Here is a 288,358-nt window from a genome sequence, read left to right on the forward strand (position 1 = left end):
GGTGGGAATGCCCTACCTAAAAAAGGTAACATTTTTGAAAAACTCCTCAAGTGCGTAAGTCGAAGTAAAAAAAACAAAAAAAACACTAATGGGTTTTTCTGAACCCCACCCTCTTATTGCATCCCATTCATATATGTGTATAGTCCACTATAACCCCCAAATCACTATGATTTATCCACAGTATTAGATAAGCTTTCTTTCCCTAACAGCTGCTTTCCTGTGGTGTTGGACTACAACTTCTATCATCTTCAGCTTTGAAGTTTCAGTCCAGCACATCTGGAAGGTACCAGGCTGAAGAAAAACCTGCCTGCCATATGTCATATTTTATAAGCATTTCTATTTTTATAATGTAAAAAAGATATGCTGATTACCAGAACACCTTTTAGTTTAATGTTTTTAGCAGATTAAAACTAAAATTAATTGATCAAGAGCGTTGCAGCCATTGACACAAATCAACCATCACATCCTAACAGCCCAGAGCTCAACTGAATTTCCTCTGTGCCCCTAGCAGGGCTTGGATTCACCTCTCCCCCTGCCCGCCCCCCACCCAGTTAATCCGGAAGGTGCAAATCAGTTATATTCATACTGGAATTCCTAAAGATTGAATTCCTCCAGCACACTTAACATGCACAATCCTTTAGAAGTATTGGAATTTTAAGCTGGAAGTGGGGAAAAATGATTTTGTGTAATATTTTGCAAAAGGTAATACGATGCTTGGAACTTAGTCAAACTTTCAAATCAAGCAGAGGGCATCATCAGAGGTAATAAAAGTCTTCTAGTCGTTGCTCAGGCAGAGCACCTGGGTGTGTGAGAGTAAGTCTATTGAAACTATTTACTGTCTAAACCCCACATAACTTCTCCATACAAGCCTGGCAATTTCCTTCTAAAAATAAAACAGGTTATGGATGCATAAATTTAAGCATGAAAATGTCATTGGAGGAAGCTTCCATCTGAATGAGACCAAGCAAGGAAAAATTGTAAATTCTAGTGGTGCGTCACTTACCATCCATCCTGTGTGGACTGTGTGACCTGTAAAATAATATTTGCTATAGATTCTGTACAGATGCCTTTCTTGGGAGGGTTTCTTGCAATGGTTGTTCATTCTGCACTTTCATCTACTCAACTGAAAGCCAATTTGTTTCTAAAACTTGCTACTAAAGACAGCTTGAGTTCTGTACCCAAAGGTATGTTCTAGATTACCACTGCAAAGTATCTTCTCCCTTCCAAGCTGATTTTATTAAAGCAAGCAAATTATTGCTTACCCCCAACCTGGCCTGTGTTCAGGTGCATGCTTTGAGCAGCCACTGCATAATTTGACTCTGTGCTAAACTAGGATGAAAACTGATCATTCAAGGGAAGAGGGAATTCAAACAAGACTGGAAAAAAGAGAATAAACAAGCAGTCCATGAGGCCATCATACAATCTGTCTCAGACCATACTGATTGGAGAGAATGTTACTTCTAGTGTGGACCAAGGCGACAATGTATAGAAAAGCCTAAAAAGGAAGGCTCCCTCATCTGCCCTCCAACATAAAAATAGACCAGTACTAGAAATATGTCTGGAAAGCCATTTGGTTTTATCTATGCACATAAATGACATGGTATTCAGCATTCCAAAGTAACTTTTTCTAATCTGTTACCTCTCAGTTACCCCAGCTGTATAGTTTTATATTCTTTGATTGAACATAAGAATCCCAGCAATTATTCTGTTAATACACATTGCTTGCAAAATTTCTGCTCTTGGCTCTGCAGCCAGCGTCCACCTCCATTTGTGTCACATGAAACTCCTTGAGAAGCTCTCATTAAGGATCAAGTTGGCTTCCAAAAGCTCCTACCTCTCTTTCTTCTATAGATATAAACACTACAATGAATAAAGATAATTTAGTTTACTTTCCAGAAGAACTGAATATGCACATCTCCCAAAAAACAAGGTGCTAAAGAAACATAGGTGTTCAGTTTCCTGGTGGGAAAAGGGCTACAGGTAGAACATGTGAAAGAAATCTGGTCTTAAAGTCCAACACTGCTTATTCCAGCTGGGCCTGTCCTGAAATGACCACCTGACTTTGGATTGATGGTCCCCAACTTAGCACTCTCCAGGTGTGCTAGGACTACAACTCCCAGCATTCCTACCCTGCAGTTCCAGAGACTGCCTAGTCAAGGAAACATAACTATTCATAGAATTAATTAATAGAATTAATTATTAATTCTAAATTAATTAATTTAGGATCTTTTCTAAATCTAAATTAATAGAACACATGTCACGATTAGCTGAAAAATTCATGTACAATCAAGCTAACCCAGCAGTGTATGATTCCAGGATATGTTATTTCCTGGAATCACATCTTTTATTATTTCATCAGCTGCTGCTTCTCTGTCACTTGCACTCTTTCTCCAGCTAAAGCTTTTTTCTCAATAACAAACAAGGCTTTTGTCTCCCTTCCCAATGCAACTCTCATGTATTATTCTTAAATCTCTCTATAAGAAAACACTGAGGTTGCATGGGGATACGTATGGTGCTTTTGTTTTTAAAGAAGTGCCTCTCAACAAGTTCCCCAAATTCAAACATGGATGAGACAATATCTGATGATCTCATCTCAGCCTCTGGATGGATATTAATCCCCTCTTACAATCAGCCATTCTGCTTGGCGGAGTTGCAAGTCCCTCCCTGGGGAATGCCTAGCAACAGCAGGTGTGGGAAGGGGATACAAGGAGGGGGAGAAGGGAGGAAAGAGCTGCAGGTGTAATAGCAAAAGAGCACCTCCCCAGATAGCACTTGTCCAAAGTTGGTGTACTTAATAATCCCTTTACTTATCAGATTAGCTCTTCCAATGTGAAAGCGTGGAGGAGTTTCAAAACACATGAACTGTCTCCAAGTGACTCCTTGGCTTTGTTTACTGAGATCCTCCTGAGTGTAGAATTAAAGCAAGACGAAGTACTGAAGTGTCATCATCCAATTCCAGTTAGCCACTAAATCCTAAAGGCGAAACATTGGGGATTTCTGCTCAGTCTCATACTGTGCCTACCCAAAGCATACATACGGCTTTTAAAAGGTACCTTTATTATTACAACTAATATCATGATTTCTTGAGATGCCTTTCTACAGAAAATCATAAAAATGCAATAAAATGGTGGACAAACTAGGTTAAATTTCAAATGAAGAATGCTCTAAACTGCCCAAGGTATATCAAATGGTGAGAAGACTTAGAAAGGATCTTTTCACATCATGGATAGTTACTGTATGTTTTTCACAGACTACTCTGGACAACATATGCCATATAGAAGGAGCCACCACAGAAGAAAACTGGTCTCCATCATCAGGGGAGGACATTACAAAGAACCCAACAAATTTTGGATTATCAGGGGACAAAGAAATGAGGGAGAAGGTGCAGGCTACTTCAGGGCCTAAAAGACCACTTTGTGCTTTAAAAATAGATTCAGCAACTGGAATGGAGTCCAGAACAGAGAAGGAAACCTGGCGCACAGCAGCCTAGGCTATGTGAAGCAGCAGGATTCTGCAGCAGCTCTAGCAGTGGATATTCCTTCAACCACGACCACAGTGGAAGGAGTGTTTGGTATAAATGTATGGATAGCAGCAGGAGCGTCCATGGGGGAGAGTCAAAAAAGGCGAGATGACAACCATGACTGGAAGCCTTGCCTCTTTTTTACAAGGGTCGTGACACAAGGGGAAGGGTCTCCATTGTATGGCTGTGGCTGCCATCTTGAATTTTAAACCTTCCCTTGCAGGCACCTCTGGAGAGCAATGGTGTGAATTTTCTTGGGAGGAAACAATTAGCTGTCCTAGCAGCCCAAAATGGGAGAAGAAGGGACTTCTGGATGCTCTTGCCAACTGTACATTGAATCAAAGATCAGATCTGCTCATCTAAGATAGAACATGATCCTAAACACATACATCAGTGAATGGTGCTGTCCTGTTATGATCTTAAGGTTTTAATAGTTTTATTCTTTTTAATGATTTTTGTGGTTATTTTTTGGGTTGATTTTGTATTGTTTTCTGGATTTTTGACTTTGTAAGCCATCCAGAGTCACAATAGTGAGATGGGCAGCTATAGAAATTTGATAGATAGATAGATAGATAGATAGATAGATAGATAGATAGATAGATAGATAGATAGATGATAGATAGCAATAAAAGAGAATACACGTAACTCAGGGCTGAACTGTGGAGTCTTTGGTGCTCCCTGAACTTGGTTGTTTGCTTGCAGACGTTTCATTACCTGACTAGGCAACATCATCAGTGTGAGTGAGGGTGGGGTTTGCTCCCTGTTTATATACAGTAGCTTGCCCTGCCAGTGTTGGTGGGGGGTGTGGTTTTCTCCCTGGTAGTTCCTTGAGTTAGGGTATTGTCTTCTGCTTGATTGTTTGTCTGGTGTTAATCCCCAAGTGTTGGTTGCTGGAGAGGATGGGCTCTGGTCTTTGTGTTTCCTTCTTAGCTTTCTTATTGTCGCTTTTGAATGGTGTGTAAATGAATAAATAAATATCTCCATCTTGGCTAGATGCTTCATCAATTTGTTCTCCTCCAGAAAGAGTCAGACATTCTTTGAAATTTAGCCCTGCAATTCTTGTACAAATCCTCCTCAGTAGAAAATGCTGTCTTTAATGATCTTTTTTTTAACACAGGGGCAGCAGCCAGTGCCTCTGTGCACATCATGGCTGAAAAGTTTCCTTTATATGACCCAGCACTCTGTAGTCTACTGTTGCCCCCTAGTTGTTAAGTTTTCTGTGGGTGGGCTAAACAGTTGGCTTTATTCCTGCTGCCCATAAGTTGTATTGCGTTGCGAGATTTCACAAGCTGGGGAAGATCATGCACAGAATACCTGCATTCTGTTCTTTTATTTCAGTGTGCAGAGAGCTGCAATTTTGTAGAGTGCTCCAAAACTTGTTTCTGGAAAATGTTTCCCATTGAGTTCAATGGGATTTGCTTGCCCAGCCAGCATCTCAAATCAGTTGTGTAACCGTTATTTGCATAGAGATTGTCTGGAATTTTTAAACATTGTTTTTTTAAATCTGTGACCTCAGACAAATCAGTGGATAAATTATATTTTTCCCCTACATTAACTGTTTGTTATCAGAGGAAATGTCCTTGGAGTCCTGGCCCGCTGTTTCTTTCTTTATCTGTGTAACAAATTCCATTCAGAGAAATCTAATGCCAAAAGCGGTAAGATCTGCATTCTTAGGGAATGACTGTTGTTTGGGGCACTGAGTATGAATCAGAAGTGATCGTAAGCAGACAAGTACTCACTGGATGCTAATAATGTTAATAATCACATTCTTTCCCATTCTCCAAAGAATTCGAGGTGGGGACACGGGGTCCCTCCCATTTTATATTTTACAACAGCCCACTGAGGTAGAGTAGGTAGGAGAAAGTTGTCAGCCCAAAGCTACCTAGCCGCTCAACACTGAGTGGGTGTTTAAATCAGGTCTGTTCAGGTAATTGTTGGTGTTCGTCTGATGTCTTGGATCATCACACCCAAGCATGGTTGTTTCTGTGTTGGTTGATAGTTATGAGGATTGTAGTCTGATACATCTGAAAGGTAACAGGTTGGAGTGTGTTGCTCTAGCTTCTGATGGCTCTGAATAATTAGTGCTATTTAGACATTCTAAAATCATTATTTGGAAAATGGTCTTTGTTTGCCTGGGTCTGTCTGTCTTTGATGATCTTCTGATGCTTGCTTCCTTCCCTATGTCATCAGAAGGCACAGTGGGACAGGGAATTTTTGACAAGAGCTGTGCGATACATTTTCTAAGAACAGCCACTCTTTTAGCCACTAGGCCAGGCTATTTTAGTCTGGTGCCATCTGGATAAATTAGACTACAGCTCCCATCATCATTTCACCAGCATGGGTGGAATAAGAAGATTGGTAAAGGTGTTAGAGCAAATGTTTTTACAGTACTTGCCATTTTTCAGGATGCTTCGGTATTGTTGCTGCTATGAATGGTTTTATTGTTCCTGTATTCAGTGCCCAGAATTTCTCCATATTTATTCCTTCATTTTATTGTGTGCTTTGTATTCTGTTTAATTAAATTACATTGCAAGTGCCTTAGAGCTCTTGGTACTGAAAACAGGGTACAATCCAACCAATCACTTTCAGTCAATCAAATAACTGGGAAAGCTAAATGCTTTTGGAGTGGACCAATAACTTTTTTTCTAAATAAAAATTAGGTACTCACATTAGTACTCATTAGGAAACGGGAAGGGACCAACTGCAGGAAAGAAAGATCTCTGAACTGCAACAGGATATTAATGTCTCCCATACTGATCATTTTAGATGACAGCATAGTTCTGTTCTTCCCCTTTCCACTCTTGATCGTGCTGGTGAGTTTCAACAGTGGGAATCAGTGCAGTTGGCTTGGCTTACAAGACTGAGGTACACAACCTCTTTATTTGGTATATGCATCACTCACCCATCTGGAAGTTCCCAAATAACAAAGATGTTGAATTTAAATCAGTATTTTACCCAGGACATCTCCAAATCCTAAAAGCCCTGCAACCTTGAGATAAAATGGACTGTGCAGAGAATAACTCTTCAGATATCTGGGTTCAGAATTGAGGTGCTGATATATTTTGTGTATGCACATTTAAAAATTTCCCTGCCTGGTCATCATTTCCAATTCTCTAATCTAGCACTAGATTCTCTAGTGTTCTGAGCAGCCAACTATAGCAGAGCTAACTCTCCTATGGAATTGCACAAGGATGATGCTTCAGGACAGCACACGAAGTACTGCTAGTGTAAGCAGAAAGTGAAGGACTGGCTGAGGTGTGGAATTACCCTAAGGATTGTGTTTTGGTGCCCCCCTTATTAATTGTTATAATTATATTTCAAGTTTTGACAAAACTAGGTCAGCAGCAGACCTGTTTCTGTCCTTTTACATGCTGATGATGTGCTAATCCTCTCCTTCATGGCATGAGCCTGAGAAGGCATCTCTAGGCTTTTGACCATTTCTTGCAGCAGGAGGACCAGTTATAACTGCAACAAAATTAAAGTAGTTACCTTTCCTAGTACTGTTACTCATTGCCATTTTTGAACAATCAATGGCTTTATCATTGACTGAATTGAGATCATTAAACATACAGGCAGGTCTTCCCAAGCTTTGTCAACCTGGAATCATCAGCAAAAGGAAGTCACTACTAAGGCTGATAAACTTTCAGATGCAAACTTTGTTTCACTAACCATAATGGCAATAGCCATATCCCAGCTGCAGTGAAAATTTCCAGTCTTGAGAGATCCTGGTCTCATTTGAAACAGAAAGCCCTCAACTTTATTCCTATATGGGGCAGACTTATTCAGGAGGTGGTTCTCCCATGCCAAGTATTTAGCAAACATTCCCTGCTTGTCCCACAGAAGAACTTCAGTCTCCCTAGCTACAGTGTTCTACTATCTTTGCTTTAGAAGGAAGAGTAATAGCACCCCTGCACAAGAGAGATGTTGCCTCTTGCTGCAAGAAATAGTAATAATCTCTCATGGATTTCTGTGACATGCCTTCTGTTATGGTGTGAACTGAACAATGCCTTTCCTAACTATTCTCATACAAGTGCAGAATAGGAGAATAATGTCTTCCTCCTCTGACCTGACAGATCATTGGATATCCCCAAAAGATCTGCTAAAGTTTTGCAATTGCCATTAACATTCAGTTGGTTAGCAATTTGGGCCATTTTGATACCTATTCATGTAAACATCTGTCCAGAATTTTTGATTATCTACAGTGGGTTTTGGTGTTTCAGGTATGTTTGTTCTGGTGTTTGACCATAAACATTACATGGATGGATGAATAGATAAATAAATAAATATGTGTATGCATGTATTTTTCTTTCCCTGTCTGGCTATGATTTCCAGTCAAAGTAGATTCTCTAGTGTAAGGTTTTTCAAATTGTGTTTCACAGAACTGTAGGGTTCTATGAGAATGTGAGGGGGTTTCATGAAAGACTATGGGCCCAGGCATACACACATGCACAAAGTTCACTCAGTTCACAGTCAATTTTCTATCATTAGAACTGTGCCTCTTGATCAGTGGTTCTGGATTTTTTTTCTTCTTTTTAACTAATAGGTTCCCTCGCTTGAAAAACTTGGAAAATCTCTGCCCATGTACTTTGAGCAGTGAATGCTATGAGAGCTAACTTCTTACTAAAGGCAATGGAATCGCACAAGAACAGTAACTCAGGACAGCTAGTGTGCTAGTGCTGCTACTACTACTAGTACTAAACAGTGGTGATGTTCACAAGGCACAACTGACTGAATCAGCTACACCCCTGGTTAATTGATTCATCCCTATGAGTTGGCAGCCATTGTCATCAGAGACTCAGTCCACTGGAGAGTGGCCAGTTTCTAAATTCTCCCAGCCACAGGGAAGGACCTGGGAGAATTTCATGTTCTGACATTACTTCTATCATGGAGACTTCAAGAGATCCACAGGACTATAAAACCATCTCTTCCCTGCTCTGCTGGCAGCTATGGAATCTCTTCCCCAAAGATTCCTTTGTCTCTATCCCACCAGATTCCTTTGTCTCTATCATGCCCGGTGCTCAGGAAATATTTCTTAATCTCCTTCATTTTACTTCCTACTTTTTAAAATTATTATTATGGTGGTCCTAAAAGGTCAGTACCAACTAGCAGCTGGTACTGTTTGATACTGGGTTTTCTATACAATTTTCTACATTGAGCAAATGTTTAGAATACTGTGTAGATGCTTCCTCAATTAAAATAAAGGAACAGTTAGGGGTGGAATGGGAACATACAGCTTTCTATTTTATTTTGGGATTATTAAATAGCTGAAGAACAATCGCTTCTTATATGAGACGTATACAAGAAGTCCTTTATGGGGAAAAAAAATTAAGTAAATGAGGCAAGTAAAAAAAAGATAACAGCATTGTGGTGACACAGTGAGAATGTTTGCCTGTTGATTCTCATAATCCTGGAGACATCTATGCAGAGGTGAAAGAGACACATCGAAGACAAGAGGGAGAGAAGCCACAAAGGATTGTTGAGGGGTACAAGCACTGGGGTAGGATGAGGCTGGAGCCCAGCAACATGTTTGGGAGGGCGCTGCCCCATGGTTTTTACAGTTGTTATAGATGCTAGGTTTAGCTGGGTTTGGGGATTTCTGTTGCTTTTACTGTTTTGTGCATGGCCCTGGACAGTTGCTACAAATGGGTGGCTATATATACCTTTAACATAAAATAAATTAAAATAATAAAATAAAATAAAAATAAATAAAATAAAATAATAATAAAATAAAATAAAATAAAATAAAATATAAAATATAAAATAAAAAATAAAATAAAATAAAAAATAAAATAAAATAAAATAAAATAAAATAAAATAAAATAAAATAAAATAAAATAAAATAAAATAAAATACTGCTTGCACATTTTCTAAAATGCCACACTAATAGCTTCCCATGCCTTTAAAACAACTCAACCAGCTCGTTCTGTGGGAGATGAGAGGGCCACTGTTCAAACAAAGAAGGATGCCCTCAGACAGTGGTCTGCAGGTGTGCTGCATCAGCCAGAACCCGCCTCGGTGACATCACCAGGGCCGGGAGATGAAAAAGGTTGAAAACCTCTGCCTGAAACTGAGCAGCCGAACAACCAAAACTCCTCTCTCCAGGGCAATGTTGTCCTCCAAGGCTTCTGCTGGATGCAGTCTGCCACCAAAATAAGGGGGAATTATCCTTTTTGCCCCTTTACACTTTTAGCAGGTTGGCAGAGTTTAAATTCCAATATTAGTGAATGGACAATTTTTGTTTTTTCAAGGTGATCCTGCTCTCTTTCAAGGGGGATTCCAGTGGAATTTCTTACAGTGCCCAAAGCAGCAGCCCTTGATTGGATAAGAAAAACTACTCTTGTCCTAAATAAACATCCCCAACTTCACCTGCTTGTTTAGACTGGGAGGAAGGTTTTGCATCACTGTAATTTGTCTCCCAAGATCAGGCTGTGGATGCAAAAGCTGGTTTTGCTCATGCATTTCCTTCTTATCTGAAGCTTCCCATATCCCTAAAAAACTGAAGTTGGACAACTGGGGACCGATCCAAAACAGATTTTCGGGGGGGGGGGGTGGAATGGAAGGCTGGAAATTGGGAAGGTGGGGAGGAGGGGGGAAATGCCCCAAAGCAATATGTGTGATGACTTTCCTGGCCTTTCTGAAAATTGGCAGAAGACTCAACATAGTTTTCAGACTAGAACAGCTTGTCCTAAATGTGCATACCAAACAAGATAGCATCACAGAGAAACATGACGGGATGGGTGAATGACACCACCAGACACTCCAAATCATTCCCTGCTTCCTCCTGAACCAGACCAATTCTCAGTACATCCTTGTCTACATAACTGAGGTCCATAGCTCAGCCTTCCCCAGTTCCCCAGCCAGTCTTGCTCCAAAGGTATAGAGACTGATCTTCTCAGAGTTCAGAGCCAAGAAAAGCATTGGCCATCTTTGGCAGGGAATTCTGGCTGCTGGCATCCCAACATATCTGAAGCTTGTGGGGAAATCTGCCTTGGGGTCTCTTTGTACAGCCTGTAATTTCTCTCTTCTCTCCCTCTGTCCCCATATCTGTGCGGACTGTGGATGAGGAAACCAAACCAAATGCTCTTTCTTTGTCCTTTGCAGCTTTGCGTCATGACAAAAACCACGGGCTGAAATTTCCTTTTTGTTCAGGAAACAGGAACTCCATCTTCTTGGATTTTGCAACTCATGAAAATACAGGGAAGGCACCTAAGCACACACATGCACACAAACACACACTCAGACATACGTATATGCACACACAAGCATACTGTTCAAACAACTTTGGGTGAAAGAGAACAAAAAGCATTTCACAAAGTGTGAGCTGACAGCAGGGAACAAACACGGTGATATTTTCTTTCCAGTCCAAGAAAGGAGATTTCTTTCCTCTTTTATGAACTGCTAAAGGTCCCACTGGCACTAAAAAGAACAGTGTCTGTTGTCACATGCAAGGAAGTGCAGCCTGTTCTCACTAGGTCTGAAGCTCTCACCCTAGGAATTAAGAAATGGACAGTGATACAGGTAGACCTCGCTTAATGACTGCCCTGTTTAGTGACCATTCAAAGTTACAACAATACTGAAAAAGTAACTTTATGATCAATCGTTGCATTTACGACCATTGCTGCATCTCATGGCCATGCGATTGCTGTTTGCATGTTTCACAGCTGGCTTCCAACAAGCAGAGTCAGTGGAGTCAATGGAGAAGCTGGCAGTGAAATTGCAAATTGTGGTCATGTGAAGTTTCACTTAACAACCCGCCATGATTTGCTTACCAACTGCAGCAGAAGTGACGTTGTAAGCCCATCACAGTCACATGTTTCACTTAGCGACCATGTCATTTAGTGACGGTGTTGTTAGTCCCAATTGTAGTTGCTAAGTGAGGAATACCAGCACTAGCTTATGCCATAAGACACAGGCATAGTCTGTGTTGTTTACAAATGGCTTTAATCTGGGCCATTTTTTTTTCTTACAGTGTCGTTCTTTATTATTATTATTTTTATTATATTAAATATAGAGTTTGCTCAAGTGTTCTTAATGACTGCCTGGAAGATGTTCGTTTTAAAGTTTACTTTTGCTTTGCTCTGAGCACTTGTTAGAGGCACGCAACAGCATTGTTTCCAGCTGTATCCTAATATTCAGGAACTCCATTCATCTTTTTACTGTCAGCCTTTTTTCTTCATGGGCTGTGCATGCAGCTGGTGCCACTTCCCCTTTTTAAAAAAGTGTTTCAAATTGTAACTGGGTTTTTGGCTGCCTTTGGTGAGATATGCCTGGAGTTATGTGGGAAATACACTTATTCTCTCAAGACTCTGAGAAAGGTCTTTCCACAAAATTATTTTCTACAAATTACTTCCCACAAACTCTAAACAGCATAATTATATGCATGCTTACTTAAATAAATTAGCAATTGAATGACATCTATTTTCTATCAGTCCCAATCAGCACAGCTAATGGTGAGAAATGCTGGGATTTGTAATTCAGCAACAACTGAAAGAGTGCTATTTCCCATTCCTGAAAATATAGTATCCAGGTAGTCCTTGTTTAGTGACTGCCTTATTTAGTGACCTTTTGCAGTTACAACAGTGGTGAAAAAGTAACTTTGGGAACAATCCTCACATTTATGACCTTCTCAGGAAAGCTGAAGTTAAATTGTAAGCACAGTTGTGGTCACGCAATTTTCATTTAGCGACTGCTTCGCTTAATGACAAAGTTGCTGGTCCCAATTGTGGTTGCTAAACAAGGTCTACCTGTACAGGAAGCCTCCTTAGAAGTATCAATTAGATTGAAGCACAGTGCTGCAATTCTACTTGCTGTAAATATGTAAACTCAGTAAGGTTTACTCAGGGCCGCAACTGGGGGTGGGGTGGGGGCAAGTGGGGCATGTGCCCCCGGCGCCGTGCTGGGGGGGCACCAAAATGAGTGCTGGGGGGGGAGTCGAAATGGGTGCGGAATCCATGTTTGCCCCAAGTGACACAGACCCCAGTTGCGGGCCTGGATTCATTTCCAACTAAAGTTACATAGAATTGGACTTAATGGTGGTTTTGTGAGTGCATACCAAACCAGTTCGAAAGCTTTATACTCTGAAAGCTTCCCATCCCATCCCTTGTCCAGATGAAATCAAATTAACGTGTATGGTACTAACAACAACCAAAGGATCTCCCCAGTTTATATTTATTTACGACAACTAGTTCTGTCGGCAAATTTTGTCACGGCATGGATAGAAATGTTACAATGCTGGAGTGCAGGAGGAAGAGCTGGTATTCTTGAATAATCTTAATTGCTCTCTTGTGTTAATATTCTTTGAATGCTGTCTTGGGTTCTATTATATTCTTCAGTATTACTGTATATTCTTTGATTACTCTCATGTTATGTGATTATGTTACTTTCTTGTACTGTCTTGGAAAAGCTTTAAGTACTTATACTGGTGTGCTCACTGCTTCTGAATCCAAAAGAACCTGTGATCCAACTCTGTGCAGAGCAGTACAGATGTTGGTGACATCTCACCTTGATTTTATATGACTTAAGGCAGAGTACATAATCCTCCTGCCTCCTATTTATTTGATGCCTTAAGGCTGCCCAACTCCAAAAAGCTCTGGGTGACTAAGACTCCTCTTTCCCAAATTAAATAAAATTAAAACTTTTATTATAGCCTCCCCCCCACCCCAGCAACAGCAACCCTGTGAGTTGTGGGCTGAGAGAGAGCGACTGCTCCAAAGTCACCCAGCTGGTTTTCATGCTTGACACACTGGCTGTCATGAAGAGGCCAGCAACACCTTTCCACACTCTGTGACATCTCCTTCCTCAAGATGTTGGCAGAGGGAAGCCAGAAGGTTTGGGGCTTGCGGTGACTCATTTTCATCATTCTTTGTTGATTTGATTTTCCTCAAGCTGAATGCCAGTGTTGGTGCAGGTCACAGGGAGGTGACCTTGGAAACTGCTTGGCCTGTTCAGCTCACGGATATGGACAGGGTATGTGAACAGATGAAAGCATCCACTTGTTTGCTTAATCTTTGCCCTCAAATTGATCCCAAGGTTACAGGAAGTGATTGATGCCTCCTTGAATGACCAGATGCTCCCATTTGCTTATAGGAGGCAGCTATAAATTTTTATAGCTTTCTGGACTCAAAAGTGTGATTGTGGGCAATTTTCTAATGTTCCTTTCCTAGGTAAGGTGATCAAGAACATGGCTGTCTTGCAGTTCCAAATAAAGCTGGATGAAAGTGAAATTCCAAACCTGCTTCATTTGGGACTTTGTCAAAGATACGGTAATGCTTTGGTCCTCTTGAGGGATATTCAGTGTTTTGGAACAGGATGTTGATGAACCCCATCTTGATTGCTTTTTACCATATCATTCCAAGGATGTAATCAGCACCTTTCACAGTTGCTTAAACTTGATAAAGGGGTAGATGGAGGAGAATAACCTGAAACTCAGTCAAGACAAGATGGAAGTGCCATCAGTGAGTAGAAAGCAAGTCTTATAGATTGAGGTGAAGCCTGGTTAGGGCAGAGCTGTTCTCCCCCAGAACAGGCAAATTTTCCAGTAGCGGCAAATGTGGTGGCAAGCAACATGTTTGTAGGCTGACTTCCACAAATGAAGAAAACTATGAAGAAGACTTTGGATTCATATGTAAACATGGCTCCCAAACTGAAAGAAATGCTTTTACTTGGAACCAAAAAAGCATCTATTCTATTTAGCTATGATGTTGACAAACAAAAAGAACAAATAATCAGCGTCTGAGCCAAATGCACTACTGAAAAGTTAGTAAGACATGCATTGAATGCCCCTTTCTCTTTGCCAATGTTTAAGTAGAGTTTTACAGCAAGAACTTAATGCTCTGATGAATTGCTGGAATTCACAGAAAAAAAAAATCACAGTTCTTGAATTTCTGTCAGCACCATAATAAACTTACACTTGGCAGAGGATGCATTATGTGCATAAGAGACACTGGACTATCCAAATGGAGAAATAAAATGTTGGAGGAGTTACACACTGGACATCTTGGAGTAGTAAAGGCAAAGGTTCTAGCCTGAACTTCTGTTTGGTGGCTGGGAAGAAACAAAAACAAAACAAAACAAAACAAAAAACACCTGAACAACTTATAATGCTCAGGGCATTAAAAGGTTCCAAAGATGACAAAACCAGTGCTATTTCACCCATGCCTTGCTATGGCAAAAATTTACATAAACTTTGCAGGACCATTTATAGGCACTTTTAAAATTATGGTGGGTGCATCCGCAAATTGGCCAGAAGAGCTCCCAATGGCTTCAACAACAGCCATGCATATTGCAGAGGTATTGAAAGGAATCTTTGCAAGAATACGTGTTCCAGAATAACTAGTGAGTAATAATGGATCACAGTTTGTAGCTGAACTTTCAGATATTACTGAAAAAGAATGAAATCAGACATGTAACATCAGCACTGTATCCCCCAGCTACAAATGGATTGACTGAAAAATGTTCAAATTCGCAAGCAATGTATGGAGAAACATCACAGGGAGTCAAATCTTACCAATTTTCTATTTGCATGTGGTAACACTGTACATACAACAGTTCACATGCCAGCTAAGGGTTTTTAGGTCAACCCTTAGGTTCAAGGTTGGGCCTTCTCAGACCTTATTTAAAAAATGTTCAAGAGAAACTGTTGAAACAAGGTGAGCAATCATAGGCCGAAATATAAGAATTATCCATGGGGCAACCTACTATCAAGAGACCAGAGAGGAGTCTGTGAGTGGACAATAGGAAAGATCAAGGAAAGATCTGGAGCTTTTACTTATATTGTAGAGATTGCTTCCGGTAATATTTGGAGTTGACACATCGACTAGCTGAGGAGAATGGCAGTGCAGATAAAAGATCAGGACTGAATATGATTGGAGCCCCAATCTGTAATTCCTTAGTTACCACCAGTAATACCTGTCCCCAAAACAGATACATAGCACATGCTCACAGTCCCCAGTACTGCCAGACACACTGAACGTTCCTGTTTACGATGATAGGCCCTATTCTACTTAGCGTAAGAGAGCTATTGCAGAGCCCAGATTTGTAAATATAATATGGATTTGTATTTTGGTGGAGAGGGGTGTAGTGACCTTGTGTTGTTGTATGATTGCCTGGGGCTGCCATGATATGTTGCAGCTCTCTCAAGCTCCCAGTTAGTTGTTTAAGAAGTTTCAGTAAAGCAAGCAACAGAGAAACCTACTCTGGACTCCAGCATCTTGTTCAATAAGGCAGAAAAGACATAGCAGAGAATACACATTGACTACATTTAACTTATGTAATTTTGATTCAACTTCAATTTTAATTAAATTTAATTGAAGGTAGCATTTACCATGGCCTCATTCACTTCTTTAACCTCTCTCCACTTCCTTCTTGGATGCAGCCTTGGCACACCCCTCAAATGCCAAATGTGGCCCTTGGTCTCATAAAAATTATATCCCCTTGGCCTAAGAGGTAAACTTGAAAAGTTCCCAGTGCCTGGTAAATTCTCCAGAGACAAGGGAACAGAAGATGTCCTGTATTCAGGAAGTAGAAGGGCAGTGTTCCTAGGAAGCAAACATGGGATAGCAGAACTGTTAATGTTGGTAGACAAAACAAATGAATGTGGAGTTTTTTCTTTTCCTGTTGCAAAAGGTCACCCTAGAGTCCTTCCAGAGCCCTCTATGATATTATCGGCATCTTTCCCATCCTTTCTTCTGATTAGGACAAAGCTGAAAAAAAGGTGTCAGTTCAGTTGTTGGGAGCCTCTCCATACGTTTGGTCATATATGTGGAAGGAGCTGTCTTTTTCCTTTTGCCTCAGGGAAAATGCAATCTTCTATCCCCCCTGTCCCCCAACCACCCCCTTTGTTATTCTGCTACAGCACTGTCAGAATAGAAATAACAAACTACTTACTTTTATTTGGTTCTCATTTGCATTGTATAGCTATGTGCTCTTGCCAGGGCCAATTTCTCAACAAATGTATTTCAAGAGACTTTAACCCTATTGTCTAAAATGGAAAATAGAGCTTTCCCCCTGCACTACTCAGTTGTCTTATTGATTGAGATAACTTAGAGATTCAGTAGAGGTTCCTCCCTCTTCTGTCTAGTAAATGGAATTGTTTCCCAGCCACACCTATTCCTACTTATTGATAAAACTAATAAAGTGGGGGGGGGGGAGGGAATGCTGTGATTCTAAGCCTTAAGCTGCTTTCTGTGAAATAGTTTAATCAGAAAGGAAAGGTAGGTGAATGGGGGACAGGAAAATGAGAGTTGGCAATTGAAGCACAAGAGGCACCTGAGATACTTTCAGGAAGGCTGATCTCAAGAATGTCAGATCTCAAGAGCTGTTGCTGAGATTCTGTGAGAGTTCTTACAACAGAGAAATTGAGGTGGTGGTCTCTGGCTGCATATGATCACCAGCTTAAGTTTCGATGGCTTCTAAGCCCTCTAGAATACATTGGCAAAATTAAATGGCAAAAAAATCTGCAATACATTTTGTTTTTCTAAAAGAGCAATGTGAACTGTATTGGGAGGCTTAAAACATCTATTTCCTACAATCTTTCTATTAATATTATAGTAGTAAAAAAAGAGGTCATCTGTTCAGCCTCTGCCACTCTCAGTACCACTGCCATGCACCCCTATGGTACAATAAGGCCAAAGATCTTGAAAAAAAAATGCATGCCATGGACTTGAAAAGGGTCAACCCCTGATTTATATATATACCACTTCTAGGTATATGTTATGGTGGACTAATATAATCTATATACACGTTTATTTGAAGGTGACTCTTTCAAACCAAGATTCTTCCACTTTATCAAACACATAGGAACTTTGGGGAAAAAAAGGTAATAACTCTAAATATGGACTATCGTAAGCCCACTGACCAGTTGTGCCCTCATTCTCTAAATCTTCCAGATTTCAGTTTCTCTTCCCTCATCCCTTAGAAGCCACTCCACTGTACTTCAAAACCCAAATTGCCATACTGCAATTAGCATTTTGCATTAATGCTTTTTCTATCACTTCTGATAATCAGCCAATGCATAAACACAATTAGCAGAACACTGTAACATCTGTGCTCTTTTAAGATAAGAGGTATTTCACTAGTAAAACAAGTTCAAGATATCTTGGTAGTGTTTACAGATCTGTTTCTGTTGGTGCCGATTAATACTGCTAAACTGTAGTGATAGAACCTTGCTAATGCTGTTCCTGAGAGCTGAAACATCCACGCTGTGGTATGCCCAACCTTTCTTTTGGTTATTCTTCATATCTCAGGGTGTATTTGTTTAAAAGCTTGAAGTCCGAAAGAGTGGATGTTCGTCCAGCATTTATCACAAGACAGCCTGCATTTTCATGGACTCAGCCAGTTTTTCATTGTTTTAGAAAAAAAGGCTGCAGTCTGGCTTATGAATATTATGGTGATGCAGTTCTTTCTCCTGGGCTAGACAGCAATGCAAACCAAGATCTCCCTCCCTCTGCCTAGTCTCATTGTGCTGATGAAGATGATTTGGGGGAGCATTAGGCAGTTTTGTCACAGTATTCTCCATTTCAGAAAATAAATTTGGGAAAGGGCCAAACCCAGAAACGGGAAGATCATCATCAGTTTGGCTTACAACAGCAGCTCAGATTTTGAATTTTCTTCAAGGATGAGCCAGGCCTTAGTTTGTCCAAGCAACTATAACTTTATTTATTTGGTAGAACTGGAAATTATTGAACTGCCCTAAGATGATGTACCAAGGACTATCCACAAATTATGTACGGGTGCGCTTGATATATGTAGAGGTGGAAGGAAGAGCATGAGATTTCATTTCGTTGCTCCTACCTGAGTTTGGGGAAAACAGGCAACAACTGCTACAGTATGTGTGCGATTGCCTCCCCCCAGTTTGGTGTCTTCCAGATGTCTTGGCCTGCAACTTTCAAAATTCCTAGCCAGTTACTTGGGAATCATGGCAGCTGTTTCTGGAAGAGCCTACTTTGGGAACACTCATTTACTTTTGAGATATGCATAGATTTTCCCAATTTTTGCTCGATAGTGAAATGGTGAGGGAGGTGGCAGGAATGATCATGCCATTGTAGGCATATTTATTAATGGCATGTGCATGTCATAGTACTACCTCAAGTGAATGAAATTCAATACAGCAGCCATTCCCAGCCTAGTGCCCTTCAAATATCTGGCACCACATTTTCCAGGATGCTCAAACAACACACCCAAATAATATGAGCCACTCAGCTGCTAACACTGTCACCTTTCTGGCAAGCTAGACTTTGGGCTCAGCTTATAATGGACCCTCTAGCAATTATCTATCTATCTATCTATCTATCTATCTATCTATCTATCTATCTATCTATCTATCTATCTATCTATCTATCGCATTTTTCCACCACCCATCTCAACAATGACTCTGGATGGTTATCATCCCCTCCCATCTTAAACAAGTTCATAAGTCTTATCTGTAAGACGTGAGCTTGTCTGAGCAAATAAAAGGGCATCTCCTTAGCTGGGAAGCATGTGAATTGGAATCTTGACTGTCTCCTAGATAAGTTCCTCTAAGAAAAGAGTATCAAAGGTACAGCTTAATATAAGTCACAGCAGCAATAATTTGGGAAGTCCAACTTGCCTCTTTTCTAAAAGAAAGTGACTCGGCTGTGGAATGTTTAATAGAAACATTCAAATTCAATATAGTTGAATCTGCCTATCCAGTAAGATCTGAGACTAGATTTGCTGAGATCCCACTGCCAAGGGAATGCCATCTTCAAAGAACCCGGGCTTAAGCTTTATTGGTAAAGTCCCCCTCCTTTGGAACAGCTTCTTCCCAGATATATGGACTACCCCCTTCTTACTACATTTTTGGAGAGCATAAATGAACAAGGTTCTTCAGAAAGACATTTGGGGATGAGTAAAATCATACTCATAACCTCAAAATGATGGCACTTCTGATTGACTTTTGTTTTTAATCTTGGTAATATTGTAAGCTTCTCAGAGTCTCTGGAAATGAAGCAGTATATAAGTGACAGTAATAAGCAAACAAACAAAAATACTCAAAACCAAGGAAGTCTAATAGGACCGCACAGCTGCTGACGGTTAAATTACCATAAATCCTGGCCTTTGTTGAATGCCACATCATAGTACTTGCTGTGAACAAAGAACACCAGTATAATGGACAAGTGACCACTGGTGTATGTACAACTACAGATTCAAAGCCAGTGCGCATAAGCAGCATATAATGCAACAAAACAGTCCTGGGCAATAGCACAGGTTAGGGTATGTGAGCATCATTCCCTGCCCTTCCTCAAAAGGCTTCTCTAGGCTATTGAATATTAATAGAATTAAAATGCATTCAACTCATAGTTGACATGCAGTGTCTAAGTTAAGATTCAGCTCAAAAATCTGCATTGAACAGGAGAATTTAGATTGGTTGCAGCAAATGTCTTTGTTATAGTTAAGAAGGAATACTAGATGTAGGTGACCAGAAATTAGAAATAGCTATTCTTTCTAGTCTGCTCTGTTGCTCTTCCACACCTACTTTTGTTTAGTATCTAGCATAGTGTGACACCAGCTGACTTGTGCAGGTTCCATTATCTTTTCTGTGTTCAATTTTGCTGCAAGTTGACTCAAGGTCAGATATTTCTATGATTATTATAAATGGCTATACCTTGAAAGAAATTTTCCTTTAAAAAGTGGTTAATATTTTATACATTAAACTCCTGACAATGATGTGTGTGGACATTTATGGCATTACATAATGGTGAAATGGCAATATAAATGATGTATGACAGCTGTATTATGAGCAGTAAGTGGGAACCACATAGTATTAAGAAAATACTCCATGCTGGAATCAGGCTTAAGATGCATATAATTTAATGACTAACATTTTCCAAGTTTATGTCTGATTTCTTTTTATTTTGATGCTTTGTAGTATACTTTTTGGGGGGTAAATGTCAAACATACATTTGTGCATGTATGGTGCATGTGAATATGATAAACAAATGCTCATATAGGTATATTTGTCAAGGAGAGGTGTGCACTCAGTGGAAACCCATTTGCTTCTATGAAATACGTTTTAAAAGTTAAATTATAACAATGAGAACCTAAGAGTCTGACCATATTCTGCTCTTGTTGGGGAACTAAAGGTGAGCTTGGCCCATATTTCCCCTCCCTACCATCACCCCCATTATGAATATTCTTTGCATTACTATAATGCCCCATTTACATTAGCAACATTAAAGACATGTAAGACATGTCGTTGGATTTATTGTTATTATTTTTTTATTGAACCCTGGTTAATGCTAAACTGCTTAGCAGCAATTAGACATGTGATCTCTAAGAACACAGGCAACAAGTAGCAGACTGGATGGTCTGTCCATTCCAGCAATAAGAACAGAGAAGACTGGGAGGGAGAGGGATATTGACAACAGAGAGTCCAACTTTTACAAACAGATGACATTAGAACTGTGTCATTGACATAGGCATCACCAACTAGAATAGAAAGGAGGGCAGGAGAATCTAATGGTCTGAAACCATCTGCAGGGCAACTGTGCCCATACTACACAGTAGCAATTTATTCCAGCACCTCTTTTACTGAAAATGAGCAATACAACCTTAAATAAATCAACAATTGCTTATTGCTTAATATTTGGGATTATAGAATCTTTAGTTTGTCAGTACCTTATGGCCTTCCACTCTGCACTCTATGTACAATTCCATTACAATACATTCTTTCTAGATCAATAAATTATTATTTTTTTTTGTAAAAGAAAGAAAAAAAAATAAAGGGTACATTACAATTGTGAAAGGGGGAAAAGGGTAACCAAACATATTTGACATATATCTTAAAATAAAATGATGACTTCCTTTTTTCTTTCAAACACCTAAATATAAATAATAAGGAACATTGTGTTATTTACACTGTTATAAATGGATATATAACTCATAAAGACAATAAATGATTGTGGTGGAACATCCAAGTATGTACAAGATGTATTTACAAAAAGAATATATACTTAAAATGATATGTGGCCATTGCATTTCCTGCATTTCTCTGCAGCATTTCAGACTTGTTGAGCATCAGCCATCATGGCCACTAAAAATTCAGCCAGTGCAAAAAAAGGTGAAAACACTCTGCTTGTGTTGCTTACTAAAGACGGGCAATTTAGCCAGATATCAACACATCCTGCTGAATTGAAGTAGCCACACCTTATTTTGATATCAACCATGGGAAAATATGGGCATGATGGTACTTCAGCATAAACAAAGAAGAAAAACTATACATTATTAGTTGTCCACCAGCCACTAATAGTGGGTAACATGGCTTAGTTCACAAAGAAACAGATTATTGGCTGATGAAAACATGTACGTGCAGAGACCCCTGATACCCTGTTCTATGTATGCAGCGTCCAATCTAGAGCTTTAATTGGTGCATTTTCTTAAGATGCCAAACCATTTATTATGAGATGTCTGAACCAAACTTGAGCATCAACTACATTCAGAAGAGCAGTTCTTTATTCCGACTGCTGATTTACTTGACATTTTTTTTTCAGACCAAAGATTAAATAGAAATGAGCAGAGATACCATACTCAATACATTTATGGAAATAAAGTTTGAATGCATAAAATAAGATTGCCCTGAGAATTGAAATTGCCTTTCAGTCATATTTTTCTTAATACATTGGATTTTTCTACATGATTTCTTCTTGTTGTTTTATGAAAGGGGAGTTGTTGAGAGGAATGGCTTGTAACCCATTCTTGCTTATAACCCATAGCGGTTCTTCACACTACTACAGAGGCTAACATTGATGCACACTTAACTCTCATGGATGCAGCATTGACTGATAGCCGTAAATGCACTGTCCACATCTTAATTACCGAGATGGAATGCTCTTATTGTCCAAAACCAGCTCTAACACAATCCATTCAGCTGTGCATTACAAAGTGATGAGAAATCAAGCAAGATTCATGCACAAACTAATCTGGACACATTAATTAACAGAGTAAGCTATTAAGCTAAGTGGCACAGTAGTGTTACCCATTACAACAGGGCATGCATAGTTTTGTTATGGGCTGAAGGCTGCATTTTGCCAGAGTGGCCAGCCCATATCACCCTGCCCAAAGACTGGATGGACCCAGCATAAAAGAAAGAATAGGACCGGAGCAAAAATTCAAGTTGATTTAATTTAAATTTCAGCTTAGCTCAATTAATTTAAATGCAGTTACATGATTACTCCCCGTTAATTTAATTGCATTTCTCTTCTGGTACAGTAATAATTGGTTTGGAGCCATTTTTCAAGATACATGCAATTCTGATGTGTGCTTCTTCCTTAAAGCCAGTATTATATTAATTTAAACTCTCTCCCTTGTCCACATAAATTGTTTTCCCATGTTTTAAAAGGCAGTATTGTAGTCAAGGGAACATGCCTATGAAGTCACCAGGAGCTGAGTTGGACTCAAAGGAAACTTCTCGTAGGGCCTCATTGCCAGGGCAATGGGCTCAAATGCAAGAAGAGTCTAGTAGCTCTTTCTTCCCAGTCCACTAGCCCAGAGTGAGTTTCGGCCGCACAGAATAACAAGGCAATCAAAATGCATGTATTTTCTCTCCAGTTCCCCTGGGGATCCCACCTGCGATAGCTGCAAGAAAAGTCTGGGGAATGATGAAGCATATCACGCATGCAGGGAGATCAGGCTCATGCACCTATCAGTTTTGCATTGGTTACAGTTTTGTATTGGTAAGCACAGAAGGGAGAACATGAGAAGGTCCTGCATAGGCATGTCTAAGGTTAGGAAGAGTGAATGGAAAGACAGTGAATGAGGTGATAGAAACATTAAGGTAGTGGGAGAGTGTTGTCTGCCCTGGCAGGAATAGAATGGAGAAATGTACTTAAAAGAGAGGCATGTGTACAGAAGACTATTGGGAGAACATGATTTTAGTAAAATGTCTAGTTTCTGATATGCTTTTTCATCTGTACCATGTATAATAGAGCAGTGTTTCTCAACCTTGGCAACTTTAAGACAGGTGGACTTCAACTCCCAGAATCCCCCCCAGCAAGCCATTTCTTCATTTTCTTTTATACTGGAGTCCCAATCTATTCTATCAAGTACTGTAAATGAAATATGTACATTAGGAAATGCCTGTTTACCCCCGTTTTTCTCCATCCAGCCTACTCACAGTACCTTAATACCTATGGAACAATATGAAAACGAAGAAAGATTACTGGAAGAAGTATGCATTATTAATAGCAGAGTCCACATTCAATGTCAAGGGTAAGCAACATTCTAGGAAATGCTCCTCTGGTCTGCCCAACTTTCTGCTTAAGAAAGAATGTCCCTGCTCATTCTTACTGTTTTAGAATAGTTGGCATCTTGGCCAAATAGTTCCTACAAAATATGGAATTTTTGGAAAAGGGCTTATGATATTTGGAAAAGGCTTAGAAATAAGAACCCCTCAGAGGGTTCTTCAGCAATGCAGGAGCATCTGTTTGCTTTGGAAAAGCAGACTTTGTCAATAGAGAAAGGGAATGCAACTGAAGCCTGTAAATGAATATTAGAAAATGCCACATTTTAAAGTTATAAACCAAAAGTCAATACTCGACAAACTACTTCAGCACCCATTTGAAGTCAATATAATGATTTGGAAACTTCCAGTGAATGCATGTTGCATAACAGGAATGTATTTTACTGGTGGTTCTGAAATGTAATTATCGCTTTATATCATGATTCTAACCGGTTCTATGCCGAAGTCTACTCTTCTGTATAAATTTTTCTAATACAGAGGGCTAGGATTTCCCTGTTAGCCTTCAGTGATCAAGTTAACATTCTCCAGATTAGGCCTTCTGTGAAGATATCTGTATTAAGTGAACTCAAGTACTAGGCATTCAAAAAAAAAGCAAAGAAATTTTTCTCACAGATTCTCCCAAGGCTCAGCAGCATCCACACAAACCACCTTGCTTTTCATTTACCAACCGTATCAACTGGACATGATTGCCAAAGGCTGGGAAGGCTGGGAGAGCAGATGTGTGAAGTTTGGCCTCTGGGCTGTGCTCTACAGTGTGATATAAATCAAGGCTAATTTTGTCGCAGATTCAGGCCTCCAAAATAAATGACTGGCGTGTGGATCAAGAAGCTGCAGTAATGTTGCTGCTGGGGCCAAATTAAATATCAGACCTGTTTGTTTGAACTTGGCCTGCCCAAATGATGCATAAAGCAGAGCAAGAGGTTCCATTATTTTGGGGGAAAATAGGTGCATAGGTGATTACTTCGCCCCTATCGGCAGCACAGCACTCGGTATCTCCCTTCTCCTGTTCCCCTCTGCGGAGGAATGTGTTTCACTTAGACAAGCTCCCCTCACCTGCCCAGCTGTTTTTGCTCTAGAAATAGGATCCTTCTAAGCGATTGGGCCAAACGGGGGTTTAAACAAACGCGTCTGCTCTTATCATGTCCAAGTCGTTTCTCCAACATGCCTCGAAGAAAGAAGGCTTCTATCTATTTCTGGCTGCATGCACATATATATTTATATAACAAAAACCCATGCATGACTGGGAGCCTGAGAAGTATAACATGCTCGTCTTACAAACACTTAGGTAAAAAACATAATAGGTCCCTAGGCATACAGAACACGTTTACCCTTTTCCATCAGAGCTCATTTGATCACATTTTGATTCCATTTATACGTAAGCTAGAAAATTTAAGCACACAGGAAGAGATAATCCACTGCAAAATCGTATTTTGGTATTTGTCTTCCCAGTTTAAAATGAGAAAAAAAAAAGTTATCTACCTGAAAACATTGTTTCAAAATGACTGTAATTTTAGCAGTGGTTTTTGCATTTCCACTTTGACTCATTCCCTCGATGGTCGACAAATACCTGCTCTGATACGGCAGTTTACTTAACCCAGGACAATCCAGTAGCAGGTTCTCCCATACTAAGGACACAGACCAGAAACTCCTTGCTCTTGGACCCATCCAATTAATTTAAAAGGTGCTTGCATAGAAGGGCTTCCTGCTAGATTGGATCCCATTGTGTCTTGTCATACAATTGTGAACATCTAGGAAATAATGTTACATAAATTAAAACTGTCTGCGTGTGTCTCAGTAGAAAGGGTGGTGGTGGTGGTGATGATAGCTCCTATTTAAATTCAAGTAGATTCTTGGGTAATTATATTCAACTGGACAGACCTACACTGGTATCTAATATTGGATATAGCTCTACATTTCTGAAAGCTGTATTGTCCCCTTTTTAAAAAAACAATGGCATGCTGTTGGACCTACCCATTTTCTCAAGGGTCCCAAAATAAACCTTGTTTCTGTTAGAGAGCAACTCATATAATGTGAGGAAATAGAAGCCTCTCAAGGAAGAAATGAGCATGTTTTGTGTCTAGGTTGGTATGCTAGTATGGACAAGCAACACAGGGACGGCTGCAGTTCTTACAGACCGTACAGCCGGTCACCGTGAATCCGGTGGGAAACGGACTGTTAGAGACTTCTGCAAAATACTGTGGAACAGCAGTCACTAGTAACTTTTACAAAACTTGCTCTCAACATAACATAAAGGCACCATTGATATCGTTCTCATTTTTGAAATACTGTAAAAAAATTGCTACATATGGCACATAACACTTTTATATATACATTATATATTTAATTTATAAAAGTTTTTTCCCCTCCTGTGTTTTCTTTTTAAATCCTAATAGCGTAACTGTTAAAATAAAATAAATTGTTTTAATTTAAACATGGATATTTCATTATATAAAATAAAGTTTTACTTGTGAATCTATGTGGGTTTTTTAAAGTGTTTTTTTTTCTTTTCTTTAAACAGCAATGGGATCTTGGTTAGCTATTACACTGGACAATCTTGCTTGCAATTCTTCCTGTGTTGAGAAGCGGCTGGTTTGGTTAGTCCTAGTGTCAGCCAGCCTATATGCAGTAGCTGATTCTAGGTCAGCTGTTGAAGGAATTTGTATGCTCAGAAAAGGCGTGTCTTCACCTATTCTTTCATCTTCTGTCTCACTCTCTGAGCTACTGTTCTCACAACTCGTGTCAGTGTCCATTTCCAATCTAGTGGAAATGTGGCCGTTGGGCTTTGTTCTTTTTGCCCTCCGACTGTTGACTAGTTTCTTTGGAGGCTCTTGTGTGGGTTCATACTCCTGTGTGGTTTCATATTCCTCATCCTCTACTATCCTCAGGGGACTTGGTGGTAGACTGTTGCTTTCATGGGCAGGATTGTGGTGGTAAGAAGAATTGAACTGTTGTAAATGAAGCTCATATTTTTCCCGTAGCCTGGGTGGGGTCACCAGAAGGAGAGGCCTTTCTTCTTCTATAAATGGACTGACTGCCACAGATGGGACAGACATGGTTAAACTGGAGACTTGTGGAGACATTTCTGAAGCCGGTGATTTTGGAGAACTTGGAGTGTGGAAATCTACAGGAGACATGCGAGCTGGTGTGGTCATAGCAGATACATACCTAAAGAAGTACACACAAAAAAATAAGCTGGAGAATAGTGATGTGATAGAACTATGATTGTGATAAGAAGCATTTATTCTTCTATGACGGTGATAAGCTTCTGAATTCAGGTGAAATAGCTACACATTCTATAAATAGAAATACAACTTCTACAAAGAGCTACTAGCTACTGAAATTTAACTTTAAATTTCTGGGGCTACAATGACATGAAATGATCATTTATTCACTTATCCTGATTTCCAACATGTAAATCCAATGCCTGAAAAGATGGAATATAGGCAATACAATTCACTTTAATTTATGATTTATTCCAGCCTTGGAGTCTCTTTCTAAATGGGGCTTCTGCTACTAGCCATACAAAGATAAGAATGGGCATTTGCATCTCTGCCTTCTTCTTTGTCTTTTCAAAAATATTTCCATCTTATTGCAAACAACTGAATTGAATACATCTATCCAAGCTTTAGGACTAAGAAAGATTACATGCCAATTTGGGAATAAGCCACAGAGCCAAGAAGATTTTGGATGTTCTTCAGCATTTCTTGTTTTGGTCCTCTTCAATGTCAGCCTTCATATGCAAAATTCAAATAGTTTCATTTTCCTGATTTTCATTAGCTTTTCCAGTTTTTCTAACTATTTAAAACCCAGGATGAAATATAGATAATAACATCTACTTTAGAGACTTAAATATTTAAACTTTAATGCTAATAGAATTAAAGGCCTGGAAGTGCAAATAGCTAGAAAGGAAATGAAAGAAATCACACAATGTCATACTTTAAAAATTGATCCAAGAGCAAATTTAAGTATTGTAGAGCAAAAGGCTCCCCATTTCAGACTGCTTTTATGAAAACATCCAAAGAGTATCAGTGTTGCTGAGGAGAGTATGACTTACTTACATTTATTTATTCATTTGCTATTTTTGCACTCTATTTTCTGTGCTACTGCACCTCATCAGCTAGGAATCTGTGAAAGCACAGAGCAGCTTTGCTTTCCAGAAAGGAAGCAAGAAGATCCTGTCAGGTGAGGGAAAAAGCCAATTCATTCAGACATTCTCCACAATCCAGATGTCTCTTAATTGTACCAGAAACCAAGAGTGTGTAAAACTAGTACAACTATGTGAAGACTACATTGATTCATGGACTCTAACATCATTCCAAATAATAGAGTTTTCTTCTACTTCTCATCTTTACTTTGAAAGGAAGAGATGCTTTGAATTTGCCTTTCTGTTTCTCTGTTTGGTACAGGATAAGAATAGCCAATAAAAAAATCTTACTAAGCTGAAAAGCATGCAACTTCCTCCATTTAGCACTCCCTTTTAAACATTGATTTGCAACTCTTGTCTGGTTATTTTGCTACTGTGGTTGCTTCTCCACTTGGATTGCAATTTTTTCCACACTTTTAATATAAATCACATCCACTGATCACCAGATGCTGCAGTGGTGAAGGTGACTTCAGCCATTTTTTTTCACGCAAGACTAATGGTATGCTCTAGAATTAACCAGTCATATAACGTGGTGATGTAAGGCACAGCTTTCCTACCATTACATTGGCACAGTGCTACAAATCATGAGTGAGGATATGCCTTAAAGAAACCTGAATTAACTGTAAAACAAACAAAGAAGAACCTAGCACAAAAGCACCAAAACACTATGAAAATGGAAAAGTATTATATAAATATCAACTTACACAAGTCTCAGTTTAGAATGTCTTGATCAAAAAAACCCAAAACAAAACCCACCAACCCTGATAAGATTTCAAGCTGCAGTTCTCTCTCTGTTCTTTGTTAGGATCTGGATTGGCCCTATAATATTTTAGATGGGCCTCCTTTCTAAGATCAGTTCCCGTGGATACCTTTCACTGTGTGGCGAATCACGGTAAGAGTCTGGTGTCTCTCGTGCATGCCGGAGGAAACTGTTGTATTCTCTTGGCCCTGCAATGCCGTTGAGGCGCCCGCGAGGGCCTGATGGGCTTGTATGGCGGCTGTTCTCAACTGAGGAGCTCACAAGGGCTGAGTGACTTTCAGAGATTATGCTTTCAGTCCGACCATTACTCCAACTGACCAGGAGCCATTATGAAAAACAGAAGAGAACATTTTAAAATTCAAGCTCAAGAAAGTGAAAAGAGAGTCTGACAGTATACTTTGTGTATCTGTTTGGCAATAGTGTTTTACATTCATTATGCTGAGAATAATTGAGGTGATCATTCCCCGCTACCCCAACTGTTGGGAATATAAAAAGATAACCATTCAATCTTAAACCAACATCATTTTCAGGATTTTACTATTATGACATAATACAGTACTAGAGAGTAGGACTATTCTATGTCAAGCAAAGTCAAATTATGTATGCAAAAGAACAATGATGAGCTCCAAGTAAATTATGTAACTCATCATGGTCCAGATGATCACCAAACACACATCCGGATATAAGAATTCTGTAAGTCCCTGTGCAAATTAATGGTGTGATATGAAGTCCACAGATAACAAAATATAAGGCAGCAGTTGTGAAAAAGGGGACTAATATGTTGATACTGAGACTTGCTTCTTTTCAAAGGAAAAAAATATAGGAAAGAGAATCAAAGAAGTAAAGGAAGCTTAATAAAAGAAAGCATGCAAAATAAAGCAACTTAGAACATTAGAGTTGGACTGCTTTAGATTCTTGTGCCACTTGGACTTTTTTATTCTTTACTCTTATTTATATTATTTATTATTGTAATTTTATATTGTGGATTTTATGATTGTTGTTTTAATTGATTACTGTAAACTGCCCAGAGTCCCCAGAAGGGAAGAGATGGGCGGGGACAAATTGGATAAATAAATAAATAAATAAATAAATAAAATTTCAGTTACAAGAAAGTCTATCCCTTTAAATCAAAATACTTCTATTTATTGTTTTTAAAACTTGTTTGAGGGTTTCAATGAAGAAATATATTGGTTTTATCTGAGCCTCCTACCTGTGGCTGGGTGTCTGGGTGACGGTTGTAGAATGGTGATTAGTTGAGGTATAGTGACTTGTAGAAAATGATGCCTCTGTTTCTCTCTCAACAGCATGTTCACTGGATATTATGTTTTTAGATACGTATTGCTAAACAAAACAGACATACAACTTACATTTATAACACAATTAAAATCTACTGGTCAATTCTATACTCTTTTGCTTTAAGCATACATATGAAAGCATTCCAAACACTGAAGTTGTAGTACTTCTGAAATTAGCTGCCAGTTCTTTATTCTCATGGGAAGACTTACTTTCCCAGAACTAATTCAAGTTAATGTAGAATGATTCAGTGGAAACAGCAGGTTATTATCTCCAGAATTTTGTCCCCAAAACTAGTCTATTTTAATAGGATTCACTGGTAGGAATAGGACTACTGTTCAGCATTATGGAGTGGTAGATTTCCCTTTTCCATGTTTTTGTCACTCTATTTTCGCAGTCTTAATTGCTCATGAAGTGTTCGGTCCCTGAATTTTAATGACAGGGAGTTAGCCTTGTTCTTTATGAAATGGGTTAGGAATAGTATATTTTTTTCCTGTAATTTTATGAATTAGCCTTTCAAAATATTTAATTTGGCTGTCATCTGATGTCCCTGAAATAATCAAGAGAAACAATGGAATGCTACTATAACAAATTATTACTGGCAGAAGTGAAGGTTTGATTTTGTGGTGGCTAAGTAACAGGCCTAGCTTGCCTACAAACTGGTTCTTTCAGGGTACGATGTACTATGGGAAATATCTGCACTTTTTAAATATTCAAAACAGATTATACAGGAATAGATGAAATTTTGCATCCAATGAAACTGACAATAAGACATTTATTGTCTACAAGGATGCTTAGGATTTTCCATATCCAATAAAACTGATTAGTTATAAACTTTGTATACAGAATAGCTGGCTGCTATTCTTTTCCAATTCCTATGAGAATCCCATTCTTTTATATTGATCAGGCCTTATTCTTTAGTGTTTCCATTCAGAATGGAACTTACTTGGGGGTGGGGGTGGAGAGGAAGGGAGAGGGGGAGAAAGAATATACATGTACAATCTGAGAGGAAAATGTCTGAGAAAATGTCCTTGTTGCTTTTGACTTAGCCAACAGACATCCCTCCCTCCCTTTCAACCTGGCACAGAACAATTTAGTCCAAAGGCAGAGACATCTCTCCTTACTTTGCTGGGGAAGTTAATAGAACCACCTAAGCTATCACAGATACATCATAAGCCATCCTCAAATATTCCTTCATAGTCAAGCATCTTGCTTTTTCTTGAAATAAATTTGGGTTGTAGGACCTGAACACATTTTGAAAGCAGAATAAAGTTATGCGCTGTGCTGAAATGAATGCAAGACAACCAACAGCAGGAACTGTTCTGTAGGCTAAAACAAGCAGAGAGCTGAAGTATCTGTTTTTCATACTGGATCTCAATCATGAGAAAAAGGTCCAGACATTCACTACACCAGGATTCATTGGACGGTTTCATGGATTCAGTTTTGTGAGAAAAGGCTGAGATGTGGCTTATCATTTACATGCAAACATTTTTTTAGCTCCAAAGCCAAACAAACAAAAAACAAACAAACAGCAGACTGTACACTCCTGACTTAAATGGTCCAAGCAGAATTGGTAGTGTTCATTATCATTTTAAATTTATATTCATCATACAGCTAATTGACAAGGTAATGTTCCATGTACACACCCAGAGTATGGGTAAAATAAATGGGTAAAACGCATGACAAAGATATCTTAGAGAAACATATTAATTATCAACCAAAGGAAAAACCTTAAACAAGAGGTTTCAGCAACTACTTCGGGTCTCTACACTAAAATCTTTTTTCAAATAGGAGGGACCCAATTTATATCCTGAAAGTTTAGAGAATTGTCTTATCAGGTCTCTCAGTTGAGTGAAGTCTGGGAACAGGGAAGCACCACAAAAATTAATTTCTCGCCTACGATCACCACTCTAATTTCAGATGACTTCACTTATTTAGCACATTCATCCTAGCCCACATATACCTTTGAGGTCCTTTCTACAGAAACTTGCATCCTATCTCCATAATTCCACTTGCTAGAAGTTTCACTTGTTTCCTTCATTTGCTTCCTACTTATGGGCCAGAACCTAGCATTGCTAGGACACTCACAATTTTTTTTGTATGTTTGTGTGTAAACAAAACCGTTGAGGTCAATAACCGAGATAACATAAACCGATGTTATCTATGTTGGTGGGATCCTAAGGATTAAAGGAGTAATTTTCTGCTTTATGCAGACCTCAACAGTTTTGATTACACACAAACATACACACACACAAATATATACACATACACATGCACACTTAGCACTTAGTAAGCAAGCTTTTCAGTACTTTATTCATAAAGTAGTTTTATAGTCCTATAAAAGGGTTTATATAGGGGTTTTTTTATTAGTAGTTTTTTCAGTAGTATTCTATTATTTGCATTTATAGCATTATAGTGAACCATTTCTTCTACTTTTATTGATTTTAGAAATGTTTCTCCTTTTTAATTTGAACTTTATAACATCTCATAAAAATTGTACAAAATGCTGGTTAGGTATAATAACAATGAAGGTTATAGTAGTACATTAAAATGGTTTCTTTTGTGGACAATTTATTATTATTACTATTATTATTATTATTCAGTGAATATACCTATTACTCCTACCTCCTATTTTCCCCACAACAACCCCACCAGGTCTAAATGTACCTTCAGATCTGTTCTCAGTTAAATCAGGCTACCTCCATTGTTTTGACAAACTGGTGGGAGAATAACATCTTAGGAAAGCAGCACAGACTATTTTTTAATAAATTGTTAAGAGGACTAAATGTCACTGTAATAAATACTGCTGAAGAACTGATGATCAACAAAACTAATTATAGTTTATGCAAAACTTACATTCACCAGCTGGACATTTTCTGGCGGTGGGTGAGGATGGTGAGGCCCGTTTGCCATGTTGACCCTGTGATTGCGTTCTGATCGAAGACCCTGCCTGAGACGGTCGTGTAACTTTTTCCGCTGCTTCCTGAATTTCAAATATGGAACAGCTTTAGTAGTCAAATGAATAAAATAGTTCTATAAGCCCTATTGACCACTAGCTCATTCCCATTACGGAATGTAATTTTATCATTTGAAGGTTCAGAAATTCCAGGAGCTGAGAGGACACACAGTATTGAACTCTGCCAGTGTTAAGATAAGATTTATTTGCAAATAAAGTTTCTGATATTGTATCTAGCATACTGAAACTATAACAATCTCATCCAGCAGCCAATTACATCACAGTATCATATGAAGATGCTACAGAAAGCGGATTGTACTCCAGTGACTTATAATACATGTAGCCGAGGGCAGGTTATTAGATCCAGTGGAGTAGAATTTTATAGGAAAGTAGCTTTTTTGCCCTCTGCTGTATTTTCTGGCAAAACCAGCACACTGGAAACCTTATTCCCTGTGGCTAAGTCTTTGTAATATATCCGGATACAGGGACCATTTGGAAGACCTTATTCTGAACTCCCCAGCTTGCCTGTTGCCTGCCAGCAACCAATAACATTCAGCTGTGGACTGTGTGTTGTTTTTTCTATAGCAGATTTGCTAGGCAGTTTACTGTTGTCTGTAAAGATATAGAGAAAAAATACAAGTCCTTCTAAAAGAAAAATGCCAGAAATAAAATGGTTCTATTCCATATGGATTCTTGATTCTGAAAGAGACAGCAATTACTGGCTGAACTGTTTCAACTAATTCAGTCATAAAAATGCTGAATCACTCACTGACCTCTCCTGCACCATGGATGAGAGAAGAATGTTACATTAGCTGCAAATTCAACTGGGCTGAAGATATGTGCTTGAAGTTAGTCCAGACATACAATAGCGTATTCTCTATATATTGACTTTTCCCTCAATACAGGGAGGGGAAAAATATCCTTCCTTCTCTTTGATCTGTCCAAGACTGGAAATAAGGACTGCCCACCCACCTCACTGACAGAGCCTCCATTATCTCCATATATGGAAAGGAAAATAACATCTCTCTTTTGCAGAAGACTGAAGATAGCAGGCATCCCTTCCTTCAGGGAAAGGATTTTGGGGGAAGAAGAGACAGTGTTACCTATGCCCAGAGTCCTGCCCTGATGTTGTCCAGGGGCTGGATGTATATGTGAGAAAAAAATTCTATTTCTGGGCCAGATGCATCGTCCCACTCCTGCTTTAAACTCTCAAACAGAGATACTAGACTAGTTTGATTGTGGTTTGTTCTCACATAAATCAGGGGTGAGCAGCATTTTTAGACTTATTATTAATTATTATTTTGGCCATGGTGACACCAGGAAGGTGGTCTTTTAGGGGGAAATGGGAGACTCATAGGGATATCGGTTATTCACCCAAAACTTATGCACTATGGTTCCATGGATTTGGATATTGAGGTTTTTTTTTTTTAAATTGGAAGTGGTGATTCCTCATCAGAGCCAAAGAAGCAAAAGGTCAGGGAGCAAAGGTCGAGGTTCAGTTTAGCTCATTCTTGCGGTTTCTGATTATGTCTAAACTAAGCTTGTGCCCCTTCTATAACTGAGAGATGTCACTGCTGAAAAATGTGTGTCATTTGTTTACACAACATTCACTGTTGTTACGCACACTTCTAAAATGATTAAAAAGTAGTGCTTTGGACCTTACACACAGATGAGAACTCTCTGCACTTCATTAAAGCACTCAAGGGAAGCTAAGAGGAAAATTCCTATGAAAGCTAAACATGCCCAACATTCCTACACCTGTAATTCTTCATTAAATTAATGGTGGCATAGATATCACAGTGATTAATACTTTCACTGAAACCACAAGTACTGAATGTAATATCAACAGGGAAAACATATATAGAAAATTCTGGAAGTCTTATCAAGTTTAATAAAAGATAGTTTTATGACTTCTCTCCATTCAGAAGATGGGTATATGAAACAATGGGATGGGTGGCTTGAAGGCTGGGTATTCCTTTTTTTTTTTAATGCAATAAAAGTAAGTATTTTTGCCTATAAAAATGTATCACCAATATACTTAGCAATACATAGCTCTTTGTCTGAAGCATTTTTGTCTGAAGAGCTCATAGTGAAGAAAGGTTTCATGCTTTAACTTGGAAAGATAAGCATAATCATAATGATGGTGAAAGCTTTGAAATATTTCCTGAAAGTTGTAAAAAGTCAATATTAGTTTATATTTAAATAATAAACCATAATATCAACAACATCAATTGTTGCCAAGTGATGGGGAGGGGGCAGAATTTTGGCAATCCCAAGTGTCATTTATCAGGCACCTTTTGACATTCATTATTAGTGTGCTTCACCACATCTCACACACTGCTAAAGATAAAGACAGTCTTGGATTTAAGCCCAGTGCAGTCATTGTGTATAGTATCATGTGGTACAACAAGTTTAAATGTGGAAGCCCTTTAAAGCAAATAGGATGTTTTTGCAATGATCTCAGTGGATCATGAATTAGATTAGATTCTAAGGGATAATTTCCTATGAGAAGCTGTGACAGATTACCCAGCACATTCCAGCTGTACCTACATAGTTACAGAGAAATTCTTAAGTTTATTTAGCCATCTAACTGTGTATTAATAGATGCAAGCACATTTTTTAGCCTTTTGTTTTGTGAGGTCCTGATTATAGAATTACAGAAAAAGGAAAAGGAATGTTTACTTGGTTTTGCAGTATGCCACAACACACATGATGCCAACCACAAGGAGAGCAATGCAGATGCCAGTTATGGTCAACACTCTTTTCTGGTAGAGTTCCTCAGCTTCTAGAAAATGAGAAAATATAGATGGTTATAACATGTACACCGGATGAAAAAACAGAGACCACTAAAATGCAGCTTGGAGACTGTCATCTTACAGCTTCACACAGTGAAATTATGACAAACTTTACACTCAGAAATTATGAACTATATTCAGTATCACTGATGTGTGAAGCTTAAAATAAAGAAAATGTAAATTAACTTGAATCACCATGATTCAGTGTTCTGTTTAACATAATTTAAAATTTATGAAGTTGTCTAATGAAATAAAAACAATGTACTGATAGAACAAGGCAAGTTGTTTAAAAATAGGGTTTTTCTTGCAAAGAAAGCTGGGATGAAGGTCATTCTTGGACCCTCTCTCCTCCCAATTCTCTCTTCCAGTTTCCCTTGTAGTAATTTGAAATATCCAGGTGTTTTTCCAATATTATCTTGGTCCACACCAATCTTTACATGAGGAACGTTACAGTTCTACTTTGAATTTGGCTTGCCATTAGACCGCCTGTGAAGATTACATAATTAAATCAGGAACTGACAGTGACATTTAAATTAATCCACCACTCCAATAGGCAATAATGCATTGTACCATAGACATTATATGTTTGATTGAATAGTAAAAAAAAAAAAAAAAGGTGATAATTGGGTGAAAAAAGTTTGGTTCTACTGCAGTGACTTCACTCTAAGATACTGTATCAATATGAACTAATTCTTAGGACAAACGATGTTTAGCCTGGAAAAGATAATCACACTCCACTTGGCAAAGCATAATTTGTATGCTAAACAAAGGAAATGGTACGTTTAGAACACCGATACCAACAGTGCACAGGATTAACCACCAGAATGAGCCAGAACTTTGTATTCTTTCTTTTTATTTGGTTGCTGAAAAATGTATTTAGCTTTTAATATAACATTGTGTAATTTTCTAGATGCCAACCTCAAAGTAACCAATGTGTGAGCAACCTACGAGAATTTGCATTCATTAATAGGAATGTTTTTAGGAACATGACCATTCAGATTTAAAGACAGGGGAAAGGAAAAGTCACTTTCAATGCTCTTGGAAAAGAGTTTGGCATCAATGGAACAGGATTGGAAAATCTGTTACTTTTCTGCTTTGTGATACTTTGTATTTAGCAATTTCCTGGCCTGGTGATCTTTGTATGTTTGCAGATAAGACATCTGCCAGCGCTTGCTTTGCCTTAGCCTGTTGTTTCAGATTGATTTCTGGCAACAAGCAACGTCAGGTCCCAAATTCCTGACTTCTGTGGTCACTGTTGCTCTAAGGATCCAAATATTTACTTAGACACTGACCCAATATATAGTTTGACTATGTCATATTGGCCAAGATCCAATAACTGGCAGTGTCTGCTGATATGAGGTACCATTTATTGATATGTAACCGTTTTAGGGGGAAAAACATGCTGTCTGGAATTTTTTTTTTTTCATGGAATATAGGATTTGACCAAATGTTTATTGCATGATTTCCAAATGCTATTTTCAGCACGCTTCTTTCGTATGGCAAAATGGTCAAAGCAAGGGGAGGCTATACCGCTGTATCTGAGAGTAAATCCTAGTGAGCAGCATAAGGCTTCCTTCTGAGTAGACATACATGGGCTTGCATGGTGAATGAAGAAATGCGTGTATGTTACCAGCTTCTGGCTTTCCCCGAGGCCTCTGAATTCTGTAACAGATTAAAGGATACTTACAAACATGTTTAATGGATAACAAATTCTTGTGTGCTTGGCTCAATCGTGCAGAGTGGCTGCTTCATGTTTTAGCTCCTACTTTGTGGAATCAATTCCCCCTTGAAGAACATGTGGGGTCTGATCTCCTGAGGTTCAAAGACACTTTTTTCAAGACCTTAATGAAGTTGGAAGCACCCTTCTTTTTGATTTCAATATCTAATACTAGTTTAAATTATGGTAGTGCTGGGGTTAGCTAACATCTGAAAAAATTACTATGTTATGATTTTTATTGTTTTCTTCTTACACTGCTCTTAGCTATAAGGATTAGGCTAGGCTAGGCTAGACACTAAATTTTCAGGCTCACTGGCCATGAATTATGAATTCGAGCATAAATATATAGGTAGGAGAAAGCAAATTAGCAAAGATTACTCATTACTTCTTTTAGATTCTTGTTAAGAGCCACTTTATGTCCCTTAAAATTAATTATATTCAATGGGATTTACATGAAGGAAACTGATTTTTAGGGGTATGGGTGGCATTTTTCTCCAAATATTTTTCTCCGGTGGGCATCTCCTCTCCCAACCTCTCTGAGCATTTCACCGAAAGTATCTTTTTTGTTTTTAAAAAGAGAGCATCTCTTTATCACATCCACGTTTAACTCTGAGGTCTGCCTTTGGCGCTACAGCTTGAAATTCCAGATGAACCAAAACTGAAATTTAAAAACTATCTTTCAAACCTTCCTATCTATGATACAATGCATCTTATTGCTTCCTACATGCCAATCCCAATATAAACATTGGTTAACAAGTTTATGAACATATTCAGATGAAAATAAACAATACTGATTATGAACAAAAGGAAAGAAAGGTCAGTTTTGTGAGAAAATAAAACTAGAATGCTCAAATGATTATACAAACAAAAATCCAAGAACAGGAAGTAAAAGTACTGAGACAAACACAAATATGGGAGGAGGGAGAGGAGAGGAAAGAGGAAGGAAAGGAACAGATGAAGGAAGAGGAGGAAGCTGAAGGGAAAGATAAGGTTAGAAGTTGAAAAGTCAACTATAGGCCTGGCACAGCATGCTTGATAACTGGAAGAAAGAGTGAAGAAAAGCGTTTGAAAGTAAGACTGAAGCAGAATTTGAAGGGATTTCACATACAGCATAACTCCTAACCTATGCTCACCTGGAAGCACTAATTGATTAGCCAAGGACTGGAGTCTTATTAATATTACAATACAACAAGAGATAGCAAAAGCCATGCTAAATGCAATCCATTAAATAGGAAATAGTGCAGTTCTTAAAGGGTTAATATAATTCTCTTTGTAGAATCCGTCATTAATTGGTTAAAAATGTGCGATTGCTTCCCTTCTGCCCACAAAAAGCCTAGTGTGGGTGCACTGGTTGTATGAGTCCCAGGATGCCACCAAATGACACCTCTATAATCAATCCTTGCCCATTCTGCAGTAACACACAGGAAGCAGTACTTGTCAAATTGCACATTTATGCAGCGTTTCCAGACATTTCTGCATGGAAAGGTAGGAGATATTATAGGGTTCTTTGGTGGCAGCTCGTTGGCCAGCTTAACATGTAACCTAACTATGAAAAAAGTGTTCGGTAAAACCATACTGCTTGATCCTGTTCTTGCATTATTAACCAAAATTAATAGTATTTTTTTTTTTTGGCCCTACAGCATGCTGTATATGATGCATTGTGCCTTTCTAGTGACATTTTCTATGAACGTTTACTGCAACACAGAACCTGGGTGGGCCTTATTCATGATGAATTTACACCTCCTTTGTTGTCCTCTCATCTTCTAATTCTTTCAGTCTCATTACCAATAACAGTCCTGCTCATTCTCTCTTGAGCTACGCAGTTTCTCTTGAAACTTTAGTACTGTTGTGATCAGTAGGACATATTTTCTGCAAAATCTTTTGCCCCCTCCAAAAAGAGCATCCTTTTTTGCAGACTTTTATGTCCCCTAGGTTGCATATATGGCCACAATGATGCAGGTATTGGGGGATGGGGGGGACAAGTAATATATTCACATTACTGAATCAACATTCTGTTTCCCCAATCTACTTGGCTCCTATTGTAGGCCACATGCAACATGATATGGGTAGGGATATATATCTGAATATTGTTCTGTTTGGGAGGATTATGCACTGTGAGATTTATAGCCAACCATAGCCACATTATGACATCAAGGGAAAGTCCTGCCACATAGTGAGGCCCTAGAGCTGCCATTATAGAATAATAATGAAAAGAATGTCAGCCTGGTTGTGTTAGCTATAGGCTACATTCTCCTTTCCTTATTTTCTGAATGACACGACACTGGGGTTTAATTTAATATTGCCAGACAGCCAATGTGACATCATCACATACATGATCCTGCACTGCTTGGGCACCATAGTGAAGAAGCCGTAAATGGCAGTGAAACAAAAGCATCCAGGGCTAAACAAAACGTAAAAGGAAGAAAAAGGAAGAACAACACTATTTTGCCAATGGATGTCCACTCATACATCTCAGATCCAAAGCATCTGAAGCACAGATGCACAAACATGTAAGCTTACATTTAGAAACACAAGAAGTCAGTACCCAAAGTTGTTTTGAAATAATCTCTAGCCATAATAGAAAACAGACAATTTAGATGTTAAAATTTAAGCCCTGAGTAAGATCTAATCTAGAGTTGGAGGCAGCATCAAGTCAAATCGAAATAGGAAATGAAAGCAAAAGTCAAAGCTGATCATGTGGTAAGGGCTGACCTCCCCATCTCACCTCTTTCTTCAAAATAGATTTCTGGTTTGAGGAACAGGGAAAGGGCTGTAGCTCTGGAATAAATAGTTCCAGGTTCAATCCCCAATATCTTCAATTAGGGCTGGAAAAACAAATCCACAAGGGGCTGCTGACCTGTGTTGACAAAGTGGTCTTACTCAAGAATTGTCCTATAATCCTGAAGGCCCACTGCTTGGTCCTGGCATTCCATATGCTTTGCTCTACTTCCTCTGCGTTCCACCTTCTCTTCTCTTATGCCCATGATATAACCTTCTTCCTTTGCATGGCATAAATCCAAGAACTATTTTAATTTTCAGTCCTCAATTATTTTATGGAAACATAGACATAAATGGGACTTCTAATGGCAAAACGACTTCAAATTACTCCTAATACAGGTCCTGTGTTTTTAAATAAGGGGTCTGTAGTTTCATTATTTTCCAAAAAGGAGGTTTCTCCTTGTTATTTTCTGAATGTTCTTCCAGCAGTTAATTTCATAGATGAAAACTTCATAGGTGCATTCAGAGATAGCAGCAGTAAAAAAAAAATGTGCCAAGCTATCCATCAGAAAAGTTAATTTCCTGTCTTTCATGGGCATCTCCAGCATATTCCACAGTAGTGTGGGTGTATCTTCCTCTCTCTCCCCCCCCCCCCTCTCTCACACACACAGTTATGAGAGCTGAGTTAAGTGCAAATAGGGAGCTGGCATAGGCTGTTATAGCTGTATGATCCCTTTTAAAGCATAAGGAAGTTGGTTAGGAACTGAGGGTGGGGAAATAAAAAAAAATAGTTTTCAATCTCTCAGCAAGCTAAAAGGAATGATTGGTCCATACCCATAAATTCAATCCCAAGATGCTCTGCCAATGCAGAAAGTTGACATAAAAAGAGAGAAAAAGGAAAATAGTTTCAGAAAAGAGCAATACGCTGTACTGAAAAAAACAAATTACACATGGATATTATGCGTATTAGGTGTCTGCACAATGAGACAGGACAAATGGCATAAGGTTAATAGGGCAGAGCTCATGTAAGCTTTGGCGGGCTCTTTTTTAAAAACCATTTAGAAAACTACGGCTCCAAAGCAAACCACACAATGGTTATCTGTATATAATCTACAAGAACATGATGACTGCACCAATGTGCAGTATTTTAACCCTTAAAGATATTACTGAGGTATCTGTATTTACTATATCATCCATGTTGCATTTATGGTACAAAATGCCTCCATATAAAACATGTTCCTCTCTCTCTATATGATCCATAGTGGGGCACTGATTTTGGAGCTCACTATACACAAAGCTACACTGTTACTTGTTTTCATGTTACAGTGAGCTGTGCCAAACCCGTTTCTTTAGTCCAGTGTTTCTCCATCTCAGCCACTGTAAAATGTGTGGACTTCAACTCCCAAAATTCCCCAGTCAACAGTCTGGAATTGAAGTCCACACATCTTAAAGTGGCTGAGGTGGAGAAACACTGCTTTAGTCTGCTGCAGGCAGAACCAAGTTTAGTCTGCTGCAGGCTCACGTTAGTAGGGACAAAGTGTAAATATACACAGTTAAGTATCTGAAGTGGTAGTAGCACCTTCTGCAATTTTAAAACTGATTTGGAAGGCTTCTTTAGATCACTGACCCAACAATAAAAAGGAATGAAAAGTATTACTGTTATTGTTATTTGTTACGGAGCCTCGGAAAAGGAAGGAAGAACAGAGCTGATCAGAGGCAGATTTGCGAATAACTTTGTAAAACTATGAAACGTTCTACAAACGTACATGTTTCAGAATATGATGATGATATTGGACCTTACTGGCGATGCAATTTTCTTTCCTTCATTTTCTATTGCAAGTAAGAACAGAAACAATGGCATTATAGTTGTTGCAAAACATGATGACTAAGAAGAGACTGGGTGCAGCTCCCATACAGGGCTGCTGTCATGTTGTGGCTACATTGCTGGAGTTAATTCAGGCAGCATCATTTGTTATAATGAAGCTATACTAATACTTCAGTTAAGGTACAGAATCACTTGCATTTTAGTTCATTCAAATCCTCTGATATTATTATAGGCAGACAAATATGGATTGAAAGGATACTTCATTGGGTACGTGTGTAATGCATGAATACATTTTTAAAAGAAATGATAATTTATTTATTTGATTTATTTTCTATCCTGCCTTTAGGCAAACATACCTAATACTCCTTCCTCCTCCTACAAAATGTTCAGTGATTACTCACAGCTTTGTATGTTATTACATAATTCCTGTATCAAAATATAACTGCTATATTTATCACTGAGAAGCAGTTGCTGATTCCTGTCTAAATATGCATAGGTGCATATACACTATATCCAGTTTCCCTTCTTAGCGGTGTATATATTTCAAGTAGTGAACAGTTTGCCTTTACAATCAGTAATATTTTAAGGGTTAAATAAAAATTCATAGGTTTTTCACACACTAAAGAGCCAGTGTTACTTGCTTACATGAAAACTACTAACAATATATATTAGTTGCATAGAAGCTTCAGTAGAATTAGTGACATGCTCATGCATATTACTGCATATGGTACTTCACAGGTAAGGTAGACAACCTAGATGAATTTAAGAGAAATTCACTGATTTCAAACAGCTTATATATGAAATAATTGAATGGCAAATTTGTATATATATAATTTTCATTCATTCATTCATTCATCCATCCATGTAGCAAAAATCATGCATAGAAAACATGCATTGTTTATTCTAATTCCAGAATAAATGCAAACCGTTCCAATTACATTTGAAATTCATAGTAGAGTTTTCTTGATTTTTGAAACTCCCAAACAGCCATGCTTGCTAAGTTCAGTACTACTGACATTACCCCATACATTCACAGTATTATGTAGCTACTACGATTTTATTTGCTGTGTCCACCTTGAATGTTAAAATTTGTAAAAGCTTGTTTAAATTATGAGACAAACTCTTATCCTTGCAAAGGCACAGCAGCCTATAAATAGGGTGAAAGCAGAGCCTTGCTTGCACTTTGCTGTTAGCACTCTTGAGACTATGTTTTCACTGAGTGAGGGGAGCAATGTAATTTTGTTTGTTTAGGCAGCTCTGCCTATGTGGACATGTGTCATGACCCTACATTTCATTCTATAGGTACTTTCAAGTTGATCACAATCATCATCTATTCTTATAGTTAGCACTGTTTACCAATATTACTAACGAAACAGTTTTAAATCCAAAGTAATTTGGCTGTAAAATATAGCAAAGTGATACATTCTATTATCTCCTTAGGAAACCCTCATTCTTTCTATCTCTAATTTAAAAGGTAGGTAAGCCTGAACCAAGTAAAAATTACTTTTAATAGTTTTTCTGACTTCCTCTTTTGCAGCAAAGGAAATTTCTATGCTGCCTGACCCTGATGGAGCTCTACTTGTATGCCAACAAGATAATGTAAAATTTATCTTCAAAAATAATTTTAATCCATTGAAGATGGAATGCAACTAAGGGTGGGTGTCATGGGTGGGCACTAGGCAGCATGGGTGGGTGCTGCAGGCAGCTGGCCCAAATTTTGATCATGTGACCCCAGGGAGCTCTGTGATGGCCAGAACTTTGAGGACTGGTTGTAAGTCCATTTTTTCAGGGCCATTGTAACTTTGAACAGTCACTGAATGAATGGATATAACCTGAGGACTACCTCTATTACTTACAACTGAGAATTACATATTTCAGTATTGCAAGATTTATTGATCGGATATACATGGAGCAATCTGGCAATCTTCTAAAAAGTTATCTATATCAAGCATAGCTACAGCTTATGGTACAGCTGTGTGTACTTTTTTGTATTCATTTTAACTTAGATTAGATTTTAAAATAAACCCTTATTAGTTGTTTTATAAACTATTCACATAATACATAGGCAAACCATAGCATAAATGTAACTTTAAAGTTACTATTCTAATTAGCAAAACAGAAACAAAACTCTTTTATTGTATATCTTTACTTATATCTGGCCATTTGAAAGTGCTTTTTTATTGAATATTCTTGTGGAATACAAATATATATTCATTGAATATATTATTAAGGCTTTAAAAGAGACCTTTGATCCATACATTTTATCTAAAACAGATGTCATAGTCAGTGGAAATATTTAAAGAGTCCACATTTTAGGTCTGCATTCAGGTGGTGCTGAAGTCAATAACTCTCTATCTCAATACACATAAAGAGTTCAATTCTTATTCTAAGATGTCTTCCTGTTCATAATATGCCTTCACTTATTCTTGGCCATTGAAACATATAATAGGAAAGAAGTTAGAAACGTCTTTCAAATATATTTCTTATTTGGGTAATGAAAAAACCAAACACATGCTTTCTGCTAATTGACTTTTTTAACACAAGAAAAGTATTGGGCAATATTAATTCTAAAACCCCCTCCTTGGCAGATCACAATTTAGAAGCAGAATGCTTAGGATGATAATTAATTATTCATATATTTTTTGTTCACAGATGTGAAAAATCAACCTATATGACTGATGAATACTATCTCACCAATGGAAATTAAATAGTAGTATCATGAAGCAGCTGACATCTTTCACTGCTTTTGAATAAACCATCAAGGACTATTTAGTAGGGCTTTGCACATTTCAAAAATGATTTGAAAGAAGTGTTTCAAGCCATGTGCAACAGCAGCATCTCTCTGCTATTCATTAAAGCAGGTCATCTTTTGTACAAGCTTCTTCATGAGTTTGAAAAAGAGATGCCACTGCTTTAAGGAAGCACTCATTAAATTAATATGACTCTTAAAGCATCAGTATTCCATTGACAACTTGATCAAAAAGTATTTGGATACCTGTAGTATACTGAAAGTGCATAGAAATGTAAGAAATCTCTATGGCAAACTTTGCCATCATAAAGTCTTCAGCTCACATAATCTCATAGCCAGTTTTACCTTTGGACTTACTGGTTATGATTATGGCAAGTAGATTCAAACATTTCTGTGGGAAGCCATTACGAAAGATTGTTCTTTTCCAAAATCTCACTCATTTTTAGAACCCTACCAAACATTTACTATGATAAGGACAAAGCAAAATATACTAACATTAAGTTAATCAGAGACAGATAGGAAATCCTTGCAATTCAATATATAAATCTGAATTGTGACATGCATGCCATGTAAATGGCATTCTCATGTTTATGTTCAGTTGCGCATTCTTTTAAAATTAGCTAGAACCATCGTCCTCAGTCCACATATTCTCCAGCAGCTTTTATTGATTATATTTGATAAAAGATGATGTAAGTCATGGTTTATATCCAATTTCCTTCACAACTATTGCTCAGAAATATCACGTTTGGATTAGATTTAAGTATTTGCAGATTTGTATTTAACCTGAGCTTTATGTTCATATTTTAGCTCCTTGAACAGCTATTAATTTGAATCAGTATTTTTTTCCCCTTTATTTCTACTATTCTAATTTTGCTGAAGCCCTGACATTGCTTGGGCAATCATTACCATGCAAACAGGCAGAAGCAATCGAGATTAGGGTTCATGGAGTCCATTTAGTAATAAAGAAAAATCTGAGGAAAGTTGCGGCTAGGAGAAAGCAGCGTCAACTGAGCATGCTCCTATTCAGGCAGAGAGAGAAAGGAAGTGGACGTACTGTAGAAGCTGGCCATTACGTAGTTTTGACAGCGATCACCAGTAAATTCATTTGGGCACCTGAGAGTAAAAACAAAAACAAAAAGAAAGAGAAAACAGAGAAAAAGAAAAAGAGGCAATTATATGCTAAGAGGCTCCTTGAGTGACAGCAGCCAGAACTTTGATGAATTCGTCTTCAGAAATTGGGCCTGTTTCTTATTGCCAAGTGGCTGCAGGTTTTGAGAACAAAACTGCTTCACAAATACCAATTTAAGGGGGAAGGAGGTTAATCTTAGTAACTATAAAAGTAAAACACCTGAAATGACAACATGATATTCTTATTGTCATTGGAAAATGAACTTGAACAAAATGGTCACACTACCCAGCTACTTTTTTTTTTTAGGTCAAAGCCTCAGGGACTCTTACCCAGGTAAGGCTACTTGCAAGTACAACCAGAACAATAAAGAATTACTACAGTTTGCAAAATAATAGCAAGTGCTTGGTGCTGCCAAATTTGCACAGAATGGTCAAAGGCAAAAGAAAAAGATCCCAGTTTGAACTGAAGAGTGAAAACATCAAATGATAGTGATTTTGATTGCTGTAATTTGGGGAGAAAACAGATTTCATCTTATTTTAAAACATACTTTGTGGAAAGTTTTGGACTTTCATGGGTACAACTTCAGCACATCTTGGTCCAGAGAATCCATGCTGACACCTAAAGGCAAAAATGTGATCCTTAATTTAAAAAGAGAAGAACCCATGGGTAGAGAAAATGCTATTCTGTTTCTATGAGACTCCTCTAAAAGACCTCGGAGAAAGAATAAAAAATGAAAATGGATGACAAAGCCATTGCATTTTTATTAAACAAACTCTGTGTCACCAAAAGACAACTACAAATAACAAAACCAAAACACACCAATCAGGGCAGGTGGGGGAAAGGAAGTAATGCTGATGATTAATTTTCAGCTGATTTTTCTCTTTCTAGAATGCTATACAATGAATTCATTGGTGACTTCAGCAGTTATTTTGATGGCAAGATCAGTTAAAGGTATTACCTTTTTTCTACTGCCATATTGATTCATATTTTAATCAAGATGCAGAAAAATGGATTTTTATGTTATAGGTTGACTACAAGGCTACCAAAGCGGAGCATAACATTTTCAAATTCAAAATATATGATGAAGTGGTAAAGTGCAATCTTAATTGAATTATTTATTTATCTATTTAAATTTATCAGCTGCCCAATTCCAATGGACTCTGGTCAGCATTATGTCAGGAACAATCTAACACCACCACCAGCAACAACAGTATCTTAAAAATAGAAAGTTATAAAATCGGAGGCAAAAATAAGTTCATTCTGTTACTATGTTCTAATAGAAAGGCTGGTCCTCAATATTATTCAGAATAAAGGAGGCAAAGAGGCCAAAAAGGACTTCAGGAAGAAGCTCCAAAGCTTTAGTGCCAAGAAAAAAAAGAAGGAAATGGGGTTATGTCCTTGCCTCAAGAAAAGTGGTAATAAAATAAAGCCCCCTCTAAAGATCAAGTAGACTTATATTGAAACAAGCAATTCCTCAGATATCATAAGCTCTTGGAAGTTAAGAAACAGGACTTGAATTCAGCTCAGAAGAAAACTGGGTGCCTCCATCATATAGGAGTGCTATGCTCCGAAACAAAATACTTCTCTGATTCTACCGAGGACTATGCATTAGATGTATTTTCTAGATTCTTCAATCTCTATACCTAATTCTTGCTATGCAATTCAACTACTGTATATCCATGGTAGAAGAAATAGCTAGTTGCTATACTTCTCTTTATTCTTATTTCATGTCTTTAATTCCTTTTGGTCACTGTTTGTTTATCTTTTCTGTGTTGTACATAACATAGGTTACCTCAAAAGGGAACAGGATGGTGGTATGTATGTTTTTATGTATGTACTCTTCTATTTGTTGCATTTTAGTCTCAAGATCAGAATCTGGACTGGAATAGATCTAGATCAAGAATTTAAATCAGGGGTTGTAAGCGCTTAATGGTTTCTGGCAGATTGGCAAGGATAAAACATGTCTTTAAGGCTTATAAAATGAAGAATGGTTAGCAAAACAAGTAGTACATTTTTGTTTGAAAAGACTGTTAATTAAGTTACATTTTTTAAGACAAAGCTAATTTCTTAGTTCAGTAGTCTTTAATTCTATATGATTTATACCAGTTGGCAGATTATAGTACCATAGATCCCACAATTGTGGATATTCCACCATTGGTCTAGCTAATTAATTCAAAAATATGTAAAACTGGGACACTAACACACATTCAAATACTTTGTCTAAATGGAGAACTTTTTAAAAAGGATAATGATAATAATGATCTAGGGAAAGAGAAATGGGGATAATGTTTTTCAGTGATGATCTAATTGTATTGTCCTTTAGTACTGCAGGTAATTTATAATCCTACAGGGAAGCATTTATCATTTCCTATGTCCATTTAGACAATCTCCCTCTGGCAGTTTTAATTAGCCAGTATAGGCAAAGGTCCATCATGCACCTAATCTTCCTGAAACAGCAAAGGATATTGTTCATATCCTCATGCAGGAAAAAAAGAAGAAGCTATTATACCAGGACAAGTAATTCAGGTGTCTTAAAATGATATGGATAAGATAAATCTCATCTGTAAAATGCTGTGCAAATTAATGGTGGGGATTATTGAACTTTCATTAGGATACAAGTCCATAACAATTGGAAAAGTTCCAGTGACCCACACTGGATTTGTCATAGAAAATGTACTTTCTTTATTGCTACCACTACTATAAGTGCTGTAGAGTAAAAATATGAATTCCCACTAGAGTTGAATTAGATTTCATTGCTTTTGTTCAGCATCATTTTGAACCCAAGGGATGAAAAGAAATGCCATCTTGAAAGAAACTGAGAAAAAGAGAAAAGCTTGCTTGAAGTTTATACCACAAAAAAGTCACCTTCCCTGGTATAAAAAAACCCCATCTCTTATATAATGGAAATTCTGCTGGGTCTATAAGAAAATAAAGTCCTCTTGTTCCCGATTGCTAGTGAAATTCTTGTTGCTGCCTGAATCCAATCAGAATTCAATTAAATCTCCTTTTAAACATTCTTTTTTTTTAATTTCCCAATCTCATTTATCTATGAAAATTTATAAAAATAATGGATCATTCCTTTTTTTTCTCCTTGCATAAACGGAAAAGTGCAAATATTGGAAAGTTCAATAAGTAACATAGATGTAGGAATCATAGGCTATTGTTTTTATGAATGGAATGGTTGAGATTTTAAAAGTATAGAATGTATTATAATCATTATTTGTTCATGTTTAACATTGGAGGATCACTTTCTCCCATATATGTTTTCCTAAGGGCTTGTGTAGTAGTCACAGACTGCTTGAAATATACCCTGATCAAAAACAGCACTGTATTCAAGGCACTTAGAAACTATTGGCTTAAGCAGACCAAATGTTGTTGGATTGTATGTGTCAGACATTCTCCCGGAAATGCTTCATCAAATCACAGAGTTCCTAAGGTTTTTGAAACACTACAGGTAGTCTTTGCTAAATTACCACAGTTGAGACCAGCATTCGGGTTGCTAAGCGAAGCAGTCATTAAGCAAATCTGACCCGATTTTACGACCTTTTTTGCAGCGGTCATTAAGCGAATTGCCGCAGTTGTTAAGCAAACCATGTGGTCATTAAGTGAATCACATGGTTCCCCGTTGCTTTTGTTTGCCAGAAGCTGTCCCGGAAGGTAGAAAATGGCAAACGTGACCACGGGATGCTGCGACAGTCATAAATGCGAACTGGTTGCCAAGCCCCAAATTGCGATCACGTAACTGTGGGGATGCTGTGACTGTCATGTAAGAATTGGTTGTAAGTTTTTTTTCCCAGCACCATTGTAAGTCTGAACCATCACTAAACAAATGGTTATTAAGTGAGGACTACCTGTATTTTACTACTGATATAGCCTGTGAATGTTTCAGAAAAGCTTTATTAGTAAATAAAGCAGCATGCCCTGTGAAAAATGTATCCTGTTTCAGGAATACCAAACCTAAAGCTTCAATCATATGCATTCCACCTTGGAAGTGAGACCAACATAATACAGAGGGAGTTCCTTCTGAGTAAACAGCACCCCTATTCACTGATCCTGATAGTTGGTGGGCATGAATTTTCCTAAAAACACAAAATAAATAGTGTTATCTCTTCCTAACCCAACGAGAACTCCACTTTTTGGTCAATTTATTTGGATAAATCAGGTAATGTATATAGCAAAATTGGATTAGTCTTCAGTGATTCTAGGATTAGTCTTCAGTGTGGTCTTTATAACACTTCACTGGTCAAATTTACTTTCCAGTCTGAATATTTTAACTAGGATTGGGATGACATTTTATCTGAATGAAATTTATCTTTCCTGCTTTACCTATTTTTGCATATAACTATATCAGGACTTCAATATTGTTACTAGCAGTAGTAGTGGTTGGAAGTGGAAAGCAGTTGATAATTTCCACACTCTTTGGTTGAAGCAGGGCAATGTGAAAACAAAGGAATGTAAGAACATCCATTAAGAGGAATTGTATTTTCTATTTGACCTAATGCTTATAACATGAACGTTAAACAACTGTATTTAGAAATTTAAAAAATACAGCATAAATTAAATCACCATTACAGAGGAAAATAGATATGGCACTACCAATGTTAACTAAATCTGGGATCTACAGGAGACTTCTAGTTTCTAAAAAAAGAAAAATAATATTTTTAGCATGTCTTTTTCCTTTCAGTTACATTTCATAAATCAATTATAAAAGATAAGCTATCTTTACTTGATGCAGCCAAAAAATAAGGCATCTTGTGGTTCCATCCAATTAATTATCTGATTGTTCACAGAATATGTGCCATATGTTGCAATGTTTCTAGAACAACTTCCATCATGAAAAATATTGGAAAATCCATTGTGGCACCTTTACCACAATGGTAAGCTATCACAGGCCACTGATCTATCTAATATTATGGAATAATTTCAGAACTTCCTGTGTCAATGAAAGAGAGAAAGTATACATATATATATACATGTGTGTGTGTATGTTTGTTTCATATCAGTATTTTGTAATCTTTTAATTTAAAACATTATTTTTTCTCCAAACAAATGCATAGATAACAACATTAAAGTTTCTGACTGTTTTTGCTGTATGAAAAATATCATCTAGTCAAACCAAAGCTTCATTTAGTGTAGTCTTCCAAACTGGTTCACTCCAGTTATGTTGAATTATGGGTCTGATAATTTTTATGAAATGCAGTCATTGGCCATGTAAACCAAGTATGATGGTACATAGTCCAATACATCTGGAAGAAAACTGGGCACCAAATAGTGGTCCTTTTATTTTAATATATATATATTTTAAAAATGATATTTTTATGTCTAACAGATGCATAGATAGTTATGCCTTTTTTATCAAGAATGTTATATACGGAGATAATCTAACTTAATACATACAGACAAAGGTATCTGCATGTTTTAGAGACATAGACATGACTTGGGGTGGCAGTTTAACTCTTGTTTTGGAGGATAAGAAAAGCTGTCACCAGTTCATAACATATATTCCTTATGTTAAACAGTATGAAACATGCATTATAGCAATAAATTCTGTAGCTTCACTGGAAAGTTTCTCGTACTTGCATAAATATCTTGGGTTTGGAAGATCTTTGACCATGAAGCATTCACCCCCATTTACACAGTAGCCTTTCTTATTCACGTCACATCTTGTGAGATGACTTGTCCCAGTAGTAGACGTAGAAGTGGCTAGAAGAAACAATGGAAATAGAAAGGGACAAATGTCAGTATGCTTGTACTCAGAGTAAAATAAGTAGAAACAGCATTAGCATTTTTATGACATATAACAAATATTCAGTTCCTTGGTTGCAAAGAGAACAGCAAAAATCACTTTGTCCCAAGTATTCTGGGGATTACCGTATGATGTCTGAATCCATCCTCCTTTTCCTGCTCACACTATAGTATTTTAGAATTGATCTCTGTGAAATTGTAGGATGGATAAAGGAGCGAAGAAAAGCAAGTCTCCTGCTCTGGGCATGATTAGGTATCTATGGAACTGTCCTGATCACAGAGAAAGAGGAAGCAGTGTGGTTCTAGCTCAGAGCAGATCCATTGCTCAGGTTCAGCAGTGGAAGAAAATAACTGGGAGATAAGCTGTAGGCAGAACCCTTGGGGTTTTAGTCCTCATCCTTAAGTCCCATTTTTATTTATTTTTTATTATACTTTATATAGCTCCTTATAAACAAATACTTTTGTACAGAGTACAGAAACAACATGCAAAAAATAATACAAGCAGTATACAAATCTACATATAACTGGAGTGGCAAGTCTGCAATAAACTAAAACTTTCTTTCTAATATCCACACATACATACCCATCATACTATTTCCTTTTGGGGGAAGCAAAGTGCAGAAAGAGAACAAGAAATAGTATGCAAAAGAAATTAAAAGATGAGATGAGATGAGATGAGAGAGAGAGAGAGAGAGAGAGAAAGGAAAATATAACTACATCTTGTTTATACCAACACCTTTGAATACTTCACTATACCTTTCTTTCTTCACAAACCATCCTTGCTTCTCCTACATCCATACATTACTTTGTACATTGTCATTTGTCGTTTAACCTTCTCAACTCTCTTTCTTTCTTGAGGATCTCATCAACTTCAATCAACCAAGACTTTCTCAAGTCTTCCTCTCAACCTATTCACTCTTCATATACTTGTTTTGCAATTCTATTATCATTTGTGCTCTTTATAGAACCAAACCTTAACACATTTCCTTCGAACTGGTTATTCAGCATACATTTATTCCTATTCCTATCTGTTCTTGTTTTACCACACACCCTTCTTAAGTACCCCATTCCCACTGTATTCTACTTGCTTTTATGTTTCTCCAGACATATTCAACTTTCACTTCCATATAACTAAGTGAAAAGAAGCATGCTCTTAAACAGACATTCTCACTTCCTTCGATAAACATTCATTCCTCCTATTTCCCATTATCTTTCTAAATCTTATAATTTTGCCTTTATCCCATATTTAGACATTGTTCTACCAAAGTACATGGATTCATCTATTTGTAGGTTTTCATAATCTGCAATCATTCTCATGCATACTTTACTTCCATCATGTTCAGAAATCAACATTTAACTCCACATTCACACAAAATTTCCCTAATTCCAGTCTATGCATTTAGTCAAAATTTTCTCTAAATCACATACAACTATAATGCATGTTCTTTTTCACATTCCTACATTTCTTAATAACTTACTGAAAGGCAATTATCTGGTGAGTACACCCTGGTCTAATATAAAGCTGGATGGATTTCCCAAATTTTATTTGCCTTTCATAGCTTTTTAATAAGAAATTAGTTTGCATGTTTGCAACTTGGCATGTTGAACAAGCTAATTTCCTGTAGCTCTTGTTTGCTACCTTAACTTTAGTATGGAGGAATAACACAGGCATTTTTTCCTGGGCTGGTTGTGCAAATTGTTTAAAAATTTTTAAACAAATTGCACAGCCAGCTTGTAAGCAAATCACTTGGAAATTTTAAGATATTTCCAATTATGATTGACCTTACAATTTTTCAATATTCTTAACAGCATTTTATTTCCTGTTCATCAATTTTTCTTCAACACTAATATTTACAGCATTCATTTCAATTCCACTCTTCAATGTATCAGTAGAACTCATTTACAAATTTCTGAAATATTCCATTCAGTGTTCCTTCCCTTCAATTTCATCCCAAATAATTTCAGTCCTTTTATTTTTAATTCATTCTGTCTGCTAGAGTCTCCCTGTTTAGTGCTTTTCACTAAATTTCTGTCCCAAAATCAGAAGCTCTGTCACATTTATATCCTTCACAAATTCTATCAATCTTTCAAATCAGTCATGCTTTTCAATTCATTTCTCTTCCACGTGTACACATGAATAAAGTTATGCTTTAACCACATATCTGAAACAAAAAGACTATTTTCCTATCCATTTATGTCTCCTACAGAATGTTGCATAATTCTTCAAAACTTAATTCAGTAATTTCATGCACACCCAAAACAATCTAGATGGTACCTATTCCTACTTCCTGACATATATATTAGCCCACTTATTTGTAATTAAATCTATACCTTCATTTCATAACTCAAAACTAATTTAAATGAACTAATACATTGTTCTGTTATTAATGTATGGGGGTGGTTGGCACCATGATATGGCTCCGGAAAATGTTAACATCTTGTGTTTTAGTTTTCATATTTTATACTTTATATTTTAGAGCTTTTATTATATTTACATATTTATATTTTATAATCTACTTTTAATTGATATTTAATTGTTACTGTTCTTAAATTTGTTGTAAGCTGCCCAGAGTTGTTTTGAGATGGATGGTGGAAAAATACGATAACAAACAAACAAACAAACAAACAAACTCATTCATTCATTCATTCATTCATTCTGTTATTAATGGACTATCATTGTGCTCAAAAGGTTTCTCCAGGAACTGGTAGCTTTTAAAAACTATTTATGTATTTATAAAATTTATATCTTGCCTTTTCATTAAACATGTTGTTCAAGGCAGTAAACAATGCAACAGTGAAACCAATATAAATGTAACCATTTGATTATGTGCCATCAAGTTGGTGTTGACTCTTAGCAACCACACAGATTTTCTCCATGACAATCTGTCCCTAACCTGGTCCTTCAAGTCTTCCAGTGGTGTACCCATCACCATTGTAACAGAATCCATCCACCTTGCTCCTGGTTGTCCTCTTCTTCTCTTTATTTCCACCTTTCCCAGCATTAGAGCTTTCTCCAGAGAGTTGGGTCTTTCCATAATGTGTCCAAAGTAGGATAATTTGCACCTGGCCATTTGTGCCTCAAGTGAGAACTCTGGGTTTATTTGTTCAATGATCCATTTGTTTGTTTTCTTAGCTGCCCATGGTATTCTCGGGAGTCTTCTCCAACACCATTGTTCAAAAGCATCAATATCCTTCCTATCCTGCTTCTTCAAAGTCCAACATTCACTTCCAAAGAGTGTCACAAGGAATACCATGGCTAGCAAGATTGTTATCTTTGTAGGTATGGACACATCACAGCTTTTGAATATCTTTTCCAAGGCCTTCATGGCTTCTCTACCAAGTCTGTGGCATCTTTTCCAAGGCCTTCATGGCTGCTCTGCTAGTCTGTGGCATATTTCTTTGTTGCTTCTTCCTTTACTGGTGATGGTTGATCCTAAAAGGCAGAACTTATCTGCCACTTTGATATCTTCATTGTAAATTCTAAGTCTGGTTGTTGTATCTATTGTCATTAGTTTGGTGTTCTTTATGTTTAAATTTGGTCCCATTTTTTTCACTGTGCTCTTGACATTTATTACTAGAGCTTGCAGATCCTTTGTATTTTTGGCAGTCAGAGTAGTGTCATCAGCATAGCGCAGATTACTGATATTTCTCCCAATTTTAAAAACATGCTCATCTTCTTCCAATCCAGCTTCTCTTAATATATTTAGCAACTAAGCTGAATAAATAAGGGGACAGTATGCAGCATTGTATCACTCTTTGCCGACCTGGACCCAGTCTGTTTTGCCAAATTCTGTCCATTTTGTGGCTTCCTGGCCTGTGTATAGGTTTCAAATGAGGACAATGAGATGTTCTGGGATTCCCATTTTCTAAGCACATTCTATAACTTGACATAATTGACACGATCAAAGGCCTTTCTATAATCAATAAATCTCATGGTGACTTTTTTTTTTTTTGGTATTCTTTGGCTTTCAATGCTATCCAACCTTTTCTAAAGCCAGCAGAGCTCTAATCTGTGTTGGTGATCCTAAGCGTTAGTTTGCTATCATGTGAAATGCAACTGTACACATGAAATAAAGAGAACCCACCATTTAACCAAGAAAATCAGATTTACATCCTAAAGCCAAACAGAATAAAAATGTATTTGCCTGCCTTGAAGCCAATTTGCTCATAATTACCCATTTGCTCATAATTACCCTTCCACATCTAGTTCTTTCTCTCTTTAATTAATCTGCTACTAACATTTAATCAATTGGATTCATTAATTTAATGACCTCATGTAGATGCTCTATCCAAAAAGAAAAATAACAGTTGGTAGAGTTGTCAAAACCCATAATTATTCCTTATCTTCCTCTTAATTTAGCCCAGGCTAACATTTCCAAGACATGACCAGCTTTCAAAGTCACTGGGCTACAGATTTCCAGGGTGTAGATAGCTTTTGCTCTTTCCATCTCCAGGTGCAAGCATTAAACCCTTAGGAGACACAGACTTCAGGAAAGGTCATCAGAATAACTCCACATCTTAACTCCATCATATGGAATTCTGTGTTAGAAACTAATTGCAGAATCATGACTTAAAAAAATATAGTTAGGCATAGCCATAATTTATAGACTAGTTTATCAGTGTTTTCTGGTTGAAATATTTACTGCAAATGCAATTCTAAAGTCACATAAGAATTGCATCTATTATCTTTTCCACTTTAACCCCCTAACATGTTTCCTTCTTACATCAGACTATTACTCTAGAGACACCCTGCAGTTCTGAAGTAAATGCATTAATTTGTAAAGAAATGCAATACTGTCTGCTTGAGATCCTGCAGACAACGTTTATTACTGCCACAAAGGCTAATGGAATGTTTTAAATTGAATTACAAGGATGGCTGTAGAAGAGTTAAGCTTAAAGCTATCTATAATTGCTGTTGCCGTCTTATTTTGCACTTTTTCTCTGAGCAAATGTGAGATCAAAAGTAATAATCCTGGAATGTAACAAATAGCTTGGGCTTATATAAATTGTGGGCCAGTCTGAATCATGGACAAACAGGTTTAACAGCGATTCTCTCTTTTCAGGAATCTCTAAAAAGTGATGAAAACTGGGGAAATATTATTCATCTATTTGCCAATAGCAATACAGTAGCTTCTCCCAACTTGGGTGCTTTCAGAAATGTGAACTTCAATTCCCAGAATTCCTTAGCCAGCTTTGTTATTAATGAGAATTCTGGGAGTTGAGGTTCACCCAATTAAAGAGCAACCAGATATGGGGAGGCTTTTGTGTAACCTCTCCATCAGTAAAGGTTCTCTAGGTAGCTCACAGAAAAAAAAGTAAATTATTGAAATAGAAAATATGAAAATGGAAAGCAGCAATGAAGAGAATGAAATGTAGCACAGAAATGCTTTGATGAAAAAATGTTGAGAAAAATCAACATTCTTGGATGAACAAGGTAGTCTTCATGTGGTGCTTGAAAATGCCATAAAGAAGGCACCAGATGGAGGGGTAAGTTTTTTTACACTGCTAGGATGCTACTATGAAGGTCCTATCTTGAGTGGCCATCCTTGTAACTCCAGTTGATAAGAACACACAGAACTTTAATTCTGAAGATAACTGTATACTCTGTGTAGGATACATGAAAGAACATTATTTTTCTGCTTTATGGCCCCTACAAGAGATGGCCTGTAGTTTGGCCCAGGCTGTAGTGAATTTATCCTTGAAAAATGGGATAGTTCTACCTGCTTTAAAGAAGGCAGTAGTCTGCCTGCTTCTTAAGAAACCAACTATCACCGGACTTAACAGTTCTGGACAATTTTTATTAAGTCTTCAAGCTCCACTTTTTGGGAAAGGTTGTGGAGAAGGTGGCTGGGCTGCAGCAAACTGAATTAAACATGACTTCCATATCCTAGCAAAACTTCCAATAGATGTATGGAATTAAATCCATAAGTCAATAAATTTAAAGGCCTCCATGTCACCTTGCCTGGCTGAAGATGAGATTTTACTAGTCCCCAGATTGTCATCAGCTTCTTCCACTCTACCCTGAATTTCAATTAACATATTTCTAAACTCTATTTAAATATCTTAAAAATAAGTCATTGCTCTGATTCCAAAGCCTAGGAGCCAAGTCCTGGACAGCTCTTAGTCATGAAGGGGCTGAGATGACAGCATAAAGTTGAAAGTACCTTTGAGACTGCATGTGTTTCAGATCTACAAGTATACAGGAAATAAGAGGAAAAGTAAGTTGAGCACTCTAAAGACCAAAACTAAAAAAGCCCTTGTTCTTACAGGGAGCCAGGAAAGGTCTCTCCTTTGCTCTGATGTCCTCTGTATTGGAAGACATACAGAGAGAGTGCACTCTTATTGATATCCTTGGACCTCTCTGTGGGTTTTGATACTACTGACCATGGTTACTTTTTGGAGTGCATGCAGGAGCTGAGTTTTGGAGATACCAGTTTGTGGCAGTTCCCCTTTACCATTTGGGGGGCTATCAGAAGGTGATAATAGGAGTAATCTTTATATCTTTGCTTTGTCTCCCATGATATTTAATAGCTTTGTGAAGCTGCTGGAACAGATCATATGTGGGTTCAGAATTAGTTGCTTGAATACTGATGATACCTGAAATGCACTGCTCCCTTCCTGCAATAAGAAGTATGATATTTTGAGAGACTCCACATGTCTCCAAACTCCAAGGGATTGGATGCAGGAACACAAGCTGAATCTTAACAAGAGGGAATAATTGCTGATTTCAGGGAATGACCTTCAGGATTGGGGTGATATACTTCTTTTAAGTGGAACTGCACTCCTCTAATGGAATAGATTCACAGTCTGGGATCCTTCTGAATCTACTGCTGACACTGGATAGTTATATATACAGAGGGCCCTTGATTAGCTTCAGCTGATAAACCAGTTAGGGCCCTATCTGGAGGAGACAAGGTGATCATAAGCAGCCCAGGCCTTATGTAAAAAGTGGCTTTGAGTCACTCTGTACTTTACAAAAATGTAAGGAAACATTTCTTGATTAATTATTTTGCAAGACGTAAGAAAGGGATTGATAGTAAGTTTCCGACACCTCCGCAATACTCCTTTGCATATGCTAAACTGAAGTCAGAAAGGACAAATCCCTTAATTGGATTAAGGTGTCAATTTCTTAGATTCAAATGTTTTGTAATAATTAACTTACTTGAACTTGCATCAGCATTATTACAGTTCCAAATTATAACACCTTCTACTATTAATAATAAAAAAGAACTGCGCTTGTGAAGAGTCCACAAAAGTTTATACCGGGTATTATAAGGCCCTGCAAAATTAATGTGCTCCTTTATGGAAATGTACATTATTAATGCAGCACCTTGGTGTATGACACGTTATACTAATCTGTAATATTTACTCCGCTAAATACATGAAGGTGGCATCAATAAACGGTACCTCAGCAATGAATGATAAAAAGTAACCTAGTAAGTTCCATAGTTTCATCCTAGATAGTAATATTTGGTACCAAGACTAAAATCTAGACTTAACAAGAGGCATGGAGGCATGGAAAGCATTCCCAAAAATTGCACTTATCACTACATTTTTATGTACTTTTAAAGTAATGAATATTCATGTTATGAGCAGTAAAGCAAAAGTTAATCACACTAAATTTTATGGCACACCATGGTTACAGTCTGCAATCCCATGCATGCTTACCTACTTTTTCATGAACTACACATTTTAAAAGCCCACAATGCAGCTGTAGCAGTTACTACTTATTATAGTTTTGACATATATATTCCTTACCTCATTTTAAAATACTGTTAGGGCAATAATGCATAAAATAAATGCAAGTTATATAAGTAACTGTGGCACATTAAAAAAAACAAACAGCATTATCATCATAAAAATGCAGTGATAGAACTTTTTCTCCAAAGCAAGGTAATCTGTATCTGTAATACAGTTACAGATACCAAGCCAAATCTGATTTTTTTAAAAAAATGCAGAATTGAAACAGTTCAAAAGAGGTATTTGACAATGCACACTTTCACAGATAAGCATCAGTATGCAACTGATACCATAAGAAATTAATCCCTATATAACAAATTTATCCTTCTCACTTATACTAGCATCCGGAGCTTAATTATTTCCGCAGGCCTGTGTTTCTATTATGTCAGATAGACTGCATCACTCAAATGCCAGCCAAAGGCTATGGTTTGTAACACTGCACTAATGCAGATGTGCTTATGTGTCACTTCTGTGGGCTGTCACCAATTAGGCTGAAAGACATTCTTATCTTTGTCTTACAAATATCACCCTTCAACAAGGCAGTTGTCAAGAAGCAGTTTTCAAATAAAATAAAATAAATAGGAAAACAGATGAGTTCAAACAAACCAGCTAAAACAGGCAATCCCTGGGTACCCTTACAAATCTGCCAGAAAAAGGAGTCACAATGAGTCTTAGGCAAGCATTCAGCCTGCTCACATGAGTGCCTTCACTTTAGGTTTCATGTGTCCTTTTCAGTGCCACTGTTGCTACAAGAGAATATGGAAGTTTGAAAGAGAAGCATGTTGAGCTTAGATGCCTCTAAGTATCTCAAAGCCCTGATTTATGAAGGTGCCTTTTTAATCCACAGGTATTTTATTAAAGCTGAAACAAACAGTACCAAAAGGCTGGCAATGTCCATCTCCTGTTCCATTCTTAACTCTCATATAAGTAGGATGAAGGCTCAGAATGGCTAAAAATCTTTACCATCTCTACACCGTGTTTTTGGCCATTAGAGAACACAGTATTTAGAGTAGTGTGTTATTTGCATTTACACAAATACACACACTATATACATTTGCCCTTAGAGTATAACACTGACATCCACTTTTTCTCAGGTCAAAAAGTTGAAGGCACATTCAGTAGCATGAAGGAAAGAAAGGGGAGGGGGAAAGTAATGCACAGAAGACAAGCCAATGAATTTGGAAAACTGGAAAATGAAACTCCTATTAAGAGAATGTCGGTCCTGAAGGAAGGCTATAAGGAATATCTCCAACAAATTACAAACTAGCATTTGTTGAACAATAAGCGAATGGTTCAGAAAATCTAGATTTTTTAAAGCCATCATTCACTCTTCCAGCCCTTAATCTTATAGAACTTTTTATGTATTCTAAATCTTATTTACTAAGCCTAAAAAAGGTTTGATTTCAGCAAGGTCAAACTGAGCAGAAAAGACAAAGCAGCCAGTGAATATGAGAACAAATTTATCTCCGTGAACTGGACATGAATCCCTTCACTTGGAGAGAAAAAAAAGGCGCAAGAAAAATACCACCATCTGCAGATTGCACAATACAGCCCAACAGAAGGGATTCTGTTACTGAACTTATATTACAGCAAATTCCAAGATTACTTGAAGAGTTGGTAGGTAGTAGCACTGCAGGAACACAAAAGAAAATTGGACAAAGATAAGGCCTCTATTTTTGTCTATATGCTTATGTGTTCATTCTCTTGTATATTGTGCAGCCAAACTCCAAAACAGTACTAATTTTTGAATTCCAAAACTAGGCTTGTTAATAAAATTCAGTACTGAATAAATCCTCCAGATGAAATATGTTGTGTGAAAAAAACCCGTAATTTATAAAACAATATTAGTTTGCAATTTAGTAGACAGGATATGAAAACCAGTTGGGAGATTCTATTGGTTCTTTGCTCTCCCTGCAAAACTAGCATTTTTATCACCTTTAAAAAAAAAATTTAAACACATAATTTTGAATAGGTTCTTGGTTGGTAATTAATAATAATTCTTTTTATTGTGTTACTTGATTTTATTGGATTTACTTATTATCTCAACTACTTTTAATATCTTAATTTTCAATTTGTCCTTACTGTAAACTGTGGAGTGACTTTGATAGTCAGTATACTAAGTTAAATAAACAAATGAAAAAGAAGTAGCTATACAGAGATGAAACAAATTGAAGCTGCCAGGGAATAATACACTAAAATATTTGTATTTATTAATTTATTTTGCAGTTCAATTTTTTTCAGAGAAGAAACACTGTGTACTGTGTATTGTGCCTGTGTGAAATTTTGTTAACTTTGCAAGTGTATGTTTCAAAACAAATCTTTAAAAAATAACTTTCTAAAAAGCAGAGAGAAATGCTGGCTTGATGGCTTCATCTCACCTCATGATATCTCTGCTTGTACCCTGAGGGGAAAAATATCGCAGAGAGACAGATATCACAGGGAAGTTACAAATTCTGATAAAGTTCCTGAAAGTTACCTTATGGATCTTATTTTCTGCAGAGACAATTTGTCCATAGTAAACTTAAAGATGTAAGGCTACCTTTTCTGAAAAATACAGCCTTAGCACTTTCCTCCTAATTTCATCATATTAGCAAAATGACATTACTACCAATTTTTTCTTCTTCTACAGAGCTCTATTTCCTAAAGTTCATTTACCAAGAAATGTAGCTGATAAATTTAAGCCATTCATTGGTAGAATCATTGATATTATACAGTAGCCTTTCACATTCTGAGGACCTTCAAATGCACAGTACAATTTAATTCAACTCAAGACAGCATGACTATCCAACTTGTACAGGGGTGTGTGTGTTCTAACTTGCAAAGGCTGCTTTGAAGATCTTTCTTTCCCTCACTTAATCCATGGGCAACAAGCAACAGCAAGCAAAACATAAAAAAACAAGCTATAGAAATCAATCATGGGTCATCAAAATGCATAAGAAACCACAACTTCTAGAAAGGAAGAATTACAAGTCCATCAAGCCCTCTCCAGTTGGTTGTTGGAGGAATTCTAGTGCAGTCCTGAACAACAGTCCTGAATTCCTTTGCGCTCCTAGATGTTGTTCTGTGGAGATGTCGCTACTGGAGAGTATTTATTTTTTCAACCATTGCAGAGGCCATTAGAATCAGAATAGACATCATTAGATAAAGGAAAAGGGAATCTATTCCTTTGAGAATGGAAGGTCTAGAATGTAGAAGCCTAAACCTGCTGAGAATATGCAGACTTATTCAAGTATGTATACAACCTACTTATATTATGTAAACTGTTGGTAACCTAAATAGAATTAAATAATTAATGAATCTTGCTGTAAGAGAAATGCTGGCTTGATAGCTTCATCTCACCTCATGCTATCTCTGCTTGTACCCTGAGGGGAAAAATATCGCAGAGACAGATAACACAGGGAAGTTACAAGTTCTGATATAAAGTTCCTGAAAGTTACTCTATGGATCTTATTTTCTGCAGAGACAATTGGCTCATAGTAAACTTAAAGATGTGAGGCTACCTGCAGTTAGAAGAATTAATGGAATTCAGCATTTGGTTCTACTGTGGATAACCAGATGCCAATAAAGTGAATGATGTACCTGATGCATAAAAGCCCCCCAGTCTATAATGCCTCATACAGCACATGATTCGTACGTACAAACTGAAATTAGGTGATTCCTTGGTTGTAGAAAAACTATGACAGATAAAAAATTGAAAATGAGGCAAAATAAATTATTTCTATCTTGACATCATGGAGTTTTTTGTATTCAGTAAAAGTTCAGATAAAAACAGCAATCCAGTAACGATTTGGATTTTTTAAAAAAATGATGAGCTACTGGATGCTTTGTTAAAAATGATATTGTTTATACTTCTGCAATCATCATCATCACCATCATCAACCAAACTTCCCAATAGCTATTTTGTTCATTTGTGCTCTTTTATTTCTTTTTTTCTATTTTATTTACATAGTTTTATTCTATTTATTTATATCCCATCTGATTCATCAGTTTCCCAATACATATTGGACTCTTGCTGGAAATTACAATCTAACTGATACAGTAGGAACAACAGGCTTCTTGATCACATGGTCAAAGTGGGTGAAGTCTGTCTCAGCTTCTGCTGAATGCACAAGAACAGATCATCATAGCAACCACTTTTCCTGCAATGTGTACTGAAATTGAGAATGTATTCATTGAGTGCAAACCATATGGAAGAACTTGTGAACTTTCTCTAATTAAAGACTAATTGTAGGTTTTCCACATAAGGATTAAAACTCTTCTGAGCCTCTCTCTTCTATTTCTCTTAGTATTTTCAATAAAGCCAAGAACATGGTTTTGAATATGAATGAGCATCCTAGTCAGCACAGATTTTATACTATTATCACTAAACCAGTTGAGACAACAGCAATTTTTAGCTTCATGTGGGATGAAACCTATCAGGGAAAGAAGGCTAGACTATAGTAGACTATTCTAATTTCTGAGACAGAAGTTTTAAAATGATGAAGCATTCAAACTAATGATTTAGACCTGCAATCTGTGGTGGTTTTAGCAGATATATATTTATAAAAGTAATGACTTTTTGTTCTTTTTAAATTAAAAACTTCGGCTAAACGCATTTTTAAGTTAAAAATTCCACATGACATATTTCATTTTTCAGTAAAGCTAGAACAAGGTAATATTACATTATCTTGCATTTCTTTATTTCATTTCCTGGTTTGCCTTTAGTGCTTTTTCAAGGTCACTGAGCACTTTACTTAATTACTTTTTATTGATTCTTTGGTATTTCAATTCTGACTTGGCTGCTTCTTCAAAAAAAAAATGAACAGACTAAGTTAATGTAAATTGTGCTTTTGAAGATGCAAATTTATATTATTGTTTCAGTCAAATTTTGTTGAAATTAATTCCTTTCAGTAATGGGAATATAATTCATTATTTCATCTATAATCCTCATCTCTGTAACCCCAATATCAGTACATTTCCAAATTGTTTAGCAATAGGAAGGATTGGAATGAATAAATACACATTATCTTGAACATAACTAGAGAAATTTTGCCAAAATTGTTGGTCTTCAATTAAATTTATATGCTGCCCAACTTCCAGCAACTCTGGGCAATTAAAAACTCAATCATCACATATTATGACACATGAGAATCCTAATATCCAAAAGTTCACCAGGATTGAGGTGATAGCCAAACTGCACAAATAAAATTAAGAGATTAATAGTAAAATCAAAATATTCATGCAAACACATTAATACAAAACAAAAGTGATTTATTTGTATGGAAACCTCAATGTCATCTACATTGGATACAAATATATGAAATGCTCAGTAACATCAATACAGCTATCCTTATTATTGGATGACAACAACTATATACCTCTATGGAAGCATTTTCCTTCTGATGTTTTCCTATTTTAAGAGCCTATTCATTCTACACCTTCCTTTGATTTTATATAATTCAATAATGAATGCATAATTCACTAAATTGTTAATATGCAACATTAAATACACCTAGTACATTCTATCTGCTCTCAACTGATTCTTCCAGAAATATCTACTCTAGAGAAAAAGAATAAAACTTTAGCTGACCTAGAATCATACAAACTTTAACTTTTAGGTAGAAAATGTATTTTAAAATCCCTTTGATCCAACTATTTCAAGTAAAAAAGCAAAGCAAAGATGGAAGCCTGTTAGACATGATTCTTGATAATGTGATTTGCAATCTAATTTTAAGAAAATGGATTGGAGCTTATGTGTGTATGCCTGCATGGGTATGAGAGAGAAGTAATGCTTTCTGCTGTGTTTTAATGCTCTATTTTGTATGATAGGAGCATCTATCTTCTTTAGTTTAATAGCTGGGGTATGATAGGAAGAGTAGCATCTTTCTTGCATAATTCTGTTATTGACATACAGTGCAGAAAGGATAGCTATAAGACAAGGAAATTATATATATTCTGTAGCAAATCTGTCATTAGCATGACCATTTTCAAGCAATCAGCCTCATGCTGTGAGCCATAGGGGAATATACTAAGTGAAGAAAGACCCTCCAATTTCCTCCTTCTATTATTGACTTTTTTATTTATCATGTTCACCTTCCTGATTTCCTCATTAAAAAAAAAAAGTTTTCACTCCTGTTATCCTCTTTACAGAATTTATTTGCAGATGATTATGCTGTCCAGTACGAACTGCAAACAGCGAGGCCAAGATACAGGAATGTCAGGTACAAAAGCTTAATGTATCTTCTTTTAAAAGATATTACACAGTGACATTTGTTTTAGCTCTCTCTCTCCTTCTGACTTTTGTTTATGGTAAACTTACAGAACCTGAATCTAATCAAGATCACTGTTTGCACTTAAATCTCACACCCTCCCAACTCTTTATTATGCAAAATCCCTCCTCCACTAGTGGGGTTTCCCCACTCTTTTAATCCCTGCATATAGTGGTAGGATTTTGCAAAGCAAGTGGTTTAGGAGAGAGGAAATTAAGCTTCCCCCACATGTAAATGATAAATCTCAATTGCCATCAGCCTGCCAATATTTTTACTACTGAATTCTTCAATGTGTATGTGTGGTTTAATTCTCAGTCTCTATTCTGCATTGCTTAAGTCCTGGCACACACAGTTTCAGCAGGAATATATAGTCATTTCATGTACATTCTGTTGTGCAGAGGATAAAAAAGACAGATGCAGGAAAACACAACCTAGTCCAAGTTCTACTGTTGTTCTTGAAGCAACATTTCCTTATTTGTTTCATCATATAATCACCAGTGATATAATATTCCATTGAAGAAAACACAGTAGATTCTTGCAATCATGTTAATTACTAATCAGAGCTTGAACTGTTTAACTAATCAAGATAGGGCTCTTTACAGCTACTCTAATTTAATTATTCAGTTTCTTCACTGTCTTGAGCATGCTGGGTCCCTTCATCATTGTCACTTTCTGGGCAGGAAGAAGTTAATTTTTAATGATTGCTTAATGACCATGAAGGATAGAGCAGATGGAAATTTCTGTCTCAACAAGCCACAGTTTTAGAGAGAAAATAAAAAGGTAAAGACATATTAGACATGTTCAATAGGAGTTTGATTTCTGCTGACTACATAGACATAGCTATAGAGGTATTTTGGACAAAATATGGAAGTGGTTTGCCACAGTCTTCCAGAATGTTTTTTCGTTTTCCCAATCTAGCCTACAGCCCCAGTATTCCCTAGTGGTCTCCTCTTCAAATGCAAACAGAATCCAACCTTTTTAGCTTTCAAGTCTGGAGGCCAGCTACCCTGGTTAAAAACCAAAGGGTAAACTCATTGTAAGAGTAGACCAACTATCAGTATTTCCTAATTATTAAAAGCTATTTCCTTCCAGTTTTTTTTTAAAAAAGGACAGCTGTTCAGGTACCAGTCTCACTTATCATTTATTCACTAATATTATTATTCTTTGGTCTTAATTGTTCATGGGAAAAACAGAATATATAAAAGAGTCAAGTAATTGGTATTGGAAAGGATTGAAAATATGACATTGTTACCACCTATTCAATGCATCTCTGCATCCATGAAAACTAGATATTCATTTGGTTTTAAAATGAAAACTAATTTGGATTTCAAGTCCAACCTTAACTTTTTTTGTAGCTCCTTCCCCAATTTATCCTACTTTTCATCCAACCTCATTCTCAAAGCAAACTTCTCAAATCCTCTTTAGCATGCTTCTCTCATATTCCAGCTACTTCAAGGAACGTCCTGTTCCTGTTCCCAGAAACACCAGATTCCACATTCTAAGAGATAGAGCTGAACAGAGGTCCCATGTTATGATTTTCAAAGATAGTGGGCAGCCACACTACTCTTTTTTGGGGAAGGATGCTGGTCTTTATAATTTTAAAGTAGCAGCAACTGCAGTGTGAGGAGCAATATAGACTTTGCCCTCCCCTGATTCTTCAACATTATTTTGCTCCTGAAGTATGCCTTCTAAGTGAGCACTTATTTGTACAAGCAGTACAATTTCAAAAAGTTATGGGTGAGCAGTCATGCAAGGAATGTATCTCCGACACCTGAGTCCTAAGGTTTTTTGTCACTCTGTCAGCATGTTTGCAATATATGTACAAGAGTCACCACCTATTAAAATATAGCTTTCAGCTAATTATTCCATGGAGTTTACTGGAATGATCCTATTGAAGTCTGATGAATCTACTACCACATGCTTACAATAAAATCAAGGTAAGTTTTTGTCCTGTGCTATTGTCTCAATTCTTTTACAATTTGTTTTATAGAATATAAATAGAGATAAGTAGATAATATATCTACTATTTATATAATAATATAAATAGATATAAGTAGAAATAATAGAACATAAAGCATTTTGGACAATTTTATCATGAGTTCTAAAAAAAATTCTTTCCTTTGCCACCCTCTTTTTTTGAAAGGCATGATAATTACTATGTTGACTTTGAAACACAGCACACAGTCCCACTTGACTGGCTAATCAATGTAATATGGAGAAGACCCCTGCATATATCTGGAGACAGCTTTCAAAGGAGCTATGCATGCCTTCCAAGGACATTGTTGCATTAATGCTTCATGGAGAGGTGGTTTGCAGATGCTCACCTGCTTTGTCAAGCACTCCTTTCAAATATTTTGTAAAGCTCTCCTCAAAATAATCTTGACTCAAAATACAGACACAAATTAACAGTCAGCCATAGCAAAATTGAAGATACCCTAATTAAAAATGTGAAAAATCCTGGTATGGCCCACTCTTGATTTTACTAATCCTTTCAGAGATATTTTATAGAAGATACAGCTTCAATATATTGTGGCTTTCCTGATCAGCATGGCATGTGTTAAACATGATTTCACTTTAAAAATTATATTTTTATACTGGACTTCAAGGAAATTCTGAAATTCAAGCCTACCAGATGCTTATTTCCATTAAACTCAACTGAACCTACTTCTGAATAAACATACATAGAATTGGCTACATGTTCAGTACAGTACTCAACTGATATAAAAGAATGTCATTTATATTTTCTTTATGCATACAGAATAGGGAAGTAATAATACGTTTTTTTCCCATCATTATACAAGTTCTATTGAATGGAAATTAAGAAACACAGCTGGTGGTTTTACATCTTCTAAGTTAAAGTGGAGTCACTTCATTTTGGGGTTTACTGTTAAATTGTAATTGTTTCTTGTAATGTAATTTTAAATATCTAATATTTGAATCACCCAAAACATCCAAACAGAGCCCACAAAGAAAGATGGAGAATAAAAATAGTGTTTAGGTTAACTATTCATTGGAATGTACAAATTAGTTACGAGGTTCCATCATTGCTCACTATGCAACACTGATTCATTAACAGAAGCATACCTGATGACACTATCCTATTATAGGCCCAACCATCTTTCATTCTCTACACATGCCATATCATTACTGTTTGAATCAAAAGCTTTCTCAAAAGTGAAACATGTCTTTAGTATTTGTTATCTATAGCCAGTGGGGTTATTATTTTCACTGTTACTTGCTACAAAAGTAGTATAAGTGACTACAATGTAAGCAAGTGAATCTTTAGGAAAGTATTAATGAAAATTTATCTCCTGTTTCAGTTGTTCTCTCCTATCTTCAGCTACAGTAGCTCATACTCTTCTCAATACATGCTGGTCTCTAAACCCAGCTGTCATCTAATGGGGCAAAGGCATTTAGAACATGCCTGTAAAAGTCAAAGGCCCACCAGGTACTCTGCATAGAACAAAAAGCACAAATTCATGTTGCCCACAATTGAATAAAAATGACATATTTGTTAGATGTTAACATCTAGAATTTCTCTGCATGAGAAATAGTGTCACTGAGACACTTCTGGGAAGAGGGAAGTCTCTCTAATATGAAAGTCATCTGCACCTAATATTTCTTTTTCTTTTTTTGCTTTAATCAAAGATAGTATACCTCTCAAAGCTACTTGCTGGTTAATATAATGTAGCCTATGTAGCTAATCATTATCTATGCTTATTGAGAATGACTCACTAGGGTTCCACACAGTTATCTTCCCAACTCTACCAAGAATTATTGGGGACGCACAATATTCCTTTCCCTCTCATATCTTCCTTGTGGCTTCTCATTGGCATCTAGTTGGTCATTGTGGGAACCAAATATGAAATTAAATAGGGCTTTTCCAGACAGATTTTTTCAAAGCAATGGGAAGCAAGAACTGCACTAGGGATAAATGTATGCATATGAATACTACTAAAATATTTTAACCATGGGTTTCCATTAAAAATACCCAGGGCAATTTTCAGCATCAGCAAAACAACAATACCACAAAACACTAATGAGTAACAAATAATTAAACAAGCAATGCACCAAAAAAGAAGATGGTAAAACTTGAGCAGGTAAAGAGAAGAAAAGAATGCTGAGAGAGAAAGAAAGGTAATGTCAAAGCACAAGGCTATAGGAAAGGAACCACACAAACTTCCTTATGTAGGAACAATCACAAAGTAAACTCCCTCCTGAATCCCATTCAAAGCAGCCCAGATGTTGGTGAAAGGCTATGAAAAATCTCCCTAGAAGATCTTTAGGATGCCAAGCTCATAGGAGAAAAGACAATCCTTTAAATGTCCCAGTGACGTTCTTGCCTTTAATGTTCACCGCCAGCATTATAGGGTTGAGTTAGGAAACATATTGGGAGCGAGTAAAGCAGCTGAAGTTAGGGATGTATGTGGGCTATGTGCGGAAATATTGTGCTGCATTCTAGCTGGTAGGAGGTGCTACACTCCTTAAAGGAAAACCTCCTCAAGGTCAGTTACTGTACAGAACCTGCTGTCAGATGTATACAGTCATGTGTGTTGCAATGTCTAACTGCAGCACTTTGTAAAGAGTTACCACAGGAAGATCTTTCTTCCCCAGCAATAGCGTGTGCTTGTTCTATACCTGAGACCTCCAAATGGTAAACCTGAGCTGTCCAAGACATGACTGAGAATTCTTTCCGTTCTGCAATAATACTTTCAGTGGCTTCTGTAAAGTTAATTAGAGGAAATTCCTCTTGTAAAAGAGGTGCACCGAGGATTATGTTTTATACACCTCCAAACATTATTTAAAGATTGGAACTAATTTTTCTTAGCTCCTTGAAATAATACAAAAAAGTGCCCTGTGGACAGAAAACAGAATGACAAATCTTAGCCACAAATATGTTAAATATCAAAATCTGGATGGTACTGATTTTTTAAACAGAAGTTCTGTTTCAGACATGTACTGCCTGCACATGTTCTATTCAGCTTTTAAACTCTGTAACAAAATGGGATCTAATTTGTATCACTTTAAGTTTTGATGTTAAGTGAGAACAGTTTGCATACTTCTTCCAGTTATGAAAATGCTTTACGGCTTCAGAACACCTCTGGTTGAAAACTGACCCAATTTATAAAAATCTATGAAATGAAAAAATGTTATAATGGGAAAAAAAAGAACATCTGGGTTTGGAGAAAAAATATTTTACAAATTCTACGTACATATTTTTTCATGTTGCTAAAAGACTGGCTGTACAGATGTTTTTTGTAACATCTGGTCCTTTTGTGTATTCAAGATACCATCTTGCTTATTTTGGCTGCAGAATCCTTTTCTAGAAGACATCTGGAATACAAAGCATATGTTGTATTTAAGATTGAAGTGTTAAATGCCAGAATGGTGGAGGCAGCTTTGGACAATAAGCTGCAGAGAGTAATGAATGATAAAGCAGCTTTATCAAAGTCAGCAAGTTTTATTTTGAATTCCCCACCTTGTTACAGAAGGGACAAAGGCTTTTAAAGACCAAAATAGACATCCCTATTTGAACACAGAGTTCGAAACCAAACCTATCATTTCAAGTGAGAATGCCTATTCCTGTCTTTAAATGCCTGTGTCATTGGCAGTTTCTAGACCATCTCATTTCCATATGGGCTACTTTTCTCTTGAGAATTGGCATTCATTGCTGACATTTTCTTTACATTCAAAAAAACGTTGAAATAAAGGTTAAATTGAGCTTGACCCCTGGTGACTTCACAAACATGCCCCCATATAGTTTTCTTGGCAACAGAATGGACGTGGTTTCTCACTGTCTTTTTCCAAGAATGTGTGCATGTGTGTTTTCCCTTCGCAGACCAACCCTGGTATTTCCTAGTGGTTTCCCATCCAATTGTTAACCAGATCTAACCTTGCTTAGCTTTCTGAGATCAGTAACCTCAGTGTAATGCAAAAAGAGCCACAAGCTAAGGAAAAGTTCTTCCTATAATTTTCTTTGCAAAGGAGAATGAAATGCAAATGAGCATCTTCTTATCATTAATGAAAATTGCAGGATTAGAGGCCCAGCTGTCTAAAGATCCTTAACAAAAGATGGCATAGTAGTTGCTGTTCCATGCTTGACCTGCTCATCTTTCTCTTAGATTTGTATCAACTATTCTTTCTCGTTTGGGGCTTATATATCTTCAGTATCAAGTATTTTACTTTTCTTAGCGTGTGCCCTCCAATTATTTTGGATTGCATTGCACATCCAAGTAATACAAGAAGCCAGTATTTAGGAATTACAGGTGTTGTAGCTCAAAACAATCAGGCAGCTGAAGGAAATCATCAGCTTCCATGTATGCCTGCAAATAGTGCTGTCAAATTATCTCCATTTTGCTAGTAGTTGAGCTGTTCTAAGTACTTGCAATCTCTTAAGGATAGTGTTTCTGGTCATTCTCTTGCGTTTCAAAGACAGAATTCCAACATGACTGCTGGCAGAATCAACAGAAAGTGTCAGCAGGTAGATTGGAAAAGTACAGGGAAATGAAGGGCTTGCCTTGTTCTGCATAGTATCATTGGAAAACTGAAAGACAGCATATGTTCAGACATGCTACTGTATAAAGGTAGTCCTTGCTTAACAACCATTCGTTTAGTGACAGTTCAGACTTATGACTGGAACTCACACTTACAACCATTGCAGTGTCACTGTGGTCACATGATCACAGTTTGGGTTCTTGGCAACTGGTTCACATTTATGACTGTCGCAGCATTCCGTGGTCACGCGATCGCCGTTTTCAACCTTTCTGGCTGGCTTCAGGCAAGCAAAGTCAATGGGGAACCACATGATTTGCTTAACAACCTTGTGGTTCACTTAATGCCCACAGTATTTGCTTAACAACCACTGCAAAAAGATTGTAAAATTGGGTTGGATTCACTTAATGACTACTTTGCTTAGCAACTGAAATTCAGGTCCCAATTGTGGTCATTAAGTGAGGACTACCTGAATGTTTGACTTACATGATGTAACAGTAAGGATGTTATGTGTAGGTGCTTGTTTAAGCAAGATTTATTTTCACTATTGCAAGGCATCAGACTGCAGATATTTATTCTTTCAGTTCAGGAGCCATTACTAACAGTCATTGATTTGAGGAACATTTGAGTGCTGTTGATGCCCTGGAGGGCTGCAGCATTCTTTCTAGCCAAAGACCTTCTGAGTTCCTAGGCAGTTTAACCCTCACTTGAGATCCAAAGTCTCCTGTACTAACAGCCATGCATGGCACACTGTACGTGTTTTGTTTTCGCACTGAACTGGAATTTATCCCTCATCAAAGGGCTTGCCTTGTGGAAGTTTAAAGGCAATGTCATCATTATATTTATGCTCTGCTTTATTTTTTTCTGTCTATTGTATATCCTTTAAAAAGGAATTGATTATTCAACTTACTTGAATAACAATTCTCGGCAGTTTATATCTGTCTCAGTTGTACCTATTATTTTTAACCTAGCAAGTCCTTCAGAGAATTTGCAGGCATCGTATTATAATATGGGATAACTCAATGACATCTCAGTACTTAATCCACTATTGTTCCAAACTGCAGACCATTTCTATAGGCTAGCATACCTCAGACTGATACCTTAGGATCAGAATTCCAAGAATTCCTGGTAAGCATTATTCCTGTCCATATTAACTGAAAACTGCAGGAACGGTAGTCCCAATGTATAGGGAAGATTGGGGAGAGATGCTATAGACAATGTTATTCTTGCATGCCAAAGTCTTATTTGATATTTCTTGTGACTTAGGTGCTATGCTGTGCTGGTCGAAGGTATTCCTGAGAAGAAGGAGTGAAGAGGATGTACCAACAATGTAAAAAATATGATCAATAACAACGAAAAGGGAGCTAGGCATAGCATCCATCTTTCTCTTTCAAATGTTCTTTCAATCTTACTCTTTTGAGCAGCAGCAAAAGACTGGTCTGGTCACAACCAATGAAAATTGAAGCCACAGCTATCGGAAGCTTACTTCCCATTCATATAAAAGACTTAGCCCCAGTTGATGATTACCTCAGGAACAGGCCCAGTAACAAATGCTTTTATTTTAGCCTTGCACTTCAGCCTCAGTGTGTAAATTGCTAGTGCTGGGGCCAGGGGGGCCTAGAATTCTCACCTGGGCTAATATCATCCTAGTTGCTTGAATAGAATAGTTTTGGCAATACAAATTGGAGGCACAGGATTAAATTCCATAGACCTCACAAGGAGCTCTCACAATCAAAGGATAGTTACGTTGGCAATTTGTCCCATATCCAAAAGCAGAACCTCTTGGTTAAAAACTGCAGAAATAACAGGAGCTTCATTCTGGCTCCACCAGTATGCCAGTATTGTTGTTTATTCGTTTAGTCGCTTCTGACTCTTCGTGACTTCCTGGACCAGCCCACGCCAGAGATTCCTGTCGGTCGTCAACACCCCCAGCTCCCCCAGGGACGAGTCCGTCACCTCTAGAATATCATCCATCCACCTTGCCCTTGGTCGACCCCTCTTCCTTTTGCCTTCCACTCTCCCTAGCATCAGCATCTTCTCCAGGGTGTCCTGTCTTCTCATTATGTGGCCAGTATGCCAGTATAGTCAGAGAAATAAGAATAGCTGAGCAAAGTGTACCATTGCATCAAATAAGATAACTTGGTTCTCTGCAGTATTTAAGTGTCTGTTGACAGATTACAACTTTTTTTTTTTTGAAACTGAACTCTGTCCTTTATCTTTCCTTTCCATTCCCTTTCCTTTTGTGTCTTCAGTGTTTGGTTTGTAAATCTGATGGCAGGATCTCCTTCCCTCCTTCCCCCATCTCAATATTATTAACACAAATTGCTTTGAGAGAGACAATAACATGTTAACATGATTTAAAACATAATTAAATGTTTGCAACATTTTTTATGAGAATAACATAAATAATAAGAGTTACTGTTATTTATTTTGATCATAGACCACAACTTAGAAAACCAGAACGAAATAAAACAAACATAAAGATATAAATACAGGTAGTCCTTGTTTAGAGATTGCCTCGTTTAGCAACTGTTCAGTTACTATGGTGATGAAGAAGGAGCTTTACAAGTAATCCTCACATTTGCAGATCTGTAAAGCAAAGGAAGCTGAAATCATAAGCACAGTTGTAGTTTCACTTAGTGACTGCTTCACTTAATGACCAAATTGCCAGTCCCAACTCTGGTTGCTAAATGAGGACTACCTGTACACAAAACATGCAAAATCATATAATAAGCTACTATCAAGCGCAATGTTTCCTTCAAAGCTTCATTACCAACTTTATTTTACTTCAATTAATGCAAACACTATGTCACAAAAACAATACCCACACAATCCAAGGTTCCTAATGCCAGAAGAAAGATCACAGCTGATTATAATAGAGGATTTATATCTTTATGGATCTTTATTTCCCTTAATATGGTAACCCTTTTTTCCCCATGCTTTTATAATGTGCAGCTTCTGGTTTGTGTTCCTTCTGTGGGATTATAGTGCATAAAAATGAACTAGCTAGTTAATATTTAATTCGTTTTTTGTAAGCATAGTGCTACTGCTGCCAAATAACTCAGTACTATTCTTTGATCTCATTTCTTGTAATCCAAGTATCTTTAAAATTTCCCTGTGCTTAACCATAAATTTTTCTTTCTCAAAATGGACATCCATTGTCCTGAAACCTACAAATATAGCAGCAGTTCAATACCATAGATTTTCTTATTTCTATATAGCATAATACTGCTTATAAGTTGGAAGGTGTTAGATTCCCTGCTGATCCTAATACAAAAATGTGTTTGTGCTGCCATTTTACAGCAATGCTATTTTCCATGAAGTTCCGCAATTTTGAAGCAGCCTATTTAGAACTTTTAAGGATAGATTATCTTTATACACTGACATGAACAAAAAACCAACAAGCTAGGTTTGGGCCAGTATTAACAACAACATCTTAGCAAATAAATGGAAGATTTAATAGCTAATACACATGGACTTTACTACACTTGCCAAACAGATATAAAAATTATCTTCATATAATATCCTATAGATAAAAATTAGATTCTTTAAGATTTAATTAAAACAGTGTTTCTCAACCTTGGCTACTTTAAGATGTGTAGACTTCAACTCCCAGAATTCCCTTCCCTAGCCATGCTAGTTCAAATTTAACTGGATTAAAGAGACACATGGAAAATCAGAAATGTGGGCAGGAAGAAAATAAAGAAGGAAACCAGATGGTAAGTAAAAGAAAATGCATATGATAAATACATTTAACTATTCTGGGCAGGCAGGTCTTCTTATTCTCATGGGAAAACACAGATTTTGTAAACCCTGTATAGAACCTTATTTTCAGCCAGCCTGATTATTCATTATCAATACACAGATGAGAAGCTGTTCTTGGCACAGTGATAGGAACTACACCAACTTTATCAGCATGTACTATAAAAATGTTTCTCCACAATTTCTCCAATGTACAAGCTCTTGTTATTTTTCTCTTACACATCTTCCTTAGCTTCCTCACTGGAAAAAAAAATCTGAAGAAATACAATAATGTTTTGCAAGGACATTCCACCCTCAATGGAGTGGCAATGTATCATTCAGAACCAGGATGCCTTGTTTTTGCATTTCTATACTGAATTCCCAAAACATAAAATAGTTCAGAGAGAGACTGGGCCTAAAAATGATATTCAATTTCTATTAAGGAAAAAGGAGAAAGAAGCTTACTAATAACAGAGTCCTGCATCTGTATCCACTGATGCTCAACTCTTATATGTATATTAAAACTAAAGTACATAATTAACGTTTTAGAGTAAATCTTAACCCTAACCGAATAACAAACTGGGTGGAAACAAAAGAAGATAGTTTAGGATAAAAGGAGGCTTCAGTCATCCTCCCCAGAGGCCTGGGTGAAGAGCCAGGTTTTCAGGCCCCTTCAAAACACCAGCAGCATGGGGTCCATCTGTATCTCAGGAGGAGCCTCATTCCATAGGGCAGGTGCTGCAACAGAGAAGACACATTTCCAGGGTCCCGATAGATGGCATTGCTTAATTGAAGGAACATGGAGTGTGCCAACCCTGCCAGATTGAATTGGCTGGGCAGATACTATGGGAATCCTTCAATTAACCAGGCCCTATGCCATGTAGGGCTTTATAGGTAACAACCAGCACCTTCAATTGCATGCAGAAGCAAACTGGCCACCAGTGCATCTCATGAAGCAGAGGTGTTACATGGGTATACTGAGGCTCATGCTGCTGCATTCTGGACCAGTTGAAGGTTCCAGGTGGTCTTCAAGGGCAGCCCCATGTAGAGCATATTGCAGCGGTCAAGCCATGAGGTGATCGGCCCCTGAGTGATTCTCTGAATGCAAATAAGAATGTGTGCGTGTGTCTGTGTGCATAAAATTCAGTATGTGTACACACACTTTTAATATATTCCTTAGCCTCAGAAAACTGACAAAAACTATTTCAGCAGAATTTACTTCCAATTATGTTTATAGATTGAAGCCTCAGTAGTAGTAATAATAATAATAATAATAGTAATTCTGGATTCAGAGAAGAAAGGACACTGGAGATAAGGAGGAACAGGGCAAGGAGGTTTGGGATATTAACACTATTCCTACTGCAGGAACAGAAAGAAAGAAAGGTAACTGTTGTACTTTTATCCAGATACACAGCTTTTATCAAAATACTGCATAAGAACTCCATTTCTTCAGTGGAGTCTGCCATCTTTTTCTACCTCTTGCACCAGTACACTTGAGGACTAGTAGACCCTCTTAGATACCATCCATGTATGTGTGTGTATGAGAGAAAGAAAGTGAAAACAATGCATACCAAGCAACTCACCTCTCCTCCTAGCACATCCTATCTGGCATGTGTAACAAGAAGATGTTATACCCATGGGAAGTGCCAGCTGCTATCTCCCTATGGCAGCTGTCATGAAAAGATTCCAAGCCTTAAGCAGTATGCGTCTCAGCAGTGTATCATTTTTCATTATAAAGAAAACCAAAACAGCATAACAGAGAGAACAGATATGTTTAAAAAAAGGATAATTATACTACTAATGATGTACTATAATATTACTGATTCACTATTAAGTTGTTTTTGACTTACAAGGTCCTTCAGGAGTCTTTCTGTAAGTATTAATGAAGTATTTTCTCTGTTTATGCTGGTTTGTAAATTATTATTCTCTACAAAATAACAGATGAGAATGTGTGCTAATATCAAGCATACCACGTGACAGAGGTAGCCTACAAAACCCCTTCCAAGTCTGAGGCTGTTCAGACGTATGCCAAGCAAAGTATAAAAATAACAAATTTATACATAACAAATATAATGACCTGGAGACTAGCTACACTAGTCTGAGTCTCCTCATCAAATAAGAGCTGGGTGAAAAGGCTTTTAAGGGATCCCTTCTCTGAGAACATGCCAAGGACTCCATAGTCAAGCCTTCTCAGTTATGGCCTCCCTTCTGTTAAACCACTTACCCACCAATACCCCCTCCTTCTTGAGCTTCTAAAAATCTTGAAGAACTGGCTCTTCAGGAAAGCATTTGGGGAAAATGAGGAGTGACCTACCCCCCCTGGATGGCATCCTTAGGAGATGCTGCTGCATTGATTTTTATGAATCTGTTTTTGTTACTTGAAGAAAGCCTTGAAAGAAAGAGTGCCATTTGGAATTAAGTGTAGTGAGTAAAGAAGATAACTTTGATTGAGATATGCAAAAGCTGTTGCCTTGGCAAAAAGGGCTAAAGCACTTTTTAAGTCCAGAATGTCCAGGTAACATTTGGAAGTGGCTCAGATAGATGCCTCCCTGATTCATTGAACTATAAGGAGGAGGAGAAGATACAACACAATCAGACTTGCAAGATTCTGTTATTGTAGCCAATCTCAGTAAAATTAATTTTAGCCTTCCTGTGGAGCTGATTTCATGGTCTGGTCAACCTAGTACAGCTGGCATCAAGCCATATCCAAACCATGGTAAATAATAAACAAATATTTGTAAGATATAGTTTCCTTCAAGTTGAACTTGATTACTAATAACTATACATGAACACATGCATATAGAGTTTTGATTCCCACCCCCACCAGTATGGAAATAACTTGCCATTACTTTCATTACCAATATTTTCTGACTTCCAGTCTAGAGTACAGCTCTGGTATTTCATAATTGTCTCCCATCCAAGTGTTGGCTTGGTTAGACTTTGCTTAGCTTTTGGGGGATCAGCCAAGGTTGGCTAGGTGCTGCCACCTGCTGAGAGTTACAACTAGAGCAAGAAGGGATACATAAATTTTAGGATTTAGAACAATGTAATTAGGCCATTTTATTTATTTTATTTTATTTTTATTTATCATATTTTTATCACCGTCCATCTCCCCCACATGGGGGACCCTGGGCAGTTCACAGTAAAAACAATTTAAAATTCAATAAAATTATAAATAATACTAATATTTCAATAAATATAAAATACAATAAAATCCAAATAAGGGCAGATCAAATTCAGCCCATAGGGGATAAGGTTGGTCCCTGCAGGGCTAGGGAACTAACCAGCCCCAGGAATGGCTCTTCCTCTCCCCACTCCAAGCATGGAGACAAAACCAGGTTTTCAGCTGTTTTCTGGTCCAGAAGAGAGGGGGCTAACCACATTTCCGGGAGAAGGATGTTCCAAAGGGCGGGAGCTGCTACAGAGAAGGCCCGCCTCCTGGACCCTGCCAGATGGAATTCTCTTGCAGACGGGGTCTGCAGCATGCCCTCTCTGCATGACCGGGTGGGGCGGGTTGATGTGACTGGGATGAGACAGGCCCTTAGGTAACCTGGACCCATGCCATGTAGGGCTTTAAAGGTGATAACCAACACTTTGAATTGGACCCACAAGCATACTGGCACCCAATGCAGCTCGCGGAGCAGCGGAGTTATATGTGCTGATCTTGAAGCACCTAAAATCATCCACGCAGCTGCATTTTGGACCAGCTGTAGCTTCCGGATACTCTTCAAGGGCAGCCCCATGTAGAGCGCATTACAGTAGTCTATATGGGAGATGACCAGGGCATGAGTGACCGTTCGAAGGGCCTCTCGCTCCAAAAAGGGGTGTAACTGGTGCACAACACGAAGTTGCGCAAAGGCCCTTCTGGCCACGGCTGCCACCTGCTCTTTGAGCAGGAGTTGTGAGTCCACGAGGACCCCCAAGTTACAGACCAGGTCTGTCTGGGGCAGTGCAACCCCATCCAGAACTAAAGATGGCAAATTCCTTGGAACTGAGGGGCCATTAACCCACAGCCACTCTGTCTTACCAGGGTTCAGCTGAAGCCTGTTGTTCCCCATCCAGACCCCAACAGCCCCCAGGCATCTGGAAAGGGCAGCCGCAGCACCACTTACTTCCCCCAGGATGGAAATGTAGAGCTGAGTGTCATCAGCATACTGATGATACCTCATCCCGTGGAGACGGATGATCTCACCCAGTAGCTTCATGTAGATATTAAAAAGGAGAGGAGAGAGTACTGAACCCTGCGGCACCCCACAAAGGAGTGCTATCCTTCTCATTCTATCCCATGAAGTATTTCCAATTCTTCCTCTTGTATATCAGTTTCATTTTTTTTTCTACCCAACATAGTCTTAATTGAACAGAGCCTTTCAGAGTACCTTTCCATGGATTATGAAACAAGATGGGCTATTGTAAAAGAATCATTTAAGCAGTAATGCTATACGTACCTTCCCACCTAACCAGAGATCTTTGAATTTCAACATAATGGAAAACCCTCTTTAATTTAAAAGGCACAACAGGCTAGAAGCCTTTCCCTCAGGCAGCTTGGACTGGAGGCTGTTAATCCAAGGTACAAGACTCATAGAGTTCTGATTATTACACATAGTAGAAGGAAGGTAAACACTGTAACGTAACGCAGTAATTCCAGTGAGTACTATACTTCACATGCAGTATCTATATAGAGCCAATTTAGGGAAGAACGTCCCTTGTTAATTTTCTCCCACTTTTTCTGTTCAAGGACTGGATGGTACCCTCTGTTCCCAAGTGGCAGTTTGTATGCATGTTTTTTTTTTAAGTTCTGCTAGCCCTTCTATCAATATGAGAAATAACTCTTAACAAATCAGATATTCATTAGTGTTACAGGTTCATCTCACAGAACAGCATTTTCAAACAACTGAGCCAAGGAACACTGATTCCAGTTTTGACAAAGAATTGCAAGTTCATCAGTATTTTCAAATTAGATCTGCAAGTATATGATTGAAACTTGTACCATAAGCTTTTGTTCATGAATCTTCTCCAAACCAGACTACAATGACATTATCAGATAACATTTAACTTCTAGTTATTTTATGAGTCAAATAGGGGATAGTGAATTCATCTTTTGTTGAACAAACCATAGTGGTCTAATTGACTCATAATGCTAAGAAACAATAGTTTATAAGTCTAACCTGGGTTCATATATCATGCTTTAAATATGGTTACTGAATAAGCAACAGTGGCTTTGTTGACATATAACCCTTATTATATACTATGTTATAAATCACAGTAGTTGGATTCATGCATGATATTAAGCCAAAACCAAATTATATTATGGATTAACATTATGTGTGGTCCTAACTAATAAATCAGTTCTAATTTGGAAGTACAACTAATGGAGACTTTTGAAAAATAGGTCACTGGCTATATACAGTGTCTGCTGATTGTGTTTTTACTCTAGTTTTATGCTGGAATTTCACAAGTTTTACATTTCTAAGATTTGCATGCTACATTGGATTGTTAGTGGCTATGGGGCAGCATATAAATGCTCTGACATAAATAAAGATCAAAGATTAGCTTCAGTAATATAATGAAGAGTTTTCAAAAGTGATATTAAGAATATTTTGTACAACCTTTTGTGACAGGGTGCTACTGTAATGTGACATGGCATTATTATAGCACAATGTTAAACTGGATTGAAGGTGAAAATAATTTTACTTTTTACAGTTACTTAAGTTAGTATGTCCTTTCATTTTCTCTTCCGCTTGTCATATCGGCCTGATATAGATGACTATGATCATATGACTATTTATTGGTGAAATTACTTTCAAGTAAGCAGTTCAAAAACATGCAAATGTGAGTAGATTAATAGGTACCGCTTCGGCGGGCAGGTAACGGCGTTCCGTGTAGTCATGCCAGTCACATGACCACGGAAGTGTCTACGGACAAACGCCGGCTCTTCGGCTTTGAAACGGAAATGAGCACCGCCCCCTAGAGTCGGACACGACTGGACTTAATGTCAAGGGAAACCTTTACCTTTACCTAATGCCACCCAAGACAATGAACATGTGTTGGAATTTCATTAGTTATTTGGAGCATTCTGCTGGTCCTCAGGGCAGCGGAATTCCCTAAATACAACTTTGTTAAGCCCAGATAATGCATCACAGTGAATAATACTATGATTATACCTGTAAAGAACAATAAAGGAGGAGCAACAGGAAAAGTATATAGCATTTGCTGAAGAATCAACAGCTTCCAAAGTATGTCATACATGTATGTCAAGAATCTGTCAAGACACTTGTTACCAATCTTTAATATCATTAAGTCCATTTTAAAATAATAAATGAATACAAAAATGCCATACGTTTTAGCTTGCCAGGGTAACCAAGTATTTTTAATAGCCACCTTAAGCCAATTCTATTATGATATTAGGACACTACTAAATATTTTTTTAAAAAGACATTCACTACATTAGCCTGAGTGAATTTATTAATATTTAGTAATAATTCTCTTTCTAGATTTAAAGGCTCATTTTTTCTCTGAAATTACCATATGATTTATTAGATTTCAGTTACTCTGCAACATTTTTAAAAATTTAATATTGATTATTAATGAATGTTGATCAATCAGATGTTTATTTTGATTACCTGCTTCAACGTACAATCCTTATTAGAACATTAAAACAATGTTCTATGTCACATTTAACACAGCAAATATTGAAGATACTCTGTGCGGCCAAATCAATAAAACGTCTGCTCATTTTAGATTGCCATTTTTATGTTTTTGTAGTATCAAGAATTAATGACAAAAGGAGGGGATCTGCAGGGAGAAGGCTAGGCAGGACATTCAGCAGTGGAGCGCATGAAAGCTGTGGCCTCAAAACATTTTTAGTATTTTGGCAGATACTGACATGATTTTGAAAACAGAGCTTCTTTGCATTCCATATACCTAATTCCAAACTAGTAACATAAATGAGAAGTTTTATCCTAACACAACTCAAACTTTTACAGGTTTTTATCTATAAAGATTCCTGTTATAGACAGAAAATGTTAGTTTTACGAAGCTTGACAAGTGCAATTGTTTGTAAAGGCTCTACAGAGATTTGACAAAGAAAGAGATAGCAACTTCCTTCCCTTTCTTATCTCAGTGTAACATATGAAACCATTCTACAGTATTGTTCAGTTTCTCCTGCTGATCCTGTTTTTTTTTAATGATTCATGATAACTATAAACAAGATTTTCCAGGAATGTTTAGATGAAACAACATCAGATATCTTAACGAAAGGAATAGATATTATTTTTAAATAAAATAAAGCAGCAATAAGTACAATTTTGTTCAACTAATGTTATATTTCCCTACTTACATACAATTTTGATTTGCCCCCCCCCCCCTTAACAGTGAATAATTATTATAATTTATGTAGAGGAGAACCATTCTTGAAATAATGGTGATGATGATGATGATGATGATGATAATAATAATAATAGTAACAATAATGTGGGCAAGAACAGGAATTGGCAATGGTTACAAGCTGGCACCATCAAGAAATAAACAGTAGGATTAATTTTTGCAGCTCAAGGAAGAACAAGCATTACAAACCATGTGATTAAAATCAAGGATTTAACAAATATCAAACAGCAGCAAATGCAGATTTTGTAAGGAAAATATAAAATTGTGAGTCATGTAGTTAGTGGTTGCATCAAAACTGCACTCTGACTATAAAGAATGTCATGACAGGGTAGCCACTCTGATGCATTAGCATCTGTGCAAAAATTATAATTTTTGAATTTCCCAAATGTAATATTATTACAAAATTGAAAAAGGTGTTGAAAATGTTTATATTAAAATGTAATGGGATTTTCATATACAAACTATTCACCATCTAGAATGCAACACACCAGATATAACATGAATTGGAAAGAAAAGAGTATGTATTATGTTTTATCGTCCTTGTCCCTTCTATTATTTAGGTCTACTAGAAATACTTTGGAAACCCTCCTTAATAAGCTGTAAAATATTTTTAAGATTTCTGGTTAGATCCATCTCTTAGAAGCTTTTACTCCAAAATGGGTATTTCCCAAGAACAATACTCTTAATTCTTTGAGGGGAGAGCTGATCTTATCAGTATGTTTTGAAAAGAGCTGAATAAATTAGAAGTCCCATTTATAGAGAGAGCTAGTGTTTTGCTAACACAGAATAGAACTGAAAACACTTAGAATAAAGTTTGCTGCTAGACCACAAGAACAACTCTGTAGGAATGTTGTAGATGAAATATATCTTGCTTTTACCAAGCATTTGACAAAGTACCTCATGACATTCCAATTAGCAGGATCATTAAAAATTCACTCTGGGCCTTCTATTCTTCAATATTTTTATTATTAATTAGTTGGATGACAAGCTAGAGGGTATAATTATTTGCAGACGACACAAAACTGTATAATACTCTAGAAAACAAATAAAATTCAAAATGATCTTGTTAGGTTAAAGTAATGCGCTAAAATAACAGAATGGAACTGAAACAAAAGAAACCTTTTCACTTTGGGAAAAAAAATAAATGCACTAGCATACCTAAGTAACAGTACTTTTGAAAAAGATCACAAGTTGAATATGATCCAGCAGGGATGTGGCTACAAAAAAGGCAAATGCAATTTTAGGCTGCATCAACAGAATATACAGGGTATACCAAAAGTCAGGCCCCACAGACAATTCAATATATAAATTACATTAAATGTTCAAATTGTTTGCCATTTTCTTGCAAACAATTCCTTACTCATTTGTCACATGACCTTTGAACATTCCTACGTACAGTAACATTTTCTCTGACATTCGCAAATTCTAATGTGATGGTGTGTTTTACATCATCTATTGGCCTATGGGGCCAGACTTTGGTACACCTTGTAGTTTTCCAAATTACAGGAAAAAATCAAATAAGATGGGAAAGGTTCAGAGAAGACCAACAACTGAAGAACAATTGATGGAACTGGAGATATTTAACCTTGAGAAGACTGAGGAGGGATATCATAAGCATTTTTCAAAGAAGACCAAGACCAGACTATGTGACTTATATATGCGTAAACAACTATGGTCTTATTCATACCATAGTGCAGTCTTACCCAACCTGATGCCCTCCAGAGATGTACTACCATAAGCCCATGCAGCAAAATACTAGCTTGAACAATTTGTACTGAATTGTTGCAACTGTTTTATGCAATTATATGCATAACCACATTGAGGATGCCAATGAAACTGGAATGTAAACCTAGCAAGTAGGCATAATTCTGAGATTCACTGTACATATTATGAGGCAGCAGCAACATGTCCAAGAGCCTGTGCTGTGAGCGTTAAGCAAGAGCCAGAGGTTCTCAAGGCGGAGATGTCTGTTATGTCAACAGCTAACAATGCTCAGCTTCAAAGCCAAGAAGCACAGAGCCAAGAGCCCTCTGAAACATAGGAAAGGTGGGAAGCAGCAGCAAAAGGTTTAAACTGCCATGGGTAAAAGTGGTTTCTACATCCTCAAGCCTGATAGAAGGCACTCAAAAATTTAATGTGGGTGTAATAAATTCTTCTCTAGTCACATAATACTGGATGTCTGACCAATTTCTGATGAGTTCAAATGTAGCAGTTTAATGAAGCTATGCAGAGTTGGAGATTTACAGCTCAGTAAATCTCAGTCTAGGGAGTATGACATGCACATCCTTTTCTCATAATCTTTAATATCAAGTAAAAGGAAATTTTACATAATGGAAAATGAGATTCCTACAAATGCGATTTCTACAAGTTAGTGCTCATAGTCTCTCCTAAGGAAAGACAAACACGGTGTTCTTCTTTTTCACCTAGAAACAAGGATTATAATACACATCCTCTATTGTTTCTTTAAAGGACCAAATTAGCTTTCCTGTCATATTATGAGAATAATAACATTGACAACAAACATTTATGCAATTATTCCCATATTGCATATAAAGGAGCTAGCTCACAGAAAGTGTTTCTTCTAATGCACTTTTGTGAATTCACAGAACATGTGAACTCAAGGCTGCCTAACTTGCAACTCATGCTCAGCCACTGCACTGTATTGCTATAAAAGCACTATAATTCTGGTAGAAAAATAAAAATAACTAGGTGGTTATGTTTATAAATCTGTTTCAATAATATAAATCATAAATATAAATAAATAATATAAAGCAGACCTGGTAATATAGTACTTTAAAATGGTTGCCAATTACTGTCAATATGGAAAATTCTATTCCTCTGTATCCTGTTTGGGTCAGACTGCACCTAGAATATTGCTTCCAATGCTGGGCATTGCATTTTAGGAAAAAACACTGACAAACTGCAGAATGTCCTGAGAACAACAACCAAGATGATAAGGGAAAACGTAAGGGAAATAGTTCAAAGTGCTGGGCATATTTAGCCTGGAGAAAGAAGACTGAGGGGAGACACAATAGATTTGTTCAGAGGTATTCCAGAAGACAGGACAAGAAGCAACAAGTTTACGTTACAAGGAAGTGGATTTCAGTTGGACATCAGAAAAGCATTCCTTAGGGAACGGATTGCCTCAGGAGATGGTAGACTATCTTCCATTGGAAGTGTTTAAACAAAGACTGGTTGGTCATCCATCAGGAATTCTGTTGTAGTGGATTCCTGCAATGGACAGAGGGGTGATGATCTCCAAAGTCTTTTCCAAGCCTTACGTTATATGGTATGATTATATCGTATCATCTGAAAACACTGGCATACTGCATGCAATGATTAGGTATACTGATAAATCACTGGTGTAATAATTCAGTCTGTAATGAATTGGATACACCACAGGGACAGAGCACATATATTGCATGCAGAAGGCTTCAGGATTAATTCATGCAAGTTCCATGTAGGGCTGGGAAATGCCTGACACAATGCAAGGCAGCTTTCCAGCTTAAGTTTTAACTAATAGGTAAAGGTAAAGGTTTCCCTTGACGTAAAGTCCAGTCGAATCCGACTCTAGGGGGCGGTGCTCATCTCCGTTTCTAAGCCTTGGAGCCGGCGTTGTCATAGACACTTCCGGGTCATGTGGCCAGCATGACGACTCGGAACGCCGTTACCTTCCCGCCGAAGCGGTACCTATTGATCTACTCACATTTGCATGTTTTCAAACTGCTAGGTGAGCAGGAGCTGGGATTAACAACGGGAGCTCACCCTGCCGCGCGGTTTCGAACCGCCGACCTTCCGATCGACAGCTCAGCGGTTTAACCTGCAGCGCCACCGCGTCCCTTTTTAACTAATAAGGATCTCGAAATTTAAAACCACCAGAACATTAAGTGGCCTGTACTCCTCTTTTCACCTCTACTAGTTCTACATCAGTTTTTGAGTATCAGTCAATTCACCATTGCCTATTTCATATAAACATTAACCCCATAAAACAGGATTGGAGGGAATGGATGCGTTAGTCAGTACCTTTAAGGATATGGAAGACACTGATTAACAGATCCATCAGAAGAAGAGCTGCCCCAAACTATACCCACAAGCTTATTTAAGGGGATAATAATGAGAAACAAAGTGATGGAAATTGGCCAGGCTTTTCCTAAGAAATTTGAAAAGGCTTTAATAGAGGAAAGTTTTCTTGAAATACTGCTGCAAAGTTCTTCCTATGTCCATTATTATTTGTCTCTGCTAATGATAGTGCAGGTCCTTATAAATAAAACTTTGGCTAAAAGTTGGAGAAAGAGAAATATTAGCTGGCTATACCTGAGTCTGCAGCTTTCAGAAAATGGTAATTCTCCACTAACATATCTTTATTTCTGTCAGTTCCCAAATGTTTTACAGCAAAATGACACTATTGTATAGCAAGTATGCATTTTACTCCCATAGCCAACATTATTCTATTTTATAACAAAATGTCATTTTGGCCTTGCAAAGCTTTGATGGCCCTCATTCAAGAAAATAAATCTGTAAATAAATAAAAAAATGCTTTTATTCATTTCCCAATATGGATGCAGTCCCAGTTGTGAATTCTTCAATGTAGGGTGGGGTAGGTAACATTTTTGGGCTCAAGGATACTTTATTTGACTGGGCAGGCTTTTGACTCTGATTCCACAGTAAGCATCTCAGCCCCCCTAATTACACACACCGTCAGCAGAAAATTGAGAAGCTTTTAACATTTGAAGCCAGAAGACTGTCTTTTCTTAACATGAAATCGTTAGAAAAGCTGTCACTGAGAATGAAAATAAGAATAATTTTCAGCTGTTGTCTGATAAGAAGGAGAGGAAGTCGTTTCTGCTGATCAACAGGCTGCCTGAGATGGGGAAAGGGGCAAGGTGGGAAAAAATCAAAATTGCCGATTTGCAATCCCAAAGATCTGGATAAGCACAAATGAGGAGGCTGGCAGGTGTATTTGCATCCACAAGTACTGTGCTGTCTACCCTACTGTAAGGTTTTATTCTGATCGATATCTTTCAGGCAACACTCATCCCCATCTCTGACTGGACATAGCTAAGGATTTTTTTAATTGATCGCCTTCAAGAAAGCTTTCAGTTATCTCCTGAGAAATATAAGAAAAGAACTGCTCATTCTGTTTTTGTTTAGAAATATGATTCTAAACCCAGTTTTCCTGATTGAGGATGACAAACTAAGAAAATACAAAACTTAATCAGAAAGGTGCTTCCAAGACTTTTGTAAAAACTACAGTGTGAGAAAGCTTGCAGTCATTCCTGACTGGATAATGAGGTTGTGAGAGTTATACTGGGGACAGTGCAACAAACGTGTTGGAAAAATGTTGTACAATCATTCATATGACCCACAGTAAACTCAATTCATATGACGCAAAGTAAAGCTTCTGTGTTGAAATGCAGGGTTAAAGTCCCTTAACAGATTGATTAAACTTTGTTATTTTGTGTACCTCAAGCTGACCTCTTCTGGTATATGAAGCCCAAACAGATCATAAGTTCGTGAATTTGGCAGCCAGCCAGAACCGAATGACTGGCCAGCAGTCTGGAGCAGAACAGCTCCAGCAAGAAAAACAGACGACGAGAAGATGAGGCTGAATTTTGAAAACGTGGGTATTTGATGCTAGATCTTTCAGGACCCTGGACAAGGTCCTGGGAGTAGACTACTTGTTGCTACTACAGCTCTTTTGTCAACTAATTTTGGTCATGCTCTTGAGCCTGATTGCATCTTTCAGCCTCCATTTACACTATGTGAAAAAATAGAAGTTAAATATGCTGTTGAGTTGAGCTTGGCTCCCAGTCATTAAATGGACATAATCATGCAGAATTCTTGCCAGCAAAACAGCAGTGATACTGCCTTCTTCTGTGATAAGGAATGGAGAAATGTAAAGGGGAGAACTCTGGCAGTAGCCTTGCTCCTTGTCATCTCTCCTGAGTTTATGCTCAACATATTACCCACACTGAGTGGTCCGCAATGCCTTTGGAAGTGAGCATACTACCACTTAATAGAATTGGGCTTGGAGACTCTTTGGATTCAGACTTCAGGGCTCTGGAGACATCTTTGGCTCTGGATCAGCAATGTGGCTTAGATTTAGGGATACTGCCAGCAGTTCTGAGACAGCTACAGAAACTGCATAGGAAAAGCCATGGGGTTTGGGTTTTTTTTGGTTTTAGATTTCAGGAAACTAGCAAGAGTGCTTAAGGAGCATTTCAGTAGAGTATAGAGTCAGAGGACAGCCCTTACTGAATCTTTTCTGAACTTCTTGCTGAGGCAAACATTTGTGGCGGTTTTTGCTTATGGCAGCAGAAAAAATGAAATGAGATGCGGTGGAACCCATGTTCTGCTTAAATAACGAACTGGAAGGTGCTGAAAAGATTCTTTCTCACTTTGTCTCCTCAACTTCTGCAGCAGAAGACAGCATACTTTCAAGGTACCGCAGTTCTCCAACGTTCTGAAGCAATGAGAACAATGCTCTAGGGCAAAGCTAAGGAGATTCTCTTTCAGATAAACAAAGCTCCATTGTTGTCACAATCTTCATGCTGAGAAGAGCCAACTTTCTGCAAATCTCTATGACTACTGGCTTATCTTGATCAGATTTGATCAGCACTGTACTGTATTTTGTATTTTTCTGAAACTGTTTCACAAACTGATATTAGCAGGTCATTTTGCCACGTTCAATGCCACCCCTTATTCCCCTCAGATTATTTCAAGAGCAATACTGAAATAAAGCTTCACAGTCACTTTCTCATTCTAGCTCTCCTCACTGTAGAGAAATGAATGAGCCAACAATACTCTTACAGATTGAATGCAGGATTTCCTTTGCCATCCCAGTTTAAATTTTCCATCTAGCAGAAAAGTCTTTATATGCTTGGAGGGTGGGGCCAGAATGAATGAATGAATGGATTGACTGACTGAATTTTATCACTACCCATCTCCCCCCGAAAGGAGGGATTCTGGGCAGTCTACAACAAAAACAAAGTTTAAAATTCAATGCCATTATAAATGCAATAAATATAAATAGACAATAAAAATATTAAATATGATAAAATCCAGATGGCTAAAGATTGTATCTCAGTCCGTGAGTATAAAGGGCCATTCTAGGGCATTAGCCATCCCCACGAATGACTATTTACCTTCCTGCTCCAGGCATGCTGACAAAACCAGGTTTTTAGTTTTTCTATGGACGTCCCGGAGCAAGGGGGCTTGTCTCACCTCTGGGGGAAGAATGTTCCAGAAGGTGGGAGCTCTTGCAGAGAAGGCCCATTTCCTGGACCCAGCCAGATGGAATTCTTTTACAGATGGGGTCCGTAACATGCCCTCTCTGCACGACTGGGTGGGATGGGTCAATGTGATGGGGATGAGACAGTCCCTCAAGTAACCTGGCCCCATGCCATGTAGGTCTTTAAAGGTGATAACCAACCCCTTGAATTGGACCCGGAAGCAAACTGAGAGCCAGTGCAGATCGTGTAGCGAAGGTGTTACATGTCCCTACCTTGGGGCACCTAAAATTGCCCGTGCAGCTGTGTTCTGGACCAGTTGTAGCTTCTGGATATTCTTCAAGGGTAGCCCCATGTAGAGCGCATTACAGTAGTCTTTATGGGAGATGACCAGGGCATGAGTGACCATTTGAAGGGCCTCTCAGTGCAGGAAAGGGCATAACTGGCACACAACATGAAGTTGGGCAAAGGCCCTCCTGGCCATGACTGCCACCTGCTCTTTGAGCAGCAGTCATGAGTCCAGGAGGACCCCCAAGTTACCCACCAGGTCTGTCTGGGGCAGTGTCACCCCATCCAGAACCAAAGATGACAATTTCCCAGATACCGAATCTGGGAATCATAAATCCCATTCCATTTTCTCCTAAAATGGCTTTGCCTGGGAATAATAAATCAGGCAAGGCCTTCCATGTTACCTTTTTTTTTTTTACTTGTGGAATACTGAGTCTATTCAGATATTAACTCCAAACTGGATTGCTACAGAGAAGTGGGTTTGGATTTTAGGACACCCCCATATTTCCAGTGCCAGGTGACATGATGATTCTAAATCTAGCTTGTTGCAGACAGCAACATGATATGCTGATGATACCTAGCTTTACATCTCAACCCTAAGCTGCACAGGTGAAGCTGTCAATATATTGACCCAGTAACTGGAGGCCCTTTGGGTCTGGATGGCATGGAACATACTTTGTCTCAATCCTGACAAGATTGAGTGGGTATGGATATTTTGCCCCCCAGGGTCGGGGATGTTTCTATTGTTGATCTTCGATGGGACTGTACTTCCCCATTCAAGACTGGTGTCCAACTTGGGGATCCTTCTGGACTCACAGCTACTGCTCAAAGAGCAGGTGGGAGCTGCAGCCAGGAGAGCCTTTGCCCAGCTTCACCTGGTGCACCAGTTGTACCCTTTTCTCGATCAGGAGGCCCTTCAGACAATTACTCATGCCCTAGTCACCTCACAACTGGATCACTACATGGGGCTGCCCTTGAAGACCATCAAGAAGCTACAGCTGGTTCAAAATGCAGCAGTGAGAGCAGAAATGGGCACCTTTCAGCATGCCCATGTGTCACCACTGCTATGTGAGCTTCACTGGTTCCAGTCAGCTTCTGAGTGCAATTCAAAATGCTGGATATTACTTATAAAGCCCTGTACTACAAAGGGCCTGGATATCTGAGGCACCACTTATCTCCAATCATTTCTGCCTGCCCGGTATGTTCTGGCAGAATGGGTGCACGCCAGGTCCCGTCAATTAAATGCTGTCATCTTGCAGGATGAGGAAGTGTGCCTTGTCTGTCATGGCCCCCACCCCCTGAAACAGCATCCCTCCAGAGATAAGGACTGCACCCTCTCTCCTAAAGTTCTGGAAAGTTCTGAAAACCTGGCTTTGGTCCCAGGCCTAGGGTTAATGTATTGTTGTATTTTGAGGGCCCTTCTGTTGTTTTGTTTGATCTGTGCCACTTTTAAATCATTTTAGTCTAGGCTGTCAGTTATGTTTTATCTGGTTTTATGGACTTTTTGGTTTTGTACGTCACCCAGAGTTCATTGGAGTTGGGCAGCTATAATAAATTTAAATAAATAAATAAATGAAATATAAGTATTCTTTGCATAGGAATAAAATATACATTTTACTTCTCAAGAAGTGAGGACATGTTGGATTTAGTTTCCCATTATGAGATTATATTGACATTTTTGTATTTTGAGCAGATGGAAATTTTTGTGCACATTTCCTATATCATGGAGTCTCTAGAACTGATGTGATAGTGCACTAATTATATTAGTTAATCCAGTTTTATTACCACTCAATTAATTGGTAAACATCCTGGCAGTGTAGAGCAAACCGTAGAGGTATTACTGAAGTTGGAGGCCAGCTACATGGCAGCATCTAGCTGACCTTAGCTGATCACAGAAAGCTAAGTGGGTTTGGATCTATCTAAACACTGAGCACAGAGTAATATTGATCAATATTTTTATTACATAAATGGAGAACCAGTTTCATAAATAGAGAGGAAGGTTTAAAATTGTGTTTAAAAAATTAAGCAGTTTTCTATATGGTTTTGTCCTTTTACCCCCATTTTTTTCTGGTTTTGGTTTACTATATTTTTTCTTTATTTCTGTAAGTTAAAGCAAACTGGTTAGCACTTGGATGGAGTATCACTAGACTAGACGGGGACATTAAGAAATAATCCTGGAAGAACGGAATGACAAACTACTTCCCCATTGTTGCCAAGAAAACTGTATGGAAGTATCCACGAAATCATCAGGAGCTGGATGATTGGACCTTTAACATAGTGTAATCCTGAAGAACAGCAGCATTTTCCAAAGCATATACTGTAATTTTGTGCATTTTCTTGGTGCTAAGTTTAGCTTTACTTTTCTAAGTTTAAATCCAGCATAGAAACTATATGCTGCCACAGACTTGGAATACTTGACCAAAATATTTCTTAAGAAAGCCTTCAAGCTAGTTTCACAGTAATCATTACCAGTGATTTTCTCTGTAAGGTGTCCACTTTAAAAAATGTTGCACTGTCATTGCCTGGAGATACAGCAGATTGTGAGTAGATCAATAGGTACCGCTTCGGCGGGAAGGTAACGGCGTTCCGTGAGTCATGCTGGCCACATGACCCGGAAGTGTCCTATGGACAACGCCGGCTCTAAAGGCTTAGAAATGGAGATGAGCACCGCCCCCTAGAGTCGGACACGACTGGACTTTACGTCAAGGGAAACCTTTACCTTTACTAAAATATAAATAGGGATGGCATTCCTGCATTCACTCCTTACAAAAAGAAGCAATGAGAAGATGACTAGGTCAAAGCCACTCTTCTGCAAAGATTCTGCCTCCAAAAATGTGTCACTTGTTATACAGGTAATCCTCATTTACAGAGTATCTCATTTAGTGACCGTTCAGTTACGACAATGATGAAAAAGTAACTTTGCAACCAATCCTTGCATTTATAACCTTTGCAGGTCTGTAAAGCAAAGGAAAGCTGAAGTAAGATCATAAGCACAGTTGCAGTTTCACTTGGCAACCTCTTTGCTTAATTTTTTTAAAAAATTATTTATTATTGTCCGCACCCATCTCCTCCCATCGGGGGACTCTGGGCAGCCATCAGGGGATTTAATTACTGAGTTGCTGGTCCCAATTGTGGTCACGAAATGAGGACTACCTGTAATGGTTCCCACTTGCCTTTCCCCCCATGAAATTCAGATGCAACCCAGTAAAGAGAAGTATAGCTGTTTAATACCTTCTGAAAGAAAGTTCCAGTTTAGAATTCAATTCTGATCCCATTTTATCTGAATTTGCAGCTGGAAGAAGAGCACCTTTATTCTGCTGACAGTAGATAAAATTTGTGTAACAAAATACTTGCATAATTTATTCAGTTCCCTTACAGGATTTGTTTTTTAGAATTGGGAAAGTTGCTAGGCTTTTTAGGTTTGCCCTGATAAATCTAAACTAATAATCTCAATGATACCACAATAAAAGCAAAGTGACATTTTCCTCTGCAAATGAATAGCCATAATATCTTCCCTGATACTTCTAATAAAGCCTAGCTAAATAAAAACTCTTCCATAATTCTGCATTTTGACAAAATAGCTGGCAACCTCAGAGACATCAGAGACCAATCTCCCAGATTTCAATACCATTTAACATGCAGCCCAAAGAGCTAACTCTGCAGTGACATTTCAATCACCAAGGCTATTTTTTCTCCCAGAGTGAAGCCCATTAATGTTCTAAACCAAGCTCCTTCCCAATGCTCAAATGAATGAAGCATTTTGCTGGCAGTTAGGGACATAATAAATCTTACCACAAAATTCATGCCTGTATTCCCTCAGATGATTAAATAGTCAAGCTCAGGGAAAACATGACACAATTCAAGGGCTGCTTTTAACCCAGCCAGCAAATAAAAATGAAAAGAAAACTGGCAATATATTTCTTATCCCCCCTTCTTCTCATTACCCCCTCCCCAAACAGGAACTAGAAAGCGCTGTCCTTATATTATGACCTGATGCATAATTCAAACAACCAACAGTATTACGAAGCAGCCAGACAATATTTTCTACTTTGAGAATGTCATCCAAAGGCTTTCTTTTAAAATCATGCTTGTCTAACAACATTAGCAAAATTAAAGCAGAAAACCTGAAACACAGATGATTACCTATGCTATGCACAAAGGCTTCAAAATGATAGTTTACAATCCCAAACCTTACTATCACTCATTTATTTCATCTGCAAAGAACATAAACAAAAGCAAATCATTCATCTTGTTATTTTTATTCAGGAGAGAAACGGGGAATAATCTGTCTGATCTACTGTTACTCTCAGCTGTCACAGTTCAACTGGCAGTTCACCTCAAGTGCTATCTCCAGACTTCTCTGGTATTTCATGCATGTTCAACACCTCCTTAATCTGAGTGCCGCTGACTTTGTTTTAAAATTAACAGAAGTCACTGATAGACTACAGGAGGGTGGGAAAAGGTAACAGTAGGCAGTGGTGCTGAATACAAATAATCAAAGACAACTTTTAAACGTTAATTTTAAAACAAGCAGGGTGAAAATCTTCTAAATTGTGTCTCTTTTCTCCCCAAATAAATCAGAATAAATTAAATGAAAGGAAGTTATGAACTACTTTTCATGAAAAGAGAATGTTTGCCTTACATTAACGGACACTGTTATATTTACCCAATAAAAAGATAATCCCACCTCCAAATAATACAAATAACCAGAGAATGGGCATGTATGTGAATACTCATGTTCTGTTTGAGTTTGTTATGTTTGGGAGGGTACTCATGTTGGGTTTGTGTTTGTGTTTGTTGTGAAGAAGAGAAGACATTTGGAAACGAAGAGAACTGGTGGAGTTAAAAATGATTGCAGACATTCTTGGTGAGCTTTGTAACCTAAATGTTAAGCATTATTTGGAAGGGGCTATTTGCTTGGATAGATTTATTCTTCTTGCAGTGCCTAAACAAGACTCTCTCTTTTCCTCCCCATCTCTGCCCCAGCCTTTTTTGGAAAATGGCTTCTGGTAGGTATGCACATACATACATGGAAACACATATGCAAGTCTGTAATATGCACACATTTATTTGGGATATGGGAGCCTCCAAGATTGATTTCAACTTGAGTTGCAACCAAGTGGGAAAAGTGCACAGGATTATGTTTATGATTTTTTTCTTTCTTCAAAGCGTTGTCTTAAATTCTAGGTTGTTTTGATAGCTTACTCAGTAGTTAAACAGATATTATGTACTGTAGCTATAGTGTAGAAACAAGTGAGGTTAGTTTCTGTATTTATTCTGAGGATGAATCTACATAACAGCAGTTCAGGCAGACATAGTGTTGGACTACTACGATAAACTGTACACGATGGATTCACATATTTGAATGTCATCACACCATCTTCCTGCTCCTAAATGGAAGTAGATGGTGAAGGTGATAGTAGCTTACACAGCAGACTTGTTGCATTATTGCCATGTGTGTGTTTCCATCTGTGTGAATTGTGCTAGGAGAGAAGAAGCTTGGAGTGTGACTGCTCCCACTTCAGCAAGGAGGAGGAAAGGGGAAGGGAGGATGAAACAGGATACAAAGTGGGACTCATGGAAGAAGGGAAATGAGAAAGGAGGGTGCAGAAAAACCAAGGTCAGGAAAGAAATAGAGAAGAATGCAGAGGTTTGAAGTAATCTGTGGAGAAGGAAGGGTGCAAAGTTTAAAGAGTCAAGAAGAAAAGGGGAGGGATGATAAATTAATAGACATGTTCAGAGAATCTGTGCCATGCACTGGAGAAAACAAATGCAGTGTAATAGGCAGAGTACACACAATAACAGGGATGTGGTTTTCATTTATAAACTAAAAGCCAATTCCCAAATAAGTAATCTCTGGATTCTAATATTTAAAGTCTGGAAGTGTCTTCTTGCTATAAAATGGTCTAGATTTTCTATTTTATTAGTAATCTTTTGAATGGGAAATTACCTGTTCTTTCAAGCAGGAAGTAACTTTGGGCATGGCAAAAAGAGTGCTATGAAAGATTCAGTATTATCCCTGAAATCATATTTTGTAGTATGTGTCCTCCAATTAATAGAACTATATTAACCAGTCGGTGTTGATAGGGAGCGAGAGATCCGGCCCACTGCCCCTCCTTTGTGGAGTGCCGCAGCATTCAGTACTCTCTCCGCACTCTCTCCGCTCCTTTTTAACATCTACATGAAACCACTGGGTGAGATCATCCATCACTACGGGGTGAGGTATCATCAATATGCAGATGATACCCAATTATACATCTCCATCCTGGGCGAAGTAAGTGATGCTATGGCCACCCTTTCCGAGTGCCTGGGGGCCGTGGGGGCCTGGATGGAGGACAACAGGTTGCGGCTGAACCCAGGGAAGACGGAGTGGCTGTGGATTAATGGCTCAATTTCTGGGAAACTGTCATCTTTAATTCTGGATGGGGTTACACTGCCCCAGACACACCCGGTGCATAACTTGGGGGTCCTCCTGGATTCACGGCTCCTGCTCGAAGAGCAGGTGGCAGCTGTGGCTAGGAGGGCCTTTGTGCAACTTTGTATTGTGCGCCAGTTACACCCCTTCCTGGAGCAAGAGGCCCTTTGGTCACTCATGCCCTGGTTATCTCCCATATAGACTACTGCAATGTGGTCTACATGGGGCTACCCTTGAAGAGTATCTGGAAGCTACAACTGGTGCAAAATGCAGCTGCGCAGACCATCTTGGGTTTCCCAAGATGAGCACACATCACCCCTTTGCTCCGCGAGCTGCATTGGTTGCCAGTATGCTTCCAGGTCCAATTCAAGGTGTTGGTTATCACCTTTAAAGCCCTACATGGCATGGGTCTAGGTTACCTAAGGGACTGTCTCCTCCCCATCACATCAACCCATCCCACCTGGTTGTGCAGAGAGGGCATGCTATGGACCCCGTCCGCAAGAGAATTCCATCTGGCGGGGTCCAGGAGGCGGGCCTTCTCTGCAACAGCCCCTGCCCTTTGGAATATCCTTCCCCCTGAAATGAAATTGGCTCCCTCCCTCCTGGACTTTAGGAAACAGCTAAAGAGCTGGTTCTGTAATTACGCCTGGGGCGGGAGAAAGAGTAGCCATTCCTGGGGATGGTTATTTTCTTAGAAGGACCCTGCTCTGCCTGCAAATCATAAAGAACTTCCAGCCATCGAGGTTTTTATTATATTTATTTTATTATGTATGATAATGTTTTACAGTTTTATATTTTTATTTATGTTTTATTGTAAACTGCCCAGAGTCCCTTTTGGGAGATGGGCGGTGATAAATTTGATTAATAAATAAATAAATAAATAAATAAATTATGGCTGCAGATACACAGGAACTATCAAACACTTTAACCACAGTTATGCAAGCATGTTGATTACATTCTTGCCTTCTTTAATGTGGATTACCTATCCTTCCATTATGTAAATAAAGTAAATGAGTTCCATCCGCTGAATCCACTACTATATAGATGTTGCTATATTTTATATAGTATTTCCAACTCCCATTGAGAACCAATTGAAAAATCACAACCTTTTTGTAGGAAACAAAGTTCCCTGAGTTATAGAAAATGTAATTGGTCAAGTAAATGACTATGTACAGGTAGTTCTTGGCTAATGACAGTAATTGGGATTGGAATTTGAGTCTCTAAGTGATGTGGTCATAAAATATGACATCACTGGACTGCATCGCTTAGTGACAGCAATCCCGGCAATCCCTGTCGCCATCATTAAGCGAGGTTTGAGAGTCGTTAACCAAGGACCTCCTCGGGACTTCCTGTTGGCTTCCAACAACCAAAGTCAGTGGGGTAGCTGGCAAGAAACTTCAAGTCCCTGACGGTTTGCAAGCAGACTGGAAGGCAGGTAAGTGGCTGCTGCCAGATGGCAGAGGGTGTGCAGGGTTGTGCAGGTGGCTGGGGCAGCGCAAGCACGGTGGGGCTTGGGGTGGCTGCTGCAGGGTGCAGGAGAGTGTCAGAGGGGCCGGTGTAGCATGAGCATGGTGGGGTGGGGGTGACTGCTGGTGGGTGTGGGAGACTTACCAGAGTAACTTGCGACCTTCCTTGCTGGCTTCCCCATTGACTTTGCTTGAGGGAAGCCAGCAGGGAAGGTTGCAAATGGCGATCATGTGACCATGGGATGCTGCAACCATCATAAGTGCAAGCCAGTTGCCAAGTATCCAGATCATGATCACGTGACCATGGGGGTGCTATGACAGCCAGAACTTTGAGGACAGGTCATAAGTACCACTCGTTCAGTTGTCATAACTTTGAAAGATTGCAGAATGAATGGTCGTTAACCGAGCACTAACTGTAAGAACCTGTTTTAAGCATTTTTGCAACATGATCTTCAATTAATTAAAATATTATTTTTTCCCCATAGAATGTGACATATATCGTATTATAATGTAATAATGGCAGTGAAGTCAAGTATGTATAATGCTACAAATACAAAATTACTGTTTTCTTTCTATATACTTTATTGTGAAATTTATAGAACTGGGGGGAAGCAATATACAACTGCACACACAGCAAACACATTTGAACCCTTCTCATTATGAAAATGGCTAGCTGCACATTTACAGTTACTATATTTATTAACAGAAAAAAGCATGTATATGTTATTTTTCAGTTAACAAGCACTGAAAAACAGACTTTCTGCAGTACTGATTGCCTTTTAGAACCTGTCTTTGCACATAATGGAATATACCTCTAGCCATATGTCATTAAAATTACATGGTTGAAAGACTTACAAACAGGGAATATTGTTATTGATACCTTGAAACACAGGAACACAGACACACACAAAACAATCCTGTTAACAATGAATCTAAGACCTTGCAAGATACTAAAGCAATGCTGGCGTTTAGAAGATTTTGACAGAGAAGATATCTAAGAAAAAGAGTGATATTGTATTGAAACTATAGGAGTAAATAATATTTTTTCAGACTTGTCATGATGGTAGATACCTTTTCTTTGCTCTATTTATAAATAATAGTACATGAGAGAAATGCAAATATTATTCAGTGATAGCAGATTATGAATTTAAGTCAACTCTGGATTACAAATAGAATTTAGTGGATTCAGAGTTTAGAACAAGTTTTGTCTTTCTTCTATAGTTTCAGGTAGAGATAGGATAGGAAGAATAAAAGTTGGCTGTGGAGTAGGTTGCTTCAGGTGGCCAATCACTATGCTTTCATATACAGCTCAATATTAACATATTTTAATCTATCTTTTTATCTACATGTTGTATTATTTTATTGGGTGACTGCTCATATTTATTAATTTACTGATTATGTTACTTTTCAATTTATTTATTCAGATAATTCTAATCTGTCCAATAACAGACTCTCTGGGCAGATTACAAAGCAAAAATTTACTATTTTTTGTTAAAGTTTTAACACTTGTATATTTTAGTGCTCCTAGGAACCCAAGGAACTCTACATAGAATAGAGGAATATCTACAGTGTAGCATATATTGCTCCTCAAAGCTTGCCTCATGTTTATGTTTATATAAACATTATCTGATGGCAATAGACAAAATATGCTAAGAATATTCTAGTCTGGCTGCTGCTAAAGAGAGTCTATCTAGTAATTACAATCCTTGTGTTCAAAATCCTAAGTAATAATCTAGAAGCATTTATTAGATTATTTTAGACTATTTATGTTTCAATTAATAACTAGATTATTAGTTTCAAGAGAAAGCTTGACTTCATCCGGTGACTCTGATAAATTTATAACATATCATTTCCCTTTTAGCTCTTTAACCAAGTAATCAAGCTAAGTGTACATCATTCACGATTTATTCCTCCCCCTGGAAACCAGGCCACTCTGGTTCCCAGATAAATTAAAATTAAAGCCTGTATATCTGGCAAAGCCACACAAAGCCTATTCTAACTGGTTTTATATTTTCATAAAAATACGCTAACAACACTGCTTTTGCACAAATGACAATGAATTAAACATGAATAGAAACAGAGAGGGAGAGAAAAGAATTTATATATAAAAAAAATCCCTGCCAACTAAAAGGTGGAGAATCCCACTCTGGAGAAATGTAAATAGAATATATTTACATGCCTGTAAAGATTCTCCTATATAAAATATATACACTGCAAAATATAGTCCTAATTTAGCCAGAGGTTTTGAGGTAATAAATTAATTTTTACTGGCTTCTGCTGCAAGATAAATATTTTTAACACAAAATCATATTTAGATGTTATAGCATTATGACATACCAATATATTCCTGAAAACATGTTTCCTGCATGCAAATAATTCCCCTTTATTATTCAAATTGTGTCCAGTCCATTATATGTGCCTCTGAGTAATATAGAACCGATATTTGAATTATCCAGTGTCAGCCATAAAAGTTGCATTTAACCTCTGTTGTAACGAAGCCCATACTATGTAGTGATCAGTTCCGCCAAAAACATCTAAAAATTCATGGTAAGCCATGGATGGCGTTTTTGGGTATTTTTGTGCAGTGGCCAGGGAGGTATTGGTGCAGATAATGAGTCACATAGGTGGACAGGTGAAGACAGGGAAAAAAATGGCTGAAAATATTTCAACAAGAGCTGTACAGATGTGATTGTTCTATGTGGCCACTACAATGGGGAAACATTAGGATATAATAAGCTCTTTGAGCTTGTATGGGCTCAGACTAAAGAACTATCCAAGGGAAAAAGATGGATAGGCACAAGATTGTGGAAAAAAGATTCCAAACCTCTGACTCCAAGAGATTTGAGCATGACTGGAATCAGAGGATAATGTAGGGTATCATTAAAAAGTACTAAGACATGCAGTTAAGCAGTGACTCATACATAAAGACACAGATGCTGGTTGAGATGGCATTAGAACATCTGTTATAGATTCTGGGCAAAAAACTGTCTATACATTCTGAGCAAAAATATATTCACCTCAAAGAGTTTCAAAATCCACTGATTCTGTGCCAGAGTAGGCATGGAAAATGTTATGCTACAGATAGATAGTCCTTTCCAGCATCACAATTCTTAACTTCGGGACAAAGCCTAGATAGGACTCAAAGGAAAAGAGGATAATGTAGCATTCCTGTTTTTTACTAACATCTATATTCATAAACTTCAGCAAAGGATCATTACCTTGTCATGGTGCTGGAGCTTGAGCACCTCAATGATGCCATGAGCTAAACCGTGAAGGGCCACCCAAGACGGGAGGGTCATGACAGAGAGGTCAGATTAAATGCGATCCCTGGGGAAGGTAATGGCAACCCACCCCAGTATTCTTGCCATGAAAACTAAATGGATCAGTACAACCAGAGATATGTCGGTATACCATCGGAAGATGAGAACCCCAGGTCGGAAGATGGTCAAAATGCTACTGGGGAGGAACAGAGGATGAGTTCAACTAGCCCCAGACGTGATGACGCAGCTAGCTCAAAGCCGAAAGGATGGCTAGCGACCGATGGTGCTGGTGGTGAACGGCGAATTCGATGTTCTAAGGATCAACACACCATTGGAACCTGGAATGTAAGATCTATGAGCCAGGGCAAATTGGATGTGGTTATTGGTGAGATGTCAAGATTAAAGATAGACATTTTGGGCATCAGTGAACTGAAATGGACTGGAATGGGCCACTTCACATCAAATGACCACCAGATCTACTACTGTGGACAAGAGGACCACAGAGGAAATGGAGTAGCCTTCATAATTAATAATAAAGTGGCTAAAGCAGTGCTTGGACACAATCCAAAAAACAACAGAATGATCTCAATTTGAATTCAGGGCAAGCCATCTAACATCACAGTGATCCAAATATACGCCCCACCCACAGATGCTGACGAAGCTGAAGTAGAGCAGTTCTATGAGGATCTGCAGCACCTACTGGACAACACGCCTAAAAGAGATGTTATTTTCATCACAGGAGACTGGAATGCTAAGGTGTCAAATGACACCTGGAATTACAGGTAAGCATGGCCTGGGAGAACAAAATGAAGCAGGACATAGGCTGATAGAATTTTGCCAACACAACTCACTCTGCATAACAAACACTCTCTTCCAACAACCTAAGAGACGGCTTTATACATGGACTTCACCAGATGGACAACACCGAAATCAGATTGACTACATCCTTTGCAGCCAAAGGTGGCGGACATCTATACAGTCGGTAAAAACAAGACCTGGAGCTGACTGTAGTTCAGATCACGAACTCCTTCTTGCACAATTTAGGATCAGACTAAAGAGATTAGGAAAGACCCACAGATCAGCTAGATATGAGCTCACGAATATTCCTAAGGAATATGCAGTGGAGGTGAAGAATAGATTTAAGGGACTGGACTTAGTAGATAGGGTCCTGGAAGAACTATGGACAGAAGTTCGCAACATTGTTCAGGAGGCGGCAACAAAATACATCCCAAAGAAAGAGAAAACCAAGAAGGCAAAATGGCTGTCTGCTGAGACCCTTGAAGTAGCCCAAGAAAGAAGGAAAGCAAAAGGCAACAGTGATAGGGGGGGATATGCCCAATTAAATGTAAAATTCCAGAGGTTAGGTAGAAGAGATAAGGAATTATTTTTAAACAAGCAATGCGCGGAAGTGGAAGAAGACAATAGAATAGGAAGGACAAGAGACCTCTTCCAGAAAATTAGAAACATTGGAGGTAAATTCCAGGCAAAAATGGGCATGATCAAAAACAAAGATGGCAAGGACCTAACAGAAGAAGAAGAGATCAAGAAAAGGTGGCAAGAATATACAGAAGACCTGTATAGGAAGGATAACAATATTGGGGATAGCTTTGACGGTGTGGTCAGTGAGCTAGAGCCAGACATCCTGAAGAGTGAGGTTGAATGGGCTTTAAGAAACATTGCTAATAACAAGGCAGCAGGAGACGACGGCATCCCAGCTGAACTGTTCAAAATCTTGCGAGATGATGCTGTCAAGGTAATGCATGCTATATGCCAGCAAATTTGGAAAACACAAGAATGGCCATCAGATTGGAAAAAATCAACTTATATCCCCATACCAAAAAAGGGGAACACTAAAGAATGTTCAAACTATCGAACAGTGGCACTCATTTCACATGCCAGTAAGGTAATGCTCAAGATCCTGCAAGGTAGACTTCAGCAATTCATGGAGTGAGAATTGCCAGCTGTACAAGCTGGGTTTAAAAAAGGCAGAGGAACTAGGGACCAAATTGCCAATATCTGCTGGATAATGGAAAAAGCCAGGGAGTTTCAGAAAAACATCTATTTCTGTTTTATTGACTATTCTAAAGCCTTTGACTGTGTGGACCATAACAAATTGTGACAAGTTCTTAGTGGTATGGAGATACCAAGCCATCTTGTCTGCCTCCTGAAGAATCTGTATAACAACCAAGTAGCAACAGTAAGAACAGACCACGGAACAACGGACTGGTTTAAGATTGGGGAAGGAGTACGGCAGGACTGTATACTCTCACCCTACCTATTCAACTTGTATGCAGAACACATCATGCAACATGCTGGGCTTGAGGAATCAAAGGCTGGAGTTAAAATTGCTGGAGGAAACATTAACAATCTCAGATATGCAGATAATACCACTTTGATGGCTGAAAGCGAAGAGGAACTGAGGAGCCGTATGATGAAGGTGAAAGAAGGAAGTGCAAAAGCTGGCTTGCAACTAAACCTCAAAAAAACCAAGATTATGGCAACCAGCTTGATTGATAACTGGCAAATAGAGGGAGAAAATATAGAAGCAGTGAAAGGCTTTGTATTTCTAGGTGCAAAGATTACTGCAGATGCTGACTGCAGTCAGGAAATCAGAAGATGCTTAATCCTTGGGAGAAGAGCAATGACAAATCTCGATAAAATAGTTAAGAGCAGAGACATCACTCTGACAACAAAGGTCCACATAGTTAAAGCAATGGTGTTCCCCGTAGTAACATATGGCTGCGAGAGCTGGACCATAAGGAAGGCTGAGAGAAGGAAGATAGATGTTTTGGAACTGTGGTGTTGGAGGAAAATTCTGAGAGTGCCTTGGACTGCCAGAAGATCAAACCAGTCCATCCTCCAGGAAATTAAGCCAGACTGCTCACTTGAGGGAATGATATTAAAGGCAAAACTGAAATACTTTGGCCACATAATGAGAAGACAGGACACCCTGGAGAAGATGCTGATGCTAGGGAGAGTGGAAGGCAAAAGGAAGAGGGGCTGACCAAGGGCAAGATGGATGGATGATATTCTAGAGGTGACAGACTCGTCCCTGGGGGAGCTGGGGGTGTTGACAACCAACAGGAAGCTCTGGCGTGGGCTGGTCCATGAAGTCACAAAGAGTCGGAAGCGACTAAACGAATTTAAAAAAAAAAACTCATAAAAGGATGTGTGTGTGTGTGAGTGTGTGTGAGAGAGGGAGGGAGGGAGGTTCAGGACTGCCAACTTCTCTTTTCATTATTATTTTTATTTAAATGAATCTAAAAAGAAATTTAAATCAGATGGGACAGAAAATCTGAGGGACACCAAGTGAAGTGCCTATGGACATGTTTTCCTACCTCTGCTACAGGTATTTTTGTAGACATTTAGTTCTGGGGTTCTGAAATCAATTATTAGAAAATGTACCTAACATCAGAATATACTTAATGCCCTACCCCCTCTGAATTTATTACCATTATTACTAGTGAAGTAGTATCATTCAGATTTCTTTCAATGACTTTCAATGAAAGATTAATCAGATTTGAGAATCCTTTTGTGCACACTATTCTACTAATCTTAGAAAAAACTGATAACCTATATCCTTTGCAGTCTGACACAAAGACAATCTTGGTCACCCTGATGGTAAACATTACCAGAAGAGAGATAGGGGAGATTTCTCTGTAAACTCTTACAACTTTGGGCCCTATCAGAATTATGGAATTTTGACACATCTCTTCCACACCTAGAGAATTGTCCTGGGAGGTTCTATCTTGTATTCCATGTTATATAATACCCATATGAAGTAACTGGGAAAGATCAAATGGGCAGCAGAGTTGAAGCCACTGTCCATCAGTTTGCTGATTATATCCAGCTATACTTTTTCTTTTGTAAAAGTCAAGATTGGGTCTCTCAAGTGCCTCCAAAGAAACAGACTGAATGTGGAGAAACAACCTGAAGCTGAATTCAGGCAAAATGGAGTTGTTGCTGATTCTGGTAACTAGACTTTCAGACTAAGGTGACGCATTTGTTCTAGATGGCCACAATTCCTCCAAAGGATTGGAACCACAAGAAAGTATCAGGAAAAATGAGAGGTGATGAAATATAATGCGTGTTAAATAGAGGGAACAAGAGATCAAGAAATATGCCACAGACTAGCACTTGGTAGAGCAGCCATGAAGGCCTTGGAAAAGATATTCAAATGCTGTAATGTGTCTATACCTACAAAGATCAGAATCATGCAAGCCATGTTTTCCCTGTGACACTCTGTGGAAGTGGGAGTTAGACTTTAAAGAAGCAGGATAGAGTTATTGACACCTTTGAACTTTGGTGTTGAAGACGACTTGTGAGGATACTGTGGATAGCCAAGAAAACAAACCAATGGATTATTGAACAACTCAACCCAGAGTTGTCACTAGAGGCATATGACGAGGCTCAAATTATCCTACTTTGGACACATTATGCAAAGACCCAGCTCTCTGGAGAAAGCTCTAATGCTGGAGAAGGTGGAAAGAAAGAGGAGAAAAGGAGGACCAGCAGCAAGGTGGATGGACTCAGTTACAGTGGCAATGAGTGCACCATTGGGAGACCTGAAAGAACAGATTAAGGACAGATTGTCATGGAGAAAATCTATCTATGTGGTCGTTAGGAGTTGAAAACAACTTGATGGTACATAATCAATCAATCAATCAATCAATCAGAAGATAAAGGACCCTAACTAATATTTGTAAGGGCCAGGTCACAAGATGGCACATCAGTTATCAGGATGAAAGGAAGCTAAGAAATCAGGCAGAAATTCAACATGCTTTATGAAACAATAGCTTCATCAGCGATTATGTTAACTAAAAAGGTGCAATGTTATCCTCATGAGCAAGAACTACTGTCAGTGCTTATAAAGTTACAGATTTCCTCAATAAGTCCCAGAATTCCCATTAACCATGCCATATGGAAATTTTGGAAACTAGAAAGCCTGACATATTCATTTTCTTTAAGGTAGGTCACTATGGCAAATCACTGTCTGATATTTGAGCTAGAATTTACCCAACTTCTAATGCTGATAATTTAAAACCCTGTAAGATGCTTGTAGGAAATGATTTAGTGCTGTGTCTGACCATCCCCCCAACTAGCACAATGTGCAGTATTCTGTGGACATTGCAAAAGTGACTTAGGAAGTTGCTAGTGCAACAGTGAATTGTACTAAAGTGAATCATACCTTAATCAGATATCCTACTTCAAATCTCATCATTCCTGTGGCTATGCTAAACCTGGATATAGTATAAAATAGTTGGAGACCAAAACTGCAAAATTATTTAAATGCATATGGAAACTAGGCACTTTGTATGATGCCATAAACTGTCTTTCAGGCAAAGTCTTGACAATTAATGGAACAATGAAGAGTCTTGTTGCCCAATGATTTCTGGTCCATCACTAGGGTCTTCCTGAAGAAAGAACAATGGGCAGGTCTGCTTCATTGTACTCTGCTATTCCAAACTGACCATGGACTCTCTGATCCTGCTTAGCTACAATCCAGGTTCTATATTAAAGATGCTTCATTGCTGAACCAGCTGCTTCATTGCATCAATATTGATTCAGAGTTAGGTTTCTGCAACAAAATCTATTGCATTTCCATTAGCAAGGCTGCAAATGATTAAAAAAGGTTCCATTTATATCTTCTGAACTGCACACTGCAGAACAAATGCTCTCCTACACAGCAACTTGAGCCTTAACCTCTTGGAAGGAAAATGTTGTCTTGTTGCCAACTATTGTGCAATACTCTTGATTTTGGTTTTTGTTGCTGTTCTTAAACATACTGACTAATTCACAAACCGAGTATTTGCAATTTTCAAAGGACAAATACAGCAACATTAAACAATGCCACAGTATAATTGAGGACAGATATTATCAGTCTGTATATGGGGAAATAGTAGCATATTGTGTATGTGACATCTATAATTACTTATTTTATTTTGCTGATATGTCAATTTAATATATAGTTGTGACAACACAAATGTTAAAATTGTTGAACATGTGCACTCTTGAAAGACTGAATCCCACAGTTGAAATGTGGAAGATAAATTGCGGTTTTTCTACAGGTAAAAGACATATACATAACTGTATGGTTAAACGTATTTATTTTCCAGATTCTTGTAGACTGATATAATGCTGGACAGATAAATTCTCCTGCAGAGAATCTCTTTCCCAGTTCTCATTTTAGCTTAGTGAAATGTTACTTGCTTTAGAAATTCTAAAGCAATTTGGCAGCTCTAAACTTTAAATTGTATTATCAATCTAGCTATCTAATCTGGATTATCTCTGGATCATGTAGTTTTATGATTGGGTACCTCTATTGAGGGAGCAGCATTGCCAGATGGATAGCAGAATAAGGGAAAAGCAGGACCTTTTCCCTTATGTCAAATGAATTATAATAATTCTGGCTGACCTTATAGGGCTAATTGTAAAGATTATACCTTGGTCAGTCATGGGCAATTTTTCCTTGGCTAGGAAAACCACCTTTCTTACTTTAGTTTTTTTTTTTTTAAATCAGTCAATAGCCGCAAGGGGCAAAACCTGTTAAAAAGAAATAATAATTCAGAGATTCACTCCCAAGTTTTAATGGAAAGATCTTAGGGTGCTCTTCTGGTGGCAAAAAAGAAGGTTGGGGTGCTAATGAGGCCTACAAGAAGCAGGTTGTCCATCTAAAGCATAAAGCAGCTAAACAATTCAACCAAAGCAGTCTGATCAATTGAAAGAAACCTATTTATTATCTATCTAATTATTATTAATTATCAATGACAGTAGCAGCACATGACATTTTGAGCAACCAGTATGTGAAAAGAGGACTCAAGTAGCCAATTGAGATTACACTTGGACAGGGATGAGAATATAGAAGGAAGGGCAGTGAGCAGTATTTTTTAAATGTTATTGTTAATTCTATATCTGCCTTCTCTAAGTTTAAAAGCCACTTGCCATCTGATAAAATAAAGCAATATATTAAAACCAGCAACAATAATAAAGCTAGACATCAATCAATAAAACAGACAGCCAGTTTGGCCTAGTGGTTAAGGCACCAGGTTAGAAACCAGGAGATTGAGAGTTCTAGTCCCGCCTTAGGCCTGAAAGCCAGCTGGGTGACCTTGAGCCAGTCCCTCTCTCTCAGCCCAACTCACCTAACAGGGTTGTTGTTGTGGGGAAAATAGGAGGAGGAAGGAGTATTCAGTATGTTCACCACCTTGAGCTATTTATAAAAATAATAAAGGTAGGATTAAAAAAAAATCTAAAAAATGTGCAAAGAAAAATAGGAATCAACAAAATCCTAAACACAAAAATAGCAGGAGCAAATATTTAAAAAGGCAGATCAAATACCATTAAAAGTTTGAGGAAACACAACGTGCTTTCCTAAATGCTGAAAAAATAATAAAGACAGCACCAGGCATAAATACTGGAGAGAGTAATCTCATATGGCTAGATTTTCAGGAATCACATGACTCAACTCAAAGGCTGGGGACACTGAACAAGGGCATTCGATTAAGAAATTAATTGCTAGACAGTTTGATGTGGAGAAAGGTGACCCTTTAAATATTTCAGGGCCAATTAACCACTGATTCTAGCACTTTCTCCATGTAACTAATGATATTATAATAAAAGGTTTTTAAAGTGGTCTTTTGGATCTGCTTGACAATTCTTCTATAAGAATGTATTTATGGTATCTCATATAATATATGAACTCTTGGTACTGCCTTTTAGTTTCAAGAACTCTACTAATTCATTTTAGAAGCCAATGTTACTATTCAAACTATAATGCATAATAAGTTAAATTGATGACACTGCATATTTAGATTTACACTGAAAATTCATGCTTGAGATGTAGAAAGGAGACGAAGTTTGATAGTTGGAGAAGCAGTGTTGAGGATTGGGGAAAAAGCAGAGAACACTTTCAGGTAAAGACATGAGAACGGCAATTTGACTAAAGGGACTAGGAAATACCACCATGAGCTTCAAGGATGCAGCAAAGCGTAACACCAAAAGGCTTCAAACTTCAAGTAATCTCAAAGACTGCTGCACAGTGTGTCTACGTGGTTGTGAGGATCTGGTCAGAGGATAGGTTAGGAAAATAGGAAGAAAACTCTTTTTTTTTTTTATTTTAGGAAGAGAATAGATTTTAACCCAAAATTTAACCCATTTATTTATTTAATATTTTAATATTTTAAATATTAATAAATATTTAATAAATGAATAAAATTTAAAACTTTTAAGCAACCACATACTTTAATGTATTTTTTAAAAAAAATTAATTTAAAATTAAAATAAATTTTATTATATAAATAATAATTTTGTTCATCTTTTGCGCTTATCTCTAGCAATGGAAACATACTGTTTGTGCTTGATAGGAATCTATTTATTTATTTATTTAATTTTTATCCCACCTTTATTATTTTTATAAATAACTCAAGGTGGCGAACATTTATAATTTATTTATTTTTATTTATTTATTATTCAATACAAAGTTGGGCAACCTGCAGCCTCCAAGCTTCCTTTTAAACATATATTATGTAAATCTTCACCCTATACCCTCTGATGAGGTCATTTCATCACTGATTTGCTCCTTGAGTCCCTTGACTATCGAAGAATTAGAAATATTGCAGCCCCTGAGTGACAAAAAGTTGCCCAGCATTATATAGATGGTTATTTTTAAAAAATAAGATTAAGAATCTTGTTAAATGTGTGAGATCTACCTGAAAGGTTTATTAAACAATGTGGTAGGAAATTCATTAGAGCCAAGCTTCAATTTTTTAAAAACACAGCCTAGGTAGAAGATACATATTGTCCTGTTATAAAATGTTCCCTAAGCTTTACAATCCTGTTCTTCCAAGTTTTACCAGTAATCATCATACTTGTCAAACAGAACACAAAATAATCCTTCATACAAAAACAAAGATGAATGAAAAATGAGGAGTTTTAATAGAGTACATTGTGATCAAGCACTGAAAGCCAACAGATTTGGAAAAAAGAAAGCCATGATATTGAAGGAAAAAATGAAACCCATTTGCAATATAAGGTTGCCTCTGTCCTCCAAAAATATTCCTTTTTGTTTTTTGCACTGGCAACTGGGAATTAAACTCCATTCATATGTAAATTATTCCATTTAAGCTAGTCATTTTTTTCTTTTTAGCTTTATTGCCTGCCTAAAAGCAGAAGAATTGGTCTCTTGTGGGCAGATCAGTAATATTACATGGTTGATCTGATCACAAACCTATACAGACCTGATTTTATACTACCCTATTTGCCTTTGAACAAAGACAGGGATTGCCAAAAACAAACCATAGTAGATGTACAAATCCAGGAAGAAAAGGGACTTACTAATTCTTGTTTTCCTAATGACCAAGAGAAAGTGAAAGATGAGTTTGCATTTAGGAACTCAGCGTATATGACTTGTAGTTCATGTCAAGTAATCTCTTCTGTTACTGGAAAAATAAGATGCTGATGCAAGTACTGGCATAAATATATGAAAATTACATGAAAAAGTAACGCTAGTTAAGGATTAGGACTAATTACACAGTAGTTTTATATTCAAATTGCAAAGTACATTCTAGAATCCAGGCAATCTGAACCAAATGGCTCAATTCTTTTGTCATTAGGAAGGTAACAATGTGTAGTGTCACATAAACCTCTTTTGCACAATACAAATGAGTTTCTGTCAATGTTCAACCATAAGATAACTTAATTTTTCTGGCCATTAGAAGACCATAAGAATTATCCCTGCTGAAAAATGCAGCACGCAGTCTTCTTCTAGCAGTTAACAGAATGTTCAAACAAAAGATAAAAGACTTTGCATGGTTAGCAGCAACAAAAATGTTTAGAATATAATATACAATACAAAATTATTACAGAAACAATTGCTATAGTCCGAACATAGTTATTATAGTAATTATGCTGCTTTTGTACAGTTGTGAGAAAAGTATATTTCCACCTCAGTATGATTAGGATTCATGAAACCAACATATCATTACTGAAATAACACTGGTTATAGCAAAATATGACACATTCAGGTCGGCATGTGAATACACCATACCTATGAATGTGTAAAAGAAATGAATATTTTTTTCTATTTCAGGAGAAGAAATACGAGATTTATTTTGAAATGAGAAAGATGAAAAGAATTTATGGTTCCACTGATAAAATTACAAAACGTTAGGTACTAAGAGGTAGACAGTTGCTTGAAACTAATGTAATGGGAGACAATTGCTAGGAATGTTCTCTCTTAGACTCCAGCTCAAAGAAGAATCAATTAGCCCTTGTCAGACTCTGACCTTGAAAGTACAACCCAAACAGAATATGCTGAGTTGGAGAGAAAGGAAATGAGATTCTGCTATACACAAAAAATCCAGCTTCAAAATTGACCTGTCAGGCTTTGAACTATGACAGCAGATACTTAGTCTGAACAGTGGAACGAAGCTCAGATGCTTCCTTACATGTATCTGCTTCGCTCTCTTCCAACAACCCCATTTTTGGGGGAGATGGGCAGTGATAGAAATTTGAAATATAAATAAAATACACAAATAAACAATCTACCTAATGGATTCTTAAAATTTGTTCTATGATCCCCTCCAATAACATGTAACCCATAATTTATGATAGAGATAGGGTGTGAGTTCACCTTCTTCCTCTTTACATTTTATGGCAATCTTATTTTTCACTTGCAACCTTATTCTCCCCTCTTGATTTCATCACTCCAAAACTTGCTATAGTTAAGATTGATTCTCAATGCAAACGAAAACAAAACCAAAGGTATTCCTGTAGGGAATCGATGTGGTGTCACCTCCTCCCTTTATTCTGCAAATGTATGAGCTGAGTGGACTACAGATAAAATCAGCCAGCTGTCCTAGCTCTCTTCCCCCCCCCCCATAGAAACTTACTCAGTGAATAGGGTATAAGCTGTAGCTGCTGTAAATGGGTACTGAAAGCGACAGGATTTCTGAATTATACAACCCAAGTCACCCATACATGAAAGCTGCAAGCCTAAACTTATTAATTTAGCAGAAGAGTCCCAGTGAAGGAACTTGGGTAGGCCCAATCTTTTAAATGGCAAGATTGTTTCAAGAACAGAAATTATGAGGCATGTATCCACACAGAAGAGAAGGTGCATCTGTGATACATGATGCTCTCAGAAAGAACACCCCCAAAGTAGCTTGGCCAAGGAAAAAGAGAGGGAGATGTTTCTTGCTGTGAAAGTGAATATACATCAAAGGAACAGCCAGTGTTCTTCACTGCATGTTCTGGTTAAAAATTACAAATCACTCCAAACAGCTTCTCCTTTCTGATTCAAGATACACCATTCATGAACTGCATTGTCACAACAGTTGCATTTTAATACACATGAGCAGTTTTGTTCTCTAATATTAAATGTTATTCTATTAAACATTTGAGATACAAAAGGTTAAAAGTGATTTTGATAAAAATAAAAACTAACTTACTTTCAGTACTGCATATCAAATTATCCCATTACATCTTCATTACTTAGAAGTTTGGTGTATTAGTGAGAAAGGAACATTTTCTCTGTTTTCTGATTTGAACAATAAGAGGAATGGGGATAAACTTACTAATTTAAACTGATGGGTCAAGCTTTGGTCAAAGCATCAAAGAGGGGGTGTTTTAAATTAAATTAATTAAATATTCCCAAACCTGAAAAAAGCATGGTTATATACACAAAAATACACTCCCCGCCCCCTCTCCAACGCCACCATGAACTACATTTTTCAAGTTCAACCTGGGAAGGAGATCCTCCAAGCAAGATATTGCCTTTTGATCCCAAACCAGTTACCCAAGGCTAAGGGAAATACACTCTGCACATGCTTAGAGGCTCCTTTGTTTTCATCACTATACTATACATTCCACTATTGCCAAAAACGGATTCCAGGGTGAAATGTAGCAAGTCATTGTTTATATTTACCCCAGACTGAAGATCCATGAACTATAGTAATCAATTCCACAGCAAAGGAGATACTAGTGGAACTGCATATAGCAATGAATATCTCTTAAGGGTAATATCAGAACCTGGAATTATTGCTAAAATTCACAGCAATTCTTCCATAATATACTTTTCTATTTATTTTTATTATTTTAAGGGGGAAATTGTATATATTATTGTGATGGGGCAGGAAATTTGTCAGGAATGCAAAACACAGAGAAGTTGAATAATAGACAGATTTGACAATGATAAAGAACTGAAATCAAATCAAATCAATGTAAAGGACCCATAAAGTTCATTTTTGAAGTGACTTGCCAAACTGTAAAGTAAACTGCACTTCCATCATATTCTTTTTCTGAACCTTACTAAAGGAATAGGCTAAAAGTATAATTTGCCCTAACCCACATCAGTTTAATGATCAGCAAAACATGTTTACTCATCACGATACTTATACAAAATATTATGGTCAAATTGGCATAGGAAGTGGGGGATAAAATATGAACTTACCTAATTTTGGTGGAGCTGTTTGGATATTAGTTTCAAATTCTTGTAACTGTGGTGCAGTGGTGGGTCTTTTTCCTTCAGGTTTTAGGCTAGGCAGAGGTAAGGAGGGCACCAAAGAGGGTAAGAAATAATCATTTGGGACAGTGTTATACGGAGATGGCTTAGAAGCAACCTCAGAAGTAACTACCAGGGGGCCACTGGGATGCTCCATAACCTCCCGTGCAGCTTCACTGGTGGGAATGGAGAAGTATGAGGTTTGTGCTGCAGATGGCAACCAAGCAGACAGTGCAGTAGGGTCCACAGAGGTAATCGGATCTTGCCGAGTCCTACCAGGATCAAGGTGGGAAGGAGAATCGTATTCAAAAATCTTGTCCACAAACACCCACTTGAGGCCAGCAATGCAGAGACAGAGGCTGATCAGGCAAGCCAAGATTGGGACAATGCAGATCTTTTCGGAATTAAGGCAACCTGTCAGTCGCTCTGTCTCCAGACACACACAACAAGCAGCAGCGAGGCCTGCTATTCCCTGCATCCTGGTTTCCTCCCTTTGAGTCTCTGGCATCTCCTCTTCAGCAGGGAGCCCCTCAAGTGATGCAGTGGGGCTCAGCTGGGTTGAGGGATGGGAAGCTTTCTCCAGACTGCCTTCCGACATTTTTGAGCATGTGTTTTCCAAGGAAGCTCTCCTCAAGAAGGCTTAATTAAAAGCTTGATTCTAGTCCATCACCTTTCATAGGAAAGCCAGATCCAGAAATCTTATAGCATCACAGCACAGGGATTAAGACAGAGTCAAAGTGTCAGAAAACGATCCCACAGAAAGAGACCCCCAAGAATCAAAATCTTCCAAATTCTCAGAACAGAAGCTGCTCATAACGAATGATTCAGCTCCTTTCCCTTCCTCATGTTTTAAACATCGTTATTTTAAGTTCCTAATTTCTTCTCAAGCCATCTCAGTTCTTCAAGGAACCAAAGCAAGGCAATGAAAATTCAGCAGAAGCTGAATTCCTCAGCAAAATTGGTTAACTGAACCAACAGCCCAAAGCGAACAGCTGGCTTCTCACCTTAAGCATCTGAGACTGGGGGCTGCTCAGGAGGAAGAAAACACAACCGTCATGCGATAGCAGCCAAAGGAAAACCAGGGAGGAGGGTAGCAGCAGCGGCAACGGCAGCAGCAGAGACAGTAACAACAGCATCCTGTTGTGCAAAGGAGCTGGCAGAAAGAGGCTGAATCATTATGGAGCAGCAGGTGCCTGCTTCCTAAGCATCACTCCAAGCATCCTCATTATAGGAAGGAGGAAATAAAAGGATGGGGACTCTGCTCTGCGTCCTTACTACCTCTTCTTCTTCTTCGTCCCTCCACAGTACTCTTCCCTTTCCATGCCTGCCTGCCTTCTGCTCTCCTTCCTCTTTCCCCACCCCTCTGCAGGGCTGGCCTGAGTTAAATCCACACACCCAGCAACACAGGGCTGCCAGGGACTTCCTATTTCATCCAATTAGATGGAATTGAGACATATTCAAAAGGAGGCACGCAGGAGCCAGTTAGCCGTCTGCACGATCATGGAAAGGATTCCAAAGATTAAAGCAATCTAACAAAGCTGCAGTGAGGATGAGGGCGGGGAAGGTTGTAGGTGACAGCCTTATGGGCTGGACCTGAGGCTGAGGCTGTCGGATATCCGATCCTTCCCTGGGGATGGCAGGCCTCTCAGCTGCAGTTTCTTTCTGCTGCTACCTAGATACAAAGTTTGCCTTCCTATCAATCCAGCACGCGTCATAATGGGCCAGATAATAACATAATCTTAATTTTAAGGTGGAAGGTTTTTTTTGTCGTATCATCCAATTCGAGAAGCTTGCATTTGAATCAGATTGTTCACATAAACAATCTATTGTTTTGGAATGAAGATTACTCTGGCTCTGGTTTTATTAGTATTTTATGAGCTTTAAATAAAATAAATGAAATGAAATGAAATGAAAGCCTTGAATGGGAAAAACTGTGTTTTTGGCTTTGAAAATACTTCATTTTTTTCTGAAGGAAGAACCAAAATTAAAGCTCTTCATTTTCTTTCTTTAATCTACATACTTTTCTTCTGAACTGTTTGATGAACTGCCACCAATTCCAGAATAAATACTTTCAAGATCACTGATATCATAGTGAAAAATCTATAAAAATAATTATACAAGAAAAAGCTGCATAGAAACAAAACACTGTTGGTCAAATACACAAATTATATTCATATTTGGCTTCTCAATGAAGAATAGTCAAGTGAGAATTTGCAATAAGCTCAACATAGCAATGTGAACTAACTAAAAAAGTGATATGAAGCAATTTAATGAATCAAAAAAGAAATGAAAAGAAATATTTTTCTGCAATTGCCTGGATGTGATTAGAATTATAACCAAGACATTAATTAAGACTATGGGGCCATTCCAGGCAATGCTCGACAAGTACAATATAGATATAGAGAATTTTCTTATACTCTTTTAATCTTGCAAAGTAAGAAAGGCAGCATTGTTATTCAGTAGGACCCAGCAGAAATGAGACCTTCTCAATTTCTTGAGATGGCCCTGATCCTGGCATTCTGCACATAAATGAATGAAAATTCATTGCAAAATTCATATGCCAGGATCAGGGCCATTTATTCAATGTAAAATGAATGAACTACAATCTCTTGTCATTTCTTCATTTATCTAAACATTCTAGGCTTCTACTACTAAACAAATTTATTTATTTATTTATTTATTTATTTATTTTATTTGTCGTATTTCTCCACTACCCATCTCGTATACAATGATGAAATTAATACCCCATGACCGACAAATATTTATTTACGTAAATTTATACCCTGCTTTTCTCTAAGAGGCAGCTTACATCATGTTCCTTCTACTTTTATTCACAAAACAGGTAAGTGGAGACCATGCAACTGATCCAAAGTCATCAAACTTTTCTGTTGCTGAGGATGTGCTTGAATATAGGTCTCCCTAATTCCAGTGCAACACCTTAACCTCTAGAACACACTGGAAAGGAAAGGTATTTGGGAAAGCAAACTCTATTGCCCATTGTTGTATGTACCCAATGTATCTATTGTCCAATGTTCTATGTAACTAACCATATCTATAAGTTGGTCTGTACCATCATTAGGCAGGAATCTTGCAACCTAATTTAATCCAGTTGGATATATTCATTCATTCATTCATTCGGGATATCTATCTATCCATCCATCCATCCATCCATCCAAGGATAACAATTTGAAACTTGATGAGAATCTAGTTCTCCACCTGACACACACACACCTCTGAATTATCATACTGAAACTTCTGCTGAGCTAAGTAAGCACCCCACTAATTTTAGCTGATCTTGAAAAGCTAAGGAGAGCTGGGCTTGGTTAGGGTTAGGGTATGGGAGACCACGAGGAAATCCCAGGGCTGTAAGTTAGACTGGGAAGTTGAAGAAACATCCTGGGAGAAGGCAATGGCAAACCACTTTTGTACTGCATCTGAGAAGATGATATGGACCATATAGTTACCAGGATTCAAGCTTGAAAGTTTACTGTTTACTAAAACCTATAATTGAATCCCTTAATTTGACTACGTAGAACTATTTGAATAGATTATTAAAATACAACTCAGTTGCTTCTGATATTCCTGTACCTACTTATTACTACAGAAAACAGAAGTCTGAATATCACTGTAGAACTGTTAGCAACATTTCCTTTGGAGGTTTTGCAGTCCAAAGTGATGGAACTTGCTTTGAACCCTTATGCAGCAGCTGTTCAGGACTAAACACTGCTTGGCAATTCTGGCTTCTCTGAGCCTGCTGCAGTTCTGTGAGCCTCAGTCAAGAGATACTGTACTGGGGAGGAATCTGGCTAATTCTGGTAATTCATCCATTCTTAACTGTTCAAAAGTATAGAATAAGATATCTTCTGTTCCAACTAAGCAAAAGTAATCAGGAAAGGTTAAAAAAAAAGAGATTTCCTATAATATGTAAATGTGAAATGACTACAAAATTCTTTGTAGGAGCAAACACATCAAAATGGAATTGGTCAAGGTAAAAAAAGAGGCAGCAAAAAATGGATCAGGATCTACTGATGGATCAAGTTGAATGGTTTGTAGTAATTCTCCATAGATTTCAGATTTCTTATAGCTTTAAAAAATGCAAGTGATACAAACTTTCTGCCATTATAACAATAATTTCTCTCACAGCCTCAGTATTCCTTGCCTACAAATTATGCCAGTTTGTTTGCTTTGACTAGTTCTTTGTGCAGCTGTAGTCTTCATATCAATGGAAGAATGAAGAAATTGAATTGTTTTTGCTGAGGCTTGTTGGTGGAAAAGAATACATATAGTGGATATTTACTCCTTGTGAGTGGACTCACCTCCCTCAACCACAGTTGTGTGCTTTCCTCTGGTTACACTGCCTCAAGGTATGTACCAAAAGTAGGACTATTGAAGTTGAAAAGGATCCTGAAAGGCAGCAGTGACAAACTACTACTGCTGTACTACTGCCATGGAAATTGCATGGGTGTGTCTGTAATGCTACTGGGAGTTGCACTTGACTCAAAGGAGACTTTACCATGTCTGGACTGAATAAATATGGGTAATCACTAGTTAGGATTGCCTGTTTCTTTTTGCTGCCATCTAGTGGGCATCAGGATTCTTGTATCCCAGATATGATAGCTTGAGGAGGAGGACTTCTCACAAGCTTAAGTCTTCCAACACAAATATTTGAGGCAATGATGGGAATATGCATGCATATTAAGCTAGTAACTCCAGATCAGTGTTTTTCAAACTTGCAACTTTAAGGTGTGTGGATCTTAATAGCAGCCTTATCCATTAGTGAAATGTGCTAGATCCATGGCAAAACACTGGATTAGGAGAAGAGGGAGGACGTTACTTTAAAACTGGAACAGCTAAGGGAAACTTTAAGCTACATGAGTGGTAGGCTGCACATGAGGCAAAGGTAGTATCATATGGACAAGGCATAACAAACTGTTACCAAGCCATATTCATGATGCACTTAAGGAGCGATCAGGATGTTTCCTTACAGGGTAACAGTTGATAACACTACAAAATGTGAAAAACCTTCAACATTAAAAAAAGTATTATCTCCTTCAGGGATTCTTTGCAGCTCCTTTTCCTTTCAGTAGATCTAGTACAGTAGAATGTCATGGTAGGTTTTATGGACTATCTAATATCTTTGGCTAAGTCATAGCTTCACAAGATCCTTTACAAGGTTTCTAATGTACTGATCACTCCTGATACACTCAAAATGTTAGTGGAATCCATAAAGGTACTCTGGAATCTATCATAACATTAAATATTTTCATTGTTTTTATCTGCTAATAGCTTTGTAGAAAACATGTGTTTTATACAAGGACATAAAGGGTACAATAAGGAAACATTTCTATATGAAAATTACATGAGTAGAACTCTAACTCCTGAGGACCACTGAGGAATGTACAAGGGTGTCAGAGAAGTATCGGAATCAGCTGATTTTTAAGACACTATAGATTTTTTGGGTTTGCTTTGCTACTGTAGACAAATCCAGCAATGCTTTTCAAATCTGGTTTGAATTATGTACACAACTCAGTAATTTAAAGGTAAATTGATTGTGGACTTAAGGATTGTTCTTCTGGAAAACCATCCTAGCCCTGCAAAGAAAACAATGTTACTATCCTAGCTGTGCATACATGTGTGTTGTTTATAATACAACAAAAGTCATGGCCAACTTCACAACATAATTTATCTGTATGGTTGCCCCAAGGCTTTTATTTTTAGAGATAACCATGACTGGGGATCCCATACATTTATTGCAATGGCATTTTAAGCTACCTCTGCCTTCCTCTTCTAATATTTTCTCATTTCATGCCATGCAGTTTGCACAGAATTTTGACCACTTTGTCCTGAATCACCCCTGCTTTGCTGATAACAACGTGGTGCTGAGTCAAACAGAAAGGAATAAACCATATCAGAGGCCTTCTTATTAGTGACAGAATGGAAAACCTACTTTCAGGCACTATGACTGACTACAGTCTCAGATTCAATATGTTTGCTTTAAAGTACAACTTCATCCTTGAATCAAGACACTCTACATTTGCCATTAATTCATAACACTGACATTTCCACAATCAGAATCCATTCTCAAGTGGGTTAACGAAGGAAAAATGAAAAAGGAGTAATTATTGCCAAAAGACAGGGCAACAGCTTTACTTAGGATCCCAAACTTAGGAAAACACTTTTTTCTGGGATTAATAAGAAGCAGAACAAACAAAGGAAAATAACCTATCTTTTAAATGCAGTTAAATAACTTAAAGGATGATTTGCTCTTTTTTCTTTTAAAGTTCTTTAATCGCTTGCTGTAGAGTCGGTAACGTTTATAAATTTTATTGAAATATTATTTGGAGTACTGCCTGATGCATTTTCTATACATTTAGATACCTGTTAACTTATTGCTACGTATATTAACTACAATCTGCAACACAGGCAAGTACGTTAAGTGAAGAATCAGTGGGAAGGAGGCAACTCTCTTCCTCCCATATTATAACATTCATATCATTCAGGGCTTAGTTTAGGATTAAGTAACACAGACTAGGAGGGACACGGTGGCGCTGCGGGTTAAACCGCTGAGCTGCCGATCGGAAGGTCCGCGGTTCGAAACCGCGCGGCGGGGTGAGCTCCCGTTGCTCGTCCCAGCTCCTGCTCACCTAGCAGTTCGAAAACATGCAAATGTGAGATTAATTGGTACCGCTTCGGCGGGAAGGTAACGGCGTTCCGTGAGTCATGCTGGCCACATGACCACGGACGGGTCCTTAGGGACAACGCCGGCTCCAAGGCTTAGAAACGGAGATGAGCACCGCCCCCTAGAGTCGGACACGACTGGACTTTACGTCAAGGGAAACCTTTACCTTTACCTAACACAGACTAGAGGTAGAAAAGGCTACTGGGACCAAGCACAATACCTAACCAAACTGGAAGTCCTTGGGTGTAGAAAGGCCTTCACTCTGGCATGATGCTATGCCTTCCCCTCAGCAATTCTTGAGGTTGATACTGGAGGACTCCCTGCTTGGAACTGAACTGCCCTTGTGACTCTGGACGCACAGCAACAACAGAGCATTCATACTAGCCCCATTCTACCACTGCTACATGCATATCCAGTGAATATGGGGCAATTTTACACCATTGTGTTGCTTTCACATATCAGCCCTGCCATAACACATACTGTTGCCAGGATCTGTGCAGCAGTGCTCAAAGTCTGTCACATGATGACTTTTGGCTTGTGCTTGACACTCAGCATTATAAATTAGACTCAATGTGCACCTATCGTGCCACATGACAGCATTGTGTAATCTAATAGATATAGTCTAGCATATACTATATACATAGAACTTTTCATGCTTCCTTACAGTTTTTCAATGCTCCCATTACTTCTTTTAGATTCTCACTTCGTATATCTTTTTTACTTACGTTTCTTATAGTTTTTAATACATACTTTATATGGCTTTTATATAATCTTTTATGCCTTTTATCTATTATACTCTGTGCCTCTTTTCAATCATTGTACCCCGTCCTCTTATGCAGGTCTATGACTGAAATAAAGATAGATTTATGTCTGCAGCAGGTTAGACAGCTATGTTCCTAATGGGTTTCTCCCAAAAAGTAAAGTTCAAATAAACCACTGTCTTGTATCTTCTGCAGTTGACGTTTTTATTATGTATATGTGTATACTTATTTAAAATAATTTACATTGATCAAAGGTTAATATGGGTATGATTTTGAAAATGCTATTTCTTACATGGGTTAACTATTTTCAAATATGATATCTTTCTTGCTTTGTTTCTTTACAGGAAACATTTTTTTCTTTAGGAAATAGGGAATTTTTGGAAGCTTCTGGGAAAAATATCCAAATTAGAGTCCAGATGTAAGTGGACAGAATGTATTTATATACTTCAAGTTCTTATCAGCTGATAAAGGATCAATGTGAAATGTATTTGTTAAAAAATTCAAGATATTGTTAACCATCCATTTGATATTACATAACACAAAAGGATCTATCTGGTGATCTGTTAGCAATCTGGTAATTTACAAATGTACAAGTTGAACATTTCTGGAGCAAGCATGCCCACAGGCAGTGTAACTTTGTTTCTGAATAACTACTTTATTGAAACTTGCTAAACGTGCTTCTATTGGCCTACTCTAAATATTGTTATATCTGCTGAAACCTGTATGCCGTGCACCCATTTCCCTGTAATCAAAATCCAACAATGACCTTTCATATCTCCATCTAGGCCGATGTGACATTTGAAGATGGCTTTTTTTTTAAAAAAAAACATGACTTAGCTACTCATCAGTTACCAGATTCTATCACATCCCAGGTTTCTTGCATAATAGAACAGCATGCATTGGTCACTAAACAGTTATCAATTTTGATAAGGAAAGGGCCGGGCTGGGCTCTGCAAAGAGACAGAGTGAGGGATCCTAGATGCTACAATAGAAGAGAGGTATTTTCACAAACTCTCTGGATTCCTCTTTGCTGAAAGGTAAAAGGTGCACATTATTGTGGTCTTCCTAAATCAATCTGCTGTCTTGGATATGATGATGATAAATAACCTGTTACCAAAGTTGAAGGAAGGTCCTACCTCCAGTGTATTCAATTTTTGTAGACAGATTAGAAACAGGATACTACTGTTTTGGTCATAGAGCAAATCATGGCTGCCTTAACAGATTTGTTTTTATTAAACTCCAATTTGTGAGCTGAAAGAAACTCGGAGAGCTTCCCGTTTTTGGTATCAATACAATACCTTTTGAAACTACTATAAAGCACAAGCTGCAACGCATTACCTAACATAAATACAGAAACACTGCTTGATTAGCTTAGTGCATCAAGTGGATAAAGTCCCACACATAATGTCAACCACATAAAAAACAACAAAGGCATTTTAAAATTGTCAAGTGTGGAAGAAGGAGACAGTGGGTAAGGAAAGAATTCATCCTCTAAAATTTTCTGATTAATACAACTAGACCAGTTCCGAAAGAATAAATGGAGATTTTAAAAAAGCCTAATGTTTTAAATAAATAAATAAATAAAATAAAATAATGTTTACTCAGAAGTAGTAACTATATGCACTCTTTTGCCTGCATTTATCCTCCATATCTTCTTCCCCCTTGCTCTATAATCCCAGGCAGCATACTTCTGTAAGGGAAGCTAAATGCATTATTTATGTGAATGAAGATGCTAGAAAGTCTATATAGTCTTTGAAATGGCAAGCTGTAGTTCCTGGCAAAGAGAAGCATGAGCCTGTGCATTAGGTGATGAGACAGACCTAAAGTCTTGCCAAATAGAATTGCTAAGTAAGATTTTGGGGGGAAATACATATATGATTTTGGAAGAACAGCCCAGCAGACAGCCTCAAATTATCCTTGTAGCAATTAACTGATTGTAAGTGGCTTGCACATTTCCTTTGATCTATTAATATGATTAAATGTAAATGTATTTACTCAGCAATTTCTAAAAGGCACATGGTGAACGCAGTGATAAAAATTACTGCTTATAGGAGAACAGAACGACTCCAGCACCTCTTCCAGCACCTCTTAAAACCCACACACAAAGATTTCTATAATGTATAGTTTCAAGAAAAATAGAACTGTGGAAGGCCAGACAGCAGCATTCGTTACCCCAAATTTTAAGAGACTTTTCACTAGAGATGCTTGCCATGCTAGTGTCAACATGTACAATTGTTGCATTTCATAATTTTAATTTTATTAAAGGAAGCACAGATTTATGTATCTATAGTATTTCTAAGACATAACAAATTCCTGATGAGAAAAAATTAAGAGTTGATATATCAAACTTGTAAGACATAAATGCTTTCTGATAGGATTTACTATGAATTTTTTAAATGTTACAATTTCACAATGGAAGGTGTGTCTCTGTTATCTTGATGCAGAAAAACAAGTTAAACAGAATTGTATTACAAAGGTTTCATCTTCCAAATGTAATTTCTAAAGAAGTAAAACAAACCAAGTTTGATTCTCTAATTTTCTTGATTTCTTTTCTATCATTCATTCTAGCTTTTTTTAGTAGTGTAACATAAACAGCTGGTGGTATTTTTACAGCCTTAATAATGTTTTTTTTCCCTCTTGTCCACGTGAATCTGGGCCCATAGGAGGAAGAGCTGCAGTCTTCCACTTGAATGATGGCTCCATCAGTCCCAAGTGGCCATTGATTACCAGCAGCCTCTTAGCTAGACTCTGACAGCTGACATATACTTTTTCTGCTGAAGCCTTTCAGTGTGTTCAAGAAGAGTGCCTGGCTGATATATTCTTTACACTAATCCTATTATAGAAAAAGGCTGCTTGCTAATGAAATAAATGTATTCTACCTAACTAGCAAGGAAGTATAACTTCCCTAAATTGATAAATTATACATGTATTCTACCTTACAAGGTCACATAGAAATTCCAGAAGACTGGCTATATTAGCCTGGTGCAGGAAGAAGAGGAAAGCATCTTGTGATATGATAGAAACCAATATACCCAAGCCTGTATTAGATGTATAAAGGAGCAGATGTGTATGTATGTTTATGGATACATGGGTATAGAGGGGAAAGCATACATCAGTAAGTACAAAATCCATCAAATGGAAAAAGAAATCCCAAATACATTCAGATTAGGAATGAATAATTCACTAGGAGATTAGAATAGAATGCCTTGCATTTGTTCTGTTGCTTGAAATTATCAGCAATCTTTCTACTTTTGTTATTGTATTATAGGATGGAAGCAATGAAAATAGTTTGTTGTAAAGACTATTAGTAAAGTCAGATGGCAGGCTGCTAGGTGTAAGGTTTTATATTTGTATAAGTGTTATTTTTATGGTGTTATAAATATATCATGATGTATACTGATTAAAGGGACGCAGTGGCGCTGCGGGTTAAACCGCTGAGCTGTCGATTGGAAGGTCGGCAGTTCGAAACCGCGTGGCGGGGTGAGCTCCCGCTGTTAATCCCAGCTCCTGCTCACCTAGCAGTTCGAAAACATGCAAATGTGAGTAGATCAATAGGTACCGCTTTGGCGGGAAGGTAACGGCGTTCCGAGTCGTCATGCTGGCCACATGACCCAGAAGTGTCTATGACAACGCCGGCTCCAAGGCTTAGAAACGGAGATGAGCACCGCCCCCTAGAGTCAGATTCGACTGGACTTTACGTCAAGGGAAACCTTTACCTTTACCTATACTGATTTTATAGTGTCTGTATAATTTTAAGTTTTGCTTTAGTCTAATAATTTTAATTGTGGTTGGAGCATGCCACAGTATGGATCACATTATAGGTAAAATACTTGTATACTACACATGCTAACATGGATACCTCTCTAAAATGTAAGGAAGCTATTTTGTTATTTAATCAGTATCTCCTCCTAGACCAATACTGGTTCTCAACAATTGTTACAGAGTAACATCACACATCACAACTTATTTGTATTTTCTGCACTTGTGATTCCCATGATTAGGGATCTGAACACAGCATGACAGAACTCATCCTATTATGCATCCAGTTCTAATGCCTTGTTATTATCTCTACTAGCCTATCTTCCAATTTCCTTATTTCACACAATATTCCTTCCAATGAACTTTTCTTCTCCAACTGTCTCATCTGTCCAAAGACCTTCTGTTTTTTTAATTGTTCCAATTTCCATTTGCTGCTTATTCTTAAGATTTCACCCCCAAATACCTCTTCAAATTTATTTTAATGTGAAACTTAGCTTATCTCAAGCCAACCCTTCATTCCTAACTACAATGCATTTATCTGGTTTACCATATTCATATGCCTAATTCATGATTAAGTCATTACAACAGAAAAGCCTATGCCTCTGAAGAATATTCTTAGAACATAATCTTAACATTTCAGGGTAACAGGAATAAATCCTTCATATATACCAGACTTTACAATTTTATGTGATTGGGCCAAGATTACACAGTTTGTTGCATTATTATGTTGGATCTGAATGTCGACCTTCTCAGCCCAAATCCAATAATCTAGCTAGTACATACAATGTCATCTTAGGGTAGACAGAAGACTGTTCATGTCTGTGACATTCCTTAAGTCACACGTGTCCCCTGGGTGGTGCCAAAGGTCAGTCACTTCAAGGTAAACACCTGAAGCCTCGAAGTTATGGCAGCCAGTTAATCCTAGTGATCTCCTGGCTATATCACATCGCATTAAAATATGCCCCAAGGCATGAATACAAATGGTCCTTTTCAGGACCCTACGACAAATAAGTTTGGCTCCGTTATCAAGATTTGCCAAATAAATATAGAAGGAATACGTAGGTTAAAGTGTCAAGTTCTACAAAGGATTTTAGCAGACAATGATATTGATGTTATTGTAATCCAGGAGACCCACGTTGATAATGAGGATCAGATTAAGCAGAGAGGTAGGATCCCTGGCTATGACCTGATGGGAGCAACATACCATCACACTTATGGAGTGGCAACATATATACAGTCGACAATTGAAAATGCCAAGCTGTGTTCAGCCTCCGATTTCGATAATATACATTAGGTAACCATTAAAATAGGACAATTAACAATAACTAACATCTATAAACCCCCAGCCACTGTTCGGCCTCTACAAGTTATACCCCTGTCTCCACACCCGGCTGCATATCTTGGAGATTTTAACAGTCCTCACACTCAGTGGAAGTACAATGACAATGATGAAAAAGGTAAGATGCTTGTTAACTGGGCAGATGATAACAACTTGTATCTGGTATTTGATGCAAAAGATAGAGGAACATTTAAGTCGGCAGCTTGGAAGAAGGAGTATAATCCTGACTTCTGCTTTGTGACTACCAATGAGAAAAAACTCCCAGTGACAACTTCACAATTGGTGCTATCACATTTTCCCCACAGTCAGCATCGTCCAGTTTTGATTGAAATCAGCATAAGTGTACCCTTGGTGTCATCCTTTCCCCGTCCAAGATGGAATTTTAAGAAGGCAGAATGGTATGTATTTACTAAAAATTTAGATAAATGCCTGGGCTGGATTCCCCCCAAAGCTAATAACTATGAGAGACTCATGGGCACATTTATATGCACAGCATGAAAGACTATTCCTAGAGGATATCGTAAACAATATATCCCAGGATGGAATGATACCAGTGAGAATTTGTATCAAGAAGTTCTAAAAAATGGAGATCATGAAATTGCAGACGATTTATTACATAGCCTTGATGTAACTCAACGAGAGAAATGGACGGAAACCATCAAATTGCTTAACTTTAAGACGTCTAGTACAGAAGCATGGTCGCTATTATGGAAATTAGGGGGAAGTAAGAAGAGAATAAATAAGACACATATCCCAGCCAATAAGATCGTGATACATATATTGTCTACATCTAGAACACCAAGGGATGAAGTTCATAGAAGACAAATTAGACATAAACTTAGTGCTCTTAAGAAGGTTAGTACTGAACAATTCGAATATTCAGGCCTTTTTCCATTTTTGAAATCATAAATGCACTTAAGGATATAAAAGCTGGTAAGGCACCTGGATATGATGGTATACATCCTGAATTCCTTCTACATTGTGGAAAATATGCAAAAAGTTGGCTAGCAGAATTCTTTTTGGACATTATGGAAACAGGTATAATACCACATAAGATGAAGCAATCAAAAATTATTGCAATACTTAGACCGGGAAAAACAAATGATCAACCAAAAAATTATCGACCAGTAGCACTGCTAAGCACCATCTATAAGTCCCTTGAAATACTCTTATATAATAGAATTAACCAAAAAATCTTCCAGATGATCACAATTGAACAAGCTGGATTCCGACCTGCCCGAAGTTGCATCGACCAAGTGCTTTCACTAACAACCTATATAGAAGCAGGATATCAGGCGAAGCAAAAAAAGTCAGTTGCCTTTATAGTTGCAGCATATGACACAGTATGGAGACATGGATTGTTATATAAATTAATACAAGAAATCCCACGTCAAAAAACTATTCGACTTACTGATAATATGCTTGCTGGAAGAACTTTTTTGTAGCAATGGGAGAGGATATTAGTGTCCCTAAAATACTAAATAACAGCTTACTGCAAGGTTCAGTTCTTGCACCCCTTTTCTTTAACCTATACGTAGTCGACATACCTTATACAAGGTCCAGGAAGTTTGGCTATGCAGATGACTGGGCTATAGCCACCCAACATAAATCTTTTGAGACAACTGAAGATGTTCTTACTACTGACTTAGAAATATTGGATAAATATTTCTGTAAGTGGAGGTTACAGCCTAACCCAACCAAGATGGAAGTCACATGCTTCCATCTCTGTAATATATCAGCAGGCAGAGAGCTTAATGTAAGATTTAAGGGAAATTGACTTAATCACAACATGCACCCCAAGTACCTCGGGGTTACTTTAGATAGGACGCTTTCCTATAAAGAACATCTGATGAAGACTGCCGCCAAACTTAGAAGCAGAAATAACATCTTACATAAATTATGTAGCACTAGTTGGAGTTCAGCAGTGGACACGTTGTGTCTCCACTCAGCTTGGTGTGCTCAGCAGCAGAGTATTGTGCCCCAGCGTGGCTTAACAGTCTGCACACAAGTAGGATTGATGCACAGCTGCATGAGTCAATGCGCATCGTCAGTGGGACAATACGATCTACTCCCACATACTGGCTGCCTGTTCTGAGTCATATACCACCCCCGGATGTAAGAAGGAAAAATGCCCCCCTTCAAGAATGCCAGAAGATTATTGATAACCCCCAGCTGTCAATATTGAGAGACATAACCTGCCTGGAACGAAATAGGCTGAGATCTAGACATCCAGCCATTTCAACTGCTAAATCACTTGTAGAAGGTGACTTCAACATCCACAATATGGGGAAACAGTATTGGCTGTTGTCCTCCACAATGTTGAAGGTCATTTCCCTGCATCTCAGAGAAACCATCTGGATTTGATCAGCCCTGTGCAATATGGACAACATTGAACAGAATCCACATGGGCCATGGCAGATGCGCTGATGTCCTTTATAAGTGGGGCAAAATGACATCACCGAACTGTGACCGTGAGGCTGAAAAACAAACTATCCAACATATAGTGACAGAGTGCCAAAATAGAGCCGATAATGGAGATTTCGCCGATTTCCTGGCTGTGACAAATGAAGCAAAAAATTATATTTGTAATCTAGACATTTGTCTATAATTTTTACACTCTATATTTTATATCTTGTATTTTATCTCCTGTGTTTTTATTCTATTGAACTGTGATGTGAATGTACCATATGATAAATAAATGTATGTATGTATGTATGTATGTATGTATGTATGTATGTATGTATGTATGTCATCTTAGTATTACTGGCATTATTATTAGGGCTATCCAAAGCAGTCAAAAGAGTCATTTCACAAAGCACATTGGTATGAGTGAAGAACACCTTCTTGAAGCATAGTATAGTATGCACAGCATAGTGTAGTTACAAAGAAGAATGTCCTTAGATCCTTCACAATCTGATGCTACAATGAAGAAGTGATGTTTTTAACCTTCAACACAGGCATTCTTCCAATATGGGATTATTTTGTGCTCTCCAGTTATGTAAAAAGATTACCTGATTATCTAAATGCTAGGATTATTTGCATATTCTGGGGCCAGAAACATCAATAATTACAGCTTCCACAATCTGCTTTAAGGTTTTGGCAGAAAACCCAATGAAATAATTCTGCTCTGGAAAAAAAAAAACTTTTTGAGAATGGAAAGAACGAAAAAAAGGAAGGCATCTTATGCCTTCCAGATGTGATGAGTTTCAGCTTAAGATGTGATCGACACATTTATGGCCATATTTTAGATGAATTATGGGAGTGGCAATAAAAATATATATCTGAAGGCCACTGGTTGGGGAAGGTGGTTTTAAAAAGTCTTACTCTTTTTGGAATGAGTTTTGTATCCCAGGAATCGGTATATATTTTGTTTACTTACTGAAACAAAAAGAGGTATGTTGCATTCATGAAGACTGCTAATACTATATACTTACTAGAAGACGTATTCGTTCCTTCAGTAGAGGCAGAAATCTTGTTTATGAGTTCTGCAATACACAGAAAGCAACATGGTAATAGTGATGGGGAAGTCCTATCCATTTGAGGTGGAGTTTAAAGTTTTGTCTTCTTAAGAAAGGCAAATTCTTTGGGGAAAGTGGATGAAAAAGCAGCTTTGAATAGCAGGGAGCTACAAAGGAACTACATTTTGTCCTAAGCATATCAAGAATAACTCATTAAAGCAAAAATTAATTTTAAAATGCTCCTCTATTCTTGGAAGAAACTAGCAGAATTAGGGAAAATGTTTTTAACTGTTTGTACCAGCATGATAGGATATCCCTTAATTGAAGGGTTTAGAAGGACCACTTTATTACTACATTGGTAGAAAGTACTAGAAATAAATATAGTTGCTGGCTAGATTTTTGACATGAAGATTCTGAGTTACATAAGAAAATTCAGGTGTTAGATGACTCAACATCTGCAAAGAATTCATGACAAGCACTGCTTTTGGAAAAATCTATACTAGGAGCAAAGTGCTAAACAATGAGAGAAGTTTAAAGATACTTCGTAATGGTGGGTATAACTTCAAGAACATTTAAATAATTAGAGACTATGGGCATCCAAGGAATTGATTCAAAAGTGATTCAATGAAATCACCTTTTCAAATTGAATTGCACATTTGAATTGAATATTGGCTGATTAACACACACTCCTATTATGAAGATAGTTCGAATCCATGTAAAAAAAACCAAATGGAAGGAAATTATCTTGACAAATTGACGAAGTTCAAATCTGATAACCAGCTGAAGTAAAGAGAAATAAAACCAGGATTGACTGAATTTTCAGTCTGATATGGGAGACTGAACCACAGGAAAGACAAGACAGAGGATGTCCTTTATGAAATGCAAAAACTAGTCACATGCCAAAATCTGGTTAAAATTAACATGCATTCAGAAGGCCACGTGCTCTGCTCTAGAACAAGCCAGTGTTAGACAAAAGAGTCTCAGAAAAGCTAAAGGGATGCAGCATTCATCATTCTGTTGTGCCATAAATGTGACAGATGAACAGAACAAGCAGAAGCATGCAATATGAGCATAAAAGATGGCTGTCAGGGAGTGGAACCTGTCTTTAAGACATTCTAAGTGTACAGTTTAAAAACCACAAATGTAGCCCCATTGTAAATAATGTAGGTCATCTCTCAAAAAAGCAGCATAAGGGGATACCATAGTGACAGATCTAAATGATTCTGTAAAAAAGGAAGCTTAAAAATGCAAATATAATCCAAGATGTGCAACATAAGCTATATAAGGAATAGATTACTAAATCTAACAGCAGCTCCTATTGAAATACTATAGTTCAGCATTATCAAGTTACTAGAGGATGCATGCAATGGTAGAGGAAATGAGAGGCATTAATAGCCCATGCCAAAAAGAAAATATCTTGTCAAGGAAGACAAAGAAAGGATGAACACCTAGCAGGTTGCAACTTGTAACTGGCTGCTGCAACAGATAATTTAAGGGCATCTTTAGAGATGAGAAAGAGACTAAATTCCAGTTGAGATCTGTATATTCATTGAATAACTCATAAATATAGATCCAGGATACAATTGCATTTTTCCTATGACATGTCTAAACTCTATCCAAAGTATAAAGTTGCAGAGAAAGGCTGAGGAAAAACCTGAATCTGTAGAATTAACTTTAAGGAGGCAAACTATTCAACTTGACTTACGTGAGGATGCATTTACTCCTTTTGTCAAAACTGGTACCATGCCCGTGGGTTCTGCAAAAAACAAAAGCAGGAATCAGAAGCGGCTACACATGTCAGTGAACTGCCATGTGTATAAGATGATGGTCTGATGAAATTACAGGAAAAACAAGAGAAAATATAACTTAATCTTCTAATGTAATTAAAATTTATTACTAGTGATCTCAGATATAGTGAAACTATTACTATTCTCAATTATTGGTAATTTTTTTTATTATTTAGAAAAAACAAAATTTTGAAAGGTATTGCAAGAAGTGAGTAAGTAGTTCCTCTTGGGTGACGTAGGCTAAGATCTATATTTCTGTGGGCCTCTCATTCAGTATGTAGAGCAAAATTAATACTTTTTTCTATTACATACCATGAATTACATAATTGAAAAGATTTAATTTAGGTAAAAGTAGCAGATTTTAATAACCTTTTCTAGTGAAAAATGGTACCAGAAAGAGTAATCTTAATATCTGATTTCAGAGATATTTTTTTTCTCTCGGTGTCATGTGGAACACACATAAAGCTTCAGTTGACTTATGAAATCTGCACATGTAGATACTTGGGCATCTTGATGTATAACTGACATATCTCTAGGGATATTACAGTGTCACATTTCAATATGAAATGAGTAAAGAGTATAGTAGTCAAACGAAATAAGAATGAAAGGATAGCCATGATTGATTAGTTGCAGAAACCAATAATGGGAAAGTTCTGGTGGCTTCACAGTTATTAAGATACTACAGAATATTGTCAGATTGGTCCTTTCTGCTGTTTAATGTTGGTATGAAGCCATTGGGTGAAGTTATCAGGGAATTTCTAACCATGCTTTATTACTCCTCCTCAGATTTAGATGGGCATATATAGGTTCTAGACCAGAGTCTGCAGGATGAGGGCTAGTAATTTCAATCAGAATCCCAACAAGATGGAGCTCTGAGGTTGGTATGCTGGGATAGGTAGGAACTTGGGAATAGGTAGGAACTTGGGAGGACTCCATGATACATTTTCTTCAAGGGATGCTCAAATAGCCCCAGTGGCCTGGAACGCTTTTAACTGGTTGGGACTAGTCTGTCAGCAACTCTGAGAGGGTAGTTCATTCCCATGCCCATTATTGTAATGTGTTCTACATGAGGAACATCCTTTAAGGATTGTTCAGAGTGACCATCCTTAGGATTGTCACTGGTGTAGAATATTGCTATACCAGTCTCAGGAATACAATTTAGAAACTATATTTCAACGGTTTTAAAGGAATAACACTCACTATTGCATCCCTACATCTCTTCCTAGCAGAATGTCATTACTTTTAGCTGCTTAAGCATTTATCCTTTTTAATCACAGTTTAAGGAAAATCTCTCAGTGGAATAACAGTCTCATAATTAAATCAAAGCACTACCTGCTTTGCTTCTTAAAGAAACAGTCTTTTCTACTAAACGTTGAATGAATCAGAGATTTCATTATTCTTTTTCAAATGCATAAACAACACAATTTTTGTCACCATTAAGTCCAAACTGATAGCATAGTGAGGTCTTGCTTTTAGAGAAAGACAAGAAATCAGACTTTCCAAAAGCACTTGTCAAATTCTTCAGACCACATGTTTAACCAATGCCCACCCCACAATTTTTGTAAAGATATTCTCCAGAATACTTTGAAGAGGAGAATCTATTGTGGATGGAAAAGGATGAGAGATGTGAACTAATAGGCCCCCAACATGTAATTTAAGATCCATCACTGGAAAGGAAGACGTTCAAACATTTGTTATGAGCTAACTTGAAGATCCATGTAGGTACAAAGGCAGGATACTACTACTTTAATTAATCAAAGATCTGTTCCTTACAGAGCTATTTTAAGTATTAGTGAACTCAGAGGTATAAAATCCAAAATTCATAGCTGACTTGTATTTTTATTAGGAATAACCAAAATGTCACAAAACAGTGGGTAAGCTTCTGATATCTTCAAAATTCTTCATTAGGGAAGACGTTACAAAAAAATTGACAGGACACATCTACAATATTGTATCAACATCACTAAAGTTTTCAAAGCTATGTAGATTCTGAGATAGGGAGAAGATTATCACACTGTAGTTGCTTACAGCTCGGAAAAAATAATCTTTTGGCTTCATCCAGGAAAATGGGAATGAGATAAACAGACAACAGGAAGAAATTACTTGAAGTGCACTGCTTGTTTTAATGCTTGCCAAAGGCAATGGCAGATGGCAGTAAGATTTCTGGAAGGAACTATAGTTGCCATCTAAACGTTTGCCAAACTTTAGAAAATATGGAGTCACACTGTCCTATTTAATCTCTTGTTAAGAATAATGACATACTTCTTATAAAACCCATGTTTCAATGTTTTACTGAAAATCTATATACCACTCTGGAAATAAGAAATATTCCTCCATATTTCTCCTCCTCCTCCTCCTCCAGGTAAAATGGTGAGTGGAAGGAATGCATGTATATTTTTTGTTCAAAAGATGATGAAAATGAAAACAGAAACATAAAACTTCTGAAAGATTTAATCATTGCCTGAATATTAAGCACAATCCATAGACAACATAGATGTAGACAGTCAAGAGGGATTAAAAAGAAAAAAAAAGTTCTTTGTTCACACTGGAAACTCAGCAGGTTTGGCTCCTGGAATAATAACAACTCCCGTCTGTTCAAGTTGTCAAGTAGCGGATGGTCTCCATGCTCGGGTTCCTGTTAATAACTGTTTACGAATTCTAATGCATTTATTAATTTCAAATGACAATTAGCATTTTTTTAAAAAAATCCAAACAAGCTGTCAAACCATTTAAAAACAAACATATATGAAGAAAACAACTTGAAAAATTACCAGATGATTTACACAAGTGAGATAACAACAAATCAGGCATCTGTCATATAATGGATTTCTAGGGGTTGTTCGTATGCCCTCAAATTAAGCTTATATAGAAATTGTGATAGAAATTGTAATATTATTTCTATTGCCTTTTTGCCAGCATATTTTTTGTTCCCCAAGCAGTTTATGTCATGAGTGAGGATGGCGAGCAGGGGGCTCCCATCCAGGCTGTAAAGCGCATGCGTAGTACTGAGGAATTAGGTGGCCATTCAAAGAGACACAGATCGGGCCCGCCTTAGTCTTTGGGGTTTATATGTCTGGGTTTTTCCCACGCTTCTTCAGTTTGTTAGGATTTTCCTGTTATGTAGCAACAATAAAACACTAGAGACCTGTTCCTTGTCTCAGCGTGGTTCCTGGCTGTTAGGACAGTTTAGGAGGAACTAATGATCCACTTCCCAAGTATATGCCCACTGACACAAATTAAAGTTCATACCTATGAAGTCTTAGAACTGGAAGAGGGAAAGGGATTTAAGTAATCTGTCTAGATCTAACTGAAGTCCATTGAAAATAAAGAAACAAGTTCATCGGGGGAAAGGTCATATTTCTCTCAAATAAAATACAAAATGCTGTACACACGTCTGTATATGTATGTGTGAGTGGGTAAACTAAAGTACTTCTAGAGAAGTAGTGGAAGCAATAGGAAATACAGTACCTCAGGATTTTTTTTTAAATACTAATCATCTGAAAGTCTAAGTAAAACTTTCTGTTTTATGTATGGCACACCTATCTGAAAATGTTCTTCTTCACTTATACAAAATGTTATCAGTGCTCTTCATTAGGGTATAAGACACTTAATATTCAACAAAGCTCACACAACAAGGTGGAGACAAAATTAGTTTGCAGAAAAAAACAATTAGCATAAATATAACCAATCCCTATCGTTTGCTATTTATATCATTCTCCTGGAGAAGTTCCACACATCTTTTCTGACCTCAATTACACTCTCCCAAGGAGAACTGCATTTTTAAGCAGAGTAAAGTAACATGAAAAAAGTGCTCTAATAATTTAAGGACAGAGGACTTAATAGTCTTAAAAATACATAAATGTGGCCTTTGATTTATTCTATTAATTGGTTTTTAAATTATTATATTATTTGAGAGTGACTGAGGCAGCAAAACTAGATCTTAGTCAACAATATAACCATTAAAGAAAGAAGAAAACATGGCTAAATAATGAAAATAGTTCAGGAACCACATCCAGCCTTCTAGAAGTGAAACAAACAAAACATTGCAGCACATCAGTATCAGCATTGCTACCACAGGAGAACTATAGGGCAATCACCTTTGGGGGATCTACTATGATGGTGAATAAGGGTGAAAAACCTTCCCACTTATGGGGGGAAATGAAATTGATTGCATAACACATTTTTTTTAAAGGTAGGGCTTGATGATTATTGTCTGTTGGTAGAAATGTTTTGAAAGGGGACAAAGAAATGGAGGGCAGGAAAGAGCAGCACAGAAAGCACAGTTCTTATAAAGGAAGCAATGCAATGGGTATGAGTTACTTCCTTAATTTTTATAGTCATTCTTCTGGAACGAAGATGCTGCTACTGACTTCCAGGTCAGTAAGAAAAAAAAAAGACCCATTCAAAACCAAGTCTTGCACAAGTATGCCCAAATTGTTCCGTATTTTCTGTTCCCAAGCAGCCAATACAATATTAGTTTAATGGTAAAATCATAGAATCATAGAGTTGGAAGTGACCTAAGAGCTCATCAAGTCCAACACTCTGCACATTGCAGGATTCACTACACCATCCCAAATAGATGTAGCCTCTGTTTGAAAATCTCTAGTGAAGGGAAAGAAACCACTCCATGCAGTAACTTGTTCCATTAACTGACAGCTGTTACTGTCAAGTTCTTTCTAATTTCTAATCTGTATCCATATCCTTGAAATTTCATCCCATTAGTTTTAGTCTTATCCTCTGGAGCAAGTGAGATTAAGTATGGACCCTCTATAGTATGACTGCTGTCATGTCCCCTTTCAACCTTCTCTTCTGCATGCTACCCATACAGTACCTAGGTCTTTTAACCCTTCCTCATAGGACTTGGTTTCCAATCCTTACACCAACTTGGTAGCCCTTCCCTGGACTTCTCCAGTTTATCAATGTCTTTTTTAAACTAGGGTGTGCAGAACTGAATACAATATTCCAAGTGGAGTGGGGTAATTACTTCCCACAGTCTGGACTCTATGCTCCTCTTAATGCTTCTCAAAATGTTGGGCTTCTTTGCAGCTCCATTATACTGTTTGGGACAATTGGCCTTGAGATCCACTAGTACACTCAAGTCCTTCTCACATGTGCTGCTCTTAAGCCAGATTTTCCCCATTTTGTACATGCGTCTTTTATTTTTCTTGTCTAAATGCATGACTTTACATTTGTCCCTGTTAAATTTCATTCTATGTATTTCCACCCATTGTTCTAGCCTAAGTCTTTTTGAAATTTTTCCATCTCTTCCTCTTTCTCTGTTCACTTCTTTGGAATTAGTTTTAAAACATTGTATAAAATTTTGAACATGTCCAATAAGACGTTGAAGGATACAACTAGCAGAAGCAGTATGGGTTACCCATGCTAACGATGGCAAGCAGAACAGTATTACAGCCAAATTCCACCCCCCCCAAAATGCACACTTTGCAATGGCAAAATATAAAACAACAGATACACCTTTATAGCAGGGGTAGACAATATGGTACCCTTCTATTGTGCTCTGACACTTTCAATGGTGCCCATCAGAGTCCTTCCTCCACTCAATATTTTCTAAAGATTCTTTTAACTATAAAAGAAATTATATGGGAACCAACATGCTACAAATCAAATCACCAGCTGCTATCATCATGTTGATTTGCAGCAAAGTCTTTAAATGCTGCATATGCTCCACTGAGATTGCAGAGAGCATCACTAATCAATCATCTTATAAATGGGTGCTTTGTAACTAGCAACGCCTACCATGGCAACCATTTTGTAAATAGGGAAGTCTCCCATCTTTTCAGGATTTCAACACAGTATCAAAAAACTCTAAATGTGTCCTTGGCTAAAAAAAGTTTGCCTACTCTTATTTTATATAATCAAGACCTACAAAACATTATACAGTTTTAATATATTTCTTATCAGATATGTAATGCAGCTTTATTATTGAATGTTTCCCAGCAAACTTACAATAAACCTGAGTCATGATGGGAAAGGATTACACAGTTCTCAGTTCTCAATAACTGTTCTCATCATGCATCCAGTCCCCATACACAGAACCACCTCTTCTTCCTCCCTTACACGGTAATGAAATACAGGATGCTAGCTATTTTTTCATACTGATGTAACACATTTGCTCTGCTTGTACCAAAGGACAAGTTATACAACATTGGAAAATAAATTAACTTTTATTGAAGCCCCTTCTGTTGCCAACATCCAATATGCTATCTGGTATTTATGCCATCAAAAACTTCATCTTGCTGAAATGCATTTCTCAGTGCTTATGTCCTTTTTATTAAGATATAATATCCCCAGTACTCACTCAGGGCTTCAAAATGTGATTTAAACCACCCTTATAATTTCATTGTAAGAATTGGTTAGCGAACTCTGCTGGAATTTTACGCCTTATATTTAGGTCTTGCAATAAGAATTTTCATACACTCTGTGATCTTTTCCCCATTCTTTCAGCTGGAGTAGAGTACAGGAATATCCTTGTGTCCAAACATGTACCCATTTATCTGAGTCATTACTTCACCCTTGTAGTCTGGCTGAGTCTCGAGTCTCTGGGATATCATTCGAAACTGCTAAAGCCATTTCAAGTGTGAAACTGTGCTGATTTATGGGCAGCCTGTTCATATATGCATGGGAACTTAGGCCAGTTACAGGGAAATATAAAAAGCTGTTTAATCCATTATTTCAATACTCATAAATTGGTATTCCAATATAACAATAGTATAACAGTAGAACTTAACAGTAATGTTTTTTCATGTGATTTACTGTGACTTTTTTTTACATAAAGTATCTGTCAATTTTTCAGATATTTTAATATACTTAGTTTTGAATAAGAGTACCCTGATTATTATTCTAAAACTTATCTCCTAATACTAATAATTCTAGTTTTTTTTTAAAGGAAACAATTCCTCTCTAACCAGAATGATAGAGGAGCTGCTCTTGCATAACTAATTCCCATACAGTTCTATATGATCACGTAGATATGAAAAACTTTATTAGCTTCATTAATGTATAAAATAGTTTGAAAGTTTGAAAAGAGCTGGGAAAGAATTGCCAGTATCAAATCTCTGTAAAACAGAGTTAATGCCAGCCAATAAAATGAGACTCAACAGATACAAGAGGTGGTACTACAAGCAATTATTTCTATATATTTGCTGAGCTTATATTCTCTGTAAAGGAATACAGAAAGGGGTGCTCATTGATGCAATTCTGCCATACAGTGTCAAGCAGCCTGGGACAGTTTTTGTCAGCTCAGGGTAATATGGAACGTACTATGGCCTCAGTTGATCTATGTCCTGAAACTTCCAGGCTGGATTTTTTGGTTATTACACTGGAAACGAACCTTTGAAAATGGCCTCCAAAGTCTAGCATAATTTAAAAATGGACTGCTAGAATTGGGAATAGGTCACCTGGACATATTATACTAATGCTTTGCTATCTTCATTGGTTTCTAAAACATTTCTTATTTCATTCAAAGTGCTGTTTTTGACAATTAAAACTTTAAATGACCCTTTCTAGGATATACCACCCAAGTATGGTAGGTAGATGCTAGGAAGAAGTTTTTGGCCTCAAATCACTTTGCAAAGATTCTCATGGGCCTCTAAAATCCCTTAATTTTTAAATCTCTTTAAAATAATATTTTAACATAAAGTTTATACCATCAACTGTCAAGGGAATATAGAACAAGTAGCATTATAGAGATAAAAGATTCTAATACCAACTTTATGAACTATAATTAAATCTATAACTCTATAAATATATAATCTGCACATAAATATATCATCTTTTGCTTTTTAGCATAATTTTTAAAAATCTGGAACACTTTAATTCAGAATTTAAAGTAGCACAACACAATACTTTTCCATTTTTGTTTCTTTCATTTAATGGCGAATGGACAATACATCTGAGTTTGTCTGCTTTAGGAAACAATATGGCAAAATATATAATCATCTGGTGGCTCATAACCAGAAGTATCTGTTACAAAGATTATGCATGCTGATGGAGTAAACAGCAATTTGCGTATCTGCTATGAAAAATACAGCAGAACATATAGGATAAATGTATGTAAGTATGTATGTATTTTCATTTACAGAGAACTATTTTTTGATTTTCTGTTTTCTGCACCTTAAAATCACAAATCTAAATTACAGGGCTCAAGAGAAATTAATGCATTTAACAACTCCATATAAATTTCATGTAAGCGTATTGCAGTAATCTGTCTAATGAGGATAGTAAACTGGACAAGTTCCCATATGCAAAAAAGATGAATTTCTTCTTTTTTTGCTGACTAGAAAACAGTGAGGCAAGTGCAGTCGGTAGCTGAATATGACATTTTAATGGGCCAGATATTAGATTGAGCTCACATATAAGCAAAAACAGATAAGAGTTTTATTATTTATCTGAGGAATAAAATAAATATGATTATATACTATAAAAAGATGTAGTTTTCATAACTAAACTGAAAACAATAATTATGTTAAGTGGGGTGTATTCAAATGACTTGAAAGAAGTTCCCAGTGTAAGCATTATTACCCATTTTTTTTCAATGTTGTATCATATTATTTAGAAATTCTACTTACATTTGGCCTTTAAATTATCCATTAAATGATAAACCTAAATATTTTCACTTCACTTTAGTTTGAGTACCTATGCCCTTAAGTAGATATATTACAGGATCTTTATACCAATTCTTGTAACAATTCATTTTATTTGTAACAATTCTATTAAAAAATGAACCACATCTTACCACTGGTGTCTGTAATGATTACCCGAGCTTTAGTACTGTCATCCCCAAATCTGTTGCTCGCTTTACATGTATATTCCCCAGCATCAGCCAATGAAGCTTTAGTAATGCGGAGTTCTGAGAATGTCCTAAGGAAAGAAGATTGAGTAAGTATTACATCATTATATGCATGAATATAATGCACTGAAAGAAACAAATGCACACAAAAAATACTTCTTAGGTTTGTTCCTTCTTTACTGGAGAAACAGAGCAGCCACGTTCATAAGACAAATAATATACACAACATAATATAATAATGATATACATTTTCCTATTGTAGATTTGATAGCAGAGGAAAACGGGTGGGGAAAGGATTATCCAGGGTTTCTCAACCAGGGTTCCGTGGAGCCCTAGGGTTCCGCAAGAGGTCACTCGGGGTTCCCTGGGAGATCACGATTTATTTAAAAAATTATTTCAAATTTGGGCAACTTCACATTAAAGAGGTAAGTTTCATCCTTCATTTTTAGTTGAAGAACACTGTTAATGCATATATACAGGCCTACATACTAAACGAATATAATAATTTTGTAACTTCTGGCCTATATTTGAGCCTGAATGTGCAGGGGTTCCCCGAGGCCTGAAAAATATTTCAAGGGTTCCTCCAGGGTCAAAAGGTTGAGAAAGGCTGGGATAATCTATTGTCTTTAATGCAAGACTAGCCTTCAATTGCCTATTCTAGTGGATCATTAGAAGTTGGAGCTAAAAAACAGTTTCTTTTTCCAGTTCTGTTCTCTTTGCTTATCCTCTTTTAATGTGAATATCTGAGCACAAAATGTCCTGTTGTTAAACTTTGTAAGTAACTCTAAGAGCCTTTTTGACTGGGCAAGGTAAAACGCTTCAAATAATTAAAATAATCAAATATTTAGGTCCTGTTTTAAAAAATAGAACCATCTTAACAGTAAGAGATAAAAACTTAATCTGAGTTGAGCTCAACACCCCCTCCTATGGCTTTATGGATACATCTACTTATTTATCTTGGCAATAGTTCAGATATGGACTGTCATTCCTTCTTCTGCTGTTGTTTTAATCTCCCAGTTTAGGCTATAACCCTGAGAGTGTTTGGCAGTCTCTCATGCAGATACTAACCATGGCCAACCCCGCTTAACTTTGTTTGGATCTGTTAAGATTTCTAGCTACTGCCAAATCTTGTAAGACAGTCTTAAGTACAGCAATTTAACTCTTGAACTGCTTTATTAGTGGGATGAGGCTTTTCAAAGACATTAACTACGTGCTTTCAGATCTTTTATGATCATAAGGGATATAACTTTTAAAAAACAATAGCTTAATTTTAGGATTGCAATTCTGAAGTAGACAGCTACCATGATGAGTTATAGATTACGGCACTTTATCATCATTGCTCAGTACTATTTAATGCAACCTTCTCAGATCTTCCTAGTAACTTATAGATATTTTATAACCCTGAATGTATAAAGGTACTTCAAATCTATGTTGGAAATATGAACAAGTAGGGTCATTTTACCATGCTTGGTGGAAATGAAATAAAAGCTAGAAGATTTTGGGTTCAATTGCATACATTGATTCAGAGGATTTTAAAGATACAACTGAATCCAGAACTTTTTCTCTTGGGACTGATGGATAAACAGTTGGAAAAAAGTCATGGAAGTGTGTGTGTGTGTGTGTGTGTGTATAACCACAGTGAAATTATTGTATGCACAAAGATGGGAAGATCTGGCAATACCTACAATGGAAGAATGGTTGGTGAAGATGATAGAACTTGCTGAGGTGGCCAAATTGACCTGTCTGATTAGAGAAAAGATAGTATCTATGTTTATTGCTGACTGGAAACCCTTTATAGACTTTTTGTGTAAAGCAGAAAAAAATGAACTTACTATCTATAGCTTTGACAATTATATAGGACAGATTATAGAAAGAAGAGAGTCACAATGTAACTTTAGAGAAAGAGGTAAATCTACAATTGTACTTATAACTGCTGTAAAGAAGATTGGAAGCCACTTCTTTATATCTTTTTTCTTCCTTTTCTATTCTTTTCCTTTTTTTTGCACTTTAGCTTTCTCTTTTATTTCTTCCTTTTTCTTTTTTCCTTCTTACTTTATTTTAGTTTGTATTAACTTTTTACAAACTAAAGGAGCATTCTCATAGAATCTCTGGGAAAATATATTAGGAAGAGTGTTCCAGATATTACCACAGATCATTAGGTAGTTCTTCTTGCACATACCTCAAACGTCATTCAAGGCAGACATAAAATCCAACCCCCCCTCCTTTTCTGGGGGTGCCTCTGAGTCAGTTTTTGACACCTGGCGACTGCCTGGATTAGTCCCTGCAGTTTTCTTGGCAAGGTTTTTTGGAAGGGGTTTGCCACTGCCTCCTTCCTAGGGCTGAGAGAGAGAGTGACAGGCCCAGGGCTGGCTTCGTGGCTAAGCAAGGACTAGAACTCATGGACTTCCAGTTTCTAGCCTGGTGCTTTAACCACAACACCACACTGGCTCTCAAACTTTCTCCGTTGTACAGAGATTTAAAGAAATTATACAAGAAAACAGAAATGAACCCCAGCACAGATTCCTGGCTAAAATGTACCTATATCTATATAAAGTGAAGATTCCAAAATTGATGTTTTTCCAGCTTTGGAGGAGATTCTACTGCAAGAGGCTGCTCAGGACGTGGTAAGCCCACTCCTTCCCAGCACAGGTTTGGCAACTTCAAAAAGGATCAAACGTTTTCTGTCTCCAGCAGAGGAAGGAACAAACTGACTCCATACATGACCCAAAGAATCTCTCCCTCATGGGGATCTGTACTGTTATTGAGTCTGCAGACTACAGACTGGCAAGCACTGGCAAATTGGCCACAGTCACAAACAATCCCATCTGGAAATTTCATTACCTAACAGCTATTACTATAGGGTTTAAGTTATTCTATTTCTCCCTGAACACTTAATAAATGAACAAAGATAAAAGAACTGTAGCAATAATGGCTTTCTAGCATTTCCTACGCCCACACAGCAAACAGTAGTATTTGCTAAACCACAGAGATAGAAGTGGTGCCACATTCATTTATGATTTTCTAGATCCCTTGAAAGCCATACATTCTTTTTCCTTCTTTTAATTCTTTTTTAACCCCTTCTCTTTCAACTTTTTTCTCAACACAAAAATACTTACAGTATATGCCAGTAACTGTAATACAAATACTGGTTGTAAAGCCATACTAGACTCACAGCAAGCACAATGTTTTGCGCTGTTACAACCTATTCCATTCCTTTACTGAATGACTGGTAGAAATAGGTAGGAGTGCTTTAGATTCTTTACAGATAGATTGCTGCCTGACTAAAACACATTTTGAAGCAGTGGGGATCTGAGAATGCTGTTTCAGTTAATATTACACAGCCTCAGATTGGCTTAACTCCCTCAATACATGGGATCCCAGGATAAAATACATGGAACCCCAGATGGAGTTATAAAGCTACTATGGACTGTTGAATGAAAAAAAAAAACCCTAACACATTAAACCCTCAAATACTTAGGGGATGTTCAGTGGATGCTGCAGTAATGAGAACAGTGTAGATATTACAGGCAAAGGAAACTGGCTGGATTTCTAAATTTGGTCCACTTCTAAAAAGGGAAGGATTTGGGGTGCAATGAATGGCTAGGAACCAAAGTTTGTTACAGCATGAGAAAGGTACAAGAACCTTAGATCAAATCTTTTGAGCTGTGTTAGAATAGGTATCAAGAGACAAGCCCGAAGGGTAAAATGAGGCACCAGTCTACCAATTTCACTTTAGTATCTCCATTTGTATTCAGTATCAAATATAAGTTTTTAGAACAGTATTAGACACACCTTTACGTTCAAGCAAGCATTAGCATATTAGTGCACTGATTTCCTATTCTTAACTTATAAGGAGGTAAGAAAGTGGTATAAGTAACAACTGATGAGCTGTATGCTTTTTTTAAAAAAACACACCTCACTAACATTATAACAGTTACACTTACAATGGGATAAGTACATTGTGGAAACTGAGGTAAATCTAAAACGTCTTTTTCTTAGGATCACTCTGAACAAGGATTTGAACTTGAGCTTCTCTGGCCTAAGTCTACCATGCTTCCTTATTCCACAGTGGCTCATTACTTCACCACATTGGCTCTGCAAAGATTATTAACTGATGAGCAAGACCAAGGTTTTCTATAACTGTTTTGGTACTGTAATGTGCTATAAATAAGCTACTAAAACAAAATTCTCTGTACCCATGGAAAAATAAATAAAAATAAATACATAAATAAAAATATTTAGGGGTGATATCAAGATGGCTGTATGTACCTGTATCCTCACTCACTTATTTAAAGTTTTCCTTGCTTCATTCAGACCAAGTGAGGTTAAAACTTTCTAAGAAAAAACATATGAGCGAACCACATCTGACAAAACTTTCTCCTACCTAGGCTCATAATTCTCAGCTAGGATGAAGGGAGCTAAACCAGCTGGAAGGAAGTTAATTTCAACATGTGGCTGGAAAAGCCAAGCCCAGACCTAGGCTATTGAGACCATCCTAGGTTCTAAATGTAATACAATATTTGTATTGTATTACAGCTATAACTGACTAGTCAGATTTGGACTATACAGATTCAAATGGGCCATAGTCTTTTGGTGTGTATATCTGAGCTTAAAACAACAACCCTTGAAGGGTGAGAACTTGGTGGAGAGCCAGCCAGAGCTTGGTGGAGAGCCAGCCACCTTCCAACTTTAAATACACCACCACTTTCCATAATATTCACAACTAAATTGTTAATATGACCTTTCCAAGATAATGAAGACTGAAAACTGTCATATAACCTTGTTCAGTCAGATTGCTGTCCATACTACATGTATATGTAAGGGTTACTAGAGTAACTTTTGCTCTTGGTTTAGACCCTTTGCGAATAATTATCTGTAAGCAAAAATTAAAAGGAAATAAATCTGACTGCAAAGCATAGTGTTATGTTTCCTGAGTAGTCCCTAATGTTACCAACTACATGAAGCAACTTTAAGAAATGATTTGGAGAACTCCTACAAATGTAGAGGGAGAAGGAGGCAATACAACTTACAAATTACTTGGATTTATTATTGCTTTGGAAAGAACACATATATATACCCAAAAGTAAAAATTGAGAATTATTCTTTTTTCATGCCATCTTTTACTTATTTTCAAATAATACTGTTATTCAGAAAGACATGTTTTTCTTCTGAATTTTAAGAGGTCCAACAAGTAGCCTTCTGAGATGAGAGTGTCATGTCCTCAGGACTTGGAGCCAACCAAGGAGATGGAGAGGAGAACCTCAAGTCATTGCCAATTCAAGGGAAGCTGTCAGCCCTCCCTTTTATGAAATCCCAACCTGTGGCTATCTCTCTTTCTTATCTCTTAGCTAACTAGGCAATGAGTCTTTAGAAAAAGTTGTATTTTTTACATTTAGGGTCAGCAGAAAGAAGGGTCAAACTAAGTAGGTTATCATGGCCCTAGTAAACTTCTCAAAACCTCAGATGACCATTATTGAATTGTGGAATAACAGGTTTCCTGTAAATTCTTGTAGTGTGCTCTCCAGGGTACTGACAGGGCCTTGTTCTGCCAGCGCCCAGACTTCGTTTCTATCTCTTCCCCCACTGTAATTAACCAATATCTAGAGGGGTTCAAGCAAGAGAGAAGGTGGGGGGGAGTGAGCGATATGAATGGAATTGTGAAAGAACAAAAATGTTCACTTTAATGCTGTAGAAAATACAAAATTACCAAAGAAAAATAAACACTAAAATAAGAAAATATTCTGTAATAGATGCACAATTTTAGGAAACAATAGAAAGGACTCTTACTTGTACCCTCACATGAAGACTCATGGGAGTAAACAAACTTTAGAAAAGATTTTAACATTAAATATCTAACATTGTCTGGCCACTGATCATACACAATGAATTGACATTTTGTAAGTATTCTTAGCAAATGCATGAAACTGTGGATTTCTTACTCACAAGATATGCTTTATATTTTAGGGCATGAGTTTCAGATTTTATTTATTTGTTTGTTTGTTTTCTATCCCACCTTTATTATTTTTACAAATAACTCAAGGCAGCAAACATACCTAATACTCTTTCCTCTTCATCAGAGACCATGGTAGGACATAAAATAAATGCATGCAGTGAATAAAAACATGCTTCCTATGGATAGCCTTACAGAATCCCCTCAGCTAGCAGGTTGCATCTTCAAACAAAAATAATGCATGAGGAGGAGGCGGCTAAACTTCACATCCAATCTATATACATTCCTATCCATTCCTTTAAACTGTATCAGACACACTCACTAGATTTCTCTAGTACAATAGTAGTTAGGCCGATAATAAACTGAACTGCTCAACTTATGAGCACAAGAGGTCTGTAAATGACTTTTATAACAAATATAGCTAGGTGAATTGGGATAGTTATTAACCCTCACCTTATTTTACTTTACAAAGTTATGGTGCAGGTAAAATAATGAAAACATGCAATAAATTGTATAATATGAAAACACTGAAATAATAACAACATAGTGCATTCTTTAATATTAGACCAACTAATATAGATGCAAGCAATATTGCACATATCACTTAATACCTGCCAGGCCAGGCTATGCGCTCCAACTGATTTTATTTGTAGGTTATTTTTATATATTTTAAAAATAAACCAAGAACTTGCCACGGTGCAAAGCAAAGTGACAGGATTCAGCATTAACTATATTTCCCAAGACAGCCAGTTTGGTTTAGTGGCTAAGGCACTGGGCTAGAAACCAGGAGACAGTGAGTTCTAGTCCCACCTTAGGCATGAAGCCAGCTGGGTGACCATGGGCCAGTCACTGTCTCTCAGCCCTGGGAAGGGGGCAATGGAAAACCGCTTCTGAAAATCCTTGCCAAGAAAACTGCAGGGACTTGTCCAGGCAATCTCTGAGAATTGGACACAGTTGAATGGATAAAAGAAGAAAAATCCTTTGGGCCGTATATAAGAAGTACAGGCATTCAGTGGGTACTTTTGTTGAAGTGACCTCTTCCCCTGCATTAATTCTAGGAAGCATCTTGGTGGGTTAGAGGGAGGGCTAGCTTGCATTCTGGTTAATGGATATTTTGTGGAAGGCCATGATTACCACAGAAACATGTTCTGAATATGGAAGGCCCCTAACAATGCTATGCATTTTGTGTATGACAGACTTTCAGTATTGTGTACATGTCCACCAGCCCAAAAAGTTTGCCTGACACTGAACTTATATGTTCTATGGTAGTGAGCAAAGCTTTCAGCTTCCTATAGCATCTCTTCAGGCTGAATCTTAAATAAAAGCAAGACCAAGTTAAGAGGGAGAAATGAAGGGATGTAGCCAGGATGCACCAACTACAGAAATGTACTTAATTGCCCTTTTATTGTTTACTGTTAATTGTTTTAAAAACTGTCTTTTTATTTTGTGAAAATAATATTTACTACTCAATTTGGTATGAATAAAACTAAAACATACTAAATTATGTTTAATTTAAACCATATGTAAATATACAAAGCCTTTACATTCAGTTAGTTCCCAGACTGTATCAATTTCAAGTTATAAAGATATGGAAGGCACTTCCAATGTGTTCATTATAAAACTGAAAATTTACTTTCTCCTGACAGATTCAATAGCTTCCATTCCACTCCTTTTAAGATTGTAATTAAGGTGAAGTCTAAATATTAGTAGGAACTGTAATATATGATTGATATGTTTCTACTCTAGAAAAATCTTAGGTGAATTCCTTTGTTCTTGAAGATAATTTTTTAAAATAAAGACTTTACTGAAGAATATCCCATAAAGCTTAATTAGCAGATTTTGCATCTACCTTTGCAAATATGATAACTTTTGTAGAATAATTAGTCTGTTACTTCATGTCACTACCTTGAATGAAATCATACCTCCCTTCCCCACCCCTCCACCCCCCCAAAAAAGAGCTGTACTGATCTAGCAGAAGCTCTCTGTTCTGGCAGGCAATAACTTAATATAACTCTTACACTTATCTTGCAAATCGAAAATTGTGTTAAAGTATCACCAAACACCCAAATGGAAAGCAGGAGATTGAGCTTTTCACCTGCACACTGAAAACTTGTAAACATATCACACTGGAGCTGCACACATGAGGTGACCAGGCCTGACAAAGGAAACTGTTTAAGATATTTATAAAACTATTTCTTTTGTAACCAAACTGTGTTTTGGAATTCTGTACTATAACTGTTTTTGTCAGGCCTATATAACAGCATGACCTGAACTCAAAGTTATTTTTGGCTAAAATGGGTTAGGTTGAAGCACAAGTAACTTCTGTCATCCAGAAGTGCTGTCATTAACCAGAACTGGGTGTGTTGCCAACAAACAGATCTTCCAGAAAATTGTTCAAGAAAGGGATGGAAAAGGGTAGGTCAAAGGAGGAGCCAAGCTCCATTCAGACTCAAGCACAAATCAAGTACAAATTAGGGTGTGTTGAGGGCATTTCTGTTTTCCAATATATTGCATCTAAGCAGAAGCTGGTGGGGGGGCAGGATTGTAATCCTCCCTTGGGCCATACACATCTTCAACTGATATGAAATCTAATCTCAAACTATGACCATGATGTTGATATGCTATGCTTTTAAAAATAAATAGAAATCCATATAAGATACGTCTACTAATTTTATAGAGTTTGTTCAGTTCTGTAGCTATAAGCAAGAGTTTATCTAAGATAAGGTCTGAAGATCCATTTGCCAGGAAAAAAAAAAACCTCACAGCTTGCCTCTTGAGTTATCAGACTCCATTTGGAATTTTCTACAAACTTTCAAGCTCAACTTCACAACCATATTAGCTGTTACTGAAATTTAACATCAAGGCTAGTAAATTTAATAAATACTGTAGATTCAATAAGTCCTCCCAAATTGATTCATTTGTTAAGGCATGTCTCACAATATACCAGGAAATATACTACAATGCAAAAGATATTGGTCATGTTCTAGAAGGTAGTAGTAATATGTATTTATTCGGTCAATGACCAGCAAAGGTATACACAGTTTATTTATGATTCTAGTAGATCTATTTGGCCTCATCTTCATTTCCTGTAGATAAGTATACATATTAGAATAATTCAAATCTCTCCTCTAGCTAAACTCTCAGAGGGGACATCAGTGACAACGTTCAGAGTTATCCTGGAGGGGTTCATGTGAGCTCCTTGTTAAATTTGGGGGATTGTCTAAGCTACTTGTTAATGCAGTTAATATCTCTGGAGTATCTTGCAAGGACAATATGTGCCACATGCCCAGTCTCCCTTCACAACAGGGCCTATGAGTTCTGGTTTGTGCTGCAATCTGCAAATCAGATCCTCCTTTGACCCTCCTCCCATCCTTATGCATGGCTCTGCAGAGCAGGCAAGGTGAACTTAGTGTTGGGATCCTGCAGCAAGGAATGAAGATGACAAACAGCAGCTGAATTCACAATGAGACCTTCCATGCCATGCACATGAGGGTCTGTGAAGGAGCAGGCAGGGAAGAGTGGATATATGCTCCTTAGGAGGCGGAGGGGCACTGAACAGAAATTAAGGCTGCAGCATGCCAAACCTTAGCAGCCTTGGAAAAGTGCTGAGGACAATTCTGCAGAAGAAAGCCAAGATCCATTCGGCTGTTGTGACAAAGAGAAAGAGGGGGAGGGAGGGAGAGACTGGTTTGGGGGTTCCAACTTCTACTCCATCCTGAACCAACTAATACTTCTTTGTACAGCAGCAGAGCTATCTTCTTCTTCCCCATACTACCCTAGGATTATTCATATTTCAAGAGAGTCATATTGGGATTTAATTCATGGAGATTTATAACATTTTGTAAGAAAGCCTCTTGTTAACAGATTGGCAGCATGCCCACATCTTCTCAGCAAGATATGTGATACCTTCTAATGAATCCAACCTTTTCCTTGGACACTAAAATCGGTGAGCAAGCTTTTAAACTATGCTTGTTGAGAATCTCAGCATTAGGCACCCTATTATCTATCAAAAACCACCAACATACTTGGAGATTACAAAATAAATTTCTCTAAGGTGACCATTTTTAAAAAATAAACAACTGCAGAAAAGCTAGTGTGTTAGGGTTTCAGATTAAGAGCAGGGAGACTGAAGTTCTAGTTAATCTTCTGCCAATGTTTCTCCATAAATATAAAATATTCCACTTGAACATGGGTCCAAGGTAACTTGGATTCACCTGGGAAATTGTTATTTTCCTACAATACTTCAACCTGTTTGAGCTTTGCATGAAATGACAGGTGGAAAGCCTTCTCTGCCAGTTGCATGGTCATGAAAGAAAGGCCATAATAATTCTACTACTTCAATCAATCATGTTCAGTTTAAATCCAGCAGACTTTCTAATCCATCCATCACTATATTTAATATAGTGACAGATGATGGCAATATAGTATTCTAGCATTTAATATATGACACAGAGAAAAACACTTTGGTTTAACAAAAAATTTAAGTGCTTTCGTTGATTTTGGCTGCTGCTTGGGATTGAATATTGCAGCCATGACAATAAACACAACAAGCTTTCCAGACATTCTTTGTTTGAAAGAACTGACAAAAACTTAGCTCCATCTTTCTTTAATGAACAGATGGCAAAATCAGCAGCATGAGGGATACCTGTGTGTTGATATTTGGTTCAGTTGCTCTTACTCAGAGGAAACAGACTAAAACACATCAGAATTTGCATTTTAAGGTTTTTTTTAATTCATGTCAAGATTTTAGTCTCATAACTGCTCTGTGAGGCAGATTAAACTAAGCAATAGGAAGTTTTAACATATCCAAAACCAATCAAGGCATTACACTGATTGCATAAATGTTAAAGATTAAAAACCAATCTAGTCAGATCAATGGAAAATTAACCTAATATATTGATCCTGACTGTCATGCAACAGCTCCATGAGTTTTCTAAGCAAGAATGAGAGGAAACTGTAGCTATTCCTTCTGAAACATAACAATACCTGGCTAGTAAATGAAGGAGGATTTCTTTTTCATCTCCCCCAACTGATCATTAGACTGTGAATGTGTCTAGCACAGTGGGTGCAAACCCATTTAGCTAGATTTATACCTCCATGCACAGTTTGGATTCCTGCACTACCAATACAGGATTAGAAATATATTCATTGTAAAGGAAATTCTGCCCTGTAGAACTAACTTAATGATGACAAAGAGCTTCTATTTAATTTTTATGAAGTAAGATATAACAGCAGCATCATAAAATCATCAAGTGAAAATAAAATAATAACCTATTTCCATTAATTATCTCTTTCCAAACAGAATAACACATTTTGGGCATCTGAGATAATTAATACAGTTGATATCTGCACCATGGTGAACAATTCTCAGCTTTTTAGATACACTGCTATATACTTACTTTTGTTTTTTGGGGCTCTTAATCTTGATATTTTCTGGTCTGTTTCTTTTTGTTATTTCTTTTCCATTCTTTAACCATTTGAATTTGAGAGAGAGGTGCTCAGAACTGGCTTCACATCTGAGAACTAGTGTCTGACCCACAGCAGATTCTTGGCTTTTCATCTCCTTCAATTTAGGAGGCACAGCTAAAGAAAAAAATAATAATGTATAAGTGTCTACGTAGTCTTTGAAAATGAAAAACAAAGGCAGAAAATGACATCTGAGCAACTTGGAGCATTTAAGACTTGGAGCATTCAAGATTATGTATTCTTTACATGAAAGTTGCCAATTTCATGAAAAGAAATATTATGAAATGAAGGGGAACAAGTGAGAGGATATACAATGAATACAACCAAAGCTGCAATGATTCACTAAGTTTGTTATACCCTCACTTTTGTTTGTGTATTCAGTAATGTTATGTTTGGATGAACTGATAATATGATCGGGAAATGCTAGTCTCTCCCATTCCATCATTTGTAGTTTGCAGGCGGTCAGGGACTGAGACCCTGTGATCCTCCTGTTGCTAGACTTCAAGAATGGCTGGAAGTGGAATTCCAGAAGATTTCCACTCATTCTACAGTTGATAATAGTAACACTAGAAGGAAGCTCTATGGTCCAGAGAAATCTGTCTTACCCTCAAAGCATTCCTTCCCCCACCCAGGAAAAACTTATTTTAGAATATTTATTAACCTGTAAAACATTTGGAATTAGTAAATGTTATTGCATTTATATAAATTATGCATGCAACTTTTTTTTCAGGTTTTTTAAAAAAATATAATTATATAAATTATGTCTTGTGAAGATAATCAAATAAATGAAGTTAATTACCAGCTTACCTGCACTCAAACAAGAAATCTGAATTGAGGTATTTATTTACATAATTTATATCCCGCCCACTCTGAGAGATGCTAGGTGATTCACAAATAATATAAAGATCTTGAAGCGTTAAAATAAAACCCCATAATAAAGTAAACAAGCAAGATTAAAAAGTAGAAAAATGCAGTTGAGTGCACCACCAGCACTCAAACTCCAAATGCTGATTAGAAAAGCCCAAGTTTCCAATGCTTTCTGGAACATTAAAAGTGTGGGGACATCTAGATCTCAGAAGAGTAGACTGTTCTAATGACACAGAGCATACAGACTCTCAGTCTGCTAACCTCCAAGAGAGAAGAAATCCACAGCAAAAAGAATGAGCAGATATTATTTGGAAGACGCTGTCTTGTAGATAGCCTGGACCACGTATTTAGGGCTTTACAAGTCAACATTGGCTTCTTCAACTGAATTCCCTGACAACTAATGCAGCTTCTGCAAGTGTCTCTCACCCCCTATTATGTGGGTGGCTGCGTTCTGTACCACTTAGAGTTTCTGTAAGTGATACAGAAAATTTGAAAATTTCTTCTGTGTTGTTTCTAATCGGCTTAGAAACTAATAATTTGATTGTCTGATATCTTATTCTTATAATACAAAGCTTGAGGTTAAACTAGAAAAAAATGTAACAAGCAGACTAGACGTACAGAATGAAAAAGCACTGAATTAATAACTGAGTAGCAGAGGAATAAAAACAGAGCAGTAAGAATTATCTCTAGATTCATTTACGCTACTGTCCTCTGCAAAATAATTTCAACAATCTACATATTTTTCATGTTTTGAAACTTTCAGCAAAGAAATTTATGATGCTAATTTGAGTCAGTTCACACTGGAATTGGGATGTTACTAGAAGACCTAAATGTAAATCTAATTGATCCAGGTATTCATCATTAAATACATAAAAAGATGAAATTAAAAAGAACCACTGAGCTTTGAAAGCACATGAGTCTAATTCAGTTTGTGCAATGTTTCCTCAATCATGTTTTCCTTGCATTTTAAATTTGTTCCATGGGAGCCTGAACCCCACAGGAAAAAAAATCAGGGGGGAGCACAGAAATAGACAGAAGAATCATAGATTGTGATAAAAAGATTTTGATTTGACAGAGGAATCCATTCCATTGCTGCTGCCTGCTATATAGATGGTATCATTGGATAGAGTCCATTACATTTATATCATGCGTTTCTTCTATTATGGAAATCCAGGCAACATATTTAGCAATTCCAGAGGTCTGCTACACAGGAAATAAACCACACCAGGGTTAGAAGAGTTGTCCTTCACGATTCTTTACATCATGCCCTAATACAGAGCCAAGCTCCAAGAAAGCCAGGGTGTGTCGGTACTATAAAGTTTGCTCTTCAAAAGAGTCTATCTCTGTTAGTAATACGCCTGTTTTGTTTACGCTGTTCTCCAATTCTGAAACTTAGAGGAATATCTTTCAAGATCTAGTTTCTCTTTTCAAAGAGGGAACACTTTATACATTACATTTTGTAATAAAATAAACACAGGCTTTGATTTCAGATGTTTCTATGATATAAAAAGCCAAGCTGGAGCACCAACCCAATTACCCCTGACTGAGTTGCATAACTTGTTTATGACTTATTGTGCAAGGTGAAGGCAGTGCATCTGTAGCTTTCAATGAAAAGCAAGAAGCATGTTTATGATTTTACTTTTTTTCCCTTTTAAATGGTGGCAGTCTTGAATAGAAATCTCCAGATCTCCAGTTCTCTCAATTTGCTGAACATAGTAAGCCATATATGAAATCAGGTACAGCAGCTGCCAATCTGTGTGACTGAAGGGGTGGAGCATGAGCAACTGAATGGCACATTCCCTGGAATCCAATAAGCCACGCTTCCTCTCCGATACAGACACAGTAAAACTATACAGTCCTCAACTTACAACCATTCATTTAGCAAGCGCTTGAAGTTATGACAGCACTGAAAAAAGTGACGTAGGACCAGTCCTTGCGCTTACGGCAGTTGCAGCATCCCCAGTCATGTGATTGCAATCTGCAACCTTCTCAGCCAGCTTCCAACAAGCAAATACAGTGGGGAAGCTGGATTCGCATAATGACCACTGTGATTCACTTAATGAACATGGCAAAAAAGGTTGTAAAATCAGGTGTAGTCATGTGATGCCTCACTTAAGGACTGCACTGCTTAATGATGAGTTTTCCAGTCCCAATTGCGGTCATAAGTCAAGGACTACCTGTACAGCAAACACAACATTTTCCTTCATTTGGAAAGGAAAAAAAGCCTTTTTTGGTTCTCCATCTCCATTCTAATATTTTCAACTTCATTTTTAATAGTTAACTGTTTAAATATATTTCAATAAATGAAACGTTGACATTTACCAAGGCTCAGGAGAATTCAAACCACGACTCTTCGATATTTTGGCTATTAAGCATCAATTAATATTAAGCATCAATGCGAGTATTGGGTACCAGTCTGCTTCCGGGTCCAATTCAAGGTGTTGGTTATCACCTTTAAAGCCCTACATGGCATGGGGCAAGGTTACCTGAGGGACGGCCTCTTCCCCATTACATCAGCCTGTCCCACCTGATCATGCAGAGAGGGCATGCTGCAGATCCCATCTCTAAGACAACTTCGTTTGGCAGGGTCCAGGAAGCGGGCCTTCTCTGCAGTGGCACCCGCCCTGTGGAACATGCTGCCCCCGGAGGTGAGATTGGCCCCATCACTCCTGGCCTTTCAGAGGAGTCTGAAGACCTGGTTCTGCTGCCTTGCTTGGGGCGGAGAGGGGAACAGATCTACATGGGGATGGCTGCTATAGATCACTCCTCCCACACTTGGACTGTTTAGATTCTTTTGCCACTTGGACTTTTTATTTTTTACTCTTATTTATATTATTTATTGCTGTAATTTTATATTGTATATTTTATTCATTGTATTATTGTTGTTTTAATTGATTACTGTAAACCACCCAGAGTCCCCCGATGGGAGCAGATGGGCGGGGACAAATTGGATAAATAAATAAAAAGAAATAAATACAATTAATATCTTCTGGCACAGTTGATTTTTTTTTTTTAAGATTAAGGTAACTTGCCAGTATGATGAGCAAATCATAAGAAAGCTTCCCCCCCATCTTAGAAAAATAGCAGCTGTTAAATCTATTGATGTAAAATCAATATGATTATCATGTACATCCACCAGTTAAGGATCGTATTTATCTTGTCTGCAGCCAAGAAAAATTAGATTTTTTAAAAATAAAATTCTGTTACTTTTACATGAGATAGGCAAAAGCCATGCCTGAAAGAATATGAGGAAACAGCAAAAGAAAAAATCCTTTTAAAGATCACCAAGGTGTTACCCCCTAAAAAGGCTGGATTATATATTGTCAGTTCTATTGCCTGAGATTTCATTGAATTACTACAAAATTACATGCTGAAGACAGGCAAACAGAAAGTCATCCAGGTGTATCTGAGAGGTTTTACTTCCTTAACATGATCTTTAGTGGCCCTTTCTAAATTTAATTTCAAAAGAAACAAGGTTAACCACATGGATTCTATAGAAATCAACCTAAAGATTAGGCAAACCACTGTTGTATTTTTTGCTCCATCACATATCATTAACTGACCTTGTACTAATTAGCTAACTGTTAGCACATTTGCTGCTTTTCAAGAAAAGCCCAGCTCTTGTTAAAAGGAAAGGCATGGAATAAATGTTATTAAAAAGTACAAAGACAACTTGACTAAATGACAGTGTAGGCCAGATATAGACAAGGACTACAAAAACAACCTTAATTTGGGAATAAATCCCATTGAATTCAGGAAAAAAAACAATTAAAAGGTAAAGATATATATGACTGAGTTGCACAAAAATTATCATGAATGTTTTCTAATTATTATCTCACAAAGCATATAAATATTTTGTGAAGGACACATTTGCAGCACAATCCATTTTTATGTCAATCCAAAAATAAGACCGCTCTTATTAAGTGAGTTTACTTCCAAGCAAGTTTGTATAAGATTGCAGCCTTAATATATGTGTTTTTTTCAATAAAGGTAATCTATTTTTGTAAGAAGTTTTTTACAACAAATGCTCTGGAGAACCACAAAGATGACCTTGGAGAAGGTATGCAGTGGAAGCAGTGAGCAAAACAGGCTCTCAACAGGGGTGTCAACCCTTTGAGGTAGAGCAGACTCCTTAAGCAATATTGGAACTCTACCTTATTGATATAGGCTATAGTAAGAGAATTTTGAAAGCCAACAGCATTTTCCCTTCCCTTCCTCTTATACCAAAGAGAGTCAAGATGGGGTCATGTTTATGTTTCATTCTAACACCTTTTTCCCTTCTCAAATCAAAATCTTTATTTATTTTACTTATTTTATCTATTTATTACGGCCTTCTGGCCAGAAAACAATACAATAAAAATACATAAACTTATAATGAGTAAAACTAAAAAGTAGACATAAAATACAACAGAATTACATATAATAAAGTAACAGTAATACAGATAACAGTGGCAATCACCAAAATTTCTGCTAATCTTCAGTCATCTGGAGAAAGATGACTGAAAGATACATCTGGATCCTGGATGGATAGAAGAAGTAAGTGATACACATTGTGCTCTCTACCAGGGCAATTCTTCTTCCTTTCTCAGGCTTAAGTCATGTTTGACTAACTGCCTCGGATGCATACCTCCCCCAAAGTCATTTCTGTGGTTCTCTACTGATGTTATGTTCTCTCTCCATATAGTTCATAAATGTTTATATTTCCCACAAATCATACTGTCTCTAAGTTAAGTGTATTTTAATTTTTCTATTCTCTGCATATCTCAGGTAGAATTAATATTATAAGAGTGGTTCAAACAAAGCTGGGTTTTTTTGCCTCTAAAATCCTATAAAGATTTTATAAGGAGACTTATTTTGTAGTCTGAACATTTGACCCATCTGTTAATTATCTATTATTGTTTGCTAAGAATTGAGTAACTCGCTGGCTTACCCACAGTTGATCGATGTTTATTTTTATAATAGTTGCTAAGAAATATAGCACAAGCTCATCATTATGAATAATATTAATGTACTATTTTATTTTGGGGGTAGGGTTGTTTTGCTTGATTTTGTGTTGCTTTTAAGATCGTTTGAGTCCAGGCTGTCTGTCTGGTTTTAAGTTTTATCTCTTTTAATGAAATTTTTGGTTTTGTACACCACCCAGAATCCACTGGAGTTGGGTGGCTATAACAAATTTGAATAAAAGCAAACAAACAAACAAATAAATAATCCTAAAATGAAAGCCATGGTCTTATCTAAGCACTTAATACAAAGTTTAGTAGATGTATGGACATAAGATATAGCAGGTTAAGATGTACAGATACTTGGGTATTGTTTTCTGGGCCTTGAGTTCCTGGAAGGCTTAGAGGTACATGGGTACAATTCTTTTTTTGGGGGGGGGTCAGATGTGGATCTGACTATTCCCTCTGCAATGAGAGTCTTCTACAGCAAGGCAAATGCTAAACAATTATATAGTGCATAGGCTTGCATCTACAAGGATATCTCCCATGTTTTTGAGGGCTATCTACAAGCCATCTTCTAGAGAGCCATCTACAAGCCCTCCCAAGTTTTTGAGGGCTATCTCTTCCCTAGACTCCTATGCTGCCCTTTGCTTGGAAGCAGGAACTATTTCAGTAAAAACACAAGTTTGAATAAGTAAAATCACCTGTTGGCTTAAAATGATATCCTTTCCTGAGGAACTAGCCTCTACCCTCAACCTGGAGGAAGACTTGAGATGGAACAACAGAACTGTGGTTTATCTACATTAGTTTTGCAATCTTTGGATTTCCCTAAAGCTCAAGAGGTTGTGAGATGGCAAAAATAGGATACAAGTAGTCCTCACTTACCAACTGCAATTAAAACCGGCAACTCCATCGCTATGCAGTACACAGGTTGTTAAGTAAAATGTCACATGACTGTGATGACTTATGACAACAGTTCTGGCTGCGGTCATTAAGTGAATCACTGCAGGTTGTTAAACATGACATCACACAACCATGACGTGACTTCCTGTAGGCTTCCCCACTGAATTTGCTTGTCGGAAGCCAGCTGCAAAGGTTGCAAATAGTGATCACATGACCATGGGATGCTGCAACCATAGTAAATGCACCCCAGTTGCCAAGTGCCTGAAATGCAATCACATGATTGCGGGGATGCTGCAATGGCTGCAACTTTGAGGACCAGTCGTAAGTCTCCTTTTTCCAGTGTCATTGTAACTTTGAACAGTTACTGAATGAGTGGTCAGTAAGCAAGGACCACCTGTACTGATTTACAGAGAGACAACACTAAATCCTACTTTTTGCTCTGAGAAGGGAAACCTAAGCAAAGCTTTATAAAGGCTAAATATCTTTATAACATTGAATTCTCAAAATATCACTGGGCATTCAGCTTAACTTGTGTCAATGCTTCAGGCTTACCGGAAGACATTGATATATTCCCATCCCTTTGGCAGAGAAGTTTTACTCCAGACATTCTGGAACAATTGAAACCACAGGTCACGTGCTGTTATACAGTACTGTCAATTTTATGATATACAATGATAATGAATGTATAGTTTTAATTTTAAGTAAGTTTCCTGGTAGATCAGGTAAATTTTATTATTCAATTCTTCTTGTGGATTCTAATGTTGATTTCAAAATTGCCAAATTCTGTTTTAGAGCCTATTAACTAGGAAACAAACTATGACACGTAGACATTTTTAAAATTAAACTTAATTTAACAATTTGTCCGTGAGAGCTTTTGATTATGCTAAGATTGCATTATAGTCTGAGTTTGTTAACTAAGTGCCACAAATTGATGTGGTTGGATAATGTGCTTTTTGGTTACCATTGGACTGTAAAGTACCTGTTTGTGTGTATACCTACCTACCTACCTACCTACCTAAAAACATACACTGTAACTCCTAGGTTCTGCTTAGTATGTTTGCAATATTCTGCAAAAACAAGCACCAAACACATAGCTTTCAAGATTGTGGTTTAAGGTGCTGGGCTAGAGACCAGGAGACTGAGAGTTCTAGTCCCGCCTTGGGCATGAAAGCTGGCTGGGTGACCTTGGGCCAGTCACTCCCTCTCAGCCCAACTCACCTCACAGGGTTGTTGTTGTGGGGAAAATAGGAGGAGGAAGGAGTATTTGGTATATTCACCGCCTTGAGTTATTTATAAAAATAATAAAGATGGGATAATAAATAAATAAATAAATAAATAAAATGTTAATTTACTTTTATAAGGATTTTTTACTAATGCATATCATCAAGTAAATCTGCTATCTTCACTCTTTTATTCTACATTAGTCTCTTGATGGGGCAAATTTGCAAGCCTTATGAACTTTCCTGTACTGTTATCAGCAGCCCTCCACAAGTTAATAAGAGGGATGCTCAGACCTTCCTTCCCATATGTGGTATGCTTTCCCTCTTGTGCTGCTATTGCTTAAGAATGCGATTTGGCTGAAGTTTTTAAAATTATTATTTATGATTATTATTAATCAGATGTTAAAAACATTTTCACAGAGAAAGGAAGACCTTAACTCCAGGCTAATGTCCTCAAACTTGAATTTAGAAGACATGCTTCTAATATTAGCAGCAGTGAACTTGAAAGATAGAACAGAGTTGCAATTTATATGTTAAGTGTAATGGACAAGGACAAATAATTCAATAGATTATAGATTTTGTTAAATATTCATATAGATTTGGAAAATCAATAATCTGAAGTAACTGATTTGATAATGGAAGTGGCAAATTGTTATTATAGATTTCCTGTGTTATTTCTCCTTCAATTATTTACAGAACTTATCAAGTGTACCATTGCTTTTTAAAAAAAATTATGATTTAAATGATTTTGGATTAATATTACATGAACCTCTTCCAGAGGGATAGCCACCTTATTGTGGTGAGAGAGCTTAGTAGCTCCAATGACCATGAGAATGAGCCTGGTAAGGTCAAAATGAAAGGGCAGGTGAAGTTAAAAGTAATCCACCACAAAAGTAAGGCAAGGGGGATCCTACAGGTAAACCCTTCTAGAAGGAACTCTAAAATCAAACCAGGAAGAAGGTGGTGGCAAACCACTTCCACATTGGTGTCAAGGAAGGCTATAACATTTCTACACGTTTAGATGACAGATGATGAGAACATAGCTAGAAAGGCATTCTTCTAGTTACTGGATGAGCTTAGAACTACCATGAGTAGATTTATAGGTAGTGATGTGAGCTAGAATAACACCACAAGGAAATCTGGCCCCTGATGGTGCTAATAGGAAGAGAAGTTCTTTGTTTTATAAGAACACACATAATTTGAACATGGGATTTGAGAACTATGAACCAAGCGAAAGCTAAATAAATGTGTAATCAAAAAGGTTTTTTTCTTCATACAGGAATGTATATTGTCCTAATTTCCATTAATACTGACCAGTCTGAATGTAGCATTGAATTCAGGCTTGCAAAAAAGGCTTTGAAAAAGACAACAAGGGAATTTCCTGGGAATACTACATATTCCTCTGCAACAAACACATATTAGTAAATCAACATGATTTAACGTTTAATCTTCATGCTTGAAGCATTAAGACTACTGATGCTTGGTGGCTAAGATATAAGAATTCTGTTGTTGTTGTTAATTAGATTTAATATAACTGTCCACTCAATGGACTCTGGGTGCTTTACATAATAGAATACTAAATTAAAACAATTAAAAACACGAACGAAATGAAATGAAACAAGACAGCTTGGGCTAAAAACAGACATTAAAACAAAGCAACAACCCCAACCCCCAACACACATTAACCCCAGGCCTGGGGTTAAAGCCAGTTTTTAAGGGCTTTTCGGAACCCCAAGAGAGAGGGCGCCATCTATACCTCTTGGGGGATGCAGTTCCAGAGGGCAGGGGCTGCGACAGAGAAAGCACACCTCCTAGGTTCCACAAGATGACAATGTTTAGTAGAGAGGACCTGGAGCATACCCACTCTGCCCAAATGTATGGCGTAGGCCGAAACAATGGGAGGAAGGCAGTCCAGCAGCTAACCAGGTCCTATGCCATGAAGGGCTTAAAGGGAACAACTACCACCTTGAATTTTACCTGGAAGCCCACTGGCAACCAATGCCCAGCTCATTTAACACATATCAGAGAGAATTCAGTAGCCCAGCACACTGAAGACTCATTATATTAGGGGCCAGGAAATGAGAGTCCACTGAGTTCAGTTCATCTGTTTGAACTATAAATGCTATCACCAGTTCTCAGAATTACTGTAGTACACAAGTCAAATGTCCTTGAATGTATCAGTGATCAAGTGATCAAAGACTGTTGATTCTCAGCCTGTATTTCACGTGCATATTAACAAAAATATGAATGAATATACCAAGGCAAAACTGATTGGTTGAGAAAGTCTAATGTTAATGTCTAATGCTGAAGGAACGATAGACTAGAATCACACACCAGCTTCTAACTCCTCGTAGGACTTGTATGTGATACAATAACGTTAAGGTCCCCTGTGCAAGCACCGAGTCGTGTCTGACCCTTTGGGGGGATGCTGCTTTCGCGATGTTTTCTTGGCAGACTATAGAGCAGGGTGGTTTGCCATTGCCTTCCCCAGTCGTCACCTTCCCCAGCAAGCTGGGTGCTCGTTTTGCTGACCTCAGAAGGATGGAAGGCTGAGTGGACCTGAGCCGGCTACCCGAGAATCCAGCTTCCGCTGGGATCGGTCATGGGGAAAGTTTTTGGTTGCAATACTGCTGCTTACCACTCTGCACCACACGAGGCTCTATGATATAATAATAGTAGCATAATAATGTGGGTTTTTTTTTAAAAGAATATCAGACAATATTGAACCAAATGCTAAAATGCCTTAGCTTAGAAACAGTTCAAATTAAAACACCTATTTGGAGATGCATTCTACTCAGGAAGACTTATCTTTCTTTAGGAAGTAACTTTCTACCCAACAGCTACCCAAAGGGCCTGTTTTATACAAGAATAAACTATATAAATGAAACTAGCATGAAAGTAGATTACTGAAGCCTCAGACTGGCAAAGGTATGCAGTTGAATAGAAAAAAGGACACTGAAATTTACAAACACCTCAATGCACACAGTGACTGTTACTCTCCTTATATTTTCCATTCATATGACAGCAATATTATTAAGAAACCAGTGTATATTTCTGATTTCAGAAATGTTATGACTGTGAAATCCTAAAGCTGTTTTTTTTTTAAACTGCGCAAGTTTATTCAGTTTAACTGATATACGAAGTGTGTGACTTAAGGCAGTGCTACTACAACAAAAGTACTAGGCAGTTAAGAAATATGTAGCTAATATATGATAGGTAACTGAACAATTTAGGCAAAAGGTATGAACAGTTTGAGGATTAAAGAGAAAAAATGTGTTGTGTGTGTGTGTGTATGCACAGGCATACAAAATCCCACTCCTTCTAAGATGATTACATTTTGTTTAATGAGGGCAAATAAAAGTTTCCCCTTTATAATAATCTTAAACTGGAAATTTTTGGTTTCTATGTATGCCCTGAGGGTTTGGGTAAAATTAGTTGTAGGAGTGCAATGAAAGACAGGTAAATTTTATTTTTTTTTCTTGATTTTTTTTCCCACTGCAATCATGTGTATTTTGGTGGTGCACACATAAAATATCTATAACTATAATGTATATTAAATATGATATTTAATATATTATGGTTTGAACTTTGTGTGTGTGTGTATATATTTGTGTATATACACACACATGCATACCGTAAGTCCCCCTCATTCAGAGCCGTCGTAAGTTTGAACGGTCGCTGAACGAGTGATCATAACCTGAGCACCACCTGTAAACACAATTCAAACAAAATTAGATTAAAACAGTAATATGTAATTATATAAAATTCTAACTGGCTTCCAGAATGACAACAGGGTAAGGGCAAGTCTAATTTCATGAGAAGGGCTCTTCCATAATATGGGGGCCATCTCAGACCTCCTCCTGGCTTCAGCCCATCTAATATCCCGATAATGAGGATTATGGTCAATTTTTCTCCTGGGCATTTGTATTGGGGATGTCAGTTCCAGCTGAAGGAGAACATTCTAAAGGTACAGCAGGGCCAAACTACCTAGGGCTTTACAAGTCAAAACCAGCGCTTGAAATTGCATCCAGAAACTTAATGACAGTCAATGCAGGGTCTGGAACACAAGTGCTTGTTGTTTCTTATGCCAGTTAATACATTTTGGACCATCTGCAATTTCAGAATATGTTTACAGCAAAGTGTTCTGCAGTCTACCCAGGTGGTGATAAGAGTCTAAGTGACTGTCACAGGGATCTCATACTGCTATAAATCAACTTGAAGGAATAGAAAGGTGTTTCAGTGAGTCCCAGGCTACAAAATCACTACCCCCAGATAGGAGAGTATTGAAATAAATTGTGTTAGCTGCCTCTTGATCTCTTTATCAACATATCTTCATTATGAGCTGAGGTAAATAATTACAACAAGCCATTTCTACACAAAACTTTTCCAAAACAGGACTTCCCAACAGAATAGGATCACTGCAATGAAGTTAGGCCTACTGAATGGAGCAGAGTACTCTTAAATAAACATAGACTGACTAATACCACATAAAGATAAGTGGCAATAAATACCACATAAAGGTAAGTGGCAATAAAATGCAAAGGAATCTTAAAAACACTCAAGTGTAAAAACACTTGTTTTTGGTGGTAAAATAGATACATACAAAACCAGGATAAATTCAGATCTTATACGGGATTATTAGTACATATGCAATATGTAATGCTCTTTAAATACTACTTATTCTTTGCAGATATTACCTACTTTATAAAATGTTTATAATCCATGGTTTATGGGAAAAATGTATAAAATAATGTTGAATTGAGATAAAAATCGGAATCTCAATTTAAAAAAAAGGCAAAATTGACAGTGGTTGCAGGTTGAGAATAAAAAGGTTGTGAAACTTGTACATTTATTTCAAAATACTCTGGAAGCAGCAGCTCTTCAAAATGGGGGTCTCTTGTGCATGCTTATAGCTTATACAAAGTCCTAAGTGGGACTTGGTAAACGCTGTTTTACCCTGGGATCCCTCAAATTTCCATTTTATGTAGCTACCAATGATAGGGTTTCTTTATAATCAGGTGGGGGGTAAGACATTCATCCAACTTAAACAGGGCTTTGTCTCTTGATTTATGAAAGCTCTCCCCAGGCTTACATGACCAAGTTCTCTTTCATACTGTGTTGTACATTGTTTTATCTCTGCCAGATACAGCATTATTAAGGTTATAGCTTCAAATATATTTTCTGAATTGTGAAATCTGGCAGTTCTTTCTTATTTATTTATCTATTTATGTAATTCGGTTTATGTGGCTGCATATCTCATAACCCTGGGTGGCTAACAATAGTTAAACCAGCAAAAACACTAAATAAAAGCATAACCAACAGCTGAGATAAAACAAAAGATAGCCACCATGGAATGGGCAGGAGCAATAACCTTGAGGAACAGGAGGAAGAGCTGCACCCAAGGCAATGGCCAGATAAAAGAAATCTGAGTCTGGTGCAGAAAAGTAATTTGAGAAAGCGTCTCAGACATGACCCTCCCTAGTTCTTGTGAAGATAAAGGGAGGGAGCGGGGAAGCACATTCAGACTTGCAAGATTCTGTTACTATAATCTTATAATAAAAACAGTATTAGCTTCCATGTCTTTGGTTTCCAAATTTGATCTACCTTGGAGGGATGACATATCAACCAAACCACTTCAAGGGCTCTGACACCCCATCCCCCATGCCCAGGAACAGGGCTATGTCTTCAGGGCCTGGTGAAAGGCCAGAAGGTCAGGGCCAATCTGATCTCCATGGGGATGATATTTCACAAGGCAGTTGCTACTACAGAAAATGCCCTCTTCCTGGGTCCTGTCAGATGATGTTCTTTAATTGACGGGACTCATGGCATGCCTCTCCTGCAAGATCTGATGGGATGGGAGGATACTTCGGGGAGAGGCAGTCCCGCAAATAACCTGGCCCCATGTCATGACGGGCTTTACAGGTGAGCATCAGCACCCTGAACTGAACCCAGAAGCCTATCGAAAGGAAAAAGGAAAATTCTTCAGCAGCTAATAGCAATTCTCTTCCCCCCTTTGCTGATCCTACGTTTGGACTCATTTTCAAGCTTAAGCAGAACACTCTTAAGCAGAGTGGAAACAGCAGAAACATCTGGGGTTTATTATAAGAGTGCTTTCCTAGCCCACGGCATTGCACAAATCCCAGCAGGCGAGGAATCACCCTTGACCTGCCAAACAGGATTACTACAGTCAAGCAACTTTCTCGTGCTGCACAGCTGTTTTCCCTACCACCAGACAGGCTACCATGCTTGAGCAGGCTTCAGAAGGAAACAAGAGTCTTTGTTGCCATAGTCACCACATAAAGATTTCTTGGCTTGGTTTACCCTGGTCCAGCAGAATAATTCTGGCTTCAGGACAATGGGGTAGCACTCACAGACCCTCCTCCTTGTACAACTTCTATTTTCACAAGCAGTGCAAACTTCCCACAGGTATTGTTTCATTTCCAATGTCTATTCGCTTGTACTAACTTTTCCCTAATATATTTCCCTCTTGGACATCCATCATTTCACTCTCATTCTCACACTAATTCTGCTTTTCTTGCCTGATCTCTCTCTTTGTATTTGTGTATGTATGTACGCACTCTTCACAATGTTTCTGTTTTCATTACAGATTATTAAAACGTTTGCAATAATGTTTCCCTATTTAGCCTTCCCCCTTCACATTCAACACATGATGGTATCCAGTCAACCTCCACCCACCTAGAAAAGGTTAAGCAGAAATGCCTAGTAACTGAGAGACTCACACAAAAGTCCAGCATTGTAGTCTAGACTGGGAAGTCAACAATAAGAACCACCACCACCAACATCCTGGAAGAAGGTAATGGCAAACAATTTCCATACTACTGCCAAGAAAAGAAGTATGTTAAGGTAGTTACTAGGATTCCAGTCTGACTTGAGGGAGTCATTACCTTACTCAACAGATGGCAGCACTTAACAGATACTGACTCATCCCAGAAGCAGCTTTAGCCCTCTTCAATACTTGGATGGAGGGACCACCTGGGGATATCAGCACTGCAGTCCAGACTAGAATTGGGGTGAGGGGGACCCAAAAACTATTCCAGAAGAATACAACAGCAAATAAATGCCATATTTTGGCCAAGAAAATGACATGGATGTGCCCATGAAGTCACTAAGAGACAAACTAAATTCAAGGGTAACTTTATCTGTAGCTTCATATTCCCATCAAAAATCACCATGCTGGCTTAGACCTCCAGGTCTCAAATTTGGTCCATAATTTACTTCACACTACGTTTTGCATATCAGTTAACACACTTTCCATTTTCTCCCATATGTTCTCTATGTGAAGTAAAATATGTCCATTTACAAGAGATCACAATTAAAATAGTTATAAAAGTAAAGATGTGGAGTGGTTTGGATCCACAAAAGAAAAGGTGCTTGGGAGGAGACATGGTGTTACATGCTGCACTTGCCAGTGTTTCCTTAAAGAACCTGAATCTTTTCCTGGTCTCACACAGCAGCCTTGTGATCTCAGAAAAATAAGCAATGGATCTATGGAAGCACTAATAGTCTGCTCACGCCCTTTCCAAAGTGCCTTTCCATAGTCTATTAGCATCTCCAAACAGAGAAAGGTTGGGTTCAAATGACATCACTTCCCCATTACTAGTCTCACCCCTTCCCACATCTAGATACAGGCTACTTCTGTACTACTTTCTCTGTGTCAGTTTGTAACTGGCAGGTGTTAGGTTTAATTGAAACATGTTAATATTTCTCACTGAGCCTGCACAAGAATTAACATCATCAATTTTTAGTCTGGCTTTGGTTCTGCATTTCAGATGATTCCAAATATATGCTGACATGTTTTATGTCTTATGTATTAGTCTTATGTACAGGTAAGTGTGATCCACCATGGTGCTTTGCTTTGAGCATCCATGTATGTCAATATGTGTGTCAACATGAAGGGTCAGAAATTACATACTTTACCAAGTGAAGCATCAAAGCATGACCTATCCACTTCAACCTAATGCTTTCCTTTCAGACAGGTGGCTTTCTGTGCATATATAAAAAAGCACCAAATGGCTGGACAAGTTATCAGAATGAAGCAGCTGCTCTCATTCAGTACAGAAAAGCATTACCCTACTTCACAGATCTGCCTCAATGGGGTGATTCAGTGGAATCACCTTCTACATCTCCCAACGAAGTTCACATAACTCCATTATGTACTATCTTGCCTTTGATCGAAGCACATTTTCATTGTATAGCAGCAGTTCAAACTATTTCAGACGTTAAATGCTGAGCAAATGCTTTATCCACTGAAGCAGGCTTGTTAGCCTGGCTAACAAGGGCCCACATTAGAAGTTAGTATCAAGTACCTAAGCTTGTCTATATTCATGAACTAATAACACTACTGGATCAGATGAGTCATGATCTCTGCCTAGGCATGAATTGTATTAAGTTCTTATATATTATGCCTAGATATCAGCATAGTAGATATTGTATTTAATATTTGTGACTATAAGAATATTAGTGTGTCAAGTCTCCCATGCTATCTAGAAATTAATTACATGTGGAGTCATTCGTGCTCTCTGAGCTTGGTTGTTTGCTTGCGGACATTTCATCACCCAACTAGGTAACATCATCAGTGCAAGTGAGCGTGGGGTTTGCTCCCTGCTTCTATACAGTAGCTTGCCTTGCCAGTGTTGGTGGGGATGTGGTTTTCTCCTTGGTAGTTCCTTGATTAGGGTATTGTTTTCTGCTTGATTGTTTGTCTGATGTTAATCACTGCTTATCTGGGTGTTGGCTGCTGGAGAGGATGTGTTCTGGTCTTTTTGTTTCCTTCTTAGCTTTTTTATTGTCTCTTTTGAATGGTGTGTAAATATGGTTTATTTCTATGTGTCTATTGATGGTTGCTTTGTCTGAGTGCCAGGCTTCCAGGAATTCTCTGGCGTTTTTGGATTTGGTTTGATCTAGGATGCTCACAGTTTCCCAGCTGAAAGTCCGTCCATGATTAAGGAGTTTTCACTGTGTCTTCTGACTGCTAGTTGGTGTTCGTGGATGCGCTCTGCTAGTCTTCTGTCTGTCTGTCCTACATAGTGGCTGTTGCAGTCCTTAAGCTGTATGTTGTAGATGACTCCTGTTTTTTCTTCTTGTGCTACTGGGTCTTTTGGTCTACTTAAGATGTTTTGGATGACATTAGTTGGTTTGTGTGCTACAGTGATACTGTGAGGTTGTAATAGTCTGCTGGTTGTTTCTGAGATGTTTTTGATGTGTGTTAGTGTTATCCTTTTCATAGCTTGTGTTGATTGTGCTGTAGTGGGGAGAGTGGTCAGGCACTTTTTGATAAAGTTGTGTGGGTATCCATTCTGTTGGAAGACGTTGTATAGGCAGTCCGTTTCCTTTTCTGGTGTTCTGGGTTGCTGCAGTGCATTTGTGCTCGTCTGAATAATGTTCTTACACAGGTCCTTTTGTGGGAGGTTAGGCTGTTACTTTGGTAATGGAGCACTTGGTTAGTGTGGCTTGTTTTTCGATAGACTTGCATTTCAAATTTGCCGTCCTTTCCTCTGCTGATGACGATATCCAGGAAGGGTAGTGTGTTGTTTTCTTCTTCCCATGTGAATTTTATTCCTTTGAAGATATTGTTGATTGTTTCATGTGTCTTCTCTAGTTGTTCCTTTTTTGTTATGACAAAGGTGTTGTCTGCATACCAGATCCATGCTTTGGGTTGTATGTGTGGGAGTGCTATAGTTTCTAGATGCTGCATTGTGGTCTCTGTTATGAGTCCTGAGAGTGGTGATCCCATGAGAGTTCCTCTGATTGGTTAGTATATTTGTCCATCAAACTGAAAGTAAGTGGCGAGGAAGAGGTTGATGAGGTCCACGATTCTGGGTATTTCGACCTTAGTGTATTTGGCTAGGTCGAGTGTCTTGTGTAGAACTGCTGCCATGGATTCTTTCACTAGTTCTGGATTTAGTTCACATGGATTCTCTCACTAGTTCTGGATAAAGAGTGCTGTGTCATTGAATGAAACCATAATTTCATTTCCTCACAACACATGGACAGGGAAAACACTAGGGAATTCCTAGAAGCTTCGCATTCAGACAAATCAGCCATCAATAGATACATAGAAATAAACCATATTTACACACCATTCAAGAGAGACAATAAAAAAACTAAGAAGGAAACAAACAACAACAACAAAAAACCAGAGCACATCCTCTGCAGTAGCCAACACCCAGATAAGCAGGGCTTAACACCAGGCAAACAATCATGCAGAAAACAATACCCTATTCAAGGAACTCCCAAGGAGAAAACCGCACCCCCACCAAAATGGGCAGGGAAAGCTACTGTATAGAAGCAGGGAGCAAACCCCACACTCACTTGCACTGATGATGTTACCTAGTTGGGTAATGAAATGTCTGCAAGCAAACAGTCAAACTCAGAGAGCACCAAGGACTCCATAGTTCCACTCTGAGCTACGTATATTCTCTTCTATTTGAATTAATTATGTACTAAAATATTTTCCTATGTAACTTTGTAATCATTTCAAAATATTGGTATTTTTCAACTTTTAGTTATTGGATTAAGAGATAATGACTTAATGCTATCTTAAGGGACTGCTAGAATGTCCAATGCCTTTAAACTCATATTGCAATTTAATAAAGAGTAAGTTATTTACCAATCAATTAAAACAGATCCTTTGGAGTTATGTAAAAAGAGAAGATTCAGAAAAGAAATGGAATTGATTTCTCACTGGCACTTTATAGTAATGTTAATTGATTAACATTAAATCAATCATACAGAAGCTTACTTAAATACAATGCCAACCCTACTTTGACAAATCAGTAGTTTAATATTTAGAGTAACACTGTAAAATTCTTTCTGAAGTATTTCTGTAAGTAAACTACAAAGTAAAATTGTTTGCAAGTAAATCTGCCTTAAACCGAAAGACATCAGGTTTCAAAAAGATATAGCAAAATATTACAGTAATACAATTTTGTGCTGGTCAGTAGGATTCTGCACATTTCCAAGTATATTGGCTCACCATGTATGAGCTTGTGCCAATGTAGGCAAGTTTTTTGCTTCTGTCCAAACAAGTTAGGTATATAAGCAATTATGACTCATAACATACGCAATAAAGCAGGATTCCCACTTTAGGCAATGTATAAAGCTTTTGACTCTTCATTAGATTAGCAATTACTATCTGCAAGAGAAGCCAAATGGGAAGAAAAGAGCTGAGTGTGCAAACAAGCACATAATGAGTAACAAGCCAAAATTCTGGTTTATTGTTCCATACAAAAACAGGCATATTGCATAGAACTGAAAGGTATTTAAAGCTCTTGACTATTATTATAACACTCGCTTAAATTTGTTGCTAAAATGCTATGTTTCCTGAGAATAATTGCTACATTCAGCCTTTTATGATAAGGCTTCATCCTTTCACCTATCACTCTCTACCTTCTACCTATTTCTAAGCCATCAAACCTGCTTGTTGTGTGAATTCTGTGGCAAAAACATTAAGCTTCTATGAGCTCAAAGTACTAATCAACAAAGGAAGCTGCCCTCTGCATCTTGACATGATTCACTATGAGCAGGGAACTGTATTTTTCTCTTATTAGGTGTGATTGAATCAGTCACACCCAGAGCAGAGGCACAGAATTACCTGTTTTCAGATAAGGCCTCCACTGCATTTCTTCATGAATCATTGCTCTAAGCTTTCAGTTAGTTAAAAGTCATGATATAATCTTAATTAACACAGAAACAAAAGTATGGAGATGAGCAAATCTTACTGTTACACAATCAAAATGGTAGCCTTTCAGTGTAAAAGTCAATTGTCTGTCCAATTTTCATTCAGAAAAAAATGTGCTTCAGTAAGAAGTCTAAAATACACTGCTTTAAGCTATAGTATTTCAAATGTCAGGTTGAGAGAAACAAGGAAAAACTAATAATGCAGGTACATCTGCTTCTGGCAGAATTTCTCATGAGTATCCCAAATTGGCTGAGTTTCCTTTGAAAGCTAACAATTGTCATCCTTTCATGATACATATACTGAAAAATAAATGTAGAGATCGGATAGCAATACATAAAGTATTTCTTTAAAAAAGAATCCTCCTTCCATAAATACATGAACACATCCAAAGAATGAGACAGCTTCTCAATAAATTTAAAACTTTTGAGATTTTATCGAAAGAAATCCAAACCCTATAATGGAAGAGGGAACAGAAACCTAGATTTTATTTTGGGTAAGGGGGAAATAGAAAAATCAAAATTAGCTTTGCTTTCAGTACTGTCACAGATGGATGCCTTATTTATTAGTGGATAAAATAACCATTCCTTTTATTGCTTTTATCAACCATGTTTTCTCACAGCATTATGGAAGATAAAATAGGTTAGTGAATTTAATTTAACAGATGTGTTTTAGTGTCTCAAGTTGTTTTCTTTAAAAAAAAAGACAACAACTTCATTATATTTAATTGACTTTGTTTATTCTGTTTCTCTTCTGAGGTTTTCCATGAAAACTGACAGTCATTGCTTAGGTTGGGATTTATTAGTCACAAATTTACCATAAAGCTAGGCAATCTTAATGATGCCTGATGTCTAATTTGTCAAGGGAAAATTGCAGTTCAAAGGGGTGGCAATGGGAAGAAAATCAGCTATCTGTAAAATTAGAGCAGTGTTTCTTAAAAAAATTTTCTCTCAGGACTCCTTCCCACTTTTAACAATTACCCCAGAAGAGCTTTTGTTTGTATGGGTTATATTTATTGATATTTACCATATTAAAAATTAAAATTGATGCATTCGCTGCCACTACCACTTCTCACAATCATTTGAGATGGGATTTTATTACTGTATTATTTTTCAACATAGGCTGGTAAATCATTTTGATTCTGAGGACCCCTGAGAGGGTCTTGGGAGACCCCCAGGGGTCCTAGGACCACACTTTAAGAAACTCTGACTATCCCACTTCATGCTTGACTGGATACAACTTACCAAGTTGCTCTAGATCTAGTGCTAAACCAGTGCAGCTGATTTAACTTTAGAAGTTAATAGACTCAGCTGAGGCTGCAGAGGAAAGGCCATGAAAAGAGATTTATCATATTTCCTTTGTAGTTATGGGTGAGCAGTTCTCCATTAATGGAACTCCTGCCTTGCCCATCTCCCGGATACTAGAGCCGCCTCCCTTCCGGTGCCTTGCTGCTGTACCCCTGTTGCTTTCTGGGCACTCTTTGAGGCAGCTTTGTCACACCTCACCATGGTAGTCAGTTGTTTTCTGGTTGTAGTAGTTCTCACCAGAAAAAAAGAAAGGTGGTAAGGGCAGAACAAGAAAGGGAAAGTGTGCTGGCTTGCTGCTTTTGCTGCTGCTGTTAGAGGTCCCTCATTAGACAGCTGGAGGTGTTGATCCTTTCAAGTTGGGAAAAAGAAGGTACTCATGGAGAGTCACATCACAGAGCTAAAAACCTGGAAATGCTGCTGGCTGTGTGGAGGGAGCCTTGATTTTCTGAAATAAGTTTAAGTGGACTGTGGGGTTCCAGGCGCCAGAGGCCAAGTTTCTGCAATATGGTTATATTCTGCAAATCAAGACAAACACAAGCTTCTAAGTAGTTTTCAATTTCCCTAATATTCATAATTTGGAAAGGGTGACATCTAGAACAGGCTAACATGAATGCCTGATACATAGATGACATACATTGAAGCAGGGTTTCTCAACCCTCTAGTCCTTAAAGCAGTGTTTCCCAACCTTGACAACTTTAAGATATGTGGACTTCAACTCCCAGAATTCCCCAGCCAGCTTCACCATAAGAACAAAACAGTAACAATATTAAGTAATAAAGACAATTAATTATTCAAGCATTTTTAGACCCCTTCAAACTTGAAATTTTACAGGTCAACTATGAGGGTGCAGGTCAAAATACCATCTTTTTTTGTTTGTTTTCAAAGGTAAAACTTAATCAAAAAGTATTTTGTTTATAGATAATCAGCCTAGCCAAAGTATGATAACCTAGTGACTGTGAAGTGATGACAAACCATTGATTTTTTCCCCAAAAATAAACCTTGTGGATTTGAATATGGGAAGGCTGAGTTTTGCATGTTATATATTCTTATGTGTATATAAAAAGCAACAAATAAAGTGTGTATTTTAGTATGTGCTCTCATGGAGCACCCTCTGGTGGCCAAACACAGGTGCCGGGGAAAAGCTAAGTTGACTTTCTTCTTGCAGTTGACTACCTCAGCTTTTGTATCTTTTAACCTGCACGTGTTGTTTCCCCTGGGAGATGCATACAGTTTGAATTACAATTCGTTTTTGCCAGCAGGTCCAAGCTGAGACTTCACATATGCACTCTGTGTAAAAGGTGGCTTACAATATTTTATGACGCTGCTCATGATCAAATCTAAAAGCAGCTGTAAGAGAGGGACCAACTCACTCCTTTCTTTCTAGAATAATCAGTGACATCACTTGGAGATAGGATCTCTCCTTTCAGTGAGACAACCTGATTCAATCACTTAAACACAACTGCCCAAATAAGCACTAGCCCACAACTTGAGAAAGAAAAAAGAAAAAAAAAGGGGGGGGGCAAATATTTCTTGTTAGACTTTTGGAAACTATTCTTATTAACCACAGACAGTGAACAGAGGCAATTTAAAAAGTTGTCCAAATGTGTTCCCCATTCTGGTCATTTAAAAAAAGAAGTCATTTTATTTATATAAAAGGTAAATACTAGAAATTATGGATTGGATCCAGATTAGTCACGTTTATAGCAAATACACTGAAATCAAGAGAGCTTATGTTAATCTTACTGAGTTCAGTATGTCTGTTCTAGGAGTTATCTAATCCTGTATTATCTACTAATATTACTGAGAACAACATCTAACACATCCTTGTTTTCTAAACCCAGGCCCAAGAGAATATCTTTATTTATTTATGAACACAATATTCCTGTAAGAAGCTAGACATGGTTGTAGTCAAATGTCACATCATCAACCAACAACATCAATACCTTTCTTACATTTATTCAGTTATTACAGAAAAGAAGAAAGCATTTTTAAATGATATTTTTATAAAGAAAAAAAGCAATGGGTCCTTTTGTTTTGAAAAATAGCTTGGTCCCAATGTGTGACATTGAAGAATACTGGCTCATAAATTGTCATATAAAAATATTGTTTCTCTTTAAAATATTAAAAGGAAAGGGAGGATTAAAACAAATCAAATTAAAAAGATTTCTGCACCAACAAAAACGCCATAGAAAGCAAAAACTAATGTTGAAAACTCAGTAGGAAAGAGCCAATCACCGTTCTCTTGTTAGACAATTCAGGAGGAAAAACGGTTCAGCTTCATACTTTCACAGCCCTTCAGGAAAGAAAGAAAGCATGGCCTCAGTTCCCTTATATGCAGCTCTTACATATATGAAAGCAAAATGGGTCACAAGAGCAAAATATCTATTTTAGAAAGTGGAAGAGAAAAAATAAGTCTGTAGTGTTGGTGCTTTTTTGTGCTGCCTGAATGACTCACATAAACTACTGATACTTGGTTTGCTTGCTTCTATCATAACGGAAAATGATAAACTATCAGTACTGTTAAGGATTGCATTCAGTCTTGTTACTTTTGGAATGTTAACAGCACAGCGATTTTCTAAGAATTCATAGCATTTCCAGAACACTCAGCACCCTGCCACGGTCATTGGTCTTCAGAATTCTAAGGTGTTGGTCAGCACCTGCCACAGACACATCATCACAAGTGGATCCTTTCTTTTTAAAAAGTAAAGTAAATACCAGATTTCTTTGCAATTTGCAAACACTGAGAGCAATTAGTTCCCACCTCTCTTTATTTGTGGCTTCATTTTAACAGTGGTCAACTAATGTGGAAGGTGGGGAAACCATTCTTCCAAGATCACACTTGGGAAACAAGTCAACACATTGAGCTTCTGAAGACATTCGGGTACTTCTGATTCTGTAGGAATTTCTTCCTCCTTCTGAATTTCCACCACTCCCAAAGAAGACATCATATACACAACATACCCTATGAGCTCTGATAAGCATTTTAAAATCCTTGCATAGCTAACACATCTCCACTTTTGAAATCAAGCGCAAAATATGTTCTCCTTTTCTCTCCTATCAATATTTGCTCAATATCCAGAAGAGTTTCTACGCCTATTATACAGGGACTATCTTTCTGTACACAGATGCTATTGACTGTAAACTGAGCAGTAGCAGTACTGGTATGTCCTTACCATTTTATTTACATTCCACTGACTATCGCAGAGTAGCTCTTGTCATTTCCAGGCAAAAGATGGTTGTGTAGTGACTGAAGTTAATTCACATGCTGTAAGAGGATCATGTTTGTTTTATGAAGATTAATTATCTAATTATTTTTAAATATTTTGTGATATATCTGAAGTCATTCATGAGGCTAAAGTGTTTTCTTTTCCTCCTCTCTTTCCAAGAAGTCAGTGCTGGCATGACAGAAGTGCATAAATATTTTTACTTGGAATAAAAACCCCAGGAGATTGATTTGTTATTCATTTCAAAAGGTTACTTTGCCCAAAGAATCAGCCGTATCTTATTTGAAAATATGGTTACTCTTATCTGTGATAATTCACAGCTCTTCCTCTCTATGCTAGGCCACTTTTACTCTAACTGAAATGGCATCTTGGTTTGTTTAGCTTTAATCACAACTGCTAATTTCATTAGTCACAACCCACATGGTAAAAAAGAAGAGTGAAAAACAAGTCCCTAATCTTCCTCTTGCAAACTCCTTTCCTCCTATCCTCAGCACAATACAGGATACGAACAATGCAGCCAGGTTAAGGTCAAAGGGACAAACAATTGTCCTGTATCTCTGTCTTGAATAATATATGAATTGCAAGACACAAGATACTGTTTTCCTTCCATAGAATTTTATCTGTCAGGACAATTTGTTCAACAAAGCAGCAGCAAGAAAATTGTCACAGTTGCACAGGTTAGATGCAACTCCTTTGACATGTCTTTAAATTACAAGCGATATAGTAAAGTTTTTTTTTAATCTGTTCAATCATGTTCAATTCTCGGAGACTGCCTGGACAAGTCCTTGCAGTTTTCTTGGCAAGGTTTTTCAGAGGTGGTTTGCCATTGCCTCCTACCAAAGGCTGAACAAAAGTGATTGGCCCAAGGTCATCTAGCTGGCTTTGTCCCTAAGGCGGGAGTAGAACTCACGGTCTCCCGGTTTCTAGCCTGATTCCTTAACCCAGCCTTTCTCAACCTTTTGACCCTGGAGCAACCCTTGAAATATTTTTCAGGCCTTGGGGAACCCCTGCACATTCAGGCTCAAATTTAGGCCAGAAGTTACAAAATTATTATATTCATTTCATGGGTAGGCCTGTATATATGCACAAACAGTGTTCTTAAACTAAAAATAAAGAATGAAACTCACCTCTTTAATGTGAAGTTGCCCAAATTTGAAATATTTTTTTAAATAAAGTGTGATCTTCCAGGGAACCCTGAGTGACCTCTCCAATTATATAGGGAAGGTAACATCGAAAATCCAGAGAGATTGTTTGTGGGGATTCAGTAAGAACCATTTATGGCTACTCAATCCATAAGACTGGATTACTGTTCCCCATACAATGTGGACACATTAATGATGGCAGGTTACAATTTATTTATATTTTTATACAATTTTTATTTATAGATAAATAATCTTTACAGATTATAAATGTTGCCATGATTTTTTCTCATTTTGATTTGCCAACTTCATTATTTAAAATCATGGGACTAGGAGTAAAATCAAATCAGAAGCATTGTTTTTATTAATGTTAAACAAAATAGTTACCTATAACAAATTTTCTAAAGGTCTATGCCTGTCCTGCATGTTCCTAGAGTCCTTTGAATAGTCTTAACTTGTCTTCTCACCTTGACACCATTGTGTCTCAACAAGGGAACTAAACTGAATAAGAAATCAACTCAACTCTATAGCAGGGATTAAGTCTACAATATATATTTATATTTAATTTATAGTTATATACATTTGCACAACAAAGTGCAATTTCCAGAGTCTGCTTACTGAAAGTGAGTTCAGCACTCACCTTTTCAATATATTGACTAGAAAAACAAAAGTAGTGAAGTAAGTTACTCAGAGTCCCCTTGAATGAAGTATCACCAGGTAGAATAAAATAACATTTTATTAATAATATAATATTGATTCATTGTGAGTTAAATTTTTAAAAAATGGAAATGTTGGTTCTTGCTAGAGGTGGTTTCAAGCCCAGGATGGCTCTGTTTCTAAGTTTTCTTAAGTTCATTTTTACAATGTGCAACTTTATACAAAGAAAAAGTTTGCATGAAAACTGACATGAGATTTTGAATACATTTCTTGTCATATATGCATTTTTATGACTGTTCATAGTCCATACATGTTTAGCAAGTGAAATCTTCTGTATATATATTTATTATCTTCAGAAGTACATAATTCTATATTTTTAATTGCACATGACCTCACAAAATTCAGAATACTGCAGCTATTACAATTCCAATTTTGGGTATAAGCTTAGGAACTGCTGATAATGTAATTTCACATTAAATGTGAAACAAAACCAATTTCTCTTATATCTCTTAGCTGATTAATGGACAAGATGATAATATTTTACATATTACAGAAGACCTTAAGGCAGAGGCAATAGGAACGTTTAAGAAAAAACAAACACCTCTTTTTCCTATCATCCTGCTAAAAAGAGGAAACACAGATTGTTAACTTCATCTAATACAAAACCTAGTTGTATATTTATTGGTATTTTCCTGTGAACCTGAAATTGTGTCCTGATCTGCTTCAGGATATTGGGCAGAGGTGAAAGAAAGAAAAACATGTACTATCCTCAGGAAAGAAGATATAAGCAAAACTGCAGTCTTGATCCACAGAATATTAGAATACATATAACTCCTTACATGCCACAAAGTTCTTGGGTCATGAAAAGCATTTCTGGATCAAATAAAAATAATTTTGACTGTCTTTTCCAGGTATAAAGAAGTGAAACAGAGCATTCAATCCACAGTCCTTTCATCTAAAATATAGGAAAACACATTACTTTTCCACCAGAGTGTAACATTTACCTGTAATATTAACCACTGCATTACCAGCCTAATTTATACCAATTAGATCACAGTTGGTTGGATCTCCACAATTAACCCATGAACAGTGGTTTACAAGTGTACATATTCTAGATATGGGCAACTCATGGACTACACATGAACCTGACATCCTATTTTGAGGCTTCCAAAGTTACAAAGCACTGTCAGCAGTAAATTTTGGTAGTACGGATTTTTACTGTTTTCTTTTTAATAGTGACCCTCAGGGCCCCCCCAAAATTAAATCCAGTGTACAGGGAAAGATCATCTGATACCCTCCCAACAACTCCTTTTTCACTGATCATGCTTATTGGAACTGATGGGAAATGAAGAAACATTTGTCTCCCATAGTGATGTCCCTATCTCCTACAGGCTTCAGAAGCCTTTCTTGTTAAGCACAACCCTCTTCCACCAAAAGTTAACTGCGGTGGTTTATCTAAACATCTTAGCTGATATGTAAATGCATAGCCTGTATGATGTGTAAACCCAGCCTGTGTGTTTGTTTAACAGAAAGGGGGTCTCTAAGAGAACCTTTACAGCTTATTAGCCAAAGTTTAGCCATAGATGAATTCAGCTGTAGATGACCAGAATTTATCCCTCTGCTAGTCTACTTCATAGAAGGCACTATTTAAAACTAGCCATGCCAGGGGCTTCCCTTTTACATCATGGAAAGGCATATGATGGCATTTTAACAGTCTAGTAAAATATCACAGGCAAATAACATTGTCTTTGGGAACAGGGCAGTATTCAAATTTAATAACATTTATTTAGATTTTCTACTTGGTAATTTGAGATACAGTCATGTCATTTATCAACTTTTTTTCTTTCTTCAAACTTTTCCTTTACATCATCACTGACTTCTCATATAGCATTACTGGAAGAAATGCAATGATCAATACATTTTTATTCCTCAGTTTAACAGAGATGCATTAAGTACATGCTGAGTTCTCCTGAATCTTTGGAGTTATTCTGGATTTCTCTAATAGAACACAGTCGCTGGAGGGGTGTGGGTCCCATTAATGTAACCTATTGTCAGAAATGTGTGAAATCTGAAGGATTTCTGTATGTTTTGGAGTATTTTCCAGATCATAGGGCTGGCAACCTGATTGGGAACCTCATCTCGCTACATTACATCAAGATGGAATGGGCCATCAATATGATTGCTCTTGAACATTCTCCCCAAAGGGTCCCCTAGTTTTCAGAGGATGTACCAACAATTAGGCAGATTGAGACATGGGTAAAATACAGATGACAAGAACCCCAGTGTGTATGAAGTTGATCAAATATGTTACTGTGCTGTAACATATGTGACACTAAAAACACCTATCTCCATGACAGATTCCTCTGAATACGATTTTAGTGCCCTGTGAGAAGGTAGACAGGTTACTGAAGTAGGGTATCCAAGTACAAGTCCTCTAGTACTTGGCATTTATGGTTAATTCAATCTAGCCAAATATCTGGTTGGCCCAAAATGTAATAAAAAATCACTGTGAGTAGAGTGGGTGCCTACTTCTCAATGGGTTCTTAATAATTATCAACCAACTGCTAATATCCCATTCTTAGAGAAGATGTCTGAGCGTGTGGTGGATGGACAGCTTCAGATGCTCCTGGAAGAAACTGATTATCCAGACTGATTCCAAACTGGGTTTTGTATTGTATAATCGGTTTTGTATTTGTATAAATCTGGGTATGGAGCAGCATATGGAAAGATCCAAGGGCAGTGCTGCTCCTCCTGGATCACACAGTGGCTTTGTATGCCACTGACAATGGTATCCTTCTAGATAGTCATTGTGGCTTCATAGGTCAATTACAGGACTGGAGTAGTTCCAGTCATAACTGCGGGCCCATTGCAAAAGAATGTTATTAGGTGACTACACCTTGGCTACTTTGCAACTGAACAATGGTGTACCAATATCAGCTGTTCAACATCCATATGAAGCTAACAGGAGCCACCTTCAGGAGATTTTGAGTGAAATTCCATCTCCTCTATGGTTGTGTTCTGATAACATGATTGACCCTCTGATTTGCTAGCCCAGGGAAATACACAGCTTTGGCGGGGTACAATCATGAATGTTCTAGTTAAATAGGCAGCAGTGATCTATGATGGCCTCACTGTCACTAGCACATACCACAGATGATAGGGAGAACTTAGTTTAGACATCTGCACAATACAACTAGGTCATGGGCAGAAACAAGCATCTGGTGTAGACACAGATTATTTCTTTCTGTCATCTGAATCTGGACAGGTTGTGCAGGCCTTGGACCAGAATAGGTATGTAATGGTAGAATAGATGAGATGCAATAAGCTCAGGCTGAGGCCTGACAAGATCGCCATATCCAGAGAGGCCTGCCCTCTTCTTGATGGAATAAGTGCATACGTAAGGGATATTCCCAGTTTCACATTTTCCAAAGGAGGCCCAAGTAGTTTCTGAAATAAGAAGTACTTTTTCCAAGATACAGCTGTTCCTGGATGGGAATAACCTGGTCACAGTGATTCACGCACTGGTAACTCAACTGAACTACTACAAAGCACTCTAAATAAGAATGGCTTGGTAATTAGTCTAGGAGCTGCATTAGCCCAAAATACTGTGGTTGGTTTAATTAGTATTACATTTTGATAAATATTTATCAGTTCAACAGGTCTGGTAAAGGATTTAGAATTTCAGCTACAAAACTAAATATTCACATTACCTCAAAAGTATTCATGTGCTCAAAAACAAGACCAAGAACAAATTACAAAATAATTTACTTTGGAACTTTTAAAATTATTCTAAATACAGTATTTCCTAGAATTATGGCCACTGGAAATCTTAGGTGTTCCAAGCTACTCCACAAATTGCGCAGCCTATTCACAAACTTAGTGTAGCCATTTGATGATATAATTTGGCAAGGAGTCAGCTTCTACTAATTTTCTCTCCCAAATTTAGCAGTTTCTCTACCACCTGTACTTATAAGCACTAATGTCTCCCACTGATGAAGACACAACTGTTTTACATTTAAAGAGCAAGCCAAACAATATCCATTTGTTCAGGAACATTTGAAAAGCAAGTAAAGTATTAGCGAGAAAAAAAATTACATCAGCAATGTCCATCTCCATATTTCTTCATAATGAAGCCAGGTATTTATTTTAATTCACTATTTGCAATATTGAAAAACATTTTTAAGCTTGTCTTTTTTTCTCTGGACTATTCCAAGTTGTCCTTGTGAGATCTATGTAAAACTATTTCACAAATTCAGAGCTACCTTTTATACAAGCCACTACACAGACTTTAACACTATTTCATTTAATGCTTAAATCAAAAGATGCAAAACCAATTGGAATAAAAGATCACTCCATTCACATCTCAGATTCTCCTGAAACAATGGACAGCTATAGCCAAGAAGCCAAATTGTTAGTGTTGGTTTTATGTTATTGCAACTGATACTCAATTACAGTAGTTTTTTTTCCCTCTCTTTGATATATGAACTTCAGTTGTCTAAAAAAGAGAGAATACTTTTCTCAACAGAACAGCAGATGTATATGGTATGTCAGAGGTTAAAACAAGTATGGGATGGTCAGACTTTTAGTTTGTTACAAATACATACTTTAAGGACCACTGGAGATTCAGAGGGAATGAAATTAAGACTGTATGGGTACCCACTACACTGCCTTAAAAAGTGCATTTCAGTTCTTTCATAATGTACCAATGAATACATCCGAAGTGTTATTTTAACAGAATGACTTCTCAGGGTGCCACGTTCCACACCTGAGTTACTTAGCAATAGAGGGAAAGAAAAAATTTGGTTGCCCAGCACAAAGTTTTTAGAACTAGTAGTCACTGCAATCCACACATCTCTGGTGTTGCAAATGGTCCTACATATATTACATAAAATACTCCTTCCCTACTGCATGCAACCTTATCTAACATATGAAAAAGTGAAAGCCCTCACAGTAACATCAGTACAAGTCATGTCTAGTTGATGTCAGTGGAACTCAAGCTTCATTAAGCTTAAGATTGTGCCCCTCACCTATAATGACCAAACAATTCCAAGGACTACAAAAATGGTTTTTATTAACCATCAACTTTGATTCATAAGTTAATTTTTTATAGAAGTTGTAAGGGTGGATTCACATGACTAGTTTCTCCGATTGCTTAGTCAGCTGTGAAGAGAACCGTGTAGAACTCAGTCTTCTTCAAGGCTCTAGTGCACATTTTGCTCAGGAGTCTATATGATAGTTCAGGTGATACCATTTTTCTTATACCAACATTGTCTGCAAGGGAATCATAACAAGAGAGAAAAATCTCACGACAAACTTCAATGTTGAAAATTATTTGTTTCTAGTTACTAAGGAAATCTGCTTTTAAGAAACTAAATCTAAAGAAGCTAAATCTAATTTGAACATAACAGAATATTATGGGAGGAAAATATACATTGCAGTACCATATTTAATACTTTTTTTGCAGTACTATACAAAGATAAAATTTCAAAACTATCCTCTTCTGTAGAAGATGGAAACTGTCATCTCCAGACTCTTTCTACGTTTTTATTTATAATTTACCATAACTAGATATGACTGTGACTCAGGAAAGACTACATGTACTGTATCTCCTAGTGATGACAAAGGAAAGGCTATATATACACTACGTTTTGGGAAAGGGTCTGATAAAGAAAAATGCCCATACCTTTGGTAATGTAAACCTTGTACAAAGAAATGTATTTGCTGCATGGAGAACCTTGGATTAAAAAGGAAAACAAACATTCTTTTGTAGGTGTGAAGTCCATCTAACAAAACATTATGTGCCCAGATGGATACAACAGGTATAGCATACAGCTTCAAACATTTTGCTTGAAAAAATTGTCTTGTACTGAGGAACTGCATTCTACAGTCTGGTCCCTCTATGTCTGATTTTTCTTCTCAAGTTTATTAGAGTATCAGGCACTGCAACTGGAGGGTCATATTTAATGATACATAATCTTTCCCTCTTTCTCAAAAGAAGAGAAAATATTTTTATAGTTAAAACAGAGGACAAAAATCAAGTTAAGCAGATGAATGCACTTGGCCATGGAAGTACAGAACAAAAATGAGCATTTCTAAGGAGCTGATGGAACATAGCCCATGTCAATAGGTTTAAGCTGCCTAGAAAATCATTAACTTTTTTTTATTTTTATTTTCTTTAAATTGGGACAATTCTACTCACTATATACTGTATGTGCAACTTATCCTATTAAATTCTCGCATTATGCAAATGTACAATTACACTCAGGAATTATCATACATATTGTATCAATTCAAGGCAGGGTGTTGATATCTTTGTAAGACTCCTACTAACTTTAACTGAGGAAAAATGTATGTATGTATGTATGTATGTATGTATGTATGTATGTATGTATTTATTACCCCGCCTTTATTATTTTTATAAATAACGCAAGGTGGCGAACATACCTAATACTCCTTCCTCCTCCTATTTTCCCCACAACAGCAACCCTATGAGGTGAGTTGGGGTGAGAGAAGGTGACTGGCCCAAGGTCACCCAGTCAGCTTTCATGCCTAAGGCAGGACTAGAACTCACAGAGTTCTCCTGGTTTCTAGCCCAGCACCTAGAAACCAGACCAAGCTGGCTCATGTATACTAATACACTAGACCAAGCTGGCTCATGTATACTAATACACTAGACCAAGCTGGCTCATGTATACTAATACACCTCAATTTTTCCAAGCTACAAGTATTGTATGGAGTTCCTGTAACTGCAAGACAGCCAAACTGTAGGTAAGGAAGCTGTCTGGTTCCTTTTCATTTGAACACTCAACCTTTTTTTCAAAAGGTTATCTGGCAGCATGTTTTACTAGAAATTTTTCTATTATGCTTGCCTGCATTCATCTCAGCAGACTGTCACACTGCAAATAATTATCTTAATCTACTGTTTGAAACCCATCTTTACATCAAGCTCTTAAATGGAGTGTCATAATTTGGGAAAACCTTAGCATTCAGTTACATCTAAACTCTCATGTCAAAGTATCCTGCTTGCACTTCACTACTTCCAATTCAAAACATAGGTAGCGTGAACAGTGTCCTTGGCTAATAAAAGATTCAAAAGCAATGACATGAAATTTGTGAAAAAATAGCAGTGTCCAGATCTGCCTCATCTGTACATCCATCTACTAATATTAGGACTTATTTTCAAGAACCGCCCCTTGGTTATAAATTTATTGTGTTTGATAATTTGATAAGAAAAATATTACATTAGTGAAATCTTCTATTTTCTAAATTCTTAACTTATTTATGTAGCTTTTAAACATTTGTTAATGTAACTGTCTTGGTTTTGAAGGTAAATAGTTACCTCCTTGTATCCTGATTTGATACCATCTTCCAGTAATGCATTAATATTATACCTCATTACATTCTTGCACTTTAGGGAAAAAAATACAAAACATGACATTAAGACTTCCAGTCTAGGCAGGCTTGTATGGTTTCAGAATTTTATTTCTTTGGAAAAAATATTATAACAGCAGTTCTTACAAAGATAACTTTTACTATCAGAGGAAACTGGGATCACAGCACCAATAAAATTAACAATAAATACTTTCTGCTCTCACCATTTAATACTAAAAAACAGTACATATTATTAAATTAAATTAAAGATATACGTTGTTTTCAGATAAAGCTCCCCATGGAGTTTCTTAGTGCCCAGAACAATGACATTTTGATTTTTGTAATTATGGCAGAATTAAGTCATTAATACCAACAGTTTGAGAAAACAACAGGGGAGGGCAGCATTTTACAACATTATCTTACAGCATTATTTTTTGTTATTCCTGAACAAAAAAATGCGAAAAAGTATTATTCACCATAAACAGTTCTCCAAGAGCCTCATATACACCCTATACTTATTTATGGGCATCCTGATTACTGGTAGTGATACTCATTTTTGTCCTACTGGGAAGTTTGTTTCAAACCATTCAAAAGACCCTGAAGTCAACCAATTCAAGATTCACATGCTATTTTGAGGCAAGAGGCAAAGACAAAAATTTCTATAAGGGTTTATGAACGTACCAGCGGACTTAAAACTGTTCATACATGAAATGTTAGGAAATCAATAGACTCACTTATTGCATTTAATCCTCTTCCCAGATTTATCATGAAAATTGATGTTCAAGGTCCTGTATTTCCCCAACATTTTAAATAATAATGAACATGTCCACAGCAGTTATGCCATTTTTGCCTACATACAGTTTCCATTACATTTCCAATTTTGTAAATTTCAGATTCACACTGAGTTGCTTTTAAGCTCAGTTACTGGTCAATGGAAATAGATTCCAAACTGCTCTAATTTAAAAAGAAAAAAAAAAGTGTCTGAGTCATAAAATTATAACATATACATGGAAATAAGTCTAGTCTGGTGAAAAATCTTATTTTAAGTACTTAAGTATTTTTAAATTAAATTGATGGTTTGGATCAAAGTTGAGTTGTTTGAAAAAGTTTATAAGAGACCTGTATTTAATGGAAGCATATCTCTCCACTTTTGCAGTCCCCTGCCTAAAGTGTCTTTGAAGACCTCTACTTAATAATGTGGGTTATTGTGTGGTGAAAGAGGGTTGCTGGCAGGTTGGCATCACCCAAAATCAGGCTTGGATCTTACATTCGAGAAAGGGAAATTTTCTATTTCCCCTACTCCCAAGCAATACTTGAGTCCCATTTAAGTTGTTCAGGAATCCCTTTACCCCACTAATTATGCAGAGATGTATAAATAGCTGCAAGAAAAGTAAAGGACAACAACTGTCTTTCTATGATTTTCCTTAAAGTTACTTATTTTGGGATCCAGCCTATCAACCTGTAATTTAAAGAGCTTGTCCATGGAAACTGTTAACTTCTGATCTGGCTATGGATTAACATATAAAACAGGACAATTAACACTTGCAAATGAGAACCTAGGGTCTAAAGAAAATTGTTTACCAATAGTCACTCAACAGGCCCACACCTGAGGAGAGATTTGAAGTAGAGACTTTCCTGCTCAGATTCTTCTATCAGTTCAAGGCTACACTACAGTCCCATCCAAGCTTGCTTCTGAATATACTTTCACAGGATTGTGCAATTAATAATAAAATATATCATTTTGTAACTCATTGGAAATAATGAAAAGAAATGGTTCCAATAGTAAACACACCTGCTCGACGTAACTTGCATTGAAATTAATGTGACAGACTTGTAAATAAACTATTTGTCTGCTTATTTCCACATTTCCCCCTTCTCCAATACTATTTAACTTGGAAGATGTCATCTTTTTACTCTCCGGATTCTGGAGGCCCTGGGAACAGGCTGCTGAAACTAGCATTGCATGCTACAGGTGTTCAGCGGCTGGAACTACAGCTGGAAACATCCCACCCATACAACATTTCCATTCCTCTAGTGAGAGTCCGGCTTTAACATCAAAACAAAATGCCACTAGCAGATGCACTGGCAAAACTCTTAAGGCTAATGGATATCAAAGAGATGTCGATAGCTGTAAATTTAGAGAATTTACTTTTATTATCCCCTGAAAAGAAACAATTTGACATGATGAACAACCTTCTACCTCCTCTGGTCCAGGGGAGCATGAGGTACCTTTCTAAGTATTAAGTCATACAAGGATGATTTTTTTAAAAAAAGAAATATTTCAAGCCAAACGTAACCTATTATTCTTGTATATGGATAGTACAGAAAACGTCACTTCAAGAATAACTGGAGCAAAGCAGTTATATGCTGTCTTACATACACAAGGTTTTCCTTTATTCTATGCAAACTGAACTTTTAAGATCGTGCTTGCCTATGGTTTTCACAATCTAAACTTCAGCCAAAAGCATGCATGAAAAGGCGGTTTCTGCTTTATATATCCACATTCACTATCAGATCACAGGACCACACATGTTTATAATTCCATGTTAATGAGTGCAGAGATCTATCCGTGTCTCAATACAGTCACTACCACAGATTACAATTCCCATTTCACCAAATGGAATTTATGCAAGTTGCATAAAAGTCAGCATTGTGGAGTAGGCGTTATTAAGTTTTGAAGGTCTAGATAAAAAAACCTAATTCATCACAAAACTCTGGGTAGTTTTGGGCAGACTGCCAAGACCTTCCTCACAGGGTTGTTATGAAGGCAAATTAGAAAAACAGATCACAAATACAATAAAATCACCCCATTAGTATTTACTGTGAATACAGCAGGAAGGCTAAAGAATACAGTATTATGGATGGGTATAACTGTAAATATAACCACACATCCCAGGACCTTAAGCAGTGCTGAAGAATAAATATTCTTGGCATCCTTATACAGAGTGATTGTAAGTATGTTTCATCGTAGGTAAGTTTTTCTGAGAGCAATAGGATTGACTCTTGTGAAAACTAGTCGAGGACTTCAAAGTCGCCAGAAGCATAAGCTTGGTAGGGAGCATGGACGGGAAGAGAGGCAGAACGCCTGTTCAGATCCACCAGGAACCTGCACGCGACCACTTTCCAAGCAGCGGCTTATCAGGGCAGGCACGCGAGGGCTTGCTCACCCTGTGCCGTCCAGCCAAGTGGTGCGGAGAATTGCGCCACTCCTTTGCGTTCCCAAGATTTCTGATCAGGTGTGTGTGTTCTCCACTCTTCCCCACCCCCACCCCCCATTTCGCAAGACAATACAAGCGAGCGATTGACTTAGCGACTATGAACACAAACTGTCGTAAGCTATTACGTGGGGAACGGGTCTATTGGGGCTCCAAACATAGAGAAACAAGACCGCGTGCGGGACCTTCTCCGGGGCCAGCCGGCTCCCTAGACTGAGGCGCAGCTCACCCGCCTGCTGCTCGGCGGGGGTTGGTGAGAGAGGCGGGAGAGTCAACGCGTGGCCACCCTTCTCCCGCCCCAACCTGGCGGGGGACGGAGGGCTTCCCAGTCAAGCCGAGGCCACCACCTATGTGCTCCCAGAGACCCTGCGCTTCACCGCTGGGCTGAGGCGCGCCCTCTCGCTTTCATCCCCGCAGAAACGCTTCTGGGTCTTACCTGGCCCGCTCTCCTCCCGAGGAGCGCCTTTCCTGCCCGCGCCCCCTTTGCCTTTCCTGATTTTCCTCCCCTTCTCTGGACCCTCCAGCGGCGAGGAAGAGGAGGCGGCGGCGGCGCCGGCTGCCCTCCGCGACTCGTTCATGTCCAGCGCCGGTGCGTCCCGCAGCCTTCCCTCTCCTCGAGTTTCTCCCACAGCTGCCCGGGCGACAGCGAGCGAGCGAGCGAGCGGCCGGAGCGGAGCAGAGCGAAAAGTTTCGTCTCCTCTTTCTCTTCGCCGTTCTTTTCCCCCTCAGCTCTCCGCACCGCTGCCTTCAGCGCCCGCTGCTCTCCCTCCGTCCTCCTGGCTCCATCTGCTGCAGCCTTAGAGGGAGAGAGCAAGAGAGAGCTCGGGGCAGGGAATTTCTGCCAGGTTCTTCCTCCCCCCCAGGAGGAAAGGTGGGGGGGCTCGTCCGCCCCCGGCACCCTCACACGCACGCACGCCGCTTGCCGGGGACGGGAGGAGCCTAGCAACCCCCCGGGGCACGAGGGTGTGGGAATGTGGGCGGGCGGGGCGGAGCCGCGGCGAGGGATCGCTAGTCGAGGCGGAGACAGCCCAACAGAGGTCGCCTGGAAAGAGAGGCGGACGGGCGCGCCGGGCTGGAAGCTGCCCGCCCTCCGAGGAGGTACCCTCCAAACTCCCACTGCGAATAGGTGCTTTTACTCAGGTCCTACATTAACCTTGCCTGAGCCGGGGATACTGGTGGTGTTTGCCAGACTAGCCACAAACGAAGGGACGAAACAGAGCTGGGTCACTGCAAGGGACGTTTCATCCTTCTGAAAGTCATCCTTGGTCACATGGAAACGAGGACAGCGTCCCTGCACCCTTCACAGGATGGAAAGAGATGTTCAGCTACTGTGGTTTGCCCTGGCTGATGCATCTGCTGCAGTTCCTTCTGCATGGGGTGGAATAATTAAAAGCCAGTTTGGGGCACACAAGTGTTAAACAAAATAAACAGAGAAAACCAGTTTTTTAGAGAGAAGATGTCCACTATGAGCCCCTGGGTTCTAATGAAGTTGTTTGCTTGTTTCTTTTAAACTAAGAGCTTTTAGTCACGTGGCCCACAGATTACCTATGACGGCAAAATAGTCTGAGAGGTTGGAAATTGATCCTTCCCTTAAAGTTTGGGCACCAGCAATTACAGCTCCTGATCCAGATGCTTATTCCCCATAGCTGCTACTGACTGATAGTTAATGATCCAGGAGATCCTGCCTCATTTTGTGGGGCCCAGAAAATGAAATTTGGCAAAGTACCGCACCTGGCATCCCTTTTCTCTCAGGTCAGCAGTTCAGATGATTTAATTTAGGGTAATCCTCAATCAATACACAATTAGAGTAACAAGATTAACTCTCCAGTTTACACTGAGAAGTCTAATGGCTACTGTAACAGTTTAGCATGTGAAATGTGGATCAAAGAATTCCTTTGTTTCAAATTTCAGATCTTCACCCAGAAGTATTGGTGATCTCGCAGATTACTATTTCTTAAATTCTTTCCTTTTGGAGACAATGCCATCTAACATTATAGGGACAAAGAGAAGGCACAAATATTCAGTATTTAAGAAAATTGCTACATATTCGATTGTTTTTTTATAGAATTACATATTTTCAAAATATAGTTAAGATACAAAAAAGAATAGAGAATAGAGAACAAAACTAAAGAAAAAAGAAACTATAAAAGTGCCAATAGAAAGAAAACAGAAACGGAAAGTGGCTTCTGATTTTCTCCGATACAGATATAGGTCAGTTTACAAATCTAATCTCTTACAATTAGTGAACCTATCATAACATTATTTCTATTACTACAAACCATTTAATCTCTAAAACCCAAAGTCAAAACATCATTTTTTTCTGCTACATTTTCTATCATTAATGTTCCAATCTATGCATAATATTGTCTCTTCCATACCTATAATCTTTCCCTTGTTCTGGACATTTCCATACACTCTGCAGAGAAAATGTTTTCCCACACTAACACATCTTCCTTTGTAGCTTAGGGTGTTATTATTTATTCAATTATTGAAAAACCCAAATGCGCAATCCTTATTTTGAAAGATTTCCCATTTTTCATTGGAATACTTTGGTCTCTGGCCATTCAGCTCATACATACGTATGTACGTATGTACTTTTGGGAGAGGTCTTTGTCAATATAAACCATTATAGGATTTATAATGGCCTACGTTTTATGTGCGCAACATACCACCTAACCTTGTGGCCTTCTGCTACTACATGAAGAATAAGTTACCAATAATCTCTTGCTTTCATTTTCAGAATTTCCAGAATTTTCACCAAAGGCCAGACTGACTGGAGAAGATGGCGGCTGAAATCCTCATATTTGTGGGCATCCAGGTTGGGAAGGGGTCAGTTGTGATTTGCTTAACAAATCATGGTTTAGCACCATGTTTGGACAGAATATTTAACCAGCTTTCTTAATGTTTATTTACATTACAGTTTTATACATTTCTATTCAGAACCAAAGTCTGCAGAATCCATGGGATTTACTTCCAAATAATTTTATTTTATTTTTTAGGATGTCAGGTATGAAGTGCATAAGCCCTTTTAGAATTCAGAAACCTGGGTCACTTCCAGGTTTCAGGGCCCCTAGCTATAATAAAAATTATAATCATGACAAATGAAACCCCCCCTCCTCCAAAGTGAGCCATCATATGAATATTTTAAAGTAAAAAAATTAGCAAGTGTCTAAGACAGGCCCTTTCTGAACTTGAAATCAGGGCAATTTCCCTTCTGCTAACTCATTCAGCCTTGCATGTAAATATTGTATACATATGTATCATATTTACTTCTTTTTTCTAGTCATTTGTATATTGTAGAAATAAAATAAAATACATAAAATACAGGTTAATGGTTTTTAAAATCTATTTTGTAACTTGTCAACGAAAGACATGAAAGTAAATTGCATGAAACCAGCCCATGTTGTTAGCTTAAGTTTTGATGTGTTCTACAAACTCAGGCGACTGGGTTAATGTAATAAACCATGATTCAGTTAACCATGGTTCAGTGTGTTCTGTGATCACAATGCTGCTTCACCTGAACGATTAAATAAAGGTGAAAGAATTCCATAGTTATTTTTTAAAAATGGATTTCAAGATAAGGCCTTAGGCTGAATGGACTTGCAAAGAGTCAAATAATTCCAAGCTCATATGAAAAGCCTCTGCGTTGTATAAAATAAACCACAATTGTCTGAAGTCCTGTAGTATGCTAAGCCATAACTATGGTTTATCAATCATAATGGGCAGAGTCAAGAAACATAAATTAATCCAAATTACACTGTGCATTTATCATATCTGGGCTGCAAAAGCCAGATGATCATGTGATGGCAACGAAGAAATATTTGCTGCCATCTAGTGGTCAATCAGATTCTTGCGGCCAAGATATGATAGCTTAGTAGAAAGAGGAAAACCTGTCACAGAATTTTGCTCTGTAAAAAAGTTGTGATGGTTTAGTTAACATCATCTATCTGAGGCATTTTCATCTACCTTCAGGAACATATACTTTTAAAATCCTATTTTCCAGTTGAAAACTGTGATTTAGCAAACCCCAGAAACTTTCCAGCACAACAGGAGACAGAGGAGACAATTACAGGCAGGAGTGCCTGTGCTTCTCTGCAGTCTCCAAGACTGCTATGTCTGAAATGGTCCTAAGATGTATTTATTCCATGTTGAGAAAACAGAAGTAAAAGGGAAGTAAAATTAGAATTTAATTGATTTGAACAAACCACCTTATTTAATATGGGGTACTGGAAAGTGCCAGGCACATTGAATCTTCTGTGTATGCTGCCATCTAGATAAATTTTTCACATGGGTGTTAGTTAAATCCTAGTATATCGCAAAGGGCATATCCATACTTACCATTTAAGCTGCTCCTGTCCTCTGCTCATGCTGCCTTGATTCTGGGCCAGCTTAAGAAAGCCTGTCTGGAATGAGACGTTTTGGCAACAGCTTGCAAGGTATTCAGTATGGACAGAGGCTACTATGTCCTCCTGCCAGACAGTTTAGTCCAGCGGTTAAGGCATCAGGCTAAAAACCAGAAGACTGTGAGTTCTATCCATTCCATAGTCCCGCCTTAGGCATGAAAGCCAGCCAGGTGACCTTGGGCCAGTCACTCCCACCCACCTCACAGGGTTGTTTTTGTGGGGAAAATAGCAGGAGGAAGGAGTATTAGGTGTGTCCCCCACCTTGAGTTATTTATAAAAGTAATAAAGGCGGGATAAAAAAATATTTTTTAAAATTCCCCTGTTTTCCTATCTTTCTCTCCCAGGAAAGTGATGGCCAACTGCTTTTTTTCCTCTGGGTGAGTTTTCCTAGTCATATATACATATGTGTGTCCATGTGTGTAAACACACACAAAGTTAATGCCCAGATAAAAGTCAAAGTATCAATATGCATACACATGGAGGCACAACGAAACCTTTTTAAAATCCCTTTTTATTACTGCATTTGCTTCTAAGAGCTTTTTCACCCATTGTTTAATGGGACTGCTATAATACTGAAGTCAGTATATCTCTTGCCTTGTTGGTAAAAGGTTGCTGGTTTGAACCCCAGCAGATTTTTTTTAAAAAATACTGTTTGTCTTTCTGAGCTTCCTATTTCTCCTCTGACTGATTTTTAATAAGTGCAGTTCCACCACCATTTTCCCATCCATTTCAGATAGAAGGGTTGGGAACTTCAGTTACTTTGACGGTTGGTGGTGGTGGTGGGGCTTAATACAGGTGATACTCTTCATTACAGCCCTCCAGAAACAGTTCCCAGCCTGTTCTGGCCGTGGGGCAACCAGGCAGTGCAGATAAGTCCTTACTGTCTGTGATGGGAGGAGTCTTTTTAAGAACGATGGGCTAAGAGACTCTTGCTTTGATCCAGCAAAGTATTTCTTGTGTTCTTCAGCAAGAACCCATTGCCCATTGGGAATCACTTAAGAGGGAAGACTTCCAGAGTCGCTCTTTGAGCGAGATGGGCAGTGATGAAATTTTAAATATAAATATACTGTTGTTCTCAGTGGCTCCCAGGAATTCCACTTTTTTAAAGGAAAACTTGTGAGCAGAAGCTAACCTACCTCTATTTTATACTATTTCAAGTGCAAACCAACCATCCCCAAACCTATGTTTTCCAATGCAGATAGTGATGGAAATATATAAAAATGTCCCAAATTTTGGGGATGTAGGAAATGTCCAGGGCCAACCTTCACAGGGCTTTGAAGACCTATAGTGCAGCATGACAGGCCAGAAGACATAAATAAGGTAACTAGAGCTAAAAAAAAGAGCCATAGATGGAGGCAACAGAAGTATAGGATTATAGAATGTGGCAAAGCAGGAAATACTCAGTTTCAAATATGTGCATTAGCTTATGGCTGACATACAGAAATACTTTTTAAAAGTTGCTTAAAGACCAGAAATCACATAAGCATTTTAAATAATCAAGGTGATTTGTAGACCTGTGCAACCTTCCTATCCAAGCAGCACTGGTTTTATGCGCTCAGCAGTCCTTGCATAAGAAACACCAAAGAATCATGTTTAGTTTTCAGACAACGCTGCAGTTAGAAAAAGGGCATGTGTTACCAGGAAATATGGCAATTTCCTGCTGTTTGGTAAGCAGACAAGCACTAATTGTTAAAGGTCTCTTAAATTATTCACACTGTATTCCAACATTGCTTAATTATTTTTTCTAGGACTCTAAATTACGTTGAGATCCATCTTCATAGTGCTGCATGGTGAAGAAGATAATGGTAGAATGCTCAGAATTAGTCCAACTGCCGTTTGAACAAGAAAGATTTTCCAAATCTCTGATAACTAGGACCCATTGCATCCCATTCTGAACCCTGTAAGCACCAATAGTATAATGACAGTTGTTTATGGCATAATGGAAAGAAGTATATACTGTTGAATGAAGTAATCAGACTAGACATTGTCCTGTGAATTCAGCATGTTACAATATTGCTTGCAACAAGAAAAGAGAAACAAGATTGCTGCATACTTTGAAGGAGGACCAAATGATTCTGTTAGGCAATTGTCATGGCTTTGATGTGGTATTCATATTCTTGAAGTTGTGGTATTCAAATACTGTGACATCCTCTTTTAAAACTGTCAAAATACTTGCTGCATCGTTTAAAGAAAAGGAAATGGGAATCTAAGAAAGATTTGCTGGGGGACACGAGGGTTTTCTATTGTATATGAGATGTAGTATCTCTGTATTTCCTTAAGAGGTCAGTGCTCAGTAAGCAGCAGACATCATTTACCACCCAGCCTTTCTTTACTGTATAAACCTAATTTTAAAATAGATCCAATGTGAGGATTTTCATAGTTAAAATTTGCCATGAGCTCAATATCTGTTCAGATGTTAAAGATAAATATTTGTTTTAAAAATAATGAGAAATAGTAGGGTGTTGCTATTATTAAAAGGAGCAAAATGGACAGTTTTAGGACATGAACCACATCTGCATGGTCCTGGGGAAAGAATATTGGACTCTGCTTCCTCACCAAGGCTCCCTGTTAATGAGCACCAGGCCAACTATGCCTAGGTGGAAAAAAGGTCTGCCCCTCTTGACAGCAATGCTACAGGTCAGGCCTTTCCTTTCTACAGTCACTTGCAGTAAAAGGAATTAAATCTGCTCCCTGTCTCTGCTAACTGTTGTTACTGAGAAGGAAGGCAACCTACTCAGATTTCTCCTGTATCCCAATCCTTCATAATGAGAGATTGATAGGAAATGGCTTTTGTAATAGGTATGCAGATAATACCTATGCATCCCCAATTAATTCAGAGAAAAGGCAAAACTACTTGAATATACAGTATGCCTATCTTATGAAAAAGGCTGTGTTTATTCAATGCACTTTTAATAGCTTATTTTTCCTGTTACCATTCTGTATTTAACCATTTGGTCTGTGGGAATCTCTTAAGGCAATAAAACCCCACTGAATTAAATAGGACTTAGTTCCAATTAAACATATTTAGCATTGCACAGCCCATCTAAGCAGGTCTGTGCCTGTCCGATACTTTCACAGAAGACTTCCTGGGATAGTTAAGTAAATAGTTCTAGTACTATACAGATAGGTAATATGCAAACTCCTTAGCACTTTTGTTATATATTTCATTATTGCAGCCACCATTGCCAAGGAAAATAATAATAGCGATTGACTTTTTTTAAATTAATACTATGCCTGGATGGTGACAAATCTTGAGTTTTCTACCATGTAATTATAAATAGCACTTTTGACAATAATGTCATATCAGATTTGAAATTTCATGGGTTATGTTAGTAAGGAAGGGACAAGAAAAGACAACTGATGCGGCCTTGAAAGTTGCTAGAAGGATTGGTTGGAAGAATGGTGCATAAAAGTTTTAACTAATAGCAAGTGGAAATGTTTATGTAGACTGATTGCTATTCAGATTTTTAAAGCTTTTCAGAACATTTTTATTTATTAATTCTGTAATCTGTACACCATCTAAATTAATAGAACATCTCAGTGATTACTTTAACTTTCAAAAACAATTATTAGTTCTCCTTTAAGGCCTATATTTGGGGGGGGGAAACCCTTTTGTCGGGGTTCAGTTTGGCAAAATACCTATTTTTGTTTTCAAATGATTTGACCTGTATACTCTTACATATATTTTCTTTGTGGGAACACTAATTTTTGCAGATATAAGCCAACATTATTTCATCAGTGACCTTTAACAAAATGTTCATTTTATAAGAAATTATCACTGTTGGACTGAAAATAATTTAAATCTTCGAAGGAACTAAATCTGATTTTAGAAATAGTTCATGTGTGCAAGATGTTTCCCCTGTAATCACCTTGAGTGCCATACAGTTTTGTGCATGGTCAGCCATTGCAGACAGGTTCCATTCATTAATGAGATACTCTCATTTTTATTCCTTAAAAGTATTACAATTGCACACTTTTTAATTTGAGTTGATGTGGAGGTAGCTCTAAAGAATGGAAAAATTCTGTGGAATTCTTTATCAATTTCTTCTGTTATTATTCTATTCACACTATAACAGATCCACGCTAGACATACAATAACAGACTTTGTGTGATTCTTCTGTTTTGTAAGCATCATTCACTGTGTCAAAGTTTTCATTATTTGGAGCCAAGATTACAGATGTTGATTGTGAATAGTTTATTCTGAAAAGTCTCTATTTTACTCTCTAATTTTAAATCATCTTCTGTTCTGTTTCAATACCTTCCTTTCATATATAGTTTATAATCCACATTTCTAACGTCACCCAACTTCTCAAGAACTCTGGCCAGCATACAAACTGAAAACCAAAAACCAAATTGAACAATATAAGATAATCAAAAATGAAGTTGGTCATTCCAGAGGAACAGGTATAAAAATTCCTCACAGAAAGACCCCATATGTCATCCTAGTCCAAAGCCTGGGAACAGGCTTATTTAAAGGAGAACAGGATTGGGATTGTTCAGATTTCTGGGGGATGCTGCTCCAGAGGCAAGGTGCCATGACAGAAAGGGCATGATTCCTGGGTCCAGTCAGATGACATTCTTTAACGGATGGGACTTGGAGCATGCTGACTTATAGGATGGGCAGAAACAGTGGGAGAAACAGGTGTCTCAAAGAACTAGACCTTATGCCGTGTAGGATTTGTGGGTGGTAACCTTGAATTACACCTGGAAGCCTACGAGTAACCAGCACAGTTTGCAAAGCAGAGATATTAGATGGGCTTATTCTGCTATACCCATAACAACTTGTGCCACCGCATTCTGGACCAGCTGAAGCTTCCAGGTGTTCTTCAGTCAAGTAGTCCACATACTCCAATTTTATCAGTTATTATTCCCTGTTGACTTTGACCTGAAGGGGACAAAGAACCTCTGTTCAAAACTTTCCCTTCAGAATTCTGTGACTTTTAAGCATATCTTCTATCCAGTAATTTTGAGGGGTTTTTTTCCCAGAAGAGAATGCCTTAAAGATTTGGATATTTGTTCACATAAGTTGAATTTCACCCTGCCTCCCCCCACCCCCACAAAAGCTTCCCTGCACTTAATGGGGACTTGTGGAGTTTCAGCATCTGTCCACCTGATCCTTGGCACTTTGAGCAATAAATATATGATGCAGAAGTATGATAAGGTCACTTCTGATTGTCTAGCATTTGTTGAGGTGAAGATAATTGATTTTATAATTAACATAAGTATCTTCTTTTGAGAATACTGCTGCATCAGATTTTGGTCAGCATGTCCTAATTACTCTTCTTTAATGTATTTAATTTATTGCAGTGATTATGTGCAGTTCTCCTCATTTAGAATACAGCTGATACGAATTTATTTTGATTTCCTATCAGGGCTTGATAAGTTCTGATCCAGCTATATTTAACACACATGTAGAACATAATAAATACATCCAAGTGAAAGGGCCGCAAGATGTCATGCTTCACACGTTTTTGTGCATTAGTTCCACAGCTGATAAAATAGTGCTCTGCTTTTGTAAAGTTCTTCAAATAATTTTTAAAATTATTTATGTTATTTGTGCAAAGCATTGCAAGTAACAAGGTGTCCACTATACAAAATACTATAACAGTACCTTCTTTAAATCAATACTTGTGAATCCAATATCTACTCTATATCTATAATACTCTTTTTTTTTATACAATAACATATTTTTAAAATGTATGTTATGGTATATGTAACAAACACCATATACCCAGATAAGACAAGGAATCAGAATGAGGGCAGTTTCTCTTGTGTTGCAGGTTAAATGTGGTTGAAGTTATTGGCCTTCTCAAGTTTTTTATAGTAATTCATTCATAAAATGTAGCTTTATTTGTTGAATAAGTTAAAAAACAGATGGAAGCCTGTTTGATTTGTTTATATTCTCCTTTTCCATCCATTGCTAGCAGTAGTAAATAAAATAAGTATAATTAAAAAGGATGGATCTATCTGGATTAAGATATTTTGATAGATGACTAAAGAAGGGGTTTTTCAAACAGTCTAGTCTCTAATTGAAGCAAATATTTGTAGCTTAGGGTTGAACTGTGGAGTCCTTGGTGCTCTCTGAGCCTTGTTGTTTTCTTGCAGACGTTTCATTGCCAGACTAGGCAACATCTTCAGTGCAAAGAGGGAGTGGGCCTTGCTCTCAGTTTATATACCATGGCTTGCCCTGCTTATGTTGGTAGGGGTGTTGTTCTCTCCTTGGGAGTTCTTTGATTGGGCTGTTGGTTGCTGCTTGGTTGATTGACTGAATTAATAGTTCCTTGATTAGGGTGTATTGTGCTGTCTGGTGTTAATCCTACTGTTTTTGCATATCTGGGTGTTGATTGCTGGCAAGGAGGTGTTCTGGTCTTCTGGCTTTTCTATTGTCTCTTCTGAATGGTATGTAAATGTTGTTTACCTCTATGTGTCTGTTGATGGCTGCTTTGTCTGAGTGCCAGGCTTCCAGGAATTCTCTGGCATTTTTGGATTTGGCTTGGTTTAGGATGCTCACAGTTTCCCAGCTGAAACTATAGTTGAGTCTGTCCATGTGCTGTGAGATTAAGGAGTCCTTATCATGTCTTCTGACTGCTAGTTGGTGTTCGTGGATGTGCTCTGCTAGTCTCCTGCCTGTCTGTGCTACATAGTGGCTGTTACAGTCTTTGCACTGTATGTTGTAAATAACTCCTGTTTTTTCTTCTTGGGCTATTGGGTTACTTAATATGTTTTAAAGAATTTTAGTTGGTTTATGCGCTATGGTGATGCCATGCAGTTGTAACAGTCTGTTGGTAGTTTCTGAGATGTTTCTGATGTATGGCAGTGTTATCCTTTTCATAGCTTCTGTTGGCTGGGTTGTATTGAGTTGGGTGGTGAGGCACTTTTTGATGAAGTTGAGCGGGTATCCATTTTGCTGGAAGATGCTGTACAGATGATCTTTTTCCTTTTTCTGGTGTTCTGGTTGCTGCAGTGTGTGAGTGCTCATCTGAAAATGTTCTTACACAGCTTCTCTTGTGGGAAGTTGGATTGTTACTTTGGTAATGGAACACTTGGTTGGTGTGGGTAGCTTTCCTGTAGACTTGTGTTTGGCAGGATAACACCGCCATACAGCAGAAACATAGATTTATACACTTCTCCTGAATTTAAAAAGAGGCAAAACAGCTGACATAATAAAAATTAAAATAATAAATGAAAGTGCAAAAAAATTATAAAACTCTTATTGAGTTATTGAGTAAGGTCTACACCTTCAAATTAGTCAGCTCCAAATGAATCAAAGATGCATTTTAAGGTGTCAGAAAAGCTGATCTACTGAAAGGCCTCTCACATCTCTGAAGTGGAGGTGTCACAAATGAGAAATTTCTTGCTTCTTTAACATTGCCCTTCTCAAACGAACTTAATCCATACTTGTACCCAGTAGAAACAGCATTGGGATTGAATTTGGGACAAATTCACAACAATACCTGGAACTGTACTAAAAAATGAATAGGTCAGTACATATAGGGAATAGATGTAATATGATTCCAACCTAGCACACTTCTCCATCATTGAATAGCAGCATTTTCCACTAGGAAAGTGAATTACAGTAATCTAAATGAGAGGTGATCAGTGCATGGATCCAGTTTGGTCTAGTGGATTCTGGGCTAGAAACCAGGAGTCTGTGAATTCTAGTCCTGCCTTAGCCATGAAAGCCAGCTGGGTGACCTTGGGCCTGTCACTTTCTCTCAGCCCAACTCGGTGCAATGTAGACTAGTCTCCTTGTGGTGTACCCCGGGCAACGTGACTTTTCACGGCTAAATAGTCTACACATCTGGCTGCTGGACCTCACAAGGATTTCCCAGCAAGAAAAGCAGCATGAACACCAAACTGCCTCGCCATACAATAAACAAACAAACAAAAAAAGTGCATGGATTGCTGCAGATCAGGGAAGGGACACAGCCAGACAATAAATTGAGATTAAAAGTAAGTATTCTGTCATGCCCTAGCTATGATTTATTTGTTTGTTTGTTTGTTTGCAGGACTTATATGACTGCCTATCTCATATAATGATTCTAGGAGGCTCACAACAATCCATAAAAACAAAGATGAAAACAAAAATAGTCTTCCCCTCAGGGGCCAGACCAAACAGCTTCCCAGCAAAATCCTAGCCTAATGCTCGAGGGAAGAGCCAGGTCTTCATGGTCTTCTGGAAGGCTAAAAGGGTAGGGATCCCTCAGATCTCAGATGGGAAGCTACCCCAAAGGGCTGGGATGGCTACTGAGAAAGCGTGCCTCTGAAGTCCCATCAGGTGACAACATTTAAGAAAGCTTAACCTGGAGCTTCTCTAATAAGGAGGAGGAGTAAGAGAAGGTACTGAGTAGATTGAGCCCAAAGGCCCAGATTCAGGTACCGGTGGCAAAGTAGAATTGTGCTTTATTATTCCTGCCTTTTATGACTCAGACCTTGACCCAGAGTCCAGTCCATCCAGAACACTTTAGTGACTCCAATACTTGCATGCAGAGAGCCAAGGGGGTGGGAGAGTTCATGATTATGTGAAGAAACATCTTGCAAAAATGGGCTATCCAAGGGTAGCCTAGCTCTGGGAATCATCTTTGAACAGTGATGTTTGTGTTTAGGTGGAGGATGGGATTTTTATGTGCTTAATGACCTATTTAACTGTAGCACCATGCTGGAACATCAACGGTTACAGGCCAACCTCGTGGGTTCTCTATCTAAACTATTAAGTATTTGGAGAAACTTCAGTCCTTTGCCAGGAACTGCCTAGCCCCTGAATCTTGGTTGTCCATAAGAACTAGCTCTCCTGAACTTGGCCTTAGTTATGATCTCTTGGCAGATGGATTTCACTGTTGTTTGTTAAGTGACTCTTGCCTGATGTGTAAAAACACACTCCTATTGGCTCTGCTCTATGGCTTCCACTAACTAACTGTATCTAGCAGTGGTCTTAGCCAATACACCATTCCTTCAGAAGAAAGGCAACCCATCCAGAAAAGGCTGATTTTCCATTTCATGATCTAAAAGCATCTTGGCAGGATTCCATCTCAGTTTACAGGTCCTAATCTAGAACATTAGTGTCTCCACAACTCTAGCACTTACAGTAGGAGTGGGCAACTTTTTGTCTAAACAAGATCACATTCCTTTGAGAGTAATCTATGGGGTCTGCAGGACAATGATGGGTTGGGGGCTAAACAGGACTAGAGGCAAAATAGGGTGAAGCACCTTGTCTTTTTTTCTAACGAACCATTCTTCTGTGTATGAAAATAGCTTCAGATATACTTGGATTAACTGACCATCTTGCTGAAGTTGTAGAAAAGTAGAAAAGGTTTCAAGAGATTTGAATAGCATTCCAAGACACTAAGATAGAACAGTAAGTGAAAAATGGAAAACCAGATTTATTAAACGTATAAGATATTGTAGCTTTCAAGCTAAAGAGGGCCCAAATGAAGGACTGTAAGTAATATACATGAAAAAAGTTGCTGTCCCTTGGCTGCTCCTCTTGAGGAGACTGCAGGAAGGCAGTCTTCTGCCAGTTTGAGGGCTCGAAGACAAAGGGATTAGCCATTTTTCTTGCAACTGCAGCGGACCCTTTAAAAGACACTTAAGTTCTCAACCCTCACTTTCTAATAATTTTCAGAAATTGCCTATTCACCATCTTAAAGCTATTAGAGACCTTCAGAATGACAAGGCTGAAAAGTCACCAAGTGAGTTTAGCTTCAACTCTGAACAAAAGAAAAATTAATTACAAGCCAAAGAATGTAAAGAATTTGAAATAAACAGCAAAAAGCTAAATAACATTTTGATCTAATAAAGTTATAAATGGATTAAGGGTCCAGTTAAATTTGGATATTGACTTTTATTCTAACATTTTGGAATTAACTATAAAAAATAAATGCCTTCTCATGAGAACCAGATTTATTTTGGCTGTCTTGGCTATTATAAGTCATAACAAAGATAAGTGACTTTATGATTTTAGAAACTGGACATTAGAGGGGACTAAAGTTTCTAAGTAGAAGGAAAAAAATACAAGCCTGCTTTTGGTGTCGATTAGTGGTGGGACTTACAAAATGACAAAAAAAGTCATAACATTGGAAATATTAAAGGAGATCTTTGAAGAATGGAGCAAAAAATTAGTAGCTACAATATCAACAGCACCAGTAATGATGTCTGACTCTATGGATAGACTATGTCTAAAATATGTTAATGAAGGAATCACAAATGGGATGCAAATTTTGTCTGACAAGATAAAGTACCAAAAGTGGAACTACAAATGATAAGCCTAAAGAATGATTTGGAAAAGGACGCTTTACTGGATATACAAAGGAAACTGGCTGAATTTTTTAAAATTAAAGGGGAGATACAAATGAGAAATCAAGAGAATGACCTGGAAAATGTTTTCTTATTGGCTCTACAAAAGAGGCTTGTTAAACCCTTGAAGAAGTCTGCGATGGGATAAATAAGAATGAAAGAGAAATAAAATCCTATAACATCATTTGAATCAACTAAAAATTAAGACTGGTAGAAGTAAAAGGAAGGAATATAAAGATGGTTCATTTGATCAAGGTTAAAATAAGACTTTTTGTGGGGGGGCAAAGTCCTGGCAACCTTTACAGACTTTTTGCTGACACCAGGATTGAAAAGTTGATGCTTTATGGATTTGCTTATAGATAAGGGATGGGCTATGGGTTGAAGAGATATCTATTTGCAACCTTATAGGGGATGAAGAGTTACTAAATTTATCTATGCTTGTTGTAATGAAGGTTGGAAGTCACTTCTTTATATATTTCTTTTCTCTTTCTTCTCACTATTTCTTTTTTCTTGCACTTTTTATTCTTTCTTACTATTCTCTTTTCTTTATGTTTAGTTTGTATTTGTTTTTACTATTGTGATCAAAATCCTTAATAAAATTATATTTAGAAAAAAGTAGCTGTCCCCCTTCCTCCCTTATTTTCCTGAGCAAAAGCAGTAAATAGAAGAGGGTAATCTCTTATTTTATTGTGAGCTCTGGAGACATTTGGAAGACAATCTGTGAAGTGATAGGCTGATCCTTGCCTTTCTCCAAATTCTCTGTATGATGTTCATTTCAACCCTTGCCTGAGTGAGCCAGGACACAAATTTACCATCTAGTTACTAACAGACTGTACAGGACCTCATTGTATCTCTGTCGTATTTTCTGGTCAGGTAGGCACATTTCCAGCAAAGCACTAAGCTTGGCCCACCTACCACTTTCATTTTCTAAGACTATGAATGGGGCTTATATGAGGCCTAGAAGCATTACTAGAAATAGAGATGATCATGGAGGTTGATGACTTAGTATGCTAGTTTCTTGTAATTATTTTTAATTACAAGAAGTGAAAAAATTTCAGGAGTTTGGTGTACAGTTCCATATAGAAGTTTATTTCAGTCTTATTTGGAGATGTCAGAGACTGAATCTGGAACTTTGGCATGCAGAACACATATCGTGTTAGTGATATGTAGAGCTCTTCCACAGAAAATATCAGAAAGAGCCAGAACTTGTCTCTGGGTTCCAGCATGAAGAAAGGGCTTCTTTTGTCCCAGTGTTTTGTCCCAGTGTGGGGTTTGGAAAATTCAGGGGAAGGATGGGGTCTCTTAACTTGGGATGGACAATCTGGGGCAGATGGTCACCAGAAAGATCGTTGTAATACTTTGGGGAAAAAGGGTATCTCCTTTTCTACCTCCTTGTTTCTTGGAGTTGTTCATCCCTGTGATTGTGGCTTCTTTTGAACTCTAGAGGCCATAGTTCATGTATTCTATGAGTGACTTTCTCTACATATAGTTGCTGTTGTTAACACATTCTTTTTCAATGTTTAAACTGCTCAACGTCTGGGTCTATAAAAGGAAAGCAGAAAACACTTAGGCTAAAGGCCATGAGAAAACATGACCAAGAGGAAGCATATCCTGTCTGAGTAGGCAAGGGGAAGTGTATTAAAGACATGTCTCAATCTAGCTATGTGGAAATCTTGGGCAATCTTGGTGGAAAACCATTTTGCTCAGGTTCTCCTACAGGGTAATACTCCATTGCCTCCTTTGTTGGGTAGCGCAGAGCACACAGTGGCAAGATTAATTTATTATACAAAATGTTTTTTTTTTTACTTAACCACAGTTTGAGGACTAAGCCAGAATATTTTATAAGCAAATAAGCATATATATATATATATATATATATATATATATATATATATATTTCCCTCTACTCTATTATTCTGATTGAAGATGGGGAAATTCCATGCTTGACTGCCTTTCCCATAAAAAAAAAAAAGACACTTGTGCAATTATAATTTTGGAGAAAGATATCCTTGATTAACTTTTTAATCTGTTGGATTTCTATTTTCACAGAAGATTATGCAAATGTTCACCTTCTCACCCTACAATCTGAATGGTAGAGTTCAGGGAAGTTTGTATCGCAGGATTCCCCTCTAATATCTACGTCAGTTTTAGGTAGCGGCAATGATTAAGTAACCGTCTGTGAATGTTGTACAACTGCCAACTGAACATTTTTAATCACAATATTAATAATGACATTTTTATCATGCTATGGAATTTGATTCATGAGGTTTGCTAAAAGAACAGGAATGCCATACTTTTTTCCTCTATTCCTGTTATGTCTTGTAAATAAAATGCTTATTGAATTGTCAGTGAAATTTTATCCTCATTGCAAGTGGTGCCTAATGAAGGAAATGCAGTGCAGTGATCCTGTATCATACAGTACGTTCATTAGACAATGTAGGAGAGAAAGGATAAAGGAGACATGGAATTCTTATGGTTAGTTACAATCATATATCATTCTAAAATCTAACCCTGTTGTAAGGGACATTAGTATTCCTTAAGTTGCATATGGGATCATTTCTATCCTAAATTACTTCAGACATATGAGAATGCTAATTTGTTTTAGATTTTTTTATCCCGCCTTTATTATTTTTATAAATAACTCAAGGCGGGGAACATACCAAATACTCCTTCCTCCTCCTGTTTTCCCCACAACAACCACCCCGTGAAGTGAGGGCTGAGGGAGAGTGACTGGCCCAAGGTCATCCAGCCGGCGTTCAGGCCTAAGGCGGGACTAGAACTCTCCTACTACACCTGATTGGCTGTTGGGCTGAGAGAGAGGGACTGGCCCAAGGTCACCCAGCCAGCTTTCAGGCCTAAGGCTGGACTAGAACTCTCCTACTACACCTGATTGGCTCTTGGGCTGAGAGAGAGGGACTGGCCCAAGGTCACCCAGCTGGCTTTCAGGCCTAAGGCAGGACTAGAACTCTCCTACTATGCCTGATTGGCTCTTGGGCTGAGAGAGAGAGACTGGCCCAAGGTCACCCAGCCAGCTTTCAGGCCTAAGGTGGGATTGGACCTCTCAGCCTCCTGGTTTCTAAAATGCTCCACAGGACCAGATACATATAACATACAGCAGGAATAACAAACCACTATGCTAAAAAAATCACTACCATCTCAGAAAACATGTGCAATAGCTAGGGGCATCTACAAGCAGGTTAACAACATCAGATTGGCAGACTTCCCCAAGTGACTAAAGCCATGCTGCATTTTACGTCTATGTGATCTGGGCAAACATGTTAAAAAGGGGTTGAGTTTTGATAACCTGGCTGTGCCTGCCATTTTGATGTGTTTGATCCCCACCCCCTTCTGATGCTAACTGCAGTGCTTTTTGCATTAACATCTTTGTTTCTTTTTAAAAAAAATATGTTGGCTATTATTCAGATTAGAATTTAGTTAGAATTATTCAGATTAGGCATAATCTCAAAACAGATTAATGAAAACAATGACATATCTGAGATACCTGTATCTCAGAACATTTAGATGTTAAGGACAAATGCCAAGGCTTTTGACTTTTGACGGAAAACAAATAGGCATTTACTAAAGACTACGCAAAGACTACATGAATATTTGGTTGGCTAAAGTTAAGAAATGAGGGTTAAATTCTATTACATGTTCAGTAATTTAATATTCAGGCCACATTCTTGCACTGTGCTATGCCATGATTTATTTAACTATGATTTATTAAATAAACAACAATTGCCTGGCTTTACACATCACGCTAAGGCATACATTATCAGTTAGAAATCATAGAAACCACAGCACAGGACAATACTGTATATGAACCTACCTGCAGACAGGGTTGATTTCTAATAAACTGATATTTTATTTAATTGCCGGAGAGGTTATTTTAGAATTGTTAACTATTCATTCACCTGGCTTTTAATCAGTTAAGAGATTGGTTAATCATATTAAATATACATATCTGGGACTGTGAAAGTACATGATAATTTGAGAAAAAGGAAAGGAAATTTAAGACATTTTCCTCTGGTTTCACTATAACTGTAACTTGCCAGAAACAAAATAGCTTCAGGATAAATATATTGGTAACCAGACACTCCAAAAACATCAAATCAGTCAAAAAAAGTTTTAGTTAATCCATCCACCAATTAAACATAAAGATTTCCAAATTAATTCTAAATTAATAGTTGTGGGGGGGAAAGATTAATTGTTTAGCATAAATGTATATGAAGATGTTCTGACTAAATTTTTAGAAAAGTAAAAAAAAATGAGAAGTGCCATTTGGGGGTTTTATGCCCTGTATATTTTGAGATACCTGATTTCACTTTTTGAAGATTATCAGTTGCCATTACTCCAGTCAAGGCTTTTGATTCCATTGACTCAGCTGTTCTCCCATTCCCAGTCTTGACACAGGGTTAATGGGCCCACCCCTCAGAAGAAATCATAAACAGCACAAAGAGAACCAAGCTGCAGCTATTTCCAAGGCTTTCGGTTTAACAAGTCCCATTCAGCAAATCTGGAGAGTTTTCTTGGCAGCCGGACTGTACACAGCCTCAGGATCAAGGAGGTATTAGCTTCAGAAAGGAGGAAGATTTATAACTACAGCTGTTTAGCAACATATCACTCTACTGAAGGATGAATGCTTGTGGAGTTCATTTGCTGGAGCCCTTGAGGCCAGGCAGTTCTAGGACAACCAGAGGATTCACCTACAATTAATACATCCTGCTTAGTATGTCTTTATCCTTAGTTCATTCATATCAATGTTGCAAAAGCGAGAAGAATCTGTTGCCTTACTCTTTGCATCCTCCCTGCGTATTGCACAGTACTGGTTATACATTTTTACAGCATTCAGGGGGCTGAACATTTCTGCATGACAAACAGAAGCAACATCCATTGTTCAAACAAAGCAAAGCAAAGCAAAGCAAAGCAAAGCAGAACACACATCTGGAGCATATTACATCTTACAGAGCTTGGTCAGATATTAGAAGACCAGCCCGATAATTGAACCACATTTTGACAGGCACCAAAATAAAGCCTGGACAATCATTAAACTTCAAAACAAATTTCATATCTTGACCTGAAGCGCTTCATCCAAAGGAAGAGAACAGCAAGGCTCTGGAGCAAGAAGATACCAAGCTATATACTAAATGGCATCAAATTCCCAAGTGCATTTGAAATGCATAGTGCTAAACAAACATAAAGGTTATTTTCCAATCTGTTAATAGAAACTACTCAGGGCCATCTTACTATCTGGGGTAAGATGGAGATCTATGGGTTGAACGTATGCATTAAGCAGATTCACCCTAGCAAACACTTAAACTGGGATTTTTCTTCATGCTGCAGTGCAGCGTAAACCCAACCCTTGAGATCAGCTTCTGGTTCCCTTCCAGTCTGTTACCTCTGCTCGTAACTGGACAAATTCCACTGAGTTCTGCTGTTGTGATGTTTCACTCAGCAGTGGCTCTGACTTTTGACTGATGACCTGAATTAGTCATGATAGGAACAGGGGACGGTACTGGGATGATGAAGCATTTTGAGGGCAGAGCTCAACTGAGTTTTCTTCTGGAACAGTGTTAGCCCCCTAATGTTTAAGTTTTGTTAATCACAAACCTGAAACTATCTCATCTATCTATCTATCTATCTATCTATCTATCTATCTATCTATCTATCTATCTATCTATCTATCTCACTCTAAAGTTCATTCTGTAGTTTAGATAAAGCTCTTGGTTAAAAAAGGAAACATGAATGGAGGAATGTGAGCTTATTGTCTGTGAAGTGTGAAATTAAATTCAGTGTTCTGTATTATAGTATCAGATTGTTCAATGTCTACATTTAGATGTACCTTACCTATTGCCGACATGAATGACCATATCCTCCAACTAGGAAGATTTCTAAACATCTTAGGTGCCAAAAATCCTCCCATGTTATCTTTTAAGAACATTTCATGTATTATGCAAGATGAAATCTTACAGTATACTCTTGTTTGTGGGTGTGCATTTGTGTGGGTGTGTACAGACTATTGCAACTGGTGTTTGTTGTATGCATGCTAGATCATTTGTATCTGTATACTTAAAAAATCCTAAATCACTAAAACAAACAAACAAACAAACAAACAAACAGAAAAGTGTCAGCTACCCCTCACACAATCATGTACCCAACTGGGAAATAAGATACTTCAATGTTTTAGACAAAAAAGAGAGAGATGAGAATCTCTTTTGCAGGAGACTATCCAGGTAATGCATTACTAATCCTTGTAATACATTACTTACAGGAAGCCACTGCTTTTGTGTCCTATTTGCTAATTCCTACTGATATGGTGAATGATTTGTCCGCTCCTAATTGCAGGGTTAAAAGACAGCATCACTAATGCCATCTGCTGATAACATGGCATTCATAATATACTCAAAGCAAACTTGTTATATCGGTTCAAAAGCCAGAGTAACTTCAGTGGGGTTTATGGCTGGAAGTGTAACTTCAGTGGCACTGGTGCTTCAGCACCTTACAACCAAGTAACCACAGCAGAGGCAGTGAAATGTAGATAGAAATTTACTCGGTGTCCTCTTTTTCTCTCGATCTACCTGCTCTTTGTCTATGAGATTGCTAACTTCATAGTCAGAGGCTTCTGCAGGGGAGGCCTAAGTGGGGAAGATGGAGTCTGGCGATACAAACTCCACCCCTGTTGAATGTGTGTGCAGCATCCACACTTGTACAAGAGGGGCAGGTCTTGCATTGCAACACTCCATCTGCCATCTTGCCTATTTTGGCTCCCTCCCATGGATACTGCTGCCAGGATCATTTCCCTTCTGCCTTTGTTCCCTGTCGTGCACAATTGCAGCACTTGCTCTCTATCACTCCTGGTAGGATTGAGTTAGTTCGGTGCTAGGCTTTACCTATATGTATTTCCTTAAATAAACCTTTCTTTCTAAGTTAGTTATAAACTTGCTTTACTAATCCCTGCTCAGGTTAGATTCCTGCTCTCAGGAGTACATGTAGCAATGCTTCACCTCCAACACCTAAAATTGATAAATGAGTATAACATTTTAGCTACATTTTCCAAATACAAATGGTTGCAATTCCCAACGTCCTTGAGTAAAAAAGAACCAATTCCAAGCAGTATTTTTGTAAATCTGGATGCTTTCATAAGCATCAGCAGATTTCCCTTAGATGTTAAAACCAAACTTGCTGAATGTATCTACCGTTTGAATAAATATTTTGTTACATGAGTGACAGGAAGTACAAGTAATCCTCACTTAATGACTGCCCTGTTTAGTGACCATTCAAAGTTACAACAGTGCTGAAAAAGTAACTTTATTACTGGTCCTCACACTTAGGACCATTGCAGCATCCCTGAGGTCACATGATCACCATCTGCACACTTCATAGCTGGCTTCCACCAAGCAGTGTCAATGGAGAGGCTGGCAGTAAAATCACAGGTTGCGGTCATGTGATGTCTTGTTTAATGAATGCATCACTTAGCGACAGAGTTGCCAGTCCCAATTGTGGTTGTTAAGTGAGGGCTACCTGTAATTTAAATCTAGATAACTCAGTTAGAAATTGCTCCATATTCAGGAAAATAATATAAACACATTTAAACATTTCATAGTGTTAGAGACTGTCCTAACAGCCAGGAACCACGCTGAGACAAGGAATAGGTCTCTAGTGCTTTATTACTGCTACATTAGACAGAAAATCCGAACAAACTGAAGAAGCATGGGAAAAACCCAGACAGATAAACCCCAACGGTTAAGGCGGGTCTGATCTGTGTCTCTTTGAATGGCTGCTTAAATCCTCAGTACTAGGGACCAAATTGCCAATATCCACTGGATAATGGAAAAAGCCAGGGAGTTTCAGAAAAAACATCTATTTCTGTTTTATTGACTATTCTAAAGCCTTTGACTGCGTGGACCACAACAAATTGTGGCAAGTTCTTAGTGGTATGGGGATACCAAGTCATCTTGTCTGCCTCCTGAAGAATCTGTATAACGACCAAGTAGCAACAGTAAGAACAGACCACGGAACAACGAACTGGTTTAAGATTGGGAAAGGAGTATGGCAGGGCTGTATACTCTCACCCTACCTATTCAACTTGTATGCAGAACACATCATGCGACATGCTGGCCTTGAGGAATCCAAGGCTGGAGTTAAAATTGCTGGAAGAAACATTAACAATCTCAGATATGCAGATGATACCACTTTGATGGCTGAAAGCGAAGAGGAACTGAGGAGCCTTATGATGAAGGTGAAAGAAGAAAGTGCAAAAGCCGGGTTGCAGCTAAACCTCAAAAAAACCAAGATTATGGCAACCAGCTTGATTGATAACTGGCAGATAGAGGGAGAAAATATAGACGTGAAAGGCTGTATTTCTAGGTGCGAAGATTACTGCAGATGCTGACTGCAGTCAGGAAATCAGAAGATGTTTAATCCTTGGGAGAAGAGCAATGACAAATATTGATCAAATAGTTAAGAGCAGAGACATCACTCTGACAATAAAGGTCTGCATAGTTAAAGCAATGGTGTTCCCCATAGTAACATATGGCTGCGAGAGCTGGACCATAAGGAAGGCTGAGAGAAGGAAGATAGATGCTTTTGAACTGTGGTGTTGGAGGAAAATTCTGAGAGTGCCTTGGTGAATGATATTAAAGGCAAAACTAAAATACTTTGGCCACATAATGAGAAGACAGGACAGCCTGGAAAAGATGCTGATGCTAGGGAGAGTGGAAGGCAAAAGGAAGAGGGGCCGACCAAGGGCAAGATGGATGGATGATATTCTAGAGGTGATGGACTCGTCCCTGGGGGAGCTGGGGGTGTTGACGACCGACAGGAAGCTCTGGCGTGGGCTGGTCCATGAAGTCACGAAGAGTCAGAAGCAACTGAACGAATAAACAACAACAACAAACTATGCATGCGTTTTCCCCCCTGGATAGAGGCCCCCTCCTGCTCACCATCAGTACTCATGACATCGACTCAAGAACTGTATTGTATTGTATTGATAATATGTCATAAATAACTGCTGAGCGTTGATTTAGACTGCAGCAGGATGTAAATGAAATAAATAAATATTCTCCAACATTCCATTAAAAATAATTATGTTTACGTCAGTAAATATATGAGGTTGCCACCAGACAGCTATGTTGAACTACAGATAGTCCTTGACTTATGACCACAATAGGGACTGTAACATTTATCATTAAGTGGTGTGGTTGTTAAGTGAGGCATCACGTGACTGTGACTGGTAACCTCCTGCTGGCTTCCTGATTGATTTTGCTCATCGGAAGTCAGCTGGGAAGGTCGCAAAATGGCGATCATATGATTGCAGGATGCTGCAACTGTCATAAGTGCAAGCCAGTTGCCAAGCGCCTGGATTGTGATCATGTGACCACAGGATGCTGTGACGGTTGTAAATATGAGGACCAGTCATAAGTCACTTTTTTCAGTGCCGTCGTAAATTCAAATAGTTGCTAAACGAACGGTTGTAAGTCGAGGACTACCTGTACTGCATTGAAACCACTGAACAACTGCACCTATTACACCTACTGAATGACTGCATTGAAAAGGCTGTTCAGTGTTGTCTACCCAAGGAAACTCAGCAGTTATGCAGCACAGGAGCCCATGTGGCTGCCACCAAAAATGGCATCCCTGTTCTGAGTTTTCTTCATCATCCCATAAACCAGGTATGAGCAACTTGAGACTGCTGGGGTAAGGCTACCAGATCTGAGCTGCAACATCGGGATGCCCATGTGGTGCCAGCAATGAATTGTCTGGATTTTGGTACCTCAGTCCTATCCCCTGCTCAGAAACTCTTAATTTCTTTCTGTTGCTTCCAGACCCTTCTTCAACAGCAACAAATATTGAAAACTAGTGACAGTTTCCCACCATTCTGATACAGAAAAGTTGGCTTATTGCAGTGTAAGAAAAAAAATAATCCTGTAAAGCACTTTCCCATTTTATCCTCTAAACGTGGAAAACAACCTCTCTCCTATCCATACACATGACATGGTCCCATGCAATTTGACTAGCGCTGGCCAAAGTGATAGAAATCACATAGGGATATCAGAGCACAATTAGTCATTGATAGTGCACAATGTCAAGGTATAGAATTCAACCTGAAATGCCTTTTATGGCAGCAGCTCCATTGGGCTGACATTGTACAGCTACATACTGCAGCAATGCAGGCCATTATGTTATATTTACATATTTCTTTTATTTACATTCACCTTCATTCAGCTGCTCAAGCTCCCTCTGTTTTCCCCACAACAATAACCCTGTGAGGTAGGTAGGACTGAGAGAGAGTGATTGGCCCAAAATCATCCAATGAACTTCCCCAGCTAAGGAGGGACTAGACCCTGGTTATCGTACTCCTAGATCAGCATATTCACCACTACATCACAGGCCGTTTCCCAGGATCCTAAAATGTATACAACTTGCTACTGAGTTTCACATTAAACAAGCTGTTGAGGCAGATTCTTTCAACAAAACATGTGAGCAGTTGTAACAAACTTCTCCCTGGGTGGCTTGTTTTTGCCTTTTCTGAAGCTGCAAATCGAAATTAAAAGGTCACATTGACAGGAATGTGTATTTGATTTTTAAAATGGATCATCTGTTTTCTTCACAATTAATGAGATTCATATGATAACTTTCAGATTTATAACGATTTGAACGCTAGTAGTAAATGAGGACCTGAACATTTCTGTAGCCCAGACCTATAATCATGTGTGATCTAGGAATTAAATACAAATTAACTGCCACATTTAGCAGTCAACCAAGGATTGGATGAACCTCTAAGTTTGGTTATCTGCAAAAAAAAAGGAATTTTCAGGCGCTGGACTTGCCATTAAAAATGGAGGGTAGGCTTCATTCAATATGATGAATAAGAATTTGAGCAAGCTGGCTGCTGTTATTGCTGAAAGCTTGCAGAAATTATTTTTAAAATCTTGAACATCCATCTTGCCCAATCAATGGTAATCTTTCTGTTACTGTAATGGTTGCCTATTCTAAAACACCATCAGACTCATGAGTGTGAATTCAAAGATATCTGATTTATTAAAGAATAGTAGGCAGGATCACAGAGAAAGCTGAGAATGATGAAAGCGCGCCAAATGCAAACTAAAAACCCTCGGTGCAAATGAAATCCCTCCCCCCGTAGAATCTTCTCAAATTCACAATCCCAGGTGCTCCTAACAGTTTCTGATGGTCTGCGGGAAAAGTCCTTGAGCAGATAACATAACCCAAACACATTTCATTGTACTGATTTCACATACAGAGCTTGGTACAAGGTCTCACAGCAGCTCCCTCCCAAACAGAAACGCGCATCAGCGCCATGGCATGTGAAACGATATATAAACTACATTGAATCAGTGAACATGACATACTGCCCCCCCAAATGAAGAATACATTAAGTAGCAGGCTTCAAAGGATAAGCAAGGTGGAAATGGTTAATTAAATCAGGAGCATTAACATGGTGGGCAGACACCCATTCAGGATGAGGAAGTGTTTCCATCGGACCAGATACTGCAGGGTGCCTCGAAGCTTGTGAGAATCAACAATGTCCTTGACTTCAAAGTGTTGCTGGCCGCCAATCATAATTGGAGCAGGAGGAGGAGGTTGAGGGTGCCAACGCGGTGAGTGGTGCACAGGCTTAAGCAAGCTGCAATGGAAAACAGGGTGCAAGCGTTTCAAATTGTGAGGCAGTTCTAATTTAACAGTAACTGGATTGATACGATGAACAACAGGAAAAGGGCCAATGAATTTGGGAGCAAGTTTTTTAGAGGGTTGAGTAAACTTAGTAGATAGATACACTTAGTAGATAGATACACCTGATCCCCAACTTTGAAGTCGTGTTGTAAAGAACGATGCTTATCAGCTTGAGACTTGTAAGTAGCTTGGGCATCAGCCAAAGCTTGTTGAATTACTGGCCAGGAATCAGACAGTTTAACAGCCCAGTCAGATGCCGAACATGTTTGTGAAGGGGGCTGTGGCAGTTCAGGGATGGGAACAAAGTCGTGACCAGAAACCACGCGAAAAGGGGTTTGTCCGGTACTCTGATGCACAGCATTGTTGTAAGCAACTTCAGCAAAAGGTAACAACTTGACCCAATCGTCCTGATGGTAGTTAATGTATGCTCTAAGAAACTGTTCAAGAGTGGCATTTAAAATCTCAGTAGAACCGTCAGTCTGTGGATGGGACAATGTGGACAATGCTTGTTTAGTGCCAATCAATTTTAAAAATGATTTCCAAAATTGGGAAGTAAACTGTGTGCCGCGATCAGAAATTAAATGGGAGGGGCTACCGTGGAGGCAGTAGATGTGGTGGAGAAATAGGTGCACTAATTGTGGGGCTGATAGGATGGATGCACATGGAATGAAATGAGCTTGTTTAGAGGAAAAATCCTTTACAACCCAAATGACAGTTTTCTTCTGACTGGGAGGTAGGTCCACAATGAACTCCATAGAAATCTGGTCCCAGGGGCGGGATGGGCTGGCCACTGGCTGTAGAAGCCCCTGTGGTTTCCCCCCTTTTTGTTTTGACATGGCACAAACAGGACAGGAAGCAACATAGTCCTTTACATCACGTCTTAAGGTTGGCCACCAAAATTGACAGCGAACCAAATGCAAGGTTTTGACAAAACCAAAGTGTCCAGCAAGTTTATCATCATGGGAACGCTGCAAAATATCAGCTCTTAAAGTTTCAGGCACATAAAGGCGGTGTTCCACCCACGCCAGACCATTTTCAAAAGAAACATTGTCTCTATTAGCTAGCAACCAAGTGCCAGATTTCAGTGCCTGGAGAAAGTCCTTCTGTAACTGACAAGGAACTTGCACTTTCCACTTCCCAGACTGGGCTGGGGGCGGGGTTGCCTGCGCACGGGTCTGGCTCCGAGTGACCGCAACCAAGCCCAGTTGTGGTTCAGTGAGAACAGTCCCAACCACATCTGCCACCTGGTCAAGGTCCTGAGGCAACCGTGACAAAGCATCGGCCAGAAAGTTTTTCTTTCCCGGAATAAATTTTAACTGGAAGTTAAAGTGACTGAAAAACTGAGCCCAGCGAATCTGTTTAGGGCTGAGATGTCGTGGGGTGCGGAGGGCTTCCAAATTCCTGTGATCGGTCCAAACCTCAAAAGGGCATTTAGCGCTTTCAAGGAGATGGCGCCAGGTTTCTAAAGCTGCTTTTACAGCAAACACCTCCTTTTCCCAAACATGCCAATGGTGTTCTGTTTCAGAAAATTTCCTGGATAGATAAGCGCAGGGTTTTAAGCGATTTTTTGAATCCCTTTGTAACAAAATAGCCCCAACAGGGGAGTCAGAAGCATCAGCTTGGACCACAAAGGGGCATTCAGGATCAGGGTGCTGTAGAATAGGCTCAGCAGTGAAAAGGGTTTTTAATTTCTCAAACGCTGCCTGGCATTCAGGCATCCAATTCAGCACTGCCCCAGGGTTTTTTACTTTGCGTGTCTCCCCCAAGCCCTTGGTATGGAGTAAATCAGTGAGGGGCAGAGCAATCTCAGTGAACCCCTGGATAAATTGCTGATAGTAATTACTGAACCCTAGGAAACTTTGTAATTGCCTCCGGGGGTGGGGACGTTCCCAACTTAGAATCACCTGAATTTTTGCAGGGTCCATTTCTATACCCCGGTCAGACACTCAATAGCCCAGATAGTCAAGTTGGGTTTTGTGAAACTCACATTTGGAAAGTTTGGCATAGAGTTTGGCATCTCTAAGTTTGTGTAACACCTGTCTGAGGAGGCGTTTGTGTTCCTCCTCGGTTTCAGTGTAAATGAGAACATCATCTAAATAAACCAGGACCCCTTTAAACAAATGATCATGTAATACTTCATTAATCAATTGCATGAAGACTCCGGGTGCCCCTGCCAACCCAAAAGGGAGGACTTTGTACTGAAACAATCCTAATGGGCAATTAAAAACAGTTTTCCATTCATCCCCAGCTTTTATGCGAATGCGGAAATAGGCTTCGCGAAGATTAAGCTTGGAGAAAATCTTGCCCTTTGACAAATGAGCTAGCATGTCCTTCATGAGGGGCAGAGGATACTTGTTGACAATAGAGATGGAATTTAACCCTCGATAGTCTGTACGGAGTCGAAACGTGCTGTCTTTCTTTTCCTGGAATAACACAGGAGCCCCAACTGGGGAATTAGCAGGTTCAATAAACCCCCTTGACAGATTTTTGTCAATGAAGTCCCGTAATGCCTTGAGCTCCTTCTGAGTCATTGGATACATTTTTGGCTTGGGCAATTGAGCATTGGGGACCAACTCTATTGCACAGTGAGTTTTCTGGTGGGGGGGTAACTGATCTGCTTCCATCTCCCCAAATACGTCTGCAAATTCTTGGTATTGAGCAGGTAAGCCTTCTAAATGTGGCAAGTCAGGGCACGGCGTGGCAATTGCTGCCCTTCCAACCCCCTCACGTGCAACTATCTCTGCTGTAGGAGCTTAGTAAAATCCATCTTTAAAAGTCACAGTTCTGTGCTCCTAGTTTATATAAGGGCTTCGATAGGTCAACCAAGGGATCCCCAGGATTACCAAGGGATTGCCAACAGATGCTACAACGAATTTCAAAGTCTCACGGTGGCTGCCCATTTGCATTGTCACAGTTCCAGTGAAATGGGTCCCCCCCCCCCCGCTGTTGAACCATCCAACTATGTGAAGATCAAAGGATGCTGGAGGGGGAAACTAGGCAGTTCCAAAGCAGCAACCAGTTCAGGGTGAATTAAACACCTGGAACACCCAGAGTCAACTAAAGCCCATACCTCTGTAGTTTTTGTGCGGGAACCCAATTTCACTTTTACTTCTAAAGTGGGACAGTCAGCACTCGCCATAGCATCTTCATGCCCATCCTCTTCCACCTGCCTGCTGGCGCCCTTCATGGCAGGTAGCTGGCGTTTCCCGTCGGCTCCTTAGAGTTGTCTTCAGCCTCTCCTGAGAAGTAGATTACTTCTTCAGCATCGGCTGTCCCTTTGGCTGCTGTCATTCACTGCGGGGGGGGGGGGGCGATTTGGCCGGCGGCTTCCCCACTCGATCTCCAGCCTTGGCTTTCGGGCAATCAGCTGCTCGATGGCCCTCCTTTCCGCATTGGAGACACTGACCCCTCGCATAGCACCAATCTCTCTCCTCATCCCAGGCTCTATAGCTTGGCCGGGCAGCAGTCGCAGCACTTCAGGGTCCTCTCATGGTGGCGGGTGGTTTTTCAGGTTTTCTAGGTTGCATGAAGGTATGCTGAGCATGCTCAGCCTTTCCTGCCAGACAGATCCAGTTGTACAATGACTCGGGGTCATCTCTACACAACACCCAATGCAGGACGTCCCCTGTTGAGTCCCTATTAGAGTTGACTCAGACCAGTCAGTGATTTTCCCAGCCATAGCTTTAAACTCCAGGGCATAATCAGCTACTGACATTTGGCCCTGGGTAAGCTCCTTCAGCGCCTTCTTAGCTCTTGTTTTGGCCAGAGAATCTTCAAAATGCAGCTTTAATGCCCACATGAAATCATCAAAATAATCAAGTGCAGGGGAGTCAGCATCACTTAATTGAACATACCGCTCGACCGTCAGCTGCTTGACCCTTCAACTTGGTGGCAATGGTAGTTACTTTAGCCTCTTTGGAAGGGAAGCATGCCCCAAACTGCCTCATATAACTTTTAGCATTAGTTAAAAAGAAAGATAACTTTGTTGGTTCCCCATCGAATTTGACAGAAAAGTCTCTCAGTCCGCCTCCAGTTGGAGTGGAACCAGCCGGCGCTTGAGTGGTTGGGCCCCAGGTTACAGTAGCTTTCCTTTTTCAGGGTGGGGATACTGATGGCCAGGCTCTGCGGGGTGGAGATTCATCCCAGAACCATCTCCGGCCCCGTTCCGCCGGCAGTCTGGATGGGAGGATGGGGGATGGTTGAGGGAAGCTGGGATCTCCTCCGCTCCTCCCCTGCCCCTCCAGTGACAGACAGGTTTTTCAACATGTACTCCATTGATTCTATTTTGGCTTCCACCACTCTTAGTCTCTCAGGGGTTCAAGAGTCCTCTCTCCTTCGCATGCCCGGTTTCCTCTCAGTTGACACCGTAGTAGATTCTTTGTCTGGGGTTAGCGGGAACCGATACTTGCAGGACGTCCCCGACGTCCCTGGTTGGGGTTCCCCCACTTCATCCAAGGTGATCAACTCTGCGAGCAATTCGCTGGGTGCTGGTTGCTTTGGCTCTTCCCTGTTGTCAGATTCCTCTGCATCAGAATTGGAATTCGATTCATCCCTTGACAGGTCTCAGGATTCTGAAGGTTCTGGGGTGAGATTCAGTTCTCTGCTCTTGACCGTTGACTCGGGCATCAAGCTAGCTGTCTCTTCGAATCCCCTGGTCGTGGATTTTGACTCAGCCATCGTTAACTATTTTCCCTCACAAGAGACTGATCTTGGTAGGAGCTAACGGTACAACTTTGGGGAATTCTCAACTTTATGTAATGGTTGCCTATTCTAAAACACCATCAGACTCATGAGTGTGAATTCAAAGATATCTGATTTATTAAAGAATAGTAGGCAGAATCACAGAGAAAGCTGAGAATGATGAAAGCGCGCCAAATTCAAACTAAAAACCCTTGGTGCAAATGAAATCCCTCCCCCCGTAGAATCTTCTCAAGTTCACAATCCCAGGTGCTCCTAACGGTTTCTGATGGTCTGCGGGAAAAGTCCTTGAACAGATAACATAACCCAAACACATTTCATTGTACTGATTTCACATACAGAGCTTGGTACAAGGTCTCACAGCAGCTCCCTCCCAAACAGAAACGCGCATCAGTGCCATGGCATGTGAAATGTTACGATGTATAAACTACATTGAATCAGTGAACATGACAGTTACCTTTATTTATGGATTTTGGCAGGGCTGCAACTAGGGTCTGTGTCACCCAGGGCAAACATGGATTCCATGCGCATTTTGGTGCCCCCACAGCACTCATTTTGGGCCCCCCCCCAGCACTCATTTTGGCACCCCACCAGCGCAGCGTCCAGGGCACATGCCCCGGTTGCCCCCCCCCCCCAGTTGCGTCCCTGGATTTAGGTCCAGTTTCTGTATAACCAATATCCAAAATGCTGATTTTGTCATTTAGAATCATGTCACTCTACTCTTTCTGACAGTAAAGCTAATTGGGGAGTCCATAGCAAATGAAACATGCTTTATCTTTTCCACACAAGCCAGGAATCATAAACCAGGCTTCAGATTCTAATGTAAGTCAGGGACAAGCTGGGAAATCATAGAATGTTTTTGAATGCTCGTGAGTTCCTGCTTGATTTAGCTGCGCTTGCTGACACTAGTAGCCAAGGGAAGTAGTTAGAAAGTGTGCAACAGCACACTTATTATAAATGGTGAGCCAGAATATACAGCAATTTTGCTTATTATTTTGTACAAACTGGTCTTTATGCAAGTCACTCTCATATGATTGTCCACCTCACAGAATTATTTCTGAAAAGGAAATTCTTATTTAAACCGGCTCATTTGGAGGGAGGGAGTGCTACAGTATGTGTATTCCCTTGAGTGGATAGGTGGGATAGAAGTGTAACAAACTAACATATATTGATATAGAGCAGTGGTTCTCAAAGTGTGATCTTTGCAGGGGGTTCATAAAGTCAAATAAATATTTTAAAATTTCTCAGTTTTAATTTCTAATACAGTACATATTGATAGATATAACCCACATAAACCAAAGCTCTTTGGGGTCCTTAATCATTCTTAAGAATATAAAGGGGTCCTGAGACTAAAATGTTTGAGAACCTGATCCATGACCAGGTTTTTCACTGACTACAGATGAAGGGTACAGGTTTAGAGAGTTGCTTTCCCAAAGGACTATATATTCATTTAGATACCAAAGAATGACAAATACTCATCCCAATCCTGAACAGCAGCTCCAGCAAATGAGCTGCTCCAGCAAAATGGCAATTAAATGAAACCTAAAACGATATGGAGAGTGATTAAATTCTACTTTGTTTTGTTTACAGCCTAACTTTACAAACAGTTTAGATAACACATTGACTTAACTGAGGACACAGCTGCTCTTACGTTTCCCTTCCCTATAATCCCACCTACTCTTTCTTTTTTATTTCCTTTTAAAAGGAAATTGCTAAACTTCATTGCTGTTTGGCATCAGATTATTGCGACAGCAGTTTGCTGGCAAAGAAACACTAAACGTTTAATTGATTGTATAAGTGTCTAATGCATAGTGGGTCTGAAAAGCTCTATAAGAGCACCTTTGCCTGTGATGCTTAAAATAGAAATTAACGTTCTAATGAGAAGAAGAATAAATACTTCCTTTGCATTTGGGGGCTTTTTCTGCTACGCAAGAAGTTCACTGGTAACCCCACGCCCGCCAATTAGTGTACATGGAAAGTATCTAATGTCTCATGCGTTCATAATCTCTTTAATTCTCTTCATCTGATGAACTGGGTGATAAATTATATCCTTTCCCAGGCTATGTTCACATTGGTATAATCTTGTCTATACAAAACATGTAACTACAAACAACTTTAATTTATATATGGTGGTTTCATATTTTACAGGAAATGGTAAAAAGTAGGCACGTGAGTCATTCTTGCCTTTGTGTTTTGTGTTTCCAAGGAAATAGGAGAACAGGAATCTCTTTTGGGGATCTACAAGCTGATTTGACTAGAACATATTTTAAATATCAATTTTTGGTTTGCATTTAATAGCAAGCCAGAAATCTGTTAAAGTGCGACTAAACTCTACCTTAGGGAAGATGGGGTTCTTGAGTCTACCTCTTTCCAAAGGCACATTCCTGCTTATATAGGTAAGCCTGAATTATGGTTTACTGTTACATGTGAACTTCCTCAATGAATATGCACATGTGAATTGGCACAAGTCATTATGCATTCTTGTATTTTGGCTATTTCTTAAAACAGGGTGCACAACTTCTACACAAATTCTGTGCCAGGGACCTGACTCCAAAAAAAGGGGAGGGGCAGGACAAAACCAAAGTAGATATGACTGCATGTACGCAAATTTAACTAAAATCACTCTAATTAAATATAATTAGTATGATTGCTCCCTGGTTACGTATTTTATGTTTCTCCCCTTCTGTCTCACTTAAAATTAGAGATTGATGACATCTTTTGGAACTGCTCTGAAGGCTGCATTCCAGACTTCAAATGGTTCTTATTTTAAGGGTTGTACTGCTAAGCACTGCACTTGTATTGTCTCATGGTAGATTGTTGAAATGTAATTTTAAACAAATAGTATATTCAAGTTTGGATTTGGGGGGGAGGGCTGGTGTACCCTTCCAGACTGCCTCAGAAGGAAAAGCAGTATATAAAACAATTAAAAAAAACCATAGCAACCAGCCAGTGGCTGACACCAAGACAAAAGGCCATCACTAGAAGGAATGGCAGTTTAAATACATCCCAGTAGCACCAGACAAAAACACAGATTTGCCACTGAATATACTAGACTATCCCCAATCCACAATGTATCTATAAGAAAAAGTTTAGTCTGGTTTACAGCCAAGAAAGCCCATTCCATATGTTGGAACTTAAATTACACTTTATGTACGTTTTGCTTATAATCCAGCCACCCTTATTTCCATACTCCAAACACCTGTTGATATTATTTTGCCTCACTATTGTGTATTTTACTATCCTTTTTGCACCTAGTTCTTTGCAACCCAATTTATACCACATTCTTCCAAAGGCAAAACTTCCATATTAGAAAAGCAATACCATACATTCTCTATTCAAGGACACTTGCAGAATGGAACTCTCAGGTCCCTGGCATCCTCCACACAAGTCCCTGCCGTTTTCTTGGCAAGATTTTGGAAGTGGCTTGCCATTGCCTCCTTCTAAGGGCTGAGAGTAAGTGACCGGCCCAAGGTCACCCAGCTGGCTTTGTGCCTAAGGCAGGACTAGAACTCCCGGTCTCCTGGTTTCTAGCCTGATGCCTTAACCACCACCCCAGACTGGCTCTCCAGTTGATTAGAAGAGATAGTTGATTAGCTAGTTAGTTAATTAGATAGTTGGATTAGATAGATAGATAGATAGATAGATAGATAGATAGATAGATAGTTGATTAGAAGTGATAAAATAGTTTGCTAAGAGATTGAATTTAGTGAATCTCATTGTCAGAATCTATCCTGGCATAGTACTTGAAGTTCCATGGTGTGGGAAGACTCTGGAGTAGGAATGGCCCCTGGATTTCCTTCTCAACAAGAAACTATGCTGTATACCCTGAAAACAGGAACAAGCAATTGATATAATGCTTGAAGCAACCCAGAAACAGAGCTATTTGTTGTACAAAATCCTCTAAGTACAGTGAGAATGGAAAAGGGCAATATGAGATAACCCTTACATCAGTAGCCAAATAAGTGTAGTAGTGTAGTTTAGCGTTGTTTAGAAGCCGGTTTGTATTTCAGTGCTTTTTAAAAAAATAATTGTGCATCAGAAGCAGTTGGAAGCTGAATCTCAAAGTGGACCCATTTTTCTTTTCTTTTCTTTTCTTTTCTTTTCTTTTCTTTTCTTTTCTTTTCTTTTCTTTTCTTTTCTTTCTTTTCTTTTCTCTAAGTTGAATGGATGGATCTGAATCTGTTCCAGTCCCAGACTGATTCTCTGCAGCACTGTATGTTGCAAAAGCCAATGTCAGAGCAACTGCACTAATAAGCAAAGCAAAGCAAAACATTTTCTTTTTTTAAAAAAGCCATGATGGGGATGGGATGGAAAAGTATTGGTTTCATTGGCTGAACTGACAGATCTATTCAGTCTGAGAGACCTTTGGGCTCCACTCCATCACAGGAGGTTGGTGGTGGACATCTTACTGTAAGAAGCGAGATCCTTGATTCTGCCATTCACTCTGCCATGCTGCCGTCTGATTGCTTCCCAAGTGGTTGCATAACAAGTGTTTTGTGTTTGTGAGTTGCTTTAGCCAGTAGACTTGTCCTAACAATTTATTTATTGAATGGAAAAAGAAAAATGAGTGTGACTTAATCCTTTAAGCTTATACTGCAACCTCAGCTCTGTTGCATTCAAGAAAGGGATGTCATAACAGAGCACCAGTGTGGTGGAGTGATAAAGATGCTGGATTAGGAGTGGGGAGACCCAGGTTTTAGTCCACCCGCAGTCATGGGAACTCACTGGATGACTTTGAGCCTGTCACTTTCAACCCAACCTACTTCACAGGGTTGTCCTTGTGAGGGAAAATAGAGTACTGCTATGTACTCTGCCTGGGGCTCCTCTACAAAAGATGGGATGGAAATCAAATAAATATATAGTTCTTTCCAAACACTCCTTCCATTTGTTCAAAACTCTCCAAGATTATTTGTTTGAATTATGGGCCAAATTTGCTATAGCCAAGAGCCTACTTTTACTCACATTCTGTCCCCACAACAAAATCATGAGCACATTTTAAAAAAATGCATTATAAAGGATGTAGCCTGCAAACTCCTACACTGATTTCTACAAAATTTGGGAAGCTTCATCCCTGTAAATAGTTTTCCTGTTCATTTCATCCCACTCTGCTGAAAAAAACAAATACATCCATTCTTTCTATGGATCTGGAATCTTGAGTCAGCTTGGACTACTTCTGGAGTCAAAATTTCCAGATTTGATCAGGTGGTCTCTGCACATCCCTCTTAATGCCAAATGCTACCAGCATTAGGGAGTGAAAATAGAATGCAAAAACAAGCAAATAGACAAAGGAAAGAGCCAGCAGTTGTTTCTTATGAGAGAATGATCTTGGGCTGGAGTAATTTGGAGGTTGGGGAACGGGGTGCTTAGCCCTTCTCCTGGATATTCTGCTGACATTCCCTTAAAGTTGCTTCTCTTTTCAAGTTGTTTCTTGTAAAAGGAGTTTTGGGGAGGGAACATGACTTGAGGAAAGGGTTAAGCAGCCCCTTGCCACCCTTCTCCTAACAAGCTGATTTTTTTTCCCTACAGTAAGTGGCAGAAGGGGAAAAAACAGTGGGCTCCTGAACCTTAAATCATTTTAAAATAGAAGCCAATTATTTAAAGAGTTACTCAATAAACTGACTAACAAGTTTCATTTTGTTTGGTTTGGTTTTTAGAAGAATGCCACTTGGTATCAGTGGAATTTATTAAATTATTCCTCTGTGTATAAAAGACTTAGACATTAACTTAAAAACAATGCAATCGGAATCTTGGCAGAGTCCTGACACATCCAAGAAGCAGGGATGCCTTTGCAGCAAGCAACACAGCATCCAAAGATAACTGTGTAACAAGAAATAACCATATTTTCAAAAAATAAATTAACATCAGATGTGCCATTCATTTCACTGGATTTCCAGACCTTGAGCGGTGTGTGTGTGTGCATACAAATCCCATAGCGCTATTCTGCTCGTCCTCTCTGTCAGAGCAATCACTGTTGCCTGGATATTTAACTTAATTGGTTTTCTGCTCCCATGGCCATCAATGGTTGACTGTGCGCACTTTCACGTTTTATGAACTCCTTGTTTCTCATTTGCTTTGATGTGATGTCTGTTGTATCATAGTGGAGCCACCCTCCCCAAGTTATCTGACAGAGTACTACTCAATAGAATGTTACAGAAGAGCTCACTATTTCCAAAATAACAAAAGATAGGTTTGCATGCTTCAGTTCCCCAGGAGAGAAGCAAGGGATCATCAATCTAGCGAGCTGCTAGAGAGGTCAACGGACTGCTTAGTCAGCTGTCTAATCCATTATCTCTTTCAAATGGCCACAGATCTTTTAGTAAAAGAGGACTGTATACTAAGTTGACATTAAAACTGTAGATGCTTGCAACCCTTTGAAAGAAGTTGAGGGATCTCAGGATCATTTAAGAACACAGCTTGAAAACAAAGGGATTTCTTGCTTAACTGTTTTCTTTCCCATTATGCTGGTCCCTGCATTATTTTTCTAAAGGTTTGTTTGCAGTTTAGCAGCTCAGTTCCAGATATTCTATGCTAATCTTTGCAGTTGTATTAATAAGAGTTCAAGAATGCAAATACTGCAATTGGAGCTAATGGTTTTGAGTATGCCTCCCTTTGACAACAGCGTTTCCAAGTGATTGGATGAAGTAACACAGTAATAAAATACAGAGAATCTGTCAAACTTTTTGCACACCATTTTCTTTTGGTAAATAATGCATGAAGCAACACATTTTTAAAACCTTGATCACAGGAATCCACTGAGGCCTCAATTCATATATTATGATTATTCATGCAAATGCTCAAGGTGCCTTAATAGGAAATATTTTGTAAAGTGACTGCAGACATCCAGCATTTCAAGAAGCACTACTCTATGCCAATCTTCGTAACTGGATATGTGGAGACAATGTTATCATTACTTTTATATTTTCTGCTCCAATTAAGAGATTTCCTCAAATTGCACATGGTCCCGTATAAATGTTAGCCCTGTGAGGTAGTCCAGACAAGAAGCACACCCCAGAGTACTAGCTTTATCTTTACTGTAAGGTTACATTAACAGAATCTTGCACGACTGAAAGTATTTCTCCCCTCCTTTCCTTTTACTCTCCAGAAAACTAGGGAGGGTCCCTTCTGAAATGTTTCCCACATCCTCCCTCCTTCTGTGGGCTGAGATATTCCGTCTGCGGCTCTCCCTCCTGTCTCCCACATGTGGTTATTCCCACATACCTTTACAGTAAATTAGTTAATGAGAAAACTGATTTTGAAGTGGATTTGTGTACTAATGACGAGCATGTTATTGCCAAGATGTATACATTTTATTGAAAATGAACACGGAAGATGCATATGTTACAGACTGTATGATTAAATGGGCAAACATTTTAATGCTTGATCAATGGGAGAATATGTGGAGTAAACGATTGAAATTTACATTGAATTATAATCTGAAAGAAAATTTTTATAAGATGATGTATCATTGGTATTTAACACCTGATACATTGTCAAAGATGTATAAGAGAGTGTCAAGTACATGCTGGAAATGTAATCAGCATGAAGGTACTTTTTATCATCTTTGGTAGACATGCAAGAAAGCTAAGAAATATTGGGATCAGATATGTACTTTAATTCAGAGAATTCTCAGAATCAATGTACAATTGAAACCAGAGGTTTTCCTTTTAGGTTTGATGGTAAACAGATTTATTTATTTATTTATTTATTTATTTATTTATTTATTTATTTATCTAATTTGTCCCCGCCCATCTCCTCCCTTTGGGGGACTCTGGGCAGTTTACAACAATCGATTAAAAATCATAACCATAAAATACACAGAATAAAATACAATAATAAATAATATAAATAAAGGTAAAAATAAAGAATCCAGGTGGTGAAGAATTGGTGAAGATTGAAAGAAAACATGGGACTTTGTTTTTATATATGATTATAGCAGCAAGATTTTTATATGCACAGAGGTGGAAGGACTTACAAATACCTACAATGGAAGAATGGATGGTGAAGTTAATGGAATTGGCTGAGATGGTGAAATTGACTGCTTTGATTAAAGGAAAGACTTTGTCTAGCTATGTTTCCACTTGGAAACTTCTTTTGGACTTTTTGCTTGAAACTGAAAGAAATGAAGCGTTATGCAGCCATTTTGTGTGCAAGAAAGTCCATCACTGCAGCTGTTTGGGGAATCTACTCATCACATGATCTTAACAATAAAAAAGGTGCCTGCCCCTAGTTCATGGCTTAGCCTGTTGCTTGACATCAGCCAGGTATATTGTGGTATTATTTTATAAACCATAAATAATGAAATTGTAACTTACTGTAATGTGACAACTCAGGAAAAGAAACATTGTGAGACAGAATTGTCAAAGTTAATCACAGTGCAATCTGATATATCTACTCAGAAGCAAAGTTAGGGCTACTGGACATGGTCTGGAAAAGTCTGGCAACCATTGCATGGCAGCAAAGAGATACAGAACATGGTAACTTGTGAGATTTTCACAACCCACATTGGGGAGCTTTAAGCAAACCCTGCTTAATTAAGAGTTACTCCTGGTACATGTGAATATGACTGGTATTTAGCATCCATTTGATTTTCTTTCATGCAGCTTACAACATGCCCCAACTGTACTGCTAGCAAAATTATTATAGATAGGAAGACTGGAGACCTTATTTTCTAACAGTCACAATTTTGAAAAACTGTGTGGGATGAACTGGAAAATCATTATTTTAAACATTTTAAATCATCCTAGGATCATTTGATGAATGTTAATATAAAAAGGTTCTAAAGAAAAGACTGGACATGAATACAGTAGGTTACTTTTCCTTATACAGTATATTGTTTCTGAAAATCTTTCTTTTTATTAAACAGTAAGGATAATGCAGTACAAGATCTGGATAACCTATGTGAAAAATATTGCTTTAAATTGTCTGTTATAAATGTTGCTTTGCTTCCTGATAATTTTATTCTATGGGAGAAAAAGAAGAAGCAAGAGGAGGGGGAAGAAGTAAGATGGCGTTTGGTGTATTAACTCCATGGCCCTGGCTTTAGCTTCTTCAGTAATGCACAGAGGCCTCAAAGTTGGCTTTGCAACTGTGATTAACAGGGGAACAGCAGGGCTACTGGATTTGGGAGTGCTAGGCAATCACTAGAGCGGGAGTTTTCTGTATATCTCTGTTGCCACTCAGTGGCCATCCAGAATTTTGATGTAAAATTAGTTTACATCTTCCTCCCAATCCTGTGCTACCTTAAAAGGTTTACGTAATTCAGGGTTTATAGTCATGTCTCTATTTTGTTGCTCTTTTGTTGATCAGTTACTTTCAGTGCTTTGTGACTCAATAGACAGTGTTTCTCAACCTCAGCAACTTTAAGAAGTGTGGACTTCAATTCCCAGAATTCCCCAGCCAACCATGCTAGCTGGGGAATTCTGGGAGTTGAAGTCCACACATCTTCAAGTTGCCAAGGTTGAGAAACACTGCTATAGACAGTATTTCTCCAAGACTGTCTGTCACTCATTGCTTTGAGTTCTTGTGAGCTCCTGCTTGTGTCATCAGTGATCAGATCTAGCTACCTTGACTAGATCTGATCACTGGTCACTCTCTTTTTGTTCCCTTCAATTTTCCAAGCATCAGGATATTCTCTAATAATTCCTGCCTTTGCATTATGGGTCCAAAATGTTCAAGCTTTAGCCTCATTATTAATGTTTTTAATGAACAGTCTGGTTTTATTTGTTCTCCTTGTGGTCTACGATAGTCTCAATAATTTTCTCCAGCACCACAGTTCAAAGGCATCAATCTTTATTCAGCCTTTCTGATAGGTTAGGTATCATAGCCATATGTTACAACTGAAAAAAGCATAGCATTGAAGACACATACCTTTGTGGTCAGTGTCATGTCTCTCCATTTTAATATTTTGTATAGATTGCTATACATTAAAACATTGCTTTACAGAAGTCTAAAGAGTTCTTTTATTCCAGATGATACAGAGATACTTTAAAAAGCTGCAGAATTCTTTCAAGTGCTGTACCTGAAGGGCCTGAGAATCTTTATTAGAACTGTACAAAGCATTTTGTTTGTGAATTTATTTAGGATTGTCAGTTTTTGTTTTAGAAATGGCTATCACTCCTCAAATACAGTAAGTGAGCATCCTTGAAGTTACTTGGTTTTATTTAACTTAAATTGGTTTGTTTCTAGTTTTGCTTGTTCATTTCCAAAAAATACTTAATAATCATTGGCTAATGAGAAAGATCAGTCCCCACTGGTCTTGAGCTGGAGGAAGATTTAGGAGTCTTTTTAGAAAAGATTTCTTGTACTGCTGCAATATTTAGTTTCCCTAAACATGCTAACACTCCTATTTTAGCTCCATTTCTGTTGGCAAAAGCTACCCAAGTTTGCTATTAGCTGGAGTGACTCCCCCTTCAAAAAAACAGCAGACAAATCATGTAAACAAAATATGCTTTTAAATTTAATTGTTTCTCGAATTTTGGATTAGTATTTGTAAGATTCCTTTCTTAGCAATAGCTTTTTTCAGAAATTGATGAGATTTTTACATACTGTATGTCAAAAGGTCCTTTGCATTCATTATATCTTTGCAATATTATCCTATGCTGCTTATAGTATCAATTTGCAAATAGGCACAAATAGTTTATGACTATTAAATCTGGCCATATGAATATTTAATTGATCCAGTCGTTATAATATTGGAGAAGACTTGAACTTGATCACCAGCTTGATTTTTATAACCAAGAAAATAATTCATGGAAAGGTTGGTAATTTTATGCAAAAGAGTCCCTTCCTCCCATACGCTCATTCAAGAATACCATTCACTTCTATGCATATAATAAAAATAATAATTAGGAAAAGAGTTCTAGTCTTCTTGGAGATATACAGTATCAATGCATTTATCCTTAGTACTTTATCAATTTTGGTTATAAGCCTATAAATATGGAATCTTACTTCACTAGAAAAAATGTTCCAAAAAATCCAAATATACTTTTGTGCTACAAACTAATATGCTTATCAATAGTGAAAATGGCTACAGATCCAACAAATGTCAACGTATTGGGAAAGAGATGACATCAGTATTGAAAATGTAAAAAATTGCCCCAATTAAAAAAGAAATATATTTTTGAGTGCATATTTTGGAATTGCTTTTAAAAGTAATATATAGGGCACCTTACACATTTGGCTTGCTCACCATAATATTGGAATCTTTTACTCAGAGGAAAAGGAAGTGTGGGCCCTGTGCAAGTCACAGTCACAGGAAATATGAGTTATATTCCACATATTTGTCTGCTCTTGTTCTAAGGATTTGTATGAATCATTTATATTTGTTTATATAGCATTCTTCTTATTGTAAGCCATCCACACTCATTCCTGTAAAGAGGGATTTATAGTATGATTCTATATACAGTATGTCTGTTTGGAACCCTAACCCTAAGATTTATGGCCTATTCATATCAGTAGGATTAAGGTTTAGGGTTTAATCATATCAGAAGGAATTGCTTCAAGGCAAGCATATTTAGAACATGAGCTATAAGGTTTCTGCACCTGTTCTGACATTAATACTAGAATTCCTTTCTAGAACTCTAATGTAATATTATGCTCTTCTCTTTCTCCTTCTTTCTTTAAATTATATTTAGGTGATTCACATAGTAGTCCTCGCTTAATGACCATTCATTTAGCAACAGTTCAGTCTTACAATGGCACTAAATCCCGACTGATGGCTGGTCCTCGCACATATGACCATTACAGCGTCCTCACAGTCACATGATCGCAATTTGGGTACTTGGCAACTGCTTCACATTTCAGACCCTTGCAGCGTCCCGCGGTCACATGATTATCATTTTTGACCTTCCCAGCCAGCTTTTGGCAAGCAAAATCAATGGGGAACTATGTGGTTCACTTAATGACCACTGTAAAAATGGTCATAAAACTGGGTTGGATTCACTTAATGACTACATTGTTTAGCGACTGAAATTCTGGTCCCAATTGTGGTCATTAAACAAGGACTACCTGATAGTGTGATACCTCTGCTGAAGTCCCTCCACTGTTACTAGTAGGTTTCTGGGCCCAGTTCAAGGTGATGGTTTAGCCTTTAAATCCACATGGTTTGGGGTACATGTACTTGCAAGAATGTATCTCCCAACTAGAATTGTACATTCACCTTGTACATTCAGCTGGAGGTACTACCAAGGGAGGTAGTGGAGGATTCCCCACATTATGGAATATCTTGCCCCCCAAGATGAGTATTCTGTAAAGCTGTAGAATGATCTTATTCTGATAGGCTTTGGAAGCAGATAGTGGACCCCCTGGGTTGACTTTGTAATCTTTATTCATACTTTATTGTATTAATTATGTAACCCTGCCTTGAGTCATGAGAAGGTCTTGTAGAAATGTTATAATAAATAAAGAAATGGCCCAATTTACAAAGCCTAAGCACATACAACTAAATTGTGCATTCATTCCCTATTATCCATGTCTATTTCTTTCATTTCTTCTCTTTCCTACCTCCATTCCCTTTCCTGCTCTTGAAATGCACAGTGCATTCCTATACATGCTTTTTCAACCAGGTTAATCAGTATAAAGAGTACTTATAACTGCAGGTTTAGATTGGAGTCTTTTCTTCTTAAATATTCTGCAATGTGGTGATGGTGGTGGTGATGATGATAAGATTGCTATCCAGCTTTCTCATCCTGTAGATGAGGATGTCAATCATAGAAGCCTTTTGAATAGACTATCCTTTCTATATCTCAAGAAAACATTTCTTTTTACCAACTAATGTGAGATCAACAGCGACTTGTTTCTATATTTTACAGAAGCGTGTCATTTTTATTTAATTAATAAATAAAATCTTGCCTATTTTTCAAGATCTAAAATTACATAGATTATGAGATGTCTGTGAATATTTCAATCAAAAAGTGCAACTCATAATTGCCAGAAAATCAAGTATGCACTCCTGCAACATATGTTGAACATACTCAAGGAATGAGTTAGTTAAGAATGGGTTAGCTGTACTCATGGATATCCATGTGATTTGAGTTAGAGCAACTTTCTACATTACCCTTATGGTGTGGCAGACGTTTTCACTTTATGTTGTAATTGTCACTTCTGTAAACAGGACACTATATTGATCAAGCATCTGACAAGGACAATTTCTAGGATTCATACTGCTCCTCCAATAAATTGTCCTGACTCTCTCTGTGAATGTTTCTGCTTCATATTGCAATATAACTATGTGGAAGTAATTCCTTGTTCCCATGAACTTGTGAAACAATATTTTACATATTAAGATATTAAATCAATCTGTCATCTAACTTCAGAGTCTCTTTCTAACTTCATTAGAACTTCACTATTGCCTGAACGTTTTTAAAGATCTGTACAGAGAAAACACGAGTTAGCATCTGGCTGCAGCAAGACCAGCAGGACTCTAGTGGGAGTATACAGAGACCACTAATCACTCTGGAGGTCAAAAGTGATCTCTGGATCCCTCTAGAATAGTTCAATCTAGGTTAGTCTTCATGTAAGTTCCAGACTGTGATTCAGTAAAAAAAAGAACTCAATTTTCCCATTGTCTATCATGGAGGGAAAAAAAATCAAATGGCTGTAACTTAAAAAAAAATTACAGAATGAAATTTTCAGGCACGCTAGAATATTATGAGGGGAATAGAATATCCTTCTTTTTATTTAAATAGTGAAATACAAAAAAAAACAACAACCCTAGAATATCAACAGAAAAAAAAGATACTAATTGTAGAATGGAAAAATAAAACCTAAGTATATTTTATATGATTAAAATAAATTAAATGTGGCCCCAAACCCCCTAATTAACAAAAAAAAATCATATAATGTAAATAGTGATATAAAATTAATTCAATCTTTAAGCTTATCATTAAAATACCAGTTTGCTTCCCTGTTCAACTCAAGCTGCTGGTAATGACCTATAAAGCCCTACATGGCATGGGTCCAGGTTATTTGAGGGCCCGCCTCTCCCCAGTTACTGTACATCTATCCATCCCATCTAGTCCGGCAGAAGACATGGGTGCTATCCACTAAGGAATATCATTTAACAGGACTCCCCGTTTTTCTGCTGTGGCACCCGGCTTTTAGAACATCCTCCTCCCTGAAGACAGATTGGCCCCAAGGCCTGAAAGCATGGCTTTGCCATCTGCCCTGGGGATCTGGAAGTGGTGGTATGGAGTCTTCAAAATGGCTGTACTGTTAGTGAGACTGATTTCACTCTCCTGCAGATTATGTTTTTTATATCTTTAAATAGTTTTTATTGTTTAAATGTGTTTTAAACTTTTAAAAATGATTTTGGTTACTTTTTTTGTATTGTTTCTTGTGTTTTTAACTCTTTAAGCTGCCCAGAGTGGTGTATGTGAGATGGGCAGCTATATAAATTGAACAAACAAGCAAATAAATAAATAAAAAATATAGAAATATTTTACAACACAAAGGCTTCCCAAAAATGGATAATAGACTTGTATCTTGGATCTATTTCTTAAAATCATGGGAATACATTTCTTTCAGTTATGTAAAATTATATTTTTATTGTGCCCCAAGCTCAATATAGACAGCCAGTTTGGTGTAGTGGTTAAGGCATCAGGCTAGAAACTGGGAGACTGTGAGTTCTAGTCCCGCCTTAGCCACAAAGCCATCTGGGTGACCTTGGACCAGTCACCCTCTCTCAGCCCTAGGAAGGAGGCAATGGCAAACCACTTCTGAAAAACCTTGCCAAGAAAACTGCAGGGACTTGTCCAGGCAGTGTCTGAGATTGGATATGATTGAACAGATAGAAAAAAAAAAAAAGCTCAATATAGCCAAAGCTCTTCATGACGTGACAAATACCATATTTTAGGAATATAGTTCAAGACCTATAATATTTATTCACAAAATTGCATTGCATATGTAATATTTGAAACCAAAACAAGGCTGGGCAAGACCAAATCATATGAATTAAAAGAAGCTACAAATTTCTCACAATGCCAACATAAAAATTTAATGTTCATCCCTTTTTAAACATCCTTTGAGGAGTCCAATAAACATGAAATAATATTTTCTGATGAATTAATTTCATCTTTAAATTATAAGAAGTACATTTTACATTTTCTACAATTCAGATATGTAACAAATATTAACTTTTATTTATTTATTTCATTAATGTTTTATTTATTAATTCCTTATAAAATCTGATTTTTTAAAAAAAAAATATATTAATTATCTATCAATCATTTTGGGAATAGCTTTGCCAAATGTCAGACCGAAACACATAAACGGGTTTGCACAAAGGAAGGAATTGTTCACAGGGAATTATAATCTTCCAGAATGCAGCACAATTCATTATTAGATGTTATGGTAAAACTTGCTTGCACTTTCTGTAAAATTAACAGTTGCTGGAAGACCAAGTTAGCCAATTAAAACCTTAAGTGTAAAATCTTAAAATGAAAAATGGGGACAGTTTTTCCGTTAAAATATCTGTTACGTTCTTTATTCAGTTTGGATGCTTTAGCAACTGCTGAAATTCCATTAACTTTGAATGTATTGGAGAAGTTCTTTGTAGAGGCTAAACCTAGAAGTCATTATTATCAACAAATTAAAAAACCATGAAAATAAATTTACATAAACATACAAGGAATTTGGAATATCCTGTATTACAAAATCAGTGGGCTCAGAAACCCAATTAGTTGAACAAAGCGTTATTTCCCAGCTTTATTGAACTGCTCAAAATATTTTAAAAATGGTTGGTTATCATCCTTCCTACATTATAAATGCAACAAATTTGAGGGAAGACGGTTGGACGTGTCCACAAGTAATTTCTTTTTTGGCTAGATATTACTACAATTGTGAAACAGGTTCTTGGGAGGAAGTTAAGCTTTAAAGATGTTAAGATATTGTTAACTGATATTCCAAAAATTTGAACTGGTCCTCAGTCTTTGAACTGGCTTTTTATTGCTGGAAAAGCAAGATTAGACAATTTAATTCCATATCATCTGGGTTTGTTTCCTAAAAAAAACGATTGTAATGATTTGTATATACATGCTTTTATTATTTTTGGTACTATAATGAATGAATGAATGAATGAATGAATGCTTTATTACAGTCAGTGATCAATACAAAAAAGGAAGGAAGAATAATAGTATAATTATTAGTATAATTAATAGTAATAGAAATATATAATGTATAGGAACATTATAATGGTGTTATATTATTCTACAATATTTTCTTCTTATTTTTTTCTGCCTTTTTGTTTTGATATTGCTTAGGGTTTTTTTTTAAAACCTATATAGCTTAAAAAAATAGTTCAAAATGAAATGTATAACTTGAATCCAACTGTTATCACTTGTACTGCTTTAAAAAATCCAGAAAAACATAATTTTTAAAAAAGGATAGTAGACTTTATTTTCAAATGCAGCCTTGATTCTCTTCTTCCACATTCCTGTCCATAAAACTGGAGGATTTGCAGATGGCAGAGACATTTGGGAAGAATGAAGAGGAGACAAAGGATACTCAGCCAGGGGAACACTGCTCTGAAGTATGCAGATTAAAATATTGGAAATGGTCAGGTTTTGAAGGAGCTGGGTAAGCTTGACCACATGAACTACAGTTGGGACTCTTGATATTGGGGAGAGAGAGACTGTCAGTTCTCTGAGTGTATTTTTTGACAAGCTATGATGTAAACAAATATGGTCAATATTCTTCAAAGTTCAGGGAACAAGCAACAGCCACAAGTCCGTTGTGCAGGAGATATCGATCATGGGAATGTTCAAGCTCCTCCATATCATTCTTTCTATCTTACCCTAGACTTACCTGCTATGTATCAGTTATTATTATTGAAAGTTCTTTCCTTATTTATTTCTTTACCATTATTTATATGCCATCCATTTGAATGTCTCTATGTAATGTCGGAAGTGAAAGAGAGCATTTGCTTATGGCTGCATTTCAGATTTTCTTTTTACTGTGCTTTTTGTACCAAACTATTCCAACCTACTATATAAACTTGGAGTTCAAGCCTTTAGTTATTAACCTCTTTTCTCTGTGTCGTGAAGAAACTAAAATATTCCCCCTTCCCTTCTGTCCTTACTCCCTGAAACAAGACAAGAGCCATTAAGTAACCATGGGAAATATACTTGGGGAGGGAAGTTGAAGTATCAACCCCACTAGGTAGACCAGACCAGAAATTCAACTCCAGGGGAAGACTAGAACTGCACTTTATTGATATTGGCCATAATAACAGAATCTTGCAAGTTGGGTTGTGCTGTACCTCCCCGTCTTTTTATCCCAGTGAATCACAAAGGTGTCCACCTGAGCCGCTTCCAAATATCATCTTGTTTCCCAGGATTTAAGAGTGTTTCAGTCATCTTTGACTAGCGAATGGTTCTGTCATGAGCACTGATGGTGAGCAGGAGGGGGCCCCTATCCAGGGGGGAAAACGCATGCGTAGTAGTGAGGAGTTGAGCAGCCATTCAAAGAGACACAGAACAGATCCACCTTGACTTTTGGGGTTTATCTGTCTGGGTTTTCCCACGCTTCTTCAGTTTGTTAGGATTTTCTGTCTAATGTAGCAGTAATAAACACTAGAGACCTATTCCTCATCTCAGCATGGTTCCTGACTGTTAGGACTTCAATCCTAACAAACTCCTACTCCCATTGAAAGAGGGAGGAAAAAAAAAATAAGGGGGGGGAGACATTTGGGAAAATGTCTTTGGAAAACCAGGAAATTCGGCAAGCCATCCAACAACTCGCAGCAGCCTTGCAACAACACCAACAAGTAGATCTCCAGATCAACACATTATAAGCATCTATGCTACAGCAGTTACAACAACCAGCTCCGATTAACCCACAACCGGTGCCAGCAGCAGCAGCAGCTCTGCCAGTAGTCTTGAGATCCCAGGGCAGTTTACCAGAGAAGTTTGGAGGAGAAGCAGGACAGTTGAGAACCTTTCTCACACAGTGCACAATGTTTTTCAACAGCAGACCGGCAGAGTTCCCAACAGACTGAACCAGAGTCACCTTCATTTTAAGTCTGCTAAAGGGCCCAGCAGCCAAATGGGCTATTCCCATGGTGGAGAACAACGACCCAATTCTCAATGACTACCAGAATTTTCTGGCAGGGTTCCGAGCACACTTTGATGACCTGATCAGAGAGGTCACTGCCAGCCGGGAAATTCAGAAGCTCAAGCAAGGCAACAAGAGGGTGGGAATTTACATTGCTGATTTCAAGCTGTTAGCAGGAGATCTGGACTAGAATGAGAGTGCCTTGAAAGACCAATTCAAACAGGGGCTGAATGAGGAAATTAAAAATGACTTAGTGCACCAGGGAACACCAGCTACCCTAGAAGGTTTATATCAGCTGTCTGTGGTCATAGACGTCAGGCTAGAAGAGCTCAGACAGATACAGCCGGGGAGAGGCAGGAGCCTCAGAGCACTTCCAGGATTTCCCGCTCTCTCTGCAGCATCTCTCTACTCAGGACCAGAGGAGCCAATGCAGATCAGGGCAAGCAGGAGGCTTACTTCTGAGGCTGAGAGACAGAGAAGGAGAGAGAGAGCCCTCTGTTTCTACTGTGGAGTCCTGGGGCATATGGTGAGAGCTTGCCCAGCGAGAAGCCAAGCAAATTCTGTAAGAGCCCCAGGGCAAGCAGCAGAACCAAGAGCCACCTCCATCTCTACTTCCAACCAGGAAAACTCCGTCGGTCTCCCTCCACAGAGCTCAGCAGGGGGACCATCAATCAATTAAGAAGGGCTCATTCCAAGGATTCCAGGCAATTCTTTTACTACTTACCAGTCATAATGCACATAAACCCAGAGCACCAGGTCAAGCTAGAGGCCCTTGTGGATTATGGAGCTTCCACCAATTTTATTGATGTACAGACTGTACAAGACCTGAACATCCCAACCATGGAATTGCCACGTCCCATAGAAGTTGAGACCATTGACGGCCAGCCCCTCAAGGCAGGACCAATTCAAAGTTTTACAGAACCTTTGCAACTAACAACAGGAGACCACACTGTGTGGTTCCAACTTTATGTTACTGCATCACTTAATGTGCCTATAGTCCTGGGCACACCTTGGCTGAAGATCCACAACCCATTGTTGGACTGGACTATGGGAGCAGTCTCCTTCCCAGCTAAGGAATGCCAGCACCACAAGATTCAAGCTGCTCTTCTCTCTCCAGCAACCAACGCAGTCACGGAAGCAGGGGGGGTCCAGTTGCCAGCCAAGTATGCAGATTTTCAGCGAACAAGAGGCCACAGCACTACTCCCCCATAGGGACTGTGATTGCACCATTGAGTTGATACCAGGAGCCAAGATTCCAGCAAGGAAACAATATCCCATGTCCCCCAAGGAACTAGCCACCTTAAAAGATTACTTGGATTCTAATCTCCAAAAGGGTTTCATCTGACCATCTACTTCCCCAGCATCTGCTCCTACCTTCTTCATCCCAAAGAAGCCTGACCTGTTGGCACCAGCAGCTCAGGAGGCACCCATGAGAGTGGTGCATGATTTTAGCTCCCTCAGTAAGGTCACGGTGAGGGAAAATTATCCACTCCCCTTAATATCTGATCTGCTGGATTGCTTACAGAAAGCATGCATTTTTACTAGGTTGGACCTCAGGAATGCATACAATCTGATCCAGATGAAAGAGGGGCATGAATATCTGACTGCCTTTGATACCAGGTTTGGTAAATTTGAGTACTTTGTTTTGCCCTTTGGCTTGTCTAATGCAGGAGCCACATTTTCCCGATTTATGAATCAAATTTTCTCTGATTTACTAGATAAGTATCTGGTCATTTATCTAGATTACATATTAATATTCTCTGAGGATGCTACAACTCATGTAACCCATGTACATAATGTCTTACAAAGACTGAGAGAGAACAAGCTGTTCGCCAAGCTAGAGAAGTGTGCCTTCGATTCAACTGAATTACATTTCCTGGGCTATAGAATATCAACAGAAGGCATATCCATGGATCCTTCAAAGGTCCAGGCAATTCTCTCTTGGCAACCCCCCCGAAATGTGAAAGATGTACAAAAATTTCTAGAATTCTCCAATTTTTATAGAAAATTTATAAATAAATTTAGTGACAGGGCCAAACCCCTCACACAGCTTTTGAAGAAAGGATCCAAATTCATTTGGGGGGAGAGGGAGCAAGCAGCCTTCCAAGAATTTAAGCAACTCTTTGCATCCCAGCCGCTTTTAAAGCATCCTGATCCCATGAAGCAATTCATAATGCATTCAGATGCTTCAGATTTTGCTATCGCTGCTGTTTTATTGCAATATACTGACAAAGAAAGGAAGACACTGCTTCCTTGTGCATTTTTCTCTCGCATGCTCTCACCGGCAGAGAGAAACTATGATGTTTTTAGCAAGGAGTTGCTGGCAATTAAAGCAGCATTTCAAGAGTGGAGGCACTGGCTAGAAGGTGCAACCTTTCCTGTGAAAGTTTGCACTGATCACAAGAATTTACAGCTTCTACAAAACACCAGTTCCCTCACCCCATGCCAAATCAGATGGAGCCAGTTTTTCTCCCATTTCAATTTTGTTATTTCTTATGTTCCCAGGGTGCAGAACTGTTTGGCAGATGCCTTGTCTCGATCCATTCAGGCAACCCCAGCTACTCACCAGGAGGTCCAGGCTACTATATTGCAACCTCACAACTTTGATCAGTCTATGAGGGGGAACCAGACAGAGATTTTAGCAGCAGGCAGACAAGCAGAGGACCTATTTACAAGAGTCAGAGCTCAGCAACAACAGGACCCGTATGCTAGGGCCAGGATGGATGACCTCCAGAAGGGCCCGCAAGACACTGCCTCCCCATTTAATGTGGAAGCAGGAATCCTCTGGCATAGTGGGTGATTATACATTCCCCCCTCATTGAGGGAAGAAGTACTGAGACTTTGCCATGACCATCAAACGGCAGGCCACGGAAGTGTTTTCAAAATTCTCCATAGAGCTCTGAGAGACTACTGGTAGCCTAAGATGACTGCAGACATAAAGGGTTACGTTGCTTCTTGTCATACCTGTAGATGAGCCAAGCCTCTCCCAGGGAAGCCCACAGGACTCTTGCAACCCCTACCCACCCCTAGTAGGCCTTGGGATACAATCTCCATGGATTTCATCACTGATTTACCCCCGGTCCAGGGGCTGACTTCCATACTAGTGGTGGTGGACATTTTCATTAAAATGGCACATTTTATTCCTTGCAAGGGCCTCCCATCTGCGCAAGCCACAGCACAGTTGTTTATGGACCATGTTTTTAGGTATAGAGGCATGATAAATCACTTGGTGAGTGACAGAGGCCCTCAGTTCACTTCCAGGTTCTGGAGGGCCCTTTTCCAGTCATTAGGGGTCCAGATCCGCCTATCATCATCGCATCATCCTGCTAGTAATGGGCAAGCTGAGAAAATTAACCAATGGTTACAGCAGTATCTCAGGTGTTACACCACTTATCAGCAAGACAATTGGCCAGCCCTGCTCCCCATGGCAGAATTTACTTATAACAACACTGTGCAATCCTCTACCAAGTTGTCTCCTTTCCAAGCACTCTACAGGGTTAACCCTCGGGTGTTGCCCACCTCCTCCCAGCAGGGAACTGTTCCAGCTGCAGCTGATTTTCTTAAAGAGCAACAAGCCGCACAGGAGTTGTTAAAGGAGCAGCTGAACAGGGCAAAGAGTGCTTACAAGAATGCTGCAGATGCTCACAGACAAGAGGGGCCAGCGATTGCAGTAGATTTCACTGTGGTACAGCAGATAAATCCAGTGGCTTATCGTTTAAAGCTACCAGCATCCATGAAAGTCCATCCAGTGTTTCACAGAGCCTTGCTAGCCAAAGACCCTCCCCCAAGTACCTTACGATCACAAATTCCCCCCCCCCCACCTCCAGTAATTGTGGAGGGGGAGGAGGAATATGAAGTTGAGGAAATTCTGGACTCTAGGAGGAGGGGAAGGGGCATCCAATATTTAATACACTGGAAAGGGTACCCTGAGGAAGAGCGCACATGGGAAAATGCCAGAGATGTGCATGCACCAGCACTGGTTCAATGATTCCATCAGCTTTTCCCTCACAAACCCAAGCCTCGCACTCTACCAGAGATTCCTCATTTGACTGAGCAAGCAAAGGAATCCCAAGCAGAGGAGTTCGTAAGTTGGCAACCTCCACCCCTGCCAGAGGCTCTGAGGCCAGAGCGAGAGGAGGAGGGGGAGCCACAGCCCTCCACCTCTGGCTTGCATTTCCCAAGGGGGAGGGGGGAAGAATCTTCTAATTATCTAGCTATTTTCCAGCAGCAGCCACCTGGGCCAGAAGCGTTATCAGACCTGGAGAGCAGCACTGATTCATCCTTGGAGGAGTTTTCCTTTGAAGAATTTCCATCGTTGCCCAGTTCCCATGGGAGCTTGGAGGGGGAGATGGACTCTCATGAGACCCTGGAGGGAGGAAGGAACTCTAGAGAGGTGGGAGCTGAAATGGAATATAAAACTGGAGGGGAGGGTGATGTCATGAGCACTGATGGTGAGCAGGAGGGGGCCTCTATCCAGGGGGGAAAACACATGCGTAGTAGTGAGGAGTTGAGCAGCCATTCAAAGAGACACAGAACAGACCCGCCTTGACGTTTGGGGTTTATCTGTCTGGGTTTTCCCACGCTTCTTCAGTTTGTTAGGATTTTCTGTCTAATGTAGCAGTAATAAACACTAGAGACCTATTCCTCGTCTCAAAGTGGTTCCTGACTGTTAGGACAGGTTCTTGCATATTTCTGTCAAAGTCACCTCCCTTACTCTGTATGGGGTTAGGTGAAGATTATCCTAGAACAGTGCATAGCAGGTTTCTCCCTTCCCTACTCCAACAAGACCATTGTCACCAACAACCTTGTGAGACAATCTCTAAAAGGGAGAGGTGGTTAAGGAAGTGACAGACCCCCCCCAAAATCTGTTCAAATGCCTTTCCTCCACTAGATTTTGCCATTAAATACTCTGTGGCAAGTGGGTAGCCTGATTTAAATAATATGCACAGCATTTTTATTTAGAGTTAAATAAATATTAATTAAAACGCATTTCATTAATAGCCCAAAATAAATAAATAATACTAGGTGCTATTTTGTTCCCAGAAGTACAAGCGGTTTACATGTGATGGTGTACCTCTTAGAGATGGAGGTGGGAGGGGGGGACTATTTTGAAGAATGTAATCCATATTATCTGAATAAACAAAAGAAACAACGCAATTGGAAAACTGTTTCTATGGGAAATGTAGTGGCAGAAATGATGTTGGGACTATGTTCCGCCTATTATCCAAGGTGACATTGAGAAGCTAGGGTATGAGGGAACCAACACGGGGTCTACTGAGAACCAACTGACCTCTTATTCCCTTTCCACATCTGCTTTATTTAATCCATTCCTATTTTGAGAAGTTTGAAATGTTTAGCTATACGTTGTTCCTTTTTTATTTTCAAAACTACTTCACTGCCAGAGACTGTCTTCTACTGTTTAAAATAGATTCTAAACAGTAAAATTTGTGCTGTTGTGAACTGCTGTGAGACCAAAGTGTATTTCTTAAAGCTGAGTTATGTTGCACAGTCCAAGGTGATACAGCTAACACTAAAAATAACAGAAGCACAGATGCAGCATTCTGATTTTACAGTAATAAAAGTGAGTACATCTCAGTTCCATTGCAAAGAGCTGTTAGCCTAATGGTAACCCTAATAGTTGGAAAGGCTACATGGTGGTTAACGTGCATTGACTTTTCCTAGCCTGATCTTCTCCAGATGAGTTGGACTTCACGTTTCAAAATCCTCAGCCAGCATAACTAAAGATCAGGTCGCTTGGGGGGTCATGCCAGGTGAACTCCAAACATCTGGAAAGCACCAGAGTGTGAGAGGATAATGCTGATATAAATAAATGTACTGTAAATTAATGCAATACATGTCACATTTTTCTCTTTCAATGAGATAAAATGCGTGTGAAAATTGAGGAGAATCTAATAATGCTACTTATGTAAACAGGCTCTGTGCCTTATTTTTAAGTGAGACAAGTCCATCCTGAAAAAAGAAAACTAAAAATGGAACGCTTCTGAGAAATGAGAGAGCAGCACAACGTAAAGTTCAAGCAAGAGTGCATTCTGTTAGACTCAAGTACATGGAGCCTCTCTCTCTGAAAATGAACAGAAAGATGCATATTAACTCTTCCGCAGGACAAGCAAAGAAGGGAAGAGCAAATAATCATTATGAACAACCACAATGGATTACATGTTTGAATTTGTGTAGTTTCTGGAGATACATGAATTGTGAGGAATCTGCCTGGATGAGAAGTTTTGCTTTGTGGAGGATGGCTGCCCACCTCAACATGGCCAAGTAACTTTGTGAGGTATGTTACAGCACCTTGATGAAGAGATCAAGCTACCTTGTTTTGCAGATCTGCCCCACAAACAGTAGTTTGGGTATATGCTTTGTGCATGTGCAGCAGCTGTTGCTAACAAGCAAAGTTGTGTAACTGTTGAATTAATCCATGTTCTGGTTTTGCACAATGCACTGAGCCCTGAACTAACCAAGGGAGATGGGTTCATGCTACAGCCTAACCCACAACAAAAACCCAAACCAAAACAGGTTAAATTAATCAAACTTGGCTAGTTATGCCAAAGTAGCTGTTTGGTTCCATCCACCTAGCAGCCCCCTGATTTTGCCTGATTAAATAGATGGGTAAGTGCTGTGTCAGGATTGAGAGATAGATATCATCAAGCCTGGCCCGCTTGGCCTCTATTCCTGACTCCTGCTTCCCTACCAACTAGAGCAGTGTTTTTCAAGCTTGGCAACTTTAAGGTGTGTGGACAGCAGCTCCCAGAATTCCCCAGCCAGCACGCTTTCTAGGCTCCAGGCTCAGGATCTTGGGTCCCCTGACTCTCAGTTTGCCTGCTTCCCCTCTTCCCCACTTCAACAGAACATTCTTCTCAAGGACTTTTTATAAGAAGTGGGCAAAACAGTGAATATTCAGATGCTATTCAATGCTGCAAATGTTTTGCCAGTGTTATGGGAAAAAATACTTCTCCATGTTTTCCTCAACTCCTTGTTTATGTGGGTAAACAAGGTTAGGAACTTAAGGAAAAGGAACTGAAAGTACAAATGTTCCAGAGCTGGAGCTATGGAGTAGCACGTGGCAGTTATCTCAGGTAGCAGATGCTGGGAGGATGCAGCAAAATATTTGAGGAGAAATGTATGAAACATCCCACCTGGCTTCTTCTGAAAGAGGAAACATCACCTTCTTCATGCTAGCCAGCAAAATGTCTTAACTCAGCTCTGAGTGAATTAATGTTTCAGTGACTTTCACAGACAAGAACAGCTATTCCACAGAGGTGTGATCATGATGTGCAGTCCTTAGATGAAAAAATAGTATTTACATATTCTTTAGAGGTAATTTAGGGGACGTTACCATTTCTGTTTTGTTTTGTTTTGTTTTTGAGGCAAAGGATTTTATGGCAACTCTTTATAGGAAGTAGTATATTTTGTCCTTTATAAAGAACATGACCTAAATCAGAACCATTGATTTCGGTCTAAAATATTATATATCCCTTTGCAAACTCACAGTAGTCGGTCCATAAATATTCTTACAACATTGTGTAGGTAACAAAGCCGGAGAGCAATGCAGAGCCAGCTCTTTCTTGACTGTTCTTTCTTAAAATATGAATAAATAAAACATAATAAAACATAGATAAAATTGATAAATTCATCAAAGCATATGAGATGCACATGTGGGTTGTTTTTATTTATTTTATTTACTTTATCTTCTATCCCGCCTTTATTATTTTTATAAATAATTCAAGGCAGCAAACATACCTAATACTCTTTCCTCCTCCTATTTTCCCCGCAACAACAATCCTGTGAGGTGAGTTATCTTACAGTACCTGGGCAAAACTGATACAGCTTGTATAGTTTGTGAAAATACAGAAACATGTAAGAGATTTATGCTTAGTCTTAGCTTTCCCCGCCTTCTACTCTTAGTTCACTATGTCGGTAGAATGAGTATTAATCATGTAAGTTAACGTCATGGTTAAATGTCAGTAAACACATTTAAAATGATACATAGATGCAACAAAAAATGGCCATATGTCCCTCTGAACTTTGTTTCAGAAAGAAACCCATATGGCTTTGTCCACCCTCTGGAGGAGCATTCAAACCACTCCTCTTCTTATAAACAGTTTAAAGTCATAATGATAAACAGGCAGACCCAAAGCTAAACTTGCGTTTGTTACACTGTTGTTGATTATTTGCGACAATGCAGAAATGTTTACTGATCTTAGTCAAGTGAGTTTACATAGGAAGCCCCCACACACGTAAGTCATGTGCCCTGACAAATGGCCAGTTTACTTTTAGAACGAACATGGATTTTTTAAAAAAAAAACTCACATAGTAGTGTGACAAACCTTCTGGGTTAAGCTTAGCAGTTTACAAAAGAATAGTTGAGATCTTGCCCATTGTTCCATTTTGGTCACCTGTCCTTCCAGAGGGACAAAGTACATAGCAAAAACTTAATGGAGTTCTCTAATGCTGTAGAGAAGTTTATTCACACCTTTGCCTCACTATCCAAGGAATGGATAGGTAAGTATGTAGGCACATAGAAATTGTAGATGACAAAGAAAGAATAGCCAGTTTGGTTAGGATAAGTATCCTCAGAAAACTATAAAAGTTAATATAGAGCTACGGTATGAATCTCTTCTCCAATATGTGCTCAGGGTGACATATAATACAAAGCAACCATAAACTGTCCACATTATAACATATTTCACGTTCACACACATGCACTCATACACAGAAACATAAAACAGAAAGTAGCATATGGAAACATTACATCTAAAAACTTCAGAAAACCAGAAAGTGTTTGCCAGCTGTCTGAAAAAGCACAACAAAGACCGGAGACGTAACTGAATGGTAATGGCTAAGTAAATTGACACCTCCATTGGGACAGAAAAGCCATCATCCAAGTTCAGACAACATAGAATCAAACTTAATGTAGTGATTTGGTATGGGAGTTCTCCCCTTACTGAAGCATGGGGATTTGGGGCAACAGTAGAATAATCTCCTTCATCCAGTCAAGCCGGTGATAAAGAAACCTTTAGGCAGACGATAAAATTGCTCTCATATATATGAATACAGCATGACTAGTCTAATGTAAGTCAGGGTTGTGATCAATATCTTCAAATTATTGATTGAAATCGAATCTTCTGGAGTTGTGACATTTTCCCAATTTAGTATTCTCAAAATGTATTGAGGCTGCAACTGCTACAACTCACAGTCACCATGGCCTCTAATCCCAACGTACCCAGAAGCGGCTGGTTTGGGAAAGACAGACAGAGAGACTGTCCTTGAATTATTGCTACGTGTATCCATGGAGTAGAGATGAAAGGGCAATGGAAGCATGGGGACCAGGGTCAATTGTTCTTCAGTCTTCACTGTAGGCTAGATTAACAAAGTATAAGCTAAAGAAAATAAAAGACTTTCCATTTCCTCCCTCTTCCAACACCACTTACATGATTTCAGTTGCTAGAATTTTCCATGCCCTTTGTTTTTGAAAGGTATCCTCTCCTTACTTCACAAACAAACAGAACGTCTGTCCTGCCACAGTATCTTCATTGCCCTTTAGAACCTTTATCACCTCTTTCCAAAATGCCTACTATGGGAGGGCACTCCCATGGACTACATATTTTCCTTCTGCATCATCCAGATTTCCCTCCTTTTTGTTAAAAAAAAAATTACAGGCTCAAAAATTACAGCTTTGACATAGAACAGGGTGTTTCTTCTTTATTCTATCTTTGAAAGATTTGAAACTTGTTTGATATGATTAGCAATTAGCTATTAAAATAGTAAGATTATCTCATAGAAGAAGTTTCAAAACTGTTGTCCTTTATTAGAACCAGCAAAAATGCCGCAATATTGTGAGCAAACTTTTGAGTTCTCCGGAATTTTCATAGGACTGGAGGCTAAGAAAACCAGATGGGAAGAGAAAGAAAAATCTAGTTTAATATTGAAACTATGAAGTCTACTTATAATATTGGGCTGGCTTCACACTTCCCTCTAAATCACACTGTGGTTTATTTGGGTTTGGCTTAGTTTAGAGCAAATTTTGGGAACCTAGCCATTTTGGTTGTAAACTATGGTGTATAGTTTAGAGATTTCTTTTTTTCTTTATTTCTTTTCTATAGTTTAGATAATCATGTGAACCTAGACTATTGTTTAGGGCAATGTGAGAACCAAGTATTATACCTGAATCAAACAATATGCCTGCATTGTCACAAAAACAAAGGAAACCACATTATAGTTTAATGTGATGTGTGAATCACTGAATAATGAATAAGAGAGAGTCTCAAAGAAGGATCTAAAACAGCATTCTCTAACCTGGTGTTTTCAAGATGTGTCCTACTACAACTTCCACCATTCTCAGTCAGCAGGGACAATAGCTGGGGAAAATGGAAAGCAATATATTTAGAAGGTACTATATTGGGAAAAGCTCATTTGAACCATTAGCTATATGACAGGAAAGAAAAGACTGAAGATTAAATGATCAGAAATATTAAGAACAGAGACATCACACTGACAACAAAGGCCTGCATAGTTAAAGCAATGGTATTCCCCGTAGTAATATACTGTATGGCTGCAAAAGCTGGACCATAAGGAAGGCTGAGAGAAGGAAGATAGATGCTTTTGAACTGTGGTGTTGGAGGAAAATTCTGAGAGTGCCTTGGACTGCCAGAAGATCAAACCAGTCCATACTCCAGGAAATAAAGCCGACTGCTCACTTGAGGGAATGATATTAAAGGCAAAACTGAAATACTTTGGCCACATAATGAGAAGACAGGACAGCCTGGAGAAGATGTTGATGCTAGGGAGAGTGGAAGGCAAAAGGAAGAGGGGCCGACCAAGGGCAAGGTGGATGGATGATATTCTAGAGGTGACGGACTCGTCCCTGGGGGAGCTGGGGGTGTTGACGACCGACAGGAAGCTCTGGCATGGGCTGGTCCATGAAGTCACAAAGAGTCGGAAGTGACTGAACGAACAAACAACAAAATCATTAGTAACAAAGCATTTAACAACTGAAAAGTGAAATTGACCTGTCTGGTACATTCTTCCTGGTTGGTAAAAATTATTTGTAGCTCCCCATTTCAGTGAAGTGAGGGGGCACTGGGACCCAGAAACAGTGTTGTAAGTTTGTTTATTTGTTTAGTCGCTTCCGACTCTTCGTGACTTCATGGACCAGCCCATGCCAGAGCTTCCTGTCGGTCGTCAACACCCCCAGCTTCCCCAGGGACAAATCCATCACCTCTAGAATATCATCCATCCATCTTGCCCTTGGTCGGCCCCTCTTCCTTTTGCCTTCCACTCTCCCTAGCATCAACATCTTCTCCAGGCTGTCCTGTCTTCTCATTGTGTGGCCAAAGTATTTCAGTTTTGCCTTGAATATCATTCCCTCAAGTGAGCAGTCTGGCTTTATTTCCTGGAGGATGGACTGGTTTGATCTTCTGGCAGTCCAAGGCACTCTCAGAATTTTCCTCCAACACCACAGTTCAAAAGCATCGATCTTCCTTCTCTCAGCCTTCCTTATGGTCCAGCTCTCACAGCCATATGTTACTATGGGGAACACCATTGCTTTAACTATGCGGACCTTTGTTGTCAGTGTGATGTCTCTGCTCTTAACTATTTGATCAAGATTTGTCATTGCTCTTCTCCCAAGGATTAAGCATCTTCTGATTTCCTGACTGCAGTCAGCATCTGCAGTAATCTTCGCACCTAGAAATACAAAGTCTTTCACTGCTTCTATATTTTCTCCCTCTATTTGCCAGTTATCAATCAAGCTGGTTGCTGATCTTGGTGTTTTTGAGGTTTAGCTGCAAGCCAGCTTTTGCACTTTCTTCTTTCACCTTCATCATAAGGCTCCTCAGTTCCTCTTCGCTTTCAGCCATCAAAGTGGTATCATCTGCATATCTGAGATTGTTAATGTTTCTTCCAGAGACTTTAACTCCAGCCTTGGATTCCTCAAGCCCAGCATGTCGCATGATGTGTTCTGCATACAAGTTGAATAGGTAGGGTGAGAGTATACAGCCCTGCCGTACTCCTTCCCCAATCTTAAACCAGTCCATTGTTCCGTGGTCTGTTCTTACTGTTGCTACTTGGTCGTTATACAGATTCTTCAGGAGGCAGACAAGATGACTTGGTATCCCCATACGGCTAAGAACTTGCCACAATTTGTTATGGTCCACACAGTCAAAGGCTTTAGAATAGTCAATAAAACAGAAATAGATGTTTTTTCTGAAACTCCTTGGCTTTTTCCATTATCCAGCAGATATTGGCAATTTGGTCCCTAGTTCCTCTGCCTTTTCTAAACCCAGCTTCTACATCTGGCAATTCTCGCTCCATGAATTGCTGAAGTCTACCTTGCAGGATCTTGAGCATTACCTTACTGGCATGTGAAATGAGTGCCACTGTTCGATAGTTTGAACATTCTTTAGTGTTCCCCTTTTTTAGTATGGGGATATAAGTTGATTTTTTCCAATCTGATGGCCATTCTTGTGTTTTCCAAATTTGCTGGCATATAGCATGCATTACCTTGACAGCATCATCTCGCAAGATTTTGAACAGTTCAGCTGGGATGCCGTCGTCTCCTGCTGCCTTGTTATTAGCAATGCTTCTTAAGGCCCATTCAACCTCACTCTTCAGGATGTCTGGCTCTAGCTCACTAACCACACCGTCAAAGCTATCCCCGATATTGTTAGCCTTCCTATACAGGTCTTCCGTATATTCTTGCCACCTTTTCTTGATCTCTTCTTCTTCTATTAGGTCCTTGCCATCTTTGTTTTTGATCATACCCATTTTTGCCTGGAATTTACCTCCGATGTTTCTAATTTTCTGGAAGAGGTCTCTGGTCCTTCCTATTCTATTGTCTTCTTCCACTTCTGTGCATTTCTTGTTTAAAAATAATTCCTTATCTCTTCTGGCTAACCTCTGGAATTTTGCATTTAATAGGGCATATCTCCCCCTATCACTGTTGCCTTTTGCTTTCCTTCTTTCTTGGGCTACTTCGAGGGTCTCAGCAGACAGCCATTTTGCCTTCTTGGTTTTCTCTTTCTTTGGGATGTATTTTGTTGCCGCCTCCTGAACAATGTTGCGAACTTCTGTCCATAGTTCTTCCGGGACCCTATCTACTAAATCTAGTCCCTTAAATCGATTCTTCACCTCCACTGCATATTCCTTAGGAATATTAGTGAGCTCATATCTAGCTGATCTGTGGGTCTTCCCTAATCTCTTTAGTCTGATCCTAAATTGTGCAATAAGTTCGTGATCGGAACTACAGTCAGCTCCAGGTCTTGTTTTTACTGACTGTATAGATGTCCGCCACCTTTGGCTGCAAAGGATGTAGTCAATCTGATTTCGGTGTTGTCCATCTGGTGAAGTCCATGTATAGAGTTGTCTCTTAGGTTGCTGGAAGAGAGTGTTTGTTATGTACAATGAGTTGTCTTGGCAAAATTCTATCAGCCTATGTCCTGCTTCGTTTTGTTCTCCCAGGCCATGCTTACCTGTAATTCCAGGTGTCATTTGACTGCCCACCTTAGCATTCCAGTCTCCCATGATGAAAATAACATCTCTTATAGGCGTGTTGTCCAGTAGGTGCTGCAGATCCTCATAGAACTGCTCTACTTCAGCTTCTTCAGCATCTGTGGTTGGGGCGTATATTTGGATCACTGTGATGTTAGATGGCTCGCCCTGAATTCAAATTGAGATCATTCTGTCATTTTTTGGATTGTATCCAAGCACTGCTTTAGCCATTTTACTATTAATTATGAAGGCTACTCCATTTCTTCTGTGGTCCTCTTGTCCACAGTAGTAGATCTGATGGTCATTTGATGTGAAGTGGCCCATTCCAGTCCATTTCAGTTCACTGACGCCCAAAATGTCTATCTTTAACCTTGACATTTCACCAATAACCACATCCAATTTGTCCTGGCTCATAGATCTTACATTCCAGGTTCCAATGGTGTGTTGATCCTTAGAACATTAGATTCACTGTTCACCACCGGCACCATCGGCCGCTAGCCGTCCTTTCGGCTTTGAGCTAGCTGCATCATCACGTCTGGGGCTACTTGAACTCATCCTCTGTTCCTCCCCAGTAGCATTTTGACCATCTTCCGACCTGGGGGTCTCATCTTCCGATGGTATACCGATATATCTCTGGTTGTACTGATCCATTTAGTTTTCACGGCAAGAATACTGGGGTGGGTTGCCATTACCTTCCCCAGGGATCACATTTAGTCTGACCTCTCTGTCATGACCTTCCCGTCTTGGGTGGCCCTTCACGGTTTAGCTCATGGCATCATTGAGGTGCTCAAGCTCCAGCACCATGACAAGGTAACGATCCTTTGCTGAAGTGTTGTAAGTAATGGCCCGTATTTAATGGAATAATCTCCTCTTGAGTCAAGGTTTGTGCCCATGCAGATCCCATTCCAGAAAAGTGAGCTTCTGGGAGAACTTTTACAGAATCATGGGGATTGGCATTATTTGCAGTATGGGATTGTTGGCTCACTGCTTTACTATTCTGTTTTTATGAGCTGTGTATTGATTTTGTTACATGTTTTTATATTTTTATGCTGTTAGCTATTGGGAGTCTTCTGTTGATTATGATGGTTTGCAAAATTAGTAAATAAATAAATGAAATAGCTGCAGTAATTTCTCCTTTCTAAAATAACAAATGTTCTTCCTAATCACACTTCCAGGGACATTCTCCCTAAATAGGACATTCTTTCCTTCTCCCCTCTTTGTTGCATTTGTCCCATGAGTTATGTTATGGTCCTTGGTAAGTAATTGGGTTTACCAAGGAGATTGTTTCTAGCCTATTTCTTTTTCAGACTGCACATGTTCTGAATTTTGAGATGCTGGAAAATTTTATACAAAAATATCAGAGGAAAAACATATAATATAAATATATTTAAAAGGAAAATTGGTTGCAGAAATGCCTACCTTAAGGAACAGTATGAACAAATAGGCAGATTTAACATACATTGCATTAAAAAAAGAAAAAAAAAGAAATTCCCATGTCTTTTATTTGTACAATTTTTATTATTGTTGCAAACTTATTTATTGTATTTGAGTTAATTACTTTCAGACAGTCCTTCTGGACTTTGCAGTAATTTACATGTGGAACTAATGACAGAACATCAGCAGTTGCATCTAGCTTCTCAAGTAGCGAAACCATGCTGTAAATTTCACTTCCCGTCTGCAATTTACGTAAATTGATCTAGTGACATTTGCTATGCAATCAGCAATGTACGTAAGCAGTCCTTGCTATCTGTTGTTTATGTAAATAGTGCCTGTAGTGATATAAACCATGAGTTTTAACTTGATGAGATGAAGTTTCAATACATTGAATATGGCTATTTCACTCCAAAGACTTGATTGCTAAAAACAACATTCACAACTGTGTGTATTAGAAGTGCTTAAGACACTGTCTTCTGGTGTCATGTCAGTGTTCCACGTTTACTTTGCCTATCTGACCACATGAAGAGTAATAGTTAATTTACAATAATACAGTGTCAACACTGTATGTTGGCGTCTATCTTACTCCTCTGCATGAATAGTTCTGAGTCCTGTGCATCTGAAACCAAAGCAAGAAAGTATGCAGCAAGCCTTTTTTTACTTATATTTCATGCAATGCTATGGAAATACAATGACTTAATGACTCACTACTGAGTAGATATTCTACTCAGGATGTTCTACATTAAACAAAATACAATTCAACGTAATCCTCTTCTATTCAATCAGCGGGAGCTTTCCTATTTACTTCACCAGAAGAAAGTGTTTTTGTAATTCTCTGGACCAGTGAGATTGGAAAGCAGATTTCTACCTACTGACCCAGTGGTGACATCATTTAGACTGGCATCTTTATTGCACTAATTACTTGAATTCAATGACTATTCAGATATACAGAGGTGTGTAAATAGGGGTAGATTTCTTCTACTGAATTTTAATTCATGTAGTGCATCTCTATTTTTAGCATGAGGGCTTTTATCTTTTAACAGCACAACCTTCTCCTCAGTGTAAACAAACCGGAAACTTATATAAATGAACAATGGCATACGTCAGAGAGAGATTATGTGTTGCATAATCTTATATGAATGAAGATTCATGTAAGGTTAACTCTCTCCTCCATCTGCTGGTACCCAAATACCTTTTTCTTCACAAGAGCAGATTTGGAAGTAAGACATGCTACAAAGAAGAATGGGAAGCTCTTTTCAAGAACCTTTTTCTATTCAAGAAAGGAATGTTAACATTGCAGATAATGGCTCAGATGCTATTTCCACAGTCCAGTTTATATACTTGACAGAGCTGAGCCTTACTTACAAATCTCAGGTCAGAAGACGTTTGTTAGGGTTTAAGAGAACCTATGACTCTCTCTGGACTAATTAAAACAGATTTATGGGAATGTGTTTACTAACAGCTATATGGAAACTCTTTATTTGAAGGCAAAATAATTGAGATGCAAGAGACAAACCCTTCTATGTGTTTGTGCATGTGTGTGTCTTTGGGCTATTCCATTCTATACTTCCAGAGACATCTTTTAATAGCCTTTATTGGAAACAGCACTGGCATCGATGGACCTTTATTCTTTCCTAAAGTATTCCATAGAAATCTATGGAATCTTTTCTGAAAGATTCCATAGAGAGATAATTGCCATGTCTCTAATAGATCCCAAAGCCTATTTTGGCTTCCTGTAGTAAATAAATACACTTTAAGTAAGATGTGTGCATGAACTCAAATAACTTTACACCTTTTTCTTTCTTATTTGTCGTGTATTTAGAAAATGTCCATAAGGGACTTGATTGTTTTCTTAGTGTTCAAAGAACGTACACGAGTAGCAGAATATTAATTAGTGTCCAGTGATGACATACTTTTTTTCTTGCTATAATAACACTTATGTCCAAATTAATCTTTTAGCAATGTGGTGGGTGGGTGGATGGGTGGGTGGGCTGCTTCTTAAATATACTTACACTCTAGGATACTCCATGGAGAAGAAGTGACTGGGTACAGAGGTGATAAACATTGTGTAGTAATTTCCTTGCAGTAATTGATGACTGGGAGGAGGGACATCTGTGATTCCAGATGTGAAAGAGCAACAGATGGGCAGTTCTCAGTTGAACTGATAATAAAAAGTGAGCTAACACTCTATTTAGGGAAGTGGAGCTGCTGCTCCTAAGCTGTTTACAGATTTGGAAATATCATGATAAGCAAACCCCTCCAGCTCAAAGCAAAGCAAAGGAAAAAGAAAAAAAGAAAAAAGAAAAAAGGATAAGTAGATAAATAATGACCCAACTTTGTTACAGAACATGGTGCAATCCTGTAGTTTTAATACATAAACACAGATGACCTTTCAGTTTGTTCAACTTTTTGTCCCCAGCCCAGGAAGCCACAGATGATCTTTATCAGGGAGCTGAATCCGCTGGTCTGCTTCTTCTATAGAAATGAGGAGTAGATTAAGGGTTGTATTTAGGACACTGACAGAATCAGTATTGTCTCGCTAAGGCACATGTTGAAGACCCTATTCAGTGCTGAGACAAGCTGTGATAGCACAGTGGTGGTGGAGCTAGATGAGGAGCAAAACCCACCATCTACATTTCCCTGCTACAACCTGGCACTCAGAAGTGTCTTGAACCTGACCTCCCTTGTCCAGTTTTGTTCCCTAATTTCTGCAATATGGAATCATCATTCTGCCCTACTTTACAGGTCTAGTGTAAAACTTACTCGTATGATTAATGCACAGTTAGAAAAGAAATTGCCATATAAGGCAATACTCAACAAAGAAGGTTGCAGCACCTTTCGAACACCAGAGTCCACTTCATGAGTTTGATGTCCCCCTGTGAGAATTTACAATAAAAAAAGGGAAGATTATTTATTTATCAAACTTTATCACCACCCATCTCCCTCCCAAGGAGAGACTCTTAACTCAATAACTTATGACCAACTATGCTCCATTTGCCTTGACATTTACCATTACATGCCAGAAACAATTTCATAGCAGGACTTGTTTTGGTATAACAACCTGGAAATAGTAAATGTTGTCCCTTACTAGTAAATGATGCAAAGGAAGATGAAATTTGGCCATTAGCTAAAGACACTTAACTGATCTTGCTCCTGGAAAATGTCAGCATTTCCTAATTCTATGACAGTTATGGAAATATATTAGTAATTATCCTGCAGGAGATTTACGCCTACATTTATAAAACTAACTTTAGACAAGAATACTCAGCTAAGTGTCCACTACACCATAAAGTATAACTAGATATACAGTTCTGTAATTGGATACATATATAATCCAATTTGTGAATTAAATTGTTGTGTACCAATCTTTGCGACAAGCAAAGTCTCAACTTGAAATGGAACACTGAATAATGAACATCCCTTGGGGATGGCCAAGATGAAAGGGGGACTAATTTGCTGCATCTCATGCCAGTGTTTATCTAAGAAGAAAACATTTCCTTAAGTTCATTGCTTATTCTATTAGATCTGCTTTTTCCCCATCATGTAACACAAGAAAAGCAAATGAACAACACACCTGGCAAAAGATTCAGTTAAAAATTTACACAACTGCAGATGTAGAATTGGCTTAAATAATAACAGAAACTTTGCCAACATGTCCTTTGTAGTACTCACTGTTTCTTAGGGTTTTCAAAGCAGCAAACATTGGTACAGAAATGTGGTGTTGAGGGTGCCTGTAAACCTCAGGTTAGAAAAGTTCCCACAAAGTGATTCATCTGTAGTACAGTACAATATAAGATGCTTAACGTCTGTTCAAGCAGTACATACAGTCAGGCTATATAGGCCCACTGAACTAAAAGGAACATACCTTTGAATAGCTATTGACTGAATTCTGCTGTTAGAAGCCAAGAATCTACAGTATATGTGTGAGTAAAATACTATTTTGTTAAGCCATGGGCAGGGCCATACACCCTTCCCATAATTAGCAAAAGGAACATAAAGAATCTATAAGAAGCCAAATATATGCAGGTTTGTTCAAAGTTCATAATATATGGCAGCTAAGAAATCTTGACTTTTAGAAAGCATCCAAATAAAAATACCAAAAATATGTACAGTATATAGCTTTTAAAGATTTCTCCTCAATAATATACATAAATACATGTATATAAACCCATCATACTATTCCATTTCTTTTATAAGCAGTGTTACAAAAAAGTGTGGAAAAGGAGTAAGGCATAGTAAACAAAAGAAATTAAAGTAAAAAAGGAAAGGAAAGGAAATCTAACACCATTGAATCAATTTCTCCCTTCTTTCCTATCCTTGCAAGCTCTTCTTGCTTCCACCATATCCATTTATTGAGTCATCTTGCACTTTTCTTTAACAGTTGATCAACTCTACCCAGCCATAACTTTCTTGGTCTTCTGCTATTTCGCAACCCATTTACTCTTCCTTCATATATTTGTTTTGCAATTTACTCTTCATTCATTCTCTCTATGTGGACAAACCATTTCAAACTATATGGTTCCTTTTGCTGTTCCTTTGGTCACTAGTTTTATATTCAATCTGCATTTATTCTCACTCATTTATTTATGTCCATGACCAACAAGCTCTGAACAGTACCATATGTTCCATAATAATGTATTCATAAACAAATTGAACAGTTAGCAATATGCTTCCAATAATCAGGCTAAGATATGTCTCGATACACAAATCATAAAGTCACATAGTGAATCCAAAACCAAACCATATCCCCATTCTAACATTTTTCCAGTTATATTGACTAGACCTGCAGCCTTACCAGTTTTCAACATTCTGACAACGTTAATGACTTCCTTTTTATATTTTTATTTTGACATACTACTAGCAGCCTTTTGAGTTGTACTCTTGGACATACCACTATCATTTTTATTTATTTATTTATTATTCACATTTCTATTACTGCCCATCTCCCCCCAAAAGGGGGACTCATACAAATCTCATAATAGTTTTCTACTAGAGATCCTGTCATTCTCATACAAATCTCAAAATACTTCATCCAGCATTCTCCCATTACAGCTTCACCGCTTCATTCAATTCACTCTGCTGGAAGCATCTTATTTAAGCCCTTTCCAACCACTTCCAAAATATATTTTTAAATTTCCATTGAAATTTCTGCATTTTCTCTGCCCCTTTTAATCTTAACAGTTTTGCTCTCTCTGACTACATTCTTCACAACTCTCATTTTCTCTCTATATACAATATACATTTTTTTCTTCTGCATTTTTTGCAGCAGTCATTCACTTAGATTCTCATTTAAGCCTCTTTCACTTTTCAGCATCTTCGTATCGCTGCGGGTTAAACCGCTGAGCTGCCGATCGGAAGGTCGGCGGTTCGAAACCGCGCGGCGGGATGAGCTCCCGTTGCTAGTCCCAGCTCCTGCTCACCTAGCAGTTCGAAAACATGCAAATGTGAGTAGATCAATAGGTACCGCTTCGGCGGGAAGGTAACGGCGTTCCGTGTCGTCATGCTGGCCACATGACCCGGAAGTGTCTATGACAACGCCGGCTCCAAGGCTTAGAAACGGAGATGAGCACCGCCCCCTAGAGTCGGATTTGACTGGACTTTACGTCAAGGGAAACCTTTACCTTTACCTAAATAGAGCTGTTTCTAAGCATATATTGACCAATCACTATTCTTAATTATTCTTGGGTCTCTGAATGGCCCAATTACCTTTTCTGTATTCTCTCACCTCATTTCCTGTCCATCCAGTCATGTTATCTAACAGGGTAACTTTTCCCCCTAGATCATATTGATTTAAACAATTTTTCCAAAATTCTTCCCTAGTTCTTTCATTATCACCATGCACTGGACTGTAACATGCAACTGTCATCATCATATGTATTCCTACTTTCATATGCATCTACAACAGCCTCGATGTCACCAATTCATACTTTCTGAGATACATTGTAACCTTTCATTCAGAATTAACCTACATCATCATTTTCCTGAAGGTATTCATCAACTCCAGTCCAGATCTATTATATTCCTCTCCTTTCCTTTAGTTTCACAAGCCAACAACAGATCTATATTTCTTTCATTCATTTAATTCATGGATTCATATTCTTTCCTCTTACTCTTCTTACATTCCAAGTCACAAGCTTTCATATGGCAAGGCTATCAACAGATGGCCCTCCAATATTGAATTCCATTGCCCTTCATTCCTTAGGCATAATACCTTTTAGTAAGATTCAAGAAAGGGAAAGCAAGATTACCAGCTTTAGTGGTACCTGTATCATGTGCAGCATTCCCTTCTAATGATAAGGGCACAATACCAGTCAATTTGTGTCCATTTTGGTCAGAATGCCAAAGTCTAGTTTGATCCCAAACGTGCTTACACTATTCTCTGCAAGACAGAATCTCTAGTATAAAACTGTGTTTTAATCAACATACAGATAGATAAATAGATAGACCTTGTAAATTCATCTTCAATCCACATTAGAAATGTTTGACAAATCAGCAACTTTGTTTACTTTTATAAATATAAAGCTATGAAAAGCTTCCAACGATTCCATTTATAAGGACATTTAATTAAATCATTCCTGTAAGTCAAATCTGTATGATGGGTTCTTTGATAGCAATATGAATTGCTGGAAAATAAATGTTGCCACTTCATGAACCTAACAGCATGTCAGGAGTTCTGTTCTTCTGTTTGTGTCTGCCACTCTCATGCTAGCATTATTTAGGGAGGCTTGTTAGGAATAGTTAGAAGGCAGTGAACTTTTCAATCTTTGGTATGAGCGTACTCTTTAACGGGTTTCAAAGTTTTTATTTTCAAGCTGGAATAAAATAGTTTCTGTGTTGATCCATCACAACTTTTCATAAGCTCTTGGCTAGACAATTTAGAGGCTACTGTACTCTCCTTTCTTCATCCTTTATATCTGTTGTAAAAGGGATGCAGAAGGAATATTTCAAAAATGTATTGCAACAAAACCTTGATGCTACCTGAATGAAATTTTTCAGGGTTAATGTCTATCATTGATATTTTAATCACATGCCTCAAAATGAAGCAGCTGCGGGCATTTTTACGCTTCCTCTTCATACTCTATGGCTGAATTTTTTATTTAAATCAAATCTCAAATCTTGTATTGCTTCAAATTGAATCATGCCACTTTCAGAACTGAGATCGTGGAAGTGAATTGCATCTTGGCTGATTTAGGCATCTCTATTAAATATATTTAAGACCTCATATTTATATCCAAAAAGATAAATATAACTGAAGGGGAAGGGGGCAGGAATCCCAAAACTAACATCCAACTAAAAGAAGAAATGTCTAAACTATAAGTAGAGAAGGGGAAGTACTCCTTCTTGAGCTTTTAATCACTGGTATCACAAAAGGAGTGCAAATATTAGGTTATGCATCTTTTTAAAAAAATTTGTTTGGGGATCTGTTCAAAATAAGCTATCATTTAAAGATGAGCATATAGGTTACAGGCCTGCTAATAGTATAGTTTTAGCTGTTTATAACTCTTTATATGTATGTATATGTATATATATATATATATACACACACACACACACACATACATACACACACACACACACACACACATACAGTATGTGTGTGTGTGTATTGATCTACATTAGGGACAGGGATTCATTCAATTTATATATTCATATGAATTTATCCATTTTCATATTTGTAACCCAATATACACATGAATATCAGTTATCCTTCAAATTTAAGCTTCTCTGAATTTTACAACACAGTTCCCCATTCAAGATGCATACAAAAAGCCATATACTGTGTTAAGGGAACTGCATATACTGTATATCAGTAGACAGAATGTCCAAAATATATGATATTTTGGGTGCAGTGCTTGTAAATGTGTATACATTAGACTAAAATGTGTATATTAGAGAAATATGCAAAAATACATTTTTTTTTCCAAACTGTAAAAAAAAACCCTCAAAACTGAAGGAGAAATTGGACAAATCGAAAAAATGAGAATCTGCAAGAAATGAAATGTGATCCTGCAAGTAGTGGTAGGGTTAAGGCCAGTGGAAACCCGTGTTTCCAGAGAAGGGAAAGGGTGCCATGTCACTCACATACATTCTTAGGTTCATATCCCAAATGCCCTTCCAAAAGCACAAACTGAGTATAGGTCAACTATCTGAATTGAATCCCCAACATAAAATCATTCCTTTGACTCCTTGGTGGCTGCTGTCCTACTGCATCCCTTCCATTAAACCAGGGTAGAATCTAAGAGGCTTACGGAAAATAAACTAGCCAGGCTAAGAAGGAAGTGGCTCAGTCTGTACAATATCATGAACTGAGTCCAGATCAGAAGCAAGCAGCAGTGTTCCTCCAGTAATTTCACTGTTCTTGATGCAACATGTAATGAAATGATTCCATCCTCTTTGGTACCCTCAGTTAGCAGCATTGTTTCATGTATCACTTTTGTCACATGGTGTTTAGGTAATTAACTGCTCCTAAGTTTGGCAATATCCACTAGCCTGTGGGGGGAAAAAAGCGAAAGGTCCCCTGGGCAAGCACAAAGTCAAATTGACCCTTTGGGGGGACTCCACTTTCGTAACATTTTCTTGGCAGACTATAGTGGGGTGGTTTGCCTTCCCCAGTCATCACCTTCCCCAGCAAGCTGGGTGCTCATTTTACCAACCTCGGAAGGATGGAAGGCCGAGTTGACCTGAGCCGGCTACCCGAGAATCCAGCTTCCGCTGGGATTGAACTCAGGTCGTGGGGAGAGGTTCGGTTGCAATATTGCCACTTACCACTCTGCACCACATGAGGCCCATCCACTAGCCTAGCTGACTTTAAAGGAGGATTATGATGGAAAATAGAACTGGCAACAGCTATCTATGATGGCTTAATGAAATCTCAGTGTTTAGAGATAGTAGCCCCACTGAAGGAAGCAAGTGTAAAACTCGTAACATGAATTACCTCTTCCTTCTGCACATTATTCTTTGAAGATCCAATAATCTACAAATACAAGGTGGAACTGTCAGGAAGCCTTCATGTGTAGACTGTACATGAAAAGACTTCCATGGTCCTAGTTTTTTTACTCTCTAAAAATCATATGTAGGGCATGAATTTCCCTTGTTCTTCCTAGAGCAGAGATACATTTCCATGTTCCATGTTTATTACTGGTTTTCTCTCCAACAGTCTTCAACACACTCATTCAGTTCTCACTTGGTTCATTCCCAAAGAACACAGCTAGCTAAATATACTCACAATTGTGTGAAAGTTTTAACATTCAAATAGTAATCATAGACTTTCCCATCTAATATTTTCTATTTAATATGAGATGGAAGCCCTTATTTCTACCATATGTGTATGCAGAGAAGGGAACAAATGGGGACACAGTTCAAGGAAAAATTTGGGGGGTACATTACCTAGAAACATGCTATGAGACCTCCTCCCTTTGTGAAAAAAGATTAAGTGCTATTTTGGGGATCTCATTATGAAGGGAAACCACCTGCAACTCTTTCTCTTAAACTGTGTTTTCCTTACTATAATGTATGATGTTTGCACACATTTGCAGATGTGCAGGCATTCTCAATAAATCTTGCATATATGCTTTCCATTTTCTTCTCATTCTACAATAATCCTAGGCATGACTACAAACTGGACAGGATAGACCATAAAATAAGGCCAGTTAGGTCACTGCAAAGAAGTATGGCAGTTTCATGCCTGGAGTTTTCCATTGCTTTTAGAATTACTAGTAACCTCTTTCTGGAGCATCTACATATTAGGAAAGCTTTGCCTGCTAAATATGTGCTTGTTATACAACTGTTCAACATGCAGTTCCCCTTAGAAGGTTTATAGCTATATTGCAGAGTTCTTGTGTTAAACAGTCAGGCATTTTCCATCCACCATAATAAACTCCATTTATTTCTCAGTATTGAGAACGTTTTGCTTCCTTTTACAAGTTTTAGAAACACCCTGTTATGTTGCTGTAATTCAAAGAAAAGGAATTGTTTGATCATTCTCTATTATTTAAAGAACTTCTTGAGATTAATTCCCATCACAACAGTAATTACAGAATCAGAAATATAGGGCTAGGAATCCCATTTAAATTGTTTAGCCCTGTCCTTAACAATTGCAGATACTCTAAAAAAAGAAGGTTGAAATGAAAGACGTTTGAGAACTTTTTTTCTAAAACCTTCAATCTCAACATCTCATGCTTTAACATTTCAGTGTTTATTTAGAGGCCAGCATTATGCAATCCACACAACTGATGATTATCCAAAGGTCAAAGAAGAAAATAAAAATGGTAACCCATAAAACAGTCTCCCTCCACAAACATGTATGTGCAGATTGATCACCAGCCTTGATAATTTATCTCTGAAAGCTTGACCATGGTCATTTCTGGATAGTCTCCTTGCCCCGGTACAAAGACACACACTAACCATTTCCAGAGGATGTACTGAAGTAGCCTGAAGAAGATGTTGGGTTTCATTCTGCTGCTTTTCCTCTCATCCCAGATTAAGACCTTCCTGCCCTCATCAGTCCAGCAAGTCTACAATGGGACTTCCCCCTTCCATCTTGTCTCTGGGTTCAGCACTTGTTCTGCAGTTTTGGTTTGGGTATGAGGGAAACCCAAACTCCAGCTTCCCCAGTGTCCTTTTTATCTTCTTTTTGAATGGGTTAGAATGCAAGGTCTTGAAACTGACTAGACCATCTCTGGCTTAATGCATATAACTGAAAGTGTACTTGAAAGGACTGGGCTTTGGGGCTATTAAAGCCTGTACAGTAGAGAATTACCTTTCTAGTGGCCCTTGGTTCAAAGAAACCCCTTCCTTCTGCTCCTGGTGAAATGTTCAGAGGCTACTTTACAGTTGCCACATCTATCACCATAATGGAAACTTCTCTCTCATGCTTCAGTTCTTCAATACCACTTAACCAGGAGCAGCATCTCAGGTGCACAAATCCAGATGACCACTAGATGACGCTAAGATATACAAAACCTCTTTCTCTTGGTTGCCACCTAGTGGTTGATAGATCAAACAGTTGATTAATTGACCCACAGTTAAAATAATTTAAAATAATAATTATTAAAAATATTTTAAAAGCTCAATGGGAAAGAATAAAAAAAACATGCAGAACATGGAGTCGCCACAACACTGTATGTGCCAATTGTTAGAGAAATCATCCCCATTCACCAGACTGTTTTCTTCATCATGCAAAATAGAAGGTCAATACCTGGCATCCTACTTCCCATCTTTATTCTGCTACTGCTAGGTACTTAAAAGGGTTAAAGCTGGAATAACTAAAGGCTACTCCCTTGGAAACTGTCCATGCTAATTACCAAATGTTTTTATAGTGAAAAGTTCAGTGCCTTAGATAGACAGATAATGTAATTGTTATTAAGTCCTCTGCCCGTTCTTATCTCTTGCCTGTTGTTCATGTATGTGTGTGTCTCTCTTTTACCCAATTTTTGTCCCATTCTGCCAGTGAACCGCTTTTGATGTTTGCTATGTTGTTAATAACTATCAAGCTTTATTTTTGCTAGCTGTACTGAGCATGTGCTTGCTCCATCCGATCTGGATATAGGGATTGACTGGGAGTGTGCTGGGTGCAAACTAAACTGGAAATTAACCACCATAATTTACCAACAAGTTGGAAAAGGCTTTTGACATGGTGGTTGACACTGGCAGAACTGGAATTTCAGCTGAGGGAAATGTTGCAGGTGTTAACACTGTTGCCAAACCCCTAACACAGCTGGCAAAACCAAGAAAGCAAGAACTACACATATTTAAGTAAGATATCTTTAATGCCAGACTGAGGTAAATACAGAATTTATTTATTTTTATTGGAATGTATCAGTCACCCAGCTCCAATGGACTGTGGGCAGCATGCAAAACTAGAAAAAAGAACCTTGGAAACTGTAACAGAAATTTCCCAGCCTCATTTGATTATGCGCTATCAAGTCAGGGTCAACTCTTAGCCACTACATAGAGCTCTCCAGGATGATCTGTCCCCAACCTGGCACTTCAGATCTTCCAGCAGAGCACCTGTGGCCACTGTATTCAAGTCTATTGCCATTGCTGCTGGTCATCCTCTTCTTCTCTTTCCTTCTACTTTTTTAGCATTATAGTTAATTAATACAGGTGGACTTGCTTTGAATTATCTGAAACATTTATTTCCACCTGGGCCAAGGTGCTCTTTATGAGATAATCCCTCCACTGACTCACCTGCAATCATCTCTTCATTGCTTCAATCTACTTTATTCCTTTCTCAGTGACCTCTCACAACTTATGGACAGCAGTACAAGCTGGACCCATTCTGGACAGACAGTAAGAACACATGTGGGCCAATAAGATTTAGGATTTAGCAGGATTTCCTGCCAGTTCTGGGATGAGGAGGGAGCCCAGCAAAGCAGCTGCGTGGATCAACTCCATGTGCTGTCTATGTGAAAGTGATGTAATAAGCCCAACTCTTCTAATTTTAGGATGAAAAAAGCAGATCAGACTAGCTGTATTATGAGCATGGACAATTCATCAGGCCCTGCTGGAACCTGCAGACAGTAGAACAAAGCCTTGCCCTGTTTAGGGAGATAGATGGGTCCCCATGTGAGACTAGGTGTTTTAAATCGAGTAAGTCTAACCATCTGGGATTATTTGTTAGCAGTAGGGTTATGAGGCAGAGGTGAATATCTATATAAAGTTGATAGTAAAGGAGCACATGAGATTTGATTCAGCGGCACCAGCACTGCAGGGGAATAATCTGTCCATATATTGAATTTTCTTGAATTTCTATTCTGTGACAGATGTAGGAAGAGCATTAAAATGGGCTAAGGTTAATACTGTTTTGAATTAGGAATTGTAATGTTATGTAGATATGTGCTGGTTTTAATTTGACTCAAAGGCTGCTTGCAAATATGTATCTGGGAAGGGAACACTGTCCATTTTGGCTTTCCCTGGCCAGTACTTGGTTGCCTAAGCACAAGTTTGGACTTCTTGTATCCCAGCATCAATATCATTTCATGGAGAAGCCATAATAGTTTAATTTCTTGGCAAGTGATTTTTTTTCTGGCTGCAATTAGTATCATTGGCTAGAATTAAGGAGACCAATCCAGTTTGGCAAAAGGGTAACCTTAGCTGATATTGGAAGTTGGCCAGAGCTTGTTTCAAGTTTGGGATACCTGCTTCTGGAGGAGTGCCACTTTTGAAACAAAGTAAAACCCGAAATATATTTTGTACCCATTTGGACCATATACCCTCCAATTAAACCATATTATCATACAGGTCAAAAAATAGCACATATCCAAATACCAGATTTTTTAAATAGGACTATTTATTATAATACATTTCATGAGCTTTGGAGGTAGCAAACCGTGAGCAACCTTCTGTATTGTTCCCAAGAAAACTACATGAATGTGTTCCTGTACTCACCAGGAGTCAAGCTCAACTTGAAGACATCTTTAGCTTATTATAGAGCCAATATTTATTTATTTATTTGTCATATTTCTTTCCTACCCGTCTCGTATTACGATGACTCTGGGTGGTTTACAAACAGTTAAAAATCAAAGATTAAAATACCATTAGAATAAATAGTTTAAATATATAAATATAAAAATGCAAGATATACAGTTCAAGATGGTGGATAATGGTGTCATCATTGGCCTAATATAATATCTAATAGCTGTAATACTTATAAAAATGTGTTCGCTAGCCCTGTTTTTTTTTTTTTTTAAATCTCAATCAAAAATAAACATTGAAATGCTAAAAGAAAGTAGAAGCAGCAATAAAAAGTTGAAAATTTGTCGAACTGGGGTTGTCTCTGGCACAATTCATTCCACAGTAGCCCTGAGCAAGGTGTCTGGTATCTGGCAAGGTTACATAATTGTTACAATTGCCTTTATGAATTGTAAAACCTTGAGTGTATTTTCTAAACTTTGCATTAAAATTATACATTCCCATGTCGTTTTAAAAACTAACAAAGGATTAACCTGACCATCGCTTTGGGAATTAAAATGAGAAAGAGCAGAGTCTCCATTCATTTCAATGGAATGGAGGAGAACGGCTTGAAAGTTATACACATTGCGTGGGACTTCTAACTGCTGGAAGACTTCTCAGCTGTTCTCATATTAGCAGGACAAGTGTCAAAGTGCATATTTGGGGGCTCTAAATCAACAGCTGCTTTGTTCCACTGGGAAAACAAAGGTCAACTTTCACAACTGTCCCATGACAGAATTTGAGTAAGAAAAATGCTTTTGACCCAGTCAGCCCTTTTCTGAGTACAAACATGCTTAATGCCACTTTATTGCTCAAGTTAACTAGGGGACAAAAAGGCATTATGCCTGATACGATTGCACTTTTAAATTTAAATTTGGCAACCCGATGAGAATATACATGGCTGCAAATACACTGGTATTTCAGGTATAGCTTGGGCATCCATTTTAACAAAATGAACCTTTTTTCCCCCCTTTTATACAATGGAATGTGGTGACATACTTTAAGAAAAGCAGATTCTGAAAAAAAAAGTACTATGTAGTGGTTAAGGCAACAGGTTAGAAACTGGGAGATGGTGAGTTCTAGTCCTTAGGCACAAAGCCAGCTGGGTGACCTTGGGCCAGTCACACTCTCTCAGCCCTAGGAAGAAGGCAATGGCAAACCACTTTTGAAAATCTTGGTGAGAAAACTGAAGGGACTTGTCCCTGCAGTCGCCAGGAGTCAGTGCTGACTTAGAGTTTCATACCATCACATAAAAGTCCCTCTGGAGCTATTTAGCATCACAAGGGTTTGACTCTAGTCCTGAATGCATCTATTGAAAGAAAGTTCCATTGGAATCAATGGAAGCTATTTCAAAGAAAATTCCACAGCTCTAAAATATCAGGGATTTTTTTCCCCCTCCTTCCTCTATTTTGTAGCAACAATATATATATATATATTCTAGATGTTTTCTTTAATATGCATCATCTGAGATGAAGAAAAGACAAAGGTATGTTAAAACAATCCCATCAGTACAGAATAAAACAACTGGAATTTTATTTATTTAATCAAAGAAACCATGCCAGACTAGTAAAACTGAACAAAATATGCTAGAAGTTATAGCCTTTAGTAGTAACTACACACCATTTTAAGGGAAAGAAAATATTTTACCATTTTACATGTAAAGTTTTCATTCAGAATTCTTCCCTATTATAATCAGAACAAGATTATTTGCACTTTGAAGCAGGAAGCCTTAACAAGATGTTCTGTCCCATTTCAAGCATTTGCTTTGCCAGATTATTTCCTTGCTCCGCCAATCTGCTACATGCCTAACTAGGTTAATCACCAAGTTCCCCATTTTGGAAAGCTGAAGCAAGTACTGATCAGAATCACCCCTACCTTCATTTGTTTTCCAAACCATATATCAAGTCAACTTTTCCCAATCCAATTCTTGATTACCTCTTGCTATAAACAGGTTTTAACCTTGTTACATATGCTTTCTTGCCAAGTATTCAAGTGTTGCCAAAATGTCCAATACTTTTGATGTATATATCCCTTGTTAACTGACCATGCTCCAAAAAGATCAATCAATCAATATATAACTGGGGATTATTTTGCCTCTTCCTTCCCAAACTTCACTGGGTTCTGAATGTGGAAATTGTTGACTGCTGCTAAAGATGTGGGAGCAGTAGAAATGGAGGTAGCCAGGTGAACAGTGTTATAAGAATAGGTATAAGCTGCAGCACCAGACAATAAACAGCTTCAGTTGCCTGGCTTGGCAGCAAATTAATAGTAATTGCTGTGGCTACCAAGACATGTGGATTTTTTTTAGAAAAAATGAAATGCAATTAATCCAGAATCTTGATTTTATATTTTTGTTTATTGTGCTATTTGACAACAATCAAATAAAAAGCAGTCAACTGATAAACTTTTATTAGGCAATTGACTGGCATTCTAACAGTAGTTTTTATCAAGATAAATGAGTCTGTAATTGCCTCCTAAAGCCATTTCCAACTGCAGACTTAACCCATTGCTTAACCCCATTGATTTCAATTCTTTTAACTCTGCAAAACTGTGATATCTAAGTGATAAATAATTAAAAAAAAATAAGTTAATTCTGGAGTAGTATATACAGGTTTAAGAATAAATTAGCTTTCTATTATACATTTCTTACACGCTGGAGCAGACAGGCAATTTTCCTCCTGACTTATTAAATACAATCCATTGAATTGCTTTTCTTACTTTTTATATTTAAAAAGAGTAGGCAAGGCTTTTTTTACCACCTCAAGCAAAATATTAACCTAATTTTTCAACCACTTAATTTGTTCTGTGGATGGCTGCGCTCTTCAATTAAAATCTGAACAGCAAAATTATTCTGCCTGGACCAAATATCCAATAAAAGCCTTTTAAAACACTACGGCTGTGCAAAAGGCATCTTATTGAAAGGCACAAAAACTAACAATAAAAGAAATAGATCAAGGCACTGAATGTATTTTTAAATATTCTCATGGGCAATGGGCATTATGTTTACACAAATAATGATCATGAAGGAAGGTCTAAAAGGATCAGTCAAGTGAGATAATCTTCAAGGGAACCAGAAGGGAATTTTGAAATGAATGGTTTTCTAACCAACTTAGAAGCTTGTATTAAAGAACTGGCCTTCTAATTCAAATCAGTATGTAACATTCAGACAACATACATTACATTCTGATAGACTGATTATGTGCCATCAAGTTGGGGTCAACTCTTGATGACTACTTAGATTATCTCCATGACGATCTGTCCCTAACTTGGTACATTACATTCTGCCCCCAGCTTTTCAATCCTTGTTGGTAGAACGGCAAACTAGTTGAATTTTCTTCTTTTGTAATACATCCAGCAGAATTGTCTATAATGGCTCATTCTCACCTCCCACTTCCTATGGCACAATTATGCCTTGATAATTGTTTAGAAGCAATATGTCCTCAGGACATTGCCTTCACCTTACCCTCAGCCCATTGCATCCTTGAGATATCTTTGTTTTGGTTTGAACATGTTATTTTTCTTCTTCCCCTGCCACAAAACTTAATACATAGAGAATATAGTGATGATACTGGTGCTGACATGGCCAGAGGTTGGGATCTGCCCAGCTTTGATTGGTCACTAGAGGCTGCTGTGGTCACTTCCACCTGATCATTTTGATTTTGACAGCAAGAGAGACTGGACAGTTGGGTTTTTTTCATTTTCTTTTTACACTGATTTCCTAGGTGATAGGCCTGCCAGCCAGGATTTTTATTTTGGTTTTCATATGAGAATATGATAATCCAGAGTTTCTGGAGTTTTTGATGATTGCTGCTGCTGCACAGCTGCTGTTTGGTGTGTACATACTGTAGGCTATATGTGTTTGCTTGTGTATATGTGCATGCTGGTAAGACTGTAAAATGAGTGAAGTGCATGACACACACACACACAGATGTGAAATGATAAGCGGCAAAGAAAGGCAGTTTCCCTGAAGAAATCATCTTCAGGAGAGAGAAAGAAAAATCCTATTGTTTTGGCGTTTTACACACACACACACACACACACATTCTGTGAGAAGGCTTTTTATTTATTTATTTCTCAAATTTCTATCACCACCCATCTCTCCCAAAAAGGACGTAATTTATATAGGCTGACGGCAAACCCTTATTTCTCCTACAAACACCTATTTTGCCATGCCTGTTTTGATTTAGACAACAAATAACAACTTTATTTTTATTACCCCTCTCTTCCCATGCGCAAAGAAGGAAGTAAGAGGCTAGAAGGACTGTTCATTCTTGGAGGGGTGGGGAGGCCTAAAATGAGGCACCCAAGCACTGAAATCAAGGAAAGAACAACTCAAGGGGAATTTTGAAAGCCCATGGACATCTGTCAAATTCCTGGCCTTGGACTGAAGAATTGGTTGGGGAAAGGAGCTGACTTTCCTTGGAAGGTAACATGTGATTGCAAGCTTGGCAGTGGAGGTGAAATGCCTTTCCTGTTCTAATCTAGACACAGAAATACTAAATGAGCAAGATATATTCACATTTATCTTGGCCTTAGAGGAGGAAGCTCAGAAGTGACCTCAATCCTTAGGAACAAATGGGTTACACTCCCCTCCTCTCGGCAGGGGATTCTCTAAGGTTCTGTCATGAGTAAGGACAGGTTCCCTCCCTACTTTCTTCTTGTCTCATGCCCATAGCCAAAGCTTCTGGCTCTGGAGATCACATGTGTAGTTTGGTTTTTGGGCAGCAAATCATCTCTTCCCTTCCCCATTTTTGTTTTTAGAAAAATACTTGCCACAAAGACTTCCCAATGCCAACCTGTCAGCTTTTTGTTTTACATAGGGATGTTGATCCTAGAATCTTTCATGTCTTCCAGGAGATAGAGGGTCTTTATGCCCATGGGGGAAAACTATTTTAAAGGATTGGAACCACAAAAAAAATTACACTTAAAAGATTCCATCTTCATACATACTACTGAACTTAGTATGTAGGAAATTGGTAGACCGTCAGCTAGGAATTCTGCTTCATGTTGGGGGAGGAGACATCAGAATGTTTATCTCTGACAAGATCAGCAGATCTATATGCGTGTATGTGTATAAATACACAGACATATCTAGATATATTCTGGCTGAATGTTCAGTCGGTTGTAGGAAACATGTAGGATAATGCTGGAGGGAGCTCTAACCCATCCCAAATCCTGCCCCACCACACCTTAATAACAGTGATCGGTGGTTATTTTTCTCCAACAGCAGGTGATGTTGGATGGGAGAGGAAAAGGCCAGGGAATTTTTCAGGCATCGCCTGAAACCTTTCCTCATTAAATCTTTAAGGAAGCATAATAAAGCTCAGATATGGGACCAGTGCAATTTATACTTTTCTGCCAACTCAGAGGTATGAGGAATGCACCTTAGTATTGCTATCAGGAAGAGCTTTGGGTTCACTTCCCATTGGGTATATGGATGATTTCTCTCAGGTTAGACATAACATTACTGCCTTCAAGGAACAAATACTTTCTCAGTATGCTGCTGTTAGATGCTTTGGCTGGAAATTAAGGAAGCAGCAATTCCAACATATCAAGCAGGAGAAGTCTAGTTTAAACTCTAACAAAAGTATGCATAAAATAGCAAAAGTGTTTTGTTTTAAGAACAAAAGAACACTGTTGTAATAGAGCAAAACTCAGAAAAAATGAGAATTCTACACTCTTTCAAAATAAAATGCCAAAAATTACCAGTCATAGGACCAGCTGCTGCCCCACTGTTTGTAATCTGAGGGCTGTAAGAATAGGTAGTATTTCAGTCTACAGTGAGTGCTACTACCACCCAAACTTTATAAAACTTACTGAGGGCATGGTTTTTTAAACTGTTTTTGAAAATATTAACATAAATTCCCAGTTATGTTCTCACTTGTTTAGACTGGGATCTCTTTTCAACCCCTCATACACTCCTTGGTGGGGAGCAAAAAGGCTTTTCAGTCTCAATAAACCCTCTGAGTCACTTAGCCAACAGATTACATGATGAACAGAACAGCTAGTCTCTTTAACATTCATTTCAATTAGTAATCTCCTTGGAGAACTTTCTAATATTGTAGGGATTTTTTTAATAACCCTGGCATTTTTTTTTTTGTTGGCAACCATGCTCCAATTATCTAGCAAGATCAAACAATTCACATAAGTCCAGCAAAAGCAACTGTACTGTTTTTTATTGACATCTTTGTTTGCACATAGGCATGGCTGCTGGCTAAACAAAAGGAGTAACTTTAATATTACAAGACAGAAGAGCGCACACAGAATGCACACATGTCAGAGCTGTACAAACCTTCATAAATCTGCCTTTTTAAAAGCACCTGAAAAGAGCCAGTTTGGTGTAGTTGTTAAGGCATCAGGCTAGCAACAAGGAGACAATAAGTTCTAGTCCTGCCTAGCATAAAGCCAGCTGGGTGACCTTGGGCCAGTCACTTTCTCTCAGCCCTACGAAGGAGGCAACAGCAAACCACTTCCACAAAAATCCTTCCCAAGAAAACTTCAGGGACTTGTCCTGTCAGTCTCCGAGATCTCGACACGATTGGATGGATAAAAAAAAAGCACCCAAAGTTCATCAACAACAGGACATCTGACTAAATCAATATTGTACCAATAATTTTACATATGTAAAACCCAGAAAAATTAGCAGTACTTCTATCCGAGGTGCAGAAGTGCACATGTGCACAGCACAATCTACAATCTATCTATACAGCTACATGAACCTGTTTTTTTAAAGAACACAATAATTTACTAGGCAGTTTTAAGCAGTCGTCTTCTGTTAGGAACTTAACTGTTGCTTGCCTTTCCGCACTGCAGTCCCATATCACTTTATTATTTAAAGAAATAAGAACAAGGGTGTTGGTCCCTGCTCCTCTAGTGACTTAACCAGAAAAAAAATGGGAAAAAACTCGATCACAAACTACAAAACAACAGCTAACTATAGTAGTTTCAAGAGTCTGAAGACTTGAGATATTACCACTCAAAACAACCAAGTCTGGTTTCACACTCCAGTGTTTCTCAACATGCTGGCTGGGGAATTCTGGGAGTTAAAATCCACACATCTTAAAGTTGTCAAGGTTGAGAAACAGAGTAGCAGATAGTGAAGCCTATAGGGTGTAAGGCTGGAGGTCCCATACCCTATTCCCTGAAACCCTGGTATGTGTGGGTAAAGGGGTTCTCACAACCTGTGCTGTCTTTCTAGAAAAAAGTGCAAAAGCGAAATTATTTCAGAGGTTCAACCCGCTGGCAGTGTAGTGCATGACTATATCCAACCCTTCCTTTCCTTCTTAGGTGACAGACCAATCTTACCAGAAATTGCAAAATGAAACTTTATTTAAAAGGGAAAAAGCTAAAATGTAAAATCTCTTTTTAACTCTAATGATTAAAAATGCAAACATTGTGTTGGAAAAACATAATTACAGGCCTGTCCAAATCTTGCTGTTGCTGTTAGAAACTTAAATAAAAAAGGAATGTTCTAAAAGAAAATACAGTGTTCCAGGTACTGGTCTGCTCCATAATGAGATCAAGACTTCCAAATCTTCCAATCTTCTATGGGAGATTCTATGGAAGAAAAGATACTTTCTGGAACACAATTTGAAGTATAAATATAGCCCCCTAACTTGTACAGATATATAGAAAATTATATTTAGCATTACTGTACAAAGGAAACAAATCAAACCTAGTGCGATATTCTTGCCTAGACCATTTACTTCACAGAAGATGACTTCAAGGCTCCTGGAGTGCTTCAGCTTCTTAGGGTTTCCTCAGAGGTTGTTGGGGGAAATACAAGCTCCTGTTCCTTAAGCAATCTCTTTGAAGTTCTGCCAGAAGTTTTCAAAACACCGTATTTTTTGTCCATTTCCAGCAAAGAGAAGGGCGGAATATCACGTGGTATTTGACAAAGAGCATCTCTTCCTCATGTGTGTGGATTGTGTATCTGGGTCTGCAGCCTGCATTCTGTCATGCAGGCTATATTCACAGCACTCCAGCCCAAAAACAAAAGTCTTAAAACATGTTTTCCTTTGCACTTGGAACTTAAAACAGCTGTTCTGAGGCCAGAACATTTTGAGATCTAAACATTGTGCACATCCATAGACTCTAGTAATCCTAGCATGCTGTATACCCTGGTTCATCATTTCCTGCCTCCTAAATACTCCTCTTCATTTTTGTTCCATTAATACTGCAGTGGATTATATGATACAACGTTTTCAGGCAGTGATTTGTTACAATGTCCAGTTCTGATTCAGCTGGTGACTCACTGATATTTTTAGATCAATGCATCTAAAATGGAACTACTTATATTTCTATTTAAGCCTTTTTCTACTTCCTTCTCACTTGTTATCTTGATAAACACCTAGTCATCCCTGCTATCATTTTATCATTTAGAAATACTAGGATTTTGTACAACTTCTCCCTTTGAAACATAATTAAACTATTATTCATTCTCTCTTCCTAATTCTACAGCTGATTTCTTCTTTGAGCATGGTTTTTATAAACTCAGTACTTTTGATCAGATACATATAAACAGCTCTTATCTGAATGTTTCATTATGCTAGTATTAAATAACATGTATCTGTTCCAAAGCCTGGAATTTGAAAATAGTTTACTTTTAGTAGCAGAGTTAATTTTGTCATTAATCTCATGTTTATTTATCTGTCTTTTTATTCATAAAATAAAGTGTAGGTATTGTATGATATTACTTAAAATCCAATCTTAAAAAATGCAACAGAAAAATATACTGCAATGGAACACTATCTAACTAGTGAGATCAAGGCAGGAAAGAAAATAACCAAAATTAAAATCGCCGCCATCTTCAAGAGATAAGAATTAAACCACCAAGACAAAAATGCATGGCTGCAAACTTAAAATCTAGGAAAATAAACAGAAAGTCTTAGCTGGTGCTGAAAAGAGAGCTACGTCAACAATAGATTGAGTAGAGAGAACAACGGGAGGCACTCTAGAACTAAGGGTCCACTATTGAAAAATCTTTATCTTGTCATCCTCCAGACCTGAAACAAAAGTTGCTGAAGAAATACTTCTAAGGATGTCCTTAAGTTACAATAAGAATATAGGCTATTTTTTTACAAAATTATTATATTTATTGCTATTACTATAATAATAATAATAATAATAATAATAATAATAATAATAATAATTCCAAAGCAAGACAGGTGTTGGCCTGCCATGCATCACAAAACTGACTAGCATTGGTCAAAATGACAGCTAATTAAGACAGTGTTACGGACTGGCTAGAGTTCGCTGTGTCAACTGGTGCCAGATTGATGATATCATACAACACAGCTTGTCTATGGTTAGCACTAGGTTTGGCTTAGTACTTCATGCAACAATATACTTTCTGAGGATAAAATGAAAGACCCTTTTTAGCAGAGCAAGATACAAATATAATACTGATTGATGACAAATAACAATCATAATTAAAACGGGGTAGAACCAGACTTGTCACATTCAGAAAACACCATCTGAAATCGATTAAAGGTGATTTAGTCATAGCACCAGTGATTTCAGTGGGTATGTTCTACATCTGCACAAATATGAACTCTGATCTGAACATTCATTTTTATAATGCTATGATCAGGGATGTCCATGGAAGGGAGTTTAAAAAGTCAAGATGGTGGCCACGATTGTCTGATCAAAGCCAGCACTTTTTAAAGTCAGGGATGCCCCTGACTAACACTGGACTTCCCTGTGTCAACAGAACTGAAGCCCAAATTAAGCTACCATGTCCCCTGCATATATCCAGATCTGTGTCTCTGGCTGTCCTTTGGTAGTCTCCTCCATGTCCTTGAGTTCTTGTTCTCTGGAGATGGTCAATATAGAAGCACTATCACTCTTATATTCCATAACTTTCATTTGTAAATGAGTAAGTGCGTTACTTGGCATATGTCAATAGCATTTCCTAGAGGCAGATCCACTTCTTAAAGCAGGTGTTCTTGCCCTGCCTCTTATATCCAGGGTTTGATCTTTGATCAAAGAGTGTCAGCCAGCCAGTGTACCAAAATCACAAGACATGTTCTTTAGTTTGAAGTCTGTTACAAATTCTTCAATTGTATCATTCTCCCTTCATATGCATGATCTGAAGACGTATCTTCCACATATTGTATTTTTTCATGGCAGACAATAAGCTTTACTGCTTTAGTATTTCTTTAAAGCTTTTTCTATCTTCCTCCATGAATATAAATGCATTCTGCACCTTAAGGGCATCTGCTCTAGCCCCAGTCAGGAAGAGGAATATGTTCTATTTGTCGTCATCTTTGTGGCAGCCAATTGCTATCATACAAAAAATAAATGTCGTCATGGGCTTTTCAGATGTACATTTCCATTCTGGTGGTTGCTTCAAACCATCCATTTTATTTTGGGGAGTGGGGAGAGGTTATAGTCATCCCTGCAGAGAGGAGATATTCTCTTCCTGTTGCTGTGCAGTACAGCCCTTCCTTTAGCCATGAGCTGGCTCTCTAAGGTTTGACTCTGCTCCAGAGCTCAGATTTTCTACTTTTATCAGCCCATCTGTGCTGGAAGGCCTAAAGACATTGGGAATGCAGAGGGGGCAGCAAGACAGTTAAGGGAGGGAACAGGGTGGTTACAGAAGAGATTCTTCTGTTTACCAGGAATTATGGTTGGATTAGTTTAGGAGGTCACAATCCTGCAATATTTGCAAACCACTAGCTTGCAGTCTATGAATCTAGTATGCCAGACCTTAAAAACTCAGTAAAAACCAGGATTTCAGATCATGATCTCTTCAGAACATGATAATGAACTAAGGACATTTTCAGTCACAATGCACCATTAATGGGAAGCACACGTAGATATAAAGTACTGTATGTGCACATTGTGACTTAACAAGGTAGCATGCCAGGTCCCATTCTGTTGCATGTTTGCCTTCATTCTTTTGATATGGCTCAATTGGAAGATGTATGGGCAGTTTTTGATGCTGATGGATATCTTAAGAATGTAAATGGCTATAGAAAGCCCAGTCACTGTTTCCTTAGCTCAGACTGTTTATGCTAGTAGCTTGAACAGATCATTTCCCTAATTAGAATGATTTTTTTCAGATGTTTCTAGAAAAGACAATTCAAAAATAGAATTGATCTATTTTTGTTACAAATCCATTTTCTGATACTATAATCCATCTGAGAAAAAAAAAGATTGCTTGTTATATGTTCACAGCCTGAAATAAGGTGAAGCACATTTATCTTCTTGAAACACATTGCAAACATTTTGGGATCCTATCCAGTACCACTACAATAAGCTTGGCCTTCTAAGCTGTACATAACATAAGACAAACTGTGGATACTGGCCCAACTCTTGAACTGGGTTAAATCAACAGAGCATCACTTTAGTCATTTCATATCTGAAGTCAGTGGAACAGAGTTAATTCACTCCAGCTTAAGATCAGATTCCAATGTTCAGAAAACATCTCCATCTGCTCTGGAAAACTAAATCCAACATCCAGCACCTGCAGTCTTACATATGGTGATCATTAAGTTCCTCATATAGGTTCTGTCCTTCAATATTAAAAACATAATTAAACAGTTTTCTTTCAGGCCAGACTGTACATTGTACCTTCCTAACATATGGAGGCCACTTCTACATTTGCAACTGTTCATGGTCCACACCCAATATTTCACATTCAGCCTTGTCCATGTTCAGCTTTTGTTCCCCACATGAAGGTTCTCCCCCATTCCTCCTTGTTGTAAAGCTTTTTAGACATAGAGAAGTATCTACCAACTAGAGTAGCTTTATTTATTTAAAATAGTTTTATATTGCCATTCAATTATATTCCCATATCTCACAGAAAAATTAAATAAACTATAAACACAAAAGCTGTAGACTAAATAACACCCCCTCATCAGAACTAGAAGTAGTTCTGATAAGCCTAAATATCTCTCATAGATGGTAAGAGATATGGGACTGAAAAAGTTTTATGCTGATTATAACAAATGATCAGATCAGTGTTCATAACATTCATTTGGAATGATTATGACAAGCTTCTAGCATCATACAGACTTGTGCAGAAAAAGATTATATGAGGATATGACAACATCCTTGTCAGTCACTGGTGAAATTACCTGTATTAATACACCAATAATTAACTCATCACAGTAGTTTCTAAGCCTCCTTTGGATTACCTTGCTTTAAAAAACGGTTCTTTCTTATCCAACAGTTGTACTTTATTTTCTTCATTTTTATTATAATGGATCCAATCGGAGAAAGCTGCCATAACTGAATACTGATACGTGATACGATTCAGCTGCACAATAAATAGCTTCAAAACCTAGAAGAGATTATATTTTAAACCTGGAAATTGCATTTATTGTATTTATTGTGAGTTGAATTTACTGTATTTCTTTGGTTTTTTTCATGCCTGAAATATAATTTCTGGAAGAGATAGAGAAATCATGGATCCTGGAAACAGGAGAGTTTAAATCTTTCTTCCCAGTAAAGCCCCTCTCTTTCACACACACCCACACACACACCCACACACACCCACTGAATTCTGTGTGAGATGCCCATGGGTAAACAAGATGGCAATGGCTGCAAGTTTTGCTTTGTAGCACATCAGCTCTTTCTGTGTGTGCATGTGCACTCACACCTACATGTGTGCATGTGAGATGGGGTTGCAAGACTTGTGAACAGCAGAAAGATATCTCTAGGCAACTGATGTCCATAGGTAGTATGTTCCTTTACACCAAATTAATAAAATGTATACAGTGAGGGATTCATTACTGAAAAAGTGCAACAAACAAACAAACCCCTCTTACTGATAGTCAGATCATTACAAAAGCTTTAGCACCATAAACATAACTTCTGCTATGAACAAGATTTGTCTTATTCTTGGTTATATTTCAGGTGTGCATTCAGTAGATGGATTATATTTAGGACTGGTGGACGAGCCACAGGGTTTGTTTCAAGACGTGTTTATGGTTTAAGGTAGCTGGGAAAGACTGCTATGCCAAAGTATTTATTGGGGGAGTTATATTAAAAGATGGAGTATTTATAGCCTAAATCACTATTAGAAGAGTATTGTCAGATTATAATATAGGTTCCACAGCAATATATCTGCCTGGTTCTATGAATACGAATTCTGTGATAAAGCTTTCTGCACTGGCTGAGACTTATTGCAATATACAAGAGTATAAGACTCTAGCCTAAGTGTAGTTATACAGGTGATTTAGGACTTCAGGAATGCACGTATGAGAATCTGGAACTCAGCCAGAGCCCAAGTTCTCAAACCGTTTGGTTACAAGTGGGCCGTGCATTTACTCCAACGAGGCTGGCACTAGAGAATTCCTTGCAGCACTATGGGAAAGGTATCCACCCTTCAAGATGTCATGCAATCGGACCCACTGGGGATGCCCCAATGGAAAAACCGAAAAAGCAAAGCAAAGGTCAGAAGAAATACTTGCTTGTTTCTAATGACTTAGTTTCAACACAGCCCTTCCAGGGCTTTGGTAGGATTTGGAATACCAGGAATATATGTGCCCTTAGGAGTTCCTATAATTGCAGTGTATCTCTGGGAATGGTACTGTTTTATTCTTCATAATTGCTCTTCCAGGCACAGGGCCTGTTGAAAATACTTCAGTGGATAAACAATCACTTCTTAGTCCATCTGTAACTTACAGGCAGGCAACATAAGCACCCAGGAGCAACATAAAAATAGTTTTGGCAAATATGTAATAAACTCATGAGAAAAAATCACATTTATGCTTATCTGTGAAAAACAGTATTGGAAATATGGACTTTTTTACAAGGAGAAATGAGTTTAAAAGGGGAATGGGGTTCAGAGATGTTGAGACAGGAACATAATATGAAGTCGTGTTAGTGTGTTGTGATTTGAACTGAGAAGTTTCATTAAGCATTTAAAGTAATATTTTCCAGTTATACCAACTCTTGCTTGGTATAATCAAGGAGCTCTGCGTCATGCTGACTGAGACAGTACCTATCATGAACTCATTGCTGCTTCTGTGACTGTTCATATTGTCTTTTGCTTCCTTTTCTTTCTTTGGCACTTTTCTCATAAAAATAACTTGATTGTCTGCTTCACAATCTTGCCTTGCCTTGCCTTCCCTCCTTCCTCATTCGAAAGGCCATCCCCTACAAGAACCCTGTAAGGGCTTGCAACAGAATCTAAAGTCAGGCTCACTGTTTAATTGTGTCAGAAATTCACTAGAAATTCATCTAGGGTTCATAGCTGATCACACTTTTGTGGATCGAAGATTATAAATGCTTTGGAGATGATATAGAGGATATATCAGATATGTCCTTGAAGAAGGAATTCAATGACCATTGTAAGAATTCAACTTAGCCCATATAGACCAGAGGGTATGAGGCCATCTGCGCATCCTCCCCTGCCCAGCAGCAGCCACTTACCTGCCTGCTGGTGTGCTTGTGAACCACCTGAGACTCGCTTAATGACCCACAATCCTCGCTTAACAACAGCAACAGGGAGAGCTAGGATTGCCATTGGTAAGCGATGCGGTCACGTGACATCTCTATTTACGACTACATTGCTTAGTGATGGAAATTCCAGTCCCAATTACCATCATTAACTGAGGACTACCTGTAGACTGCCCATATTCTGCTTTGACGTTTGGTGAGGAGGATGCTCACTATCTCCATCTACTGGCTTGGTCCTAACAATTAAAATATTTATCTGTATATTTGAAAGAGAGCCAGTCTGGTGTAGTGGTTAAGGCACCAGGCTAGAAGCTGGGAGACTGTGAGTTCTAGTCCTGCCTCAGGCACGAAGCCAGCTGGGTGACCTTGGACCAGTCACTCTTTCTCAGACCTAGGAAGGAGGCAATGGCAAACCACTTCTGAAAACTGCAGGAACTTTCCCAGGCAGTTGCCAGGAGTCAACAATGATTCAAAAGCAAGCAAGCAAACAAGAATCCTTGAATCCTCAAGCAGCAGATTACTAGTCTTTGTCTTCAGTCCAATAGCTGATAAAAAATGGGAGTGGGTTATAAAACCTTTTGTGTTATCTTTTGCCTAGAAAAATAATAAAAATGGACTAAATAAATAAATGGAGAGATGCTGAGATAATGCTATATACAGATATATAACCACCCAGAGTCCCTCTTTTGAGGGAGATGGGTGGTGATGAAATTTGAAATGCAAATAATAAATAAATAAATAAATAAATATACTTCATCACCTTATTTAGAATAAAGGAAACCATGATATGCAACTTGTTAGACCATATTTAGGCTATATTTGCCTCCAGGATGATGGAGACCATTTTCGAGCCTCCTTTGAGTAGAATTGTTCCACCAGTTGGAAATCCACCAAATTATGCCGTATGGTCTTGGTCACATTTATCTATTCTGTTCAAAAAGATATGGTGAGATACTGTGACAAATGTTTTACTGACTTCAAGGTACATGACCTCTACCAATTCCTTTGGTATACCAAAATGTCATAAAATATACAACTTGTTCTTGACAGACCCATGCGGATGTCTACTAATTATAGTATTCTTTTTTTTTAGTACAGTACTTGCAGACATGTTGCTTGACTATCTGTTCTAGTACCTTACTTAGTACAGATGTTAAACTAATATTGAAAAAGGGGAGGAGAAGGGCCATCCTTCTTCTTCCTCTTTTTAAATATTGGGACTATTGACATCTCTGGGAGTTTATAAAGATTATTGTGGTTCTGAGATCATTTTTGCCAGGTCCATTAACACTACGGGGTATAATTCTGTCCCTGTAATTTCTTCAAGGTAAAAAATTATGATATATTTATCAACCCTGAGCAGTGTTCTTCCCATTTTTTTCAAATATTAACTACTCTCTTTTCTGAGAGAGGACAGATGCAAACCAATTCCTCCTTCTTCCTATTCTCTGTTATTATTCCTCACCTTTTCTGTGCAAAATACTAACAACCTATCTAACTTTTATTTTGGACACACCACCATACACTCTACTATTACATTTTGCATTTCTCATCAGCTTTCCCATTTAGCTTTCCTGATTCCATCCCTGCAAGTTTGAACTGCAATTTACACTACTCCATATTTATCAGCATTTATTTATTTATTTATTTGATTTATATTACTGCCCCTCTCGGCCAATGGGGGACTCTGGGTGGTTTATAATAGCATCCTCTTTTATTACCTATATACCTCCATTTTGTTGCTTTGCTTGTCAGTGAGCACACTAATCCTTAAAAAGTTCATTTTTTTACCCTTTTTAGTGGGACTGTCTGTGCCTCTGCCCTTGATGCTCCTATCCTTTAGGGTTTCAAGCCATCGTGTACTGTCCATCTTTTGTAGGGAGCCATGGGGGTGACCTTGGAGAAACCATCCAGAAGCATGTGTTTGAGACTACAACAGATGCAGAAGCATGTGTTAAGCCCAGGGAGGTGGGGATGTATTAGAAAGAGACTCAGTCTGGCTATCCCTTGACTCCCTGTGGTATAAATGGGAGGGAAGGGAAAATAGTCAGATTTTCAAGATTCTGTTAAATTGCCTTTCTCAGTAAAGTATAGTTCTAGTCTTCCTGGAGACTAGACTGACTCTGGAGTCAGTTTCCTGATTTGGTCTACCTTGTAGGGCTGACATCTTTCACTTGGGTTCTTTAAATTTTCCTTCATGAAGTGCAAGGTACATGACTGTCCACTCTCAACTTTTCCTTCCCAAGCATCTTAAACAATCATGATGTGATCACTTTTCCCCCAAAGTGCCTGACAACTTCAGTCTAGTGGCCAAATCTTGTTTTTCAGGATTAAGTCTGGGATAGCCATCCTTCTTGTTCCTTCTTCCACTTTCTGAAAATTGAAATTGTTCATAAGACTCATCAGGAATCTGTTGGACCTAAAATGCTTAACTAGCTGAACAAATGTTCAGCATAAATTGGGGTACTTGAAGTCTTCCAACATAAATACGTTGTTGCATGCAAGTAGATGGTTCATTATAAGCAACCCAAGTCTAATAAGAGATAGGAGGAGATACAACTAAGTGTTTCAAAGGAACTTTAAAAGAACAAATAAAGGAGGATAATACCTAGCACTGATGCTTCATGGAATCACTCAGTTCCCCAGGAGAGCAACCCCTGAATATATATGATGTTTATATAAGAAAAAAAGGCAAACCTTAAAAAAAACCCTTACATATGCAAAAATGGTGCCGCCTAACTGTCTGATGGTTGACCAGGAGAAACCATTTACCCTAATAAAACTGAAGTCTTGCACATCTCTTTAACAATCTGAAAATAAATCTTTCATAGGTGAGGTTAGAGGTTTCTTATAATGAGTCCTTTATTCATAATTATTACTATAACACTATCTAAAAATCAACTCCTCCTTGCTGACAGGACCTCAACAGTTTTCTGCCCCAGAACTTTCTCCAGCCACTTAAGTTCTTTCCCCCTAGAGCTTTTTCCAGCCCTCAATAGAGTAGGGGGCTCGTTACTTATCCAACAGTAATGTTTGCTAATCAGAGTTGATTAATTAATGAAATGTGGCTTTTCACTGCCATTTCCTTTTGTTTATGAAGCACTAAATTCCCAGGCCAGTATGTGTGTTGTGGGGCAGATGTCAGGGAATGCCCTAGACAGTCTCTCACTATTTCTGAAGAAAACACAGAATGGTAGGCAACAAAGGAAGATGTGAATGTCATTTAAAATATTCAGGAATTCCAGAAGAATTACAAGTAGGCAGTTGCAATGTTTTATTTGGGGATGAATGTGTTGGGTAACTGCCAGCAAAGTATATTCCATGTTCCTTTTCCCCGAACAGAGAAATTTCCTTACTCTAAATGTGAGATAATCTAGTCTGCTTTTCTCTTTTCCTAAGCCACTGTTACCCGTGGCAGTGGATGGCCGTATCCAGTGTTTTACGCATGCCTGCTTTTCTCTAGTTCTTCCTTTCCCTGATTCAAAGGCCTCTAAATTCTCTCCAAGGCAGCAAGGAGAAGAGTTCAAGAGCGTGACTCTGTTGTGTCTACAGTTTAGCCACACTGGGTCCTCAAATCAGAAAGACTACACTAAGAAGCAGCCATTAGTAGAAGATGTGTTATTGGCTTCGTATTGTAGAGAAACTGGATGGGGCAGGAAAGGGTTAGAATCCCTTTGCTTTATTTCTGCTTAGTATTTTTTTAAAAACTGCAGGCTTAGGGCCAAAGAAGAAATCTTGACAGAAGGCAGTTTGCCTTATCTAACAATTCCTTATTTCCCCTTATTTTTGATGTTTATTTTTTTAATCTAGTGTTCCATTGTTTGTTTGTTTGTTTTAAAAGATGTCTTGTATGCTAGCCTGATTCTCAGTGTCCTTTCCTTATTATAGTACCTTTTTGTTCTTTAAAATTAAGTGAAATCCTTTTAATTCTGCAGGATCTATTTGTCTTGCTGCCACTCTAAGATTATGTGATTAGGTGGAATGTGGAGAAGATATAAGGCAGCACAGTCAGCTGGTTAATATTTAAATGAATAAATGAATTAACTTTCTTAAATACCTTCACATGATTGATTCATACAGGTTCACTTGATTCTGTGATGTATTTATATCTATTCAAGAGCTGTATTGCATGGCACTAAATGTTATCTTAATCCTGTCTTTCTGCGAGATGGATGTTTTCCTATACGAGGACTCGGAGCCTCCCTTGACCTATCCTTCCATCCACATCTCCTAAAATGCCTATTCTCAAGTACTTTCCCCTTTCTGGAATAGAAACTGGGAAGAAATGTCATGTATTGTTATGTTTTCATTGGTAGTCCCATCTCCCAGTCATCACATGGCCATGAACCTGCTCTAAATTGGCATTTTTTTTGCTTACAATATGTCCTGCAAAGACAAACTGGCCAGACTGTATTAAAACTGATTGGTACAGTTCTTAGGTTAGCAAAGAATGCTGTAGGTGGCACAGGTGTGACTGCTAACCTCAGTTTTAATGAATAGCATCTTGTAAAGGCATCAAGTGATGAAAACCATGGCAGGTGGCAGAAGTCAAAATTATGGAGTCATCTGGTGATCAGCACTGCACATTGGAAGTCTGTGAGTTGATATGTAAGAAGAGTGAATAATAAAGAGCACAAATTAATAAATGTAATAAGGGAGAATAGATATCTTGCATATCTGTGAATCTAAGGGCTTACCAGACAGCCTGGCTGCTGCAGCATGAAGATGCCCCACTTATCAGTTTCTGATTATGTAGGCAGCCTACATAGTCCAAGACTGATTTATTAATTATGTGCTGTCACTTTGGCCTCAACTCTTAGCAACCACATAGATGATCTGTCCCTAATCCGGTCCTTCAGTTCTTCCAATAGCATGCTCATTGCCACAGTAGCTGAGTCTATCCACCTTGCTGCTGGTTGTCCTCTTCTTTTCCCTTCCATCCTTGCCAGGATTTGAGCCTTCTCTAGAGAGCTGGATCTTTGCATAAAGTGTCTGAAGGAGGATAATTTGAGCCTGGTCCTTTGTGCCTCAAGTGAGAACTCTGGATTGATTTGTTTACTTATCCATTTTTTGGGATTTCTTTCCTGTCTATGGTATTCTCTGGAGTCTTCTTCAATACCAAAGTTCCAAAGTGTCAATACTCTTTCTATCCTGTTTCTTCCAAGTCTAACTTTTGATTCCAGAATGTCACAGGGAATACCATTAATTGCACTATTCTGATCTTTTTAGGTACAGACACATCATGGCATCTGGATACTTCTTTACAAGGCCAATTGTACCAAGTGCTAGTTCATGGTGTATTTCTTGACTGCTTGCTCCTTTACTGTTGGTGATTGATCCTAAAGAAGCTTAATTGATTGATCCAAGATAGAAGCTATCTATAAGTCTGATAACTTCATTGTCAGTTCTAAAGCTGGTTGTTGTATCTACTGTCATTAGTTTGGACTTCTTTATGTTTAACTTTTGTCCCAATTTTTCACTGTGCTCCTTGATGTTTATTACTAGAGCTTACAGATCTTTTGCATTTATCAGAATAGTGTCATCAGCATAGCACAGGTTATTGATATTTCATCTCTAATTTTAAAACCACATTTATCTTCTTCCAAACCAGCTTTACTTAATATATATTCTGCAGATAGGTTAAATAAATAAGAAGAGAGTATACAGCATTGTCTCACTCCTTTGCCAACTTGGAGTCAGCCTGTTTTGCCATGTGCTGTCCATACTGTGGCTTCCTGACCTGTATATAGGTTTCACACAAGGACAATGAAATGTTTTGGGATTCCCATTTTTCTAAGCACATTCCACTGCTTGACATGATTGACACAATCAAAGGCCTTTTTATTATCAACAAAGCACTTTTTCAGTATTCTTTGGCTTTTTCAATTATCCAGCACACATCAAAAATAATCTTTCATGTTCCTCAGCCTTTTCTAAAGCCAGCTTGAAGATCTGGCATCTCTTTTTCCATGCAGGGCTCTAAGCTGCATTGGATGATCTTATGCATTATTTTGTTGGCATGTGAAATTAAGGATATTCCAAGATGTTCCAACATAAAAGTAGTGCTTTTCCTGGGAAACCAGAAGATGACCTCCCATTGACACAATCCATAGCAGATGGAACAGGATTCTTGAGGTGATGCAGCCAGTGGCAGCAATCTGTTCAGCTACCATGGGCATGGCAGGTCTGCTGTGGGATCACCCCTTCTATCCAGTGCCCAGCATCTAGTGCAGTTTTGACTATAAGGGAACTGGAGTGCCAGCTTCTGCAGCTACTTCCTTTTTCTTTTTAAACGGGCTAGCTGAGTGGTCAACTATTAGACAATTTGAAGGCCTAACACTCACTAAGCTCATCCTGACTTAATGCACTGAAAGCATATTTGCTTTTGCTCTTCTGCTTCTATAGCCTGCAGAGTAGGCATTTCCTTTCCTGTTGCTGCTGTTCTTGGGGAACCCTCGTTGCCTTACTTTGTCTCCTCATTTAATGTTCTTGTAAAAAGTTTTCTCTATCTTAGAATGTAATCTGGAACAAATATGGCTACAACATACAGCCACATTTTTTTCCTCTCCTACACTCCTTTAGTATGTTTTTTTGTTATCTACCAGTAAATCTTGGGTATGACAGGAGAAACATAAAAGGAAAGTGAATGCAGTGGGAATGGGCAACTTAAGAATTGTGTGAAGTAAAACAAGAAGAGATGGGGTCAAGAATGAATGGGAACTAAATGAGTGTGGATGGAATGCCAAGGTGAGTGACCAGTATGGAAGAAGTACACTGAGGTGGTTTGGTCATATAGAGAAATTGGACGAGGTTAAAATTGTAAAATTAACATATGAAAGAAAAGTGAATGGATGGAGAAGAAGGGGAAGAAAGTCTTAATTAGATGGAGCTGATGAGCTCCTCAAAGGAAGAGTGGTGAGAAATTTAAAGAACAAAACAATGTATGAAGCAGAATATGGATGTGATAGAAGTAAGGATGGTTTGTCAGGGGTAGAGATACAGAGAGGTTTAGTGAATGGTGGCAGTGTAAACTAGAGTTTCCTTCCTTCCTTCCTCTTCCTCTTCCTCTTCCTCTCCTCCTCCTCCTCCTTCCTTCATGCTTTAATTTATTTGGCTTAGTATTTCTTCTTTTCTGCATTTTGTATAGCATTTCTTACTTCAAAAAGACATCATATGATGGGTATGTATGAATTATCCTGGGCATTCTTCTTTGGAGACAAGTAACATGTGCTGCTGTTTGGGTTTTTTTAAAAATCAGCTTCTTGATTTGCAGCATAATTGCTGCTCTTCATTCTTGGCAAGTATTTTGTAGAAAACTGTGAGATACTTAAAATATATTCATACACCTTACAGTCATTACAGAGAACTGTTGGATGGGGGAAAATAAAGCACTGTCACTTGGCTCATGAAACAAAATCCACTTTTCAGTGCATCATTGGCACAGTGATAGGCTAAGTAGGTGACAGGGCACTATTATTGTTTGCAGGTTCATTCCTGTCACCATGA

The 288,358-nt window shown here is 38.2% G+C and overlaps 1 protein-coding gene across 7 annotated transcripts; it reads right to left on the minus strand.

Annotated features, from left to right (window-relative positions):
- Positions 1-20,723: 20,723 nt before the first annotated feature.
- On the minus strand, positions 20,724-189,748 carry NRG1 (neuregulin 1). 7 transcript variants are annotated; one of them, XM_063294904.1, is made up of 13 exons: positions 189,352-189,748; positions 152,308-152,491; positions 140,905-141,029; positions 132,068-132,118; positions 130,339-130,389; positions 51,437-51,563; positions 45,786-45,844; positions 40,992-41,015; positions 35,610-35,712; positions 32,828-32,954; positions 29,889-30,019; positions 28,788-28,991; positions 20,724-26,939 (listed from the first exon to the last, which is right to left on the minus strand). In XM_063294904.1, exons 1-13 carry the CDS (start codon positions 189,491-189,493, stop codon positions 26,285-26,287), a joined length of 1,983 nt encoding a protein of 660 aa, XP_063150974.1. In that variant the 5' UTR covers positions 189,494-189,748; the 3' UTR covers positions 20,724-26,284. The 7 variants fall into 7 exon arrangements, with proteins under 7 accessions (XP_063150974.1, XP_063150978.1, XP_063150977.1 ...); XM_063294908.1 differs by lacking the exon at positions 130,339-130,389; XM_063294907.1 differs by lacking the exon at positions 40,992-41,015.
- Positions 189,749-288,358: the final 98,610 nt, after the last annotated feature.

The sequence above is a fragment of the Candoia aspera genome, chromosome 2 (genome assembly GCF_035149785.1).
Source record: "Candoia aspera isolate rCanAsp1 chromosome 2, rCanAsp1.hap2, whole genome shotgun sequence".
NCBI lineage: Eukaryota > Metazoa > Chordata > Lepidosauria > Squamata > Boidae > Candoia > Candoia aspera.

Coding starts and splice junctions, on each gene's coding strand:
- NRG1 (XM_063294904.1), bottom strand. CDS start 189,493: ATGAACGAGTCGCGGAGGGCAGCCGGCGCCGCCGCCGCCTCCTCTTCC. Junction 130,390..132,067: donor AGGAGTAAATGCATCCTCAC/GTAAGTCAAGTT, acceptor TGTGTATTGCAG/AACTCATAAACAAGATTTCT. Junction 51,564..130,338: donor AGGAACGAATACGTCTTCTA/GTAAGTATATAG, acceptor TGTTTCTTCTAG/CCACTTCTACGTCTACTACT.